Source organism: Spodoptera frugiperda, chromosome 6 (genome assembly GCF_023101765.2).
Source record: "Spodoptera frugiperda isolate SF20-4 chromosome 6, AGI-APGP_CSIRO_Sfru_2.0, whole genome shotgun sequence".
NCBI lineage: Eukaryota > Metazoa > Arthropoda > Insecta > Lepidoptera > Noctuidae > Spodoptera > Spodoptera frugiperda.
Window position 1 is genome coordinate 1 of NC_064217.1, and position 251,119 is coordinate 251,119.

The 251,119-nt window shown below is 36.6% G+C and overlaps 9 protein-coding genes and 1 long non-coding RNA gene across 38 annotated transcripts; 8 read left to right on the plus strand and 2 right to left on the minus strand.

Moving 5' to 3' along the window:
* The first annotated feature begins 3,704 nt into the window (after nucleotides 1-3,704).
* Nucleotides 3,705-64,092, plus strand: LOC118267492 (PHD finger protein rhinoceros). 2 transcript variants are annotated; one of them, XM_050694135.1, is made up of 15 exons: nucleotides 3,705-3,834; nucleotides 4,125-4,233; nucleotides 39,123-39,238; nucleotides 42,933-43,073; nucleotides 54,938-55,461; nucleotides 55,914-56,145; nucleotides 57,422-58,085; nucleotides 58,570-58,737; nucleotides 59,016-59,169; nucleotides 59,444-59,559; nucleotides 59,935-60,151; nucleotides 60,685-60,805; nucleotides 61,271-61,425; nucleotides 61,813-61,960; nucleotides 62,330-64,092. In XM_050694135.1, the coding sequence occupies exons 1-15, from the start codon at nucleotides 3,772-3,774 to the stop codon at nucleotides 62,525-62,527; spliced, it is 3,126 nt and encodes a 1,041-aa protein (XP_050550092.1). In that variant the 5' UTR covers nucleotides 3,705-3,771; the 3' UTR covers nucleotides 62,528-64,092. The 2 variants fall into 2 exon arrangements, with proteins under 2 accessions (XP_050550092.1, XP_035437410.2); XM_035581517.2 differs by lacking the exons at nucleotides 3,705-3,834; nucleotides 4,125-4,233 and adding exons at nucleotides 23,229-23,368; nucleotides 29,060-29,849.
* Nucleotides 64,093-66,116: 2,024 nt separating this feature from the next.
* Nucleotides 66,117-69,755, plus strand: LOC118267493 (MD-2-related lipid-recognition protein). The gene is made up of 4 exons (XM_035581519.2): nucleotides 66,117-66,284; nucleotides 68,420-68,536; nucleotides 68,988-69,160; nucleotides 69,618-69,755. The coding sequence occupies exons 1-4, from the start codon at nucleotides 66,200-66,202 to the stop codon at nucleotides 69,705-69,707; spliced, it is 465 nt and encodes a 154-aa protein (XP_035437412.1). The 5' UTR covers nucleotides 66,117-66,199; the 3' UTR covers nucleotides 69,708-69,755.
* A 3,250-nt stretch (nucleotides 69,756-73,005) lies between these two features.
* LOC118267794 (MD-2-related lipid-recognition protein) lies at nucleotides 73,006-75,921 on the plus strand. The gene is made up of 4 exons (XM_035581986.2): nucleotides 73,006-73,296; nucleotides 73,644-73,760; nucleotides 74,112-74,284; nucleotides 75,703-75,921. The coding sequence occupies exons 1-4, from the start codon at nucleotides 73,215-73,217 to the stop codon at nucleotides 75,787-75,789; spliced, it is 459 nt and encodes a 152-aa protein (XP_035437879.1). The 5' UTR covers nucleotides 73,006-73,214; the 3' UTR covers nucleotides 75,790-75,921.
* A 25,442-nt stretch (nucleotides 75,922-101,363) lies between these two features.
* On the plus strand, nucleotides 101,364-166,195 carry LOC118267389 (echinoderm microtubule-associated protein-like 2). 14 transcript variants are annotated; one of them, XM_050694269.1, is made up of 19 exons: nucleotides 101,364-101,651; nucleotides 116,821-116,919; nucleotides 138,538-138,729; nucleotides 141,046-141,154; nucleotides 141,608-141,742; nucleotides 142,608-142,724; nucleotides 143,722-143,793; nucleotides 150,736-150,900; nucleotides 155,966-156,176; nucleotides 156,408-156,614; nucleotides 156,852-157,038; nucleotides 157,298-157,633; nucleotides 157,995-158,125; nucleotides 161,816-161,937; nucleotides 162,221-162,353; nucleotides 163,405-163,492; nucleotides 163,858-164,002; nucleotides 164,190-164,271; nucleotides 164,594-166,195. In XM_050694269.1, exons 2-19 carry the CDS (start codon nucleotides 116,853-116,855, stop codon nucleotides 164,717-164,719), a joined length of 2,625 nt encoding a protein of 874 aa, XP_050550226.1. In that variant the 5' UTR covers nucleotides 101,364-101,651; nucleotides 116,821-116,852; the 3' UTR covers nucleotides 164,720-166,195. The 14 variants fall into 14 exon arrangements, with proteins under 14 accessions (XP_050550226.1, XP_050550230.1, XP_050550229.1 ...); XM_050694273.1 differs by having other exon boundaries at nucleotides 142,632-142,724; XM_050694272.1 differs by having other exon boundaries at nucleotides 138,538-138,717.
* On the plus strand, nucleotides 159,452-160,759 carry LOC126910754 (uncharacterized). Of its 3 annotated transcripts, none has more exons than XR_007705361.1 (3): nucleotides 159,452-159,900; nucleotides 160,156-160,377; nucleotides 160,518-160,759. It is a non-coding gene; the product is annotated as an uncharacterized LOC126910754 (long non-coding RNA). The 3 variants fall into 3 exon arrangements; XR_007705360.1 differs by having other exon boundaries at nucleotides 160,156-160,368; nucleotides 160,518-160,741; XR_007705362.1 differs by having other exon boundaries at nucleotides 160,521-160,535.
* A 1,371-nt stretch (nucleotides 166,196-167,566) lies between the features above and the next one.
* LOC118267829 (mitochondrial import inner membrane translocase subunit TIM44) lies at nucleotides 167,567-172,840 on the minus strand. Its single transcript, XM_035582057.2, has 8 exons — nucleotides 172,366-172,840; nucleotides 172,180-172,275; nucleotides 171,696-171,857; nucleotides 170,932-171,073; nucleotides 170,497-170,603; nucleotides 169,967-170,056; nucleotides 168,958-169,080; nucleotides 167,567-168,871 (listed from the first exon to the last, which is right to left on the minus strand). Exons 1-8 carry the CDS (start codon nucleotides 172,366-172,368, stop codon nucleotides 168,284-168,286), a joined length of 1,311 nt encoding a protein of 436 aa, XP_035437950.1. The 5' UTR covers nucleotides 172,369-172,840; the 3' UTR covers nucleotides 167,567-168,283.
* A 78-nt stretch (nucleotides 172,841-172,918) lies between these two features.
* On the plus strand, nucleotides 172,919-198,190 carry LOC118267830 (eukaryotic translation initiation factor 5). 11 transcript variants are annotated; one of them, XM_050694290.1, is made up of 14 exons: nucleotides 172,921-173,387; nucleotides 173,493-173,627; nucleotides 192,449-192,629; nucleotides 192,778-192,883; nucleotides 193,829-194,024; nucleotides 194,370-194,583; nucleotides 194,661-194,778; nucleotides 194,864-195,062; nucleotides 195,229-195,327; nucleotides 195,407-195,551; nucleotides 195,646-195,805; nucleotides 195,954-196,161; nucleotides 196,241-196,426; nucleotides 196,520-198,190. In XM_050694290.1, exons 6-14 carry the CDS (start codon nucleotides 194,427-194,429, stop codon nucleotides 196,634-196,636), a joined length of 1,389 nt encoding a protein of 462 aa, XP_050550247.1. In that variant the 5' UTR covers nucleotides 172,921-173,387; nucleotides 173,493-173,627; nucleotides 192,449-192,629; nucleotides 192,778-192,883; nucleotides 193,829-194,024; nucleotides 194,370-194,426; the 3' UTR covers nucleotides 196,637-198,190. The 11 variants fall into 11 exon arrangements, with proteins under 11 accessions (XP_050550251.1, XP_050550247.1, XP_050550245.1 ...); XM_050694288.1 differs by having other exon boundaries at nucleotides 172,921-173,284; XM_050694289.1 differs by having other exon boundaries at nucleotides 172,921-173,284; nucleotides 193,847-194,024.
* Nucleotides 198,191-198,322: 132 nt separating this feature from the next.
* Nucleotides 198,323-224,621, minus strand: LOC118267784 (ninjurin-A). Of its 2 annotated transcripts, none has more exons than XM_035581972.2 (7): nucleotides 224,288-224,621; nucleotides 211,745-211,835; nucleotides 211,171-211,284; nucleotides 207,355-207,429; nucleotides 206,332-206,393; nucleotides 205,797-205,976; nucleotides 198,323-205,379 (listed from the first exon to the last, which is right to left on the minus strand). In XM_035581972.2, the coding sequence occupies exons 1-7, from the start codon at nucleotides 224,462-224,464 to the stop codon at nucleotides 205,176-205,178; spliced, it is 903 nt and encodes a 300-aa protein (XP_035437865.2). In that variant the 5' UTR covers nucleotides 224,465-224,621; the 3' UTR covers nucleotides 198,323-205,175. The 2 variants fall into 2 exon arrangements, with proteins under 2 accessions (XP_035437865.2, XP_035437864.2); XM_035581971.2 differs by having other exon boundaries at nucleotides 205,093-205,379; nucleotides 207,313-207,429; nucleotides 224,288-224,620.
* A 7,254-nt stretch (nucleotides 224,622-231,875) lies between these two features.
* On the plus strand, nucleotides 231,876-238,383 carry LOC118267564 (leukocyte surface antigen CD53). Its single transcript, XM_035581631.2, has 5 exons — nucleotides 231,876-232,046; nucleotides 236,076-236,264; nucleotides 236,758-236,910; nucleotides 237,323-237,508; nucleotides 238,214-238,383. Exons 1-5 carry the CDS (start codon nucleotides 231,987-231,989, stop codon nucleotides 238,283-238,285), a joined length of 660 nt encoding a protein of 219 aa, XP_035437524.2. The 5' UTR covers nucleotides 231,876-231,986; the 3' UTR covers nucleotides 238,286-238,383.
* An 8,346-nt stretch (nucleotides 238,384-246,729) lies between these two features.
* On the plus strand, nucleotides 246,730-250,339 carry LOC118267565 (serine/threonine-protein kinase pakB). Of its 2 annotated transcripts, XM_050694130.1 has the most exons (3): nucleotides 246,730-248,326; nucleotides 248,542-248,666; nucleotides 250,051-250,339. In XM_050694130.1, exons 1-3 carry the CDS (start codon nucleotides 246,763-246,765, stop codon nucleotides 250,096-250,098), a joined length of 1,737 nt encoding a protein of 578 aa, XP_050550087.1. In that variant the 5' UTR covers nucleotides 246,730-246,762; the 3' UTR covers nucleotides 250,099-250,339. The 2 variants fall into 2 exon arrangements, with proteins under 2 accessions (XP_050550087.1, XP_035437525.2); XM_035581632.2 differs by lacking the exon at nucleotides 248,542-248,666 and having other exon boundaries at nucleotides 246,731-248,326.
* The last annotated feature ends 780 nt before the right edge of the window (nucleotides 250,340-251,119 follow it).

Sequence of the window (251,119 nt, forward strand, 5' to 3'; positions counted from 1 at the left end):
CTGCCGGACAAGGGTTCTCGGGTTCGATTTCTGGAGTAGCACGGTGTCTAGAATTATACCTATTACATGGGACTATTTGGAGATATATGGTTAATTGTGGGTATACATTGTATAGCGGCATTATGTGCCGTAATGTGCATCACTGCCTACCATTAACCTACCATGGAAGTAACATTAATCCTATTTCATATGCTGTAATACAATATTGTATGTTGGTACGTAACTCATGTGCATTAATCTTATGTGAATAATATATTAATTTTACTTAGATTGAATAGTTGGTTTCTGGAATCGAATTATTGGTTTCCGGAATGTACACATGATTTAATGTAGGTACGTGGAATACTTGATATAGTTTCCCAGTCTCAACCCTTAATAGTATTTACTGGTTATAAGCGCAGTAAAGTATAGAATGTTAGATTCTAATCTCAGATCTGTCAAACTATTTTTACATGGACATGTTAGGGGTGAGCAGAGGAACATATTATACTGTAACATACACTTCTCATCAACCCATAGTTCTTAGTCTTATAGACCCATAGTCTTCGAGTTATTACTATGTATTTTGGAAAAGGCAAAAAGACAATACGTTTGACGATCCGGAATTAAACCCTAGACCCCTAATTCAGTAGTCGCCCTTTTTTGAAGCCGAAAATCATCCATCCATCATTATTGATTAAAAACTACCCAGTTGCTACTTCTGCTTTTTGAGCCGAAGCCCCGGTAACCCGCTAGGTAATCCGTAGCTCCAGATCAGGCCAGTAGTCGCCCTAGCGGCTAAATAACCAATTAGATATAATTATAGAACTGACGGGATTAGATAACTTCAAAAACTCAATAACAAAATTTCGTAAACCGTACAAAAAGTACTCAACCAGTATTGTACTCACGGGAATCAAACACAGGATGTTTGAGGTTTGGTGGCCACCGGCTATTGTTTATCGATTGCATTGTGTGCAGCCAATCGCTCGGACCAATGTTTGAATACCATTGATATCTACTATTAGTGTAGTAACACGCTCTATTACATTGTTAGGTCAAGGATGTGATGGGAAACTTTCTTATTTCCTAGGCTTTTATTGTATTGCCTTTTATTGAGCGGAGAAAATCATCCATTGACTTATCCCGCCTGGGTTGAGGCGAGAGGGAGTGTCAGGCTCTTACTACCTAAAAACCATCCTGTTCCTAAGCCTGCTTTTCGAGCTGGGACCCCGGTAACCCGCTAGGTAGTCCACAGTCCGGACCAGGTTATTGTATTGCGTAAGTAACTGTTTATGATGTCAATTTTTCATTTGCACTGTATGTATCTACACTACTGAATAGGCGAATATGTTTTCTATCTGCTGGAAAGCATTTACCGTAGTGTATCGCGCATGAATGGCTACATTCCTGTAATACTGGACGTGTTCTCGCACTTTGGTAAATCGATAGGAAATATTTCCCCTTTTAGAATCGCCAATCGCCACCTATAATCTCATTGAGATACATAATATCACTTACATAATGTACATACTTAGTAGAATCTTTACATACCTACTTGTTAAAATTCCATCACAACCATAAAAGTGATGGCATATTAATCCCATAAAAGGTCACCTCAGCCACCTCCCCCACACCATGGCCCTTTGAAAAATTGACGACATTCTTCAGTCATTTCATGACTCTCATCCCCCCTCCATTCATCACATCAGCAGTCAAACAGCAACAAAGGCGTTAAAATCACCTTTTCTTTATACTTTAGCTACCGAAGTGAAAATACTCCGTGCTCCAGAACCAGGAGGTAAAATATCTCGTACATTAAATGTATTAAAACTGAGAGAATGGGAAAATAAATCAGCCCGAAGCTTTACATTATACGTTAACATTATTTTTGTAGATATTCTAATCTTCCTCTTGTTATAATTTCTGTGTAACCTTGGGAAGTTGGTTGTTGCTATGAGATCGGCCTATAGGTATATTTTATGTAAGTAGATCTGTATTTAAAGCTATCTGTTTCATGTGGATTTACTTGCTCGCTTCTATGTTCGCTCATTTGGTTTTATTACATTAATAGCTACTTCCGCGCGGTTTCACCCGCTCTGCTCGGCTCCTATTGGTCATGGCGTGATGTTTTATAGCCTATAGCCTTCCTCGATAAATGGACTATCCAACACAAAAAGAATTATTCAAATCGGACCAGTAGTTCCGGAGATTAGCGCGTTCAAACAAACAAACAAACTCTTCAGCTTTATAATATTAGTATAGATTAGACTTAGTTCCATGGCTATTATTATCTTATAACAACGACATTTATACCCGATTTGAGATATAATCTGAAATCATAAAAAATATGACAAATTCTAGACTTTGATTAAAATCAAATGCGTTTACCACGTAGGCACAACTTCTGTAACCTAACTACGAATTGTTGGAAATATCTAGAGGCTAAGCCCGTACCTAGATAAAGTGAACTTTATCAATAGCCACAGCTCTGTAACACTCCCTTTTAGATAAGGTACACGACAGAGACAAACGTCTCCAAATTGATGATTGTGTTTAGGAAATTGTTAGCTACTTATGTAGGTATATTAAGAAACATATACAAATGTATTTACTGTGAAGATTTTCGTTAAGCGTTAATTAATTATTGTAATAGCTACAATTGAACTCAAAAATTGCTATGTATTTTGTGTTAATCATATTTTGCATTGAAGGATTAGACATATTGGGACTTGCATGTACTTAGGTTGTTCTTAATATTTCTGCATCACCAATGGTATTATGTGTGAATCAATGTTATTATTATTTAAGATCACAATGTATCATAGACTAAGAAATAAATTATATTCTATTCTATTCTTTTTTGTGTCACCCAACGAGGTTCTCAATAAAACAGTTCTTTGCTAAAAAATAGGGGAAAATTTTATAAATGGAGAAAATACGACGGTTATAAAATAAAATTCACCCTCGATATAAATGCTCATAACAGAATGGAAGTTTTTAATATTGTAAGAGTCAGTGACCCACAGGGATGGAGTTCCTTGACAAAATTCCGTGTAACACGGAAAACTTTTCATTTTAATCATGGATTACGTAAGGTTAAAATACTTTCGAATGCTCTCGTAAAACACAGGAGTTTCTTAACTCTTCAAATATTACGAACTGAGGGCTTAATACGAGTTTGCTTTACGTTTAACAAGATCCAAACGAGAGCGCGTTCGGCGCTCTGATTGGTTGGTTCATCGAGCCGGCCAATCAGAACGCCGAACACGCTCTTGTTTCTATTACGTTCGTAACGTAAAGCAAACTTGTACTAAGGTTACAGAACACGAATGAAGTGAGATATCAGGTCCCAGGGCTGAAAACGTGATTAAATTCTAAAAATAGTTGTCCTGTTAACTGCTTTAAATTAAACTTTAGATTTTAGGTAAATGAAGTTTTCTTAAAGTTTACTCTGTAGAGTATTTATATCTTCAAGTAATCTGGTTATTAAATTTAAAAATGTGTTGATAGTGATTAAAAGAAGTTGATGGACTCTTATACGTATCCTTTTCTTTGGACAATTTACAGAGAATTTCTTTATTCTGTTCTCGTTTTAAGAACTGCGGTGATGTTTCTGAACTTGAGAACTTAATTATAACAATAAAAAACTTCGCACATGAATAAAACAAAAGTAAAGTACCGTGGGAAATGTTAAATCATCTAGTTAATACAAAACGTTCGTTAAAAAGTATAATCTGTCATTAAAATTTTTAATTTACAGGTCGAGCTCACGGCTCTGGATGGGAGAAAATGCAAACAAAAAACATCAACTTGAGCCAAGAACAAAAAAACAAAGACAATAGTGATATACAGGTAAATAAACAATTCTAATTCCCCTTTCTTCGTAGGAAACGTGAACAATAGCCTCTTATAAAAGCTCCTTTTAATTTTAATTAACCGTATCATATTAACTTTCGCTATCATTGTGGTTGATCCACTCATTAAAAATACAGGCAGCGACATCTATCTTGTCTTCTTCTTACTTAAACGTGCCACTCTAACTTAACTCCAGTCCTTCATTAAGTGCACGCTTATTCTAATAGATGGCGTTGTACTCAATAATGAAGAGTGTATAAAAAAGTTCTCTGTTTATGTTTTCACAGAAAATGGGACGCCAAGAACCTCAGGGGCTGTCAATCGATGGGTCAGTGCACGATCAGGCGGTATACTTGAACCAAGTCACGGCGCCGGCCATCGGTTCCACGTATTTCGGTCAGTATGCAATATGAAAATTAAATAACTAAACACACTTCACACGACGACCGATTCGTTGAATTTGTCTTTATTAGAACTTCGATTGATTTACATTAATTTCTTTTGAATTGAAATAAATCATGTTCTATATTGCTTTTCCTATAATTACATTTATACGTGACGTAAGTACTGATACTAACTCTTTCCACTAAGTAAACATCGTTTATACCATTCGCAATGGTCTCAAAGGTAGTTAAGTCGATTCCCAGGCAAGGTAAAAATGTCGAGTAAACCTATTAGGTTTTATCGTGTGATATTTTCTTGTAACTTGAATTTATTCCTGACATTCCCTTGAGTGCGATTACGTCCATGTTTATTGCAGGAGTTTCTTGTAACCCCGAGTAGAAGTTTACATAGTAAACGAGCTAGGAAATCCACCCATACAAACGAATTTGATCTTTATTCTCTACAATATACTGTTTAATATCACTTTTTTACTTTTATCATCCCCTAGAATATTATTTTTTATTTCATTAAACACAATCCTCGACCACATCCTATCATTTGAAACCGTCAAATTTTTTAGGTCCTAATTTGTTTTCAACAAAAAACGTGCAACAAGGATGCACGCAACAAGTCTGAAATTTATTCGTGTATGAGTGAGATGGAAGTATTGGAGTGTTGCGTCGTTTTCCATCTGCTCACGCGCAGTCAATATTTGGAAGTTTTAAGGTTTCTTTGTGACAAATGGATACTTAAGTTTTAAATAGATAATTCTACCTAGGTCTATAAAAGGGTAGAACTAAGCATAAGAAAAATTGCCTATTCGCACTAATTGCGATTCCCATCTTAGTTATAAATATTTAAAATATTTTATTCATTATTAAAAATGACATTATTATTAATCCTGTATATCCACTTTCTACTTATTTATATAGTACTTATATAATTATTTATACTGAAAAATAAAACAAAAAATAATCTAATCCACACTAAATCTACACTCATTCATAAGGCTTCTACCCAACACAGTGCAACGCACAGGCTGCGCAGGAGTTGACATTGAGTGGTGAACGCCGACAGACGTTGCCCACCGTGTGTGCGTGATCAGAAAACTTATCTCAGATCGAAATCACAGCCTCAATGAGCATACGTGTGTTCGGAACGGGAAAATAATTTGTTTAACCTGTTAATTTCAAGTTACGACTTATTTCTAACTTAGTTGCTTAAGTTATAGTGTTTTTTTTCAAATTGTAGAGTTCAGAAATTAGCCAATTTGAGTGTATCGTGATTGTGAATTTGTGAAAAGTGAAAATTAATCCTTTTGCCGTTTGCTTTTGTGTTTATTTTTCTGTGTTTACGTTTTTTGAAAATTTGCCAAACTGGATCCTAGAAGGCGTGGGATTTTGGGCTCACCCTCAAACTACGAGTACTATGAAAGTAAGTTAAGTAACAATTAAGTTGAACTTAAGCAATATTTCATGAAATATTGTATCTTACAAAATTTTACAGTTACTAAATGTTGCTACATATTTAAGTAAATAGAACTAGTTTAAGCGATACTTTAAGCATTAACCTATTTTACAAAGCGAGTCGCATCAAACACAGAGAGATAGTTTTCGAGAAAAACCCGACAAAACAAACATAACAACAAGCAGTTTTCTAACCTCAAAAGTAAGTTAAGTAAGCAATAATGATGTCAGGTGGAACCATCAACCAGAACAAGTTAGTAAACACATAATATACCTACACTCACGTGGATAACTTGCGTCAGTACGTAATCTATTTCATAGATGGCGTTGTTCTATATATTTTAGTACATTTTTTTTAAGTTAATATTTTTCTTATTTTGAATACCTAATGATGTTTTAGAAGCAAATAAATTAAAATTGAAATAAAAGACAGGATAAAAAGTTTAATAGTAGTTAAAAACCATTAACATCATGATTACACTGCAGTTTACGGTCGGTTTTATGAAGAAACTCTTAACCTCTCGTAATTATGTGTATGTAGGTAAATCAATTAGTTACTTATATTCGTTTTATTTACCAAACTAACACGGCATGAGTTAATGTAAATTCGTTACGGTTCGCCTAATAAATGATTACCAACTAATTACATATATTGCACACGCGTTTCTTAATTTTTCTTAAATGTAAGTTTAGTAAGATAAAGGATATCCCTTATGTATTTTCCCAAATATCTAATTTAAAAAAAGTAAAATATAGAGCTCGTAACAACGTGTTCGTAGTTACTTAACGGTTTCTTTCTAAATTTCCGCTGTGTGTAGGGACTAAAAGTAGTATTCTATGCAATACTAGGCACGTCAATGTGTAGAGTGTCGCCATTTCTAGGTACTTTACATAAGAGCGACAGAAAATTATTGATCTTTAGTGATTTCCATGGACCTATACTATACCAAAAGAAAATAAAATTTCGGTTCAACTGTTTTTTTACTCAAATTCGATCCAATCAAGTCTGATTCTTTTCATTTGAAAACCTAACCCTTTTTACCTCGCATTCATTGATGATTCAAGTTCTGTGTAAGTAAATTAAGTTGGAATTAAGTGAGATCGCGTGTGTTTAAGTGAGGTCGAGGATAACTTGTGCGCGCACGATGCATGCGATCCTTTGTTGGGCTTAAGTAGACCTCAGGTAACTTTGTTATGTGTGGTCTAAGTTAGAGACTGAAGCGATTTTGTTTATATGTCGGTTGGTTTAGTATTTAAAACGGAGTTTATGATGACATAATATTATCGACGTAGCTAGTATCTGAAACAGAACTGTATTGCTAGTTTCTTAAAACAACAATATTTTTTATCGTTTATTAGAGTTTAGATCATTATTCATTTCAAATAAAGCGCTAGCTAAAATTTAATGGTTGTTTAATTAACAAATTCTACCAAATAAGCGAATTAATTGGTTTTTTTTTTATCTTGTTAGAGTTAAAACAGCAATTAATTTGCTTAAATCAATACATGACTGACGAATTGGTCACCCAACATTAAAAGATAAAAAGGAGAACCCCAATTCAGGTAATACAACTAAAATCTTCTCCTATGTCTGAACCAAGAAAACTCCTGATTCAACCAAACGCGAGATAATGGCGCGCAAACATACACACGTGCAGGTCAAAGTGAGAACCTCCTTTTTTGAAGTCGGTTAAAAGCACCATTCCCTTTTCACTTAGACCACAAACCTAAATATGGTATTTATATCGAAATAGCTCTCATTGAGTCTGTCTGTGGCATGGATTCTTTATTTTTACCATCATTACAACGTGCTACAAATGGAGGAAAGTAATGGGGGCTCCTACCTTATAATTTCCATAAAATTTAATGGTGAAATAAAGAAACAAGCGCGAGTGTAGGCAGACATGGTAAATGTTTTGATTTTCTTGTCAATGTAACATGTAAAGATGAGGGATATTCATTTTCATGGGGTATTTATGACGATTTAACAACTAGCTTGTGTTGTGAAAATAATTTTTGCTATAGATATTTTTATAGTAACTTGCATTATTATTGTAATGATACTTCTCTATATGCATTCTTTTTTATATTTCAGTTTAGGCAAACATATGTTGTATAACTTCGTGGGCTTGATTTTTCACGACATTTCCATTACTAATCTGTGACGCACTCGTTTTTTATAACATTATGTATTATTACGTTTAAATTAACCCAATAATTCAGAAAATTTCAATTTCGATTACAAAAGACACCTTAAAAGGCGAAGACAAGATCAAATCCAAACACAAAATAAATGAAAAATTCAATTCAAAATTATAGGTACTCATTAACAGAAGTTTTGTTATACTTAAAGAAGTTTTATCCTTATACAGTACCTCGGCTATTCTCAAATGGTCATGTGCCCAAAAACGTCAAATAACACACATACCCAGTGCCATAAAGACATTAAAACACCCACACTGGTATAAAAACATTATATTATAATATAATTTCAACCTTATTTAATTGACCCAAATATGGTAACTGGACTAATACCAAGTAATATGTTTGTAACGTAATTATTTCCGCAATCAAACACACTTCCTCGTTCTTAAGTTTGTTTAATTTGTAAGTAGATACTTAAGCAAAAAATATTTTATCATATCTAATTGATTAGTGCCTTTTGGATCGCTATTGATGGTAACACCCCACCTAATTTAAAAATGTGAAGTAAATACTCGACGTGTATTGCTTGATTTTTTTATAATTTCAGCGTTAATATGAAGTTGAAACTATTTATTTCTGACATTCTGATATCAAATCTAACATTCCATCTACCCCTTTCACTAAAACAACTAACAATTACGTTAATGACCACTACACCGACCACCCATAACTTATTGCTTAACTTTAGCCAAAATTTGCCTAGTTACTGCCACATAGTAATTAATTACAACCCATAATATCAATTAACAAATAAAATATATTCCTTACAAGTGTGTCAATTACTACCATTGCGTATTTCGCGATTATTTTATTGATCAAAACATATAACATATTACACAAGAACAAAGTTAAATGTAGGTTAATGTGATTAGCGCTGTAAATAAATAATTAAGAAAATCAATTATCAAATATAAAGTTAGTCATAAAATTATAAAAGATAATTAAATACAAGTTTATTACCTAAGCTTCATGTGAAATACGATCATTCAGCGAAATCTTGTCTATAAGACTTGCTCAATGCCAACGCCAATTAATCAAAAAAATAAACGTGATATAAATTCGAATACTGGAATATTAGTCTCGAGACTATGTTTTCGTAGACTGTGATCCCTAAGACGCCTACAAAACATGGGGATTACGACACAAATCCTTAATTTTAAAGTATTTGTTGAGCAGTAGATGACTTCCAGACGTAATAAATCTCCAGTAGGTGATAAAGGAAGGAGTGTCCTCCACCATAAGCTAGACACCATCCTAGACTTTCCATAAATATTTTCCAATTGTAAAGATCCCTGATCCATATACATAGGTACCTTTACTATCAATATTTACACTGAACTTAGGAATCGAATGTAGAAAACTTATGACCTCCGATACGGATTAAACTTTAAAAACATTACTTTCGCAAACTCCACTTAATCTTAAACAATCTATCATAACAGCTAACTGTTATTTATGTAGTTAAAATTAACTACACGTTATAAGTTAACGTATTAACTGCTAGTTAAAATAATTGATACGTGTTTGGACACCTTGAGGTAATGTTATGATTAGTGGCCTGACATTTTAGAGCTAAAATATCAGATAGAATGTGAATGAAAGAAAAAGTGGGAGAATGGCGTCACATAGACAAGTTTGTAGTTTTCTTTTTTGATGAACTTAATGAGAAATTATAGGTCCGGTGTTATTAATTGAGCTGTGCTAAAGTTTAACTTTGTTATGTTAGTAATTATGTAGCAACAAATGTTAGGTTGTATCAGCAGATGTAGTTATAAGATCTTTATGTGTAATTTTAGCTACAGAAAAGGTAGATAAGACAGCATTTACGGTATAGTTTTTTTATGGTATAAGCCGGTAAACGAGCAGACAGATCACCTAATCGCCCCTGGACACCCGAAACACCAGAGGCGTTATAAGTACGTTGCCGGCCTTTTGGGGGTTAGGAATTTAAGGGTTGTTGGGAGATTAGGAAGGGGGTAATTGGACCTCTGGTAACCTCACTCACACAACAAAACACAACGCAAGCGTTGTTTCACGTCGGTTTTCTGTGAAACCGTGGTATCACTCCGGTCGAGCCGATCCATTCGTGCCGAAACATGGCTCTCCCACACTTAATGTTAATATCTTTACTTATAATATATAATTCAATTCTATAATAAAAAAACATTATTCAGAAGCTTGCCAAAATGTTTGCCCAAACTCAGTACCAAACCTGAAACTTGTTGTACTAACCAACAAGGTCAATATAAATCGTTTAGCATTCAAATTGACACAATTAATCCTACTTGACAGATGTAACTAGTATTTAACGTCAGTTATTGTGTGGGCGTAACCAGATTAACTTGTTAACAGATCAAAGGAACCGCGTTTAGGAAGAGTTACACTTACCAGAGACGGATTGCACACTGCAAGTTATTGAAATGAACCTCTTAACTCTAATTTCTTCCATAATATCTATAAATGATTAAAATATTTGAATGAGTTTAAATCTTTAAATTATACTCCTTTATTACATGCCGTAATCAAGTATCTAAAGACATAAAACGTTTTTTAGAAAAAGGGAATCGCCTTAAAGTCCCTCAGTCTAAAAAAATAGAGGGGCCTCCATTTTTTAATTCTAGTCATTTACCTAAAACCTTCTCCTAAATCTGAAAAATACCATACTGTAAACCGCATAAACTTACAGGTCAAACTGAGAACCTCCTTTTTTTGAAGTTGGTTAAAGATCAGACTCTTAACTTATGTGAAGATTTTCACTGGTTAACAATTTTCACTTTTAAAGCCCGCGTCCACACTCAGATCTACCAGCACAAAAGATTTGAAGCAAATCCGTCCCTGATTAATTCTTAACTGCAAAGGTAACAAGTTAACTGTCCACCCACACACGTACAGTTAAGTAGTGCAAGTGTTAATTGTGACAGATGTAGCGATCGTTATCTGTGTTCGATATTGGGATAAAAAATATTTTTGGCATGCTAATATGTGGTTGTGACATGACAGGTTTTATTTTGATTCATTTTGCAATCTCGTCAAGTATTGTCAATTACTTTCAAAAAGTCTTACAGAGAATAATGATTTTTTTGTATATGTTACGGTAAATCTGATTAATTGAAAATTATTAATAATTTTTCAGAATTATTAATAATAACCACCCATTTTAGTAAATGTGAATAATCGGTCGAAATTTATTACTTTTAGTAGTGATTATTAATAATTCAATAAAATTAATATAAACCCAATGATTTTTGACCAGCATGTATTTATTTATAATATTAAACACTGTCTTACGATTATATTATTTAGAGATCACACAAACAAGGTTACTAGGACTTGCTTTAAACCGAAAGGACAACAAATTTACATATTCTGAACTTGAATATGAAATAGTGCCTTCTAGGGCACATTTATCTGGGCTCGCTATCATTGCAGCGGCAGCCACAGCGTCCTCACCTACCGCCTGACAAGGTGCTTACCGGACATGGGAGTTTGGGTAGGTTACTGTTTCTGATTAGGCGGGAGGAAAAGCACTGCGAGGACAGCCTGGAGGACACGGTGGAGTACGTGCGGTGTGCCGCCGTGTCCTCAGGGATGTGGTCGGCGACGGCAACCTCTCGCGCCCGGCATTGGTTCAGGCCCGGGCGTCGGGGATCGCAGGACGATCTTCGGTCATCGTAAATGCGGGTCTGCGGACAGCGAGTAGGGGTAGCTCGCCGCCCGACCAGAACCACCCGTGCGTGCACGGCGTCGAGTTCTGCACGCGCCTCAAAGAGCCATCAGATCACCACAGATGGGGCCCAGTAGGGCTGATGCCTGAACCCGAGCTGCGGACTACCTAGCGGGTTTACCGGGGCTCCGGCTCGAAAAGCAGGAGTAGGAACGGGGTGGTTTTTAGTTAGTAAAAGTCTGACACTCCCTCTCGCCTCGCCAAAAAGGGCACATTTATCATAAAATTAACAATAAAATTCTTTTAAAAATCTAATCTACCATCAAACATATGCAAAAAAGTCTATCGTGGTACATAAAATTGTAACAAAAATAAAATTAAACAATTATTGTTTCATTAACAAAATCAACACGAATCCTAAAAGCAATCATCAATAATCATATTTATTTTGCCTGTAAATCTTCTGTAGCACCTATAAATGCAATCAAATTAATTTTTTTAAAGTATTATCATAGAATTCAACAAATATTTGTTGTGTACGTACAATATATTGCCTTTTAAATTGAAATAAAAATAACATCTTGGCCATTTATTACATTTATCACTACTAGGGTAAAATTATTAATAATAAGCGACAAATGTGATTAATTTATCACTTTTACCTCGAGTTTCGGTAATTATTAATAATAGTAGATAATTATTATTAATTTTCAATTATTCACTATTACCGTAACATATATATGTAATACAAAGCCCAATACTTTGTATCATTGACTACTACTATCTTACTCAGTGTAAATTGCAAATTTGTTCATTCCCATTTTTACCCGACTGCCAAGGAAGGGTTATGTTTTAAAACATTTTCCTATAAACTTATGGTTTGGCAAAATAAAAATAGGCACCTGACTTACGTACTAGTCAGTGGTCTCATTGTTTTCGATACAAATAGTTACTAAGGAATAGTTTAAGTAATTATTAAATGCCTCTGAGTAGAAGGCAGTAATTAAGATATCAGCATGATAAATAATATAAATGCACACACCTATGACCTAATACAAGCACTTACAAACACATTGCAAACTAAAACATCTACCAAATAAAAATTAAAATCAATATCCAAACCACACTACTCTCCAAAACACACACTATCTTCAGGCCATCAGCCATTAATCCGAAGGTTACATTCAAACACCCTAATCTTCATTTTAAATACTAATATTAAAATTGCATGACCGAAAACCATAATCGGTTACTCGGACTAAGATAACCGAAACACATAATTAACTTAACCACGCTTAACTGCTAAATATAACATAACATTTAACCAATTAGGTCACATGGTTATTATTATGTTGAAATGTTATGTCTGTATGTATGTGTATATGTGTGTCTAATAATGTTATAATCGTATGTTACGATCGGGTAAGGTAACCTTGTAACTGTGATGTATTGAGGACCTTTAGTTTTATGGTTCAACGGTGAAGCTATTTAACACCTTTCTTAAGTTATTATTTCAATAGAACTTATCTATATAACTTACTTTAGTTAACTGGGTTTAAACAATGTGTTGAATAACTAAATTTCCATTTAACTATGAAACAAGACAGCAACAATTGCAATGTTAATTTTAGGAGACGTACAAACATCCAGATTTCCAAACAAACTTTTCCATTTATAATATTAGTGCGACTAGTTTGATATCTATTGGTACTCAAATTCAACTCTAAATTAAAATAAAACACCATAAGTTGTCATGCTAAAAAGTAGTTAACATTCTCTTCTCAACACATAACTTAGATAGTTATGTGACATTAAGTTTAAAGACACACACCAACATACTATGTTACAGATACAAGTACCTATGACTATGAGTGTGTACCTAGTTACAGGAATGTCTCGCAAAAACTCCCTGACTCCTCACATTCAGTGTCCATTCAACTTCAACCGTCGCTCTATAATGAACTTTCTAATGATAGGGCCACGAAACCAGCGAGTCTATTGGAACTAATCATTTATTACATGCGATTAGCATTATATAACTTATTTACCATAATATTACCAAAGTAAATAGAGTTTGCGTAATACTTTTATGGTGTTTTCTATTTTTTCAATTCTAAGGTCCATTATCTAAAATTCTAAATCAATAAAATACTTTGATGTACTGAAAAATCCCATTCCACGCCTCTTCTCTAAACACAGGAATCAAACTATTTATACCTTTAAACATAACAAGTTACCATATCACCAGAAGCTGATTTTGATTTAGATTTCTAGGTGGCCAAATAAAACTGATAACTTTTGGCGAGACACATGTGACAGATGACAGAAATCGCACATAGACGATCGACGATTAAAATCAACGGATGACGTCATAAATCCTACATCGCACATATGAAGTTTAAATGCGAATAAACATGGATAGAAAATCCCAACACACAATAGTTGAGCAGAAAGCAGGCCAGACATGATCACCTCGCGGCGGGGATCCTCCTTTTTTAGGGAACTTTACTCTCTGTTCCCTAAAAACTGATAAAAAACCATACAAAAAGTGCATACTAGTTACAAAAAGACTACCACATAAATGTTTTTAAGACACATTACTACACAGAAAACTTACCTACAACACTAACTATAAAAAAAAACAGCCAGCAATTCCAATATCCAATACTACCTACAATTATTATATTCATAAACCAAAAAACAAAACACGCTCGCCCCGCTTGCTTCCTAGCCTCAAGCGTTGGGTGTGTGCACAGGTGCCAAGCTTCCGTTCCCAGTCCTTGATATTTTGCACCCCCTGTGTCCATCCCCCCTCTGTGGACCCTGGCCGAGGCAGGTGGACGCCAACTGACGAATGGGTATTAGCAATAATGGCATTTGAACATCATGTGATGGGGTGCGCCTCGTTTCAGCTGCTTTAGATTGTGGTGTAGACGAAATTATGATGCGTAGTTGGTTAATGAGAAACTTATATTGTGTGTTAAAAAGTTTGAAAAGCCACTCATGATAAATAGGAATATTCAATAGCAAGGTTTGGTAAACGAAATAATAAATCATAGGTAGTTAACCTATGAACCTCTATGTTAAGTTTAAAATTGTGATTGCTATGTGAAAATCTGTTTTTAAATCCTGTGTCTATAAAAGTTTAATTAGGATATTTGAAAATTCCTATAAAAGCCTAGAAATCTTTCAAAATAACAATCACGTGTTTCACTGAATCACACAGGGCCGAAAGCACGACTTGAATATTATGGAATGTAAAATATCTAAAACTACTTAAACTTATAATATTTATAATAATATAACCTAGTCATGCTGTACATTCAATACAACATTAATATTACATAAGCTACCATAATCATTGTAATACAATTTACTCATAGAAAGTTGGTTTAATCTAAGAAATATTGAGTAACAACTTAATTTTAGCAAATATCCAAGTCATCATATTCGGGAAAGCTGAAGGAACAAGTCATTATACATAATGAGTCAATTTAATTTGGTTATTACTGCTTATGAAATAAAGGTTGATTTGGTTATACCATAGTGATCTTGATTTTCTATACATATGTACCCGTAAATTCTTCTAATAATACTCAAAATTACGTTCTTCTGTAATTCATTAATTCAAACTGAACTTTAACTATTCTTTAGTAACGATTTTGTTCCGAAAACAATTGGTAAGAACTGGATTAAGTAACCAATAAATGACTCAGGGTACAGCACCTAAACATAAGATTAAATTTTTCGATAGTGGTCAGATTGCCCACTCAAGATTTGCCCAATATATGGCAATAGATTCACATTAGAATGGCTCCTATTACATGGGACTAATAAAACAAGATATTGAATATATTCATATGCACCTTGGTTCGTCCTCTCGGGATTATAAAACGTGATGTTCTGTTTTTGTAAAGATCTTAGTACTCCTATTGTTTCTAACAAACCACATGGGATATAGATATCTCTATCTATATGTTTGTATGTAGATTATAACCTCAATACACAAGGTAACAAGTCCATAGGTCACGCAACCGAAGCCAGGGGCGATCACTAGTCACATATTAATACTAATAACTATTATAGTAATTGCGGGCTGAATAACGTTTCAATTGATGATCTTGCGCAAGTTACGTACTACGTACGGTTAGTCAAAGTATTTGGTGATACAGGTGTATTTTCTATAGGTAAAGATTGATTCAGTACAGATATAATACATTTTTTTTTACGTAAAAAACGTTGCCCCACTGTAGAATTGTCTCCTGTGTCATGGGTGCGTTTACAAACATGTTCACATACACATGTATACCTATTGTTATACTTATTTTTTTATTGTGATTTTCCACCAGAGATGTGATATATGTTACGTGTAATGGCTAAACTGTAAAACTATAGGACCGTTTCAACTGATACTAAGCTACGTAGCTGTACGAGCTGTACGAGTATGTAGCTTTACTAGTAAGTAAGATGTGCTATGAAGATGCCGTCGCAAAGTAATAGTTCTGTTATTGTCTCTATACTGAATAAGTCTTTATTTTCAAACTTGTGTACCAAATGACTTCACTGACTGTACATGTGTCCACGCTAATCATACAGGTTAAGGCGATTATATTTGAGTGAGAAATCATTTCGTAATGACGTAGACAGGTGAATTTCATTGCAAAGATTGTTAGTAATGAGATTAATATAAAAATTGCAGTGTTTATTAGCATAGTATTATTTAATTAACTTTTGTTTGTATGTAAGTATTCTTGTAGTAAGTAGTCTAGTATTGTGTTAATATAACAAGTAGGTAGGTAGGAATTATAGTTGAGGTTAAAAATCAATTGGCGTTCGTTAGTCTTACTAAAACTCGAAAACGGCTTTGAGAGCGATTTAGATCATTTTTATCTTGAATTATTTTTGGAAGTCCAGGGATGGTTTAAAAGGTAAGAAAAATAAAATTTGAGGCGGTCCGGAGTTTGCCGGATCAACTAGTAATGTTATAAAAATGCAGTCCGCATTCCCAATTAAAAGTAAAAACCAGTAATATAACATTTCTAAATCACAGAAAAAGTTGAAACATGTATCAAAAACCAGATATATATGTAATGTGTCTCGTTATCTCCCACATTAGCATATCCCTATCAATCTAGTTTCTAGACTTCTAAACTTGTCGCAAAAACTCTTCCATTCATTTCTTCACACAGTTTTACACAAATCATTTCTCTGCTCGTTCCAGTTTCGTTTCGTATAAAAAACTTAACAAACAGATATTACGCTACATACAGGAGCCTCATAAAGTGTTATGTCTCTATTGATTTGGTCAGTGGTCCTCAAGTTTAGTTACATTGTAACTTTAAAAATCAGTCTACAGATTTCTTCACATTGACCATAGTGTAATATTATGTCTAGTTTTACATTAAATCGTGTAGATTATAATACCATAAAGTGGTCAAAATATATAAATTCAATAAAATAAATTTTGACTGCACAGTTGACGCACCGGCTAGATAACCGGTTGCCTCGTAACGTCTAGCGAGTTCGATTCTGGGTGGGTCTGGGTGTCATGTGAATGTAAACCTATATGTTTGTACACGCATCCACGACATAGGAGAAACTATCAAAAAGAAAACTTAAACGTGTTCTAATCAAAAGCCTAGAAACTATCTTCTGAACCAAACAAACTAACCCTAAACTTATTTTTTGACCATCTATTTACAAAGAAACAATATCAGAAACTTTGAGAACCACAGCCCAAGACCGGTAAAGGCTAGTTAACAAGCTCGCACGTTCCAGATAATGCGCAGATACAGTGATTTCTCGCGACTTCACCTCGCGCCCGTATACAGTAGCTACCAGGTGCCTCCATACCAGACTGTCCTGATTACAGTGTACAGTGAAACATGGGCCAGAATTCTCTCAAGACCTAACCTAAGCTAGACCAGGCTACATTTGCAAATTACACTAACATTTCAGTAGTTATGCCTCGTATTCCATTTAGTATCTATCGCAATAAATCTAATCCAAATATAGACTGTGTTGCTACTAAAATTATAATCGGAATTTAGTGGGAATTTGAAAGTGTGTTTGTTTGTTTGTAAACAAAATACAAGAAATAAACTATTGGATGGTTTTTCAGTAGTTTTGTGTGTGATTGTGTATAGTATAAAATATATTACACTGGTTATAATATGTGCTTTTAGAAAAATAGAAGCCTAAAATAGCATTAATAGAACCACTCAAAATCTCAAACAAACTCCAGAGCAAAATCTAGTTTCTAAAATTCTTAATCACTTCAACTACGAAATTGAAACCATAATCTTATGAATGTTTATTTGCATATCTGGACTAGTGATTACAAGCTGATTGCATGTATAAGCTAAATATAAGTGCTAAATTCACAAACCCAAAGTTAGTGAGAGAGCCATGCCAGCCGGTACCAATAGGCCGGCTCGATCGGAATGATACCACGGCTTCTCAGAAAAATGACGTGTAACCACGCTTGCGTTGTCTAAGTGAGGTTACCGGACGTCCAATTACCCCTTTCCCAATCTTCCCAAGTCCTCGAGTGTCCATGGGCGGCGGCGATTGCTTATCATCAGATGATACGTCAGCCGATTTACCGGCTTATACCGTAAAAAAAGACCCAGCATCTCGTTATTTGACTCGTAGACTAAGGTTGAGTTTAAGTTCTATTCTAAATCAAGAAAAAAATTGTTCTCCTTCTTTAATGCATAAAAAATTTCCAAGCCGTAATCGTAACACCACCACACAATACATAATCTGCAGGATAATTTTATAATCGTCTACTAGGAAATCTAAGAACGTGCTCCTATACGATGATAGGAAGTTTTTGTCCTGCATTCTTACACCGCGGTCGTAAGCGGAGCGTCACGCTCCGTCGAGCGTGGCGTGGCGTAACGTGTGGTGAAGTAATAGCTCGCGTGTTGAGATTGGGACTTGCTCACTTGCCTTCAATATTGATAACAATGTGTCTAATGTAACTTGTTTCTTACTTTGTCATTAGGAAGTAACATATAATAACGGAAAAGCAATTTGAGTGAAAGAACGGAAAGCATCAGCTAGCGGCTGAGTTTAGTTTACTCAAGTCTGGTTTTCTGGTAATCTCTACCAGCCAAGCTTTTTCACTGAAAAAGTCTTGTGATTTACAAACTGTCTTTCTTAATATCAAAGCGGCAATGTTTTCAGAATCTTTACAGTTCAGACATTTCAAAATATTGAAGGCAAACCGTACGGATCAACAACTGTAACGTTGTTTCTTAGATGATCTTCCTTGTTTTGTAATTTAGTAATTATTTCATTGACTTCACTCTGAACTTGATTTTATCTAACATCAAATAAAAGTAAGTAATCTAAAGTGGTCTTAGTAATTAAAGCGAACTGGTAAGTTAATCCAGACCCGTTTTAATCAGTTGAACGTGTGTCTCATACATATTATAACTTGTAAGGTACGCAATGTGCATCGGTCTGTAAAGAAACTAGAAATGATGAAGAAATAGTTTCCTACACATCCCGGTGACGTGAATAATTACAGAATAAAAAGTACGCTCACTTGATTACTGAGATTATAATGGTTGGGTAACCCGCCTGTTTATACAATAGTCGTTTGTTTGACCACTCATCGCTTCCTAGTCAGCGAATTAATCTACTCTATCTACTTACTAAACTCTTTTTAAGAGTTACCTAGATTCATCTGAGTGTCAGTATCTAATATAGAGCAGCTGTCATCTGGTCTTCACGCCTCGTTAAATTATCAGTGATACATTCTTTCTTTTTTTGAGGTCTGAATAACCGTGTCGATTGTCAGAGACAGTCCTTTATGAAATACGGGCTTAAATCATTGCCTTTCCGAACACAAATGATACGTAATTATATTAAAAATCATTGGCATTAGTCGCTCGCAATACATTATTCGAAATCCGGTGAATTAGCTTCTATGCCGACTGTGTAAGACATCGGCCCCGGCGCCAAGCATGCGAATTTATGCCATTAAGTTTTGCCAGTCACGCCTTTCATTGTCAATTCTTTTAAAACGAAATTAACGATGTTTACTTCTATTTTAACGGGATATTGTGGACGTTGTCCTCATGAGAGCTTTTTTTTTAATACCGTTTTATGAGCTAATCAGTCAGTTAGAGCCTAATTAGTGATAGCTAATGGTACAATACAAAGCCTTCAATTACTTTTCTGGATTGTGCAAAGTATGGAAAATTGCGGTATTTTTTAGTTTCCTTTGTCACATGAATGGGTTAACAAGAATTTAAACAATTGTTCTGTTACTGTACTTTGTGTAACAATGCAATGTTTTGTCAGTATTCGGAAACTTTAATACATAAGTCGCCACTTAGCTTAGTTAAGTTCTACAGGTACTAAAGTAGTAAGATAACCTTATATTATAGTTATTTGTTCCTCTGATCTGTAAGAGTTTATATCTTATTCATAGAAAATAACCCTATTTTAAGGGGGAAATCATTTAATAACTTCTCCTGCCTTGAGCAAGGCGAGAGGAGTGTCAGACTCTAACTGACTAAAATCCATCCTGTTTCACTCCTGCTTTTCGAGCCGGAGCCTCAGTAAAACTCGCTAGGTGCTTAGTCCGCAGCTCCAGATCAGGCATCAGCCCTACTAGGCCCCATCGGTAAAAAATAACCCTTGTAATCCATAAAGAAATGGTACAGGTGTACATTATTAATTACTAAACTAGGCAATTTATTAAAAAGTGATGTATCAGGTTCATAAATGAGAACTTAGCTTAAGGCAGGTTTAAGATTGGTAGCCCATGGCTCTGCCACACCGGATGGTATGCAGGTGCGTTCCCATCCTAAATATGAATCTGCCATTTTTTGCTTTAGTTATTATATATTAAGTTCCAAAAGAATTGCCCTTTTTGGATATACATTCTAGAATCATAATAAAATTTTAGGTAAGGTTCACGAGGGTCTTTATATTTATAACCAGTAACCACAGTAAAATTATAAATGTGAAAATAAGTTTTGTTTGCATGTTTGCCCGCCAATTACGCTGAAGCTACAGATTTTTAATGAAATTTAGTATTCAGAAAGGGTATGACTTGAGTTGGGTGATAAGATACGTTTTATCGCACGGGAACCGGCGAAACCGCTGGCAGAAATTACAAAAGGGTAGGAAGCGAAGGTAAAACTGATGTTGCAAATCTATTGAAAGGCGACTCCGTATTACAATAAAACCTTAAACAGATCAATCCAACTTCAGGGATCATGCAATTATGCTATCACCTCTACATATCTACTAGCAAAAGAAGCTATCTATTACAATTTCCTTCACACGACACATACCCATCAATTAAAATCACATAGGTACAGCCCTGTACCACAGAACACCATACAATTAATTCCCTAGCTAACAACGTACAATTTCCCCATAGTATCTGCCATGGATTCCCATATACCTCAGGTTCATCAGCCTAAGCTTTTTCCCCCTAGCGTCTTGGACCATGGCCGGCGGTAGACCATAGCACATTAGATGGAGCAGCCATGCGCGACCCTCGGTAGCGCACCATTGTGATGTAGAACTAGGAAATGTGTAGAATAGACTCTGTGTAGGTTTTCGAAGAAGAGTATTTTGGTATTCCAAGAATTGTATTGTGAACCTGATTGGAAAAGTGTAAGTAACCTATGGAGTTTCTTGCTCGTTCTTCTCTATAGGAATCTACACTTTGGAACGAGCAAATAGCTTCACTAGAGGACTGACCGACAGACAGATTTTTTTTATTTTATTCATTTTGCTTTAACGTTTAAAAGTGAACTATTTAAAATAAATTAAACAATTTTAACTTTGACTTAGGAAAGTCTCGTGTTTGAGATATTTATCCTACAATTATTTGTATGTGACAGGCATAGCTCTATCTCTATAAATATGATCAAGTAATAAAAATCAGAAAATATTAGAAACTTTTCTCAATTCGGGTAGTGAAGCATTTAATTGTTTCATATTCCAACAACCTATTTCGATATCATAGAAATAACAATTTTACTTGTGACTTATTAGTCGTACCTGCGAATCATCCAAACAGCACCAGTAAGACATTTTAGGTCAAAAAGTAACATTTGCGATCGAATAAAATCATTAGTACTAACTAGTTAGGCTTGTAGTATTTCTATTAACAATCTCAATCTCTCGCAACCTGTTAAACCATTATCTAATGCCGTCTTATCTGTATCACTAACAGGAGTTAAAAGATAACTTAAACTGGATGCAGGCGTTTCATTAACACCGACCAACATGTAGAAAGGACTGCTGTCTAACCAGAATCTGACTTGGGATTAATTTAACGTAGAATAATTAAAATGCCTGGAAAATGTATTAATTACTGCTTGAATAAACACAGAAACTATGCCACTTCTATAAAACAAGGTGTGTTACTAAGTAATACAAGAAATCAAAATATTCTATCTTACCTAATAATATGAATCGACACTGTAAAAAGTGATGCAAAGCTCCATGAGTTTTTTCTTTTACCATATTTAAAATTATTCAAAAACATTATAAATTCTATACAACCAGTGCATTTATACAACCTCTTTTTCTATATTAAAATTTATAAGGCATTGAATTTCTATACAGCCAGTGTTACTGTAAAACCTCTTTACGTTCTTACTTGCTGTCATCTAAATAAAATATTCAATTTCAATTAATAGGATAGTTATGTGTATGTTCCGATTGATTTCTTTCATCCATTACAATACATTATACAGTAACACACATAAAATTAATTACACTCAACGGGATGTCTTCACAGCTAAGAAATTAAATCGTTTACGTCAAACTGGTTACAACCGCTTTCAATTCATTTTCCAATATGGCAGCGGTGACATTGCAAGATGATTTTCTCGAATCATTCCTGTGTACATAACTGGCTGTCAAGCAATAAATTAAAAAGAAATTGTATGTCATCTTATTGTACGGCATTCTTATATTTAATTATGCTTCTATTCAATGCAAATAAATAAATATTTCTCGATACAACGAAGACTAAATAATGTAATAACGTAAAAAGTTTAAAATTAAAATAACACTTAATTATTTTTATGTTTGATTAAATTTATGAGGTCGTAAAAATGTACGTCACGTTGTTTTTATGTAATTTAAATTAGATCGAAATGCAAAATAGTTACCTACAAATTCTAATGGTTAATAAAATTTGTAGGTTTATGTATTTGATGAATCTTAATTAACATTTTATATAGAAATAAAACGTTAGTTTGTTTGGATTTTACTCATATAACATTTACAAAGCTTTTATTTCACATTTTTTATATAAAAGAGCTAGGTATACCTAAAAGCACTGTTCATATACGGTACCTTAATAGATTCGTAGTACAAATAAGGAAAAATCCTTCTACCTACCTAAAGATACAGTTTCACATCTTACATTACTATTCATTTTCCACACCCACTGAAACTAAGTCAACAGCCAAAAATGACGAAAGTCCCTCCTCAATCCATCATACTCAATTAGCACCTTTAAAAGCCTTCACATACAAATAAATATTTACCCAAGAACAAGAATGGTACGTGTGTTTGTTCATAAAGTCCGATCTATATTCTTTGTAGGTCTATGCTACTTGAGACTACGAAAGCGAATCTCGATCCCCCAATGTACGCAAGTGGCAACCGCAACGCGTTCAGTATATTTCGTGCGCTTGCGCTCCTCTGTGCTCTACCGAACCCCGCGAACTTTACGAAAATGTTTATTTTATAATTTATCTTCGATTTATTTAATTTCGAATTGTGTGTGTCTGTTTGTGCTGTGCTGTGTTGTGATAATAAGGTTTAATTTGGATTCGTTGTTTTAGTCTAAAAAAAATGTAGTCAGTGTTTTATTTTTTATTAATTGTTCTATTTTTGGTTTCAATTCAATTCAAATAGTGTTAGGCATTTAAAAAAAAAAACAAAATTAGAAAAACAAAGACATTATTAGAAAAATGTGACACCTGTGTTCTAAATTTAAAATGGAATTCCAATTTAAAAACACATAAACGCGTAAAATCTATGCGGCCAGCTTCATTATTCTAAATCAATATTTTTCTAAGGCTTCCTAATTTTTTTCTACATTTTTACAAGATTTGCTTAAAAAACAGATATTCAAATAAGTAATTAGCTGTCTACACATGTACCTAGGTACCGTTCCTTCGTTCTACTCAGTAGAGCAAACAAAACGTTGCGTTTTGTTTGGTCAAATCGTTGCTTGCGATATTTTATTGCGTGAGGCTCTCAATTCAAGTCAAACGTGTGAATTTCCACGGTCTGTTAAATTCTAACATGTTCATCAAATGGTTTAGAATTATTAACTTTTAGTTACCTATACTTTACTTTTTTTTTTGTGTATAAAGATGACGAGTTTATTTGTTTGAACGCGCTAATCTTTGGAATTACTGCTTCGAATTAAATATGTAATTATTTTTTGCTGGATAGCACATTTATCAAAGAAGGCTTAAGCTATAAAACATCACGCTAAAACAAATAGGTGCTGAATAACGAGCGAAACCGCGCGGGTAAAGTTAGTGTGCATGTGTCAGGTGTTAAACTAAGCGAGCAATTATTAATTACTGCGCTAAAGAGATCGAGACGTTTATTAACAACCTCTTTTCAAACTCGGTTCATATAAAACGACTGTGACAAATAAGGTTCGCTGTGAAAGACCACTAAAGTGATTTCAAATTAATTTTAACAAAAATAACTGTGAACAAAATTTTTTCTTCACTTCAGTAAAAAATCTATCAATATCTAATCGGTTTACTGTTAGGCATACCATCTTTTTGTACCTCATTATCTGTTGAAAGTCGGTTAAATAATTTATAATAGCTAGTGACGGCTAAAGGCGTGCATTAAACAAAGTGACTGGCATTTATCTTTTGGATCTCGTAACAGTGATAACTGCTAATGTGTATTATAAACTATTGCTTAATGCTAAACAATAATAGTCATTTATCACTTAGGTAAATACAACTTCCAAGTCAAACGAATTTTATTATTAAACGCGAGATTTTGTTTCTCTTAATGGAAACTTTTCATTTATCTTCGTCAAGTTACTTCCATCACTACACTATACTTTAATAACGCACCTCATAGTCCAATTTCGGACATACTTTACCTTATACTCATTCGTATAATGCCCCTTAAAACAAGTTGTCTATAAACCGTTTGGAAAGTCTCAAAAATATATTAATGCTTCAGCACTAGCAATCTTCAGAAATTATTATCAGATGTACATAGTCCACTGCTGAACATAAGCCTGTTCTATAGTGCCAAACCATCCACCATGGACAAAGCCATCTTTTAAGGTTACCGGTCTTCAGTACGCCGATGTAATGTTTTGGCACCATCTGTCTCTGCATATCATCGACAATACACTTATTAAAGTTTTCTTCCATTCAATCTCTATTTATCCACTAAGAATTTACATATCCTAAGCCTATAATTATTCAAAACAGAGAAAGCGTTTAGACAGCGATAAGTGACTACGTCCATTTTTCGCCAAAACGTTTCTACTGAGTGACCACACAATAGGTTTGAAGGAGGGAGAGGAACTACACTTGAATGCCCCCCAACAATGGTCCAGTTAGAAGAGTTAATTAGTCAACTATACAATAGTGTGGATACGGTGGTACCGTACTGATTAAGTGCCGTGAAGGTGGACTTGGGTAATAGTGCTGTGGAAATCCCTGACCATCTTCAAGATAGTATTAGAAATGAGTAACATAAGATACAATAGTATTGATTGCATATACAACAAAAAATAAATTAGTGTCCTATTGTCACATGAATAATTAAGGGGGAGGTTTTTATCCAGCAGTGGTCGTCTTTTGGCTTACTATGGTGTACCATTTTAATTCTGAACACAAATCATCATCATCAGGACGAGACAAAGGCCTCCTCCTTTGTCCCTCCATGTGGAAATGGCACACAAACTTAATGTTTGTCTTAAAAAGACCTTTAGATACTTTAAAAAGGGCCTTCTTTTAGAAGAACAAATTCGGACTGTTTAAGTGACTCCCTTCTTCCGAATCACTATTTTATAAAAACTTTAAAGAGTTCAAATAACTTATCTCTGTTGTAACAAAGAGTTTAGTTCAGAGTTCAGAAATAATTGTGTATTTAACTTCAATCAAGTTTTGAAATAAATCTCCCCAAAGATAAGTAGGTGTTGCATTTGAATTGCAAATGCAATGAATCATACAAGTTTACTAGCTAATGGATAACAATGTGATAGTAAACGACTGACTGCTTCACTTGACTGGGTAAATAATTGCTTTGGATACTTAGCTTGACTTGCAAGCTTTAGCTTTGAAGGTATTAAGTTAAATGTCTTGTTTCTCACACCACGTACTGTTGCAAAATTTGGCAGAAGTAACCCTTTTCAACTCTTTTCTTTCTTAAATCTAAAATAATTTCAATATACTATAGTTCCAATACTTATCTGTCAAACTGTTTTTAATTGGAGATCACCTGAAGCACAATGAAACTTGCTCTTAAATGTAGCCAAAAATATAGATTGATTTGTTGAAGCCTACGTTCCACAAAGTGACTAAAGATTCATCGATGAGTGTATAAAAATAACATACCTTTACGCATATGTGGGCCCTCCAAGCAATCTGTTAAGCCCTACAAATCGGGACATCCTGCATCCATAGAAAAGGTGGGGCCAACTCCATACTGAGACATGTCAAGTCTAGTGGCAGTACGCCAAAGACAGCTATCCGTTTTACTAATATAAAGTTATGACGTTGGAACCAGACGTCTGAGCTATAGCTCTTAGTAATCCGCTATGAAGTACGTGGGCGGGAAACAGTAAAATCGTCATGACGAAGTTACTAAACTAAGTGGTCTTTCAATTCTAATTATAGTTTACATTTTGCTTAAATAGCCTCTTTCTGATATCTATCTCTACTTCACGCTAATACATTTGAGATGAAAGTAACAATTTGGTATGTAATTCATAGAATCACCAAACATTTTGCTTCACGTCCAATTCGGCTCTCCAAATACTTAGTTCACAATTAATTTCCTATTTATTGCGGTCCCTACATTGGCTCATACAGCCTTACGTAACAATATTAAGACTTCTTGTAACGTGTGCCCATAAAATGACAAGTTTACTTCAAGTATGTACTGCAGAGAAAGCTGCTGTAACCTCTGAGTCACAGACAGACATAAAAGTCTACCTTTTATGTATACACGACCATGGGCGTACAAGAGCTTTTAATGGTAGACTGCCTGCCTGCAAGTCTTTTGATATGACTCACATTTGTTGAATTGTTTTAAAAAACGACGTTTTTGGAATTCCCAATGCAACATTCCTTTGGTATGGTGCAATACCTTCCAATGAAGATTTACCTGCTAATGCAATTCAATGAAATTACTCAGAATTATCAAAATAGATGTTAAGTAAGATGTTCCTGTTGCTCTATCCAAACGAAATTTAAATTACATACAAGAATTGGCAATTTTCAGTTTACGAAACGATAACTTGATAAAGAGTCAATTGTTCACGAAGAACTAAGAAATATGGTCTATCTGAATCTAGATACAGAATCCGATAAATCATAGAACAAAACAGATTCTGCGAGTGATAACAATACTTTAGATGATGTTACGACAGCATTATTATCTACAGACCTGTCTACAGATGGTGTTAACGTCACTCATAGTCCCTATGCCATTGTTGTAAAGTTCAAAGTTGCTATAGATGATGATTTGCATATCGCTGACACTATATGCTAATGGGTTATCACTCTAGCTATTGAAATATTAAAACATGTATGTCGTGTGTCGAGAGGTACCTGCTTAGAAATGCTAATAGCAGTACTGTGAGAAATGAAAATGCTTATTCATTTTACGTTGCATGACATGACAGACCAAAGGGCTGGCAGAAGTTTATTTGAAAGTCGCGAGCTCTGAATGTAACAGTTATTTCGACAATAACTAATATGGACTCAAATCCAATTCAATAGGTTAGTAAAAAATCTATTGAAGATGTTAACATAGATGAACTGTGTAAAATTATGTCTATTGTAATAGTAAAGGCTATTTGCATACACTTCTCACAACAGACAACGTACTTGTAGGTGACACAATTTACATTCCCATATAACCACATAAAATAAAGGTGCGAACAATACATATAGAAACACTATAACACATGGGAAGTATAGTGAAATATTTCCCATAGGTAACTATAACAAAAGATTATGAAACTCGAAAGTATGCCAACGGTGTACATGCAAACGCATTTGGCGAACCCGAGTCCTACGCAAGACAATACTACCAAGTTTATTTTACTTGTCTTGTCGTAAATAAAATTAGGTGATGCCATTTTGGTCGACACACAACGGTTCTCAAACTTGAATTGCAAATAAAGATTTCTTTAATGCAGACATCGTGTTTGTTGATATCTCTTGTTAAAGTAACAACATGTACTTCTGTGTACATGGTGTTACTTTTTAAGATTAAGAAATTGACCCTAATTTTTCTGTTATACATTCTCATGATACAAGATTTTGACACAATGAACTTGTCTTTGTAGATGTGGAGCGATATGTTGAACTGGTTAGGTATCTTGCAAGGCATCGTGCTCAATTTCTATGCTGTTAATTAACTTGTTAAGAAAAGGCTAAGGAGATAATGACGTTACATTTTTGGTGTCAATGGTTGTCACGAAAATAATGTTCATGGTGGCTCGCCTTGTGATAATCATTGAACATTGACTATCAGATATTATCACAGTGTCCATGTTGAGCATCACAGTTTAAAACCAAAGATCTTATTTGATTTATCGCCAATTTGGAGTCATGTTACCTTAGCGGATCAAATTATCTAATACAAATTGAATTAAAGCACCATTGGGTTTCATGTGTTGGGAAATAACTTCCGATTACCAGTTTCTCTTTCTGATATTACGTAAAAATAAGTAATAAGTTAATGTTTGATGAAAATAACAATCATTTATATTCTCTTTATATTACAAACGCCTTTATAAATGATGATAGAGGATAGATGATGATAATGATTATAAGATAGGATATTGGCATAAAATATGCAATATTAGAAAATTAATAAAAGAAACTAACAATGATTTCAATCCCCCAAAAGACGTTTGACCCAACATACAATAAATTACATCGAAGGCCTGTTAGCATGTTACCGAATCTCACCGATTAAAATACGCAACAACATTGTTTTTCTGTTGTTAATGTGATAATTACGTTAATTGCTAATAATTCGTCATTCTCAGACGAAATCCTGCAATGTAATTACTCATATTTGTCAGTAATAATTGCAGTCGATTCCTGTTTAATTTTGAAAGCTGTCGACTGTAAATTATTGATGTTTATTTCAATGTATGGATGAAAAAACCTTTACATATACGCAACTATAGAATTGTTCATTTTTAAAGAATAAATAAACACGTGTACTTTGGAAGCCTTAGAAAAATACCTTATTAATACAGTTTACTCTAAAGGTCCAATTAAAATACTTCTATCAAAATGTACGAGGTGCTTATAAACGCTTATGCAAAACCAAATAAGTGTTTAACAATGTAATGGCAAGCAGAATTGTTAAGAAAGTGAAGCGCGGTAAAAAGGAATCAAATTCTAAAGATCACATTCCAAAGATAGTGGTCACTCCACCAGATAATCGAGACATGAAAGTCCAAGCCAAGAGATCAGATAATGCTAAAGATAATGTTAGAGACTCCGCTGAAGCCTCGACCTCGCAAGTAATGACCAACAAAATGGCTGGATTCAACGTCAATCAGTTGATAGCCGAGCTGTCCGAGAACTCGAAAGCGTCGAGAACCGAGATAGAAACGATACAGAGGCGACTACTGCAGCAGGCGAACGAAATATTGAAAGTAAACGCTTTTGCTAATCCACCCAACATAGATAACTCGCAAAAGTACACAAACAAACCAGTTTATGGCAGAATACCGATTGCGATACCGAGAAATCCTAACGCAGTAGTAAACGGCGTCGCTAATCAAGTGGATCTGAAGGAATCGCGGGTGAACACGAGCGTGGCGGCTGAGAATGAGCGTAGAATCGAGCCGCAAGACGCGCAGCTTGTTCCGGAGAGGTTGCGAGACATTCCGGGGGATCGCGCCGGTGCAGTGATGAATAGTGAACAGGGGAATATGCAAAGGGTCGCTATGATGGCGGCGGAGGCGGGAAGGAGCGCTTTTTTCTACGAAACGGGTTCTGTAGCCGGCCGCCAGCCGCGCTTGGCCGCCAGTGCGCGCGCGCCTCTGACAGGTGAATGTCTTGTTCCTACATTTTGTATTCAGTTTTAAGCAAAAACTTTGTTATTTGTAGTCAAAGTTGAAACTTTAAGTGAACATTTTGTTTTGTATCTTATAAGATTTGTTATTGTGTTGTCGTGTGAATGGTTCGCGGTTGAATCGATGCCGTTGACTTGAGCATTGTGTGTAACCGTTATATTTCATCAAGTGGTTCATTGTGCACTTCGGACGGTCCGGTATGTGTCCTTGCTTTATACACTAGATATGAACGTATGTGGGGAGCTTAATGGCGGGGTCGACACTTGTAACAATAAAGATATCTCTGTAGTACTTAAAGCAATACAAAAAATGTAAGGCTAACGTATCTTGCATTCACAGATTGTAACTGTAAGTAGTACTTTGTTTCAAAGAGCAGAGCTTTACCTGAAAATGTATGAGGCAGAAAGCTGCGCTAGCAAGCGGTGGGGAACAGGTTATAGGAATAGTTTCATGTTTGTTTGGAAACAGAACTGAGAGGTGACAACACACCCTTAGGTATATAGAGTTATGATACTCCTTAAAAGAGTGATAAGAATCATAACATATTTGTTTTTTTTAAAGCCGGTTGAAACCGTGCTGTGAACCAGTTGTCACATTATATATCGAGCAAGTTCTGTTGAAAACTTTCGTGCAATAACCACGTACTTACTTCACTTTGTAGCAATGTGCGAGATTCACATAAAACTTTCATTTGGAGAAATTGTGAACGTTGATCGATCTCCTAAAGATAATTTTCTACGAGATATTTTATATTTTAAATTAATCTTGTACCGATGGAACTTTCCAAATAATTGCAATCTTTCTCACAGCCTCGTTCCTAAAACGGTATATTTCTGTGATTTTGTTTCTTTCAAATTAAAATTGTTACATATCACTTTCCTTTGTTTTTCAATCTTAGAATTTGAGATCATTATCCCAAGTTACTCATTGCTATAAAATATTTTTCATTTCTTATTAGAACTCGCATTGCCTGGATCAAGAAAACTGGTTAACGCTTAACGTGATATTCCTACATCCTAGCAAAACAATTAATTTCCCACTGAACAACAGTTGGTGTAATTAGAATTCACGTCACGACGAACGTGCGAACGAATCTATATCAAGTCCTGGAACATCCTATGCCATTATCTTTTATTATTACTTAGATAGATACTGTTAAACACTTCTATATAGACACACAGTTCTTGGAACATAGAGGCTTTACTTTGTAAGCGAGTAACTGTGAATAGATGTACACCGTGATTAGTTTCTTTTACTGGATTATTAATTAATTGGAGGGGTGTAAGGAGAAACTTGATAGTGCAAAAGTATTTTTAGAGATTACTGACTGAATGTAGTTAGATGAATTAAAAGAGGTAGGCTAGGATCTTAACATTTGGTTATTGAATTGTACAACATTTTCCTTCTTCTGGTTTTCGTATATATTTGTAGGTAATCCTCTACCTGGATTAATACGAAATTGACAGTTAGCAGTATTATAAAACAAGCTTAATTTATCAATGAAAAACTTAAAATATTTTTAAATGAGGATAATATGAACACATTTTCTAAATGTAGCTATTGGAAAAAAACCGCAGACAACAAGCCTACATGAGAAACACACACCATTGTAGACAATTTCTCCATCAAAATGAACCCATAAAAAGGTTAAATACTATAACCAGAACCCAATTAAGAACCTCTACTTACCCAAGAATGAATTAAAGCCGTAAAGACAATTATATCGTTATTTAAAATCATCCGAAGAAAACTGCCAACCGAGACGGCACGCAAGCTTTGGGAAATGACCATTATATACACATTATTAGAGGAGACTATTTTGTAATAAAAATGAGGTTAGATAACATACATACTGCCGCATTCAGAGACATTTAACGATTACTTAACATAGTCCTTAGCAATTAATTGTTTTCAGCCCAAAATCGTTACGGAGGAATAGTTTAAGTAATCATTCTCTCTCTGAGTGAGGCAGTATGGGTGCTTTTCCACCAAAGATATGCTATGTAGCTATTCTACGAAGATATAATAGCTAAGCTGTGAAAATATGTGACCGTTTTCACTGATACTAAGCTATGTAGCTGTGTGATTAAGATGCGCAGTTCGAGTATGCGAGGTATCGATAGTTGAGAAACCATTTTTACTTTTTATCGTAATATGAGTCGTGAAATATGAACCTTTTTCTCATACGTTGGTGTCATTTCCGGGTCTACTGATATTATTAACTAATATCATTTAAATAACTTAAGTAACGAATATCTGATAGTACAATAGTATATGAAATATTATACAACATAAAATATAAGACTTCTATGCTTATTAACCAAAAATCAATAAAGTCAAATTATGTTCTTAATTTTGTTCTTTGATTTATCTACCGACTATACCGACCTAGAGTATGTACAAAGATTATTAATCTAATTATAATTATTGAGTTTCTAATAACGAACGAACGTTTAATGTTGTTTAAAAGATGTTATCCAGAAACGATATTAAATTAATATTGACCGGAAACTTTGCATCATTACACCGTTTTAATTGCATAGAAGGCTGTTAGTTTCCATTTACAGTATTAAAACTTATACTTATAAATAAACTTATACGTAACTTTACTTAGACTTTACTTCTTAAATATAGGTTATAACTAAATCGGAACAATTTTGTGTACTTAGGTACCTGCATCTAGGTAGGTATTGTTTTATGAAAATCCTGCCTTTCGGTCAGCTGAAGTGTCAACCATCCTCTACACAATATCTTTGTAAAGATGTGTTGTTGTGTGTCAATTTCAACCCGGGGTCCACCCCGGGTTGAAATTAAGTCCGCATCTTATTTACAAAGATATTATGAAAATTCAATATTTGATTACATAAATAAATGGAGATGTATCTTCTTTCTTTTCTTTATAAAAACATAGAATTTGCTATTAAATACCTACTTCTGAGTTCTGGACGTAAAAACCAACTCCTCACCTAAAATGTAATTAAGATATTTCTCAGAAACTATTGCAATATCCTATTCACAAATTATTAATGTGTTTAAAGCTGAATGCGCATTAAAACTCAATAAAATATTATTTCAACATAAATTCGTACTAAAACTAGCAGACAGATAAATAAAATTTATGTCTCTATTGGCGATTTTGTGTTTAAAACTAATTGGAATGACTTATGTGACTGTTGTATTAGCAAACACTTGTATTCCACAGAAAATGTACACTCATTTTGTGCCAAATTTGCTCTGTCGAAAACATAAAAATATACCAAAATTCTACTCCTCTGATATTACGAGTGACTATGGACGACACTAATCGCTCAGTTGTTCAGTATTCATTAAAAAAACTGATTTGTTAGCCTAGTCCTAAAGCCTATCCAAAATAATGGTTTAACGCGTCTACCCTATTTGTAGCAACATAGCTTACGGCCGACATGATGATCAATTATAAATAATATTTATTTTTGCAAATAGGTTACAAGATAACACTTTTACATGACAATCTCTAAAATAACTAGATGACGCCGAAAAATAACAAAATCTCTAAAATATCTGATGGTAAGCAGGCACCGTAGCCTAAGCCAACTTGTAATATTCACCAGAAGTTTTTATCACAAACATTCTAAATAAAAATACCAACGACCATGTCCCTTTACCAATAACTTTCCACCCAGTAGCAGCAATTAACAAGGACTTCAAAACAATACTCAATTATGAAAGGCAATCAATGCAATTTGAACAGTAAGCCGTGGACCTAAGGTCATATGTCAGTCTGACAGGTACTATTCAAGGTGGCTCGAACAATGGCGTCTAGTTTTGACGGATGACGGGACACCTGACAATGGAAGTAATTCCCAAAGATTAAGCAAGTCATTGGTTACACCTTTGTACGGTCAATGATAAGGGGAAGGCAGTGATAGGTATGGTTGTAAAGAAAATGAAAGTGTTGTTCGAGAGGACGAAAATAATAAGAAGTATTTTATATAGCTACATAAAATATCTATCTTTTAGATAACAACAATGATGTCGATAGTTTTTGACAACAAGTACTACAGTAAATTTAGTAATAAAAAAATCCGCCTTTAATTTTCTTTACCGCCTCCATTAATTTTAAGTCAGTTAATATCCCCAAACCTTCTTCCAAGTCTAAAAGATACTATGCTGACAACCGCATTAAAATGAGTGCTGCCAAACAAGAGATAATCGCGCACAAACAAATATACATATGTACATACACGTCAAAGTGAGCCCGTCAAATACGCATTGTAAGTTTTCAGGTTTCCTTAAATTCTTTCCTCAAAATAAAAAATACAATCAGCTAGCTCACTTAACCTTACAAACTCGCAAAATATTCCACTAAGTAGTAAGACTCATACTACACATTCCAATACTATATCTAATTGGTAATATAAGCTAACATACAAGATACAACCTACTCGAGCAGATATTGATATATTCCCGAACATTTACATGAGTTAACTGGCATTTATTACCAAATATGGCTCAGTAACGAGACTGCAACTAAACTGACTGCATAATTAATTCATGGTTTGCTTGCACTCTGCTACACCCACTACAGCCGTACCATTGAACTGTCTAAATTGGCATTATGTTACGTTACGAAATTGTTTTGCATTTGGTTGAAAAATAGTGTCTGATCTTTGATCTTTTCTATTTTTGGTATAGGAGTTCTCACAACATACTTAACTGTCGCGTGTATGTTACTCATGGTCGTTTCTATAGGTAACCTATTATTTTCTTTCTCCATTCTCAGTTTTCGGATATTCCAATATCAAAAACTACTTTTCATTCTCTCAATCATTGATCACAAAAACACATTACCTATTGTCTGTAGTCATCATTCGGATTGTCCATTCTACATTTCAATTCAGTTTATTGAATAGAATTGACAAGTAATTCAATTTTCCTCATATTTACTTCGCCATAGTTTCAGATTCTCACGTTTATAAGTTCCACTATTCATTGCAAAAGTAACGAACAAAATTTTCCTGTTTTAGTTTTAAAAACCGTTGGAATAAAAAACCTTTGCAAGCGACAAAGAACCAAACACCGATACTAAACAGATGTGCGGTTAAAAGTCAACTGAATGCACCTGCTTATCGAAAGGACCCTCAACATTATGCTTAACGATCCTAAACTCTACCACTATAACTTTAATGTCTAAATTAACACAACCATCGCCTTCTTGATCCGTTAAATCTATGATCGTGAGATGGATTTTTAAAGTAAACCTAACTGTAAGTTTCAAGATGTCTGTAGTTGTTCTCAGAACTAAGATAAACATCAGATCTTATCTTTTTTGGATAAAAATCTAAAGTGTATACATTAGTTGGTACTAAATGAAGTAATTAATATTCAAATCAGGCATAAATTGGTGATAAATAAGCAATAAATTAAACTAAGAGTCGTAAATAAGAAAAATATAAAACTTTAAATGTAAAATAAAATTATTTGAACACGTTTGCAGAAGAACAAGGATATAATTTATTAGTTAGGCAAAAAATGCAAACAAAATGGCGTGCAAACTAACTGTCACTTCCTTTCCCGCCAAAAACCCGCAGCCATATTGTTTTTACTGCGCTGCGTTCGGAAACTTCTTGAGCTATTGTTTAAAGATTTATTTCGCTTGCACAACGACTTAATAGCAATAACGTAACGCCTTCCGTTCCTTATCTGTTATGAATAATTAGCGTGAATATTAATTAGATTATGATTTATTTACTAATAGATATAATCGTGTGTTACATAAATCGATAAAGCTTTGATGTATTCGATTTACTTTTTACCGAATCAGTTTACGTAACGATGTGTTCTACTTTAAAGTTCGTATGCATATTTATATGTGCGGAGAAGAAAAGAATCTACTCATAATATTTGGATCAGGAACTTGTTCATTAATGGAAAACGATTATCGAACACTTTCTTTATAGAAAATATTTTTTCATCGTCACGCCTTTAATCACTGAAGGCATTATGGCACGTAATGCTACTGTACAATGTACACCCACTTTTCATAGTGGTGAGTCTATTGCCATGTACCGGACACATTTCCAGACTTCGTGCTACTACTGAGAAATTTTCGAAAAACCGAAAATAGCTCAACAGTACTTCGCCCAACTCAGGAATCGAACCCGAGACCCCTTTTCTGGCAGTCGCACTTACAACCACTCGACCAACGAGGCAGTCTTATTTTCAAAAAGATATGTTTAAAAATAATCCTCATCCCTAATCTCAATACTTTAATAACAAACTTAACTTCAAAAGCGAAACACGAGACATTCATTACGTAATATGTTGATAGATAGTTTAGGCCTAAAGTGTCAATACCATTATACCATATTCGACCTTATAATCGAGGGCATTTAGCACAATATCGTCAATGTAACCCGATACAAACGGTACCGTTCCGACCGTACGAACCGGTTCACAGCTGATGCCAAAATGGCGGACGTTGCCATTAACAGCAGTTTTTGCACGTCTCATCTTAATTTTAATGTGTATCGCAAAAAACTAGAGCATTGTCCATCTTGTATAAGTATAATGTAAAGTATATATCTGGTGTAATTTGGTAATAACGGTAATCAGGATATGTTATGGAGGTTTCTTATTTTTTGTGTGAGCACTTTTGGGATCGCTAAATTGCTATGTAGGGAATGTAAATCTCGAGATTGGGTTCAAGCGAGATCTTACATTTTACCTACAATACAATTATGGATGTATTTTTTTAATTTTTAAGAAGCAATCTCATTAAATCTCGCGAAATCTCCTCCATTTTTAAAGCACTCTTCTTATCTCGCTCGCAAAATGGACGAGATCGCAAAATCGAGATTTTATTCCCTATTGCTATAACATTAAGGTAAATTAAATAATAAACACTGAAGATTTTTATATGAGCAAAATAATTGGAATTGAGATATTTGAACACACTCATCATATCATATTATGTACAATTCTTCGGTATCTAAATTATCTAATAAATATAATTATGTATTCAGGTGAGAAAAATTGTATCTCATCAATCGTTTGTTATTTACAACTTCCTCATCAATTCAAACGAGTATTCTGTTAATCTATGTTATGCAATGCTAATATAAATTGCAAACATTACTTAAAATTGTAGTAATTTTTCATCAAGTATTCGCACTCTTACTGTCCGTAAAGTAAATTATACATTCACAATTTATTTTTAAACTATATGTTTGCTGTCAGACTGCTCTAGTAAAACACTCCGAAACGCTTTTATTTAATAAAAATAGGTCACAATCTCTCTTAAATTCCAGACATAAAGTAAAAATAGAAGAGACCGTACAAGTCCATAACAATTACTAAGTTTTGCTCTTATTCGAAATTACCTGCTATCACAATATCCAGTTAAGTTTTAACCTAGAAAGAGTGAAGTAGCAATTTAATAATACCTGTTCTGGTCGCCTGCACTTGCGCACACGCATCGATCGATAGATCACTGCGGTTTATGTTCAGAGGCCCAAACCACAAACCGCAGTACCGACACATTCGCTGATTGTACTTAAAAGCCATCTTAGACATCCTGTTGTATAATACAATAATACTAGGTAATAACTAATAATATATCTCACGATTGCTTTACTTATAGCTGTAACTGTGACTATCACTATTAAATCAGTAATAGTTAAATTTGCCATATTTTTTAAAACATAGGAGTTATTGCTGTTAAATATATTATAGTAACGGTAATTCGCAGTACTAAAGTAAACACGGAACGAATAAGGTATACCAATTTATTTCGTATTCTTAATAAACCTTTTATCTAGACTATAACAAATTATAATCTAAGCGACGCCAAAACCTCGCTTGACTATAGGGCAGCAATTTCTTTAGGAAGTCGTTTTACCAACAATCTCTTACTTAACTATACGGTAGATGTTACAAAACCTTAATGATAACAATTGAGCTAACGGCACTGCACACTTACATCCAATCAGATCTATTCAATTGTCAGTGCGAGCGCCATCTAGGTTCGCAGGAAGTAAATTATCACCAAGTCGTGCGTAGTTCCAGTCACTAATCTCTGATAGATGGAACAGATATGGCTCGTGATACGTACACCTACTATATTTCTCTATCTACAGTAAGAGTGGGTAAACAAATCTGTAAGGGGTTGTACTGTTCAGTGTAGGGGTTTATTTTTCTGGACCAAAAACCTCTTTCCTTGTAAACATCCCACCCTATCTATATCATGTGTATCAAGTGTGGAGAGCCATGCTTCGGCACGAATGTGCCGGCTGGACCAAAGTGATACCCGCGGCCTCACAGAAAACCGACGTGAAACAACGCTTGTTTTGTTATATAAGTGAGGTTACCAGTGGCCCAATTTTCCTAAGCGCCGATTCTCGAACAACCCTTAATTCTTAACCCCCAAAACGCCTCTGGTGTTTCGGTGGCCATAGACGACGGCGACTGCTCACTAACAACCGGTAAACGGGCATTCGGATCACCGTCTGCTCGTTTACCGGCTTATACCATAAAAAAATTACCTTCAGATGGTACCTAGGAGAGAATGAATGAGAACGGTGGAATTCTAGCTCACTAAAATCATCCTGGTGGACACAGTCAGTACCTTTGTATAAGTGTGCTCTCAATAGAACCTTCGGAGCCCCATCTGAACAACACCTGTTATAACATTATAATATCCTTAAAGATCACAATCCACTCCAATGTCCTCTAGTGACGTATTCATGAGAATGACTGATATAATTCCAGTGCAGGGCACAACTTGCGCAGTGATATTACTACCATCATCCTCCATTAAATTAATGAGTGCTATCGTTTTTGCATGGCTTCCTTTGTCGGCTGGTGACTGCAGTGTTTTCCCATTATTATATCCTCTACCATGATATGTAGCCTTATTTTCAAGTTTACTGTATAAAATTATTTTTATATGGATACTACTTGCTACTACGTTTGATTTAAACTCGGATCTTATGAACTTTGTTTCTGGAGATCCCTAATTATGATTACTTCTAGCGGTTCCTTGAGAGCAAATGGTAATCATTCCACAAGTTTGCCGACTAGGGCAACCGACCAAGTTTGATTAATTGACCTTTAACCTGTGTGTATAGTAAATGACTTGGTGTAATTGCAGCTCAAATTATTCCGATTAATCCACACAAGTTAAAAACACCAAAAACATCCTCATTATCATGAGTATAGAATATGTTCTGTTTCATAATAATCTATAACTTTGTACCTTTGTTTCCAGGTACAGTTGAAGGTGGGCCTCCGTACAGAATGCCGCCGGCGCCCGAGGCGGCGCTGCCCGGCGCCCCCGCTCCTTCTCTGCCGGCCGCACTACACACACATTCCAACAAGTTCCCTGTAAGTACTGGATTATCATCATACATTGTAATATTCGGATGTAATTCTTGAACGTGCCTGTTATACTTATTTGTCTACACAATTACCAGTTTTTATCAACGGACATATTAATCTTCTATAGAGATCCATAAGTATCGTTTTAAAAACTTTCACCTTTTACCTTAAATGGTTTTGTTATAACACTGCTACAAATTAGTAAAGCTTTTGTCATTCACATCACAATAGTTGTTATCGCTAAAAATACGGCCATCCTAAGTCTCACATGGTATAATTATAATCCTTCATTTCCTACTTTGATCAGAAGTAGTAGCAATATAATTTTCAGATTTCTGTCTATCTTTCAATAGGCTATTTAACTAATAAACCATCTCCATTATACTCCGTACAAAGATCTCTTCCTCTCTTTCTCTTTCAAAATCCCCACAATATCCTGATCATGATTTAAGACTTGAAAAGTTGAAACGGGATATTTCCTATGTTTATTAATTTCTGCGAGTTTCCGATATTTCGGCACTATTATAAGCGCCATGATCATGGAGGCCTGGAGGCACCGTTCATGCGTGTTTTAAAAACATGGTAAATATCTCGTTTCAAGTTCTAATGATATTCAGCATGATTCTTCACAGTCATTTACATCGACATCTACACCCCATACGAACAGTTTGTCCCTGTCCATCCCTCCGTCACTCAGGCAAGTGACGGGCAAGTCCGCTAGTTAAGTGGCTGGACTGGCTCAGTCGACTCGCCTCGGGTTAGTGACATGCGAGTTATGTGTCGTGTCGTATATTTAGATCGCTCCTGTATACGATAAATTGTCTATCGTAATGGCGACACTTTTTTTTTTCTTAGTAGAAGAAGAAGCCTATGTGGAAAATTTTGTTGTTATATTTTGAGGTTCGGTTCGTTGGATTGTTGAAATATATGTTTTTGTCAATAATAGGTATAGTTAATGTGTCTAAAGTATTATTTTATGTTTGCTATAACATTTCATTCTTGGGATTGGTCAATACTGCATAATAACTTCGTACTTTATCGTACTGCTACTGCAAAATACAAATGTAAACAATACTGCAAAATACAGAATACTGTACTGCAAAAAAACACTTCGTACTATATCGTAGCCGTAGTGCTCAAGTAAGCGTAAATTATTCAGACAACTTACTCCACATTATAATAAGCTTTATTACCAAACCACTTTTCTTTTTCATGGTGCATAAAACTAAAGTACCTGCGCCGCTCCATTTACATGCAATAAACAAATCGTGATTGGATCCCAGTAATATCCGCGATTTCTCCAATACATGAGAATTTGTATTTTTTGCTTTGTATGGAGTCTGGGTGAAAGTGCTTCATTGTTACATAGCTCATCTACAAGTGAGACGTGTGTGATTTGATCGGAAATCTCTTTAATTTTTGTTTTAGTGTTGCATTTTGTGTTTTGGATTATTGTTGAGGTGAGAATTTTGCTTTTTTGTGCTGTCTCGTTATATGTATAGTTTTCATTTTGATCAGCATCATCTTCTGTATGTGTGACGGGAGATTTTATTTATTTATTTTGGCAACTTAACCACAGTCAGCTACGTCAGTAACAATCCTGTTTTCTTATGTTATAAGTCGGTAAACAAGCAGACGGATCACCTGATGGTAAACAATAGCCGCCGCCCATAGACACCCGAATCACCAGAAGCGTAACAAGTGCGTTGACGGCCTTTTGGGGTTATGAATTTAAGGATTGTTGAGGAATTGTTGGTAAAGACAATAACTGGACGTCCGGTAAGCTCACTTACAAATTTTTCACGTCGGTTTTCTGCGGGACCATGGTATCAATCCAGTCGAGCCAGCCCATTCGTGCCGAACCATGGATCTCCCACACTAGTATTTTAAACGATAATAATTAAGATCAAACTTTACTTCTCCATAACCTACAACATAAACATCAGGGTTTCTTAATGCTGCAGCCATTTCAAGACCTCCCCAGAAGACTTGTATAGATACGTGACCGTTTAATGAATCCCACCCAAAACATAAATGTGAAAGGATGCCAAGTTCGATAATATTGGAATGCTTCGCCTATAAAAGAAGTGAGATCTAAATAAGTACCAAGTTCCATACACAGACCTCAGTTAAAAATGATATAACAAGTTGGCAAGTTTTCACACACTTTGTTATAATATAAACCTACTAAACGCAATGAGTCAAGTATATAATTTTCTATTAAAACTTGCCAAGTTATATCATTTTTAACTGAGGTCTGTGTATGGAACTTGGTACTTATTTAGATCTCACTTCTTTTATAGGCGAAGCATTCCAATATTATCGAACTTGGCATCCTTTCACATTTATGTTTTGGGTGGGATTTCATTTATTTTTGTAAGGTTTATTTTCTTTTTTTCTTATTTTACTTTACTTTGACTAAATACAAACCTTCGTAACGAATTTTAGGTCAGTACGACCATTGGAAGATATAGATAATTTTTTTGTTTTAGTTCCTTAGGGGTATGAATTTATACCTTCATTATTTTTAAAACCGACTCACACTTGGCCATTTTCAGATTTTTTCCTTTACCTTGACCTAAAGACCTACCTCCATGCCAAATTTCAAGTCAATACGACCATTGGAAGTGGTCTAGGTTTTTGATGAGTGAGTGAGTCAGTCAGTGAGTGTATAGTAAAAATAGCGATTTTCTGACGTCAATATCTCAAGACTTACAATAGGTACATTAATGAAATTTTGTATTTTAGATAAGTAAGTAGATCTCAACAGATACTAGAAATTTCATATGCGTAGATAAAATAGATTTTGAGTTATAGGTGGGTCGAACTTGGCCCGAAATGGTTCGTGTAATATAACCCACGGTTTTTTGCTCGAACTTGGCGGACACACTGCCGTGTGTCTAGATGAACGTCCACCTTTGCCTCCATTTTATCTACGCCTTAGACAATCCTAATTGTGTTTATACATGTTAATACTAAGTGCTAAGTACCATTGCATTCTAGGCAAATTGCCAAGGCTTTGTTTATAGGAAATGGTCGTGAGGTTGAGACCCATGCTTACTTAGGTACTTATTACCCATCGTCCCGACAATCTACATAATGATATATGTAAAGAAAGTTACTGGAATCATGGACGCTATCGAATTTACGATCTCATGAATATACACAAATATTCAGAACTGTAGTGTAGGTGCACGGAATGAATTAGCAATTTGATGATTATTATTTCTCTAGCTGATTTACTTTTCATTTGTTTATCTATTCACCCCTCATTGGTATCCACTACAAAGGTTCAAACTAAGAAAACTCAAAGTCAAAAAAACCTTTATGAATATATCTTTTAACATATTATTTATAGTACCTAAACTCCAATATTTGTTCCATTCTGGAGCTGCGGACTACCTAGCAAGTTTACCGGGGATCCGGCTCAAAGAGCAGGAGTGGGAACAGGGTGCTTTTTAATCTATAAGAGCCTGACACAATCTCTCGCCTTGCCCAAGGCGGAGAAGACATTGAATGATTTTCCCCCTTGAAAAAAGTATTTGTTCCATGGGAATCAAATGTATTTAATACTACTACGATCTTTAAATTCTTATCTTGCTCGGTTATGTCACTATTTTGAAACTGTTCCAGTATCTCGATACATATACGACTATAATATCATGAAGACATATCATTAATCAAGTTTTTCTCTCAACAGATAGAACGCGAAGTGATCCTATCCTCGGGAGACAAGAACTCCAAAGTGCCGATACTGCAGGAGGCGAGGAAGAGGGGCAGACTCGGTGCTGTGGCTCCAGACACGCCACCCAAAGCACTCTCAGCTTGGACACATTCTGAGGTAAGTTTTAAAGAGTCCTTAACCTACATACATTAAACAATGTTCTGTAAACATGGTAACTTTTGAGTGATTCATTAACTCGTCCCACATGCCTATGGCCCATTTGGGACGCCTTGCAGAAAATCAAAATAAATATTATGTCGTGGTAAAAGTGTTTTACGGAAATGGAAAATGCTGGTAAATTTTTTTTCTACTATATGATACATTACGATTTTACAAAGTAGAGGTGAATTATGTATATTTTATGTTTTTAAGCACTGGGTAAAGTTATTAACCTAGAATATAAAGATACTTCTATTCTTCTTAGAATATAAATATTTAGGATCTATCTTACCCTCGAGGAATCTACATCAGAATCGCGACTTCCAATTCTATAGACTATAATCAACCTAGTCAACTTTAAAATGGAACCGTGACCACTATTGCCGTATATGGTCACTGGCCATCGTATTCCACTTTCTTGTACCATGAATAATAACTAAACAAACTGATTACAGACTCTAGTCTAGATATCTAACCTCACAGTACCTAGTAATCTGTATAACTTAGTGTTAAAATGATCCACAATGCAGTCTAGGGTCGTCAAAAAGTACTAAGTTTTGTCTTGTCTATAATAAACTCAAGTATAATCAATTAAGGTCCAAATTACTCTGGCTATTAGGCCATGAAATTACTTTTTTATAAAGTTAAATAACATTTCGTTACGCTTCGTGTCTATAGCTAATGGGTTAAGCAGGTGGGGTTGTTATTTAATTTGAAGATACAAACACTTCTGATTGTCAAAAATGCCTCTTCAAAATGTCCACATACCCTTTAGTTTTATCCAATGACTTCTCCGGGTCGGCATCAGCCCTACTGGGCCCTATCCGTGATGGCTCTCTCTGATATGCACGCGGAACCTAACCTATGTATCCACCCACATTTTTGACTAGCTTCAGCAACAGTTAAGACTCTGTATACAAAATATGAATAAAGTTAGTTAACCCTAAAATAATTTCCTTGGCTGGCTAGTAACAATGAGGTATTTCAATAATAATATGCTACTTGCAAACAAACATAAACATTTGTTTTTAAAACATTAATTATTTACAAGTTTACCATCCCTAAACAAACCTACTTACTGTTCGATCGAAACAATAACCATAAACATCGATAGTCTAACGGATTTTATCGACAAATTACACCTCACTAGTGACTAGAGCTGCCTCCAACTGTACTTTATTAATCGATATTTTACTAGCCGACATGGATGGTTAGTCGCGGCCTTATAGTCGAGATGAAATTGGGTTAGCTTTGAATAAAGGCTATTAAAAGTAACCTACAAACATGGTGCCTTTATATACTTTGACTTGTATTAACTAAAACAACGGTGCACTCCCGTTAATTATATTGAGAAAAGCTCTAATCACTAATTTCGAGTCACACAGGGATTCTTCCTCATGAGCAGCGCGTGGACGCGGCGATATAGCGCAGCCTTCTGTTATTTTAGTTTATTTAGTATATCTCACGATAGTTATTAGAAAAATATAGATTTTAACCGATTCTACTCGAATAAAAAATCTTAAATCGTTTAGACCCAACTTAACTTCACAACCACCTCTTAATTTTATATTCTTACAACATTAATATCTCGCACGACGCGATACTTCTTTCACATTGCACTGTTTGCGATCACAAATAGATTTTTAATTTCAATTTTATTTACCAAACATACTCTTTACCTACACTGACCACATTCTATTTTACACCCAAAGCAATACATAGCCATTAACCATTAACCCCATGAACATAAAGAGAATTTCCACCTTTTCCTGCAAGCTATCTAGCGTGAAGCCTCAACAGTTCCTTGTTCCAAACACCGTGTTATCCCTATCTCCGGCGTAATCTCCACATTTGTGATGTAATTACCACTTTAGATTGTGATCTCAGGTTCAACTAATTCACTTCCTTTGTTAAACTAGGTTCTAACTTTGATTAAATGTAATGTAAGTTCATTCATGTGAGTTTTAAAGGAAAATTGACGATTTATGTTAATGTTTGATGATGATTAATATGTAGGTATCTATAGCTGTTCAGTCGTTTAATCAGTTCTTAAAAATGAACTGTCTATTACTTTTTGTTTAATAATTTAAAAAGCTTTGCTCTATAGTACTATGTGCTAAATTACCCCCTTTCCCAATCCCCGATTCCCTAACTAAACATTTAAATTCCTAACCCCCAAAACGCACTTGTAACGCCTCTGGTGTTTCTGGTGTCCATAGGCGGCGGCGATTGCTTACCATCAAGTGATCCGTCTGCTCGTTTACCGGCTTATACCATAAAAATAATATATTAAACGTATAAGATATCAATCACTGACTTTCATATATTAGATACCATTGACACGTTATAGGTTTTCCAATCTCACCGCTCGGCTGCGAACGTAAACCCATAAAAGCTAACAATAATCTTGCATTGTCTTACGCTATGTTCTTGTAAAAATATTTATAGTTTAAATTAAAACATTTTATATTACAAAACCTTAACATAATATTGTATAAAGATTATATTCTAGGCTTACAAAATATTTTTTCCTCATCGCTATGCGAAAATGCCGCGTCGGTCACTGCCTTCATTCTGCGCAAAACAATAATATACAATTGCTTATCCATTTTAAACCTTATGCTTATTAATTTAAGGTTGTGCTAAAGGACGTGTGGATGTATCATGCACTTGGACATCCAAGGTCGGGAGTGAGGTAGTGACGTCACTATACGTGGTTTGATTGTCAATTTTTGAATAAAGTTGACTAGGAAACATATAGGGATATGTTGTAATTATTTTAATAAGGACACCTACGATAACGCTACCAAAAGATGAGATCAGAGAGCAGCTAGTCTATTCTGTAATTTGCAATTCAAAAGATCGAAGGGAACTCGATCGCGGTCCGCCATGTCATTGGTTGTGAGAATAATCTCGACAAATGATAGGCGAGAATATAATTGAGCTCACTTCGAAAGTTTGTTAAATTGATAGTTACAGAATTGTCTAGTATATACTTCATACATCATAGAATATTAATTTGTCCTAATGTGGCCTGAGATTTTGCTTTAAAACTATTTCAATAAATAGAGTCAGGACATCTTTTAAAAGCATTTTAACATTAATCAACGAATGTAAATGAAACAAAGCACGTATGAAAGAAATTAGTCATTTGGGATTTCATTGTTTCTGCCCACAGCAGTAGAACTCAAGCGTAACAATTTGTCATGTATTTATTTATTTAGTCAGTCTTTGCATCATAAACATTAAAACGTATACAGTTGGAAAGAAAGATAGAAAGAGAGAGGGAGACCAAAGAAAAAATGACCAAGAGTGAAAGACCAGAGAAAGAAGGACATATTGTGCTAACCCAAAGTAACTAGAGGCAGAGGTAGGAAAAAGTTAGGGACCTTTTGTTATAATGACATCACATGCATTATCAAATAATGATACAGGCGCTGATACTAACAATAATCCCGTAATGAATGAATCTTTAATAGATAATATTAATGCTATCAATAGATACCACGATAAAGTATTCTAGGCATCTAAATCGTTCGTAGATAAGCCTGTAGATGGCGTTATTAGTGAAAATATTTTCAGGTTTCATATTGAAGAAGTAGACTCAGATACAAAACATAAATAAATGCTTTAAAATCTATAAAATGTCTACCAAAAAGGTTCTGACTCGTGAAGGATTTGAACCTCCGCCCTCCGATGGTCAAGATTTGAATTATATCGGCGCTCTAACCTACTGAGCTAACGAGTCTTGCTACACACAGCCCAAAATAGTCGACCAGTACAGGGAAAATGACGTCAGCATTACTCATACACAAATATACAACAATCTAGTGCCAAAAAAATATGCATCGTACCAAAATCTAGATCTACATTTGCAGAACGCGAATACCCACTATTTACTTTTGCGTCAATGTTTATCTGCCCTGGGGTACACCTCAGCATAGAGAGTAGTACCTATCAGGATAGATCATTACGTTATTTTTTGGTAGAGTATCCTTTGGAAAATGACACAACAAGGATATTCTAATGCTTTCATTGTTGGGATTGTGAATTTGTAATAGAAGCAATAAAAGATACACTACCTGAAGGCAGAAAAATATTAAAGTATATTTCTAAAATAGTTAAGAACGACAAAAAAGAAATCTGACTCGTGAAGGATTTGAACCTCCGCCCTCCGATGGTCAAGATTTGAATTATATCGGCGCTCTAACCTACTGAGCTAACGAGTCTTGCTACATACAACCGAAATTGTCGACCAGTACAGGGAAAATTACGTCAGCATTACTCATACACCAATATCAATAATACCTAGACATTAAAAATAATGCTAGATAATTTTGTGAACAGCATTTGGCTTCACACCAAATCACACCGTATTGGCATACAAATATAATACTATTTGCAACAACAAATCTCTTAAGAGAAGTCCTAGCTAAATTATGAAATTGGTAATTAGAAGGCAGGGTAGTGGTTAATGCTCAAACCGCATGGAGCAAGCATTGTGATTAATGCTCAAACCTTCTCTGTGTGAGAAGAGGCCTTTGGCTAATAGTGGCCACTTATAGGCTGATGATGTGATGTGATGTGTAGTGGTTGCTGTCGTTGCAGTCGTTGCAGTCAACCAAGAAGCCTTCTTTCAGCCCTTACCAATTCCAATTTTGGGCCAGGCACCACCATAATATCATACCTTTTAAATTATCCTTCAAACAATATTACTCGTTTCATTGATCGTCGTCTTCCTCGATGGATAAGTAGCATTCAACAATTAAGTAAAAATGTAGCATGCTTTTTGTCTGGTCTTGTAATATTAGTTGCTAATACAATATTGTTTTGCATGGCACTTGAGCAGTTCAAGAGATAGACAAACTGAAAAATTATATAAAAAAGAGCAATCAATACATAAAAGTTCTGACTCGTGAAGGATTTGAACCTCCGCCCTCCGATGGTCAAGTAATGAATTATATCGGCGCTCTAACCTACTGAGCTAACGAGTCTTGCTTTGTGCAGGCGAAATTATTCACCGATATCGTAATTGTGACGTTATTTCGCTATTACTCACGCTAGTATCAGTAGATAATATTATGCAAGAATGTTCTGGCGTCGCACCAAACTCGATGGAATGCCGGTACCAAAAAGTGCAATGGACAGAAGATCGGCACAGTCCCTGGATAAAAGATAAGATTATCTGCTATTATGAATATGAAGTTTATAATATCCATGATTATAAATGACTAGCAAACCCGGCGAACTCTGTTTCGCCACCAATGATTTTCCCTGATTTCCTGCTTTTCTCTTGAATACTTTTTTATAAACCTTACGGAGTCCGAGACCTTTCCAATGAATGCAAACCGTGAAATTTGATCATGCGTGGAGTTATGGCGTCAGGAAGGAAAACCCGACTTCTTTTTTGGTATAAGCCGGTAAACGAGCTGACGTATCACCAAATGCAAATCTATGCTGTTGCAGCTGCTTTCGTTAGAGCAATATTTTCATTATCAGTTTCACATTTGTAATTATTTGGATTTTAAATGAGTTTGGTGTGACGCCAAGCCATTCTTGCATAATATTTTAATGTATTTTTTGTCTATGAGTAATTGTGAAATAACGTCACAATTACGATATTGGTGGCTAATTTCGCCTGTGTGAAGCTAGACTCGTTAGCTCAGTAGGTTAGAGCGCCGATATAATTCATTACTTGACCATCGGAGGGCGGAGGTTCAAATCCTTCACGAGTCAGCTTTTTTATTGTTCTAGTAATTTTAATTGGAAAAGTTTTCACAGATTTTCCTTACATTCTCACTATCATTCAAAGTTGCGTCTCGACTTCAACATTTTTGTGCCATAATTACAATGTTTTATGTTTATTATCTTAGGGTCAAATATAAAATCGATACTAGTACCTACCTATAATTGTAGATAAATGATAGATAATTTGAAGCTCTACCGTCTTCTACCATATCTGTTTAAGCTTAAAACGTGCAAGATGATCTATAAAGACTTTATAGTCTTTATAGATAACCTTATTAAGAAATATTAAATTATTATATTAAGAAAAACTTATTAAATTTTACCAAAAAGGTTCTGACTCGTGAAGGATTTGAACCTCCGCCCTCCGATGGTCAAGTAATGAATTATATCGGCGCTCTAACCTACTGAGCTAACGAGTCTTGCTACATACAGCCGAAATTGTCGACCAGTACAGGGAAAATGACGTCACGATTACTCATACACTTTAATAGCAGCCGATACTTTAGTCTAGTAACAAAAAAATTGGCTACTTATCAAAATCTAGACATTGAAAAATTATTGTAAGATTTTGTTTTACATTTTCTTACAAGAAACGAATGCTGCAGTGAGGCTGACAAAAAACTCATCTAATTCTGTGCCAATAATCCCAGCGGTCAGAAGGACAACTCCTTGTGAGTAGCACTCAATATCAACCTGTTTCTTCAATGTATTTAACCGACTTAAAAATATAAGGAGATTCTCTGTATGACCTGTATGTATAATAATTATGTATGTATGGTTGGTTTGTGCGCGATTATCTCACGATTGGTCGAACCGATTTTGATGCGGTTTTCAGAAAAGTATTTGTTACACTTAGAAGCAGGTTTTAATATATTAACCGCTGGTTGAAGTCGGTTTTCTGAAACGTAATTTACTAAAAAATATTTCTAATACAGATTCGTTTTCACTAAAGAGAAATACGTATATTGTAGATGTCGAAAGGACAATAAAAAAATCAAGAAATGATTTTCAAAATGTTTAAGAATCCCACTAAAAGGTTTGACTCGTGAAGGATTTGAACCTCCGCCCTCCGATGGTCAAGTAGTGAATTATATCGGCGCTCTAACCTACTGAGCTAACGAGTCTTACTACAGGATGGTGAAATTATCCAGCACTATCGTGAAAATTACGTCACAATTACTAATCAGTTGCAGTGAATATGTTATAGGTATAAATAGATAGATTTCATTTGCATTATGCAATAATCAAATAACTATTGGTAATGCAATATTTTGTCCTATTCAAATCCCTGCAAGGTCTAATTTTAAACTAATTCGCCTTAACTTCTGATTGACTACATAGCATGATTTTAGTACGAAGGTAAATGTTTTGAAACTATTCATTGTTTCTAAAATACAGAGTATAATAAACTCCAAACTGAAATTAAAAACCCTCCAGAACCTAAATTGCTAGACTAGGCCTTAAAACGTGAGTCAGAAGTGGGATTTACCCCCACCACCAAAGAGGAAAAGATAATTAAAATATTGTATTTATCGCTATCAATGTGCAGTGAAAATAATATCAATAGGTATCGCTTGGTAACGCAAGCCACAACAAATGAGGGTGAATCATACTAACATCAAAACAAATCATATGATAAGAAGTATCAGTAGTACCACTTTGAACAAATGACAGTCGGAAAATCGGAATGAAAATACAAAGTGAATCTTTTATATTAAATTCCGGCATTATTTTCTTTTGGGTCTAATTAGTATCCTGTGTTGTGACTTTGTCTTTTAGTATGGAGAAATCTTTACTTGCTTTACTTTTATTCTTATTTATTGTTTTAAGGACAATAAGTTTCCTAAATTTTTATAATAACTATCGTGAGACATACAAAATTAACTAAAAATCACGATTTACTCACATATTATTAATGGAGAAAAGCTCTACTAGTTTCGAGTCACAGAGTGACTCTTCATCTTCATCATGTGAGCAACGTGCGCAGACGCCGTGACATCGCGCACCCTACTGTAGGCTGTGCGATGTTATCCATGTCCATTAATACGGGAGCAAACCGTGATTTTTAGTTAAAAAGTTTCCTTCTACTTCTATACATACCAAGAACAATATTTACCCTTTACAAATAGAAAAATGACTCACCAAATCCTAAAACTTGATAATAATGAAGTTTCTAATTTTCCTTAAATACAACTATTGGACTTCTATGTTTACTTTGCAGTGGCTACGGTGTGACGTCACTATGACGTCATATACACGCTAGTGGTTGGGTTTTTCACCATCACAAAGCAAGACTCGTTAGCTCAGTAGGTTAGAGCGCCGATATAATTCAAATCTTGACCATCGGAGGGCGGAGGTTCAAATCCTTCACGAGTCAAACCTTTTTATTAGACTTTTTGTTAATTTCTAAGTTTTTTCTTCTAAATTACATTGCATTTTGAGTTGATTTACTATATTCCTTTGTTACTTTATTTTAAAAATTTCAAACTGGAGCTAAAAAGCCAATTAAGACAGCTACTAACCACAAAAAAACTTCAATAAATGGTTAATTTAATGTATAAAAATGTAACATGTTTGAAATCCGTTCACTACATCAGTGGCATAAGTAAATAAACGACAAAACAACCTTCAAACAGGTCCCAACAAGTTAAGCAGAAATGGTACAAACGTGACTAGAATCCTGCCTGGAATTCCAATTACTCAGACTAGACTGAAACACTTTATACCTGGATCCTATTAGAAAAATATGTAGCGCTTATTTAGCTCGGGGCAAACTGTTTACTGTGGACTAAATTCATTCGCAGTCGAGCCTAGAGAAGCATACACGATTAAATAAATTCTAGTTTACTTATGATAGTTTGTTTTATGGCATAGGGCAGACGAGCAGACGGATCACCGGGTAAGCAATTGGCAACACCGATGGTGACACTCGCTACACCAAAACTAGAAAGAAATACGTTGATACTTTTTGGATATTGAAGATTTAGGGATGGAGATGTAGGATAAACGACATGATGATAGTAATAGATTAAATTAGTCTGTGAATTTTGATGCGAGTGTGGTTGAATGTGAGTTGTGTTGAAGATCGAGCTCAGTAGCACAGTGGAGTGTTATTGGAGAGCAGTGGACGGAAACAGGCCGATGCTGATGATGTTGATGTGTGTCTTGTAAATGACTTACAAATCAGGAAATCGTACTGTTACCTAAAAAGGAATATTTGAATCAAGTTAAGATTAAATCAATCGGTTACTGAGCTAGTGTGAATTGATTTCAAAGACCCTATGACGATAATAAATTGACTGATTAGGTTTGTTCTGCAGTAATAGAACTTTAGTATAACCATAGAATTACTATAATAAGACAATATTATAAACATTACTTTTAGTACAGAAACATTATAAAAGCCTTAGTAACGGTTGAATTCTATCTTTAGTTTAAGAGTGGTCCCAAAATAGTGACCACATGTCCACTAGACGCCATTAGGCCAGTTCAAGTACGGACACCAAACAGTGTTAGTAAATGTTATGAAACCCAATAGGAGACGGTGGTATAAAATAACCCATAAAAATTCAATGTGCGCGCGCGCAGCACTGAGGTGCGTACGGAGAAACAACGGTTGTGTCGAGCTATAGTCGAACTGTACCGGCTTTATAAGGCGAATATTGTAACTATTACTGGTGAATATTGATATATTAAAAACACATACTAACTTACCACGTATGATAGATGAATCAGAAGCTGCGGACTACATAGGGGGTTTACAGGGGCTCCGGTTTAAAGTTGGAGTAAGAACGGGGTAGTTTTTAGTAAGTAACAGTCATTGGACGGTGTTTTCATGATTATATCTACTGTAGTTCCTGACTTACAGGAATTGCAGTGGTATGAGGATGAGGCGGGCTTGTTCCATTAAAAAAACTTTAATGTCACTGGACGATATTCCCTTCTCAAATTAAAAAGAAAGTGGAATATCTAACCTAATGATATAGGTAAAGATGATATTGTTATGTCATGTTGATATTAATGTCATCCGTAGTAAAACTTCAAACATGTGTTAAGAAAAGCAATGTAGTAAATGTACACACGACTGTACTCACAATAAAGGTCTCACAAGTATAAACACAACATTATCCAAGAAAGCTAAAGTTATTGTTACAGTTCATCTCATTGTTTAACTCGACGTTTTATAGAAAACAGTTTGCGAAAACATTTAATAGAGCACACAGACTACCTCGAAGGTTAAGTGGTCGCGTACGATTTTTGGGTCGGGCAAAGTATTACTGGGTTTTTTTCGACTTTTCGAAAATTTCTCAGTTGTAGCACATAGTCTGGAATAGTGTTCAGTATATGGCAATAGGTTCACCTCCTAATACATAGGAGTTATAACACGAATGTTTAAAAGTGAGTATACATTTTATAGCAGCACTAAGTACCTTAATTTGCACCTCAGACGCGACCTTGCATTAATACAACATAATTAAGGGACCTACGATACACATAATATTATGTAAAACGCATATTTACGCACCTACACTGCTACAACTTTAATCTCATACCAAAGCCAAAGCAATAACAGGTAATAGGCCTTTCGAAAACCCATCAAGCGGAAAATAATTAAGGATTAAGGAAGTTCCATGAAGTGTCTTGGAGCGTAACATCGATGGTTATTGATGATGGCACGTCACGGCCACATGAGTTATGGCACACGACTAGACATTATCAGAGAAATCGAGAAAGTTAGGAAATAGTAGGGGCAATTGATCGAGAAATAGTAAGTGACAATTGGTAGCATGGACAACTCTGAGTACGGACTCAGAGTCATTTAATGGTTACTTAACCCAGCCCTTAGCAATTGTTTTCGGAACAATAAAAATCGTTACTAAGGAATAGTTTAAGGAATCATTAAATGTCTTTCAGGCCCAAAACTTCAAGCCCAATAATCACTTTCACTGCTACTAGTATCAACACTAACTAACTACAACATTTTTATTAATAAAGAAAGACGATTAAAGAACCCTGTGGACTCCACAATTAAAACAAGAATTAAAATCCCTACAACTAAGAACTTCAACCATGCAACTCATTTAAAAATACATAACATATTTTAGTTTAAAGACAATAGTCCGTCTCAAGAAGAAGTTCTCACTCAAATAGAAGACGGTGCACACGGCTAAATATCAAGTTATTTAAAACCAGTATAAACTGACCGTCGAATGCGAGAAAAGATGGTACAAAGCGAGGCCATGATAATATAGCTAGACGTGTACAAGGCAAGACGTACAGGTAGGGAACACAATTCGTCATTCGTCATATACAAGCCTCGCCTCTCGTCGGGCGCACGGTCGGATCCAAGCGCACGCGCATCCGGTGTTGTGCGCACGACATCAGTAATATTTAGAACTTTATGAACTTAACTTGTGTTGTAATGTGAAGTGATTATTAAAATTAAAATGGTGGAATTCGCGCTGGAAAATGTTTGTATTTGATACCTTTGTTCTTTGTGTTTAGAAAATGTGTATTTCTGAGTAAAGGCTGTGTTGAGTCAGCTGTATCCGGTGTTCTGTGAGGGTGTGTTGTGTACTGGGCGAAGTTTTAATAAGTTTGTCGAGATTTAAGTGATTTGGTAAACGTATATAAGATTACAATGAAATGCTATTAAACTGATGTAGTCTGAGAAAGAATAATGGAAGACATTTAAGTTATGAAACATGAACTCATTAACGTTATATAAAATAATCACAAAGTAGTTAAAGAGTACATAAAATTACTTAGAGAAGTTTATTATGCAAGTATTATTACAGTGGATGCCATCACTGGCAATTAATAACTTTATTACACGAAAATATATAGCAAACAAACATAGCTCATTAGTCCACCAAACTTTCGATAGCATTTAGGCCACTTATTTTCTTAATTTCCATCTTTAATAATGCGCCTTTCACCAAAGTTACCACATTTACAGCTACGAAAAACACAGCTCCTAACAATCCGAGCTCCCTAACAGCCCATTGTGTGCGCTTCCCATGGCACGACTAACAATAACACACGATACTTAATACATACCGTTTCTCACGCAGAACCAGCAGGCTGGCACGTCTGGGGACGGCTTCAGACAGTACCACGAGCAGTACGGGTACATGAACCAAAGCCAGGGAGCTGTGCCCAGGAACATGCAAAACTACGACTCGCCCAAACCTCCCATACCAGCAAAGACCTACGGCAAAGTCGACACACCGAACAACTCACAGCTCATAACAGTGACCGTTGAAACTGGGAAAGACAACACAAGAGACGCCCCGAAGAGCACGAAGTCTGTCAGTAAAACATACCACACACTCAAAGATATGATCTCAAGCAGGTTTAAGAGTAAAGATGCTAATGATGGCGAGAAGAATAATGAACAAGAGCCGAGTTTGAATAACAGTGAAGAGAGAAAGAGACCAGAGAGGCCGGAGCCTGAACAGGTGACACCAAGAGAGAATGGACCGAGAAAAGTAGAGCAAGGAATATATGGGAGGCCAATGACACAGACGAGGCCGGAAATGCAGTACAGTCACGGCATCGCCAATAACATGGCGTATCCTAGTCCGTCACCACACAGGTATGACTCCTTGGTTTAATAGAGTAATGATATCCACTTCCTTCCCAACTTAAACCCGTTACGTTCTTATGCAATACTGTAACTGCATACGACGGTGGTGTTGCATTTCTAAACAGTGCTACCCAAAATATTTTATGACAGTCATTAATCCCATATATTAAAATAAAAAATACACACTCTAATAATATAGCAGCAATACTGTTGATAATAATATTATACGACACAGTAATTATATGCCATCTACACTGCATATGTGGGAACCTACCATTTAACATTCATTTTCAATCAGATAAGGAGTCAATTAAAACTGAATGAAATACCATTTATCAATTTCAATCAACAAATGTCTTAACAAAGACTCCAGTTTCATAGTTACACCTTCAACACAAGCTAGAGCTAATAATGATTAATGATGTAGAGGAGATTTTAATGATGTGGTTCGTTTATACCAGGCAACTGATGCAGCAGCAGCAGATGGTGCAGTCCCACATGATGATGAGCCCTCAAGCCAGGTCGCAGGAGATGCTGGCCAGTACACCTCACCGGCAGCCTCAAGCCTTGGGCGCTGATGCCTTATACCAGCAGTATGGGCCCCCAGGCCGAAGAAGTGCGCTGTATCAAAGGGACATGGAAGTTCGATCAATGGCAAATTTCACTTCATTGAAAACTGGACCTCAATCACAGGTAGACATAAGATACTATTTACAACAATATCAATCACATAAACTTGCAATTAAGACGCAGGTAGATTACCATGTAGATAAAAATGAATCGGTGTACAGTGTGTATAAGAGTACAATAAACTCATTTGCTGTAACAATAGACGTTTGAAACAATTAAAACATTGCGAATGGTTTTACTGACATGAATAGTGTTTGGAAAGCCAAATGTAAATGATTTATTAAGAAAAGTTGAAGTGGACATCGATATGAATTGAGATATTACAGTAATTATTTGAATAGAACTTACGAAACTTAGAGATCTGTAGAAATCAAATTACATTTTAACAAGTTAGAATTTTTAGCAAAAGTGACCTTAACAGTTTTAAAAAAGGTTGCAATTCAATTGACGTGGGAAATTCGTTAATTTCAAAATCCCTAACAAGATCAATCAATTCTCCTTTGAAATCGATGCCAGAACTGAAACAATTACAGAAAAGCGTGTTAAACAGAATCGTTACAAGTAATTCTAAGACACATTATTCAAACAGTACGTCCAACTGTCGTAACACTTGCAACACAAAGTCCCATGTTCTGTTCTCAGGTTGAGATAATGGTTCTCGAGCAATTAACGCCTTGTTCCCACGAGTGCGTAGCAATTATATTCAGTGTACAAAGCGCCTGCGCCGCCATCTTAGCAAAGATTTTTACTGGATTTATTGGAGCATTGTTCTCTTTGGCAAAGTACTTGTATTCGTCCAGTGTTTCTTTATTTACATTGTTAATTGTGATATCAGCTATAAGATTTATAACAGCAATTAATTACTCATTTATGTTTTTCCACTCATTCATTACAAAACTTTCATTTTCGTAAATATTTCAAAGGAAATGTGTCATCAACCCCTGCCATTATATTATTAAGAAACAACTGGGTAAAATATTTTTTCTGGTTAGTAGCACACCTGAGTAGGACAGCTGAAGTCGCTATAGTAAAATCAAAGCGCAAATTTTAAATTACCCATACGCTTTTTATAGACATTCGCATCTGCCAGCGTTGAGGAAACCAAACAACTTCGCACTTCCTTTAGCTGTTATAATATAACATGTTTTACAACGAACGTCTAAGGAATATCGTCTACTTTTATTACCACTTCCTCTACATAATGCGAACATATTTTCTACCAAAGCTAATATTAACAACGGCCATTGACTTGGTAGCCATTTGTTTCTTTTTGTATTTTACTAAACCATTATCATCATTCACTTTATATTGGCTAAAAATGTAAATATTATGTTTCCAGTTCGACAACTCACATTCAAGACCAGATCTCAGAAGTCCACAGCAATTAGAAAGAGAGATAGTGCGACAGAGAGGCTTTGTGGAAGGAAGACGGGCGGCTTCACATCCTCACCTATTAGACGAGCCACAACACCGACCAGAGGTCACAACTCCACAGATACACGATCCTGGAAGACGAAATTCCCATGGAAATCTCCTAGATCACACACCTAATGAACATCCACGGAATGGGGAAGAACGGGAATCTGATGATGGAGGCTTCCGAGCAAGACTAGCAGCTCAGGGTAGATCTAGTTATGAAGAGCGTATTAGAACAAGTGGGCGATCAATAGAATCACAAAGAATGCAGGATAATGTCTATAGAAGAACACCAGATAGTCATAAGGAGAGAAGAACTCCTGATAGCCATAAAGAACGGAGAACACCAGACATTCATAAGGAACGCAGAACTCCGGATTCAATAGGACATAAGAAGGATGAACCATCAACGTCACAAGAGAGGAACGATGAGAGTGCTAGTCAGAAGTCAGCTGATAGTGTTTATAACTCGAGTGGGAAGGCCGAGGCTTACAATCCACAGCCGTCTTCATCAAGACAAACTCCAAATAGAATAGAGGATCTCAAAGCACATGGGAAGAAAGGAGCAGGATCAGGGGCTAGCTCAGGTAAAAAATTAACATCAATTTAGTTCTCTCAGTCTATAAATTAAGTCTCTGTACATTTACTGTCTGTCTTCTTAATCACCATACTCCACCGCCATATTAAAATTTGTTACCTCATAAACATTTATGCCGATCGTAAATCTTTTCAAGTGATGCCCAAGTTGACGAAGTATGAAAGAAACAAATTACGCAGTCGTTAAAAACAAGTTTATTTATGTCTTTAATTGGTTACAGTGTATGTAAATCCGAACTTTTATGGAACCATTGACATTAATGCTTTACTTACAATACAAATCAAGTAACTAGTTTTATTGAAATTATAAAAAGGTATGCTTCCGTAATTCTTTATGGGTAGGGCTATCCGCTACATCAGCATTCAACAGAAACTTGTATTAAGTGTCTCCGAAAGCTATTAACTTTAAAATAATCCTAAGCCAATGTAATGAATACTTATTCTATTTTTAATCCCCCTTTGAAAATATTTCAGACTACGACAAGAATGGAGGACAGTCATCTAATGTGGACTCTGGGCGAGGCAGTGTGGCGTACTCCAGTGGTAGGCGACCAGAGCCCCTGCATGATACCTCAGCAGACTCTGATGCACAAGGAACCAGACAACCACAGCCTGGAACAAGCCAGCAGCCTCCAGGACAAAGTAAGATATTATTTATTGACGCTTTAGAAATACCATGCGAGACTATTATCAAGTACTTTTGCTCACCAAATGGCACTAGTGTATAACTCTCGTTCTTCGTCCAATTGGGAAATAGCTAGTGTCACACCATTGGACGTGCAATATTTTATAGCAACTGTGATTGGACGAAAAAATCTCTTCCTACATTTGCGCTACCTATTGAGCAAAAACAGGGTTCGGATAAACCTTTTAAGAGCATCATTACCAACCAGATTTAAAGATTTGTTCCATGTTTCCAGGTGCAGAGAACGACTGGGTGGAATGTGAGTTACGTCACATCCTGGAGCCGAAGCTGGCTGGCATGCGCCTGGACTCATCAGCTACATCCGACACTTCGGTCACACCACCACTGCCACCGCTATCTCCATCCTCAGATATGCATAAGAGAAATAGGTAAATACATTAACATTTATTGACAAATAGTAATTCATATATGTACATATTTTTCTATCAGATTCATCTTATATGTTAAGTGAAGATATTTTGAGAAAAATTGTACAAATACATACGTATTCTTTACAATAAAAATCAGAAGATTTACTTTTCATATCCATCTTAACCGTCAAACGCTTTCTATATTTTTCTGATTAGATTAGATACGGTACTCAACTCGTTTTACAAAGGTTTGGCATGACATTTTCTTTACTATTTTTGTTTTTTTCTTCAGTCTTCCAGGTCGATCATCAGAGTACCCAGACGAAAGGCGTCGTGGTCGCGAGTCACCGCGGTGGCACTCTCATAAGAAACACTCCTCTAAAAGAGATCATCACTATAAGAAACATTGTAAGTTTAAATAACTACTTACTCCTAGTTGGCCTTTTTTGTCTTTACGATTAACACAAATAGGGACTCACAGAAGATTTAGTGTCTTTACTGTCCTTCTAAAAATAAACTAAATCTTTCTGCCACCATTATGTAAAGTCATATTTAGGTAGACACGATAACCAGAACTACCTAAATACTAAATAACGATAAACTTTCCAGAACCATTTTAAAACAATTATTTATATGATTGACCTACAGATAAAAAAATCCCGGGTCGTGCACCTTACTTCTTAAAAGAACTAAAAAACTGTACATTACGCTTTCCAGACTGATGATATTCATAATGAACCTATTCTACTTCGCATTTACCTAATAGAACCTTCCCTTTTCCAGTATTTGGTCTAGACACCACCGATATGACGTCCACCACAACTAGGAGCTTGGATCTATCGTCTCTACTGGAAGGTCGGTCGGACAGTTCATCATCAGGCGACGCGCGCGCCATCCGGCGGCAGTTACGTGGCTTGGAGAACATGTACGCTGAAGTGCTGCAGCTGCTCGGAGTCAGGAAGCCAGCCAGCCTCGCTAAACAACCTACATGGGAATCTAGGTATGAACCAAAATAAACAATACAAAACAAGTATATGACAACAATAGAAAACACGTCATTGTGTCTCGCGTGGATCCACGTTTCAAACATACGAAGGGATAAAGTAAGATTAAATGAAAAAACGTAGCTAATTAAATTAACAGCACACTTAGCAATAAATCGCTGCAAGGCAACGGGGTTGTATTTTTATAATAACTACATACAAATTTAACTAAAAATCACGGTTTTCCCATGTACATACATACTAATGGTGGTAGGTAGCGCGACGTCACTGCATTTGCGCATACTGCTCATGATGAAGAGATCGTCTGTGACTCGAAACTATTATAATAGAGCTTTTCTCCATTAATATACGTGATTTAACCATGATTTTATGTTAACGTGGTTGTAATTAATAATTTTAATTACTGTTAAAATTCACATCTCTCCTTAAGAGTTTTATTTCCAAATTGTTAGCAGTCTCTCTTTTTATCATTTTAAATCATTCATAAAGTACAGTATGAGGTTCTAAGATACATGGCTATTATTTCCAGGTTATCATCAAAGCGTCGGTACGGCAGCATGTCCTCACTGCCCTCCAGCTCGGTGAGCAGTCGGCCGGTGAGGGACAAGAGACGGAGCTCCAACGACCACAGGAAGAAACATGACCTGAAGGTAAGTAAAACATCATCAACATTAATCACAATAAAGAACACATCTGTCATCAAAATCTCTTTTCTCCTAAAAAAAAATGACTTATTTACAAATAGCCATACCATACCATAGGTTGGTATTTTCAAGTCTCTAAAGGTATATTTTGTCGCCAGATTAGTTAGTATGTATTGGAACTGGTTGTCCCAACCCTAATCAGTTAGTCCCAAGGCTAATGCCGTTTACCAGGGTTCCGGCTCGAAAAACAGGCGTAGGAACAGGGTAGTATTTAGTCAGTAATAGTCTGACACTTCTTCTCGCCTCGCCCAAGGCGGGAGAAGTCATTGTCAGTTAGAGTCTGACACTCACTCTCGCCCAAGGCGGGAGAAGTCATTTTCGCCCCTCAAAAAAAAAACAGTTTTCTTTATCATTTACAGAATTTATTAACAAGTAATTGCATTATTTTAATCGGTCCTTTTTTCTCTCCAGGGTATAAACAAGCGGTTCCAACGCCTGGAGTCCCACGTGGTGACGCTGGCGCGGTCGGTGGCCCACCTGTCCAGCGAGATGAGGACCCAGCACCTCGTCATGCAGGAGATGGACAACATCAGGGCTGAGATCGCCGCCCTCAGACATATGTACAAGTGAGTTTTGGTTCAGTTAGTTAGTTATCTCAAATCTTTAAGAGTAAAAGTCAAATTGGATTTCAATCATACCAAAAATGGTTTAAAAGGCCTTTAGTAAAGCTAAAATAGCAAAGTTCAAATGGAAATGAAATCTACTAATTATGATATTGAATGTGTCATCACATACATTATGACATATTAATATAGAAACTATCACTATTTACTCGTAAAGGTGATCTCGATACACCTTACAATCTTACAACCGAATCAGATACCGCTACCCAACCCTTAAAAGAAATTTACAAACAAACAGAAAGAACTCCAGCAATAACAAACGTCTCCTAATAAATAGAAACCATCTTTAGCAATTCCACATTCTATCACGATTTATCTTTACATTTCCAGATCGCAGCAGTACATTCGTTCAGGCAGCCACGGCCGTCACCTAGACCCCTACTCGTTCAGCAACCCTGACAGAGTGAAGCGGCTCACCAAGTTCTTCGGAGACGAGCCTCCTCTCATGAGACTGTTCCTCAAGAAACTTGGATATGAGGTGAGAAACAGCATTTTGACCATAATATCACAGACAACAGTATCCTACTGATAATGTTAAAAGCGAAAACTCTTCATTATGAGCACTGCTTCTACAAAATAACATCACAACTGGACATATAAATATACGGATTATTCCTGTGAGCTATGGTCAAAAGCTCTACTGATTTCAAGTCACATCAGGAGTCATATTGATGAACAGCGTGTGCGATGCTGTTAGCGGCCAACAAAACAGATCTGTTTTCTCCATGTAATTTCACAAACAACGCAAAATTTAAAACCATTCAAACTAGTAATCCAAGACGGATACAAGAAGCCACCACCAATGTGTTTAACCACTTAATCAAATAAATATTTGTTGTTTTTACAGAAATACGCAGCACTTTTAGAAAAAGAGAAAGTTGGTGCGGCTGAACTGCCCTACGTTGGTGAAGACAAACTTCGAGCCTTAGGTGTTCCCTTAGGACCCAGGATGAGGATACTGAAGGAAGCTGGCATCCACCAGGACCTACACCATATGTCCAGAGACGACCAACATAACACAACCACCACGCTAGCAATCGTTTAAAATTGAACTCTATGTTCTTGATTTAAGGACTTTAACGTGTTGTTGAGAAGACTGAATCTGTATCGAAGTAGCTCAATAAGGCGTGTATTATAGTTTGTAATTAGCTAAAGTATTTGTGCTAGGTACTGTGAAGGTAACGTTGATAGAATGAAAACAGTTTTTATTCTGTGAGGCAGAGAGTTCAAATTTTAATGATATTCCTTGAGTAGGAAAAATGACAAAATAATTTCATCAATAATTTCATTCAATCTCACACGATTTCCAACTTATAATTAGAAATTATAAACCCAGTTTTCCTCACGATGTTTTCCTTCAACTTTTGTCAGTAGTGTCTAAATAATCTTAGAAAATTCATAATAATTAATCGAAAAGCTCACATTAGGACTTGATGCTGATAAAAGAATATTCACAAAATGTAAAATCTGGCGAATGTAGTGAGCTACGTTTGAGCATAGCTATTCGCCAGCTATAATATAACTATTCCAATGAATAATCAATTTATTTTCTTTATAACATTAGTCCAATTCCTTCCTACTTTCACATCTATATTAGATTTACGGGTATTTAACAATGAACAACGAAAATACAACGAAACATAACATTTCAACACTCCACTATTTTATAAGATAAATGTAAGAGCATTAAATATTTGTTTACAAGTTTAAAATAACCAAACAATATCCATTATATATATATTACTATTTTTCTATAATTACTTGTAATGTGCATGAACGCCAGCATGTCAATCTATACCAATCAATTTTAGATTTTAAACTCTATGTTATTGTATCACGGTCGAAAATCTATTGAAGAAATTCACCAGATTGGAATATTTTGATGTGATGCGCGTCTGAATTTATTCGACCTAACAACAAGAGCTATATTATCTCAGTATTCAGAAAGTAAATACCAGGCTCTCTTCAATGCACAGACAATTAAGCTTTATTACAAAGACTTAAAGTCGAAAACAGCTTGAAAGTAGGCCGAATTATTACTTAAACGTAAATACTACATGTATCACTAAAATTATCACAAGTTATGTAAAGGTCTATAAAAATACCTAAATATAAACAGAAAGTTTTATAAATGATTAACTGATGTAGTTTATTTTATAAATGTTTCAGTATAACATAAAAAGAAATGTGAGGTTACTCGATCAATTTCAAGCCAAACTAGGAACCCATAATCATAAGCCGTATGCACGATGCTCGCTACACCTTCTATCAACCTGATTCAGGTCATATTTATAGTTCATTTTAGATTCCAGAATATCATCCATGGCTATGAATACAACAAATCCATATAAATTGACTTAAAATAATATAAAATGAGATTGTAACTGTATCTATAGTTTAGTGAAATATAATAAAGTACTCAGAAATGATATGCCAAAGAGTTTTCTCGGCGTATGTAAAAATATATGTATTAAAATGTATATAATAGTTTGTATATAGTAATTAATTAAATATTAAGTTAATTTAGTCGGTACACGAACAACGAATTGTAACAACGTACTCAGTTTTATAGTTATTTTATTCCCTCTGTATATTTGAGGGATGTTTATGTAAATAAAGATATTATTCAGTAAAATTTATTTTTTCTTTTTACCTCTATTGTAGGTACAATGGTGGTCACACCCGCCTGATTACCACACTAAGTTAATGTTTGCTTGCACCTCATGAGATCCGCTCTCAAGCCCCGCCCGATGATCTTGAATAGACGAATGAAGTGGGGTAGTGGACAGTGCCGGCGCAGGTAACTGAACAACATCAAACGAAGCACGGTCAGCAGTCACTAAGCTGCGACGTTATCACTTTTCTATTAGATGAGATATTTATAGGGTATGGCTAAATGTTTATGCTGGATTCAAGCAATAGACTTTTTTGATCAGGCGGCTCTGTCCTCCACTGTACATCTACAATACTTTGGCCATTTATTCTATTGACAAGTCCGTTCACAGCAAAGATTTTTTTAAAACTTTCCACTTTCTAGCTATCTATTTTATTTATAATTCAGTTCTTAGTAAGAACCCAAAACTTAAGTACCCAAGTACCGTAAAACATGGCAACTTTACCATATTTTGGAACAAAAATCGAAATATATTTTTAACCATAAGACGCATAGAAACCAAAACTATATATTTAGAATTGTAGTCTATCTGGCTCACTTTACCGTAATCGTCATTATATACAAACGCTTACTTTAGCCGTAGTAAAGAAAAAACAACATGGGTAAAGATACCAAATTTTTGGCAACTTTACCTACGCGCCGTATTCATCGTGTATTGCATATTAAAGAGTTGTTGAGGTACAGAGGGCTTCATCTAGGACCTCTTCGTATTATAATGCAAACAATATGAGGAAATCTATAAAGATAACGGCTACACAGACGTTCGGGAAAGTTGCCACGGGTTTCATCGTAATTTACATACAAATAATTTGTTACGCTCGGGGTTGTCAAAAAATGAGAATTATTTTTATGACATGTATATTTAAAAAAAAATATATAAACCTTAAACCTAAAGTAAAAAAAAGCATAAATATCTGACATAAATATTGTTCCCTTTTAAACTAAATTAAGTTCTAAAATTTTAAGTATGTATGTTTAAAATTGTAAAAAAAGGCTACAAAATAATGTTTAATCTTTTGACTTTTTAATTTTTTGACTTCACTATCTCCATAGCTAATTTTAACATTACTTTCGTATACTTTTTATATTGTCTAACTCCGAGTTATCTGCGGTTTTGTTTCATGTGAGCCATTTTGGCTCTAAAACAAAAGGTATTATTAAATACATTATAACTTATCATCCAGGATATTCACTATTATGCTGGGAAATTTAGGTATTCGAAAATGGTTACATACACACAAACAAGAAAAAAACATTTATTGCCAACCCTAACTGTAGGTAAAGTTGCCACAAAGCAGGCCGTGGCAACTTTACCTCTGTGTCAACATTTGAAGCGATTATTTATCAATAAATTAAAGAAAAAGCAATTGCTGACATTACAACAGTAATCCCAACTATATTATACATTCAAGATCAAAATTTCACTCACCTGTGACATATAATTAAGGCTCTGTGAGCACAATTTAGGAACTACTAACTTTTAGCCATTTTCAGCACTACACTGTGACGGCCATTATTGTATAATAACAGTCTTGCGTCTACGCAAAATATAGTAAATATTTCCTTTTAATGTCTAAAAAATACTACTAATACAAAACAAATTCTAGTGGGTAGATTTTTAGATAAATGAGTTTATACCGAATGCCTATAGTATGGTAAAGTTGCCAAGGGCCCGGTAAAGTTGCCATAGTTTACCGGTACTCGTTTTGATTAGACAAAACTAATACAAAGTAAAGTGCCCTGGGAAACGATTAAATCAACACATACATAGAAACAAATTACTACAAAACCATTAGCATTAGATTAGCAAACGAAGTGCATAATGAGTGCAAACAAATGCACCCAAATACAACACACTATTAGCAAATAGCATGCATTAGTGAGACGCACATTGACCGCCACAAACTCGGCTCAGACACAATAAACAGTGTCATTTATAATAGTTTATCGGTGACACGACGACGTAGGGTCGTAATGTCATCGTGGTCTTAATATAATCGTCCTGTTCGGCCGTACTGTCGTCACTTGGAGCCCGTCGGCATCATGGCTGTCCTACGTGTAGTCCTCTTCACTGCCCTGCTGGCTACAGCCCTCGCTGATGATGCAACGTTTGATAACTGTACTGAATGTAAGCATTTTTTACTTTATTTTACTCATAAATGTCGAGAAAGTGCTGAATTTTTGTATAAAGTGCATGTAATGACATCCAATTTGGGGATATTTTAAAGCCGGTCAACGAACTTGGAACGTTAAATTAGCCTATAGAAGGTTGAGTGATCTGCTGATTGTAATAGAGGTTTAAATCGAGCTAATATTTTAAAAATATTCCAACAGTCAACGTGCTTAGCTTCACATAAACTACATAGATTATTATAAAGCATTTTATAGTGAAAGTATGGGTACAATAGAGTGTCAGTGTGTGGGAATTTCTGTATTGAATATCTAGAATATTTCTGTATCGAATATCTTTAGCAGCTATAGGTAATAACAAAAATTTGTAGGTAGCATCCTCCTTAGTAATAAGATGGTGCGGTGTTCTTTAAATTAGAAAAAGATATTAAAATAATGTACCTATTTTAATATCTACGTATACTTCAACTCCATAATATAGTACATATTATAGAATTGAATTGAGTTAGAAATATCATATACTAGCTTCTGCCATTAGCTTCGCCCGCGTTCCCGTGCGATAAAAGTCCTATCATCCAAGTCAGCTCATACCTTATCTGTATACCTACCAAATTTCATCAAAATCCGTTCCATAGTTTCAGCGAGATTGACGGACAAACATCCAAACCACATTCTACTGATGTTGTGCTGATTAGTATCCCGTCAATCAATTTGGTAGCTTTGGTAGCAATTACCAACAGTTCATAGGCCCCGGTAACCACTTACCATAAGATGAGCCGTGTGCATTCTTGCCACCATCGTCGTGGTATAAAAAAAAATATAACCAGAAAAAAGCGGATAAATCCTGTTACGTTTTGTTTACCATCTTTATCGGGTGACGTAGAAATACTGGGTAACTATAATCTAGGTAATATAATTATGTGAAGTAATCAATAATATTATGAATAGAATGAGTGGTGTAAGTCTATAGGCTATTTAGTCTGAACACGTCAGTCTCGTCAGGCACCATCAGTGGGATTATAAAACATTTTGTTAAAAGAGTTAGGTACGATGAAACTTCTTTCTCGTCTATCTCCATAAAAATCTACATGGAATCAGTAGCCAGCTGGTTATTTTGCAAATCGTGTCTCAAAGCGGTGTTTAATAGAAAAACCACTGAAACAAACATATTATAGAAATTCTATAAAAGTATATCAACTTTTTTAATCATTTGCTGTAATTCATATTAATAGATTATTATTTATTGAAGAACTAGCTGACCCGGCAAACTTCGTACCGCCTCAAACAAAAATTAATATCTTTTAATCCTTCCCTGGCTTCCAAAAATATTTAATTCAAGACCAAAATTTGTCAAATGAACCAGCCGTTCTCGAGTTTTAGGAAGACTAATGAACAGCAATTGATTTAGATAAACTCATGCTTAAAGTGAACCCCAGGAAATAGGACTTAGTAAAAAACATAAGACGAAAGCGATGTGTAATCCAAAAAAGAGTAGAACAATTTAATCACACTTAAAATATGAAGTTATCTTTCTTGAAGTTGGGGTCAAATGGCAAGCCACGAACATATTTACGCAAGTACCCAAGTACAGCAGTACTTGAGCGCCCCCTATGGTAATATCAGTGAACTATGAGACGGATGTCAGCCGTAATCATAGTGATTGTCACAACACACGCACAATACACTGATAAAACTCAATTATTTTCTTAAACATTACTGTGAACTGTACATTTTTCGATAATGAGTTCATTAAGTGCAAACTTTAGTTTATAACTGTTTAGTAGAATAGGTTATTGTGATTAGAAACTTAGCTTCATGACGGTAACAGCGTCATCAATGCCTACGTTTGTCATATCACATTTATAGCCTATAAGTGGCCAATACTAACCAGGCTTCTTCTCACACAGCAAAGGTTTGAACATTAATCACCACGCTTGCTCAATTTCGGGGTTGGCGATTTCAAACTTATAATCAGAAGTTATAAGCCCAGGTTTCCTCACGAAGTTTTCCTTCACCGATAGTCAATGGTGTCTAAATAGTCTTAGAAAGTATACATAACTTGGAAAAGGTCACATTTAAACTTGTTAAATTGTTAAAAATTACCTTTAAATAGAGAATTCCTTGATATTTCAGCTGACGCCGAAGTGTGCCAAGTCTCAGCAGTGCGAGTGACGCCGTGCCGGAACCCGGGCAAGTCCTGCGGTCTCAAGAAAGGCACAGACGCCTCCATTTCCTTCGATTTCACTCCAAGTAAGTTTTAACTTAACATAAACATAAAAAATATTGTAAAATTGCTAACAATTTTGTTATGTGTCTGTTCCGTGCCGAAATCGACACATAATTTGTTATATTCATTGCGTTTTACGATTTTACGTGTTACTCGAATAACTTCAAGCCACGCTAGGGACTTATAGTTATGTACGTCCGTGACAAAATTAAATGAGGTGGCGAGGGTCGAGCAGTAACCTATTAACTACTAGAGAAATTGTAAAAAACATACAACACGTGACGATGGAGTTTCTTGCTTGTTCTTCTTCATTCGAAGCTATACCTTGGAGGAATTCACCTAGCTTTACTGTCAGACAGACGTTTCAAAATTAATGCTTTGACTTTGACTAATCTTAATATGGGTGATGTTAACAAAATAAAAAAAAGAAACTATATATAACAGTATAATCCAAAAATGTTTAATTTCTTCCAGACTTCAGCTCAAGCACGCTGAAGACGTACGTGTACTGGGACAGTGGTTCTGGTGACATTCCGTTCCTGGGCTTCGGGTCTGACGACGCGTGCACATACACGACCTGCCCCAGCGTGGCTGGACAGGCACAGACCCTCAACTACTCCCTGCATCTTCACAAGAAACTGCCATCGGTAATAACTTTTTTTTTATGTTATCGTCAAACAGTTTCAACCCATGTTAGAGGCTCATATTCATGAGTAGCATTTTGCAACACACGACGCGGCGTCAGTTACATGAGTAATCCGTAACTCTGTGCATGCATGCAACCTCTCGCCTCTTATCCCCGAAAGGGTAGGCAGAGGTGCACATTACGCCACGTAATGCCGGTATACAATGTACACCCACTTTTCATCATTTGTGTTTATAAGTCCCATGTAATAGGGGATGAGCCTGTTGCCATATACAGGGCACAATTCACGACTCCGTGATACTATTGAGAAATTTTCGAATAGCAGAAAAAAACCCAGTACCTACCTAATACTTTCCCCAATTTCCCAGTATGTCTCACTAATGTTATATTCATAGTGTTAATATTACTTTAATTATAGTTTCATGACATAATTTACCGTAATATAATTTTATTTTCAGGGTAAATACAAGCTGAAGTGGAAGGTTTGGGATGATACCCAGAAGGAACGTCGATGCTGTTTCACCACCGACATTAAGTTGATTAAGTAATATAATTGTATCTAAATAAATAATTATTTGTATATACTTACATATCTACTCTGTTGTTTCATTCATCACCACCAACAGTACGTGGTACTCAACTGATGGATTTTGGTCCTCCTCTATATAAAGAATCGAACATCGAATCTCCTCAGATCAATCTTAGCAAGCGGATTGGAGATCACATTTTAAAGCTGGTTTGTTTTAAAGTCAGAGAAGATTTGTGATATCAGTTTTACCATTTAATTTAAATTATATAATAATTATACATTACCACTATATTCAAATTAAGTAACAAAACAATTTAAGTTCAGGTTTTACGATGTGAAGGGTGTAAAGTTGTTAGAGCCGAAAGGAATAAATAAATATATGTAAATAAATACAAGTGTGGAAGCGAGCACCATAACCTGTCACGAAACGCCTGTTTAATAAGTTGACTGCACGGTTGACGCTGTGCCAAGCTTTGCCACTGTCTCAAGTTCATAAATAGAGGTATTAAAAATCACTAAGTAGAAAATCTGTTTTCAGTATTCAAAGGTTGATTCTCGTGTTTTAATATTTCATTGTAAATTATTACGAGTACAAACATGGGTTTGAATTACTCCTACATCATGGAATGATTCTCTCACTCCATTCCAATGGTTTGTACCTATATGCATACCGAGTCTTGAGGCGTCTGGTAAAAACTATGTAACGGCTATGTGGAAAAATAGAGGCTATGAAGAAGAAGAGGATAATAAAAGAAAAATTGAAGTAACTGTGTGAGGAATTTATTTATTCATGTATTTGAACTATCAGTAGGTAATGTATTGGTACATCTAGACATAAAAATATATCTTTTTAGGTTATACTATTTTAATGCGCCTATATTGTATGGTCATCAAGATTAAGAGTGTGTATGAATTATCAGATCAATCAGACGTCATAAAGAGGGTTAAATTCCAGTTACTAAACTTGACCAAAACAAATAAACAGGTTAAGCTAAATACCAATACGAAATGATAAAAGACGACCCGGAGCTGCAGACTACCAAGCTGGTTACGAGGGCTCCGGCTCTGAGAGCAGGCTGCAATGGAGTGGTTTTAGTCAGTAAGAGTCTGACACTCCCTCTCACCTCGCCCAAGGCGAGAAAACCAATTGGATAATTTTTCCCTCGTAAAAATGGTATGAACATAGGCCTTCTCAAGTGAATTAGCCATCAGGAAAAGATTATAATTTAAAACTAAACATAGAAAATTTGAAACGATTATGTGGCAAACAATTCTCTTTACTTATATGTTTTCTTAAATCAATACCTATATACACATGTACAATTCATTATATTAAAGTTATAATTATTTACTTAATATTTATATGGCCCCCGAGTTAACACAGGTGTTTTGGTAACTACGCAAAATACAGTACAGTATGATCAAAAAAAATTTACAGCACGAAAATCAAAAATACAAATCTTTCCGCCTTTATTTTTCTTTACCGTCTCTATTTTTTTAAGTCAGGTAAAACCTTATTTTAACCATCCCTTAAACCTTCTTCTAAGTCTAAAAAATACTATGCTGGAAACAGCATCAAAATCGGTAAAGTCAAACGCGAGACAATCACGCACAAACTTACATACATACAAGACAAACTGAGAACCTTCTTTTTTTGAAGTCGGTTATATAATAATGATAACGTCTATACCTATACGAATGATAAAGTCCCGGTCAATGTACTCATCTAAAAATAGCCATTTATTGCCGGATAAGAATTATTCTATCTACTTAGTAACTGTGATTCGATGGGCGACTATTCAGCACTACTTTCTGAACCGTTACAACCTTCAGACCTACAAGAAAATTCCCATTTACGGCAAGCAAGGGTAGTTCGCCGCCCGACCAGAAAAGACGGATAATTAACATAAACTTTACAATTACGAGTACCTAATATAATGATTTGCAAATAAACAAACTTATTAACGTCTATTTTAGTAATTACCTATTTGTTTTAGACTTATTAGATAAAGCTTAAACGAGTAATTTGCTAATTTGATCACCGACCGTGACCATTTGGCATTTGGGACCGAAAAAGCTAATGATAGTATTTGCTCAACACACAATGAAGAAATTAGCAATAAATCCTCCTTTCTGTAACACTTCTGATGGCCTCTTCTAAGTAAATGAATCGCATTTCCAATCCTGTTCACGTTATGGCAATTGATTCGTATTAAAAAAGTCATTTTTCCACCTTACGTAAAGATGTATTCTTGTATACACATAGTATGCTAGTATTGAATCGTAAAGCCATTCCGAGCGCACACAAGTTCGTGTGTGTGTGTACACGCATGCGTAGTAATGAGCAAACATAACATTAAACACAAAAGACCACATTCTCATTTGTTATCAATTACTGACATTAGCCGTCTATTACACTGTTGGGAAACTACAGAAAACCAACTGTATGCGATGGTCATCTGACTTTTTATATACAGCACCTAACTTCTTTTTACCCCAACAAGGGAAATCTTCATGGAGCCCCGTCGTGTGGTTAGGACAAAAGGGACTGTCAGACTCTTACTGACTAAAACCCCGGTGTCCCGTTTCACACGAGGGTATGAGGATACAAGAAACGCTTGAACTGTTTGTTAGATTGTGTCAAATTTATTAATCGGCATTTAACCCCCTTCCTGACGTACGATCGATCTGATATTTGGTACACACTCTTAATCTTGATGATCATAAAATTTAAGCCCATTAAAACCTTTAACATAAAACATATTTTTATCTATTACTTGTCTACGACTGAAACTGTGGTCACTTTGATGGTGAAACCAAATTTATATTAAAGGTGGTTAAATATGTCTAAGCGTCTCGCATTGTCAATCCAAACAAATCACAAAATTCTACATAAGATATTTTACAAATTCTAAGTAAAATAATGCGTATCCTACCTTCACATCACTCGTCGCTCTATGTAGAATGCTACTGGTCTAAGCATTCAATAACTCAATGACAAATCTTAACATTCCGTGCGAATATCCCAGAAGCTATGCCTAATCAAATAAAATAAAGATAACAATAGTTAGCTTATAAATTCCTTGTGTGTTTTAGAACAAACAGCTATTCAATTGTTATATTATTAAATCTAAGGTATTTTAGGTCCATAACAGACTAAACACGCTCGCCCCACGTGACCTATATCGCAGACCAACGACACTAGTAATTTAAATATAGGCTGTTGAATTGGAATTTTAAACTACTCTTACTCTAATAAATATTAGAAACAGGTTGTATAACAGGTTATACAATAGAGAGGTACAGCTATGTATAACTAGGTATGCAAGCAAGTAGCCAGTCTAAAACGATCAGAATCAATTCGTCTCGAAGTGTCGGGTGCGAAGCGCATGAGAGTGCTAGCAGTAACAACGCATTGTGTCAACTTGTCCTTCTACACCAATCTATTTTGCGGTCAATAGGACCATTATATTATCACAATAATAAGTTAGTGTACGGCGGGTGATAGCGCAGAGACGTTGCGAACATGAGGGCTTTCGTACTGCTCCTGAGTCTTGGTTTCGTGGCTGCTGACTCGGAATATGTCACCAGAAAACTTTGTAGAGATGGTAAGTGGCTTTACTAATATTTTCTTATTAATTAAATAATCTTTCCTATGGTGATTATATTTTTTTAAAGGTGTTCCTAATAAAGGCTATTTTAGTTGGTCCTCGCATCCTTTTCATTCGGATGTTGACCTATTTCGAAATGGGTCGCGCCATTGTGTCTTCATCAGGATTACCCTTGTGCAATTTTGTTCAATGAATTCGACATTGTGCATTTGAATAGCTATTGCAGATTGGCTCCACCAAGACGTTAATTAATTTTCTTCAAATTACCTTTAGTATTTATAAGTGCTTTGCGAAAAATCTTCCGCTCATTCAATATGAGTAATCTTATTTGGTCTGGTTTCCAGTGGATGCATCACAATGCAGCATCCACAGCGTGATAGTGGACCCATGTCCCCAAGGACCTGCATTCTGCACCCTGAAGAAGAACAAGACATACGGCATCACACTGGACATGACACCACGTAAGTTACCAATTTAATATTTATCAAGTAATTAGTTTGAACACAAGTTTATTTAACAGTTTCTGGTAATTTCTTCGAAAGGGCATTCCAGTCTCAGCTGCGCAGTTTACAGTGCATGCAAAGAAAATTGTTTCTTATGGATTTGCGCTAAAAGTTGTAAATCGAAAGAGTGTTTGTTTATGCAATTGTGCCTCTGTGAAATCAACAATACTTGTACCATGTGGAAATAAATGCGAATACATTTAAAACCACGTGTTTTAAAAAAAGATTTGGTTTTTGCAAGGTCATTTTTCAAGGTCACAAGGAAATAGTACTTTAAGAACTTGCAATAAAATCGAAGATGCTTTGCAGATTTCGCAGCAGAGAACTTGAGGCTCTCGATTACGAGTGATGTGAGCAACACAGGAGACTTCACAACCCTCATCAAGGCTCCTGGCGATGCCTGCAAACTCCTGACCTGCCCTCTCGAAGCTGATCAACGAAGGATCTTCGATGTGGACCTGATGGTTGACAAGAGGTTCTCGGTAAGTGGATCTGATGCATTTTAAGATACAAGTACATAAATTCCTGTATAGTATTCCTGTATAGTGGTACCTGTATAGTAAGGAATATAAATTCCTTTTCCGAGTACGCGGGTAGATCACTGTATAGGTACTGAGGCCCTGACACGAAACAGGAGACGGAACAGGGTAGTGTTTTGTGAGTAATAGCTGACATGTAGAGAGATAGAAGTTCCTGAATACTCCATCTCTCTCTCATTCAGGACGGAAGGAATCATTTGACAATTTTAGACATGAATAAGGATGAAAGTTGATCTATTAAAACCCAATTTTGTAAAAGATTTGCGTCGTCTACTATTGAGCAAGCAAAGCATTCTAGAAATGTAGACATTAGCACAGTAACAGTTGTGTAGTAAGTGGCAGTAAGTGAATGTCATACTTGCATAATATGGTGTACTTTTACTTGATACTTCAATCAGACCTGCAGAGCTTAACATAATGAGATGCTGTCAGTTCTTTCAGCGCGCGTTATGCATAATAAACAATCTCTAAGAAGTTTCCTTCAATTTACTGTCCCACAATTTACATGCAGTAACTATCGCAAATTTTCAAAATTGTTCATTAAGGGCCTGTTGCGTGATGTTAGCTTTCCGGACATAATATAAGTATTTGTTATGGATTTTTTTTATGGGATATCCATCGGTAAGATTTAATCCCATATCATCCCATCCCTTCAATGATATGGGTAAACTAGCAGACGGATCACTTGATGGTAAGCAATCAGCGCACCCCATGAACACCCGAAACACCAGAGGCGTTACAAGTGCGTTGCCGGCCTTTTAAGGGGTTATGAACTTGAGGATTGTCGGGAATTTGGGAATTGGGGAGATTGGGAAGGGTGGTAATTGGGCCTCTGATAACTTCACTCACACGATGAAAGTTATTTTACATCGGTTTTATGTGAGGCCATGGTAAGATCTTAAATCATCATCATCACCACCCATTTAGAGTCTACTGCTGGACTAAGGGATGGCCCTTATTATGGATTATGGAATCTCTACGCTTGACAATCAGATCGGAGATCGCAGTTCAAAAGGATTAGGTTTATCAGATAACTTTGATGGTTCATTTATCAGTTACACTCAGCACGATATGACCAGACATTGTGAAATAATTATATCATAAATCACTACATAGTATAAAACAGAGTTGCTTTCTCTGTCCCTATGTCCTTTTCTACGCTTAAATCTTTAAAACTACGCAACGGATTTTGATGCGGTTTTTTAGAGACAGAGTGTTTCAAAAGGAAGGTTTTTATGTATAATACATGCATAATATATCACCATTGTACCCATGCGAAGCTGCGGCGGGTCGCTAGTATTACTATAAATGAACCGGGCATTTATTAATTTATTTTTACTTATCATGCATTTAATTTCCAGGGCAAGTTCCCAGTGAAAATTAAACTGTGGGATGAAGACATGGAGTCCCAAGCTTGCTGCGTCACCTTCACGGTTAAAGTTAAATAGATGTAGTTATTATATTGTAGTTATAAGCATTAGTTAATAATAATAATATAGGTTTAGTCGTGTTTCCATTTTTGTGCTTTAATAGTTTATTAACACAACATTATTATCTTTGAATAAATATTTTTTATTTAATGTCTCTTCATTTTTCTCCGCTTGTTAGCTGTGGCTGTTTGCTTTGATACTTTTATTAGCGCGATCTTAAATATCTAAGTGATTCTCCTGTGGAGCTACTATGTCAGGAGGTTAACTTCACTTCTTAACGACTTTATTTATGGTATAAGTCGGTAAACGAGCAGACGGATCACCGGATGGTAAGCAAACGCCGCGCGCCTCCGCGAATTGGCACCCGAAATACGCAAGCGTTGTTTCATGACGGTTATGTGTGAGGTCGTAGGAATATCAGGATTGGTGGGAGCATCGGAGCACACATGGAAAGATTTGGTAGGGGTAATTAAACAAATAAAGTAAGGTTGCATTTGGGTAGTCAGTACGCAAATACATCAGCATACAGATCTATCTACTTCGGTTTTCTATTAGAGAGCGGCATTCCGTGTACGAGGTGGCAAAGTTCGAAATTCGAAGCAAGAGCATCTCCCACAATCTATAAATTCACCAATTAGTAGCAAATACATCCCGGAAAACTTTCCAGGTAACCCCCTGTATTATCTACCAAATGACTGGACTATATGTTCTCTTCCTTATTATGGTTGGTACTAATTGAAAAATCCCACTCATCTATTACCCTCCAATAGTTCTGAGCACCTATTAGGTAATGTAATGACATGTCTGGATATTGTGTAATATCCGTCATTTAAAAACAACGTCCGTTACTGAAAGATCAAAGGCCGTGAGACATTCTCACGTCAATCTTTTCAGTCTTCGATTTTTATTTTATAGTAGTTACATCAGTAAAAGCTAAGGATCTTTTGTTAGGTAACTCATTTCCAAAGGATTTGCGCCGTCTGTTACGGCACATCCTCAGAAAGACGTGCATGTCCCTTAAGCCTGGCTATAATGTGCAAGTTGCACGACAGCACGTGACCCACTGTATTACCATCTTGCCTAAAGCCACTAGTTTCTGACTGAACTTAGGCTTATAAAACGCACCTAACCAGTGAAAATACATACCAATCTTAAACAGAAAGTCATCACCTCGCTAAACGTTTTCTGACCGGGCTTTAAGAATAGTTTTTATGACCTAACTGACAAAAAGTTTACAAAAAAGTTTTTCTTATCCGATCAATAAAGAGATTGATCGATGACAATTATAATATTTTTTTGTAAATATAATAACAGTTCTTTGGAGTGCAAACAAGCTCAAAGGTAAGAGGCAGGCGTGCGGTCACAATAATTTTACTTTCCCAGGGGTCACGGTATCGGCCGAGGTGAACGCTCGCGCACAATAAGGTTCATTCTTATTAGATATGCCAGCCACCGGGACCGTGAGATTCGCTCTAATGTGTCGAGCGTTTAAGAAAATTTCTAGATGCGGATGTGGAATATGAAGAGGATCTTCACAGATTTGGTCCTTAATGTGATGGTGGTACTCGTCTGTTATCCCAATTGATTGTTTATCTTCACAATAATGGTGTTTTCCACCAGAGATGTGCTATGCTATGTTGCTGTGGATGCGTTTGGCTTCAATCAATCATATTCATTGGTACACATAGCTTAGCACTAGTGGAAACGAACTCAGCTAAGCTATGTTTCTTATATGGAAAGATGCGTGCTATGAATGCGTGCTAAGGATGTGTGCTATGGATGTGTGCTATGGATGTGTGCTATGGATGTGTGCTATGGATGTGTGCTATGGATGTGTGCTATGGATGTGTGCTATGGATGTGTGCTATGGATGTGTGCTATGGATGTGTGCTATGGATGCGTGCTATGGATGGTTTCTCTACTATCGATACATCGCATACTCGCTGTGCATCTTCCTCCTGCTACTTTGCGGCGGCACATCTTTATAGCACATCTTACTCACACTGCCACATAGTCACATAGTTTCACAGCAGCAGAACTACATAGCACATCTCTGGTAGAAAAGCACCCTTACCTACAGCTTTCCATATTACCTTTCAATTTAAACAAATATCTTAGAAAGGTTTCCACTCAAGTACACCTATCATACAAAGGTTTTGTATGAGAATCAGATATAAAACTTTCTTTTCTATTTGTGATCTGTAACAATGCTGCGTTCGATCTGCTATCGCGCCATCAGCTGTTACGTCGGAGACGTTGGGGTGCGAACATATTAGGTAAGTGCTGTATTTACATAAATATAATTATTTCGTTCTTAGAGGGAGAACCCAATTCGAATATTTTATTATTTTTAATGAAAATGAAATGGAATTTCATCTGATTTTCGGAATTTGCCTGGACTCATAAACTCATAACATGATTTTTTGGTCAAAAATAGGCCAAAAACTCCGGAGCTGCGGACTACCTAGCGGGTTTACCGGGGCTCTGGCTCAAAAGATGGAGTAGTAACGGGGTGGTTTTAGTCAGTAAGAGTCTGACACTCCCTCTCGCCTCACCCTCGACCAGGAGAAAAGAGAAGTCATTAGATATCATATGATGATAAAAGAAAAAAAGAGATATGATAATTACGAATTATTTGTTTGTTTTAATTTTAAGTTCATATAAGCTGCTGACTTCCTTTCTCACATATTAACCTGATTAACATACTCAGTCGTTAAGGATATGGAAAAAGTGCATAAAAATATCACATAAGACAATCTGGGGGCACGGCAGTGCCCCGCCAAGTCGAGCAAAAAAAGCGGCACGGCCGTACCATCCTTTTCTCGAAGCAATTCGGGCCTTTTTCGACCCCCTATAATTCGGTTGTGGATAAAACAAGAAACCTGAATCTTCAGTAACTAATCCGGCATTGTATAAACACGGAATATTTAAAATTTCAGTCAATTTGAACCAGTAGTTTAAGAATGACAACTTGTTAAAGTTTCTAAATTTTGTCACTCACTGACTCACCGATCATCAAAAGTCCAAGGCACTTCTAGCAGACTTAGAAGCTTCATATTTGGAATACATATAGAGTTTAGTGTCTTAATCATGGGAAAACTTAAATATTTTGTAATTTCGGTCCAGTTTTCCAAATACACCAACTGCATCAATAACTTTGTAATCCCATATAAATATATGGGATTACAAAGTTATTTATGCAGTTGGTGGTTGGTGGTGGTTATAAATTTAAAGTGGTTAAAAAAAAGAAAGGCTCTACAAAAGAAGTGAGATCCCATCAAAAACATCCTGTAAAAAACCCAAGTCTCGCAGCTCAGTCTTTCTACCGTCAAAAGTTGTGAGATCCATGTAATACCAAGTCGGTTAATCTATTTAGTGTCTACTTGAAGGACCTTCTGTCTTAAGTTATTACATAAGTTATTATCATGCCAATATTAAAAATATTTAACGTTTTAAACAAATAGATCGACTTGGACATCGCTTGATTTGATTATTAGTATGTATCACACTACACAGCACGACGGGCCAGCGACAGCGACCAACAGGAACGAGAGTTTCAATCGCGTGAGGCGCGAGAGACTAAAGAATCTAATATAATATTGTAATATTCATTTTGTTTTCATGCGATGTCCAAGTCGATCTATTTGTTTAAAACGTTAAATATTTTTAATATTGGCATGATAATAACTTATGTAATAACTTAAGACAGAAGGTCCTTCAAGTAGACACTAAATAGATTAACCGACTTGGTATTACATGGATCTCACAACTTTTGACGGTAGAAAGACTGAGCTGCGAGACTTGGGTTTTTTACAGGATGTTTTTGATGGGATAATATTAACAGGAAATAATGAACCGAAAGATACTTTACTTAATAAGTAACACTACTGCTTACAGCATTGTAGCTCACTTATGAATAAATTGTAAATAGATAAGAAGTGCTCATTAAATTTCTAAAAACCAATTTAAAATCCCTTTTATTGAAAAAAACATTATTATAACCAGAAAAACAAAACACTATCTTAATTAATTTTGCACATTCTATCGATCTACACTTACAAGCAAAGAGTCGGAGTAGAAACTAGCGTTTTTTTCTTTTCCATTTCTTGATAAGCAGTTTCTGATACAAGTATTTTATTAATTGACATCGTATGTCGTACGAAAGGAAATTGATTTACCTTTGTAATGAGAGTATATTGTTGTAAAACGAATATTTTGTTTTTAAGCTATAGAGGGTTCTTTAAAATGAAAGAAAGTCCTAGTGGCTCCTTTAATTACCCCCAAGTGTGTTAATAACTATGTAACGATCATCTGTAGGTACACTTAGTTACAATACACGCTTTGACTTTGACTATTACAAGTGTGTACACAACCTAACTTTAGCTCATTAATCGATCTGATCGTAAACTGCATAATTAAAAGTGTCGTACGTTTATTACCAACGTTAGTTATAAAATAAATAAGATCATAGACTGCTAATTTAAATTGAAACTATCAATTTATTTATCATCATGATAAATAAATAATACTTATGTCTAGTTAAAGTTGCATAAGTTTTTTCATTTGAATTATAGAAAGTGTTAGCATCACTTGACAACGGGCCTTGTTAAATCAACTAGACTTATCTCTATTTATTTGTTTATTTATTTCTTTGAGTTTTTTATGGGCCTCTAGATGATAAGTGACAAGACCCATCAAACACACACAACACCAGAGGAATGCAATGGAGACTGACATTGGAGGTGACACAAACCAAAAATATTTAGTATAAAATATACTCCATTGTCTCTGCCTACCTATGGGAGACAGGCGTGAAGTTATGTATGAAAACATACTAGGAACGAGACGTATCTTACCATACATAGTTGGTATTTAACTTATAGGATCTAATAAGAATAAACAGTTTAAGTTCGTTATCAGATTGAAAGTTTCGTTACGATTGCAACTTTCCAGTCACACCCAAATCTATAATAAGATCTATTTAAACACACTGTTGTCCATCTTACAAATAATAGGTACTCGTTTGCATCGTTAAACGATCAGGCAGGGTCGCTTAGAACAAACTTAAATCTCTATATATAAAACTCTTCCGTTACTGAGACTGACTGACTGACTGACTGACTCACAGACTGACAGACAACGCACAGTCGAAACTACTGGTCTTAGACAGCTGAAATTTGGAATGTAGGTTCCTTGGGATATGTAGGGGAGCACTAAGAAAGGATTTTTGGAAATTCAACCCCCAAGGGGGAAAAGGGGTAAAAACTTTTCTATGAAAAATCTTATTCCTTGGGTTTATAAACTTGAAACTTGGCATGAACACGTACATAGGCAAGTAAATATGTTTGACATTATAAGTTTTTTCAAACTACCGTCCAATCGTGATTTAGGGGTGCGATTGGGTGACTGATTTATTAACGCACAGCCGAAACCGCTCGGTATAGGAGTCTGAGATTTTGAACAGAGGTTCCTTTAGTAACATAAGTGAGCACTAAGAAGGGATTTTTGGAAATTCAACCCCCAAGGGGGGGAAAAGGGGTAAAAACGTTTCTATGAAAAATCGTATTCCTTGGGTTTATAAACTTGAAACTTGACATGAACACGTACATAGGCAAGTAAATATGTTTGACATTATAAGTTTTTTCAAACTACCCTCCAATCGTGATTTAGGGGGTGCGATTGGGTGACTGATTTATTAACGCACAGCCGAAACCGCTCGGTATAGGAGTCTGAGATTTTGAACAGAGGTTCCTTTAGTAACATAAGTGAGCACTAAGAAGGGATTTTTGAAATGTCAACCCCCAAGGGGGGAAACGGGATAAACTGAGCCGGGGCTGCGGGAAAGTTCTAACGAGATACCGTGGCCCCGGAACGCAAAGGGCAACTGAAGGAATGAGGTGGGTTTTAGTCAGTAAAAGTCTGACACTCCCTTCCGTTCCACCCAGAGCGGGAGAAGATTTCAGCCTGTGGAAGAAAAAGCCCTGTCGAGATCATCAAAAAACGCTATATATAACTGAATTACACGTGGGCGAAGCCGCGGGCGGAAAGCTAGTGACTTATAAAGTGGCTATCAATAATTAGATACAACAAGATACCACGCTGACCACGTTGACCCATCAAATATAAAAAAATCTAATTACATATTATATTTTTTTCCTAACACAATAATAGAAAAATCTAGCAACTATGAATTTTTAAATGATGAGTTCTTCGTTTAACAATATGTGTATTCTGCATAGTGTTTTCAAGTTATGGTGTTATCAACTTCTCCACCCGCAAGATGCATTTATCATCTCCATTTTTACATCAAATCAAATCATATTTATTTGCTCGATAGCGGACAACAATGAAAAAGTTTTAATTAATTCTATTTATTTACCTCGGGCTACATTTAGAGTTCAAAATGTACCAAGCTCTAACTTTTACATTTTTTTTTAATTTAAACCTTAAATCTAATACAAAAATCCACAGCTACATTTATATTTCTATCCTCAGGAGCTATGCGGTATATAAAACAGTGTGTATTACTTTCTAAGGAGCAGTGTGCAAGTCATAAAGCGGTGAGCGACAGGTGCGAGGCGTGGTCATTGGCGAGCGTTGACTGCCAACTGCACAGTCAACAGTCCTGTTCAAGAAAATGGTGCTGTTTCCATTGCCTAATTACCTTTGGGTCCTTTACTTGTAAATAGTGCAGGTTTACGAAATATATCTGGCTTTTAGACCTTATTGTACGTATGTGTACTTTTATAGAGATGGAAGCTTGAGTGACGGAGTTTTTGTGATCATTGACAACAACAATTTGTGGATCACACAAAGAGTTGCTCCGTGCGGAAATCGAACCCACTACACATAGCGCGGCAGCCGGTTGCCCAGCCACCACGCCAACCGTGCAGTCAAGTCGATCCAAGATCAGCCTGTAAAGTAAGAGAGATGAAGTAGCGCAACACCGGCTTGCTAAGCTTGACACGTAAGGCGCCATGTTTGTTTTATCTCCAACGGCCATCTGCCGACATAAGTCAACATGGCCACGACTTGTCCATGTCGTCCATATCTTGTCCTGTCCGTAACGTCCGTATTTCCATTTTTGTAGCACTCTGAAGATGGCTATCTATAATTTGATGCAAGTCTGCTATTTCTATTTTAGGAGTATCAACGTAAATATTGTATTGGAGTAGTTTAAGTTACAAATCTGTTGATATTGTAGAACCATTTTTGTGTATTCCCAAATTAGATTTTACTCTGGTATCTTTATTGTATTAGTTTTTATTATTTAATATTATGTATTTTATATTAATTTTGATACACAAAGCACTTCATACATACACAGTACGTAACAATAAATTAAGTGAAGTTACATGCTGAAAATGATTTGAGCCACATTTTTTTAACCGTTGCTAATTATTCGTCCACACTACTATTTTTCTCCTGGGTGGTGGGTGCGTTTACAAAACATACAATTGGACCCGGGCGGGAATCGAACCCACAACAGGTTGAGCGGCAGTCGGTTGCCCAGCCACCGCACTAACCATGCCGTCATATTATGTAAGTATCATGTAAAATACTTCGGTATATGTATACCCATTGCGGATGCATAAATACCAAATCTCTCGTGTTTGTCTAAACATAATTAAAATATTTCCAAGACGTGGTACATTGGACACGCTCCGTATCACCGGATGCGGTTACAGCCTTACAGCATGCAGTTTTTGCTCAAGTAAACACAACCAGCGCCTTATCAGCGACCACATTACGTCTTAACATGGCCTTACACAGAAATATAATCATATTTCTATAGAAATTCACGTTTTTCAATAATAACTCGAAGTGAAAATTTATCGCTATGATTGGATTCATTTTCTCTATCATTGGAGTGGCAACATGTGGCAATATTAATTTCTAAACAGTTTAAACTATTATAATTAAGACTATTCTACATAGGTATATATGATCTTAACTATCTTTGCCGCATCATCCACAAATCTAACCTTCTTCTATAACGAACCACTGATGCCAAATACGTCCCTGATATATCTAGCACTACCCAACTAAATCTCGTATAACTGGCCAAGCTTCTCAGGAACACTGCAATCATTTTATCGTTGTGCCAGTAATTACTGATCCTCCACATAGCTTCGTGGACCGTCCCTGGTACTGGTGCAAACCGGTTCATTCTAGGGACCACACACTACGAGCCTGGTTGTTAGCAATTGAAGCTAAATCAAGTGTCATCCACCATTATTGATTACTCCAAGCTTCCATCTCGTCCGTTCCTAAGTGCACTCGAGTGATCAAACTGTTTCCTTATTGCTAATGTCATTAGCTTAGCTCTTTATTGGAGGATGTTTGTTTATCCGGGTGTTCACTTCGCTTGCTTTAGTTGATATTTGGATTTTGTTAATTGTAACACTTATTGGGAAGCGCAAACATGGTTGCATATTGCCACATACATTTTATTCCTCAAAGAGAATGGCAGGGATGCACCAGACACATGTCCGAACTAAAAATTTTGGAAAAAATATAGCATTCACGGATTACTAACCAAGCTTTCAGACATTATACCTATATCAAAACAAATATGACCTCCTAATTAACATGTCAAATCACCTAGAATTAGCTGGAACGTAGCCAATATTTTCACAATTTGTAGGAGTTGCATTGCGAATATTTGGCGAGAGAAATGTGAAAGCCCTAGTGGACAGAGCAGTGGCGGTCGTTCCCCCGTGGGCTGCATTCCGCGAATACCTCGGGCCGGTCCTGAGTCCACTCTACTGGAGTTAGCAGCGCAGGTACAGGTATGCTTAGATATTATGCTTAATGGAGACATGTATTAGGATATCCGAAGCAAAAGAATAGCATAGGGAACGAGTGTAATATGAGGTGACGAAAAAGTTGTTGTGGAAAGTAGATAAGTGCTGCTAAGTACGGAAAATAGAAAGTAAAATATAATCTCCCATTACTCTAACTAAATCACACCTTAAGTTACGTTACGAACATTACAAGTACTCTTATGTACAAAAATAATTCATTTTTTTATTGTGGAAAATCATCCTATGTCTTCTCCCGCGATGGGCAAGGGCAAGAGGGAGTGTGAGACTCTTACTGACTACAAAAATAACTCGACTCAAACGAAGTCAGGTAAGAAAACTAGTTTACTAGAAACATCTGTCACAAACGACATGCAATTAAAGTATTTTACAAACAATTTGATATGTTGTAGCTCGTTGCTTAATTGCCCGTGGAACAGAATTCGCGTGTTTTCTGAATATTTCACTTCTGATTCCGACTCGCAAATTGCATGTTTTGCAAGTTTTGGTATTAACTATTAATCTTTTGTGACTCATGTTTGTATTATGGAGAAATGGATTACTTAGAATAGTTCTTGTATTACGATTTAGACTTTGAATAAATGTAAATTTTGTAGGTGCCTGTCTATTGGGCCTTTATAATATCTATTTACATATATCTAAACATAATTTTAGAATGCTAACAGCCTATAGATATTTCCATTTTGAGTTATAAAAATCGTACAGTTTCGCATTAAAATAGTACAAATTATTTCAAATTTTATTTTACTAAAGTGATATACAGCAAATTCACTAATATCCCGCAAACAACTTCTGAAACATAAACAATAGAGGTATGACCTCGCACACATGTGAACAAATAAGTTTAGTGTCGTAGCATAAATACGGCATGGTCTTAACCACTCTTCTAATAGAAAACAATATATTCAATACCTATCTACCGTAGCGAATGTCAAGAACCGATATTTAATCTGTTTAAAAATAAACTAATACAATTGTTGTACTTTCATGAATTCTTAGTATTTAAGCTTTTAAACTGACATGGTCACTAACACTATCATTAGAACTTGAGACGGGATATTTGCCATGTTTATTTTTGTCTATGAGTTTGGATATTTCCGCACTGATGAACAGTTCAACCGTGATCGGTAAATATCTCGTCTCAATTTCTAATGATATTCCTAGTATTTGACGCATGGTGTAAAATTTATGGACATCTTAAACTTATTGATAATTTGGTATTTATTATTGAAATTGGCATATACATAAACTATCTAAATCAGCATACTTGTGACAGTTATAACATACTGTACAAGTGTATTGACGTACACAATACGTTCCTCCATTAGAATGTGTGGTCACGCTCTGTCCCTTTAAACATAAATCTTACCTCTGAGATATTGGTCAAAATTACCGTTACAGCTCCGGTAATATGCAACAGCCACAAGCTATGATTAGTCATGTCTATTTTCTCATATGTAAAATACGAGTATTTTCCCGGAGCTTATTCTCCATCATGAAGCGTATGTTTAAGGTACTTAAACCGTTCGTGGTCTGTAGCACTAAAATATTTGTACAGACTTCTAAAATTCGTCATCGGGTCTTAGGGTGTTTTACTACCAGAGATGGTCTATGTTCCTTAGCCATGCTACAAATGTATAATAGCTAAGCTGTGAAACTATGTGATCGTTTACACTGATACTAAGCTATGTAGCTGTGCTATAAAGATGCGCCACCGATAAGTAGCTGTGCGAAGAAGATGCGCAGCTCGAGTATGCAATGTATCGATAGTACGGAAGCCGAAGAGTCTGTGTCCACCAGTGCTAAGCTACGTGTACCAATGAATATGATAGATGGAAGCCAAACGCATCCACAGCAACATAGCATAGCACATCTCTAATGGAAAAGCAGCTTACAGTGTGATAGGTATTGTCTCTTGTTTCATAACTAACTATTACATTATCGTACAAAGGAGTAGATTAACATTTTGAGGCAATAATTATTTCGCTATCACGACCATTACGATCGCGAATGAAATCGCAAGCTGACCATTAACAAAAAGTTCAAGTACCTCTCAATTATTATTATTTATATAGTTAGTTTGCCCTGTGGCAGTCTCCCACAGACAGACGGACATTATTATACGTTGCGGCACTTTCTTTTCTATTAATTGACTTTACACTGTTTTTTGTTCATGCTCGGTGGGCTTGGCTCTTTCGACAATCTATATTCTATTAGATGACAAGCCTATAGATGATTATGGTCTGTTCATTTCAACACTATCATTGAAAGCCCTTTAGAATTAGAAATTTACTTGAGATACTTGCACGAGGTTCCATCATCATTTACCTTCCAAAGAACTTATTATATTCTTACTTGTATCTTTTTAGATCTGTGTGTTGGACCACAAATCCAGGTCAATCAATTGATACAGAGATGTAAATGTCTAAGGAACCACAATGAATCCACCAATACAAAGAAATATAGATGCACAGAGCTATAAAAACATCATTACTACATAGATTGACAATCACAAAAAACATCTTTGTCAATATCTTCTTCTCATTTAGTTACTTTTTGCTTTTTTTGTTTTGTTGCATGTGCACTGTATCTGCTTTCATTATTGCTTTTCCTGTCACAGACCTTTTTTTAAGGGGAGAAATCATCCAATGACATTTCAATTGGGCTAGGCGAGAGTGCCAAACTCTTACTGACTAAAAACCACCCAGTTCCTGTTCCAGCACCGGCGAACCCACTAGGTAGTCCGCAGCTGCGGATCAGGTATCAACCTTACTGGGGCCCATCTTTCCTGTCCCAAGAAAATTCCTTTAGGAATATGCAGTACCTTTGTACTTCATGCTTTAATGTGTTGTCCTTTTTACTATTGTCTGTTGTGTGGTGTACATTTATAATGAAATAAAAAACTGAACAAAAGTCTCAAACACTAGGAACAACAACGTCTTCAGTCAACCGCTATAATTTCACACATCATTCGCAATTAACAGTACAATTCCCACAGCGTATCGTATCTAATCCGAAGTCTTTGTCGACAGTTACTCAAACCATATCACTTTCACACATGGCTGTCTGTTTGCCAGACAATTCTCCGCACTCTCACTGATTCAAATTACACTTGATCGTGTTACACTGGCCAATGACGTAGGATGCGTGGGAGTCAGTCTCTGTTCGAGGAATTAATTCTTAGTTATTGAATTAAACCTGTAATTAATTGTTGTAAAGTTTGAGTGAAAAGTGAGTGTTGGTTGTGCTCGTAAATCACTTTTTGGACCATAATTAGCACCTCATGTTATAAGAAAGATTTGCTTTTACTTATTATTTTATATTGTGCATATCATACATAACATTAGAAAATGTTTTAACACGTTAATTTAATAAATACCTCCTACTTAGGTACCTCTGTAGATTTTGCCGTAACACTCAGTTTTCGCCTGTTATTGTTATCAATCAGTCTCATTCAACTGCAAACTTATTGCTCGACTAAGAATCTTCGAAAACGCTAAAATTATAATTCCATAAGTCAGTTAAACCATTCAAGTACCGTACCATCTTACTCTTTACTAATGTTGTAAATCTAAAAATGTTTGCGGTTATTTATAAATTTGTGTGTATGTTGTTACCCAATCACGTCAAAACGGCTGAAGAGTTCGGGATGAAATTTGGTACAGGGGTAGATTATGATCTATAAAAACACATAGGCTACTTTTTATCCCACGGGAATGCGGTTGAAGGCGCAAAACAATAAAACAAACTCCACAAACCAGATCACTAGGCCTCAAGTCAGCAAATTGCAATCTTCAAGTGGTCGGTCGGATCGTGCACCGCTTAGTGGTCCAATTAGGAGCATTACCGGCGTCAATCAATTCCATCTGTAATGGTCTGCCGATGCGATGAGTATCAGATTATCCGATGATTGGACTTTCTAACAGGTGCTGTGTTTGTATGATGAAATGTTTCGATAGGTGTTTTTATGTTTTTATCTGATCACTGATTGGTGTCTGTTTTTAATTTAATGGACGGATATATAGTTTGAATGAGGTGCCGTTCTTTAGCATCCTTTAAATAATAAAATGTTTAACCACTGTACCTCTGTATAGCACATCAATGTTTAATGATTTATTTGTTCTATCAGTGTGTTCATAGCGACATGCTTCATAGCATTTTTGGGAATCATGTTCCGTTAATTCCACGTAGAAAGTGACGTCATGAAGTTTTGAGCGGAAACTTCAAAACCGAATGTGTGAATACCTATTCAGTGGATACCAAATCAGTGAGACATTTTTTATTCACATTTCCCGTCTCGCTTGTAGGTCTGAATCATAAGCGGAAGGACATGTTACAATCAATTTCTTGACTTACGTTGAAGTTCTCTTATTTCTACTAAGATGTGAACTTGTGGTCGGCTTGGAGACTTCTCGTGAGATAAAATGTGACTCAAGTCAGCTCATACCCTGTCTGTATACAAAATTTCATCAAAATCCGTTCATTAGTTTCAGCGTGATTTTTCGTTTCTTTGAATGTTTGTCCATACGTCCATACGTCCACCCACAAACTTGTAATAACCTTATCAGACGACTTAATACCTAAAGTTTGCAAAGAGCTGCTGAATGAAAAGTGCTTCGAACCCGTCAATCTGGAAGTCATTGAGGATGGCATGTGTACGCTGATACGATGATGAATCATAGACCAATAGTTTTTCGACCTAAAATATAATTATCCAGATAAAAAAACCACTACTCTGACCACACCTTTCTCATTCGTGCAGTCACAATATCGACACCACTTTCCAGACAAACAGCAATCAAGTTTTCGCGCACTCATCTCATCAACATTTTTACATACAAATCGATCAAGAGTTCAACACTGGCTTCGTCTGACTAGACCGAAAACTTGTTCTTATGAAACAAAAGCAATGAGAATGAGTCAGACAACACACTACATTCCTCTTTAGGTTAGTGGGTGCATTAAATTCTCTATACACGGCACACAAAGGCCGTCTAGTAAGCTTAGATGGCATTTTTCATTCACTTTGTCAAACTGGATTGTAATGGCGAAGCTAGGGAGTTAATTAATCGGCTATAATCGTAAAGTCTCGTTTTATTTTGTACCTAGATATTTCCAACGTGTCATGTTTTGCTAAGAGGCTTTAGGTGCGTTTATTTTTGTGTTTGCTGTTTTTTCTATGGATGATGTTTGATGATGAAGTATTGACGCAATAAACTTGACATTTCGAATACACTTTTAGAGTTTTAATAAGTCTATGTAAAATGATCAAATTTTCAAGATTTAGGACAGGTTAAGGAGTATTGGGGATTATACGGTATTATGGCGAAATGTAGTATTAAACGGGTTAATATTATCACCATAATAATATAGATACAAATGAAGGGACACTTAAATACTTGGTAAAAGATTCGAGTATTTAGATTTTAAATATCATTACCTATATAGAGTAGTAGATAACCAGACAGATAAACACTGAGCAGCCAAGACCATTCCCTTATAGACCCTGATACGAAACACCAATTTCACCGACATGGTCGGTATTGGTCCAGTTTTGGTCGTAACGAGCCGCGACCTAGCGACCAGGGTCAGACAGCCATATGGTGCGCCTGACCATTGTGCTTACATTGTAACCCTCTGGTAGAGCAGCGATTTATATCGAGTGATCTTACAGTGATGATGTGATAAAATCGATTGGTTTATTCTGATGTCTTAGGGCTCTGTGTATTTTGTTATGAATCTTGCTTGATTACAGAGGTGACAGATTTGCATTTTCCATAGCCAAATCTATGAAGAATAAGGGCTAATGAGCAGATAGATTAACTGATGATAATAAGTAATATGGATATACTATAGGTACTTACTAACAGAAGAGTTACAAGTGAAATTCCTACTTTCTGAAGGTTTAAAAAATATATAGGGGTCTCTATAACTTTCATATTTTTGGCGATATATTTAAGAAGGGCCAAATTAAAAATATCCTTAACCGACGAGCACACATAAAAAGACTCATGACTATTGGTGAAGCGAAAGAAGTATGTGAGATTCATAGCAATTGGCGTTCCATTCCCTCTGCCTACTCCCGTGGAAACAGGCGTAAAGTTATGTATGTGGAACAAATGATGCCTAATAAATTGTGCTATATGATATCTGCATTCTTTAAAGCAAAAACATGCAATCTTAAGATCTCAAGACATGAAACAGAAACAGTGACAACTCCACAACTTCTACCAAAGAATGTTAGACAAGTTACCAAACAACGCGATAAGCAATTGTAGAACATAGTTTATGACTTCATACTGAACACTGAACCAAACTACGAAATTCCCGAATGGTATTGTAGCTATAAATAGTGGCTTGTAAAATGTCAACATGATACGTCTGGGGCCAAGGTGAGCTACAGACTATAGTACTAGGTACTAATGTACTGATCTGCTTTGGTATATTGTATAGCAAGTAGATAGTAATCGGGATGGTTGAGATGAGGAAAGGCAGTCGTAATTTGGTTGTAAGTTACCTGTAGATCCGGAGCTGCAAACTGCCTAGCAGGTTACCGAGACTCCGGCTCGAAAACAAGGAGTAGGAATGGGGTGGTGTTTAGTCAGTTAGAGTCTGACACTTCCTCTCACCTCGCCCAGAGCGGGAGTCATTGAATGATAAACCCAGGCAAAAAAAAAAATTAACTGTAGATACTGAAAAGAGAGGTGCTGTAACGGCTAAAAGATAAACAAAATTATGAAAAGCAAAAATCACCAGGAGTCATCGAATTCACCAGCAATGCTATCATCAGTCTGGCGAGTTTTCTTTATACTACGACGGTGTCACACACACGCACGACCAACCTGATGATAAGTAGTTATGGTAAGTTAGACAGGTTTCACCAATAACACGTGTCAACTAGTTGGTCGATATCGTCAAAAGGTATTACCTACATGTGAATTTAAAAATGTTCCTATTATATGTCCGCCTTACCTGCCTTATCTACATTTAGTTGATTTAGTTTATGATATAAGAATAATCAAAGATTCTATAGGGTCAAAGCTACACAGCATTCAAGTTGAAGACCATGGGGTCAAGCTGGCCGACTAATTTGTAATTGGCATTGAATACAACCCTAACAAAAAGCGCTACTTAACGCTTAACCTACGCTACGTGTTTGTGTCAATGACGGGTTAAAGATCATGCGTAGAGTTAACATACCTTACAAGTTACAGCCTACAAGCACTATTACTTGCACTATCTTATGCATTTCACCTTTAGACGATGTATAATTATTTTCTTTCTGATTATATGATATTTAAGGATGACGGTATTTTCAAATGTATTTTTGATAAGGCTAATTAAAAATGTGGAAATATAAATAGCAAAACCTTAACTTACTTTGCTTTATTTTTAAGGATAAATGTACAAAAAAGCCTAGAGACGTCTTCATAGCAAGGGCAAGTGAATGAACAAAATATATCGTATCATTTATCATTTAAAAGTAATCTAAACTATACATCTTACACTAAACCTGTCAAAAGACAATTTTGTTGAAAATTCTTTGAAAAATTGTCTCGGTCTCTCTTTATACCTCGCAGACTTGACAAGATCCACGCATTACCATTTCCCATGACAAACAAACCACGATTTCTTGACGCAGAAGCGAGTACTCTTCAAACATACAACAACAGTAATTGTGGTAATCATTTGGAAAGTAATAAGAAAAACCTTGGAGAACATCGTATTGGTTACCAGCCTGAGGCAGTACAATGTATAGATAGAGTACAGAAAAGCACAGCAGCAGCACATTTTCAACTTTGTCATTTCGGCTCAAAGCTTAAAATCTATTGAAGAATCGTGACAGATTTGATGGAGCAGCTTTAAATGCTGGTGTATATGTACCTATGTATTATATTTCAAAAATATTTGTACAAGATAGTGCAGTGACCTTAAGTTTATGTCATCGACTAAAAATGGCTGCGTGTTGATATCTTGCCAGTGCCGATAACCTGCTCTGTTGTTTTTTCTTTTAGAACCTTTTAGCTTTATCCATATACGATTAAAAGTCCACATCCATTCTTCAAAAGGAATTCGTTTTGATACAAATGCTTAAACAGAACCATAATTTCATTTATCATTATTCATTTTAAATTTGGTTTGGATTGTTCGTTTTTTATTAAGCACCTTAAAACAGCGTATTTCGAAATAAAATTCTATAACACAAAACTTTAATCAATCGTCCCTTTTTTAAGGGGGAAATCACCCAATGACTTCGCTCGTCTTGGGTGAGACGAAAGGAGTGTCAGATTCTTACTGACTAAAAGTCACCCCGTTCCTTACTACTCCTGCTTTTCGAGCCGGTGCCCCGGTAAACCCGCTAGGTAGTCCACAGCTCCGGATCAGACATCAGCCCTACTCGGTCCCATCTATGCCTACAATCTCTAATTCCTTATTTATAATGTAGCATTACTTCTCGTTTCCTTCTATTTCTATCATTAAAAACTGTCCATCAAAATGTTTCATTATTCAATCACATCAGATGTAATATTACGTTGGTCCATATATAGGCAGCCCTCGGCCTCTAACATCTCGTAGTTTTTACTTTCTATTTACGAGTACCCTAGGGCTTTATTTAAATATCTTCTTCACATCGTCACTTAAAACTGCTATATCATCTAAATATATTGTCATACAACAGACAAATACTATACAGCCTCCTTCAATCTTCAAATCATATACGATGTCCAATTCATCTTGACATACGGTGCAAATAACAACACACTATTTTCTTGACCGACTTGTATGAAAATCAGTGCTGCTGTCATCGGTCAAGTTACACCAGTCGTTTATTATAATGACGGGAAAGTTCATGTCACAGCAAAGTGCAAGTATTTGGTCAGATTCCAAAGGTACACAATGAGTTGAATGAGTATTGACTGTTTTTAAAATCAGTGTAATCAAGATCTATTTCCAAATCACTTGCAACTGTAATATTTGGACAAGCATGAATAGAAATATCGCAAGCACTTTAATTATATTAATCCAAATCCGCAATCATTAAGTGTTGTCTGATTCACCTTACTAACAGTATTTCAATATCTCTAACAAATCAAATTACTAGTTTTTATATCATCCTATGAGTCATCAGTTGCTATCATAAATAAATTCTAGCGAATACGCACGTGGAATCGCTGCCATGACATAAATGACGAGGTCTTCATATAGTGAATTAGAAAAACCATAAAAGCTAACCACAACTATCTATTTTCTATAGAACAATCATGTGTTCGGCTTTCCTTTGAGTCATAGAAAGTATATAATGTGTGAGGTCACCATGATGCACTGGCACAATGGGATAGTGTGCCGTGCAAATACTTATATTGAATGGTTAGCATTCCAGCACATGTTTATGTTAGTGATTATTGCAGTTGTGTAAAAACTATTTTCATAGTCTCATCACTATCTCGTCAAGATTATCGATAAGAACTTCTTTGCGGTAGATGAATGAAAGAGGTAATTAAATCGATATATAGAAGTCCTTTCGGAACCTTTCTGTCTATTTTATAAATGGCTGGATTAAAGCAACAACTAGCAGTGCAGCAGCTTTTTTCAAGTGAGGCTATTGAAAAGTAAATGTTGATATCGTATTTACTGCAGATGGATCTGCGGCTACATTTATGCTTCTATTTATTAACGTCAGTATCTGTACTAAACATAAATTACTTTTTTTCGGCTAACACACGTAACTGTTTAAAGAGGCACTCGACAAGTTTCAAGCCATACTAAAGACTCATATTCATCAGCAACATACCGCGACACTGCCACTCGAGTTGCGCGCCCATCGCGTCCTTTACCTGGAATCACGCTCAATCATTAATTTAGTATGTCTCACGAAAGTTATAATATCAACTAAAAACACTGTTTCCTAATCTAATATAAGTTTTAAAGGATACAAAAATATAACTGTACCTAATTACCATCCGCCAACCGCCAGCCTTGGACCAGCAAAACAGTTTCATAGAAATACGTAGGAACAATTATTTCCATAGTATAACAACAATAAAAGGAAATAGCTGCATGACCTAGGATGTCTGGTAATCTTTGTGAATAATTCAACAGTTTACGGTCATTAGTGATTGCAGCAGCTAATTTCCGTTTTTTCTTAACCCACCTTTGAAATAGCTAAGTAAATTAAGGGTACGTTTCCACAGAACCGGTGCTGCGCGGAGTTCAGCGGAGCAAAGCCATGAAAATAGGTAGGTTTTTCTACTAAAGATACGCAGAATTAGCAGTGCAGAGAAGCTGAGACTGACTACGAAGTACTACCTAATTGTTTTACAGAATCCAGAACGGAATTCAAGTGTGTTTACTTTCGGAAATACATAGTTATTTCGCGGGCTTCCATGTCGGATTAGTGTGTAACAGAATCGCACAACGCACTGCTAAGACTAAATGCAAAGACGTCGCGTCGTTTACAAGAATTACGAAATAACCTTTACATGTCCAGTTGTCCACGCATATAAAGAAAGAAGAAAGAAAAACATACAATTTGTTTCACACATAAATAAAAACAATGACAAGTAGGTAGGTACAGTTTATGCAGAGATTTGAGAATATGTATGGATTTTATCTGCGGTGAAATGGGACCACTTCAGCATGAGCAAGACAAGACCTTGCGCTGGTATTCTACTACAAAAAATATCTAAATATTATTTGTCTTTAAGAAAGTTTTTAGATACCAATCCTACATGAACCGTATAACCTGGCCACCTCACACCATTCTAAGGTAGTGTCAAGTGCGAACAATACTGCGTCTATATCGGCAAGGCTGCGCATACGCAACCCGGTCACGATCCAAGTGCCATCGCATCGTGAACACTCGGGCGATTCGTGAGCGCCATTGCTGGCGATTCGTTTCACTTTTAAAACGTGCTAATGGTTTTATTATTATTTTATTTATATGAACATGTAATGTATGTTTAAACTAATGTTTGTCAGTTAATTTAAGCACATACGACAGAATAATATTTTCAAGGAGTTTCAAAACATTTAATTGTTTTTATCTAGAGACCTCTTGTAAAAAAAGATTCGACGTTGTATGAAGAATTAAAGATTACTATACTCGTATTAAAGAAGGTTTAAGTTATAATTATTCGCAGTACCTACTTACAAATAACATACATTACATACCTACATGACTTTACAAAAGATTTACTCTAAGATTTCTGGACAAATTAAATTAATAAAAATGTTTAAAAATCCACGTCGTGTTAGAATTTTCTTCAACTTAAAGACAAGAATCGAGGTCCATAGAATTAGTGATTTAATTTCAATATCAATCAACCACCATCATCTTCTTCACAAAACACATTTCCCTCACTAGAAAGAAATAAATAATAATTCTGAATGAACAACATGTTTTTATTGAAACCAGGTATCAACACCTGCTCCACAGGGGAACATACGCTTCAACCTGACTCAATGATACATTTTTTGTAGGACAACAAACTTTTGTTTTTTATACATTGCTGTTAAAGTTTAGGTTGGTATTGCAGAGTTGGGAGTAAACCGTTCAATGGAGAACTTTGGCTAAAAATTTTCGTTGGTGGAGTTTTTTTATAGTTGATGGCATGTATTTGCCATATGCCGATCAGCTGTTATTGACCAGTTTATTATCAAAAGACCGGCCGTGGATGGAATACCAGCTGCGTGTTTTTTAACGGACGAAATTACACACCACCCGACGCCATCTTTGTTTTTGTTTTGATGCTATAAATAGTTTAATTATATACCTGTTTGTAGATAATTTAAGAGCTTAACAATTATTGACTCGCGATTTCAATTAAGAACATCAATACTCTCAAGAGAACAAGCTTAGAATATTTAAGTTTTTAATGAAGATTCAAATCGATTTGATTCGGAGTGACATAATTTTTTGTAATTTTTTTGGTAACTACCCGGTGTTTTTTTTTTCATACTTTTATTTCATTTATATTGTGATGATTACTTTTTTATAGATTGTTATTGGTCTATTTAAATTCAATAGTGTTAGCATATAAGTTATTGATTTTGTTTGCGTAAATTGTACTGGTTGCTTGCACATCCGTGACTCACTAGACTTGAGCTAATAGAATACCAGCGCTTATAGAAGGCTCCAGGGCTGAACTGGTCCCATTTTACCGCAGGCTTGGGACATACGTATAATATGCATACAATACATAATTATTATATTCAAATCTTTTCTGCTGATAGTATAAACTGTACTTACATGACATTTGTTTTTTTCTTTTGCGTGTGAAATAAATACTTTTACTTCCTTCTTTCTTCTAATTATTATCACTTCAATTTTTATTATAATTATACAGGCTGATTATGATAGTAACTTTACTATTACACTATTTTTCCTAAACGCACATAGTCTGAACATTGCGCTCACTATAATATAGAACATCTAAGTATTGTCAAAATCAACATTTGACCAAGAATCGCCAAAAACTATTTCCTACTACAATGAAGATAGCCAAGGTCTCCTCTTAACCTTACGGTTATTACAATCATTTGCATGTAAAATCCTTATTAAGAATTTTGAACTTTAAAACCAAGGTTTTTAAAATGTCTCAAAATTATCAAAACGTACAGTACTGTCAACAGATCTTGGCAGGTCTGAACTACGTGCAGAAGGCTGCGCAATAAGTATAAAGGATCACTTGTATTTAAAAATGGTCAATCTAGCCTAGATCGCCGCCCCCGCACCTCGCCTCATGCCACCATTTGGTTCTAAAAAAGACTTATTGCGTAGCCTTCTGCACGTAGTTCAGACCTGCCAAGATCCGTTGACAGTACTGTACCTACCTATAGATAGGCACCTATTTAGCTTACATTTCACATTTTTGATGTACCTACTCGTATAAAGATACTTCTGTTGATTTAAGGTAATTAAATATATTTACAAAACGGTCTATAGAGACCATATATAATAATAAAAATGTGGTATGAAAATGCATAGAATCACATTAACCTTCCAACCAGATTAAATAAGAAGTTAGCAAATTGAAGGAAAATCTGAAATCATAACAATTAGCTGCCGACTTTCTTGGAGATACCCTTTGTCAGACATCATACATATTGTAAAATACGAGTACTTCTGGTAACAGATATCATCTATACATATAATAAAATCGTAGAAAAGTGCTGTCTGTACATTGAAAATAAAAATAAAAAAAATAGCAGGGGTTATTGTTATGTCGATGTCGAACCCAAAAATGTAATTAACTTTTTTTTTGTCTGTTTGTCTGTTTGTCTGTTTGTCGGTTTGTCGGTTTGTCTGTTTGTCTGTTTGTCTGTGTGTCTATGCGCGCTAATCTCAGAAACGGCTGATCCGATTTGGATGCGGTTTTCACGAATATATTGTGGTATGCTTCAATTTACATTTAGTGTTTGTTTCATGTCAATCGGTTCATAAATAAAAAAGTTATGTCAAATTAAAGAATCACGTCGAACACTATTCTATGCTTATACCATTAATCTCCGCCACTATTTGACGGATTTGGTTGAAATTTGGTACAGATATAGTTTAGAACCTTAGAAAGGACATATAAGGATAGTTTTTATTTCAAAAATCTATATCTATACATATAATAAAATCGTAGAAAAGTGCTGTCTGTACATTGAAATTCTAAATAAATTGGTTTCGTGGTATTTGTCAATTAATAAGTTTATTTGTTGGGTTTTACTGGTTTTCTTGTTAAATTATTTAACGTAGGTTTAGTTTGATATCGATTATTAGTAGTTACTGTAGTTAGTTTTTTAATAAAATTGTAAGTCTAATTTCTTAATTAATTAGATAGATTAGATTTAAGTCGTTTCTTTTAAATTATTTAGTTTAAGCTTGGTTATTATAGCATAGAAGATAGGTTGTAATATAATTTCTTTTTTAATTGTTATAAATTCGTAATTCGTAGCTTTCTTTAGTTTTAAGTTAGTTTTCATCTTAAGTTCGGAAAGATTATAATATTTCTTTAGTTTAAGTCCGTTTTTAAACTATTTTTTCAATGCCCTAAGTGAGTATACGTCTATTAAATTCAAACGCAGAGCTCATTATGTTTCCGGAGCTGCGGACTACCTAGCGGGTTTACCAGGGCTCCGGCTCGAAAAGCAGGAGAAGGAACGGGGTGGTTTTTAGTCAGTAAGAGTTTGACACTCCCTCTCGCCTCGCCCAAGGCGGGAGAAGTCATTGGATGATTTCCCCCTCAAAAAAAAGGAGCTCATTATGTTGATTTTTGAAGAGTTCCCTGGAATATCTTCTACATCTCATATTTGAAGAGATTCCGCGAGATCGGGAACTATGTGGTTAAAACCAAAAATTTGTCCCTGAGGACACGGCGGTGCTCAGCCCACGCATGGCAGACCGCAACCGTATGTTCCACCGTGTCCTCCGGGCGGTCTTCGCAGTAATGACACCCGGGCGTTTCCTCCCGCCCAATCAGAAACAGGAACCTACCGAAACTCCCGTGTCCGGTAAGCACCTGTGTCAGGCGGTAGGTGAGGACGCCGTGGCGCCTCTCTAGCCACTCCTCAAAGAGGGGACAATGACAGCGAGCCCAGCCCTCGTGCGATAGTCGTTGCTGCCATTCCGCCATGAGATCGCGCCGGAGCTCATCCCGCCACGCACTGATAAAATTTTGGGGTTGGCTTCTATTTTTGCACGAAATCACTGAACAAGACGGCATAATCGTTGTTTTTACGATGGCGGTTGACAACATACTAAAAATCTTGGTGACAGCCTGACAGCTATTGTTTCAATATTACTTTAACTTGAGCAAAACGCTCCTTACCGCGAGATCGCCGACACGCCCCCTTGCCACGTCGCGTCGCGTCGCCGTCAATATGCCCAAACAGGACAGGAATATATGCTTGCGTCTCACTCCCACAGATGACATCGCCGCAGTCTGACATGTGCGCCGCAAGCGAGGCATTGTCTGCTCGTAAATAAAATAACCCATTTAGTTCTACAATATCTTTAAAATCTCTATAAATTACGCAATTGAAATAAAACTTTTAACTACAGTGAACACTACGGACGAAGAGTGTCTTCATCTAAATGTAACATGCCTAGTTGTGGCGTTCTTATTTGTAAAAACAGGAGCAATGTGTCTAATTATCAGACTTGTGGAGTGACTTATCACCAGTAAGTTATTGTTATTAAGCAGGGCTCGAAGTCCCGACAAAGACAACAAAAATCAAATTAAGTAGCTTTCTACACATATAAAAAATAAAATTAGGTTACGCGATGTACTACAAGCTTATGACATAATTATTTTTGTCGTCAATTCGCCATCGCTCACATCGCTGTTGTAACAGCTACTGAGCTACTGTAGGGTGATGGTCAACTCGATTGACTAACTCCAGTTAACTCGAGTTGGGCTTAAATCGAGTCAACTCGAGTCTTTTTTAATAAAAGTATCGTCACGCCTTTTATCCCCCAAAGGATAGACAGAGGTCCACATTACGGTATTTAGCTACTGTACAATGTTCACACACTTTTCACCAATTCTGCTAATTCTGTCCATTTAACTCGAGTAACGTAATTTCCAACTCGAGTTGTGTTTATTCCAAGTTGGCACATCACTAACTTCTAGCTCAATCAGATCGATTAATACTTATCGATATAAAGAAATTGTTTTTGTTTTGCAGGTTTCCGAAAGACCCAATACTGAAAGAGAAATGGATACACGCTTGCGGACGCAAGGAAACTTGGTTTCCAACGAAGAATGGGGTAATTTGCAGTCTGCACTTTACAGAGGAGTGTTTCCAACTGTGTCCTAAAAAAAGAAAACTTTTTCCGGATGCTCTACCTACTCTTAAGTTGAGAGTAGTTTATGATACGGTAAGCTACCATACTGCCCCAGATGGGGCCTGGTAGGGCTGATGCTGAGGTATTCCACATTGGGCACCCGTTTAAATGGCACCCAAGCTAATGTTACCGGAGATGTTCCACTTATGGCATCCATAGGTATTTTTCGTGGGTGCCATTTGTGGAACAATTTTTAATTTTATATTTTATTCCACATATGGCACCTGCGCATAAGTAGATACTAGTGTGTCTAGGAAGTTTACGTTTCTCAGCACGTTAAAAAATATTAAATAATAAAACCTATACCAACTTGTTCATTTCATTTTAGGTACAGCTACCAACCAGCACAGAAAAAGAAAAACCGAGAGTCAAGAAAAAAATTAGCAATCCAAATAAAATGGCAACTACTCTGGAAAGGTACAAAATACAAATTGAAAAATATAAACAATTGGTGAAGGCAAAGGACATGAAAATAAAGCGACTGCAACAGATGGTCAGAAGGTGTCGAAGGAAAATAGAATCAATGAATAATGTTCTAACTGCACTGAAAAATGAAAATGTTATTGGCGAAGACCACTTCTGGTTAATGGAAAGTGATAGTATTACTAAAGTTAAAGTGATAACACCAAAAAATTAAATTACAGGTAGGTAGTCGGCATTGGCATAATAAAACTATCTTCGATGTTCTTTAAATAAATAAATGATTAAGTACCGCTTATTATGTATATTTATTTAATCAAACTGTATGAGGATGTAATCCTTTTACATGAAATAAATTATAAATTCTAAACTTCTATCATAATGATTATTTATTTAATTTTATTTTTTACCACAACATTACACACCTCAAAAATTGCCGCCCGCGTCATCCGAAGAACGAACGAAACGCTGGTAAACTAGTTCCAGTGACGGCCGTCGAGTCAGCCATGTTTCGAGCGCTAGTAGCTCGGGTGTCACCGGCGTGGAAAGACGCGTATCGTGCCTTATCAGTTCAAAACTCTTTACGTAAAAGTATCGATGTTTTTGAATAAAAAATACATAAAACGTAATTCGTGATAGTGAAAATTGTGTTCAAGTGCGACAAATCAAGTGATTCGACAATCAAAAGTGTGAATTTATCTGGTTTATCGTGGTTTTAAAACAAAAATCGCGGGTAAAACTTTTGTATTAACGGAACTGAATCGTGTCGGATTTTTCTGCTGATAGTATTGGGTTATTCGGTGAGTAGCGTTTTGTTATGGTGTTTAATGTTTCATGGTGAAATAGCGGTAAAACCATCATGATTGTGATACCATAGCGAAAATAGTCCGTTGATTTTAAAAGTTTAGAGGCTGTATCGGTCCAGGGGTGCTGGCGCATACAAATGTAAATAAGTCGTTGTCTATGACAGTTTTTGAATTTAAAATTCGATTCCTTGACCTTGTTAAGTTGTCACTCGATTTCCTGTCGCTAGGTAAAGGTACCTAATTTATTTTTCTAGCATTAATATTCTTTTGACTAGGAGAATAAACATTGCGATAACCAACCACATAGATAAGTATATAAATAATTACATAGTGACATTCCAGTGTATAGGTAGGCAGGCAGAGCCTATCAGTATCAGATATCAGAAAGCATCTACAACTTAGCCGACATAGTTAGTTACATTCAGAATAACGCAAGCGTATTTTTGTACTGAATTTTACATTCAAATATTATTTCGTCCTATTTAAAATAACAGTCAGTCCTTGACGACGGATCATTGTAATAGGTATCTAACTACATACCTACTTTGTAATTATCTAACTTAGTATACCTATCTAGGTACCGCTAAACCTATCGGCGACCTAAATATTTAAATGCAATGAGTTCTAGGACCAAGCAGGTTCCATTATTCATTTTACTATTTGTAGCAGGATCTTTTTCAATCGAGGGTCAGGCTAGAAAGTTCCAAGGTAAACTTAAAGTACGGCCGCCCTTACATGCTCTTATGAAGTAAGCAAAGGCAAATCCGGTTTTACCATTAACCATCCTTTTTTCGAATTCCTGCCGGTGTTAGGACGTAGGTATGGGTCAATTCTAGCTTATAGGTTTTATTCAAAGCAGGTAGGTAGTTTGATAACCTACCTAAGTTCTAAGCCGTTATTTTTTAATGTGTTGAAAGACTTTATTTAAATTAGGTGCCTGTAACTAATTCGAAGAATACTGGATGCGTGCGCATACCTGGATAGTAAAGGTGATGCATTAAGGTGATTTCTAGCTAGATATAATCTACCAATTCCTTTATTTCTCAATTGAATATTAGATAGTTAAGTACCTAACTACCTAGGTAAGTCATCAATCAATCAAAGTAACACCTTGTCATCTGCATACAACAACCGATGATCAAATAAAGTTTCCGATTTCCGATATTATCTTACAAACACAGAATAACTAGGTAGGTATCATAAAAAGTATGAGTACCTTGGCAGGTAGATAGGTACCGTTATATATTCTTACCTAATTAAATAACTAGATAGAAGGTTGCCTACTAATGGGCCCTCATGAAAGTACTCGAATGAGTCACTATTATTGCTGATAGTTACCGATAAATCGTCATGTATCGATCATGATTCGATTCTTAAAATTACGAGTAAGTGTAGCCTACCTATGACATGTTATGTTATTCGTCCCAATTAGGAACTCGTTTATTAAAAACTGCTTATGCTATGCTCATTACTAAATAATTGAATGACGTAAGTTTATTTAAGTATCGAACGCGATGTCGGTAATAGTAATAGACGATTAATTTTTAAAGTTTTTAGTTATTTCCTCTGTATATTTTTTAGAAAAATACCGAAATATTCTTGTAAATTATGGCTATTAATAAATTTTCCTACGACTAACTTGAAATCTTGATTATCTCGATTCGAATGTTATAGTCGTCTTGGATCGGTACCGTCGCATCGCTGAACCATACCTGTTTGTTGAGGTCACCGCCCGTGCCCGCACCGTGCCATAAGATAAAAAAGTTATAAAATTAAGTAAATTGAGATAAGAACGTTGCTCGACCCCGTTACTTCCATAACTAGGATTATTTGCTTATGTTGCAATTTTTTTGTTTAAACAATAACGTTTTTAGGCAACTGTAGTGATAACAATCTAGGTAAGTATATTAGGTGAAACAGGGTATCTCCTTATGTAAAGTTAAGCTAAGTCTTACTCAGAGTAGACTGATTAGTCGAATATTTTTGTCAAAATCTTCATTTCTACCGTGTTGTACATAGTTACTAATTATGCTGGAATGCGCTTGGCAGTTTTAAAGAATGCCAATAAAAATAAATATCAATTTTTAAGACCCTAAAACTCCTTTTATGAAAAGGATCAAATACAGTTCAGTGATAGCACATTATCGACAATTCACACGCTAGTAAGTTGTAACTTAGTAAGTGTATGCGCTTGCGCAGACGTGCGAATAGGACCGAGGTTGCTGACCGCTCTCCTTTACGTTCATAGCGTAACCTGAAATTATTGAAAGGACTCGCAGATTACGCATAACTGGAATACCAAGATCACAGATTGCAAGGAATTGAAGAATAGTTACTATGAATCTTGAAAGCATGTGGGGTAAGCGAGGCATATGTTTAGCAGCAGTGGACGTCTTGTAGTGAACTAAGAAATAACTAGTTAAATACATACAATGAAATAAAAATCTTGATTACCTATCTGTATGTGATGGAACAAATAATAGTTAATTGAAAAGGGAATGTGATGGATGAATGGATAAAAAGTAGCCTGTGTATTATTCCAGAATATAATCTACCCCTTTTCCCGGTCCCTTCAAACGGTTTGGCGTGAATGAGTAAGGTAACAAAATAAGTATAGTTACACACAACTCGTAAACCTTCGCATTAATATTTATAAGATTACGTAGAAAAGCTTTGAATATTCTCGTACACGCGAATTTATTTATAAATAAATTAATTTAAATTTTTATCTCGTAGATAAGAGTATTTTTTTAACTAGGAAGTGACGCAAATGTGCGACTTTGCGATAGTTATCTGAGCCCGAGTGATCTTATCTGCAAGTATCGATAAGTATTCAACCGCTGCAAATCATAGCCAAGGATTCAAGTACCTAATATAACTAAATATAGAATTGGAAATTATCTAAAAATGTCGGTAAAAAAAACTAACTAGGTATTTAGGTATCTAATTGGAAATATCATAATTAACTAATGATATATGACTTATGATGCTTCATGGAGAAACCGCGCCTAGTATTAGTTTTGATATCAATTATGTACAACCTGTTTCTAGCCTACCACTAAAACCAACATTGGTTATAATTGTAGTGTCAAACAAAAAAATCGTTTATAACTATTAGCGAAAGACAACCATCTTTTTCTTAGTTAGTCGGCATATAATAGTTACGCGGTAATTTACATATCCACATCCACGGACTAAAAATAGCCGCATTGCAAAAACCTGTCTTGCTCAAAGGTCAGGGAGGGCACACGGTAGTGACTTGCATGACGGTAAAGTGATGGATGGAGGGCTGGTATCGTCTAGCTTCTTAGTTTTAGCTTTTAAGGAAATTATCATAATGTTACTGGTCTATCCTTTATAATATCTATCTTAATGTACTTAACCTTTTTGCCTTGACTGATTTGACTGCGACAGTAGTTTGCGTAGTTTACCGCTAGTCATCAGACACTTACATGGCATAAAGTTATTAAATAGTTAAGTAAGTACGCAGTAAGTTATTTAACTATTAGTAAATCGTTGCGAAATTTAAATTTATTCATTAGTTATTATTATTTTTTCATTAAAGTCCAATAAACACCTAGTCATCTTCAGATTTCCTACCTACGTTTTTAAAATTCAATGTTTACGTTTAAAATCTAACCTTTCCTAATTCGAAAGCCACTCCTAATACATTCCAATCTATTTAAAATTCTTTTGTTAATAATCTTCACAAAAAACTTCATAAAATGCTTGACAGGTAGTCTTTTAAGGACTGCCTGTTCGACAGGTAGGCTAAATGGGTAATGTCAAGCTGCATCTAGCAAGGGGCGTAGGCAGATATCACATCGACACCTTGTTTGGTGCTCTCGTCTTCGCAAGGAATATTCTTATTGATTATTTATTGGATAGTTGTCTGATAAAGTGATGAGGGATAACTGTACAATAACGAGGATAACTATTGCAGTTGTAGTTGCAGTTATGTACAGCACTACTACATTAAGAGATAAGTCCTCAGTAGCGTAATATTCCTGCCAGTAGGTAGATAGTATCTACTTTGTCCTTATCCAAAGAAATACAAATAGAAAATTATGTTAGTTCTTGACTTAGCAACTTGAATATTGACTTTAAGCTTGCCAGACAGACATTTTTATGAGTTTTTAAAACTACGTTTTGGGTTATTTAAATAGTTTGATGTTCAATTTGAAAGATGACGCTGACTAACAGTGTGTTTAAAAAAGTTCGTTATTAAACGCCGATCTTTAGTAAACAGTCTCATTGGTTGTGAACTAGTCAATGAGGCTAATTTAAGTAAAAACAACAATAGCTTTTCTATTTAACCATTGTAAATAAACACAAAAACATCTTTGTAATTAATTACCATTTAGCATCCAGTTTCGAGTCAAACGACCAAAACTAATTTAAAACTACAGTTAAATTTTAATCGCCAGTAACTATTAGTCACCGATAGTTACTTTTTGCGAAACCAAATGATCTTTTGAATTTAATATCTCAAGTACACAATGACATTGCCTTGTTAACGGAGCCCGAACTGTCTGTGTCTGGATGTCATTTCCTGAGTCGATCAAAAACTTGTTTCAGCGCTGTTTATGTCAACACAACAACTTGTGGCTGAAGGTCAATGCGTATTGGTCTGAAGTGTACAGAGATAAATAGTGTTTCAAGCTCGTAGTAGATAAATCTAGACATAGGTGCACATACACCTATCTATAAATACCTGTATTTACCAATATCAGAATAGTTAGTTCTTTCTATTTTTTATATTATGAATCAATAAACGAGCATATGGATCTCCTGATGGTATGGTTGGGGGTTAGGAATTTAAGGGTTGTGGGGAATCGAAGATTGGGGAAGGGGGTAATTGGGTCTCCAGTAATCTCACTCACACAACGTAAGCGTTGTTTCACATCGGTTTTCTGTGAGGCCGTGGTATAACTCCGGTCGAGCCGGCCCATTCCTGCCGTAGCATGGATCTCTCACTTTGTTAGATTCTGTCTTAGATTGTTAATACTAGTATGAAGTCTGAATTTAAACCATACATGTATGTAGATAAGAATGTATGGCTCCAAACCCTGGCCAATTTCACAGGATTTAAGTAATACTGGCGAAAAGTGATTTTATTTAAAATCCCTTTGATATTGTAACTACTCGGTACAAAATATAAGACACCAAAAGTATACATCTTCTTATAACTAACTATTTCTTGTGTCTTATATTTTGTAAACGTAGTTGTGAGATTAACAAAACGTTGCCAAACTTATAATCTTGTAACAGTTGATTTACTTTCGTTTCAATACAGAATTGTTTAAAACTCACAGATGATAACGTTGATAAAGTTGAGTTAAGTAAGAGCCGTTCACTCACAAGGTCGGCTTAGTGCATCTGACTGCGTTTGGCGGTGAAAAAACCGGTTATAGTTTAATCGGCATTTAAAACGTGCATATAATAAATAGGTATATACGTTAAGCCTAAGTTTTAAAATAGATCACGGTTCTAGCCAAATCAGGTTTTCGTGAAAACTTTCAATAGCTTGAACTTTACGTCTTGTGTCATATCTACCTGATCCTTACCTAGGTAGGAGTAACTTTACATTCAGTCATGTTAATATGAGCCTGCTCTAATTTCTATATAGGAAGAAGTTCTGTAGAATGTAAAGGATCGACAAAAAACATAACTTTACCTATGTTAGTGTTTAACTTACAAGAGTACCCATTTAACACCTAATAAATTCTTTCGATTCGAATAACTTCCTTTCTAAACTAAAAATATTACCCACTGAAAGTATAAATTACAGGCACGTGAAAGAATTAACTACTATCGTATAGTTAGTTACCGCGATGTATTTTACGCACTGCTTATCACTTGATATTTTTATTTCTAAATGATTTGCAATTTAAATTGGCTAAATGTCGATGCGCTGGACGCTAGACTAGCAGACTAATGAAACTGTGGGTCAGTCGGTCAAAGGAGGTTACATTCACATGCGAATGTTTAGGTGCAATGTGTTAATTGATGAAATTAACCCTGTCTGTACGTACATATTGACTACAACGTCCACAACCGAGATTTGACTTACTTTTTGTCAATAGATTTCCTTTATTCATTATTTTGTCAATAGATTTACTAAAGGTGTCCCTTTTTTGTTGACGGAGAAACCTCCAAAACGCGCCTAGCTCATTGACCAGAAAGACTAGGGAATGTAAGATTTTTACCTCACTAAAATCAGCCCTGTAGCCACTTTACAGATAATACACGATAAGGCACCGAGTCTTCTAATTAGACCTGCTCCGGATCCCCTAAGGTGCAATGCCTGTTACGACACATCCGTAGGTACTAAAGGCGTCCTATCTAATAGATTTTTGCCTCAACCCAACTTCGAGAACGGATTGTTATTCAGATTCCAAAGAATGTGTAATTCACCTTGAACAACTGACATCTGTCTTTTACAAATCACGAATACGATATCCTTGTACCGAGCTTACTTAATGCAGCTATAAAAGCAAAACGGATAATCTAGTATAGGCCACATTTATTGTTCTTAATAAAACATACTAGGTACCTATATTACTATTTAATGACTATGTAAATCTCACAATCCTCACATACCTAGTTATGGCACGGAGTTTAATAAAGGTCCAAATGGGCGGTGTGTAGGTTTAATAGTCCAGTATTTTGGCAGACCAAGGAGGTCAAACTTCGCAACAATTGATACGAGAAACCATTAACAAAGCTAAAATGGAATCAAGGAAGGAAACTGACGCCATAGCAACGCTGTGTTCCAATGTAAATATCCTAAAAAGCTTAAAATATAACAGTAGAACGCTGAAACACAATCTACGGATATTAGCAATCCAAATTGAAGGTTTCTTAAAAGGATATTGTTTCCCAATTTATTTCTTAAGTCAAAGCAAGATAACTGCTTTAAGAATTGATTTTGCAATAGAAATAGGTATCTATTTGTCGATTCGAGACGTATTGTCTAATTGGAGATCGAGAACTCCAAGTTCCTACACTAATCTGCACTTGAAATCGAAAGGTTTTCAAATGTGTATAAACACCCATTTAAAAATATTTCGTTAATCTAAAATTATTCCCTTTTATGAAGAGAACCCCTCATAAAAGAACTTTCTGCCAATAATCCAAAAACATTATTCTTAGGATTATTAGGTAGATAAGACAGTACTTTTGACAAAGACAAAGTTAAGATTTACTGGTAGTCCTTTAGCTTTAGGTCTCTGTAGAGACGTGTACCAGCCACGTGCAGTTCTTTTAGGTCTTAAAAGGTACTGTCTCCCAAAGAAAATGTAAGGTGTCCACAGCAACATATGTAGCAAGTTGTGACAGTATGTAATTACTGTTACATAAACATTACGGCTATATCGTGTGTCAACTCACTTTCGACATCTCTTGCTAAATTATATAAAGATTGATTGCTTTGTTTGTGGCCGAAGCGGTTAGAAATGTAACGACAATCGCTTACTTTGTACTGACCCATAGAACTTTAAGTTATTGTTATGTAAGCTTAGGAATTTTAAGTCAATTCTTTTTTTTAATCACGACTTAAAGATAATCCGTTTCGTGATAGAATTGGTAATTTAAATTCTTGTGTTGTCTTTAAAGTTAAGTAATTGAAAAATTACTACAAAGTCAGTGCTTAGAATAATGTTTAGCCCTTCAAACACGAGTCATGGGTTTGGAGTATAAAAACAATATTATGATATAACTACTCTTGAATGTAAACAGACTATGGGTGCTTGACCTTTTGTAAAAATGTTGTCACCAAACTCCCACTCGTACGCAGTTCCTTCGACATACTCTTACGTAAGTACAACACATAACATGCATGTAACTATACTTGCAAAAATGCGATCAAAATTCGCAAACCGTCGCAGTCTTTATGTAAACCATTTTCGTATGCAAGTAAGGTCGTTAGTTACCACACAGTGCACCGAAATGAAAGGCTTGCCGGTTCGATTCCCGCGCCGGCACGCCGAGGGGATCTACTTTCGCCATCTGTCACATCTGCATACAATGAGCGACTATATTTTCGGTAGGGCCAGGAAAATAGCGAGACCCATGAACTGTTCTAACACCGTTTAAAGTACCTTTTACAAAATTGCTTAATTTTTAAGTGTAATAGCTCAATTGTCTACATTGTAACAGTGTTATACAAAGGCGAGTGTCATTTGTAAAGTGTTTTACTATTGTTTGTATGTTACATCATGTAGTTGCGACAAAACATACGATTGTTAAACGGTACCGTAACTGTTTCCTTTATTGGGTCACACTTAAACTACTGGTTATTTTACAATTAGTCTGTAGTATATCTTCAGATCTTTAGGGAAGGCGGCGGATAAGTGATTGGAAACAACAATGCGAATTTTATTCCCCGAAACTTGAGACAAAGAAGGTATAGGGAACTTTTCCTGCCATGTCCTCAGGCACAGATTCAGCCTACGTACAAGTTTATTCCTCAAAATTTTGGACATTGAAAAAATACTTAAATCATCGGTCAGCACTCGCACTTTTGATCATTCGAAAAGAAGACACACAGACAACATATCAAAATATCATTTTCTAAATCCGTCTCCGCTGTCGCTGCCTCTAATGCCCCATTAGCTGAACGTTTCACATAGCAGTGAAACTGTGCCACTGGTAGATGTAACCACCATTCACACAGCAGGTTGTGAATGGAGATCTCTTGATTGATTAATTGTAGCCAATTGGATCCATCTGATAGCCGAGACAGATGGCTTACGAGCGATTTGTAAGCATTTTAAATGGCATTGCTCGTGTTACTTATAGTACCGGCTGATGCAAGCTTAGCTTTCCAATGGTCACTTTGAAACCTTCGTCGGGAGGATATCAAAGAATCAAAACCGAATCAGAGAATTCCAAATCAGGATAGCTGTGTTATCGGAACCCAGTTAAACTCGTATAAGTTACCTAACTTTTAATTTTTAGGGAAAATGGTTGTTGATTCTTTCACCTTATCATCTTAAGCCTTTTTCAACCAATTTGGTGTAGGCCTTCTTCGTTTCTTTCCATTTCGTCCTATTTTGGGCTGTTAGCATCCAATTTTGCCCTGCCACCACTCCGATGTCATTTTTCCATCTCATCTGCGGTCTGCCAACAGGTCGTTTATCTTCCCACGGTCTCCACTCCAGCAGATCCTCGCACCACGAGTTCTGTTTTGGGCTATATGCCGCCCATTTTTGTTGATTCTTTAATACTTCTTTTCTTTTTTGATGTCTATGTAAACAAATATAACTACCAACATTTTAATTTATTTTGTTTAGATATTATGTAAAATTACTTCCCTACTTAATACATCTGTCTAGTCGAGTACATAAAGCACATAAACTTCTTTAGCCCTTGACCGGCAGTTGAAAAAACCAAATTGAAATGAATGTGTGGGATTGAAACGGCAATTAGCATGTACAGTTGTACAGCGATAAAATGTCTGTAGAACAACCCACGGCGCTTAAGGTATTACAAAATGCAGGGCAATTACAAACTGATGTTATCTCCTTCCTGGGGTTATCAGGGAAATATGTTGGCGGTAGATAAGCTCGAACACGTGTCTACTACAAAATAGGATGTTGGGCAATTTGTTTGGACTTTGCATGAGGTGAGTTAATCATCATCGTCGTCCTTGTGCCTCATGGCTAAATAAGCCAATGGTACAGGTTCACACTTCTCAAAGATTACTAAGAGAATCCTGTAGGTTTAGCTAGCATAAATCCTCAAATTCCTAACCCCCAAAAGGACGACAACGCATTTGTAACGCGTCTGGTGTTCCAGGTGATAGACACCTGGGCTCTTCCGAAAACTTCTGCTTTACATCCGATAACTATTAGGTAATTTTACAATTTAAAGGAGTCTGACGATTTAACGTTCTTCACTTTTCTTCATTAATGTTATAGTAGGTAATTCGAAGTCTGTTATCGCACAATAATATTGCTGATACATGGCTACGTAATTTCAATATCGTTATCAAATTAAGATCCTGTTGATAATATATGGCCTTTAGAATATCCTGATTGATATATTTATCTGGCAGGTAAAGTCTGCATAGATTTCCTTCTGAGTGTTTACACAGATTCAAAGTCTAGGTAAACATTAGACAAGTAGGTATATGTATGTATAAAAAACCTCTTTAATTACTTAGACAATATATCTAGAAACGTGTATGTACCATATATGTACGTAGAATGTTATTTCAGAGATTTATATGTACCTAATGCAATTATTTCTAACTAGCTGATGTCATTCTATTATATTAGATGGAAAATTTTACGATACAATCTGTCTTTCAAGTCATCCCATAACTACCTTCAAACATTATCTTTTCTAACTACCGTCCTGGCTTTTCTTAGTAAAATATTTACAACAGTGTCATTGCCCTCTGTGTGTTCCTGTGTGGTGTATAAAGTTCCCAATGTAGAATGTACAAGGAGCTAGGGACACAATATTAGGTGTAGTTGCGTCACAAACGCCTCCGAATGCGTACGCCTGAGTTGAGGTGACGAGGATTAGGGATGGCACCTGTGTTACTTAGGTAATATTAATTAATGCTTACAATTGTTGAATGTTTAACCTATAGGATGGGAGATTTAAGGGTGTCTTCACCGCAATCAACTCCCTGTGTTTAGATAATAAATTAAAATTCTCCTTTTCTTAGGTGAAACTACGTATTTGAAGGTAAAATAGTTACCTAGATTTTTACTACAAATCTAAATATCAATTACTGACAACTTGAAAGTAACGGTCATTATAACATAAATGGTTTTTAATATCCAAATAACATTTGCGGCATATTTTGTTTATTACAGTCACTGTTAATAAAGCCAAATGTGATTAACCTGTGATAATGACTGATAACATGAATCATGCTCTAGAAAAATACATAATTAGGCACTTTGTGTGATGTGAGATATTGTGATACTATAATATTAATTACAGATACGGTACATTTATGTTTATTTTGTATGTTTATCGCTTCGGATAATATTTTATATCTAACTATGTATTATAAGTATAGAGCAGTAGGTATAGCCTATGTTATCTTTACAAATTCCACAGTTTGCTCTATTAATCATTCTAAACTTATTTACGACGTGTAGATAAATCCCTAGGAAGTAAGGAGGCACCTTTTTAACTAGATAACGATTAGGTATATTTATTATCATAATAAAATTCTAATAACTAGGTAATTCCTTGTTTATGTTATGTACATCATTTCGGCGATGTGGCCGACGATGGAGCACGCTTACCTATTATTTATAAGCAACCTATTCACTCTTGATTTGAAGACACACAGGTTGTACCTTTTTGCAAATAAAGTGCAACAATGCAAGGAATTCTGGTCCTTAGTGGTTCACACTAGGAAACACAAAACGGAATGTTTCGTGTGTAACCAGTAGTACTACAATAATATTACTAGAAACAAACTTTATTTATTTATTTCCTAATGTTTTCCATGTCATTCTTACTGATTTACATCGCAAGCAAGGACGGCTGTTTATCAGCAAGTAATGCAAAATGGTTGCTTATCAAAACATTGACATTGGACACGCTGTGTTATCAACAAATACGATTTCTTGTGCGAATTATGTCATACAATATTATTTTAAATATTTACTTATATTAAATAAACAGACTGCCATGAAATATTGCAAAGAATATGCATGTTGTTTATGCTAATGGCATTCTTGTTTCACATTAATAAAAGGATTAAGTTTTAGAAATGCAATTTGATTCTGTCAAAGCTGTGTATGTGGTCCGTTATTTTGTAAAAATAAATAAAGAATTGTGCCATACCGTTATTTGATTAATTTAATTGTATGTATGTATGTGATCGTACACATAAATATTGTCTGTATTTTGAGTCATAAAAATACGGAGTTTACGATGGAATATTTCTGATTCCTAATGTCTGTAGTATTTTCTATAATTTATATTGTAAATATATTTTACTACCTATAACAGATTGTATGGTATTAATAGACAAATAGGTAGGTAATTATCGTAAAAACATTAATCGAAGTAACATCCTTTTTGTGGCAGCCCTATTACCTGCGCGCCCGCAGGTATGGCAGTAGGCGTGCGTTGGCGCAGTGCATTGAGCCAAGAGTTAGAAAAAACCAAACAATGCTGGCGCCATGCTTTTTGTTACCCACCAAATTTGTACAGGCACCTAAATTTCATTAGACGCTAATTTAATTCGTGTAAAAACAACAATACTTACTTATTTCTTTAAATAATACTACTTAAATACATTATCTTGTGTTTTAAAGTCGCGATAAAGAGTAGAAAGTCAAGGAAATACAGAAAGTATTTATAAAGTAATTTTAAGTTAGTACTACTCACGTATTATTTCCTTCCTGATGAACGTTATCGGTTAATTCATGATGTCAATAAACCTCGTTATCACTTGCAGTTTAATCGAAATTATTATTGGTACCGAAGTTAGAGAACCCGGTGCCTTTCATAAACAAGTGTTGATAATGATGAACTTAGAATCCCGCACTCCCTGAATGTGTAATCTTCAAAATCTAGGCGACATTTAAAAGCTTCCTCCAGTATACTAAACGTGTGTCCCGTGAAAACACACAATTCATAAAATGGTATTTTGGTACATTAGGCTTAGGGAGGGACTAAAAGCCTGCTTCTGCCTAGACTTCGAAGAAAACCTGTTGTGATGAGATATTTAAATTACGAAATTATAATCACCTTTTAAAATTGCCGTGATATTGCTCATAAATCAAACACAACCTAAGTGCTTTCGGATGTTCACTTCCAGATCTTATCTTCCAATTACTGCAACAAGAATATACTGCGACTGGCAAATTTGGCCAATTACACCTGGATTGCTTAGTTTGTCATTGCCAAGGTCACCTATAATTGAGGATCTAGAATCTGGCAATTTTAATTCGTCCGGCATCATCCAAATTACTATTGCATAACGCATGGTCCTGTGACGAAAGATTCTAAATAGCTATTCGCTTTGAAACTTCAGTCTAGAAAACAGTTGTTAGAAACGTATAACATGTTATTTTCACAAAACAACTTACATTAAAGTATAGGCAATGAGATCTATGTATTTCATCTCAGAATACTTAGCACAATGCTCCAATTACGAACAGTAATACTGTCTACCGCAAAAATGATATTTTTAGATTGCACCTATCAAATCGTTATTGTTTCAACCAAGTTAATTACGAAAACTAGGCTGGCAGCGATTTCTGAAAGTAGCAAACGAAAGCTCAATCGATTCGGGTCGGACATTTTTTATTTAATAATTTAATTTAATTATTCACAGCTAAGACAAACAGTTTTCTGTCAGATTTGATCTTAATCGTCATAGTTTGTAAATTAATGATGGATATTTATTATTACAAGCTGTGCTACTTGCATACTTAGCTAACGAAATATTTTGTACGATTAGCTATTAAAATAATGAAAAGTCTCACGCGAAAAGGCTAGAACACGGTCTAGATACAAATGTTCAGTACATTCAGCTAATTTGCTCACGTTTTCGCTTTGGTAGACGTATTATGATGAATCTAGGTCTCATTAGACTAAAGAGTTCTAGTGTTAAACGCGAACATGCAGACGATTCATTACTGAAACTCATTTGAAATGGTTTTGTGTCTGTCGGCTTTTCATCACGAGTTTTTGTTGCCATGTCGTCTTGTGTTTATAGATTCACTTTTTAATTTAACTGTCTGTATGTTATTAAGTTTTGACTTGGGAAATTAATAGGTAGTTACTTTAAATGTTACAAATGAGCGTGTTAATTAACATTTCCGGTAAAAAACTGGTGTGATTATCGTGTCACAGTGCCCAAGAAACGAGTTACCATAAATAATATTGGCAGTAACTAATTTGTAATGTGCGAAAGTGTACTTCCACTAAATAAATGATTAGGTGGGAACACCTTTTTGTAGATATTTGCCATCAGACAGAAGCTTCGCATAGCACAAGCGTATAAGGAGAAATGAGTAATAGTTATCCAAACTCATAAATCCCAGGGTCATTATATTACTAAAAAAAGCAAACAATAAAAGCACAATCACATCAATTGAATTGCCCAATTACAGGCAGGTCAACAAACCTGGTGTTAAGCAACCGGCGTTATTTTATTTTTTTTGCAACCCACTCTTATACTTATCTCACTTGCGAAATTATTTACAAATCCTTATCACGGTGGGTGTGGTGGCTAATTGAATTAGTGAACTTTATTGTTATGTAGACAACAGCATGGTAAACTACCCTAAAATCTCTCATTTCTTCAGTGGACTTTCGATCTTATCCCGAAATTATAACGTTGAAAATTTGGTGACAGATTGAAGTAGCTTAATACCTAGTTCTTGTATTCTATTTACATACAAGCGTAAAGTGGCTCTTCAGACAAGCTGTTGACAAACTCTTCGCAGTTTTTACGCCTATCATAAGTATTACATTGGCATTTTTATGGAAGTTATTTGTTTAGCCTTGACATGCAAAGAGTATGGCGTTTGTGAATTATTGACACTGTTTCGTGTCCTACTTAACCTAAATAATGTGTGAGGTGTAACGTAATTAATGTTTAACATAAACAAACTCGCTTGTGACGTTTAATCATTGGTTATGCAATCAGCAGATGACCTTTGGAAACTTGACATAAAAGTCTTGGAAAACGAAACTACAAAAGAAATATCACCCTCCATAGTGGACCCTGTTAAGCTTAGGCATAACCATACCAAAACACATTTTAAATAGGGGCCAAGCCACCATCCGTTTTTGTGTTCGCTAGTGTACTTTAGACTAATGAAGTCTGTATGTAACGTCCGTATTTACATATTTTTTATGGTGTAATAAACGAACAGACGGATCACCTGATGGTAAGCTATCGCATCCGCCCATGGACACCTGTAACACCAGAGGCGTTACAAGTGCCGTGCCAGCCTTTTAGGGGTTAGGAATTTTAATTTTAGGGTAATTGGGCCTCCGGTAACCTCACTGACACAACGCAAACGTTATTTCACATCGGTTTTCTGTGGGGCAGTGGTATCACTCCGGTCGAGCCGGCCCATTCGTGCCGAAGCATGGCTCTCCTGTAATTAACTTGTCATCTTTTCTTTTTAAAATCATAATCTAATCTCAAATCTGTTTGTTCCAGCATAATGACTATGTCGTGGTGACAACGGCGTGATGATGAGGCTCGACGCACCGGAGAAGCAGCACAGATACCACAATCTGTTGCACGACGACCATGCCAGTAAGTATGAAACCATAAACCATAGATATTATAAAAAATATAGCCTTATTACTTGTTACGCTGCTACGAAAAAATCTCTTCTTATACGGATGTGCAGTGAGCATTTGATCATCACCACGCTTGCTCGAGGCAGATTGGCTATTTCAGACAGATTTTAAGTTTTCTGGCAATATTTTTCTGCATGGTAACTTGGAAATAGTCTCGTGCTTGCATAAAGTCATGCTTTATTGTTTTAATTTTATTAAGCACCGAGCTACGAGCATTATAAACATAAATCTCCTCACACGGAACGCTGGCGAAGTAGACCGTCTTTTGTTTCACTTTTTTTTCATCGTTTTCTCAAAAAAGTGAAAATTTTAAGAAAGCTACTTATGTTAAATTTATTCACTGCTAGTATTTTTAACTGAAATAATACCGACGAATATGAAATATCAGTCACACGGTAACCACCTACATTGTTTTCAAACAAATCAGATATAATAATTAATTGTTAAGTCTGGTCAGGTCTCCTGTCGGAGATTCCCATTAAAAGTATTTTTTTTTAAGTTATATTATATTTTTTATAATACAGATTCATAAAAAATTGTAATTACAAAGGCACAATTACCCAGTGCGTCAGCTGTTGTAGTAAATATGTTCGTAATTACATATAGCGCTGACAATTTGGCAATCTGTGTAATTATAACTGGTAATTACCGTTTACGATGCTTATCGAGTAAAATGCAAAGGTCTCCAATTGTCATGAAGGCATAAAAGTCATATTTTCCCAAGATTGTTATTGTTATATGCCGACCATGTTACTATGTAGGTACTGTCGGGTAAGAAGCTTAAAATAATGGTTTAAAATGTATCATTCCATTATTTATGATATCTTCTTGAGGGTCAGACTCTTACTGACTAAAAATAACCCCGTTCCTACTCCTGCTCTTCGAGCCAGAACCCCGGTAAACCCGCTATGTAGTCCGCAGCTCCGGGTCCATTTTCCTTCTTAAGTTCCCTACATACATTCTTAGCCAATGAGGGACTATTAATGCACTCTATATACATTATACATACACGTTTATTTTTAGTGTCCGTTCTCATAATAATATTAACTTTGTATTCATTCATAAACCTTATTAAAAACGAGGTCGATCACACAAAACATATAACTATAGTTACATTAACTTGAACTTGGTGTGCAGTTAGTTTTTTTTTTGTTGTTACAGTTAGTTAATTATAGTTCATTACCATCACATGTAACAACGTGTTAAGTTATTTTATTGAATGTAACACGATAATGCTGTAATTATACGGTGCACGTAATTACATGGCGCAAAGTAGTCATTTCGGATTCGTCACTAAATGTATTTAATGGAGGCACTTACTTTGATAAGTCCTTGATCTTTGAAAAAGGTTTGACAGGTTTTGTATCTCGTTTTTGTCATACATTTTATTTAAGTGAGTGCATTAAATCATTTAGGTATAGAGATTTCAGTTATATTTGTCCGGGTCAACCAGGGGTTTCCAACCTTTTCTTCACCAAGGAATATTTTGTAATATTTTTGTTATTCTAGGAACCGCTATTTCTATAACTTTTTGTTTTGTAAGTAAAGTTAAGATCTTCTCCAGAATCGTGAGGTTTGTTCTCATAAAGCTGAATTTTATTTAATGTTTAACAGTGGTATTTTTATGAGGTGTTGTTTTGTGTTTTTTTTTATTATTTCGCGGACCATATTTTGCCTTTTATGTAAGACAGAGATACTGTTGCATCAAATCATCAGTTTTAATCAACAGTTCTTCAGTAACTAAGTTTTTATTTACGATGTGACTGTACACGATCGTAAGACAATGTCATAGGGCGAGGGAACTGACTGTAAAACGCACATACGTGGGAATCGCGACATACAATACTATGCTGATAACACGATATATGAACATTGAACATTTATGGGAAGCTTTAAATACAAACGCATAAATATATGAAACAGTAAAAGAAGAGAGAATCATTTTGCTTTTATTGTTATACTTTATAATAATACTAGTTACCTTCTGCCAGCGGCTTCGTTGGCGTTCCCGTGGGATAAAAGTATCCTATCACCCAAGTCAGCCCATACCCGCTCATAAGTCAAATTCCGTTCAATGGTTTCAGCGTGATTGAAGGACAAACAAACAAACTTTCACATTTATTAGTATGATACTATATTTAGATACGAAAGTGAATGATAACACTTATAGATACATTTTTATTTTTGTCATGTAAAACACTCAGTTTATCTAATTTACTTGTATTTCTATGTATATTGGATCAGCTTTCTCATCTTTAGTTCAGACATTTGCTTCTGATTATAAAGTCAGTCTAACCCGTCCACAAATCTGCATCAGCCTGCATATATTGTGACGGCAACGCTACTCACGGTACATTTCCATGCATATTATTTTGTAATACGTGAGCTGAGAATTTTCACAGTTTTCATTTAAGATACAAAGCATCGCCATTTGTTTACAAATACTGGTGCACTGGACAAATGTTGAGGAAACTTATTACCATTTGTGTAGATTCGAAACAGAAAACGTCACGAAGCGTTTAACATTGTTATTATAACGTGCCGCACCCGTATTTTCTGAAAGGGTTAGAGAAAATCTACTCTTGTCAGTACCAAGTACAATAACCGGTGATGTAATGTATTCTTACTTTCTTAATAGTCCAAACCACTAACTCCAAGTTTCTTTTCCACTTACTATCATATCAGTTTACTTAACCAAATTGGTCATACAAAAGCAAAAGTAACAATCTTGTTTTATTCCTCAACTTTCTCTAGTTTTATTGCATTCAAAACTTGTAAGTCTTGTAACGTAGGGGTCGTTTATCTAGAGCCAAGTCATATTTTGACCCATTAGGACAGACAATAACCCCTCATGCGCACCACACCTCACTTCCGCCGCGGTTTCCTGCGTTTTGTGTGCGGGAAACGAACCTGTGACGTTCCGCGTCGACGATTACAACCACTCCGTTAATGAGTTGCTCATCGATAGTATTTTTGCTTTTATTTTGATCGTTTCACCATTTTTACACCAAGTTGAGTCATGATTTCCAAAAATAAATAAAAGAAAGGTTTTAGCAAACACCCTGGCGATCCAAAAATCTTTTTGGGTACGAAATTTACATAAATATAAAGCACATTCAGAGAAAAGCCCAATAAGGAAAAATACGTCCCAAAAAGGTCATATCCCTTTGGTGAGATCAATAGGTCGTTGACCGATCAGTCCTTTGAATGCAACAATCTAATCCGGTGCTCACTGACCTCTGCTCTCTGCTACAGTCTGCATCGAATCGTGCGCAGGTTACCGCAGGTTGTTGCTCCACATCCATGCTCCAGAATCCTCCACACTAAACATTTCTGCAATTGAAACGCACCAACAATTGAATTAACGACTCATTGTCATTGTGCAACTGGTTGTCATCGGATACCGCTGTCGTGTGTAATTATGATTGGCGACCCTGGCCCGGTAGCCATGTTGCCAATATGGCCGCCCACGTGACGCGTGCGCCTTTGAGCCTCTGATCTGAACATAGATTTCAGACCAGATATGACAATTCATTGTTCTATTCGAGTGTAATTGCCTTCACCTAAACAAGTTGTCACGTTACTTGCCTGAATTAGAAGAGACACATGAATGTAAATGCACTTGATATAAGTATGTGTGAGCCTTCATCGTCCACTAATTACAAGAGCATACGTGTTATAAATAACTTCAACGTTATTACTGTGATTGTAAACGAAGATAGGAAACAATACAGCTCCACCATTTTATATTAGAAAGTCCTATAACTAAAATTACTTGCCGGAAGATGCGCAAACGCATGTCAATAAAAGTAAACGAGCAATCAACTGTAATGATTTCCTCGAGTCTTCAGAAACTTATGTAAGGTATAATCAACATGGAGTAAATGTCAAAGTGAAGATGAGAATACTTTTATTTCCTGGCACATACCGGACACAATTATTGAACATTTGGCTTAAAATCTGCGCAGGTTAATAACCACCGAATATGGATCAGGTTTCTCAATGACGCAATGACTGAGCCTCCTACTGAACTGTACCTTTTACCGCACTTTGAACTTTCTGCGTAATCTAGGTGTGAGTTTCCGCGACACTGAACACCGTTAGCCTCGGAAGGTAGACAATACTGGAGAGAATATCACGCTCTCTAGAGATTTCTTAGAAGATAGAAACTACACCTATCTCAATTCACATAAAAGAGAATTGCTATCACAACTTGCAAATGGTATTGTGGATGGAGACAGTAAATTGTTCGATGGTATATCAACTTTCTTTTCTTTATTTTATTGTGAGGTATCTAGTTTGGGATCTGTATCTATGACTATTAATTTTGGCCCTATAGTTTTAAAACTGATTAACAGCAATTGATCATGAGAGTGACAACACGCCAAAATAAAGGGTCTCAGCAATACAGACAGAAATCCTTTTTGGAAAATTCAAACTTTGATACAAAATATATCTCCAAAAAAGCCCATAAGGAGCTAAGGGACCCCAAATTAACCGCAGGAAATTATAAAATCTCCCTAAAAGACCGAAGTTCTTTGTCGATACCGCCATCACTGAGAAATGGCTGGGTGTTTATTGAAGCGTTTCAACTCGTGCGTGCGTGACTGATCGTCTAATTACTTATTCATCGCTGATCCATGGTCTATGCTATGGTGCCGGCGTTAACCCACCCAAGCATTTGTTTATTATGCTAATTTAATGATTGTCTACACTTTTTTGTCTATCTTTAATCATACAGATACTGGCAAGCTTCCTCAGACCGTCTAAATTCTTTATTAAGGTTGAAAATCTTTTGCTGGTATCGTGGCTGCATCTATAAATTCAATTTATGATAGGCACTCAATTTTCAGGTAAAAATAAAAATAATAGTTGGATTGGATAAAATTGCAATAATTATGTGGGATGGCGAATTGACTTGAAGAGATATTGAATGCTATTTTTTTTTTTTTGATGAGGCGGGAGGGAGTGTCAGACTCTTACTGCCTAAAAACCACCCCGTTCCTTCTCCTGCTTTGAGCCGGAGCCCCGGTAACCTTTTACGTTGTCCGCAGCTCCGGAATATTTAAATACCTGGGGGTCTTGCCTAGCAACTAGATACGGTGTCATTGAAAATACCACCACCACCACATTTTCTCGACTTGGATTTGGACTGAGTCACTCTCCTGTATACTTTTTTTGTTAGGACGAGCCCGCCACAGCCTCCAGAAACTGCTGTAACTCCCGTAAGCCGAGATTCACATTAGATACTACCTCCATTATACTCGAGATGGTACAGATCTTACTTCCAATATTAAGTCCATACTTCACTACATACAGGGTGTAAGCGGAACGCTCCCGAAAAACGCCACAAATTGTTTATGTTTTTATAATTTTAATCGTTTTTGTGTTTGTATTATTCATGCTATATTAACATTCAGCATTAGATTACAACTATTATTACTTAAAATAAACATTGAATTCTTTATTTTTTTAAAAATAATACACGTTTTTTACCATCACCTGTTTGCGACGTTTGGGAGCGTTCCGCTTACACCCTGTATAAAGGAAAAATCATCACCTATGCTATCACCTAGCTACTGTTTTAATAGTTGCGATTACGTTAAGTAGTTAATTAATCCGTATTATCCGATACAACACGATAAGGCTGCACCATTAGGATTGTCACTAAGCCTTAAATGCAATTAGTTTATGGCCGTTTATCTTTACTTAAAATAGGTTTTTGGTATATTAATACTTCGGATTTTTTCAAGGTCCCTTGTAAAGTATTTAAATCCTTTAAAAGTGGCGAACCTGTTGGCAACCATCAGAATTCCTGCCAAATCTAGTCCTATGGCCTATCCTACATACTGCATGGTATTTTACATACTGCATGTAAAATACTAACAGTGCGCCAACTATTTATATTGCAAACCATACTTTATCAGCACTCAGAGCTTCCTTTCGACCCAGTATCCCAAACCAGGAGGAGGAAAGATTTGGTTTGCTTTGAACCACAGACAAGACATGCATTTGCACATAGATTTTACGTATTTTTAGGACCATTTTTGTACAACAAGGTCAACAAGATACTAAATATATATAGTGTAAATTATTATAAATGTAGTACATTGTTATCAGAGTATCTACTAAATCTTGATTACACAGACACAGAAAAACTATTGGAAGTTTTAGTATGAATGTAAGATTAGTTTGTAAGTTGTTATTCTATTTCTGTACACATGCACCCAAATTGATAGTCTTGTAAGTGATGACCCGAAACACAGGTTTTTATAAACCTAGTTCGGGCAAGTCGCTAATTATACATAAGTCTAGGTTAAAAAGTAAATTTTCCTATAGTTCCTAAATATTGGTAAGTTACTTATTAAGTTATTCCTAGTGCACTAGCATAATTATTGATTAATACTTATTTGTGGCTGTTTCATGTAAATTATTTTGTGAAATAATGAAATAAAGGATTATTTATTTATTATTTATTTATTACATGATATTAGGAAGAGTTTTCAAAAAACGAAGATCTCAGTGCCTCATTGCCACCATCTTGCTATATTCACTCGCGCTTGCAACCACTTAACCAACAAGTCACTATTCTAGCTAAGTAAAAAAGCTATCTAACTATGTAGTAATACTTAAACCACTGCGTAAAAGCAACTCCTCTGTTACGTCAGCCGTCGGTCAAGGCCGGGTGGATCTGATTATATTTCAATTAGCACTCTGATTAGTTTGGCGAATGCAATCGCTTGCAAAAACCAGATAATTGTGCCTTCATTGTTGTCTGTGAAAAAAACGATTTTACGTGAATTTACATTTATTGATTACGATACTGCGATTGTTATTGCAATTGCAATGTCTATTGAATTGTGTCACAAAATCTAGTTCAAAAGTAGACTATGAATGGTAGAAAATAATATTATACGTGAACGTATAATTATGAAATAATATTGTATGCAGTTTATCAGACCTTCAAAAAGGCCTTGAAATATGGGAGAAAATGTGCATCAAGAAATAACTTTTTAACTTTTAATGTACCTAGTTAACGATCAATCACGGATGTCCTAAGAATGCGTAACACGAACTAAATGCGTTTACATCAGGTTTCCTTCCTAAGAACTAATGGTCTAGGAACAAAGTATGCCTAGAATGCCGGACACTGCTCTAAAAACCTTGATTGCTTCTATTAATAAAAGATACCAGTGTCGTGGAACGTTTAATGTGTTTAATTACACTGCATTATTAGAGTAAATAAAATAAACGCTTCAATGAATTTGGTTAAACGAACTTTAGAGATATTTTTATCAATAAAACAGAGGACTTAGTACGAGTTTGTTTTACGTTAAACGAGATCGGAAAGAGAGCGCGTTCGCCGCTCTTATTGGTTAGTTGATTTGCGCTGGCCAATCGGAGAGCCGAACGCGCTTTCGTTTTGATTTCGTTCAACGTAAAGCAAACTCGTATTAAGGGTACAATAGTCTGAATGCCAGAACATTGGGTCTGTGAAATAGTTTTTTTACCCGCTGCCATAATTTGCGAAAATGTGTGCATATCCATTCACCTGAGAAGACCACCTACCTCACCTTGGGTCAATAACTGTCTGAAGTACAAAATGTTTATTGATTTTGTTAAAAAAATAGCGCTTATTCTAAAGCTTAACCAACGCTTGTCTCAGTTTAAAGTTATAATGTTGTCACTGTACTCGTACTACTCGAGCATACCATTTAAGGTTTATAATAAATCGACGCTAAAGGCAGTAAACAGACAAACGCACAGCGTATTTGCATATCAATATGGTAAATAGTGTTTTATAATACAGTCATGCGCACCATTGGTGATCGATTTGTAAGGAATTATCTTCGACGTAGAAACTCTAGGCTTCCCTATAAGTAAGAAAGGAATCTCATAATTGTTTTTAATGTCCGTCGTATTTTCATTACAGAATCAAAAACTTTAGACGATGTTGTCTCCAGTCAACGAAACTTTAATTGGTTTTATCTACTTACTAGCGACCCTTTGTTTTATACTATGTAGTGATTTGGACAACAAAACAATGCATGTTTTTTTTTCATTATCTAATCACACTTGCAATCAAAAATGCAATTTTGATATCCTGGTTTAGGGAACAGAGAGTAAAGTTCCCTAAGAAAAGGAGGATCCTCCGACCAGGCGAGGTGATCAGCCTGGCGGGCTTTCTGCCCAACTGTTGTTCGTTGGGATTTTCTATCCGTGTTAATTCGCATGCAAACTTCATATGTGCGATGCAGGATATTTGTGACGTCATCCGTTGATTTGCTCGTCGATAGTCTATGTACGACTTCTGTCATCTGTCACTTGTCACTTGTCAATGTGACGCCACATCACTCCCCCCCAAGACCGGAGGTCGATCCTGTTGAGACGGCTGTCGATGCTTGAGATGAGCGGTGCCAGAGCCAGTGAAGAATGTCCCTAGTTCCAGTGAGTCGGAACTGTGCCGCTGAATGCCCAGTGAGTCGGGTGAGCGGTGCAGGGTGATACTCCAGTGAGTCGGAGTAGTGAAGCTCGCAGTGTCCCACGGTGAGTCGGGGAATTGATGCCGCGAGGGTAGGTGCGTAGTGGCTGGCGTCTGCGTTGACGGGAGGAAGACGTCCTCAGACCGTGTGCAGAGTGCTGTGCCTAGACGCTGATGAGGCCGTAGGGAAGAACCAGGCTGCATATCTTCGATGTAGCGTGTGGTGGTCCCTGATGAGGCCGAGGATGCTGGTTGGCTGCGACTTGATTACCGCTCAGCGGAGAAGTGATGGGTGAGGGAGATGGCGATAAGGATGACGGTGCTGATCTGCTCCGTGAAGGTTGGTTTCAATCACGTCGGGGGTCACCACTTTTAGGGAACAGAGAGTAAAGTTCCCTAAGAAAAGGAGGATCCTCCGACCAGGCGAGGTGATCAGCCTGGCGGGCTTTCTGCCCAACTGTTGTTCGTTGGGATTTTCTATCCGTGTTAATTCGCATGCAAACTTCATATGTGCGATGCAGGATATTTGTGACGTCATCCGTTGATTTGCTCGTCGATAGTCTATGTACGACTTCTGTCATCTGTCACTTGTTACTTGTCAATGTGTCGCCACACTGGAATTATCCTTATAGTAGGACAAAAAAGTATTGGGGTCGAGATAATGTAAAGATGAATCATTTAATGCATTTTGATCCACTGATAAACTAAAAAAATGTCAACGGCATTGTTAAATGAGACATAACAAACAGCAATTTCTTTACAACAAGAACTCTTGATGTTTATCTAGAAAGTTAGTATAGGAGATAAAATTAATATCATCATAAATATTTCCGTACACAGATAATTTGTATTAAGAGCCCATTGTCTGAACGATGGCAAGATAGCGTTGGAGACAGTACGTAACATAATGCAATGTAATGAATAGAATATTGTCAAATGTAATGAGCTGTGACAATGGTGTGACGTGTGTCGGACGAGTATGGTGCTCATAAAAAAAGACTGCATTGAAAAGTTGTTTTGGAACATTTGAATTTTGATTGGCAGTGTTTTGATTACTTGGAGCGCAAATATGATTGAGTGATATGACAATACACAGCGTGAAAAAACTTTATTTAAAAAAGGGAACTGTCTTCAGAAGTTGAGGTGTGTACTTCCATTTTTTAAGTATTATACCTAAGAGAACCTTCTTTTTTAAGTCGGTTAAAAAGGTAATGAAATGCTACAAGTTACTAAGAGTTTCTGGTTATCAAACATGTGATGCATCTAACTCTCAATATTTAAACTGTACTCGCGAAAAATTACACCAGTTCTGACAGAGACAAAATATTGATCGGAACTGCTAACATTTCAATATTGGTCAGAAAACAGATGGTTGATTTCTATACTCAATATCCTCGACAAACATTTGGTCAACATTCTTCTATTGCGTATAAATTCCTCACTAATTATGCGTAACCTTTATAAACGTGTATTTTGTAGTGTACGAAAAAATCTGTGCAAACAAATTGACAAAATAAATCAAATATCCCTTTCAACATACAGACTGTCTTTACGCTTAAAATCATGAAACAATCTGATATTGTAGTCAATATTTGACAAATAGGTATTGCTGGAACACATACAAAAGAAAGCCCAAGTGGTACCCAAAGTGGAAAAAACTTTCTGCATCCATTCTATTGGAAAATCTAATTAATGATGTTAAAATACAATAGATACAATTGCAGTACAATAGATACGCAACGTTTAATTCGAACTAGACAATAAAATCATCAATCCAAGATCAGCCAATCAATGTGACAGCGAAGGTCAAGCTAGCATGGTCCCATCCAATGAATTCAAAGCCACATGATGTCAATATTACATCATCAGTAACCTTGTTGACCAGCCATAATACTGGTTTAGGGTATTATTTACTTGCTTTACTATTCAATAGACTACCATTTGTGGATAAAATTGCGAGTCTGTTCGGATTTGTTGGTTTAATTAAAATAGTTGAACCACTGATTTCGTGGTAGTACCTATATTTGTTAGGGAAGATCTATTCTTTTTTTTTGGGACAAGCCCGCCGCAATCTCCCTTAACGCTGCAACTTCTATCAGCCATGATCTACGGTAGATACAACACTACATGTATGACTGTCTTGGATTCTGCAACGAAATAAATAGGGAATAATAAGGAAAATCTATGTGTATAATTGTATATGAGAAGAAGGATAAGGGTATGTAGTATTTTTGGCGTGTCAAGGAAAAGGTCTACATGTCCCAAGAGCCTTTCCAATTGGAACTTATCCAAAGTTCTGTTCGTCCGTCGAAAAACGTCGTCTTATTTGTTTTTCTCTTCAACAGGAATAAATTGGTGCTCTAGAGGTTTTGCTGTTTTGAATCTTGTTGACGAAATTAGATGATGGTTAGCTAATAGACGTAGGATATTATCCTGGTACCCAGTAGCTTCAAGGATTTTTCCATTTTATTCTAATAGTTAAATCTTTTTCCTCCATCGCTACATTGTTCTTCAAGTTGCGTACACCGTCTAGGTAAACTCACATTATGTACACAACTGCCTTACATTTCCTTGGTTACTGTTTAGTGTTTGTAAATCATCAAACAAAATATTTCAAATATTTACTACTTTACAACAGCTACACGCAAGCGCGCTGTATCGTTTTCACAATATCAACCTTTTCACCAACACGTTAAGGCTTACTTTCGAGGCTCTCGCTACACATTTCGTTGGTCCATTGTGATACCACACGCATGCGCGTCGACCTACCCCGCTTACTACGACAGGGTTCTACAGTTGCCATTTCACCTACTTTCTACTTTTCCCCTATGACGATAAGGTTCTATTTCAGATCTCGTTTCATTTAGAACCATTTCATCTTATGTTTAATCAGCTGTGTGTCCCCAATTGATAATTCAGTTAGTGCTGAGGCTGCCGGCTTAAAACCTGGGCCGTATTTTTACTAAAAGAAATAAGAAAAATAAAAGTGATCTGTGAAACTGGTGCTATTGTCTGTGATTGGTGGTTTTGAAAATAGAACTGCAGATTTGAGGTTATTTGTGATAAAAAGATAGGTTATAATTTCGTTGCCCGAGCAACGTCATTCGGGAGTGTGCAAAATTGTCTGCATTTGTTTTGTTAACCGATTTAAATGTGTATTTTGATTTTAGAATATTTTTTTCCAATGGCAGCCATTTTTTGCGTGTGCCAATAAGTAATCCAATTTGTGTGCGCTCCGTGACCGACCGGTCAATATGGATAAGATAATGGGATCGACTTTTATTTACGTTGAAATGATAGAAGGTATCTTGAAATGAGGGCAATTTTGTTATTTATTCGTGGGAAGGCCAAGATAATTTTAGATAATAATGTGGAATCTATTTTTACGAAAATATTCTTATTTTTAAACTTGTGGAGTAACTAATTATCTTGCATCTGGTAAAAGACGAGTCATTAAGTTCTGTAACACAATATTCGTACAATTATAAAAACGTGGCCTCGATTTACCTGATGTGAGGTTTGTCTTATTTGCGACCGTACTCTGCCAAATTATTTCACGGGCCTTGGCTTTGCTGATTTATGGGTTTTCCTCGACATATGTACGGTATTGTTCCAAGGTCTGGTCTAATGTACAGCATAATTGCGTACATTTGCAAATCTAGGTGGGTAAAGATGAAAAAAGAAACTTCAATATTAAAGATCCTCTAAAATATTTTAAACATAAATTATCACCTGTAGTAGATAAACTGTTACAAGCTTAACAGTATGAAAAATCAATATAATAATCCGGGAAAACCTGAGGGTGAAATACCTAATACTTTCTATATGCCTAAGGGAATGGGACTACAAAAGTGGAAAGGTAACACGACCAGTGAAAAGTTAAAACAATCCATTCATATTTAATAACAAAGACTTCAATAAGTATAAGTTTACAAAACGAAACGGTCGAGATAATGTTTGAGATACAAAGTTTGTTACAACAGCTGATGAAACAAGCAGTAGTATCCCAAGCCATTGTACATTCAGCCTCGAGCCTGTGTAACAAACCTGCAAATATTTAAATCAAATATTGTGCGTATTGTGACTACCTGTCCCGCGTGACGTCATACAGTGCAAACATTATGGCCGATGTGTTAGATTAGAATAATGTTCATACGTGACTCTACTGGTTCACGTTTGAGCAGCTGAGGTAAGATCATATCCTGTTTCTTATTGTTTTTTGCTTTAATTCATACTTTTTGGGTTGGATTACTTTACATTATACTAAATTTGCTCTAGACTAAAAAAAACATTATCGTTTTCATTCGTTACCGAATCATTTTCTATCTAAAGCTTTTTGTTCAGTCAATTCTAACATCAATCTGTTAAAAACAAATTGTAAGCTGATTGCTAAAAAAACTACAATCAAACAGGTCTAAGATGTTTGATCTGAAGATTATTGACGATCAAACTTGAATTGCATGATTTGCACTTACGTACATTGACCACATTTCTATTTTAAATCGACAAGTCGTGTTTATGATCTAAGGCGTGTACTTGTATGTCTATGAACATGATTGTGAAGCTAAATATCTGCCTCTACTTTTGTCGTGATTCATCGTTAAAAGTAGTATACATTTCTCTGCTTCCAAACGTGACTGTAATAGTAATTAAAGTGAGGATATAGAAATAAATGTAGCATTTGATCTACTAATAGTACTTCCTGCAAACGATGAGCACGATTACAATTATCTGGCAATTGCCATCTTTAATTAAGCGTCTTAAATTAACCACGTCCCTCCTGATTGAAATACTATTGATCGAATTCTATTTCTTGCGTTTCTCAATGCAATGCGCAGACAGACCAATATTTTATGAAACAGCTCTAAAGTAATGGAAGGAGTTCCATGTCCTATTTTCTAGTCCTTGGCAACGTTCATGTTTTACAATTGAGTGTTGTATCCGTCTTTGTCTGTTATGTTCATTCTAACCACATTTTATTTTGATAATGAATCATCACTATAATTAACCCTAATGTGATCATCTCTCAGCAAATCACGGTCATAATGTGCATAAGGATAAAGATCTTCAACAAAAAGTTTCTGTTTACTAAGATCTAAGATCAAAGTCCGTATTTCCACTGTCACGTTCGAATAGAGTTGTCCGACTGTCCACAGCTTATTGACAAGTTTCGTTTTCAATACCAACGGAGCGAGACGATTCGTCCACTTCGTTGAATACTATGAATGCTTCTCATTTATCATCCACAGCCTAACTGTCACGCGTAACAACGTTAACGTCTTCCTTAGATTTATTGTCGTTCTTAGGCAATGCTATAGGTACACTTAGTTCTACATTTCCACTGTTTTCGTATGCAAATGGGTAGTGGTAATTAGCACTAATTTACATCGTGTGAAGTCAAGTGGTCTATGTTGTTTCAATCAATCATGATGATTCAATCAAGTTATTGCGTGTTGCGAAGTTCTGTTTCGTTTTACTGCTGTACTGTGACATAAATATTCGTTTTCCAAAACATAAAAATGTTATGAAGTTGTCACAGTACCGAGTTGTTGTCGGAATTACAGCGATTCTCGTCATTTACATCATTTCGTTCCGTATTAAAATTCATGGCGTGTTTGCCATGCATGTAGCGGTCGCACGCGCAGCATTACAATGAGATATCTGATGGTGGACGGTGTTAGGATGTGTTCTCATTGGACAGTAGGTGATTGGGATCACGTAGTATTAGCGTTCTTGACCGTTAGCATCGAATTACCCTTTACTTACATACTTTTACAAATGTATCGTTATTTCTGCACTTAGTTTATTTTTAAAACAAGTAACAAGCACCGTTAAGCTTGTCTAGTAGATCACCATTATGTCGTAACCCTTAGAAATGGAAACTATGGCTGGTTGCCGTCATATCCGGTTGTTCGCCGTCAACCATGGGATTAGTCTATCGTGCCGTGATTTGATTTGCAATACCGCTTCCATATTGGACGGATACGATCACCATAACTATCATAAGTACCTACTTACACTGGATTTTCCATTACGAAGTGAGAGGAATACTAAACTACACAACAAATGCTAGTTTACTTTGAAAAGCCCGTCCGTAGTAGTAAAATAATAAATTTACAAGCCAATCGGCGTCTATACTTTATTACTATTAGCCAATTGGAATATCTGTTAATAGTGTATTTTATACAATTTCAATCGTAAAGTAGAATTGAAGCGACTTATTGTTATTCGATTATCTGACTTAGAACTGTGCGTATATTAAAAGTAATTTATTGCTTTCGTGATATTTATTTTAATAAGTAGACTTTATTGTAATTTGTAGCAGATAGCTATAAAGAATACTACAGGGAATACGCTACAGGGAATATACCTCTATTGGAATTTAATTTAGAAATTACGTACTAGGTACAAGTTCAGCTGCAGACTGCCTAGCGAGTTATCGGGACTTCGGCTCAAAAGCAGTAGACTAGTAACGGGGTGTTTTTATATTGTATCATCCAATAACACTCCCTCTCGCCTCGCCCAAAGCGAGAGAAGTCATTGGATGATTTTCCCTCCTCAGAAAAAAGGTACAAGTTCCGTTCCTATTAAACAATACCAAAACCATAACACTCGAGTTCAACGCTCTCTACAAACTATTACGTATCTTGCTCAATCATTCTTTATGTTCATAGCTTATAGCTTGAATCTACTACAAACACTCGTAACGAATAACCATCATCTCTCCGCGTAGTAGTAAATAACCCAAGTACTTCGCTTTTCCGAGGCGAGGCGCCACGACACTCGTGCCAAACTATAAAATGACAGATCTAGCCAGACTCCAAGTCGCCGACAACAAGATAACAGAATTATTCTGCTATCAATGCGATAAATTGCAATAAAGTGACAGCAGAGTAGAATGCAATTGACACCACACCTATTCGTTCCGCGGGTGTCGTGAAAGTCTACTCAGAAAACTAAATATTGACAGAGAACGAGCCAGCAGCACTCTCTGATACACCATTTTTTAAGGACCAATATCATCTAATGCCTTCTCCCGCCTTGGGCGAGTCGCGAGGAAGTTTTAGAATCTTACTTACTAATTACCACCCCGTTCCTACTCCTGCTTTTTTTATGGGACTTGCCGGTAATCGAGCAGACGTATTACCTGATGGTAAGCAATCGCCGCCGCCCATGGACACTTGAAACACCAGAGGCTTTACAAGTGCGTTACCGGCTTTTTGGGAGTTAGGAATTTAAGGGTTGTTGTTCGGGAATGGGGATGGGAAAGATTGGGAACGGAGGAATTTGGCCTCCGGTAACCTCACTCACACAACGAAACACAACGCAAGCGTTGTTTCACGTCGGTTTTCTGTGAGGCCGTGGTATTACTCCGGTCGAGCCGGCCCATTCGTGCCGAAGCATGGCTCTCCCACACTTAAAACGCTTATCGAGCAGGAGACCCGGTAAACCCGCTAGGCAGTCCGCAGCTCTTTTCTGATACACCTCCTTTGAACTGCGGTCTGCCTGTTTGTAGAGGAGGTCCATACTCTGCCTGTGTATCAAAGATTGTTAATGTCATGCATGTTTAATCCATTTAATATTAACCAAACAACGGGACGCGATACAATCCCGTTACTTCTCACACTTTTGATGACTTTATCATTCAAATTGATGCAATAACACCTTCTATTAACATACATGTTTGTCTGAGCATTGGAAGATATAGAATTATGAATAAAAGACGTGACTTCGCTCGAATAAAACATGTTAGGATCCTTCAATAACAAATTAGAATTACAAAATATTGTTTAACATTGAAAAATTACGGAGTTATTCATGGGTTCCGTGAATTTTATTATGTAAACTAGTTATTGCTTTACATCGGCTATAGAATACGTAAGGACATTGACAAATACATACGTTAACGAGGAATTGTTTTATATTGTGTAGAAATACAATACATATTTTAGTGTCATTGCCTACACGGTTGGCGCGGTGGCTGGGCAACTGGTTACCTTGCGACGTGTAGCGGGTTTGATTGCCGCACGGTGCAACACTTTGTGTCATCCATAAATTGTTGTTTCGGGTCTGGGTGTCATATGTATGTGAAATAGAGAAACGTCTTAATAAAAAATTAAATGTTTTTCTGTCATTACAGCCACGTGCCATATGTTTACAAATCATAAATAATAATCAATAAATTATTTAATAATTATTTTCAATATGTTATTACGTGTATCTTAAACTATTCCCTCAGGAATTATGCTTTGTTATACGAGAGGAATTTTATAACAGCACAAACACTTATTTTTATTATTTCCATGATGATAACATGCAGTGTTATTTATTAAACAATCGTTACTTATATGTATATAGCTGTATATAATGTACATAGACACTTATTGTTATTTACTTTTTTTATTATAAACTCTTGGGAACAGTAATAAACCTTTTCCATATTTTTTATGATATAAGACGGTAAACAAGCAGATGGATTATCTGATGGTTAACAATCGGCACTGCTCATAGATACGCGAAACAGAGGCGTTACAATTGCGTGGCCAAACTTTGAGGATTGTTGAGGATTAGGGAGATTGGGGAGGGGGTAATTGGGCATCCGCTAATGTCACACACATGACGAAAAAAAACGCAAGCGTTATTTCACGTCGGTTTTCTGATTAAAAATATCTTTTTGTTCATTTTGAGGTAATGGTATTCATTTCCCATGATGTTTTATATCCAATCGAAATGTAAGTAAAGCCATTACACCGAAAACTAATGACCATTGTTTATTCACTCCAAACGCCATTAGAAATGATACAGTATTAATTCCAACGCTCCACTTATCTGTAATAGAGCAATTTAAATCTATAGCCGACTAACGACCTTATTCTTTACGTGTTAAGGTCTTAATGGACCGTCAAAACAATGCGTTTTTTTGTTTCTGATCTTTCTCACGTAACTTTCTAGGTTGTGGGAATGGCATGTTTTGCGAATACCTTAGTGGCTGAGGAACTTGCTATTATATTATATGCGTTGCTATTGTTTTCGTTGGAATTTCATAGCCATTGTTACTCGTAGACTATGCTGTGGTCTATCGTATGGAGATTATGGACCTAACTATTTCTAGTTGCTACTTGGTGTAGGAATGATACTTATGAGAGCTCTGCTAATGGTGATTTTCCATCAGAGTCACAGCTTAGCAGTTCCACTGGTGGAAACTAACTCAACTAAGCCGTTTCTAATATGGAATGATGCGCGCTATGGATAGCTTCCCTACTATCGATACACCGCATACTTTAGCTGCACATCTTCCTCGCACAGCTAAGTAGCGTAATACTACAGTAGAAATGGTCACACAGTTTTACAGCTTAGCTATTACATCTTCGTAACATAGCTACATAGCACATCTCTGATGGAAAGCACCCTAAAGGCAGTGATTTCATTTCACCAGTCTTCTGCATCATCTTACGAAGATATCTCGCGGCTCACAACATTTCTAGAATCGTGACTAAAGTGTATGACTATAAACTAGTGCCCTGTGGTGTACCACCAGTTCCAGCAGTTGCAGTAGTTGTATTATGCTAAAAATTCTCTTTCTCTTAGAATATAACTATGTAATACCATGTTACCATTGTTAAAACTGTACAATTCAACTTTCATAGTGTCGTGTGACTCTCGCCTCATCCATGTGATTGTAGTCCAATAAACGATGGCTTCCTCCTTTCGTGATCTGCCGTTCTCTTACGTAAACTTAGAGTACGGTGCGTTGCCCTTTTAATGTTATAATTTAGAATTATATATTATAAACAACTAAGTTTGTGGCAACAACCTTTGAAATAGAACAATACTACACTATTACGATGCTTTTTGTAATCATATCACCTTGAAATAAAAGCTTTTATAGGTAGTACTTTTGCAGCTCAAAATCGTATCACCCAAAATTATCTACCATGACCTACAACAGCTGATTCTTAATACAAGATCAACCGTGTGACCGCTATGCGGGTCATTTAAAGACTGTAAACAAAAAGGTCAGCGCGGCCAATACGAGATGAACCGAGGTACAGTTACCAATAGAATGCACATGTTTATGCAAACGGCCACGGGCCACACCTGTACATTCACCGTTACCCGAATTCCTCAATATGTGGGAAAGTGACTTTACTACGCGACTGTACGACTGTACCTTACCTATGAACATTGTTACGCGCATTTTTGCAATTATTCTGCGACGCCAATAGACTTGTAAACTAAGTTCGAATATTGGGAGATTGTTTAAATTAGTTGTAATCAAATTACTTTATGAAGGGCCTAAAAGTTGAATAGAATTTAGGGGAGGGCTACACGAGGTTCATGATGCAAAAACCTCATTTCGGCTATTCTCAACGTTGACCTATCAAAATGATATGACCGCGATTCACGGACCGTTACCACCCATTCTGATATTGAAACACTGCATACCAGAAAATTCAACTATCTAAAATAATAAATACCAAGACATCGTTAACAAAACAAATACAGACAATTCAATTTCTTTATACAGAAGTTCTATAAACCCCAAGAAGTATGAACTGATTACGCAATATTGTAGCTAATATGTGCCAAATCGTCCACTAAGTGCCACTGAGGATGGACAGCCACGGGGACCGTGACTCCAGGAGCTCCAGGGCGAGCGACTCGCCCGGAGACACCATGAACGATGTCTACGCTGCGTGGCGTGAGTCTCCTCTAAAGAACCAAAGGGTCCTTTGCACATCACGTCTTTTTACCGTCGTTGTCAACACCTTTGTATAAGTGCGTCCATCTTGTTTACGTTAAAAACGTCATGTGCAAAGGCTCTTAGAATGTTTGGCACCATTGTAGCTAGTATCTAGCACTGATTTGCGAATCACTTTTTTATTCCTGTTTTTTTAGGGTTCCGTAGCCAAATGGCAAAAAACGGAACCCTTATAGATTCGTCATGTCTGTCTGTCCGTCCGTCCGTCCGTCCGTCCGTCCGTCCGTATGTCACAGCCATTTATTTCCGAAACTGTTGGGCCTACATAGTTGAAACTTTGTAGGTTGATGTATTTCGGTAACCGCTATTCGAATTTTAAATAAAAATTAATAAATTAAAAAAATTAAGGGGGGCACTCCATACATGGAACTGATTAAAAAAATTTTTTTTTTCAGCTAACATATCCGTGTTGGGTATCTATGGATAGGTCTTTAAAAAAGACATTAAGGTTCCTAAAACCATTTTTCGTCAAAATCAACCGTTTGAAAGTTAGACGCTTCCAAAGTGGAAAAATGAGTGTCCCCCCCCTCTAACTTTTAAAATAAGAAAGTGAGAAAACTAAAAAAAATATATGCTGTAGATTTCAATAGAAACTAACAACGAAAATTGGTTTGAACCAGATATCATTATTAGTTTTTAAGAAATAAAACATTTTCAAAAACCGCAAATATAACTTTGTCGTTCATACAAACACTATGTAAAACCAAGTTATTTTATAACTTTTATATTATGTCATCTACTTGCTGTTACGGAACCCTTCATGGGCGATTCCGACTCGCACTTGGCCGGTTTTTTATAACGTATTTCATTTTGTTCTTAGTCTAACGTGTCTTCTGGGAAACTATCCTGGGAAGTATGTTGTTAATAATTCTCTGTTAACAAACAATCGTGTTTGCTACCATTTGCTATTCATATTACGAGTCGAAACAATGATACATATATTTTCTCAGCACAAAACAAACGACCAAGAATTGTCATATGAACTTCGATAGATGTCCTAGGATCGACCTAGACCCACATGCCATAAATTCATTATGTAACAGACATGTGCAAATACAATCGAACTAGTTGGAAACAGCTATAAATAAACAAAACAAGTCCTTGCGAACGACTATCGATAGCTCTCTACCGTGACGTGGCACACAAATACACAATAACATACGACATTATTAACGCTGCTCCAATTAACTTTTACACGTACGACATAAAGTCCATATTGCTTTGCCGTATGCATTTTTTTGTTAGCACATTCGTTTATACTATTGTTCGGGACACAATAGTGTGTCAACTAAGGAGCTGAATTTGCAAACGAATTCTGTTGTGGCCAACGTTGCTACATAATGTGGTGATTGGTCAGAGCGTTGCCAAACAATGGCGAGTAATGATAAAGCCATCAACACTTATCTGCTTTTGACTTTCGTAACATTTCGCGGACATCTTCACGTTTATCGGTCACCTTGTTACCTTCAATTTCCTTATCCTCTTACAAGTTACATCTGTCATCTCTTGTCAGAAACTTCTTTTACATTCTATCAATGACTTTGGATTATTATTATTCAATACTTACTTCCTACTGACGTAAGTAATTGCTAACATAATAATTAGTCTTGAAGTTACTGCAATCAATATTAAGAAACTCATCACATTCACGAATGTGTCGAGTTACATCGATGTGTGAAAGCAATGGTAATTGCCAATAGTAAACTTGTAATGAATTTGCCATCGATGTTATAAAGAATTACGAGTTGCAACATAAGTTGCTTTGTTAATTAATTTCTTCGATTTGATTCATAGTACCTAGTAATGTTTATTGCAGAATATTAATAGTTCTAAACACTTTCTATCTATACATACGCGTTAGTCATAACTTTAGTCTACATCCGTGTTTCATCATCGACTGATATAAATGTACAGCTAACAGCACATAAAGCTATCCTTTTATTTTATATATTTTGAACTTTATTGTCTTATACTTACAAAACTAAGTCCTACGCCACGTCTGCCTGTCTATCCGCTGTTAACTGGATTCTTGCTGAGCGGATTTTGGTGCAGTTTGCATCAGAGGGTAAAGTTGAAGTGTGTAATTCGTGAAACCAAAGTTGCGAACGGAAATCTAGTTTTGTAACGTACCTACTCAAAATTTTATTACGAGACAGTGTGGTGATTGTACATAACAATATTTAACGAAAGAATATACATAACTGTGTACACATTATTTATATCGCCAGTTATGACTCCCAATTAAAGGAGAACTACAGAGTGAAATGTTTACAATACAACGGTCAGTGTAATATGAAATGTCTAAAAGATAATTTTCTCAATTCCAGATGAGATGCTAGAAGGTGAGGGTGCGGGGCTGGCAGCCAGGGTTGCTGAGCTGGAGGTGCGGTGCGCTCGCCAGGCTGAGGAGCTGCTGTGTCTCCGGTCGACCCTCGCTGATGCCCTGAGGAGACTCAACGCTCTCGAGGGTCGAGCCCCCACCGCACCCAGCGCGGGACAGAGAAATGGTGCTTATTCTGGTGAATATTATTTTTGTTTATGACAATGGGTATCTTAACTAAAAATCACGGTTAACTCACGTATTATTAAAGGAGAAAAGCTCTACTAGTTTCGAGTCACAGAGGTACTCTTCATCATGAGCAGCGTGCGTAGGCTGCGCGACGTCGCCGAGTCTGCGCACGCTGCTCATGATGAAGAGTCCCTCTGTTTAATTTAGTATGTCTCACGATAGTTATTATAAAAAACAATAGGTATCTGTTATTGGAGGAATTGGTTAAATAGATATTATATAACATTAATAAGTGAACTGTGTATTAGAAAGAACTTTTGTCTAATTATGTAACTCATAGCTTCATTAACTTCTGTCACAGAAGCTATAAGTATTAGTTAGATGTCGCGGGTTTAATAGCACTAAATCGTTTTTGATGTTTACCATTGACTCCGATTCAAAGTAGACTGTCGAACCTTAGCTTTGATAAAATTACCGGTCAGTAAATTAAAAACAGTTGTTAATTATATTGCTCTTATAAACAAGCGATAAATCATTTAAGAATAAATAAATTGTATACCATAAAACGAACAGTGAGAAAAAAAAGCATTAACGATGTTTGTTTTCGAAACTAGACGTAAAGCTTGATTGATAGGTACATTAGGTACAATGCCATTTGGTTTTAACATCATCATTAAATTAACTGTTAATTCATTGTTTTATAGTATTTATCATGTTGTTATGACTGAGTTTTTATGTAATATATACCATCACATATATACCGGCAGGGTCACCTAATGGTAAGCAATCGCCGCCGCCCATGGACACCCCATCCAACGCAACACCAGAGAACGTTACAAGTGCGTTGCCGATCTTTTGGGGTTAGGAATTTGAAGGTTGTTGGGGAACCGGGGATTGGGAAGACTGTAAGAGACAATGCTTGTTCTACGTGGAGGAAGGGGGCCTTTGTTCAACATTAGACGTCTTCCGATTGGTGATGATGATGATGATGAAGGGACATCACTTCCATGCATCTTAGCATACAAACAGACTAGTTAAAGTGTACCTACTTCACGCCCGAAAATTCCGATACTAAGAGCGTTTAGTAATAAAAATGTTGATAAAACTCCATACAAAATTAATTATTACAACATGGCGCGTATAAATCAATATTTACGAAACATTATCCTTTCACTGTTGGCTATAGTTTTTATATTTAATGCACTAAATTAATAGTTACATGACCTGGCCAGTGCACCGGTACATTAAGCTAGCCTTTCATAATATATCATTCGGTTGACGCGTTCCGATTATGTTATTAAATGTAGGACAGTGTTAATATGGTGTACGCACGAAGTAATGTATTATAGTTAGATGTATCTCCTATCAATTATATGTGCCTAGTACCTTGGAGTATATTAGTTAATTAGTCTCGATAGTCACTATGTCATAGGGGCTGAGACTACTGTTATGATTTGGCAAAATTTTAAGTCCAAGCTTGTTGCTTCCAAGCTAGATCCGGTTTTTAGTCAGTAAGAGTTTGACACTCCCTTTCGCATCGCCCAAGGCGAGAGAAGTAATTGGATGATTATCCTCCCACAAAAATAAAACTTGTTGCTTAGAATACGGTAAGTTAGTTTAAGTAACTGATGACTGTTCCGGAATGAATCTGACACAAATCTATTATCAGATCTCATTAACTTAATCTCATAAAATTCGGTTCAGTTATCAAGTTACATACGATAAAACTCTCCAACAACTTCATATAAGTTCCCAAATTGATATAAATCTTCAAATCACCTTCACCTTATTGAGCAGGTCTTTCTAGTTCATCGACCAATCGTTTGAGAACAAGCTCTTCGATTCACTATCCCACGGAAGCTATCCGTCTAAATGAGTATGTTAAAGCGAACCACTCTATTATAATTATGGGAAATCATGCTAATTTCCTTAATTAAAGTATAATTAATTAATTTCTACATACGCTTTGTAAGTAAATTAGGGGCGTGTGCTCTTTTTACGCGAATAGTTATTTACGAATAAAAGCTTTTTTCTGGGAAATTACTAATTATGTACTAGGTATGAAAATTTCAAAATCAATCTAGATGTTACTTATGTTTTTACACTGCGTATTGCCTAATCCGTGAAGCTCTTGAGTAAGTAGTAGCCTGATTAAAATACGGACAGCGGATTAAATTAGGATCAGTGGACAGCGAGCAAGGGTAGCTCGCCGTCCGACTAGAACCAGGCCCGATTGTACGGCGTGTCGCGTTCCGACTGAAGACTAGATTAAGTACATAGAAATATTTTGACTCTCTTAATAACCTCTTATTCTCTTTATTTCCAGGTTCTACGGGTACCCCCACCAGGGAACTACGACTGAAGCAACCCTCGTACCGGGAGACTGCCAAGAGGACCTCCAGTTACGGCTCCAATATATCCTCACTCCCACAAAGGTAATTATTACGCTATTGACTTAAAAAAGTGACTTCACACTAGAATTTTCTGGCAAGGAGGGTTTGTTACAAACATACAAATTCACATACACATCACTCCTAGACCCGGAACATTAATTTGTGCCGGTCGTCCAACCACTGCAACAACTATTTCATGGGCTTACTGATTGTGTGTACAATGTTTACATAGTAACTATCAAATTGTCTGCTTCAGAGAGTCAAAAACCTTACACTTTTTTTAAGAGGGCCAAATCATGCAATGACTTCTCCCGCCTTGGGCGAGGCGAGAGGGAGTGTCAAACCCTTACTGACTAAAAACCACCCCGTTCCTACTTCTGCCATTCGAGCCGGAGCCCCGGTAAACTCGCTAGGTAGTCCGCAGCTTCGGATCAGGCATCAGCCTTAGAGGTCTAGGTAGACTGGAGAAACTAATTTAAGACTTCATCTCCTCAGACGCGGTCCTCAGCACCAGTCAACGGGTTCCCTGCAGTCGGACTCGCCAGCGTCTTCCTCATCACTGTCACCAGCCCCATCACCCTCGCCCCGCGCCACTCCAGCACCACACCATGCACCCTTACAACCTTACAGGTATACATCTCATATCATAAAAGAAATTGTAGAAGCAAAAGCTTAGTATAGACGTTAAAATCATCTTGTAATAAGGTCGAGAATCTCTTGAAGTAATTTGACAGTTAGGAAGACTTTGATCTGTTTAGGGGTTTAGTACTAGGTAGTTTGTTTTATGTTTAACGAGATGGACATGAGAGTACGTCCGTGCACTGATTGGTTGGTACATTCGCGCCGGCCAATCAGATCGCCGAACGCTCTCGTTTCGTTTTCGTTCAACGTAAAGCAAACTCTTAGTAAGGGTCTAGTCTAGTGAAATGTGTACCTATCTCATTGTATATTTATGTGGTATTAGACTTAAAATTATTATTTGGGTTCGAGAGTAAGAAAATTAACTGTATGAGAATATAATTCTGGGTATAGTACCTTCTATAGAATGAGGTATCTGTATTTTACGTACATCTTATTCGTACCAAGAATGGGATTCCATTACGATGCTGTTGTATTGATAGTTAAATAAAAGTAAGTTACCATTGCAAAATATCATTAGATAATTAAATTCACAATAAGTTGCCATAAATACATATCACGCACCGTTTAACTAAATAAATAGTATTCTATAAAATCTTTCACTGACAGACTCATTAGATGAAGCTATAGCTACTTTTCCACCTTTTAATACAAGAATCGGCTAGTTGATTCTTTAACAAAATATACTCTCTAGCTTAGAGGAAGTTTTACTCAGTAGCTTAATGAAGAAACAACAACTAGAAATGTAGACTTCAGCTCAACTAGCCGCTTGCTTCCCAAGCCATTGCCATAGTAAGTAGCCTAGCGAGCTAGTTGGATAGTATGCTAGTATGGTAGTGATATCGTTGGCATCTAGATCACGAAACAACTCTACGTCCAGCAACCAGAGCGCCTCGCCCGGGGTCAACAACCTCACCAAGCGCTGGAACTCCACCGGAGACTTCAACGCCCAGGGTCTGCTGCCCAGCACTAGGTATGTTCATGTTACTATGCCGCCTCGGAGTAAGTGGGACTGTACTAAAGATGTTAATAAGGTAGCTATATTAACTAAAAATCACGGTTTACCCTCGTAAAGTAATGGAGAAAAGCTGTACTATTTTTGAGTCTCAGAGGGACTCTTCATCATGGGCAGACGCGGCGGCGATGTTCAACCAACGTCTCACGATAGTTATTTTAAAAAAAGGAAGGTATAATCAGAAAAACCAATTAAGAGGTAATCCTCAAAACTTCGCCTGACAAAGTTTAAAGTTGGAGTGTTGGTTGAACTCACTCCGTTATTCGTTCCTTAGCAGGAACAAATGAATCTCATGAGAGAATGGATGAGTCAAAACTTTACGAGTGAAAATTCCATCGTCCATAAATAAATCTGATACTTTATACAATTTTAATCAAATAACATCAATTTGTTTTAATACAAGAAGTAGGACTTGAAGGGGGGAGACTTAAATTCTCAGCTGTATAAACACTACCACCGCTTACTTCGAGGCCTCAAATCAAACACGCTTAAAATATTTCATTTGCTCTTTATTTTGCGCACGCAATTAGTTTTCTACCTACAACTCTACACTAGCGCCAATTTCAATGCAATTTGTCAAACTCTTGCTATCACAATGAGGGCTATCGTTTTCGTATCACTAGATGGCGATAGTAGCGCATGGTCCTGTTTAACTAATAACCTGGTTAACCATTCGAGAAAAGATTTGCCTAGTTTCAAGACGCCGCAAACTCCCTGTGTGACTTGAAACTAGTTGGGATTTTCTCGAATGGTTTATTTACATGAATAAACCGTATTTTTTGTCCCACAATTGTTATTATACAAAAGAGATTATAATAAAAAAATATTTATATTGTATAATGTATGCAACAAAGGACCTAAATGCTCACTAGCGCCATTTGCTAAAATACCTGACACGATAGCCCTCATTCCTTATTTTCCTGTAATGTCTAATTGTTTTTTGTACTCTCTCTAGATTCACTACAACAAAGTCGTTGCTAAACTTATATTCTAAGCCGTCACAAAATGGACCGATTCTGAAACATGGGTAAGTTAGTGAACGTTGACGTTGGTTGGTGATGGGCTCGTAACACTACTGGGACTAACTTGAATGCGTTTGGAGTTTTTTTTAGTTTAAAGTTTTTGCAGATACGGTGGTGGTATTAACTTGATTTACGGACAACCGAAGGGTGATATTCAAATTAACATTACTTAGATCTAAGTGCATCATTATGGTAGCCTTAAAATTATTTAATGACTGATGTTTGATTAAGAATAAGCTATAACTTGTAGTAAGCATGCTAGAACATATTCACTAAACAAAGATACTGCGTATGAACTTAAATATTAATTTCTGGGTAATCCTCCACTGGATTTTCCTCACTTTATTTCTCTTAAACGACAAATGATGAGAGAACTTGACCACCGAAAAGAATTCAAGCTTAAATATTTGTTTAACTACATCCAATCAAATATTTACGAGGTAATCAGTAATCATTAGTGGGCCTGGTGCAAAAACCGACAATTACAGGTTATTTAGAGTTGACGTAACAGATGCTACTCTACTGGAGATGTATAATGGATGACCTTGAGATCTATTGGTCTGTGACGATACGCCATGTATGTGGCTAGGTATATACATACATATTATGTTAAGACATGTGTACTGTAGTTGTGAATGAATATTTGTCGGAAATTGTCAGATACAACTGAATACTTACTCAATTTACACATATCGAATAAAACTTCAATTTGCCTACATACCGTACTATGAACGTAAGAATGCAAAGTCGAGACAAAACTTCCAACAAGGACGTTGCTATACCACCAGAGGGCGTTGTAGAAGTACACTTAATATGTTACAAGACAATCCTTTGCAGTTATGTAACTAATTCCATTGTGAAGATTAGTCTACTGCAATACAGAGGCCACAAAGTCAAAGTCAAAAGTCAAAATTATTTATTTCAATTAGACCAGGAAGGCACTTTTGAACGTCAAAGCAAATATAATAATATTAATAACGTCAGTCTGTCGGTCAGTCCTCTAGTGAAGCTATTTGCTCGTTCCAAAGTGTAGATTCCTATGGAGAAGAACGAGCAAGAAACTCCATAGGTTACTCTTTTCCAATCAGATTCACAATACAATTCATGGTTACATTGTTTCGATTGGTTCAACTATGTGAGAACAATGTAAAACTAATATTTAGTCAAAGTGATAGAAAAAGAAAATAACCCTGAGGACAACAATCTTAATGCAGTCTGGAGCTGACCAGTCCCAGTTGACAGCGCCCGTTCACGAACATGACACGTACACCAGCACCGCCCAACTCAACCATGTTGCAGGGAATCGAGCGATCCAATGCCCGTGCCACCGCCAATGAGACCTTTGAGTCACAATACCAAAGCTTCATGCCCAAACACTTATTTTACCTCGTCAAGTCGACCACGAACTGCAGAAATTATTGAATGCATGTTTTACCAACCAACCGTATGTATTTCTTATTAGTACGATCGCTAATAATCTTGATATTTGCATAGAAATACATTGACAGGTTCGCATGGTAATTTGTATGGTCGGTAGAGGAACAAAAACTTGTGTATTGTGTAACAATGCCCACGCTAGCGCATCTGATTGCTGTGTAATGGCCGTCCATCACATCATAGTCTTTAGTGTTGGGATTACTGTCGGCTTTCGGCTTATGCCGAGACATTAATATGTTAAACTCGGCTTTAGGTAGAACGGAATGTTATGTCAGAATAGACCTTATAATATTTTGGTTGTGGTGTAAAATTCCGCTCTGGATTTGAGGATACTTTACATTTTTGAAGCAAAATAAATATACTTAGGAAATTTTAAAAGCCACGCCTTAAAATCCCATTTAAACAAGAGCTCTGCTCGCTTTTTGACCAACTTCAAAAAAGGAGGTTCCCAGTTTGACCTGTATGGTTGTATGTGCGCGAATATCTCGCGTTTAGCCGATTTTGATGTGGTTTCCAGCATAGTATTTTGATCCTGACTAAGAAGGCGGTTCCCGTGATTTTAAAGTTTATGTTCAAATCAGAAAAGCGCATCGAAAAAATTAATTAACTTAACAAGTTGCTATCGCCATTGTCATTCGTCCTTTTTTCGGCTTATACACTTGATTTAGTTCAATCCCTAGTTGTCTATGTAGAAGAATGTATTGAATAGAATTTATAGAATAATAGAGCCACTTAGATATCGCGTGGGTGGCTCAAATATATCATTTTGTCCCAGGAAGCTGCCAGCCACTGAGAAATTGATGAGCGTTTTATTATATTCATCATTTAAATGTTAATCTGAGCCACCGTGTCGTTTAATGAAACTGCTCCGTTTTTGGACACTAGCTGAAACTGTTTCTAAACTGAATTAGTCATAGATTAAAGAATGGAGACAAAATATTGTTACGTATTTCTTTGTAAGATTATTCGGAGTTAAATATTTATGAATACAAAATGGATTTTTGGGGCTGGGCATTTTGTTAGACAATTGACAGAAATGCTCAAATTGTTTTTAGCATATTCAAATGTCATTTGTTGTGAATATTAAATATATCCTCATAATATTATTAATCAGTTTCCAGTATTATTTTTATATTAAATTAAATGGTTAGTTATTAACTTACTACCTACTTGTTAAGGATATTGAAGATGAATTTATACATATTTTCCTCTCATTTGCATACATACTCGTATTTTGCATTATTCCACTACAAATCCAGTCTTAGTATATGTGCTCTATTTTCTCTTTCATGAGCCAAAATGATCTTTCTATAAAAAATCTGTTGGCAGCAGTTTAAAAATAAAACAAATAGGTGACGTCTAATTTAATGTATGATGTTTGACCTTGACACAGGAACGTTGTACAATTGTGCCCATTATCTAGTCAACAACATCACCTGTAAAACGATAATATCCTTAAATCCTACTAAACGTCACCGCTGACATTGTTCAATCATGACGATGACTCACTACAGTTATAGAAGTATTCGCGAAACTCGTACAATGATGCTATAGTCATTAGGGCAAATGCTCATTGCTTCAATTACATTGCCGTTTATTCCATTAAAGTAGAAATGAACAGTTGATAAAACTCAGCAATGGAAATGGAACAACTCCTGCGGTTCAAGTAGTAAACTTGAAACTAACTTCATGGTTAGCTCATTCTTTACCGCACGCAGTCTGGCTAAGATATTCTCGGCAGCCGGCTGTATGAAACGCGACCGTGTCTCGCATACCGGTTTTAAAAAAGTTCGTGGCCGTATACTCGATATCCTTTGCCTTATTTGACTTTAAAAAAAGAATTTTACTGACAGATCTTTTGGCGCCATGGAAGAAGGGTAAAAACAGTTACTTTTTTCTAATATTTTAGAAATGTTTACAGTTATTACTGAATTGATATTATCCTTAGCAACACCGGCACCTTTTCTTTAGGTACATTTTAATTAAATAAATTAAACTAAATTGATTTGTACAACTATTAGTTCGCAGGTTGCTCACTTAAGTAGATTACTTCAACAATTTATTTAATTTGTTTGTAAATAGTACAGCTGTCCGATACGTAGGCATAGTACATTCACTGATGTTATCAGTGAGCGTTGATGATCATATCATTATATTTGTGTATAAAAGCATAACACATGTGTATTTTATTCTAGATTATTTAGTGTCGTGTAGTTGGACGCTGGCTTACTGCGCGGGTGGCTATAATATATTTTTGTAAATAGTGGGCCGATGCTAAACGCATCTTGGAAGTAACAATGTCATTCACCTCGATGTAAGTTCGCTTGGGATTTTTTGCGAATTCAGGCTTTTGTGTGTTTGCGGAGCGGTGACTTATTCTTTGCTAAAATAATGCTTCAACTAACTTATTAAACTTATGGTGGGCGGCGCTGAATGTCTCATCATATCGTCTAGATATCATCAGTGTGAGGATTTCGTGTTTTTTTTCCATATCTACACATTTCTATTTAGTTCCTAATCGACTCTAGCTTACTCTTCAGCTTCTCAGACGACATTAACTGAAACATTTCATACATAAACTATATTTTTGTCTCGTAAAGTTTCACTGCGTGTCCCCATACTAGAATTTTCCCTATCATTTGTCCTTTATAGTCTAGGTATTAAAATACATAAATCTACTACATACAAGTACTGATTAGACATCAGGTAAAATGCTTTTAATTTGTATGTAAAGTTATGACCTCAATAATCTAATAATAAAAGAGATATTGTAAAAATACGGAAAATAAATTGCGTGAGGAATTAGTAAACTATTGGACTTAATTAAAAGGAATATACTATACATAGGTACTTATTTAGATAAGGTAAGCCCTGTGGACAACAACGTATTACCACTATGTTGTTATTTACAAACATTTTTTTAACAACAACCAGGTCTTGGTCTTCTATGCTGTGTACATATATTTACTTGTTTATATATCTCTGATTTGTGTGTCTTGTTTTCTAATATTTACTAACATATTGCACTTATACATCTCACATTAACATATTGTATAATTACTAATTAAGTACTGCTTTTAATAACATACCAATAAGTGTTTGTTTACGTTTTAGTCTTAAGTGAATTCACGTTTTATTCGCAGAAATTATTTTTCCCTGTATGTCATGTTACAACATTTGTATTTCTTGAAAGCAAGTTTATAAAAAACATGAATCAGCCCTTTAAACAAAGTTTATTGTACTTGCTGTAGGTACCTATAAAGTATACAGGGTTAAAGGGTAAGTCGACCTAAATCCTTTAAGACGTGATAGTTTACATCATTCCTGACTGATTTGACCATGGGACCCCATATCCCAAACTTAACCGTTTTCAAATTATCGGCATTTTAACTTTTTTGATAAAATTTCCCATTTTTTTGGCTATTTCTCCCTTGTTTTGTCTTTGGTGGCTAAATTTTGTTTTGTTTTTGCTTTTTTGTGTAGTAGATTAGTTGCTTTATTATTTAGAAAACTAAAACTGTAAATAACTGTACCAACTGAGTCGTAGCAGACGATCGAATGTTAAAAAAAGTAAATAAATTTGTGATAAGTTGTTTTTCTTTGTAAGATATTTAAAAAAAGTCTATGACAACTGTTCTGCAAATGTGCGTTAAAATATCTACAATTCTTCAGCTTTCTGATAAGGTATAACATGATAGGGAATAATTTGAATTCTTTGCCAAAACATCGATGAAGTACTACAAGGTAGTAATAAGAATATCGATATTTAAGCTTCAAATTTAACTTGAGTCAGATAACAAAATAAAACAAACTGGTTCACTTCACTTCAGAAGGAGTGTCAGGGAGTGGCTTTTTTTGAGTGGGGAAAATCATCCAATGTCTTCTCCCACCTTGAGCGAGGCGAGAGGGAGTGTCAGACTCTTACTGACTAAAAACCACCCTGTTCCTACTCCTGCTTTTCGAGCCGGAGCCCCGGTAAACCCGCTAAGTAGTCCGCAGCTCCGGATCAGGCATCAGCCCTACTGGGCCCCATCTGTGGTGGTCTGATGGCTCTTTGAGGCGCACACATAAAAATCCATAGGGGTCAGGTCTGAACTTCTAGCTGGCCACGGTACAGGTCCGCCTCTCCCGATCCACTTATTGGGATAATTAGTGTCCAGTGCGGGCCTGCGGACGGCGAGCAAGGGTAGCTCACCGCCCGAACAGAACCAGACCTGTGCGTGCGACGCGTAGCGTTCCGCGCGCGCCTCAAAGAGCCATCAGACCACCACAGATGGAGCCCAGTAGGGCTGATGCCTGATCCGGAGCTGCGGACTACCTAGCGGGTTTATCGGGGCTCCGGCTCGAAAAGCAGGAGTACGATCGTATGATTTTTAGTCAGTAAGAGTCTGACACTCCCTCTCGCCTCGCCCAAAGTGGGAGAAGTCATTGGATGATTTTCTCCACTCAAAAAAAAAAAGCCACTCCCTGACACTCCTTCTGAAGTGAAGTGAACCAGTTTGTTTTATTTTGTTATCTGACTCAAGTTAAATTTGAAGCTTAAATATCGATATTCTTATTACTACCTTGTAGTACTTCATCGATGTTTTGGCAAAGAATTCAAATTATTCCCTATCATGTTATACCTTATCAGAAAGCTGAAGAATTGTAGATATTTTAACGCTCATTTGCAGAACAGTTGTCATAGACTTTTTTTTAAATATCTTACAAAGAAAAACAACTTATCACAAATTTATTTACTTTTTTAACATTCGATCGTCTGCTACGACTCAGTTGGTACAGTTATTTACAGTTTTAGTTTTCTAAATAATAAAGCAACTAATCTACTACACAAAAAAGCAAAAACAAAACAAAATTTAGCCACCAAAGACAAAACAAGGGAGAAATAGCCAAAATAATGGGAAATTTTATCAAAAAAGTTAAAATGCCGATAATTTGAAAACGGTTAAGTTTGGGATATGGGGTCCCATGGTCAAATCAGTCAGGAATGATGTAAACTATCACGTCTTAAAGGATTTAGGTCGACTTACCCTTTAACCCTGTATATAGTATTTTTTCCCTTTTAAAAAAAATGCAGAGTGAAGAAACATCAGTTTTCAATTTTATCTGCAAACATTCTTATTTCTTATCTCTCTTGCAAACAACTTGTTTTATCATCTAAAATAGATGGCCATCGGTGCATTACATCTTCTTATCTTTTTTAAAAACAAAGAATAAAACTAAAAAGGCATGCACCAAGCTTTAATGAAGAAGAAAATCTTTTAACAAGGGCAAAATATCAACTAACAACTATTGTTCAATTTGAATCTTATACCATAAGGCCTTATAATATCGAGATCCCTCAATAGAAACTAAATCTGCTACAGGATCTCCGCATGTTGAATCCTCCACTGCTACAACCCACTTCCTAACTGAAAGCAGTGGACAAATAAATAAACAGAGCATGGAATGGTACATTCCCTAAGACGTGACAATAAGTCCCAACATATCATAATGAATATCTATTGCAGCACCCACACTTGTCAGTACAACGAGGAAGATGGTACCATGCGCATGTACCTGCGAGGCCGGCCCGTGGTGCTGTACGGGCCCAGCGAGCATGAAGGCCTGGACCCTGCGAAGGTCGCTCCACCACCACAGAGCAAACTGAAGCTGGAGTGGGCCTATGGATACAGGTGAGGCTTATATGGTAATTACTCTTTAGGAAACTGGGTGTGATGCCCGTTTCGTAAGTTTGGAAAAGGAAGGATCCTTCGATAAGGTGAGGTGGTCATGTCTAGCCTGGCGGGCTACTACCCAACAGTTGTATGTTAGGATTTTCTATCCGTGTCACTTCGGATTTTAAACGTACCATATTGTACACTTGGGAGCAAAGAAACGGAGCCATCTTTTTTGCATTTTAAAGAACCCTCTGTAGCTTTAAACATACACAATACACTCTCATTTTAAAGGTGATAAAATTGCCTTTCATAACATACTTTACCAATTAATAACGTATTTGTATCAAAAAATATTTATCAAGCAATGAAAAATTAAAAAACGATTGTTGGGTCGTTTCTTTACTTCCAAATGTATGTGCGTTTCCACAACGTATAGACTTTGTTTATACAAACTTCAGGTTTTACGCTGTCAAACATCATTCAAATCACATTTTAATCTATAACGTATTCCCCACAAATACCACAAAACCTTCCTGTTGAATAATTAACGAGCCTACCTCATGCCAGACGATATCGACCACAAGCTTTCCAAGGTCAAAGATATTCAGATAACAAATCCATTAATTTATATTTTAATAATACATGTAGTAATCGTAATGGACACAGGACAGGTAGAAATGTGTCAGACGAAAAACAACCTTATTGTAATAAAAATATATCGCTTTCTATGTCATGTCCGTAGTTATTTCTTGGTAACATGATGTCATACGATAGATACGGTCTAGACAAATAAATTGATCAAATAATTGAGACGTATATAGAACAAAAAAAATGTTGCGTTATAAAATTCATGGTAAAGGAAAATTTATCGATGTTGTTCAAACACTATTATCGATAGCCATACAGTTCTGTTTGATAACATTGTCAACTTTTCCCTATACACACATACGTACAAACATTGTTCCATAAATAAACACAATTGCATTGCTAAATGTAGCAATGTATTTGTGTTTATTTACACATTGCTACATTTCGCAAAATGGGTGGGCTGACCGATAGTCATGCGTTTTATCAGTTTGACTCTCTTTGGTCAAAGTCAAAGCGTTTTATTTCATTATCCATCAGTCTGTCTCAATCATTAAGAAGCGTACATTCGTATAAAAAGGAATGCACAGAAATCTTTACTGATACCTACTCAAAAATAACCCTCCTTTATTGGCACTCGGTTAAAATGTATTATCGCAGTCTCCAAATGATTCCCAAAAGCCAATCTTGTGTTAACCACACTAGATAGTCGGTCGTAAACTGATTAAAAGATAGACCGCGCATAAACTTAATAGTATCGGAGAAATCATGAGCTCGAGAGCTATTTATAACAATTAACGCTTGGTCAGTCAAGCTTGGCGAGACAATTATACAGATCTTTGTTAATAAAGAACGGAAGAAAGTGTTATGAATGGCATTTCTCTTAAAATTGTTGTAAACAGCTCAAATACCAATTGCTTACATTACATCACCGCCTTTGGCATAAACTTCTCGATTGACAGATAAGATTGCAATCTAAAAGTACGCAGTTTTTATCTGAAAGTGCAGCTCGCTGGCCTTTTTTATGGTATAAGTCGGTAAATGAGCAGACGAATCACCTGATGGTAAGCAATCGTCACCGCCTTTGGACACCCGAAACACCAGATTACAAGTGCATTGTCGGCCTTTTGGGGGTTAGGAATTTAAGGGTTGTTGGGGAATCGGGAATTGGGAAGATTGGGATTTAAGTAATTGAGCCTCCGGTAACATCACTTCAATATTTGATATGTATATGGACTACAAACCTGAATAAATCGTAATGAATACCTACTTAACAAGTAATTATAATAACAAAGGCCTAGCTTAGTATTAGTACCAACATAATTAATTCGTCGCATTGAAGTAAAAGAGTTACTTTAGTAAATTAAATGTCACACGCGTTGTTATTTTATCACCTGTGGGACTTCAATGTACTATTAATCTTTTAGACTGGTCATTACGTAATTTTTACAAGGTCAATGTGAACAGGTCAATGCTGAAAGAACTCGTTTCGATGAAAAGTTCAGTGAGGATTACCAAAATGGGTAACAGTGTCAGATTGTCAGCCATATGGTGAGATAATTGGCACATGTTACCAGACTATAAGGTTACAAATTGCAAAATGCAATGTGCAATAATGTATTTGACGTTCAATAGTGCCTTCCCGGTCTAGCTCTTGGGCATATAAAAATCAATTTCTGTTCGTTAGTTTCGCTAAAACTCGAGAACGGCTAGATCGATTTGGCATGTAGGTCTTGATTATTTTTGGAAGTCCGGGGAAGGTATAAAAGGTGAGAAAAAAAATTGACTTTGACTTAGACTTTATAGAGATACTAGATATATTTTTTTAGATTCCAGCATCAATATGAATGCACAGGTATTTATGTATTCTTTGTCGGAATTTCCATATCACTCTATTATATACCTTAATAGAATAAAATAATACATACAATAGGTATCAAGAACTAAAAGAATCTCATAAAGAAATGACTTCTTATCAACACAATGCGTCATAAAGCAGTTAATACATTTCCGTAAGAGTCTGCCTTAAACATTATCGCCAGTAGCTCTATATTGAATGAAATTCATTGACCAATTTACCAATTGTGGGCCAAGCAATACCCGCCTACATGCGATCCTAACTTGGAATTATTCCAAAACACGACACCGTGCTGCAATCATCCCTTTTAATGACAGTCATTATGTGATGTCGTACCTTCGGAGTGTTTATCCAATTAGGAGTAATTGGTGAACTGTTATAAGCTAATTTGGTAGTCCAAATATCTCTCTTTTTGTGATAATTAGTTATTTAAGTACCTACTGAAACCGTTTATCTATAGGCCCGCAGAATAATATGTCACCCACATTTGAAAGCGTACACATTACATACATGTACTGATGTTCATTACCAACTTTCTAAAACTGTGTGGTAAATATTTAACAAACAACATGATAAAATAAGTTCCATACTACAAAATTAGACTACAACATGAAAACTCAACAAGCTTTTTCTAAAGAATTCTTATACCGAAACTAAATGATATCCCAGTACAAAACTGGCAGCCATCTTGCCAACAATTACCGACTGCTAAGTCTGTAGGAAATTGCGCTTTTGTCTTTGAAATACTGCAATCTCCTCCATTAACCCAAGGCAGCTAACGCTTGGTCACCCAAGCTTTTCAACGAATTGAGTAATAGCCTCTGTGTCACCACCGGTAATTTAAATGTCTTACAAATAGTAGACAAATACTTTGTATTTATCATATTGATCTGGGTTGATTACCAATGTGCGTATCTTAATGTTTATGGGATAAATTGTACCTAATTTTAAACGCCAATGGATAACATAAATGTAACGACATCGCCAAAATAGGATACTTCTCAATTGACCAACTCCAATGCCGACAAAAGCCTTGAATTTGATTGGACCAAATTATTTGAGACACTTCAGCACTCAATTTAGGTTACATTTCATAGAAACACTATGAATTTACCGGCTGTTGAACCTACAAAAACAATTTATTTAAGCAGAACATTGAACTAATATGCTAGTTGTAAAACACGCAACTTAATGTAGGACATGCTAGTACCACACGAAATACTAAACCTATTCCAGTTGTGGCTCAAGGTTTGACCACTACCAGCCGCAAACTACACGATACCTATATCGCAAACAAAATAATACTGAATCTTTGTATTGTGTCTTGTATCCATGTGGTTCGTAACATGTGTCGTCTTAGAGCACACTTTGATAACAAAGATAAATCGTTTGCATCAAGAAGTGCAAACGATCTATCTTTGCACTTACACACCCAAATATGTAACTGACATAAACTTGCGATATTTACCCCTGTGATCGCTAGGTGAACGATTCAAACTTAAGTACCTAAGATAACTGGATACATTCTCGACTGTTACCTGGCCCTACCAGTTTAATGGACGGATGTAGGATATTCAAGATGAATAAAATAATATTTGTATTCCTCGCTCTATACAAAGTACGCATCTTCAAGTTAGTTCTTGCTTCTATTGTCTAGTGTACCTACAGTTTAGCCCAGATACGTGTTTACTACGAAACACGTCCAGTTCCGCGAGAGTACTCGAAGACTAGTTCCTTTCAAGGCCACTGGCCACTAACAATCGGCTCGGTTAAAACAAAAACAACAATTGTACTGTAATCTTGATGTTTATTGTAATTTGTAATTACCACAGTATCTGAGTCACTACAGTTTTTTACTAACTAACTAATGGTGCTACACGAATCATTGTGTATTTTGGCGTATTTGGTAGCAACCATAGTTATGTTTGTGGAGATACTCGTACATAAGATTTTGTTCTTAATGTTCTGACCACAAATGGTTCACGAGTCTTTACCATCGTCATGCCATCGTGTGGCAATTTTCTGCTGCTTTGCAGTTCAGTACCATAAGTAAGTAAACATAAAAACAACAATTTGTTCCACTTGGAAATTTTCCAAAGTGTCATGTCCAACAAGGACAAGCAAAAAACATTAGTTAGGTACTCTAAAAGCTTACTGTGAAAACATTCCATCAGCGTCTAGCTAATCAATCAATATATTTTCTTTAACTACAGATCGATAGTCCTTCAAGAAGAATCGATAATCTCGTGTATATTTAATACGCTCACTTTCAATGGTGACCGTCGTCTTGTCTATACGAATCGATAGCTGGGTGAGGTAGGTGACTCATCTGCCGTTACACTTGACCACTCAACTGAGACCGCGACCTTGTATCAAAAAACCAACCGGGAATACTGAACTGCACTTTCCTATGACTCAGGTGCAAAGCTACTACGTTTCCTTGGGAAAAAATACTAGGAAATACTCGAAAAAACTGTTGGCTGATTAGGTGTAAAGGATTGTGTAATCTTATGAATGGTTATTGTCATTTTATTAGGCGTTTTTAGTTGCTTATAGTATAGGCGAGTATGATGGTAAACAAAGCATATTTTTCGGAGAATACTTGGAGCTCTGTTAAGTCTTATCCTTCAATTGTAGGGGCAAGGACTGCCGCAGCAACCTGTACCTGCTGCCTACTGGCGAGATCGTGTACTTCGTGGCGGCGGTGGTGGTGCTGTTCAACGTGGAGGAGCAGTGCCAGCGCCACTACACCGGCCACACGGACGACGTCAAGTGCCTGGCCATCCACCCCAACAAGCTCATCGTGGCCAGTGGCCAGTGTGCCGGCCATGACCGGCTTGATGCCAGGGTAAGTGCTACATTCTAGCCATGCTAAATCCCTATTTACGTGGTTCATAGTTCGTCATCCAGTATGTATGTGAAGTTTTTTGGAAACAAAAATCGTAAAGGAACCTGTAGTTCAGTAGCACTAGTAACATTCTCTGTAGATAACCTAACTGCAATCCTTTCACGAATTTACATAAACCAATCAATTATGAAAGTAAAACGATGAATTTCACATAAAATATTACACCCGCAGCCCCACATCCGCGTGTGGAACTCAGTATCCCTGGCGACGCTGGCGGTGCTGGGCGCCGGGCACATAGAGCGCGCCGTGCAGTGCCTGTCCTTCTCCCGCGCTGATGGCGGCGCGCTGCTCGCCGCCGTCGACGACGGACCCGACCACACCATCTCCGTCTGGGACTGGCAACGAGCTGATAAGGGACATTGTCTGGCTGAGACCAAGGTAGGAGAGAGTCTTTTGATTCAGAACAGTAACGATTTTAAAGTTTACTTTTCCTCTGTCATCTTTGTGTTCATAATTATCGTTAAATAATAAGTCATTACGTCTAATTGACTGTGTAAAATAATGTGCGCGTAGCTTATTGTGAGCCCCAGACTGACACGAAATCAGTCGAATGCCCTCAACAAGTTTATATGAGTAAACCGTAAATATTATTAACAATAATTTAAAAAATTCCAGTGCTCAGTAGACACGGTGGTGGCGTGCGAGTTCCACCCGCTGGACCGCAACCAGATAGTGACCTGTGGCAAGAACCACATCGCCTTCTGGACGCTCGACCAGACCAACATGCTGTACAAGCGGATGGGCGTGTTCGAGACACGGGACAAACCCAAATACGTCACCTGCCTCGGGTTTAACCATAATGGTGAGTGGACAGGATCATTCATTTATAAAGTTCCGTGAAATAAGATAATAAGTGGTCATTAGTATTACGACTATAATATGGATTTTAAAAAAAAAAAATAAAATGTATAACCTACTTTTTAACGGTTTTGTTTTTGTTAATGCCAAAAGAAGGTGATATTTTTTTTAAATAATATTTCGACATTAGAAATCCATCTAAAACCACCGACCAACAAAGTAATGTTCTGCAACAAACACCTAACGCAATCCCACATTTGCAGGCGACGTCCTATCCGGCGACTCAAGCGGCAACATAGCAGTTTGGGCCCGTGGCACCAACACGGTCGCCAAACTGGTTCGCGGGGTCCACTCGGGCGCAGTATTCTCACTATGCGCACTGAAGGAAGGCGGGGTCCTCTCGGCTGGAGGCAAGGATGGTCGTCTGGTACTGTTTGGGCCGGACCTGAGTCCCACGGGACAGGAGGCGGCCATAGAAGGCCATTATGGAGGAGTGAGGGTTGTCGCCGAGGGCAGAGGTGACCAGCTCTACGTTGGGACCACTAGGAACTGTATTCTGCACGGCGATATGCAGCTTGGGTTCTCGCCGGCTGTGCTTGGTGAGTTGTTTTGTTTTTTATTGTAATTAAAAATGTTGGTTCTTGAAGTCTTGAGTTTGTTAACTTTTTTCTTTTTAAAAAACGTTGCCTCACACTAGGATTTTCTCCTGTGTCGTGGGTGCGTTTACAAACATACAAGTTCACATACACATGACACCCAGACCCGAAACAACAATTTGTGGATCACACAAAGTGTTGCTCCGTGCGGGAATCGAACCCGCTACACGTTGCGCGGCAGCCAGTTGCCCAGCCACCGCGCCAACCGTGCAGTCTCAACTCTGTAACGATGATAACAAATTCAACTATGTTGTTTTCATAGATGAATTGCCAGGGTACTAAAAGAATATTGTGTGTTCCTTAGGCCACGTGGACGAGCTGTGGGGCCTGGCGGCGCACCCGTCGCTGTCCCAGTTCGCGACGGCCGGCTGGGACCGACTGCTGCAGCTGTGGGACGGACTCTCGCACTGCACCGTCTGGAGCAAGGACATCGAGGTACTCACCAATTATTACTGCACATTGCTGACATTCATTTAAGACATTTTTAATGTACACAACGTTAGTTTTCGAGGATTTAAATATACTCAGTTCCTTAAGGGTCCACCAAGGAAATCCTCTATTTGTTCCCTGACCAATCTTTCACGTTGTTACGTAGGAAACCATGTCGGATTCAGCAGTGGAAGTTTTACGGCTGATGAAGAGTTGCTTTAAGGTGAATATTCCGATCGCCTTTTCATACATTTTTCGTTCACGGTATACTCTCCGTACATAGACACTTTTTGCACAAAACTAATCACTTTATCACTTTTGTACGGTCAAGAATCTGCATATAACTTTTTGGTAAATAATTCGCATTATATATGGAGAAAAACAGTCTTGAAAACCGTGAAAAATTTGGCATTTCTTTTACTAGTGTTAGTGCAATTTGACAATCAAACATATCGGAATGTCTGGATAGGTTATAATATTAAACGCTAGATGGCGTGCACCCGATAATGCAAATTTGAAGAATCATTACTAATTTTATAACAATAGTTTTCATTAAAAAACATTACAATAATTTAAAACTAACTATCGTAAACGAAAATATAAAACATTGTGGTCGTGTGTGAAAAAAATGTTAGCGTTAGTTATTATTATTGTCACTGGCAACAATAAAAAATTTTAAATTCGTTCGTAGACAAAATACGATGTTGCCGTTCCGTCGAACATGACCTTTGACACGTTGCCAAACTTATTTAGTACCATCAGATGGTTGACTTGAAATAAAATACATTTCGAAGAGTTTGCGTAGCATTACGCTAGGCTTTACGCGCGGAATTTCTTGTATGTTTTTGATCAATGAAAATTCATTGATTCGAAGTAATATTTCTTGTATATATTTCTTTCCAATTTAATATGATTATTGCAAAGTATTGTAGTATATGTTGTTTATAAGTAAGTAATTTTATTTCAAAATAAAAATACCTACCAACTAATAAATATTAGCAAGTCAGCCCGTGAGTTTAGCTGGCTATTACAAACTAAAATCCTCATATTAGAAATCACCGATCGATATTATATTGTTTTCTCAGATTAGTAATACAAATAACTTTGGACGGACAAACATTAGTATTATTTGTCACATTATATTGCGTCTGCTACATGAATCCCGCGCGTTCCGATACACTCAAAATCAGTTGAACGGACGGTAAAACAAGTATCTTTAAATTTCTAATGTTATAGTAAATAGAGTATAATTATGTAATATCATTTTATGATTTTATTATGGTTGTTCTGCAGCGATTTTTCAATTGATGTTATATCATAATTTGGGTAAGTAAAATTTTATTGCTATAATTTTTCTGAATTTCGGAACGTATTTAATAAATTCTGTTTTATCTATGGTATGGATATTTACTTTGCAATAATTTTCATGACATGAGACTACATTTTGCTGCAATTACAAGCGATTTGATCTGGTTTTGTTATAATTTCGTTTCAATTTTATGCGAATAGGTACTGAGTTTATAAAAGTAACATAATATTGTCTTGTACTTATATAATTAGTTTTTGTGTATTTCGGATTCCGTTTACATCTAGGTACCTACTATGTCGGGGTCCTACGAGAAAGCTGGCGTATCAACGCCACGAATATTCAGGCGCCCGTAAATCGTCAAAACGAGTGAAAAGCGCATTCAGTTGGATACATGTGGACGACAAGATAGTAAACCTGTAAATTATAACTCAAGTTGTGGCCAGCTTCATTGTAAACAAACTTTAGTTTTCAAGTACGTATAGAGTCATCAGTTGTTGAGCCATCTACATGTAAACTTAGAACTCTTTTAGTAATAAGCGTTTCATCCCTCTTCTTCACATGACCATACCAAGAAAAACGATTTCCTTTCAATTTTGCTCTATCATTGGATAATAATGTTCTAGTTATGAATAAAAAGCATGAATATTACTATCAAGTAAATTCTATTGCATGTCCACTTTATAATTTATTTTAGCATCTTCTTACTATAATATTAAATCTATTTCAGGTTCAAGGACAAATGCGTGTCAGTAACATGGATGAATGCTACTTCATATGTTTTATTTCAGTCAATGAACCTTTGACTGTTATAGAAGTTTGTCGAGATAATATAATGACTTTATCAGCAATATGATGCCAAAGTTAATACACTTTTTTAAAGAATGTATTCTGCCAGAAATAGTTTTGAGACATGTTCAAAAAATGCGAAATGTATACCTAGGTATGAAAGGTACACAATTTATTTTTATTTTATTTTATGATTTCCATTGATTTCAATATATATTATATTTTTTTCTTGTGGGATATTGTTTTCATCCACATCAAAAGTTAAACACAAAATATACTAATTATAGTAATTTTCTTTCGCAGCAGCTGTGTAGCGGTAGTTTCCAGGCAATAATGAGGAAGGATGAGTGAAAACAACACAACAAATGTTTTTTTATTGTACTATTATAGTAGTGTGTTTAGAATCTACATTATCAATGTTTACAGTCATGTTTTTTTTGATGTCAGAAAACTGAAATGGTGTACTCGTCGTAATGAACATAATGTTCATAATGTGATATGAATACATTGACCTATTTTAAGGTTTCTGAAACACAAAACGGAAAGTTGTTGCTTTTTTATTTCCTTATGTAGTATAGTGATTATGGATGCTTAGATATTCTCAAACATTTTTCCGCTTTGATTGCAATCTATTATTCTGGTTGCCTTGTTTATGAATTATAGTTTTGAATTATTATTTTGAATGAGATTATTTTTTAATAATCAGTCACGTATCAAGCATTCATGTCACATAAATACTTGTAATAATTGCAGGTTAGTATATACATTCTATTAAATAATGTATAAGATAATAAAATAAAACTGTCTTACATTGCATTCTTGACATTCATTTTATTCCCAAACTAGTGACCCGCCCCGTTTTCGCACGGGTGCAAAATTATCAGTTTCCCTACTATAATATACATGTATTATACATATAAACCTTCCTCTTGAATCACTCTATCGATTAAAAGAAACAGCATCAAAATCCTTAGTGTAGAAAGCATACATATGGATATAGGGACAGAGAAAACGACTTTGTTTTATGCTATTTAGTACCTAAATATAACACTACTTATACCTTTTATTTTTAGAACATAATAGCATCAGATGGTGTTCTTTAGTTCCTAATCCCCAAGACATAATTTCTACAGGTACCAGCCTATTAACTTTTAAATGCACGCCATCTAGTGGTTAATTTTGAAGAAAGGTTGATTTTAAAGTAGGCGCTATGTCTATGTGTGTATAAATGACTGTAAACAGAGTTGGATATTAATATTTCGCTTTTATGGCAAATCGGATGGGTTTTGAGGCGATAATTTGACTAATTCCGATAAAGTGGGATGCCTGATTTTCGCATTTCTATTTCTGTTACTTAATATTGTTCCAATGACACTCAAAACAACATAAAACTGAAAATGTTCAATTCAGCGCCATCTATCGGGAAACGATCCATGAAGAGCTCGGAACATTTACCTTAAGTCTTTGACTGCCAATAGAAAACTGTTGAAGACAAATCCTCCGTAAAGGTCGGTCACCGGTGACCACCACGGCGTTCAATGTGTTAAAAGCAAAACTATTTGGTAAGACATAGTAAGTAATCCATAACTGACTGTGTACAGGAGCGCGCGCAGTGCGTGGCGTGGTCGAGTGACGGCGGCGTGCTGGCGGTGGGCTGCCTCACCGGCAAGTGGCGCGTCTACGACCCACACTCCAGGGACCTGCTCGCTGAACATACTGACGGGTACCGTACCTGTCTACATACACCAAAACAGCACATAAGCACATAACATTTTACACATGTCAACTTTTTTATGATCCTCGACTAATTTCGAACCATAACGGAACTCATAATCATGAGCTGCGTTAGCGATGAAAGACGTCGTGTACCCAAGTATATTCGGTCGGGCATCTTCAAATAGTTAACATAAATATGCCAAAATATATTTTTTAAAATAAATAATCTTATTTTTGTATCGACTATTTAAAAGCAAGTGATTAATGTATATTCCCTTTACCTACTACAGGAGTGAGCCAATCCAAACGATCCAGTACTCTCCGGACAACTCGATGGTGGCTCTGGGCTCTCGGGACAACTTCATCTATGTCTACCGTGTCGAGGATAATGGCGCGCGGTACAGCCGACTTGGGAAGTGCCTTGTAAGTTCATATACCATACTTTATTTTCTACTTATTGTATCCACTAAAATAAAATTTACTGAATGATGATAAGTTCTTAATGAGACAAAATTCCTATGTACTCGTACTATAGAAATAAATAAAAAAAACATAGTAATGTTGTGTTACAAATTCGTTGTTTGATATTAAACATTGTCTACGGTGTCTGTAATTTGTAATAAACATTTTCATATCATTCATTATTATTGAAGACCTTGTATTTGTAAAAAACTAATCATTTCTTTATCTTATTTAATTAATTAATTAGGTAGTTACAACCATTGAATTACAGTAACCAATCAGGTACTTTACATGTAGATCCAGGTAGAAATTGACTTTTAAATAGATATATACTTATTATTACTACATTTTTATTACTATAATAGAGTAAAATAGTTAGTAGAATATTGGATTTGGTAAACTGTATGACTAAATTGTAATAAGTAATATTGTAACTTGTACAATTTCACGCGACTTTAGTGCACGGAGAAAAAGCGTAGAAGGGTAACATAACATTCATATTGCATGTTTACTTTAAGCCATAGATCGCTTACAGGAACTTAAACTTACCTTGTCATGTACTTATATCCCTTTTCCAGACTGGAATGCTATATAACTGTGAACGTCAGCATAAAATTATATCTGCTAAGCTTTATACTGATACTATGCTTGTCCTCTTGGTCCCAAAACCAAGCAAAATTCAATTTAAATGAATACTGGAGAATCTTACCTGAACTGTTGAAAAATCCAAATAAAATCTCGTAATAATGCTACTTTATTTCGAGTGATTTTCGGTTTTCTTTTTCACAATAGATAAGGACTGCCAAAGTATTTGATACCCTATTAAAATGTCATTTATAAACATCGAGTGATATATTTGGATTTTTCAAATGCTAAAACTTTACAACTCATATGAATTCCCCCAGCATTAATTTCCTTCAAGCAAATATACAAAGTAGTGCGAGGTAGTGCTATACATGTATTTCTACCATCATATACAACATATCTAAGACTTGTTACATAATGTCTACAGGGCCATTCTAGCTATATAACTCACTTGGACTGGTCGGAGGACAGCCAGTACATCAGGAGCAACTCCGGAGACTATGAGCTGCTTTACTGTAAGTATATGGAACTTTTTCTAGTTTAATCTGTGCTTTATGGTAGTTTACTGCAACAGCGTATCTTACGATATAATATCAGGCGAGGCAATAAATGACAAAAACCACTCTATTTACTTACCCCCCCCCCCTCTTCTCAATCTTCCGAATCCCCGATTCCCCAACAACCCTTAAATTGAATTAAAGGCAATACAGTTGTGTTCACCACCATCAGGTATTTTTGAGTTTATAGCGGATAGACAAACAGACCTTATAGGGAAAGACAATTTGAATGGGAATCAAGTGTATTGTCATTAAAATCTAGCGTGTATAACAATTTACAGGACTATACTACCATTCACCATAATATAATCTATCTTTCACAGGGAACGCCACAACCTGCCGCCAGATCCCGCAGCCGACGTCGATGCGCGACGTGGTGTGGGCGACCAACACCTGCCCCATCACGTTCCAGACCATCGGCGTCTGGCCCGAGAACGCGGACGGCACTGACATCAACACATGCACCAGGTATAAGGCACACCATGGCATTACATTGTTCTTTTTTCGCGACTTACTTGGATCTGATCATATCGGATTGTCAGATCTTCAGAAGTTAAAATAAGGGAACTGAAATGTAATGCCAATTAATTCTCTTGACAATATTTGTACCTATAGACTGTATTTTTTATAAGTTATATTATGATGAATTTTATAGGTCCCACGACAATCGGTTGGTGGCTACGGGCGATGATTTTGGCAAGGTGAAGCTCTACGCTTACCCTGTAACCCAGCCTAAGGTTAGTAATACTTGGTCATACTTAGCACAAGGGCTGGCTAGCTAATTCAGTCGCTAACTTTACTAACTCATGAATTCCTTTATAAGATTCTTAACCTTATTCTTCTGACTCGGGGACCTATTTCTGTCAGAATCAATCAAACAATTATTTAACGAGCGTGTCTAAAAGAAAAATATATCAAGGGACTAAAAGTAAAGCCTTTGGATTTTCATTCCCTGTTATTATAATGCAATAGGATTACCACTCCCTGTGCTTATCCATTAGGGAATAAAATAAATAATCTTTTGTTAACTAACTAACTAACTATTTAACTTTGTTACAGTCGCTGTGCCACCAGTACGGCGGACATTCGTCCCACGTGACGTGCGTTCGATTCCTGCCTGATGACTCGCGCCTCATCACTACTGGCGGCCTCGATACCAGCGTGCTGCAGTGGGTCGTCGACTAATTTACTATCAAACGGAAATATAGGAAGCCGAGATTTACTCGAAGAGACAGAGAAATATAAAGAAATAATTAACCCTTTAAAGAGATCTAAACAAAAAGCTACTGTTTTGTTTGGTAGAAAATACACACCAATGTATAATGTTATATTCATGTCTTTGTCTCTTTCTCTAAATCCTGGCTCAAAAACAAGAAAAAACATACAAGACCAATATTTGTGATTACGAAACTAAAAATCAAGGTACCCAATCACTTTTTGACATTAGTCAAATTATACACGTTTAACGTAACGACAAAATCATACATATTGCTTATTTTAATTAGCACAGAGTTAAAGATTGATTTTTTAATGAAGATTCGATTGTAACTAAGTCAATCTTTAATTATTATTGTATTTTCAATCTAATTATTGCTACTGTAAGTCACTAAATGTGCGCTGTTCACACACTTATGATTTGCGACGCCTACTACAAACGCCTATTTAAGAAATGTTTTTTTCTGTTTTTATGCAAATTGTGCTGTATTCTTATATTTATATTAAAGTATTGTACACTTATAGCGTTGCATAGATAGGTGCACGGTTGTGATCATAACGAGCTAAGTAGAAGGAACATTTATTTGTAAACATTTGTCTTTGATGACACACGGACTTAATTTAATAATCAATCTAATACAACAATACAAATGTTTACTCATAAATACAAAGTAAGGGAATCCGTCGATTTTTTAACACTAAGTGTAGAGCGTGTATGGCAACACTAACGTTTTAACGAAATGTAAACACACTTGAACACTGGTAGGTTTATGTGATTGAGCTTTTTGGCGCGTAATTTTAATATTTTAGGCATAATATAATTATGTATGTACACAATATTTTACATTGATAAGTGATAATAAGAAATTTTAATACAAATTAGATTATTTTCTTTTTATTTTATTATAAGATCTGCGTTTTGTGAACATTAATTTTATTGAAACTGTCCGATCGAGATGAGGTCGGCAGCCATTGTAAGTTGGTAATTTTATTTTATTGTTTGAATGACAAGAAATTAATTGTAATTGTTTTAAATAATAGCAACATGTGTTATGTTGATGCAGCTTACAGTACAAAGAAATCACTTATTTTATAGTCCACTGAGACGGTAAGCTTAACCATTTCAAGTTGTTTGGCGGGTGTAATGTACCTGTAGCATAGAGCAGGGAAAGCTTGATCAGTTAATCATCAATTACGTAAGTAAAAGTATACTAAACATTAAATTCATGATTCGAGTACATTCCACGAGCAAGTTGAGCCTAACAGTAACTATTATAGTTTTGTGTTTCAGTAGGATCGTAAGGTTTAGTAGCCTAGTCACTGCGACATCCGCATCGGTGTAATTTCTCACGTAACGTAGCACTAAAGTTATTGTATTTGTAAATATATTGTACGACGGTGTCGCCGTCTGTTCATTGTGCCTCCAATATAATTGAATATTTCAAATTGTTGTTGTTTTATTTTATACATTCCTCAAACCTACTAGTTATATGAAAAATATTGGATTGTTTACATTGCTTAGACTCTACAAATCATTCTCCACATAAATACTTACTAAATAAAATATAAAAAAAAATCATTACCTCCTTAGTTACCACGAGTGTCGGCAAAGCGCATGTAATGCCCCAAGCGTTGCAAGCGTTCATAGCAGGGACTGCATACCGGTATAAATTTCTGTACAATTTTTTTCTGTATGACGTCATACCATAAAAATTCTGTTATTCAAAAATAACAGTACAGATATTCAAACAGAAATGATTCGTGTATCTTAATTATTCTTGTATCGCATAATATTGGTACATATATAACAGATGATTAGGGTAGCGGTAATTTATCTATAGTATATTGATATTCTTATGAATTATCGGTTATTCTCGATTCTTTAGCTCATCTATCCTCCCCTCCTCGCCCTTATTTCTTCGTGCTACAGTCCATCTGCCTCGCGCCGCCTTGTATTTCGGTACAGAAATAAAATATCGGTTAAAATAATTGTTGTACTGAAAACATCTTAACAAATATTAGTTCAGTACATACATTTGAGTACTCATATATTTCTAATCAAAAATATCTGATACCGAAATTACGCTTCAAAAGCCGGTATACAAATAAGAGTAGTGAAATTTTACTAGTACTATTTAAATATTTTATACCGATATGCGGTCCCTGGTTCATAGGCCATGGTAACCACTCGCCATCAGGTGGCCGTGTGCGTTCTAGCCACCGTCGTGGTATAAAATTAAAATAGTTCCACAAACAATTTATTGCATCGATCATAATTGATTTGCAACTGATTAGTGGAAAATTTGTGCAAAATTACACTTCCACCCACCAATAGTACGATCTAGTGAATGGACAGGTCTAGGCCTTATTTTTCTACCATCCGCAATGCACCTCGATCAATTTCTATACGAAATTCTCAAATATTTAGCTTATCTAGGAATTAAATCAAACTCTATATAGCTCTCCCCTCTTGTGTTTGCCTGCTGCCTCGTACTCTTTGCCAGGCAGATAAACAGTACTAAAATTTTGGTGAAATATATTGTTTACCACGAATATCATCGACGAATTATTGAGAAATCGTGTCGCTATGTTAATGAAGATGTACTTATACGTAATTAGATAAATTGATATGTGCTCCAAGTTAGAACTTAAGAACATAGCAACGTTATGATGCTGAGGCAGCGAACATATTAATGGGGAGAATCAGGCGAAAGTAATAAAAGTAGCTTTGTTATGTAATAGCTAATATTATTATGAACACATTTTTGCTGGATAGCCACCAGTTAAGAATAGTAAAAGAAATACTTACACAAAACATAAAAATAAAAACAATTTATTAAAATAAATAATAAATCGTTCGAAACGAACTAATAATGATACAAAATAAACATAAACTAATATTCAAAACACAATGTCACTCCAAAACCTTTCCTTACACTGTTACAATGTTTTCTTACAATGACGCTATACGCGACACGCTATTTCATTCTTTGGTGTATTTGTAATTCTTTGACTACGGCCGGGTCTACTATATTTCATTGGATAACAACATATTTCACCAATATCACGTAGATAATAAGACAGAAAATAAATATTATTATGTTACAACCTCAAATGCACGAAAAGGTTTCGAAGTATAAAAAAACTTAAAAGTAAATTGCCGATTGAATACAGCTCTAATCGGATTGCAAACGAAACTATTTGTAACTTCTGTGACAACTTAAACATGGTACTTTATTTACATCTGCTGACAGAAACCGCCTGGTAATAATCTAGACACGACTGTTTACATGAGCGATCGTATATACTATTTAACAGACTTGTTATATGCTTCAAGTCATAACTAACAAGTTAACTCACTATAGTTTACAAAACAGCCGTGCCGCAGTGCACACAACAAAAGCTACACTATTTACGCGGAACACGTCCGATCGATCGTTTCGTCTAATGTTGCGTCTCGCAGGATATCATGGACAGGTTTATAAAAACCATACATAAAAGTCAACGATTTAATTCAAGTCTACATTAATTCTCCTATATTAATTGTTCTACGCTGCTGGCGGACAGCTCGAGCAGTCTCCAGGCCGCCTTGGGGTTGAGCTCGGCGGGGTCCCGGCACAGCACCCACACGTAGTTGACGCGCATCACCTTGTCGGGGTCGCCCTCTATCACTTTGTTCTTACTGTCTCTCACGCACATGATCTGCTGTGACTGGAATGTTATGACTAGAACTGGACCCTGGTCCATCATTTTGCCCATGACGAGTTCGATCTGTTCGATGTCCAGGATCTTAGAGTCTAAGTGATACCCGAGCTGTTTGCACTGCTTGATGGGTGTGGCCAGGATGTTGAATACGCCTTCGTAGCACCAATCTTTGAGAATTTCCAAATCTCCTCGTACCATTGCTTCGAGAATATTCGGTATGATATCGTTCGCACAGTCCTCTAAGAACTTCTGTGACGTGAAGTTGGGGTCGATCTTGCATATTTCGGTGAGGGTCATGGACAATTCGGTTTTCTCGAATATATTACCAAACAAACTGCTTACTTTCTCAGTGACGAATCGTGAAGCCTTAACTACGGGGTTGTCGGACTCTTCGTATTTTATCTTCCAATCTAGTACCTGTAGCAATAAATAATTATATTATAATGAGAAATAAAAGTAAAACATTCTTATAACGAGCCAGGAATAAATGTGTGACATTGTACCTTGTTGAAATATTGGTTGTTGTTCTTGAAGCTCTCCCACTGCTGGTAGAACTTGGAGTCTTTGTGCAGCTCCACGCCTACAGTCTCAGTGTCTGGAGCGAACGTGCGCTCGTCAGAAGCAACCTGTAACATACAATTAGTTCCAACATCCAGACATGATCTATTTCTTTTCCTAACTAGAAATAAATGTATGTAATTGAAAACTAAGGGTAATAACACAATATTATAATATTACTAGCGGACCCGACAGACGTACTGTCTACACGTCTTTAATTTGAAAATTTGTCGGATCCAATGTAAAACATTCCAAAATCAACAACTACTAATAAATTAAAAATTAATTAAAAAAACATTATCCAGCGGACAAAATTGTGAATCTAAACCATTCTCAGATCCCCTTGAACAAACACAAAAAAAAAAAACATCAAAATCGGTCCAGTTGTTTAAGAGAAGTTCAGTGACATACACACTTACAGAAGAATTATATATACAATGTGATAGGGGTGGCACTTCTAACCCGTTAAGGCTGAGTACTACATCTAATTTTATTGACAAAAATAATAATATGGGGGGTTGAACCCCCAACTGAAAATATTGAAAAATAGTGATGTTTTCGGTAAAAATAATTCACAAATGATTTTTTTTCTCACCAAAACATTATCAAACATATGAAAAAAGTAATGAATTAGTTAGCCAAGGTTATTAGCTACCGTTTGTCGTTTTTTTTTTGTTTCTACGACGCATACAACCTTTGATATCAAAAAAAGTAAAAAAATATTATAATAGCCATAATTTTTAGGGGGAGGGGATTTGACCCCTTCGACCCCCGACTTTTGTCGATAAAATTAGATGTAGTACTCAGCCTTAACGGGTTAGAAGTCTCACCCCTATCACATTGTATAAAGATTTTTCACATTAAAACACAGTGCATAAAGGGGAAGCAGTTGTTGTGAATCACAACCAGCTTCTTACCTCCTAGGACTAGTAATTACAAGCTAATTATATTGACCTCAATGCGTTTCCGTAGGGCAATGGGCGCCATGTAGACGCGGCCCTCCAGTCCTCGAGGCGAGATCTCCTCTTTCACTACTGCTGTCGCCTGGAAACATAAACATTTTGACACTATGAAATAAGTCTCGTGAGACGTGCTACATTAATTAATTATTTTAATTTTCGGCTTAATAAGGTAACCCCGTTTGATGAGAAACTCGTGGCGACTGTGCCCATGAAACCCATGTGCGTGTTTTGAAACTAGTCGAGTTTGTCGTCGAACAGTCACTGAAGGAAGCCGAAAAATAACTAATTTTTAAAGTACTTTTTGTCAATTATGTTTGTCAGCTTAGTCCCGTGTAGATTATTATCGTCCATGGTTATGTGTCTGAGTCAAGAAATGGTTGAGGCTCTCATGTAATAGAAATAATAAAAAATAGTTTGAAAGGCATCTAATTCTCAATGTACAAAAGAGATAAGATAAGCTGGACTTGACAGTGGAGCACATGGTTACATTATATAATACTTGTAATATATTATTCTACTTACATGTGAAATAGTTCTGAAAGCACTTGTCTGACCCAGTTTAGATCCCGTGTCAGCTATGCTTTCAGCTGCGCCTTTCGCTGTCTTCGATAAATCTTCCTTGATTTGACCTGTAACAGAAAACCATTTTATAATGTTCTTTTAACAGAAAGCAATTTTATTATTAATAGTAGTTTTCGGATAAGTCATATGCTGAGTCATTGATCAGATAGATTTTGATTTTGAGGAAACTGATATTAGTAGTACTCATTAACCCCCGTTTTCTAAACAAAGTTAATATTTTAAAAGTGTTAATCAACCATTACACATTCCAATGGCCACATCTGGATATGATTTCCAGATGTAGTGATTGGGGGAGGCCTATGATCAGCAGTAAGCATCTTGTTGCTGATATGATGATGATAATCGACATTAAATTGTACTATAGTATATCCTCACCAGCTTTCCTGGCGATCTCAGTTTTGCTAGCTTCTTCAATGACATGCTCCATCTTGCCCTTTATTCCCTCCAATGTTTCCTTTAATACTTCTGAACTCTTGGAAGCTTCCGATTCAACCGCATGGAACTTTTTTCTGGCAGCCTGGAACATAAGATGTGAGTGGCTATGAGAGATGCTACCTATCAAAATACGTATTACAAGTGGTACAAGGTTGGATATTTAAGAATGCAGTATTAACATTTTATTATATCTTTATTAGATCTGTACACATGTACATAACATATTATGTGACAAAATATTATAGTGATTGTAAATTAATTTATGCCTGCTTATTTACTTTAGATAGAAAAAAAATTGTTTATGATATGCAAAATAAGCAACAGACCAAAGTTCAAAATTTAAATAGTTAAGACTCTTTGTATGAATAATTTGCTAATCTATTTATGATGATACTCAATGCTGTACTCCATGTTTAGGACATTTTTTTCCATTCTACTCCACCCTTCAACTTTTAATTTCTACCCTTAGCCAATATACATAAGTCCTTCATACTAATATATTTAGTTAATTTAATTTAACATTAAAAAAAAATATTTTAATAAAAATGTAAGGTATGTAATGTAATATTATGTACTGTAGCATGAAATTTCTTTGTAAAAAGTATTGACTGTAAAACTATGACAAGGGCATGGACTTGGGTTCATGATAATAAAATTATTTTAATTAAAAAAAATATATCATAATCTAGTCTTATGTAACAAACCATTAAGGCTTCTGAGTTCTCTAGCTTCTGTGCCTCCTCCCTGAATTTCTTGATATTGTCCTTCATCTCCTTGTTCTTGGCCATCTCGTCCTTGATGTTCTCGATGATGGAGGAGAAGAAACCCTTCCGTGCCGAGTAGTGCCGACATTCTCGCACGGTGTACTGGAATGGTAAGCAAAAACTATTACCTAGCTAGTATTGTTTGCTGCATTTGTAGAATATATCTCGTATTTTCAAATTGTTGAATACATGGTCAGTGGGTCATCTTATAAGATTCTAATTAGAATTTGTGAGGCAACTTAACCAACAATTTTATTTATCATAATTACAACCATTTTCTGACTTAAACAACTGCAGATTTGTAATTTGTACACATTTTGGGATGGAGCATTTTCAAGAAATTATGGTTAGAGCGATAATTTTTTGTCCGCTAAAATACAATCATTTCGTCATTTTAATGGGAAAAATGAATCGTTTACTTTACCTGATCTGGTCTGTTGAAGTATAACGTCTGTTTCAAATTAATAATTGGAATTGCACATTTCCACCGTGCTGGGCTGTATAACTGTCGACATGCATGCTAAAAAATAAAAAAAATATTGAAAATAGAATCATGCATCAAGGACGTTCATCATAACCTAACCTAAAATTCATTCCGAATGGATCTCACCATCTTTTTCTCACACCCAAAAAATTGCACGGATTCTAAGGGATAACTGTTTTTTAACTATATTATTCTATTGAAAATCCTGATATGTAAAAGAAAATGTCGAATTTTATAACATCGACGAAAACTTATTCATAATCCGTGTAATCTTCTGTCAAAAGGACTTGAAGTTTGTTTTTGCTGCGGGAACAAGAAGATTCGTTGTCTATTCCTTCATACCTTCAGTTGTCATTGAAATATCGACCTATCACAAAATTAAAATTATTATACGACGAATGAAAATGGTATTTGCAGCACTACGAAACAGTCTTTCTATTTTCAAAGACAGGAAAAAAATAAGGGAACATAATTGAAGTCAACTTCACTGAAAGAAGTAAAAATTGGAATGTTTATTTGTATCACTTAATTCAATTGATTCAATGCAATTTATAGAATCATATTTACTACAGCACACATTTTTTAAATTGAAATTGAAAACTAGCTTACGAGAAGCATAGACAATATTAATATTTAAAAGTTTTTGTATTTCCTGTTGCCAATTTTATTTCGGAGTGATTTATTTTCGCTTGTTTATTGTAAATAATCAAGTATAAAATTTTCTGTTACTAATAAGCACCCAAAGAACTAGAAATGAAATATTTTTCCAGCATTAAATCGTACATTCTAAATTATGAGATCGTTGTTGTTTCAAGTTTAAAAAAAATGCTTGTTTCCGGTGTGAAGGCAGTTCAAGAAACATAAGAAAGTGTACAATTTTCATTTATTTTCTGTCGTCATATTTAGACACGGAAACGTGTTGCGTTTGATGAAATCTCATTTATTTTATGTTCGTCTGTAGTCGATTGTGATCCTTGCTATATTACGCGTTCCAAGTGCACGCCGAGGGTGGAATAGCGAGGTGCTTCGTCATAGACAGTGGAAGGTAGCTAGCGACGTAATATCGAATATCTTAGTCCATATTTACGTATAGTATAGTATAGTACAGTAGGTATCGCGGACCGTGGTCACCACGTTTTCGCCAGCTGGTGCGTACATTACTGCAGTAGAGATTGGTTAGGATAGTTGGAAATGTTGCGTTGGGATAGTGTGTGTGTATTTTTAGCTGATTGTGGTGTTACTGATTGCGGCAGGTAGTGCGCCCGGCGTGTGCGAGGCAGTTCATCTGAAGCCAGCTTCCTGGAAGCCAGTATCAACAATTGATCCCGTTCGTCAGCTCTCGTCCATTGGGGCGTTACCGTTTTATATGACTTTAGCAAGATATAAAGGTGAGTGATATTCCTTTTCTTACTTATTATAACCCGCAAGTGACCCGCGTGGACGTAGCAATAAATCTATAATTTACACTTTCGCAAATAACCAAAATTGCCACAATCTATCCTTATGTTTGGCATCTAAATATCAATAATCTTCAAAACATTAAGTTTTACTATAGGGCTGGTGCTCTACGTGCCGTTTTATTTTTTTATAACCATTCCAAAATAGTAATTTGAGTAGTTTGACAAAATGTCATTAAAACCTGTTCAAGAAATAGGAACAATTCTATTGCAATACTATTCTTGCAAGATTTAATGGCAGCTAAAGATTTATAGCTTCTGTGGAGTTATAGAAATTGTAAGATTAATAAAATTCTTATTGGAGCTTGGAAATTGCAAAGCAGTTCCAATGCTAGTGTTATACAAACAAATAAATAAGACATTTATCTTCTACAACATTATAGGCAATTAAGTCATTATGAATTGATACCAAAAAAATAATATCTAATTACATTTTTGAATTGTAACTTGTAAGCCATCATTATCCGTACAATCAAGCCACATTCTACAATGTTATCTTATACACACATTTATAATGGATTGATTGTAAAAATGTTAACTCGAAATTATTGATCTAACCATGACTTGCAATATTTCAAACTTGGAATCAATATTTCATTTTTATTATATTGCCACCGCTGGAGTCTGACACTGCCTCTTACCTTACCCAAAGCGGAAGAAGTCATTGAATGATGTGCCCCCTTAAAATAATCTGCTGATGGCAACCACAATAACATCAATGTATAATCTATAAAATAACAATATAACTCCCAGTTTATTTCATAATACGGTATTATAACTTTCCCAACCTAGTTCACCAGATATAAATCCATATAATGAGAGAATTAATTAGGAATATGGAGCAAAGCTGTTTGTAATAGACTAAACATGTTGCATATTGTATTAGGTATGTAATATCAATTGAATTTGAAGACAAGGGTATTTAGATAAAACTTTATGAACCATTTTTTTAAAAACAATGAAATAGTCTTTGATTTTCTGTGCCACCTCAATTTTGGTTAGGTCATACCCCTAAAACCTTCTCCTAAATCTGAAATATACTATGCTGAAACCCGCATCAAAATTGGCTCAGCCAAATGTGAGATAATCACACCCAAACTTACATACAGGTCAAACTGAGAACCTCCTAATTTTTGAACTGATTAAAAAGTAACTCGAGCACTAAAACATACCAAAAATTGTTATTTTTGATTTATATGTAGGCAAAGTGGCAATATGATAATGAATATTAATTATTATCAGTGTGCTTATCAATAAGTTAATTAACTTGGCCAGTAGTATACGCTACAAATAACACACTGAGTGAAATCACAGATTGCTATTGTTATTGTTACATTCAACTTGTGGGTGTATCACAGTTTTTATTTGTCTGCCTAGACCTGTACTATATTTATAATATTGTGTTCATAATATAGTTTAAAACTAATAGATATAATATACATTCTCTTTCAAGTTGAGTACTATGAAAATGCTTGACTCTTGTAAAGTAATACATATACATATCAATTTTAACCTGATCAGGATGCCTTAGGAAGCCTATTGAAATTAAATCTGTTAGAAAATCTTGAACCTTTTGTCTCAAGTGGTTGAATTCATAAAATAACCACAACAAATGAAAATGAGAACAATCTCTCTTTCTTCCTTCACAAAAACACGCACAGAATTTCTATAACTTTACACTGGTAAGATAAGCCTGCCATCAGAATGCATCTGTTGCAATATCCTCCCTACTGTTTCTTATCAATTACGAACATAGCTCCTTGGACGTGACTCGAAAACGTGGGCAAGTGATGTGTACCCATATACTTTCTAAAATTCTGTCTGCCTACTGTCTATGTCTCGTGAATATCGATCGGCACTGCTTCCAGCGATGCACGTCAGTTGCAACGATGACACCTTTATCAATACCAGCTATTTTAATTGCCACATTATCGCCTTGTCATTACAATTTTGAAAACTGACAGAAGACAGTTTTGTTATCAGTATAATTACTGGTGTATTAATGAGAGCGACAGTAGTTATGCCTTCTAAATACGCCTTCCAGATTATAAAGAACGTTTAGTTTATTCAGTGTCCTAAGAAATATCTACAGATGTTTTTACTTTTTTCCGTCCAGTGATCACCTATGTCATCCCCTCAAGCTATGTTTACCTACAAGCAACCGCTTCGGCGAACCGCCTCATAAAAATAAAACAATAAATACTATCGTGTCACTCCTTGTGCCATGCATGATATAAGCGTGCCCTGTCGTTTTCCTGTTTATACTCTCATGGTCTTTCGATAAACTTTGACTTGATCGTATAGCAGATACGATCAAGTTCGTTCCGCTTCTAAACCAAAAGTATAAAACCTTTCCGATGTAATGTCGGATTCGACTGTAATTTATTTATTCTCCATTTAATTGTGGCTAAGAGTAAAGCTCTTAGAAAAAGAAATGATTTCATTCAATATTACTGTCTATAAAATTCATACTTTTTTACTGAAGATATTCCAATCGCGTCCCGCGATTCCGTCCCGATTACGCGTTTTATTTGACAAAATACCTATTCCACGTCATAATAGCGTAGGCTCTGAATACGCAATTCTGATGTAAATTCTACGAGGTAGCGTGATTTTCATGCAAATGCTTGAGATTGAGTGAGATCCAATAACTAAGTACACATGTGTACTTCGCGCGACAGGACCTTTTAGATATGCAAATTGTTACAGCGTTCTGGATCTAGACAGACTATCATTCAATGTGCAGAAGTGTAATGATTTATTCAATTCTATCGCGCGTTCTAAAAATAAATGCGTCTAAATCTTCGCTACTACAATGCGAAAAATCGACGACGGAAACCTATAAACATAGATTAGGCAGGCACAAAACTAAATGGAGTGCGCACTAAAACTAACTCATGTAGAACGCACTAAAGATTTATTGAGTAGAGTTTAAAAGTCCAATCTAAGCGTAGGTGCCGGGCTCCACGTGCCAGCTCGGCCGCTGCAACCCCACCCACCCCTGACATCTCGCACCCGATCGATACACATTTTGCACAGAATTATATTGGGTTACACATACCATTACGGTTCGCGAGTACCTCATCTACTGGAAACTCAATATACGTCCTATAATAGACTGCGTGGGCTTTCAGTCCTCATGCTTGATTGGAAAATATGATAGCGTATCCGACGGCTCATAATAAATATTCATTATGAAGTATCCGCCTGAAATTCTTTGGTGCTCGAGGTAAGATGACTTACCTTTCGGCCCTTAACCTTTTGTACAAAACGTTTTTAGATTGATTTTCGAAGCAACAAAGGAGGTCGTCGGGAAATTAGGGAGATTCGTGAAAATATGAAACGTTCAGGTTGTATTCTGACAATTTCAATATCCTCGGAAACACGACGAAAATATGAAAAGTTAGTTGGATGCAGATGTGCGTTCCCGTCGCATTTGATTTCCCGCATGGCTGGCTTTTCACTCTACGTTATTGAGAACGCGGACGTCTGCATCTGCACCGCTAGATGAGTCTAGTCTAGCTGAAAATGTAAAAGTAATTCAATGAAATTGATTTCAACAGACATTTATGTAGATAAATCTGAAGAAATCTTATTTCTTTTCAGCATTCTGATAAGCTTGCTTCAGGAGAATTACTTATTGGAACCTGATAGTTTCGCAAATTTCCGTAACCAGATTCTTTCTCTTAGATAAATCGATAACGCCAATCGAGCATTTTACCGCAATCCAAGCCTTATCTTGTCATCCTAGGTATTTGCCAGTGTATGGCTTCATACACGTCAGCCTGCCTTGTTTCGTGGCTGCCTAGTGCCTAGTACAACTGTATGGTACTTAAAACTACAAATTAATTAAAAGTTGTTTTATAAGAGCGCCACGAGTCACGACTGCATCCAATTGCAGTAACGATCGAGCCTAGTTTCGTCGTTATCGCTGTTTTCAATTACTACTGCACTGTTCTTCACATTTTTGTGCATGCGAGAAAGTTTGTTTTATGTATACTGCATACGTGCTTTCTTTTTAATTCTCTCAGCAGATGTTTTTGCGTCTGAATCGCGTGATATTCTGTTGATTCTTAATTGGTTTAAAGCTCTTGTATGATCTACTTAGCCATGTCTCCGTTGTCTTATCTCATGCCAACGCTTCCAAGACGTTCGCCCCAAGACAAACTGACAAACATGAGCGTTGTAAGCATATCCATTCATCATTTCACTGTATACGCTAATGAGCGACGGCTCATGAATAGGGAAGCCGTTGACAAGGTCCGAATTCATACGAATACGATACGACAAGGTCGACCACACATCGCGAACCCCTCGTATTTACCTTACCTTGCTAGGCCTCTAAATTCGCACGAGAAAAACATTCGCTGTTTTTTTTTAACGATCGTATGACGTGGTCTGTATGAAAAGGATTTTAATATAATATACATAGTTATACTGGTGTTACTAATACTCCTTAGTCATGCTGCGTTATAGTAACTATTCCTACTACGGAGAAATGTAGGAGGCTAAACATTTAAAGCCAAAAAAATTGGAGCTACCTCACGTATATGATCATTTATTTTGCAGTCGTGATATGGTTATCCTTTTTGACGAGAAAAACAACGCACGTGTTTCTTTATTTACGAAACATCCACAAAAACAAATCTGTTTTTTCTTAATTCATGAAATAAGAAAGCAGTACAAATGTTTACAACATTTTTTTGTTGCTTGAATCGTGGCTGAGTCAAGGCACGATTTTTTGAACACGTAATGAATGTGTAAGAGAATAGCATTTTTTCTTCACACTAATGGACATGTTTCTAAGGTTTAGGCGTAACTTATTCTTACGCAAAGTGGCTGAAGTTTTTATAATCATCTAAAGCTATTGTACTTTATATTGATCATTTGATTGATCTTCACACCACCTGAGAGAAAGAATAATGTGATTCAACAGCAAAGCAATCTTCCAAGCTTAGAAAAAATTACGATGTTACCCAATTTTCAAAGTTGTGGTTTATCTCATTAGTGTGGTTATGACTACAGCTTTCAATAAATTATAAACAAAACCGTGACGTAATAGTGACGTGTTATTTAAAAGTAATTTTTGCGTAATATGTGACAGATTGCCGGCCCATCATCTGTACATGGCCATACTAACACGTTGCCCTCAATCTTACGGCTACATTCACATTTTAATATTCTACACGAAGCGTACTTAACCAAAAATAGTTCTTTTCGTTGAATGTTTTGGACAGACATGCTAATGCACCGTGTGTTTACATGTAAACTTTTTGCTCAGTAAATACGTAAGTAGTGTTTTCTTGGAATGTCGCAATATGCTTGCATAGTAAGCAAATTATTGCATAAGTGGAAGCAAGTTACTAAGTAATCATTTGGCACCGCCTTTAATTTCTAGATTGTTACTTGTATTTGTAACACTCGAATGCTTTATCTAATTTTTTCGCCTACATTTCACATAGGCGTGCATCAGAAACGCTAAATAAATTAGGCCAGGAGTCTTCGACCCATTTGCAATAGCATCGGGATATGTTTACACGATCGTTTTGTTCACATTAGAATTTGACGCACGTCCCACTAAACATATAGATCGTCATAATCGTGAGTGAAATACATACGAGTACACTTTCCTTTTAATGGCACTAGTCTAGCGGATCCCTTAGCGAATGTTACGAGTGTTGCCGAAACGTGGTTATGTCACGCGGGGTCAACGCCCGCCTTTCACGTTTATTACGCGATGTTGGCTCTCGGTCTAGCGGGTACGACTGCACTGTTCTAAGAGCTTTTTGTGCGAAAAGTATGACCTTCTAATGAGGAAATGAATTCAATAATTACTGAATTCTTTTACATGTGTCCTGAATCAGGTAGTATCTAACTATGTTATGCTTATTTATGAGCTAATGAGCTAACGTCTTAGACCAGTTTATGTTATGGCTGGCTTTAAAATCATAACATAAATGCAAGCCAACGGGGAACGTGCTGAAATTGCAGTGCAATCAGCAATGTCTCTGAAGTGGTCCTTTTCACTCGAGCTTTTCTCTGATGGTTTTCACAGCTGTTCCAATCCTTTTGTCAGCACGCTAACGATTTGTTCACAAAGGATCGGAAAATTGATATAGATTCGCCTATAATTCTCCTAACACAGATGTATACGATATAATACTTTATTTCTAGTTAATTTGATCCAAATTATCTTATAGGCCAGTTACTATTCTTCTCTCTTTGCACGAATAATTTCAATTCGCATCTCGTTAGAGAAGTAATGACGTCACAACAAAAATAGCTTTAGCCCCGTGACTGATGGAAAGGTTGAGTCATTCCTAAACCGATATCGTTTGATTCGTTCTAGAAATCTAGATTAAAACCAGTTGCAGTCGATTTTATTATAAAAATAGGCACCAACATGGCGAAACTGACGGCTGACTCAAAGGCTGATAGTATACATCTTGATTCTTGGGGTCTAATCGGTTAATTAGAAGGAATTGAAAGGTTCTGGAGATAACTTCTACACTTCTATACTATAATATTTAAAGCTGAAGCTGAAGAGTTTGTTTGAATGCGCTAATCTCCGGACAACTGGTGCGATTTGGATAGTTATTTTTGTGTTGGATAGTGCATTTATCTAGGAAAGTTATAGGCTATAACATCATGCTATGACCAATAGAGGCCGAAAAGAGCGGGTGAAACTGCGTAAGAGTAGCCAGTACCTGATAGTAATAATGTTGCTTATCTTGATCGTTGCTGTTTGAATTGAATACATTGTTTCATCACGTTCATTCATGTAAGTGTAACCCGGAGCCCTTGGCACGGATGATTGACAGTGCTTGAATGCGACGGAAGTGACCTTCCCTCTTCATGTTACAAGGAGCTCGTTACACACATACTATTCTAATAAGGATACAAATATTTTATAATTATATCACTTATTTACTAGAAAAGATCTTAGTTAACTAGAGAATACTCTTTCATGGAAAAATGGTAGATTTTCTTAACATCGATCGATTGTAATACCGTAATGTCGAGTCCTATTAACCATTTGTTTGTAGTAGCAATTGATTCGATGGTAAACAATAGTGGCGCGCCCGTTTCCACTGATACAGATTATTTATCTGCATTCAATCACTACTACAGCTCTTGCATTCAAGGTTTTGATGTATCATTATTATCTACGGTTTTTATTGAATTATAAATGATTAATCATTTACATTGGATACTAATCATTTTCTGTCATTAATTGAGTAAGTCTCAGGAAATTATGAGTATAAATATGCGTTTAACGCAGTCTTCACAAATTTCCGATGATTCCCGAAATGATTTTGTCGTATCGCATACAGGAGTGTTGTATTTCTCTGACATATACATCATATGTTATCGCCGGGTGCTGGGTGGTTGTGTACTCGCGTCTGAATAGTTTACGCGCAGGCATGCCACCGCAAACATCCTCGCGTCCTATGGTAAACAATGCCAGTGCGTGCTGAATCACTGATGGACGCCAACGTCATGTAATTATGACTGATGACTAAAATTTCAATAGGTGCCGTCGAATGGAAAATGCCTATTATATCTTTCTGGTATACCGGCCCTAGCTAATCACAATTTCCTGAATGTCTCCTACCGTCATAACCTCGATATGTAATGAACCTTTTAATTTGTTCAGAATGAATGCTTAGTGGTCTATTCAATTAATGTGACAACACAATTACAAATGCGCACAAAACCTGAGGTCGTTTCACATAGTTCGTTGGCCCAAGATCTTGCAACCCGAGTGCGCAGCCGACGGTCGCTGCATTGGTAATGCGGCTTATCGATCAATCGGCTAGATGCAATCGTTGACACAACTCAGCTCCTTTGAATGATGTGGGAATATTGTCGTCACTTGTTTAACTTCATCCTATAACTTACGACAAAAATATAGTCTGCGGCGAAACCTGGGATAATTTTGTCTCCCAATTTAATAAAACTAGTTAACCGAAATTTCAATTTAGTCTTTGTCAGACGCCCTTCAAAGGTCACAAAAGAAAAACGTGCCTACACAAACTGTAGAAAGATTTCACAAAATGTAATTGTAGCTGTCAACAAAGGGACTCACAATTTTTGTTCTTCCTTTGTACCGTCCAGACTTCACGGTCTAAATAATTGCGACGAGTATTGTCTTTAGTTACTAACAAAACTTCGGTGTTACATGTTCCCGAAATTGTCCACGTGGAAATTATACGAATATTTCATGAGAGTAAGTTTTAGCAAGCGAATTCATAAAGATTTTTGTAAGAAACATTGACAATACGTATATTTATAGTCGGTCATATCGCATTGCAAATGTAACCAGTGTGAATAGCAGTAACCGCGGAAAATTGTCAAGTGCCAGTTGCCCAGCAACAATCTAACTCTGCTCTTTTATCTAATCTAGACAGTCTCTACACACTGGTGTTCTTGGTTATAACACACACACTGCTTACGTAATGTCTGCAAAACATTTGGGTAAGCGGTGACGCTCGGCGCACCGACTAAAGCGTAGGCGTTACATTAGGCCTTATCTACGTCACAGTAGGCTCTGCTGACAGGCGTGATAACAGGACCAGTTTAGCCACGGCTCACTTACGATTTATTACATATGAGCAACCGAGCGTGCTTCAAAATTATGCGAAAGTTCGCTTTGAGTGTCGTGAATGTTTTATGAGGAACACAAAATGTTATCACATCTGCAAGCGAGACATTTGACAGTCACTCTGCTATAAATAAGAATAAAAGTACCCTCTACCCATGACCTCATTATTACAAAATGTAATCCACTTCCTTCTTGTATTCTAATGATCTTCATTTCTCTCCTAGCCTATCAGATTGCTTCTCATTAAAATAAGGATTTATTTATGCAAAAATATAGCTGAACCATTTCAATTTGTGGGCAAGAAGAGAGAAACAAGTTGATGATCTTTTACTTATTTTTCTTAGAAAACAATGTGGATGAAACATTATTCTCCTCCTACACAAATCTATCCACGGTCCTAGTAAGATCATTATAGTTAAATGGTAGTACTCAATAGTGTTAGCAATCACTAGTCAATGGTACCGCAAACTGATGTATGTCATAATAAGCAGGAATAAATGAGCCTTTAAAATGCTACAGAAAATTATAGTACATAGCTATTATATTACAAGGTTGTGGTAAACTAATTTAGAACTGAAACGACACGCCACATGCTGCGTTATTTAGTAGCTTACATTTTGGGAACACAACTAAACGTTGAGGATACGAGCAAAAAGTTTTCTTTGGCCTCTGGGTCGATTAGGGACCTAAAACGCTTATGTACAGTGAAATATTAATATGACGTTTCCAACTTTCCCCGACTAAAAGCCTTCGAAACAATTTTCACGAGCTCTCGACTGTGCCGCGTTGCCACTCGATATTTCTGCCGAAGTCCATTGACCCGGTTTCAGGATAATTTCTGCGTTACATTTCTAACTTATTTTTCCTTTGTTACATAGCCTGTCAAGATGGCTTTAGCTGCCTTTTTTATTTTTATGTTATTGAATTATTCGTATCACTTGTTATTTGTTCGTTTGGTTTGTTGGTCGGAAACCCTCCGACCGATTGCGTGATATTTACAGCCACGTGGTCGAATGAAGTAAGTTTAGCTTCTGAACAAAGTTTTTACTGTCTGACTTTCGCGAGTTCAGTGCAGGCTTCATTTTTATTTGACTTCTTTTTAAAGTGGATATAAATAAAACTATTGTAATGGCGACATAAAATCTTATAATGCAAAGTTGGTAATAAATGAGGTTTTCCACCGACTAGACTGCTATAAACGGTTCTAATGGGATTACATGAAATTTTATTATGGATGCAATTTTTTTAAACTACTTTAGACTAGAAACTGGTGTCGGCTGGGCTCATAATCGATAGGGAGGCGCAGCGCATGCGTTTGGTTCCCCCTCCGCACTGACCCGCTCGAGCCCCGGGCCTAGCGTCCTGCGAAGCCTTCAGGCATAAATAAACAGCTACAGAAGGTCCACACCACACGCACAGACACACACCTCACAAATATCACCTTTGAAATATACTATTAGGACCTTGTGACCATGTTCCGAGCTGAACTTCTGTCACTTTTCATATGGTGTACGATATCTGGAGAAAAGCAATGATAGAAAGCAAATGTTGTTTATAGCGGCGCGGCGATCACTTTGAATTAATAATGAAACACTTGTTCAAATATTTTGAACAACTGTTCTTTGAGTCCTTTTGATGAATGAAATATCACTCCTGTCTTCATAATTTCTAGATGTTTCCGTGCCGTTTGTTAGTTGACTAGGTATCGTTGACACAGTTTAAAAATTAACATGTCAGTCAACTACACGGCCAGTTTGCACCTTACAAATGGATTCAACCTTGATTTAAGTCATGCCACTAACTACGACGGAGTACTATTCTAGTAATAAATACAGTTTTAAAAGATTGGGTCTTTACTTTTCTAATTATACGTTAGTTTGTTTTTCAACCAGTTGTCTTTATTTTTTATAAAATTGTGATCTTGTCAGCGGCTTCTGTTAGTTTTGCCACGTGCTACTCTCGTGAAAGTTTTTCATCGTCTCGGAAAGATTGAAATTGTACGTAAAATGACGTCACAGCACAACTCTCGATGATTCAGGGCTATTCCGGTATGTTGTATGTTACACTCCACTATTTGCCACTCGTAAAATGCTCGACACAATGACATTAGCAGATTCGCAAATATTTTTGTCGCGCACGGAATTTTTGTAGTCTTGGACGTCGTTTTATTAACGCGCTAAATGTATTCAATAAATGATAATGTGGCATTAGAGATTCCAAAGAGAAAGCCCAAGAACGATATTCTTGAACTAAAGTTAAATAAGTCTTACTGTCGTACTCAGATACACCTTAACTATTTTTGCAACAAAGCAACGATTTTGTTCCGAACACAATTAGCTAAGAACTTAGTTGAGTAACCATTAAATGACCGAGTCCTTCATCCCGACCTTCCAGGCGCAGAGAATCGCCTAACACGTACGGTGTAAGTCATCGTGTACTGTGGCGTAGTGCCACAGACATAACAAACCTCAGCACAGACTGAGTGGCACCGGTGCCGCTGTGTACTCAAAATAATTTGATTTGTTTAACAACGCTCTGATAGCGAGGGGCCGATGACTAATTACATTAACTTCTCCCTAAATATCTGCCAGAACCAATGTTAGTATAGCTAATATGTACTGCCAAATATAAAGCTTTTTATCATTTATTTTAAAGGTCTGTATTAGAAATGGCAACATGGTTACTGAAACTAATCGAATATTTTCATCAAATCCGTTTATTGTTGATATTCTATTAGATGCACTATTTGTGTGATCTTCTAAACACACTGTACAGATTTTTTCTAAATCAACTTACTTTGGAACTTCACAAAACATGGGACCTACTTAGGCAGTATGTGTGGTAAATAGGCTTGTGTCATGTGACTTTTGGAAATAAAGAGATAGTGGACACCTCAGTAGGGTCACGGGAGTTCGTGGCAGTAATTTAATTTGTAAGTAATGCGACCGAATTATTGTAATTTATTGAATACAAACACGCATAGTCTAAATTTTGTAAAGCGAGCTAACTAAAGTTTATGTTAGTCTCCCAACATACATGCGTGGTTAATGCACAGTATATTTGTTGTTCCTCGGTTCATTTACTGCAGCGAACACATAAACATGCAGTCTATGCTTATAAACTAGCTAGCGGCGCTAATTTACTGTTTGGCAGTGGCACTGGAGCACGTATTTTCTCAAGCCCGCATGAGTTAGTAGTTTAAATTATTGTACAGCACGGTTACTTATTACTCGATACTGCAAATATCTGACCAAAAATAAATTTTCAAACAGATTCTGCAGTTAGCCCTAATAAACAAAAAGTCAGTGATTCGACCTGACATGAGCCATTGACTTCTATTTATCTCATTTCTCCAAGAGATCGCGTGTTAGTAAAGCTCGGAGCTCCAATCAAAATATCAGCGATCGGCTGGAGAAGGGTGAATCGTATCCCCAGTCACGCTCCTGTGTAGCGTTTACGTTGGTTATCACTACTACTGCTTTCCACCCTTACCCCCTAGCACCCCACTCCCCATCCCTCAGCCCTCCTGGCTGGCTGCGGTCAGCACACCGACACCTCATTTATGCTCCTTCACCGTAACTCGCAAGCTTTATAGACCCATTAGTAGGGTGCAACTGTTTTGTAGCAGTTTCTACGCAATTTCACCTTCTTTGATCACAAGATTCTCCTTCCAATTTTCTGTGTACATTAATACAAACGTCTAAATGTAATGCAATTTCATGTCAAACAAAGCATTGTTCTTATCGTTGTTATGTAACTAATGATTCCGCGCATACAAGGTTACCAAGTTCAATTTAAATTGAATATGTTCAATTTCAATTTAATAGTCCCATTACGTTAAACGGCATGAGATATGATTTTGAGTTCCTCAGTCCTAAAGGTAAATTCTTCACTATTACTAACTGCATTCTAAATTTTACTTTCTATTTTACATGAGGTACATGTTATTTGAATGCTGTAATTGGAACTTTGTAATGGCAGTAACGCCGACTCACAACCGCACAGGGAAATAAATAAACACTCATCGAATCACAAAGGCACCCACAGTAGGGCCGGGCCACAATTCTGCATAGAATGGTGCCTGTCTGTACATATGTGGAACTTTCATATGTCTGCTGCAAGGGGGAGCTAGGAGCTTCGCCGGAAGCAGCCATGCCACTCCATCGACATGTAGCTCGTATCTATGGGTGCCGGAAGTTGCGTACATTGTCTGCAGATTGCAGCCGTACGTAATAGTCGAGGTTCAATACTACGCTGTCTATGATTGCTGACTCATTGATTTGATGCTTTTTAATAAATATGTGGTAGTAGTCAATTGATGTCTTTTTTATTTGACCTTAACATGCTCTATTATTACATTCAAATCTGACCTAATTTTGGGTTTCATGTTACAATGTCATCCATTCACAAACCTAACCCTATAGAAATATAACTTAAATTAATTATATGGGTTAAATGGAAACTTACGATTATTGCAAATTCAGTTTTCAATTTACTATAGCTAACCATGGTCAAGACACGAACATCAATTAATTAAAAACGCAATAAGCGTGGGCCGTCGCGTCATCGTAATGTGCGTTGTAGCTGAAGCCGGCGCGATCGGGTTGCACCCGCGCCGGTATTGCTTACATCGGATCTGCCCGCATTTGATACTCAATGCTCCGGCGCAAGTTACGGAAGGACGGATGTTACACAACATTTTTGTAACTTGAGGGATCAAAAAATGTATGCAATATAAAAATCTAAGAGACTAAGGAATGAGTTTGTGTATTTATTCACTTGTAAGTTTACTAGGTTTTCACTTTTGGCTTAGCTTTAGGTCCAGACTCCACCAAAACGAAATCGTCGCCGCTTTATCAGCTTGCTACTATCTGACTAATATCAGTTGATAGTTATTTTACGTTATAATTCCACTAAACTCTCGTAGTTTTTCATTCGCTATCGCTTATAAATGAAGACCTCCCACCTCTAGACACAGTCTATGAATGTCGGTCACTACTCGGCCATCCAAACAGCATTGTCTCGTGTTTTGAATACCTCGTGTACTATGCTATCCGGCCGCGCTGCCCGCTGTCTGCAGTGTCCGGTCGCGGTGCGAATTCCCTGGTAATGCATACTACTCGCTTCCTGTTATTGTAACGAGACACCCACTGACCAGTGACCAGTAATACCCAGTCATAGGTGTTCATACTCATATCCTACATCACTTTTGAGAAGTAGTTGCATTCTTTTTATGAACTCTTACGGTTCTTATAAACGTGTTTCTTAATCACTTTCTACGATTTGTTTTGTTTCTTTCTTCTTTCTATAAGTTAGCATTTGGCAGCACTGCGTCTTACTTGGGATTCAATTGTGTACCGATATTTATTCTAACTAAACTAGAGGTCATTTTAGTTTGAAATTGGCATATCAACCATTATTGCAGAAAGTTTTGGACATTTGAGAAATAATAGTGTTGTAGTGCGGTGTAAGGCGCGGCACAGTGTTTTAGAAACCCTTGGGGGAGGACATTTTTAGCTAATAGCGTATATCGATGTAGTTAGTCCTAATAACACAAATTGCAAAAGAAACCCCATGTCAATTATTTTTAGTTTTCGAGAAAAAAATACTAAAGTTGCTAATTCGGAGTGTGGTTTAAATAGGATTTTTTTTAATTTTTCTTTTATCTTTAAAATAAAGAGCAAAATTTGATATCCGGATTTTATCACATATATTTATGTGTTATTCAAGCTTTACAACACGAATGAATTGTAACTAGGTACAAAGATATTTGCAAAAAATCCAATTTTAGTTTCTATTTTTTATTTTTTTATTGACATATTTTCCGCACGAAATCTTCATGGTAAATGATAGTTAGCCTTTTGTACTATGTACTTAAATTAAATTAGCCACATAATCCGTGGTATTACAAAATTATATACAATTGAAAAAAAATCTAAGCGCCTTGATTATTACAAATAGCAAAGTCAACAATCAGCACTTTGCTTTTTAAATGATTTAGGGAACAGAGAGTAAAGTTCCCTAAGAAAAGGAGGATCCTCCGACCAGGCGAGGTGATCATGCCTGGCGGGCTTTCTGCCCAACTGTTGTTCGTTGGGATTTTCTATCCGTGTTAATTCGCATGTAAACTTCATATGTGTGATGCAGGATATTTATGACGTCATCCGTTGATTTGCTCGTCGATAGTCTATGTGCGACTTCTGTCATCTGTCACTTGTTTCTTGTCAATGTGTCGCCACATCACTCCCCCCAAGACCGGAGGTCGAACCTGTTGAGACGGCTGTCGATGCTTGAGATGAGCGGTGCCAGAGCCAGTGTAGAATGTCCCTAGTTCCAGTGAGTCGGAACTGTGCCGCTGAATGCCCAGTGAGTCGGGTGCGCGGTGCAGGGTGATACTCCAGTGAGTCGGAGTAGTGAAGCTCGCAGTGTCCCACGGTGAGTCGGGGAATAGATGCTGCGAGGGTAGGGGCGTAGTGGCTGGCGTCTGCGTTGACGGGAGGAAGACGTCCTCAGACCGTGTGCAGAGTGCTGTGCCTAGACGCTGATGAGGCCGTAGGGAAGAACCAGGCTGCATATCTTCGATGTAGCGTGTGGTGGTCCCTGATGAGGCCGAGGATGCTGGTTGGCTGCGACTTGATTACCGCTCAGCGGAGAAGTGATGGGTGAGGGAGATGGCGATAAGGATGACGGTGCTGATCTGCTCCGTGAAGGTTGGTTTCAATCACGTCGGGGTCACCACTTTAGGGAACAGCGAGTAAAGTTCCCTAAGCAAAGGAGGATCCTCCGACCAGGCGAGGTGATCATGCCTGGCGGGCTTTCTGCCCAACTGTTGTTCGTTGGGATTTTCTATCCGTGTTAATTCGCATGTAAACTTCATATGTGTGATGCAGGATATTTATGACGTCATCCGTTGATTTGCTCGTCGATAGTCTATGTGCGACTTCTGTCATCTGTCACTTGTTTCTTGTCAATGTGTCGCCACAATGATACAATAATTTTGTCTAGAGAAGTCGACATTTTAGAAGATGATGCTTAAAATAAATTCTTAGTTAATCTACCATATAGCAAAAGTCATGTCATGATAGTTTGCAATTAAAAATCGTGTGGTGACTATTACTAGGACCTACGTAATTGAAAGAAATACACATTAAAACATGTATATATTAAACATATCTATATGGTAGATTAAATAAGAATTTATTTTAAGCATCATCTTCTAAAATGTCGCCTTCTCTAGATAAAATTATTGTATCATTTAAAAAGCAAAGTGCTGATTGTTGACTTTGCTATTTGTAATAATCAAGGCGCTTAGATTTTTTTTCAATTGTACATAATTTTGTAATACCACGGATTATGTGGCTGATTTAATTTAAGTACATAGTACAAAAGGCTAACTATCATTTACCATGAAGATTTCGTGCGGAAACTATGTCAATAAAAAAATAAAAAATAGAAACTAAAATTGGATTTTTTGCAAATATCTTTGTACCTAGTTACAATTCATTCGTGTTGTAAAGCTTGAATAACACATAAATATATGTGATAAAATCCGGATATCAAATTTTGCTCTTTATTTTAAAGATAAAAGAAAAAATTTAAAAAATCCTATTTAAACCACACCCCGAATTAGCAACTTTAGTATTTTTTTCTCGAAAACTAAAAATAATTGACATGGGGTTTCTTTTGCAATTTGTGTTATTAGGACTAACTACATCGATATACGCTATTAGCTAAAAATGTCCTCCCCAAGGGTTTCTAAAACACTGTGCGCGGCAAGCATGGCGCATTGCGGGCCCGATACGGTGTAATTGGAGGATGGGCGGCTCTTTATACATTATACAGAGCAGTTACAGCAGTGGGCCAAGAAATGAAAACATACTTTTATGACCGCACTCAAACTGCCATTACGGGGAACACTGGTGTAATTTCATTGTAACCAGTGTAGCATCATATTGGACATCAACATGTTTTTAAAGTCAAAATACTAAGGCCAATCCCTTTCTATGCCATTTGTATAGTGGACCTGTACTTATGCCAGAAATGAATATCATGTTAATGACTCCGTGGTCATGTTTCTATTACAAAAACCAAAATAACATCCTGCATTTTAAAGTTAGCAATAAAACGGTGTGGTCTAGTTCTGTCTTTGGCTTTCTGTAGCACAACGGATGACGGAAATCTTGAAGTGATCCGCCCTCTCGAGTGTTGAGTGGCAGTAGACAGCCGTGGGACATTGTTAACGAGTCGAGTATACCGTATACATAGACATAACATCTACATCTATCTGCCAATATAGGCATGAAACATCATAAAGTTCGCTTTTGTTCCATGAAAGTATGCGAAAACATAGCGCATTTACTAGATGGTTTATAGAATACGTGTAATTCTTTAGTTTCCATCACGTTTATTCATGCACAGCTTAAGGCTATAGTTCCTTTCTCTGCTCTGCGGTACTAAGGAGTGTGAAGGTTCTGGCTGTCTCCCGTCTTCGAAACTCTTTAATTAATTGCTTCTAGCATAGACCGAACACACTAGTTTAATTACACGAGTTCCTGCTCTACGAGTCATGAAAGCTGCACTTGGTGGTAATTTAACTTTATTAGAGCTACTTCGTAATTAATTAGTTCATTGTGTGCATTACAAGAGCTAATTTACTGCTTTTTTGTGAAATTAACCTGTGAACCACAGCTCTGCTCTAAATGATAAATGTCATTTAATTTGAGAAAAAAATCAGAAACGGTGTCTACTTTCTTTACTGATTTATCGTAAAAAGTCAAGGGTAAAATTGTGCGCAAATTCAATGTGAATGCTTATCACATTGTAGCAATAAATTGTCCACATCCAAAACCACATTAAACCCACAACATGATGGTAGGAGCGGGTAACCATGTCGAATAGAGTATGATTGGCGAGCGATTGCCGTGACCGCACACAATCGTATTCAATAACATTCTGCGACTGCGTACATTTCTCTCTTACACCGCGCTTTGCCGTGATGTCGGGCAAGTTCAACGCGATACATAACAATCAAAATATAAGTAAAAACTTTGCCTAGTGGCACACGTGTGTGCACGAGGTGAACCTCCCCACCAATCACAATGCACCATTTCAAGGACGTTCTTGTGTTGCACTTGCACGCCGCTGTGTGCGTGTGTGTTTTGAATGCGACGTGTCAACAGTGCAGTAGTAATAGGATCACCTTGTACCTTTAACTTGGCGGACCACGCCGGGGAATGGAGATAGCCCATGATAGTGTGAGTTTATTTATCTCTGTGCTGACGTCATCGCCTCTATATCTATGTAGCTTGAACATTAATTGGAAGTGTTTGCCTACTTAGTGGCATTATTCTTAATGAAACATAATTAAGTGATAAATTGATTCGTTTGCGTAAATTTATGTAGTGGGATGCTGTTATCTACGTATGTAGTAAACGATTGTCTTGAGAAAAATACAATATATCTTTATGAACTTGTATTTGGTTCAACTCTGTGATGATGAAATTACAGTTTTCGCAATTGATGTTGCCCCGAGCTTCACAATGTATTCTATATCCAACCGCGGCGTGCTTAGGGTTCATTAATTCTATTAATAGTAAAGGCTAATAACGTTGTTACCGTTTTACCTTTGTAACCTACAACAATATTATAAAATTAAAATAAATGGTCGTTCCAGTTTTAATTTTGGGGCTTCATCAATAATGTTACGGTTACAAATTCAAAAGAGGGTCAACATTATAATTTAATTTCAAGTCAATTAAATATAATTTCATTTTCTCTATTCTTGTAGTGTTCATTGGACTGTTAAGCTTGCCACATAACTAAATTCGACTGTGTGTTTAGCTGTTATGGCCAAGTTTTCTTCTCGCAAATATGAACGCTTACTAGTTTGACATAAAGTATTTTGTATAAGAAGATTTAGTACTCCGTATTAGTAATAATAAAATTGTAGTAGAGACGAGGCAGCAGGTGTTGTATCGAATATATCGAAATCGTTCCGTGCACGTAATTTTATTCCCATTTCTCTCAGCGTTTCACGGCTCGATTCGCCTATAAATTCGCCTCGCGTATCTTAAACATAAAAGGATTTTATGGCTTTGGGTAACGCAATGATTGTATTTTTTATATGCGTCTCTTATTTGCGTCGCAGGACGTGTACCAGTGCGCGTATACATTTGCCAAGCGTCTGTGTAAATGTACGAGCGTATGAAACTGTTTGAAGCTGCCTGTTACCCTGCGGTATATACAACCCACACACTCCATGTTATGAAGAATTACTGGAGAGTTACGCACTTGGAAACTCATGTAGAACTTGAGACAATTGTCGTTAGGTAAACTAAATACAACTTGAAACTATAATGAAAAGTACATTAGTATTGTTTAGATGCCAATCATAAACTTTTTATTATTGTTGAAAGTGTTATTTATTAGTTGTCGGTAGTCAATCAATATTAACGAGGTTGTAATATTGTATTGCAGAGACATCAGTACAGTGCGAGGAGAGTAGTCGGTGTGTCGCGACCAGGAGACCGGCCCGCAGCCGTCGAGCGTGCATGACGCATACACCTAGATATACTGCCCGCAGGTAACATCACCTACTCATTGGGTAACTTATGCCCCGGGATACAACCGTACGACAACCCCGGCCCGTGCCCTTCTAAACAGTATACAAATAATTCATGCAGGAATAAACGTTTAGCGGAAAGTGGGAATGAACAAGTTTTAAAACTTTTGAAGGCTTCTTAATGAGCGAAGGTATTGTTTTAATTTCTCCGTAGCTGTAGAACCGTAGGCGCTGGTTACAAACTTGGAGGAAGAAGATTGAAATCAATAATGTCTCTCTCAATTTCCTCAATGTTTCTTTGTCAACTCGTTCCTAAGTTTTCCATTTAAACTTTGTAAAATTAAGAAAATATCCTTATCTTGAAATCGGCTTTATACACAAAGTTTTGTCAAACTCGATCGAAATCCGATGAAAGTAAATATTTCACGAAGTTTGGGGCCTGGAGAGGAGTTCAAGGAAATTATTCCTAGAAGACTTTTTAATACAGTTCTCAAAGTTGTATTAGCCCAATTTTAGATATTCTCTTTGAAGTTTATAACAAACTTAGATCCTTTCAAATGTTGAACAATTTTCTTTCTATACCATTTCAGACTACTTACATTTGAAAACAGATCGGAATTTGTAATCATTTGTAACTTGAATGTCACAGTACACGTGCAGGACATGTTCTCTCGTGCCTTATGTTTGTTAACAAAACATGTTCTGTTATTATCTAACAGCCGAGATTTTACTTAACTTTGATTTGTTGAACGCGGAATTTGTCCAAATAAACGTCAATGCTTAGAAATGTATTTGCATAAATAAAAGACAAAAAAATTGGTTATCGACGGAATAGTCCCTTTTTCGTTCTGCCGGACATAGGACTCTCCAACGGTCCGTCACTAAGCTCCACCAAACTAGTTGGTAATGTGTGTTAGCTAGCAGTGTTGCAGTGTTAGTAGCGTATGACGGGCGCTCTGTTTGCAGACCATCAAAATTTTGCAGTAACAGGCACCGGAAGCTGCAGCCGCTGCGGCAGACGTGACTGGCGCGCCGCGCGGGAGCGCCGCCCCGCCGCCCCGCCCCCCGGCCGCATGCCGCCCCGCTGACTCCCGCCACCAGCCCACGCAGCCACTCACACGCCACGCTCACACACACGCCATAGCCGCTTTATTTTAACACGGTTGGTACATACTACTTGCGCCCATCTTCCTTTAAGGTTCTACAGTACTCGAAGCGCAAAAAGCATCGAAACGAGCTCAGCGCCCAAGGAACAAAACAATCGTCATGCACCATGTAACGAGAATAATAAGAGATTTACATTTAATTACATATACATTTAATTCTTGCCCAGATGCTTATCAGTTCCGATGTAGCTCAAAACAAGGTGAGCATCCTCGAACAGTTTCGTGAGCCATATACTGTTTTGTCGATATAAAAAACGTTATCATTGTAAGAGCAGAAATCGTTTTGTGTGATCTTATCACACCACGAAGCTGTATTGATATAGGTATGTTATAATTTGCAGAAGACATCGCGCAGACCATTCTCCCGGAGTAGCACGTGGCTGTAGCCAGCCGTCACCATGGGGTCGGTGAACGTCAACCGGAATGTGGCGGATGCCTTCTACCGGTACAAGATGCCTCGCATCTGTGCCAAGGTCGAGGGCAAGGGCAACGGCATCAAGACCGTCATCGTCAACATGCCTGAAGTGGCTAAGGCACTCGGAAGACCTGCCACTTGTAAGTACACCCATAATGCTTGTTTCTCTTTAACAACTATACCAAATGATATACAACACGTGCTTGTGTCGTTACAGATCCAACAAAGTACTTCGGTTGCGAACTGGGTGCTCAGACTCAGTTCGACTTTAAGAACGAGCGATTCATCGTAAATGGCAGCCACGACTCCGCCAAGCTGCAAGATTTGCTAGACGGGTAAATAATATTGTCCCTTTAAGTGTAAAGTAAGAAGTAGTCTAGTGTTTAGGGTGCAAAAGTAAAATGTAATTATTAAACACAGGTTCATCCGTAAATTCGTGCTGTGCCCTGAGTGTGACAACCCTGAGACGGAGTTGATCGTATCGACGAAGCGTAACACTATCTCGCAAGGGTGCAAGGCCTGTGGATACCATGGCACGCTCGACTTCAACCACAAACTCAACACCTTCATACTCAAGAACCCGCCCGCACTAGACCCCAGCATGCAGGTATACCAGCAGGTACTAACATCACTGCTGGACACGACCTCACCCCTCCTCATCCACACGTGTCCAAGCCCATTAAATTGCATTTAACATTTAATCGGTTTAGGACTCTCCTCGTATCCCATTTTTACCAAACTCATACAATACATGCAGTGAGTAAGTGTCCGATTCGAACTTCCAGGGTTCGTCGCTGACGGAAGGCAACCGCGGCAAGCGGTCCAAGCGCTCGGGACCTGGCGCGGCCAACGGGAACCATGACGGACATGACGATGCCAAGAACGTATGTATACCACTTGTACATCTTATACACGATGAAAACACAGGGAACAATATTAATATTGTGCTGTTTTCCATTACAGCAAGAGAATGAGGCCCCCGTGACTCCTACTACACCCAACCCGAAGACCAGCAAGAAGGAGAAGGAGAAGGAAGCTGCGGATGATGATGACGATGGTTGCTGGACTGTCGACGTTAGTGAGGCTGCCGTACGCGCGCGTATGCAAGGTGATTGCTCGGTCTACTAGACTCGCATAGTTACAACTTATTGTTTTATTTAAGTCTTTCCTGTTTTTAATTGTGTGATGTGATCGTGTTACAGACTTGACTGAGGGCGCTAAGAGCATGACGGTGTCTGAAGACAGCGAGAAGAACGAGAAGCAGCGCATGGATCTATTCTACGCGTATCTAAAGCAGCGAGCCACCTCCGGGGACGTGGACTCGAACCGCGCCATCACTGAGATCTTACACGAGGCTGAACGGTGAGTTATTCCGTATGATTTTTTGTAAAAAACGGGTGCGTATGCAAACAGTACATACTCTATAGATACAAGTACATGCATATTGTGGGTAGTACAATTACATTGTTCGTAGAATAATTAGGAGTAACACGTGGTGCGTGTGTTACAGGCTGGAGGTGAAGTCGAAGGCCCCGCTGGTGATGCTGGAGGTGCTGGTCCGCGCGGGCAGCCTGGCGGGCGACGTGCGGCGCCACCGCGGCCTGCTGCTGCGCTGCACGCGCGCCGACTGCCGCGCGCAGCGCGCCGTGCTGCACGCGCTCACCGCGCTCTGCGCGCACCACGCAGAGCTGCTGCCCAAGGTGCCCGCCATACTCAAGGTACGACACACACCCGCGCACTAACCATATATTCTTGTTTTATATGCACATACGAATAACTAATTTCCTCCATCCACAGCTGCTATATGACGAAGACATCGTGGAAGAGAAGGCCATCCTAGAGTGGGCCGCGAAGCCGTCCCGCAAGTACGCCAGCAAGGAAGTCATCGCCGACGTCAGGCGCCGCGCCGCGCCATTCCTGGAGTGGCTGCAACAGGCTGAAGAAGACTCCAGCGATGGAGACGACTCCGAGCATGACATCGAGGTTCGTACACATTTCATAATCCAGACAAAATACTGTATACCTAAAATTACAACGACAAAATTATTAAATCAACTAACTTTAACTCAATTCCAGATCGAATACGACGACCGTGCGAAGGCAACCCCCATCAAGGCGGTGTCGGCCGCGCCCGCCAAGCCCGCCAAGCCCCAGGACGACGATGACGTCGACGTCGACATCGACGCCATCTAGATGTCACGTAACATCACGTCACCCACGTCGCGTCACGTCACGTTACATCACGTCACGCGCCCCATGCTCGAGCTTGGTTCGCGACTCGAAGATATCATTCCTCACGCGCTACATCTATGTCTTCACCGTAAACTCATTTTATAATTCAAGCGCATCACTCAAATGTTTCTCTCGTTCTGCCCCATTACGGTACGACGCGGGCGTCTGCTTACTATTTTACTGACTAGATGAATACAAAACTCGAAACTTCTCATCTTTAGATTCTTATTTATTTTTACTATTCGGGTGACTATGGATTGGAACATGTAGTTATCAGAGTTACACTGCATTTATAGGTGACACTGCCTATCTTATTATATTAGCCAATAACGATCTCAAAATTATCTCCAATAAATCTGGCTTCTTTCCATAGACATAGATATCGTCGTCGTGTTGCGAATCGTAGACTCGGGACCCGGTAACTAATGGCAGACCTTTATCATGTAGTTCACCCTATCTAAAGTACCTTTCCAAAGTAATTAGTATAGGTATAGATGATCTTTGTCCCGGACGGGAGGTGTAAAGATTATTTACGCCACTAGATGTAATCCAAATTATTTCGAAAGAATAGAGCAATTTCCTTCATTTAGTATTTACCACCATTGCGTACTGAGCTGCAGTACTAGTCTGCGTGAATATTTTTATCTAATGTGTGGACATCTCGATGGATAACGTTAAGCAAATCATATCTAACTCAATTAAGACTATTTATAGATTACCTAGAGTAAGGACAGCTCGACATTAAATTTTACAGATGTATTAAGCAATATCTCGTGAGATATCAATGAGGAGATTTGGTCGTAAATACTAAAAGAACGATGCTTCTACCATTACTATATTCAAAGCTTGAGAACTAGGGTGACTGTTTATAGGAAACTATTTTTTTTTCTTATTTCCAATACTATGTTCCTATATATAGATTTTTTATTATTGTTTTTAATCAATTTTCCGATATATATTTTGGGACACTGTTTTATATACATTGGTGTAACACCACGTGGTTTTAAACATGAGGAGATAAAGAGAGAAGGAAAGATTGATGTCGCTACTGCCCGCGGTGTCTGTAGCCGGTCGTAGCGCTAGCAATGTAAGTATCGCTCCTCTCGACCCACGGAATGTCACAAACTGAGCGATGTGTAGTAAAACTATCAACACGGATGCCACCACGTAATAGCAATGATTGATTATGATTTAGTATTACAATATTATAAAGTGTGCGCAGGCGTGGCCGGAGTGACCGTGGTCGCTCGGCTCTGCGTGTGTATATGTATGTAAGTTAGGTTAGTTTGTCATGAGGCCCTGCAGGCGTGCACTCCATGTAATATAAGTACTGTATGGTACTGGATACTATACGATGTAATGTATCGGCGCCAGCACCCGCTCCCATTCACCGCCGCTGCGACAGACGGGCAATGTTTCCTCTTACTATTAACTATTATTAAAATAGAATATTTTGAAATTGCCATCTGACAATTTTATTAGATTGTTTTGTATTCAATACATTTTGGATTCTGACTTGATGTGTTTTATTTATCACGAATATACCCCTTATTTACAATACTAAAGACACAAGGAGAAAAGTTAAATGAAATGCAGGAATTCTTGAAATTACACTGAACATTTTCATTTTTGAAATAAAACAACATATTAACTTATAATACATTTTATTTTTATATACAAAACTAAATAAATACTTAAGTCTAGATATTGGTAACGTTAAAATACCGCATGCATGCGCTTATACTATAAAACAATGTCATTATAATAATATGAGATTAGCTGGATTCCATGAGAATTAAAATACTTTTTACAACTAAATACAAAATGTAATGAAAATGATAAATCAGTCTTATTTTAAAGATCTTTTATACACTGTGAGTGTGAATATGACACTGAAATAATTATTGCACTTTTCTATGCAGATCTGATTTAAAGTTGAACTTAATACTAATGTGAATTAACAAATCAGATTAACTTAGCATTATTCCATCAATGGTGGTTTCACCATGCTAAATTTGGATTGACTCGAGCTTCGTAGGGAAACTGGATTTTGAATATAATGGTGATAGAAAAAAAAATGGTTTTGTTCTACCCTTGGAGGAAGGGGGAAACCACGGATATTTTAAAGTATCAAATACTACCTATGTATACTACCTGTATGTAAAATGTATAATTCTATATATGTACAACATGTCATGTTATTGTGTTAAATAAGAATCCTGTTTTGTGAGAAAACAGTCGTATAGGTTGTACTTGATATTTAAATTAACTAAAATTATCGATAAATGCAAAATAAGCTTTGAAACTGGGATAATGGGACCAAACCGTGTCTATGCGTTTACCGGAATGTATACTGTTGAAATACCGTAAAACGGGGTGAATAGATACAGAAGAGGGGTGAATAAAATTAAATGTTGGGAGAATGTTCTAATTGAATTCTATTCACCCCTTTTTACCGTAATGCATGTCCATTTAAAAATACCTACAGTAAGTAAAATAGGTACAAGAAATATGAATATTTATTTATAAAAGGAAAAATATATTTGTTACGGATGTGGTTAACGTTCCTTATCACTGAGAATTCATGAATTCGTGAAGATAAAACACAGAATTCAACTATAAAAGTTGATGATTACATTGTTATGCACTGGTGCTTTATTGTGCTTCACTCAACGGTCAGACTTCAGTCTCGATAAAAAAACAATACCCCACCAGGCAAGAGTATTTGATAAGGACTGTGGATCGACTGACAAGAAAGTAGCTGGTTATTTTAAAATGATGATATTTGATTTTTATTGCTTACTAGCTGATCCGGCAAACTTCGTACCGCCCCAATAATTTTTTTCTCACCTTTTAAACCTTTCCTGGACTTCCACAAATAATTCTAGACCAAAATTAGCCAAATCGGACCAGCCGTTTTCGAATTTTAGCAAGACTAACAAACAGCAATTCATTTTTATACAACGTGTAACAAAAAGGGGGTACCTGTACATATCAATTGCACGGCTTCTAGATAACATAACAAACGATACGGTAAGGGTTTTTTAAACTCATGTTTTCATGGTACTAAGTTATGAATTTTTCAAATCGCGCCGCCGCCTATGGAAAATGGTAGAACAAGCGCATATCAAAAATGCTTTTTACGAATATCATAATTTGGCTAATATGGCTATTTTATTAGGTTCTCTAATAGTCAAATTATAATATTCATTAAGATTTTTTCACTTAATACGCAATTTTTTTTTCATAGATAGAAATACATAGAAGACAGAAGTGCCAAACTCAAGTCTTTTGCGTATACATGTTTCAATACCATATTGTGAAAAAATACTTGGTACAGATATACAGTATTATACATTTTTAGAAAGGTTATTTTATGTTTTTTTCGATAGAGCTTAATGATTTTAAAAGTAAAGAAAAATATTTCAGTAATTACTTAAAAAGTGACAGACCTTATTTTTCACTTATTTTTTTTTCGTTTAAGGTTTTCAGTGTTACCCACGTTTGCCCAAGCGCTACTTTTTGTGTTGACTAGTAGTCTAACTATTCATAAATAGAATGCAAAAAAATCAGCTGCGGATATTTGCGGTTTTAGAAGATATGAGAAAAAAACTGATAAAAGTCAGAACCCGAAAATTGGTATCTTTTGCGGTTTACCACTGACACCATTCACATGAACAATATGGAACTTTTTGGATATTTTATTCATTATTTCATGATAACAAAGGGACCTTATCAAATTTGCACTCGGTTTGCGTGGGAAATTACAAGATAATAATGATGTAGGTACAAATTCGATATTGTAAAATGAGTATATAAAGAGAAGCAAAAACTATTCGAACCATCTACATCAGTGTAACTTCAAGTGAAGCAAATCTCATCTGCGCCTATTATTTCTGCAGATTGTGAAGTGTTAAAATGTCTTCCTTCAGCTGTACCAAACGAGACTTCATAATCCCCTATATCGAGGGCGGCAAGACCATCGAATCATTATCCAAAGTTTTAGTGGAAAAGCTCAATGTTTCTGAAAACGACTTGTGTTTTACAAAGGCACATTCTTCCTATTTTCAACAAGCGCTGGGCCCTGGCATCTCGGAAAAAAGAAACATTTTTAAAGAAGAATTGTACTTGGTTGGACTCAGAGTATTCGTTAAATTTACCGGATTCTGAACAATATTCACCAACATCTGGCCAACGAGGAAGAACATGCGTGGCTTATGGGGACTCCTCAGAATCTACCAAGAAGAGGAAAAACACTCTTCTACTCCAAGAATATGGCTTCGAGCATATAAAAAACGCCTATGTGCAGGGACTACGGGCTTTACGTGAGTACACAGAAGCTCATCTTGTCGAAGAATTAAGAACCGCTGACACTCAAAAGAAATTAGATATCTCAAGTAAGTGGAACGACTCAGACCAGATGAAGATTCTTTCCGATACGGAAGCATTGAGTGCTTTTATAGATTTAGATCTAACAAAAGCACAATATATGTACCTGAAAAACTTAACCAACGAACGAAAGTGTTGTATATTCCCGCCTTACTACAAAATACAAGAAATTAAAAGATCCTGTTATCCACCATCTTCTACAATCGAAATCACGAATACTTATGCTAAAGTGATTAATATTCAAGATTTATTGGATCATACTGCTGCTAGAATTTTAAAAATCGATTCTGTTTTCCAAAAACAACATAGAACATTGATCCTTTATTGTAAATGGGGATGTGATGGTTCATCTGGTCAAAGCCAATACAAACAAATACTTGCAGAAGAGTCGGAAACAATTTCAGATGCCAATTTGTTCATCACTTCATTAGTCCCCATCAGATTAGTTGATGTGCAATCGGGATCCGTTGTTTGGCAAAATCCAGTACCTTCATCTGTCCGTTTTTGCAGACCCATTTCTATTGAGTTTTGTAAGGAAACTCCAGAAAAAACCAAGGCAGTTGTCGATGATATTAAAAAACAAATTAGGGCTGCACAAGCATCACTTATAAACAAAGATGGTGTTGTAGTAAATGTGAAGCATGAACTATTTCTAACGATGATCGATGGAAAGGTGGCTCAGGTCCTTACAGATACTCCATCTGGTTCCACATGCACGATATGTGGGGCTACTCCACGGCTAATGAATGACCTATCGAAAGTAACTGCCAGACCTGAAAACGAAAACGCCTACCAATACGGATTGTCCACCTTACACGCCTGGATTCGCTGCATGGAAATGATATTGCATATTTCCTATAATCTTTCGTTTAAGACTTGGTCTGCTTCAACTGAGGAAAATAAGAGATTAAAAAAAGAAAAGAAAGAACTTGTTCAAAAACGTTTCAGAGTTGGATGGAGTCGTTTCAGAGGAGTTGGGATTAATCGTCGACAAACCTCGGCAAGTTAGCGGGAATACGAACGATGGCAATACCGCACGAAGATTCTTCTATAATAGCACTTGCTCATCGGAAATAACAGGTGTAGATGAGGCATTGATTAAACGCCTATACATTATCTTGCAAGTTCTTTCTTCTGGAATGATGATCGACCCTGAAAAATTTGGGGAATATGCAATAGAAACTGCAAGAATCTATGTAAGTAATTACGATTGGTATTATATGCCATCCTCCGTTCATAAAATACTCATACACGGGGAAAACGTTATCAAACATTTTGCGGTGCTTCCTATTGGACAGCTATCGGAAGACGCACAAGAGTCTCGCAACAAAGACTACTGAAACATACGACTTCATCATGCCAGAAAATGTTCCCGATCTGCTACAAATGAAGATGTCTTTAAAACGCTTTTATACACGTCAGATCCATATATAACAAGTTTGAGAAAACCGTACGTAAGAAATGTAAAAGAACTTGAAGAAGAGGGACTAAGTCTTTTAAACGTGGCATCTGAAAGTGAACCCACATTTACTAACCCTGATCCTGAAGTGGTATACGTTTATTACTTACATTTGTACCTAGCTACATCATTTCCTGAAGCCAGAGTATAGGATGTACCTATTAGTAATATGATTTTAATTTAGTAAATTGTTTTCATATATAAGTACCTTTGTAATTAACCATGGTTTAATCTTATTAGTCATTATAAAGTTGTATTCCACTTGAAATAAATTTTTAACTATTTTTCCCATTTCTTTCATTCTATGCAAAAAACTTACATAGATATACAAGAAAACAATATAAACTACACATCATTCGAATATCCAAACCTTACTGCATATTTGTGCCAAAGGAGATGGCTAAATGACTGACCCAGGCATAATAACAAGAATACGAATTTCACGCTAACCCATATCATTTAAATATTCACTTATGAATTATTTTGTGTTTAACTTCTTATAACTTGGTGAACAAAAATTAACAAAAAATAAGTTTCATATTTGATTTTTTTCTGTTGTGGTTTGACATGACAACACGGAAGTAGGTACTGCAAGCTATTATTAGGACATTAGTTTCCTCGAAAATCAAATCGAAATAATTAAACAAACATCAATTTTTAATAACGGTAATATAATGACTTTTTTCTGAAACCAAATAATTGTAAATGTTTTGATCGACACAAAATATATATTTTGTATAAGATTGCACAATCTTACTATCTATTTTGTGTCTGTCCTTGGTTACTTTGTATTAATTATCTAGTATAAGCTGAATTGTTTACCTATCTAGCTCATATATAAATAACTTTCGGCTCAGGTACATCAAAACGCCTTGGTAAAAGTTCATAGCAATGTTATAGATTGAAGTTTTTGTAACGTTGTTTGACGTAGGAACGCTACTTTATTTTCAGGATTGCGCAGATATGCCAAGTTTCTGGACCTTCTTAATTACAAAATATCAATTTTTAATTATGCGGCTTTATTTATTGCTAAGTACCATATTTATACAATATTTATTTGTACGGGTTACGACGTCCATACTTTGGTTTAGCCATGTCCTTTCATCACGATACGACAAAATTTATTCATGAAGTTACAGATTTTTGATCCGATACCGACCTATATTTTCCATAGTGCGCCGCGTGATTCAAAATTAGGTAGACAGGTACTAGGTGATCAGATTGACAGAAGAAATGTTTCGTTATATTAACGAGTGATCCCTGTAGTGTTGTGATACGTTTGTATGATTTGATATCAAGAACCATGCGATACCAAGTATTCGGTACAAATTTTTTTTAACCGTATTTTAAGCTGAAACTTCGTGTAGAGACTATTCAACCTGCATTTATCAGCGCTTCTTGATGTACCTATAAGGGTATTTTGTTACACGTTGTATATAAGACTATTTGACGCGGTAAACTTCGTACCGCCTCAAACATTTTAATTTCGCACCTTTTAGACCTGCCTTGGACTTCTATAAAAAATTCAAGACCGAAATTAGCCAAATCCGTCCAGCTGTTCTTGAGTTTTAGCGAGACTAACGAACAGCAATTCAGTTTTATATGAAGATAGATATAGGTAGTTAAAAAAAAAACAACGTGAAAATAATTAAAAATAGGAAAACAACAGAGTTATCGGGTTTTACGATGAATAGTTAGATAAATTCAGTTAAATGATGAGTTTTTCATTTGTATTTATCGTATTAATTTGTTTTTAGATAATAAAAATATAAAATACAACTGATTTTGAAGGGGTTTGGTCCCATAATGCGGCATGCTGGTTATTAGATAGGTAGATATAGAAGTAGTTCCATGCTTATACTAAATGGAATTTAATTAAGTTTATGATGACTTGGTAGGTGTTTACTTGACTTCGTATAGAAAAACGAACGATAAACACATAAGCGTGTTAGCAATCAGATCCGTAGTAAACTACATTATAGTTTGTTGTAATTTAAATGCATTGATATAATCCAATATACTTAATTAAAAATAATTATTTACATGATTTGTCCTTACCTAACTAACTTTATACAAAGATGAATTGAATGTAGCCAGAAAATTGAGCAACATGAGTGGTTGTGGCCTATAATTCCTATAAATGCAATAACTTAAGTACTATCTGTAAGTACCTATATACTTATATAGATTCTTTCCGACAAATGAGATATTTAGTTCAAATATTATTTGAGTATTGGTCAATAAAACCCTAGATTGTAACGGAATAAACGCAAGATATAGCGGGTGTTCTTCTTTCAAAAATAGGGTACCTAACGTAGGCTTGTTTTAGAACTTTCTTGAAAAATAAAAATTATAATATGCACTCTGCATAGAAATTGAAGCGAGTTGTGAGTCGACGAGGACACTGTGACCCAAAGCCTGTTCTGACCCAACACCTGCTAAGTCTGGCATTTATTCTATTCTGTTACGGCGCATTCCAATAACAATATCGGTAGATTTGCCTACCAGCGGTAGAATTTTGACATAAGCTCCATACAAAATGTGTCAAAATTCTATCTCTGGTATGCAAATCTACCGATAGGTAGGTTATTGGAATGCGCCGTTAACAAAATAACTGACTACAGTGAGCTACCACTACGTTGACTGTGTGGACTATCCAGCTTGTTGCGTGGGGGTACCTACGGTAGCGACACCAGTCGTGGTGGCGACGCTGAACGAGGTGATGAACACGTTGACGATGGTGATGAGGAAGATGCCGATGACCGTCATGTTGTTTATTTTGTCCGCCTTGCAGCGCTCCTTCTGGTGGTTCACGTCGTACCGGCTGTTCATGATGAGGCCCACGCCGACCATGATCTGGAAATAAAAAAGACATAATGTCCAGATCATAAGAACTTGAGACGGGATATTTACCATGTTTATTTATGCAAGCGCCATGATCACTGTTGCAAGCGCCATGATCACACACACAGTTATAATAGTGTGTTGTTCCATGTTGTTCAGTTATAAAAACTTATATAGGTTATGTCCAGATGTTTATTTTTTTGTTCGTAAACGCTAGTATTAGAATATCAGTGTGGACTTACAGTGCAGTAGTAAGACCTCCACATCTGAACTACCTACCATATTTGGGTCATTTATGACATAGATAGTGCTGATCTGAAGCTAATACGGGGAAGTTAAACTTACTAAACGCAGTAGTTAGGTTTAATTTAATCTACCGATGTGAGATGCGACAAGTAAATTAAATATGTGAGTACTTAGTGTACATACTTGGAAGATGATACTGAGCGAGATGAACGTGAGGCTGGGGTAGTAGTAGGGGTGCGTGCTGGCGGACTCCAGCACGTAGCGCAGCTGGTTGGCGTTGGCCGACAGCAGCGCCAGGTCCATCATGCCCTGCGCCAAGTTCTTCTTCTGCTGGTACGTGTTCACGTTCACGTCGGGGAGGGCCTGCACGACATAATTCATATATACGTATAAACACACACACACACAACTTCACGCCTTTTATCCCTGAAGGGGTAGGCAGAGGTGCACATTACGGCACGTAATGCCGCTATACAATGTACGCCCACTTTTCACCATTTTGTGTTAAAGTCCCATGTAATAGGGGGTGAGCCTATTGTCATATCCTGGACACAATTCCAGACTCTTCCAGAAAATCCGAAAAAGTAGTACTTTGCCCGACCCGGGAATCGAACCCGAGACCCCTTGTTCGGCAGTCGCACTTGCGACCACTCGACCAACGAGGCAGTAAAATAGATATTATGTAGGTAACGTAGTACTACAGGTTTTAAGTACTTACAATGGCAGAGAAAGGTGACACAGGTCGGGAGTCACCGAATCTTGCTGCAAGCTCGTTGACGTCTGCAAATACAATATCATTATAACTTCTTGGTCAGGTCAGGTTGTCTCATCTTAATTATACTTACATGTACCATACATATAGGTACCTAAGCAGTGATGCCCTAGTCTAGCCCTAGTCTTAAATGTTAGTTAAATTAAACTACATGCTTCACTACTTCATGCAGATTATAATTTCATGCAAATCGCTTGTCGAACTGGGAATAAATTGACTCTTAAGCCTGAGATAGTAAGTTTTTCCTTATGCCTATTGGGATGTCGTCTATAATAGACATACATCAGTATTTGCACATACCTAATGGTCGTCTGATGGCTAACTGTTCGTTTTTCAACCAACATGCTTGACGAATGTTAGTGCTTAAACTCTCTTAAAATTATTTTAGTTGAATTAGTTTGTAGGTACTAGACCCTAGAGTCTAGAGTGAGTCAAGTGTAGAATTTGTGTCTACCATTTCGACTGATGATTTAATTTAGAAAAATTAGGAATAGGTCGGTATATTTGGAAAAGGAAATTCCTACACTTAAATTATGACACGGTCCAACGCAATCGAGTTTCTTGGTTAGTTTGACTATGGGATATGATGACAGTGTACCTAAATAGAGTCATGGACCAAAATAGAAAACTAAACTAAATCTGCCTAACCTTAATGCACATAACAATTTTTATAATTTGGAAAATATTTGCATATTTTTTGAGTAACAACGGTAAACCAATCACATTGTATTTAATAGCAATTTTGTAGAAATAATTCCATAGATTCGCATTGTAGAGTAGACTACCGTACACAGAGACATTTAATGGTCACTTAACCCAGTCCTTAGCAACAGGTTTTAGAACAAAATCGTTACTAAGGCAAAGTTTTAGTAATCATTAAATGTCTCTGAGTGCGGCGGTAAGTAATAAGTGTTATGCGCCAGTCACCGTAGGGATGGTCAGTCTCGTCATGCCCCGTGGACCATTTACCGTCAGTGGCCGCGTCGTCGCCGTACATCGAGTGCTTGTCGCTGGGGTCCAGCTCCGAGTGACGGTCACTCTCATCTGTAACAAAGATATAAGAACACCCTGTTACATTAAACCTTGGATTTTTAAATCTATGTGATTGTAACATAGTCGAAAGTCAATTGAAGTTGGTATTTTACAGGTTGGGTAGCTTGAACGACATAAATGTAAAATGTACATGATACATGACATATCTATGTAATGTTGAGTAATGTAAAAACGTAAAAACCAACCTCGAATTTAATGTTGTTAATGAATATTATAGTTCTTGAGTAAATGGGTATATGAATGACAAAGAATTACCTATATAATAAGGAGAGACAGTGAAAGAGATAGCTCTTTCATAACAAAGTCATTCGTAGATTTTTTGTATGAAAAAAATATCATTATCAATAATTTATATTTACCACTGCTATCTTCAAACACAATTCTACCTCCCATTAAAGCCGTGGCAGATAATTTTAGAACACATTATATAAGTAAAGATGACTTCAGATAGGTATTTGAGATACGTTGCTGCATACATAATAATGTTTACTTATATAGTAACATAGTTAAATCTAGTCTTGGAGCGTTATAGCATTTAGCATAATCTTGAATAACACGATTTAAGATATATGTAGCGCTAGTTTTTGTATCTTTCATTGACCTTCAAACTGGTCTTACTGTTTTTGTAAGCTGAATATATATACATAGGTAACATCTTTATATATATAATTCTTCTGTACGTGTGTATGTCACTGAACTCCTCTTAAACGACTAGACCGATTTTGATGAAACTGTTTGTGTGTGTTCAAGAGGATCTGAGAATGGTTTAGATTCACAATTTTGTCCGCTGGACAATGATTTTTTGATATTTTTTTAATTTATCAGTAGTTGTTGATTTTGGAATGTTTTACATTGAATCCGACAGACGGCGCTACCATCGCAGTGTCAAATATGAATGACGTTAGATATTGTCATAACATTTGAATAACAATTTTCATCAAAAAGGTCCAGAATGTTTTAGCTTATTAAAAAAAGTTTAAAATTTCAAATTAAAGACGTGTAGACAGGACAACGTCTGTCGGGTCCGCTAGTAAATATATACAATTCTCTATGCTTGTATTCAATGTAGATATTACATAAATTCTCCTGTACTTGTATAAAATCATTACGAATAAAATAAATATAAAATATTGGAAAGTCCCATTAGGAATTAGATGATGGCTACGCCGTAGCTCGTAGCGCTTGCTACGAGTGGAGACTAAACATTAGATAGTACTTTTTAGATAGAAAAATCATAATACCTTTATTTTCTTTTAATAAAAAATGTTATTATCAAATAAGTGATTACCTACATATGTCTACAATAATATGATTACAAGTATTTCTAACTATTATTTTATTGGTATAATACACATTGTATTTAATAGCAATTTTGTCGAAATAATTCCATAGATTCGCATTGTAGAGTAGACTACCGTACACAGAGACATTTAATGATCACTTAACCCAGTCCTTAGCAACTGGTTTTGGAACAAAATCGTTACTAAGGAATAGTTTTAGTAATCATTAAATGTCTCTGGGTGCGGCGGTAAGTAATAAGTGTCAGTAGCAGCGCGACAATCGCCGCGTCGTGTGTCGCGGAATGCTGCTCATGAATATGAGCCTCTAGCATGCCTTGAAACTAGTCGAGTTCCTCGTCAAAACAGTACGTGAGTAAGCCGATAACATAATAATTATTTCTAACTATTTGGTACAGCATTATTTGTTTCGCTTACTGATCAAAAGTAAAGCCCTTTTCGAATCCCGGATGACGTGCAAAGCCTCGATGCAATATAATAATCTATACTTATAATAAATCTGTAGAGAGGTCAATTCTGTACATGAAATATATTTCCACAATAACTATCCGCGGGTGATTAGTGATCGATACTGACGCCAAAAATGCAATCAGAAAAATTTTGTCTGTCTGTCTGTCTGTCTGTCTTTCTGTCTGTATGTTCTTTATAGAAATAAAAACCACTCGACAGATTTCAATGAAACTTGGTACAATTGTTCTTCATACTCCTGGGCAGGTTATAGTATACTTTTCATCACGCTACGATCAATAAGAGCAGAGCAGTGAAGTGAAATGTTGGCAAAACAGGAGAACACTCCATTTTTTAAGCTTCCGTCGCGTGTGCAGCCTTAATGGTTAAAGCTACACAGAAATAAGGTATGACGGAAATGTTCTCCTTAAAATTGTTTAAAAAATATTCCACGACAGCAAATGTCTATCCCTTATGGTTGACTCACAATAACACGTATAACTCCCGATAGCTTAGCAGTTCGGAGCTTTCTGATTATATTTATTTACTCTTACGTTTATAACAATCTCAATCATTCATTCATATTACAATAAATCTGTAGAAGGGTCAATTCTGTACGGTGAAAATGTTGAAAGAATAAATGTTACTGGATCGATACCAAACCCAAATATGTGATTTTTTTGTCTGTCTGTCTATATGTTCAGGCATCACGCATTTATTTACCCGACTGCGCCAGAAGGAGGGTTATGTTTTTTTCAGTTTTATTCTACAGAACGCGAGCTCAACAGCAGTAGCTCAAAAGAGGGATCTCCTTAATTATTATGGGCCTCGCCGTATTTGGGTTCAATAGATATTTATAAGATGTCATTGTCAGAGTTACTCAAAATGGAGAAACAAAACTTCCACGCGAAGACCGACATCCGCGCGGACGGAGTCGCGGGCGGAAGCTAGTGTTACATAAAAGTACCTAGTAGTTCAAAGTAGTGGCTGGCTGGAGGAATATGTTTTTGCCTTTTTTATTATGTGTCGGTTCCCAAAAACCGAACAAATTGATAGGAATTTCAATATCTGGTGCCGGAGACCACATCCTTTGGTGATGGCGAGTGGCATTCACTGATAACTCAGCTGTAACTATAATGTCACAATAATATCGCGGGTCATTGTTCCTTATCTGTGGTCTGAGGTACTTGCATGTGACCCTGATTTAAAGAGGGCACAATGAGGTGTACTGATAACATTAAACTTAAATTTATTAAAATTGGTGCACTCTTATCTCGTTGCGAATGACAATGTGACTTGCGAATGACCGTTTTAAGAACAAACACTGAGTACCTATCCATATGGTTAACCAACCATATGTATAGGTACTCAGTGTTTATAATAATAAAAATATGATAATTTGATATTACCACACACTAGTCTACTAATTAAGTACTCACTGTAAAATAAACAGCACCTGAAGGATAAAATGGGAATCGAAATGATCGCTGAATTATTTCGTGGAACACTATTTTTAATAGTACGCGGGAGAGTGCGTATAGTAATCAATAGTAGGTATATGACGTAGGCACATACTGTACACTATACGTACACTGTACGGTTTCTAAAGCAATTCTCCGAAAGCCAATCCAAATTTCGTGAAGTGATATTCTGAGAATTTTCAATCGTAGAGTATCCGGGTCCACAGTACCTATTTGCTGAATTTCTACACTTCTTGATCTACACACACGATGATTATCGCGACCTTTGAAAGTGTCTTATCCTGATATTAATGTTTTTATATTATGTTTTTCCGTTTACTTACGTAACTATTTGACGAGGAACTCGAATAGATTAATGCTGCTTATGTTCATGCATTTTGCGACACGCGGCGATTGTCGTTCTGCTACTTCTAAATGCTGCTCATGAATATGAGCCTCTAGCTTGGTTTGAAACTTATTAAGTACTATTTTCTGTTTATTAGGTAATTTGATTTATGAACACATACCATGATTATGGTCGCCTGGTTTCTTATCCCCGGGGTGCAACAAGCTGACGTCAGCACCAGGGAACGGGGCGGCGTCCTTCGGTGGGTCTCCATCTAGCTCGTCAGTTTCAGGACCTGGACAGTAAAAGAAATATTCCATGAATAATGACATAATTATCTAATGATATATGAAAAGTTTATTACTAGAACTTCTTTTGTCAAAATACACGAATTACAATCAGATTAAGAATAGTATCGTGGAGTGTATATCAATAGTATGAAATCTTTTGTTCTGCGTCTGATTTGATTATAACGACAATCGGCACAACACTATACCAATACCACCCTGCTCTATTTTTCAATACGATACGACTGTTACCGCCGTACTCAGAGTCATTTAATGGGTACTTAACCCATTAGCGACTGTTTTCGATACAAAATCATTACTAAGTAATAGTTTAAGAAATCATTAAATGTCTCTGAGTGCGGCAGTTAATTTTAAAGTTTTGTACTGGTACTGATGCAAGCATCACTATTACCTAAATGGAACTATAACTATAGTACTGCTCACTAAATAAATGGAAGGTAGACTGACCAGCTAGAGGAGGTAGCTGCCCTCCTCTCCTCTCCAACAGCGGCTGCCTGGGGTGTCCGAGCTCAGTCTCGCCCACATTGTTGTTGCCGTTCTGTGGAATAAATGATAATTCTTTTAATGATGAGACAGTCCATTTCAATACCAGTTTTGAATGAATAAACTGAAAATACTAAAACTGCTTAATGCAAAAATACATATCCCGCTTCTGTATCGTAGTACTTATCGTGTAATCGAAACGAGAAGCGTTCCTGGGCTGATTGGCTTGATTGGTTGGTTTATTCGAGACGGTCAATCAGCCAATGCGCTTGATTATTATTTTACGTTTAGTAAAGCCCGTATTAATTATTTTAAACGTAAAGCAAACTCATACTAAGGTTGCAGTTTGACAAAATCTCTAGATTCTGAAATGTTAAGAAGTAAGTTGTACTTAATTACTTATGGAATGTGAAATGAAATTATTTTGTAAATAGGCTACAAAAGACCACTCTTACACGTCCAATGGAAATCAACCCACTGAAACACAATTCACACCTTATACTCTACAGTCTTAATATTTAACTAGATAATTAAATATTAAGACAAATAGGCGCCATCTTTAAATGTTAACGACCATAAGTAATTTAAATAAGCTACACACACTACATTGTATACGTAAAGCATGAGACGGCCTTGAACAGGAAGTATTTACATTTACTATGCGTTTGTAATAGACAGGTGTAAAGAATCTGTCTATTAACATATTATATCATCATAGTTTCTACATCTGTATGTTGTATATCCAGGTGCTGAGAACGTGAGTCAATATTTATAATATGTACTCAAAGTACATAAATACTATTTTTTTAACGTGGATACGCTAGGTGCTCTAGGATTTTCTCCTGTGTCGCGGCTACGTTTATAAATATATAAGTTCACAAACACATGACACCCAGACCTGAAACAACTAATTGTGGATCACACAAAGAGTTATTCCGTGCGGGAATCGAAGTCGCTACACCACCGCGCTAACCGTACAAGTCAAATAATATAAATTCTACATGTGCTATACTTCAGTCCCTCTTTTATTTTACTAAAATGACAATAGTTATTTATTTCTTAGTTAACGCTGACAATGAATACGAGGCATGTTGTTAGTACCATAATAGCAGGTACTGATAGATAAAGAAGCATCCAACAAATGGTTACGATAAGATTTAGGAAAAATATATGTTACATTCATTAATTTATAGCTCTGAAACTTTAGACAAAGATTATTGAACAATAATTACTGCAAGTAATGATAACTCATCATTTGAAAACCCAGGTTGACAAGATTTCCAGTAACGAGGGATGCTAGAAGGCCACATTCCGAGCAAAGGGCGAAACGCCACCAGAATCTGGGAACCACAGCATTTGGTCCTTGCTAAGTGCATGTTGATTCATCACAATATCATAAGCCCAGTATAACTGACCGAGGTTCTGTGTAGGCACGTCATAATATCCTTTAAACTTACTTTATTTACTTTGAAGTTGGACGGGATTTCCCTACTTTAACGCCTGAGAAAAAATTACTCATAGCAATTATGGTTAGTAATTGATTAATTAATTGCTACTGAAGATTAAAATTCTGTTTAAACAACAAGGTTTCATGACTGCCGAATAGGGATGCAGATTTTGTAATACTACCACCCATTCCCTATTTATGCTCCGCAAGGCAAAAGTCGGGAGAGGCCCTACTTTTTAACTCCGGTTAGTACTCGTGACTATCCGGCTATAAAGTCGGCTGGTTTGAGTGGAGATTCAAAATTATTTAACTCAAGGATAGACCAGGACTTTGAAACTTCAGAGCTGATAAATGCCCCCCTTAATAATATTCAAAATGTCTGTCTGTCGGCCGTTTCCGGGGGCCCTCTATTGAAGTTTATTTGCTCGTTCCGTATTTTTCCTATGGAGAATAGTAACGATCAATATAAACTCCATAGGTTACTCATTTTCAATCATATTGCACATATTCCTGACAATTCTTGGTTACATAGTGTTTCGCTTATGTAAATAATTTATCAATGCGAGTTGCTTCTCTGCCTTCCAAAGGTCCGGGAGATTATTAAGGAACAAACGAAAATCGGTTTTTGTGTATCCATGCATATTAACAGTTTGTTTTATATGTTTTTATTATAATGGTATTTGTTTTAAAACACGCAGTATGTTTGCTCTCTACTTACTTAGTTGAGATTGACATCCGTACGTTCAAGGTCTCTGAGATATGCGTATTCAGAAAGTAAAATAAAGGCAGGGCATTGTTTAAATTACCTTGTATTGAGAGACTGACCCACTGAGACGAATACCATATCTAAATATAAGAAAATTAATGTGAAAATGAGAACTAAGGATAAGTCGGGATTTTATGATATCGCGGCCGGTGTTAGAATAACAAAAACAAAGTTGATTCATTTAAACTTAACACAGTACTTCTTCCCATTAGCTAAGGAAAATAAAACAGAATATAATTGATTGCGTACGATGTAAAAATAGTCTAGACGAGACGTCAACTCACTCAGATAAAAACGGTCTTTACATAATTGTACCTACTATACAACAGTTTTTGGCAAATAATTCTCAAACACATTTTGAGAAACAACGAATTCATAGTTTGTTATATTATGTGACAGAGCTAAGAAAAATGGGTGCTTTGTGTGTGTCTGATCGTTTTTGGACATGATGGTAAATGGCTTTGTTTATTTTAAAATACGATATTACTAACTAATCATCGTCGTATCAGCCACAAGGCACGCACTGCCAAACATAGGCCTCCCCAAAGACTCGAAATAAGTTAAAATGGTTAAAAATGACTTGCATCCCGCAGCTCACTGTGACCTTATCAGGTTATCTGTACACCTTGTGAGAATTAACCCAACACTAGGTAATGCCTTGTTAGTGGATTATACAAGTTGAAATCAAAGCAGATTTTAGACCCTTTTGTTTGAGATATTATTTAGACCCACGTATATTTTTTTTAGGATTGACAATCAGCAGAAATAATTATTAGGATATTCATGAAGTTGATTCGGAAACCAGCATAAACAATTAATTAGATTACCTTATAGTTCGTACCGCTGTACCAGACAATAACAAACAGATTACATCATGCATGTTGTATCTAATTATAGTTGCCAGGGACAGTACAGTTCTGCGGATGGATGTGTCAATGACTTGATGAATCACAAGTACCGGAGCATATGGTTTCCCAAAGTCCGTCAAATATGATGTAAATACAGAAGTATAGAGCGCCATCTAATGCGATCCTTGTCATAGATATAATAAAAGATTACCTAATCTGTGATAGTTACAGTTACTTTTTTAGAGTTTATCATAGAATTAGGATATTCATTAATCGAATGCCTTTTTTTAAGGGGGAAAATAATCCAATTACTTCTCCTGTCTTGGGTGAGGAAGAGAAAGTGTCAAACTCTTACTGACTAAAAATCACGCCTTTCTACTCCTGCTTCGAGCCGAATCCCCGGTAACTCCCTTAAAGTTAAGTTTTCCGCAGCTCCGGGAATAAAATGCCTTGGGAGGGACCAGTAAGTGGAGCATTAACGTATATTTTTCCTGGATCTCAAAAATGGGGCCAACATAAATAATTATGATGGCCATAAGGTCACAATGTAACCCAACTAAGAGTAATTTAGAGTACCGGGTTACTGCGCGGTGACAATCTATAATTGGGGTATTGTCCTTGACCAAGTAACGAATTCTGACCTAAATGTACCTATTGTATATTTATTAGTAAACAAGCAAGTTATCAATCCACCAATTCTACAACTAATTAGTTTCCAATTAACAAACAATTAGCGATAAGAAGGGTAAACAACTATATTTGCGTGTTCTCTTCGTTTGGACCAAGTTTGTGAATATTGCAGGGTTAGAACAATGAGGTTCCGTGCGAACTACCTAGCGGGTTTACCGGGGCTCCGGTCCGAAAAGCAGGAGTAGTAACGCAGTAGTTTTTAGTCAGAAAGAATCTGACACTCCCTCCCGCCTCGCCCAAGGCGGGAGAAGTCAATAAATGATTTCACCAAATATGTTGTAAGTACTTACTACCAGTTTTTTGCTCTTAAACTCAATCTTAAGACCAAACCAAATTAAAACACGCGCTAATTGTGATCATTGTTCACGAGAACTTAAGATTACGTCACCGACGCCTACTATGATACCCAAATTTATGATCAGGTTCCTAAGTAAGCGAGGCTTGCCCTTGACCATGCCCCCATACCACTTCTAAGTCGTGAATGCAACGGTAAGAACGAGTTTTGCTAAAAATATTTTGCCAACAAAAATGAGACTAGAAGGAACTTAGTCTCTGTTTGTGTGTTGTATCAGCTATTACCAAATTCCATGCAAACTAGTTTCATATTTATGAATGTTGTAATTAAACAATTAACGGAATTTAATTGCAGTTTATTATTAGACTGCTATAGACCATACACATATAAACCTAAATTCTATCAACAATAACTTTTATTAGGTTTTTTTTATAATAAAGATCGGGATTTGCAGTTTTTTAGCAGTGCTGCATGTTATCGGGGTTTACAATTTCAGTAAAAATCGAGACCGATGTATTTTGGAATTAAGATCGGTTTTTTCATTTTGGGTATTTTGATTAAATTTGGTATAAGCTGACTAGTCTGATAGGATACTTTTTATCCCATGGGAATGCGGACGAAGTCGCTGGCAGAAGCTATTATCTATTGACTTATTAGCTTAGTTATGATCGAGCCACAAGTAAGTACTCTAGCGGGCTCTAACAATGTTATGTTTTTTTTTGAGGGGGAAAATTATCCAATGTCTTCTCCCGCCTTGGGCGAGGCTGGAGGGAGTGTCAGCCTCTTACTGACTAAAAACCACCCCGTTCCTACTCCTGCTTTCGAACCGGAGCCCGGTAAACCCGCTAGGTAGTCCGCAGCTAGCGTAATGTTATGCTGGAGGCCAACCGATCGGGCTTTGAACTCTATTCATTTATCTGTTCTCAAACCACAATTGTAACGTTACAGTTTGACTCATCATTCTGAGTTCGGATAACTTATGTCTAAGTACCAATTAAGTAGGAGAGTATATATTATAGGGATAATATATATTTTATTATACTACAAGACCTTTTAATTAAAGAAAAATAACCTGCTCGTAAATATTGTTATAGGTGCTTAATATTTTAAAAGAAATTATTATATTAAAAGTATACGTATAAAATATCAGATCGATTTGTTGTCAGGAAGGGGGTTAAAAATTCCAATGACAAAATTTGACTCAAACTAACAAACGGTTAAATAAAACCGTTTGTAAAGAATTGGTAAGTATAGTTAAGGATTTAATACGAGGGACTTTACTTTAACCGATTTGATCCCAAAACTACCTCGGATACATTTAATTCTCTCTATGAGTGAGTAGTGTGATGAAAAAGTATCCCGTCACTAACAATGATATAATTGAGTCAGTATTTTCGCAATGTTGAATTAATTTTAGTCATCAACTGACAATATTACCTCATCGATACAGGTCCATAATATTTGAATTGAATGGCAGGATATCATACGTAGATTATCCGGAGCTGCGGACTACCTAGCGGGTTTACCGGGGCTCCGGTTCGAAAAGCAGGAGTAGGAACGGGGTGGTTTTTAGTCAGTAAGAGTCTGACACTCTTTCTTGCCTCGCCCAAAGCGGGAGAAGTCATTGGATGATTTTACCCTCTTAAAAATCATTCGTGGATTAACAGGCTTGGCTTAACATTATGTTCGGAAGTTATTTCATAATATTTCAACTGTATTTATTGTTGTTCCTACGTGTATATTTTTTTGTAAGTATGACTATAAAGCTGTACTAAGACATGTTAATAAAATGATTCAATAGTGTGGGCGAAGGACATTGACCCCTTCGGTATAGGAAACTGATAGATTTTGACTGAGTTTGACCTTCAAAGCGGTTGATTGTGATTGGTTTAAAATTCTGAATATCATTAAAGTAAATAATTAGTGTTTAGTTACGCATCACAGTGTAAGAATTATCTAGACACGTTTAATGTTTAGTGCTATAGTTGAGTTAATTAGGTGTAATTATGAAGTAAAATAATAATTAGTAGGTTATGTTCATAGGCTCTAATCTATTTTTTTTATGTACTTAAAAGAAATTCACGATCTTAAACTTACTTAACTCCTTTGATTGTTAAGTTCAAGTGCCGTACATTGAAAAACAACTAACTCAATTAATTATTATGTTATCGGCTTACTCACGTATTTTTATGTTACGTTATCACGTGTTATTATGTTATCGGCTTACACGCGGAATGCTGCTCATGAATATGAGCCTCTAGCATGGCTTGAAACTAGTCGAGTTCTTCGTCAAATAAATACGTGAGTAAGCCGATAACACAATAATTACACAAAAAGTCATTATCAAAATTCAAATGGTCTAAAAATCAAGAAATGGCAGTCAATTGATCAGACCCCTAGTGAAGCAAAGCTATTTTACTTAATCACGGTTTCTTTCTTTCTCTGAGCATTTATTCGACAAACAAGAATGAGTAACAAATATTACCTGCTTCGTTAAGTTTAAGTTGATCTAGGTAATTAATTATTGTATGAGTAATTAGATGTACTTATACGGTACAGTTTACAATTGGCATGACTCATAACAATTACTGAAACGGTTACTGAAATAATTCAAATGAAAAAAGTACCTATAAGTATTGTGGCAATTCTTGCGATGAGTGGACGTCTGTCTTCTTTACGAAATAGTTACGGGGTTCCCCGAAATGTTTCGGACATAACCGGGATGCAAACCCTCTAATCCAAGAAGGTTGTTATGTGTACCATGTTAATGGGATTGAACTTATTCCAATATATCGGGAACAATAATTCTTGTTGTTGTCTAAATACCGAAAAAAAAACCTGTAAAAACCTAAATAGTAAATTCAATTCTGCGACTGTACGGTTGGCTCGGTGGCTGAACAACGAGCTGTCACGCAACGTTTAGCGGGTTCGATACCCACACGGAGCAACTCTTTTTCTTTATTTCGGGTCTGGGGGTCATGTGTATATGAACTTGTATGTTTGTAAATGCATCCACGACACAGGAAAAAAATTGAGTGTGGCAAAGTTCCTAACTGTGGTCATTCATTATGAAAAATACCTAAGTACATATTACACTCGCAAAGCCTACTAATGCTTTGTTTACTCTACAAATAACAGACAGTTGATTCAAGTTGATTCGTATAAGTTTAAGCTTATGAAAATCTCAAGAACTGTTGCACAATATCTGAAGTTTTGTTACGAGAGTTACGCAAGGATGAGACACAAACTTCAAACCTCTTTTCAATGATTGATGATTCATTGTACTAATTCTAACGACCTCCGCAGCCTTCAGTCTCTAGAGATACATAAATGTTTTGTTTGTATGTTTTAATGTTTGACAGTAAAGTTTCTTTATATCTTTTAGTTTCTGGTAGCCATAAATTACTTATCCTTGTCCGGAGCTGCGGACTGCCTAGCTGGTTTACCGGGGCTCCGGCTCAAGAAGTAGGAGTAGGAACTTGGTGGTTTTTAGTCAGTAAGAGCCTGACATTCCTTCTCGCCTCGCCCAAGGCGGGAGAAGTCATTGGATGATTCCCCCCTGCCCTCAAAAAGAGTCATATCCTTGAAGAAGATTATTTTTATTACAAGTTACAGGGGCGAAAGCACCTGATAGTAAGTTGATATCAGTGTTACAAATGATTTGCGCCTTTTACATAGTGAAGGGGTTATTTGCTACATAATAAGGAAGTAGGTAGATTAGTGTATTATTTATCGTAAATTTTTAATGAAACTGTATCGCCAATAACATGGTTCTGTTTTACCGGTAAAACCCTAATTATATTTAACTAATAAACTGTAAACTTCCTTTTTAAGTCGGTTAAAAACAGGATAATTATTATGTATGTTATGTAAGGCCTAGGACTAAACTTTACAGAAAACTAATAGTAATTATAAATAGTATATAATGAGGCTTATTGCTACATTAATACGGTATTAAGTTTTAAAATGCCGGTGACATTCGAAAACCTGTGAAAATATTGCTGCCAACACTTAACCTGATCCTATAAGACCTCGTTGTCGGTGACTCGCCCAATAAGGTAGTAACAAAAAGTGAGAGTAGCCACGTACTTGGGGGTTTCCAAAAAACTTAACTTTACCGTGATATCACATATAGTATCTACATAGTAATATGATATGACATATCATAATGATATGTGAACTCCTTTCTCCGTAGGAATACCCGTCATTTGACGCATCCCGTTCATTATTTAGCACTTATAGCATTTTACTCTGAGCTGAGTCATTCAGTTCCTAAAAAGGAATCATCGGTATGATCTGACGAAATAATGGTGCTATACCACAGAATAATAGGCTATACTCTGATATTATGTATGGAGTATGAGATGAGTTCGGTTCGGTATGTCTTTTTAAACCGTGTTCAACCAATGAGGGAGACAAAACATTCTACATGAACATTTTGGCGAACCCCTCCTAAGAACCTCTCGGCTAGTTATTATGAATATAGTATGTAAAGTGTGTATTATCGTGAATAAAAATATATGATAAGTATGGAAGAGCCATGCTTTGGCACGAATGGGCCGGCTCGACTGGAGTGATATCATGGCCTCACAGAAAACCGACGTGAAACAACACATGCGTTATGTTTCGTTGTGTAAATGAAGTTACCGGAGGCCTAATTACTCCCCTTCCCAATCTACCTAATCCCCAATAACCCTTAAATTCCTAACCCCCAAAAGGCCGACAGCGCACTTGTTACGCCTCTTGTGTTTCGGGTATCCATGGGCGGCGGCGATTGCTTACCATCAGATCTGCTCGTTTACTGGCTTATACCATAAGAAAAGCTTCATTGGGTGCTAGTACTAGGTAGGAATCTATTCGATTAACGTTCACTTGATTACCGTGGGATGAAGTTTTTAATGAACTGCGTACTCTAATTACATCACTCTGCGAACAAATTCTGTCTAAAACACGTGATACAAACACATCTACAGCTTCTTTCTTCTTGTATTATCGTATTTTTTACGTCAAATATCATACTTATTTAACTGAAATGAACTATGGTATTAGGTATTGTTAAAATCGAGCTGTAAATTAAATACATAGTGTTACTATTTTTAGATAGGTAATCTAATATTTAATGTTATTTTGTAATTGAAAACAATTTATTTTTAATTGAGGAAACATGCTTATAAAGGTAATTAAATTGGTATAAAGGTGTAATATTTGTTCAATAATAAAATTATTAATCTTCCAATAACTTAACAGTATACATTATTATCTGTTGGTTCATGATGCAATAAAAAAGTGTCATCCTTTGTAACATATCCTGAAAAAATATGTGTAAAACTTGTTTAACATAAGGTAAAGTACTACAATGAATTGTATCACTAAGTACACAAATATATCAAGATTGCCATCTTGCATGCAACTTAAACAATACTTGCATTATTGCATACGACACGCATCGTACTTGAATCAGTCACAGGTAGGTTTGTATTTGATATATAAGAAAATATAATACCTAAATTATTTTTTATCGTTGCCCCACACTAGGATTTCCTCCTGTGTCGTGGATGCGTTTACAAACATACAAGTTCACATGCACATAGTATTTTACTTGTACAATGAGCAACATGGGGCGTAATTTCAGGGTTGAAAAAGCTCAGTATAATTTTACTGACTTCGGAGATAGGGACTCTGAACATCATAAAGAATATTATAGGATTAAAAAAATCTAATTGTAATGCAATCACTCTGTGATCATATGAAAGTTTGTTTTAATGTTTGTCTGTTAATCACGCGGAAACTACTGAATGGATTTTGATGAAATTTGGGTATGGGTCAGGGTCAGGGTATGAGCTGACTTGGCTGATAAAATACTTTTTATCTCACGGAAACGCGGGCGAAGCCGCTTTTATGTAATACTGATATATAGATAAATCATAGCCAAGTTAATGGAACCAACAAGAACAATATCTATTAACAAGAACAATAACTATTTTAATCTAGAAAGGTATTGGTTTTCTTAAGGATCGTTACATACAAACATTAAGCTTACAGATAAAATACTCAACACCGGTTTTAATAGTAACAGTAGAATACGATAACTACTTCAAATGTATGTATTTTTTAAATAAAACCACATCTGCCGCCCGCTTTCGATAAAATGTTTAACCAGTAAAATCCAACCACTAACCACTGCTAGTCATAATTTCACAGAATGGATGGTTACATTCTTTGTTAACTTATATCAAATGGATGTAACTTTGCATACAATTCGATTGTCATTTTCTTTTAATTAAATCGAGACATATCAGGGTCCCTGTATGTAGAACCGTTGTGAATGAGCTGCCAAAGACATTGATAGCCAAGTTACCTTATAACGAAGTGAGAGGTTGTAGTATATTGAGAGAGAATATTGAGGTCAGGATTTTAATTAAAACCAAAATAATGTGTATTTTGATTATGGTCGAAAGGAGTTAAGTAAATCAGTTAGACATTAATATAAAGCCATTAGTAATATAAAGTCCTATGTAAAAAAACAATCCTAACTTTATGCTGTCACTGAGATTTTTAAATCATATCACACCATTTCTTATTAGCGATCGTAAAATATATTGATCCCCCATAAAAATGCAGTATCCCCCATGTAGAACTAATCTTCTATATATAAAAATCAATTGCTGTTCGTTAGTCTCACTAAAACTCGAGAACGGGTGGACCGATTTGGCTAATTTTGGTTTTAAATTATTCGTGCAAGTGGTCAAGGTGAATATAATGTTTGTGGCGGTACGAAGATCTGCAGTTCTAGAATATAAAAAAATACTAGAAATTGACTTGAAGCCGAAGATTTTGAATTGTGATGGGTCCATTATTTTTACAGTAACTTTAGACCATAAGGTCTTCTAGACTTGGCACATAGCCTACATAATCACCATCAATTGTTAGTGCATATTATATTACTATGCTTTGAAATCATCAGTGTAGAATTATTCTCTAGAGCTTGTCAGCATGCGAATACAGTAACTACCTTGACTCTTATAATGGGTAAAATAGAATCAGGCGTTACTTTGAGCTACACTAACAATACAATAGATTTTTAGTTTTAAGCTTTTCTCCATTAATATACGTGCGGTAATAAACTGATCAATGTAATTGGAACTATTGACAACTTGCAGTAGTTATCATTTACAACTTGACACAAAGACAATGATATATTGACTATGTTAATGTGACTATGTGGTGCAGTCGTTGCATTACTTAACATACTATAAATGGCAATATGCTCGCTGATAGAAGTCAGCGTGAAAGAATTCGGAAGTATTGCGGCTGATCACGGACAATGCAGTTGCAGAATAATTAACATCTTATACTTTTGTTTTATTTTGCACTTAAAGACTAACGACATAAGATTTTGTTTCCCATGAGTAAGATTTTATATGAAATAGAATAACAAATTGGGCGACGAAACAATGTCAGGTGTAGAATACCTGCCTAGATACTCAGAATTATGGAAATAAGGTCCATAAAACCTTTTTTTATAAGTATGTTTACTGTGTGTACTCTTTAAACCAATCTCACTGATCTCTCACTCACTAATGGCTCACTCATTTAATGATTATTAAAACTGTTCCTTGGGAACGAATTTGTTCCAAAAACAATTGGAAATGACTAGGTTAAGTAACTATTAAATTACTCTGAGTACGACGGTTTTAAACACACAAAAACATTGAACCATATGGGAGTCCGGATATAGTAATAACATAATTACGTCAACTTCACAGAATCCTAGAACTTTAGCTGCCGGTAAACGCGTCAGACCAAACTATTATTTATTTTATCTATATTGTCTAACGGCCAATGACCCCTACTAGACGTCATTAAAATATTTTTTACGAATGGTTAGACGCTGCGTTTGTGATCTACCTGTCTAGTTTTAAAACTCAAGTCTACATTTGCGAGCAAAAAACAGAGCCACTAGCTTTTTTTTCTTTTTCATTTCTTGACAAATGTATGCTGATAAAAGTATATTATAAATTGGTAACGTACGAATAAATTAAGACCTGTAACACCTTAACATGCAAAGAATTTTAGTTAGAGTTTTGAGTTTTATGTCGTATGAAAGGCTTCACCTTCATCATTTAAAATGAGATTCAATCACCTTTAAAATGAGAGTATTTCGTTGTAAAACGAATATTTTTTTAAGTTATAGAATTAGTGACTCAGTTTCGTTGCTCCCCAAGTATGATACACTTGGGGAGCAACGAAACGGAGTCAAAGTTTTAGTTTAAAAACTTATGAGAACATCTTATTCAGCATGAATGACTAAGTATTATTTTGTTTTAAGTAACAAAGAGATACCTAATCACATGCAAATGAAGTTTGTTTGTTTGTTTTGTCAGTTTCAGTTAGTACGAGTACTTCCGTATTATTCTCATTATAACTATAATAGAAATAAGTAAGTAATTATTTAACTTACAAACTCTGTGCTTCGTTCTTTGTCGATCAGGTTGCCATTGCTGATAATTTGTTTCTTGTCATTAAGCGCCGGCGCCGGTCCTCTGCCAAAAATCATTTCGACCTCGTCGTTCAAACTCTGATCCACACTTTTCTCGTTCTCATTCACAATTTTCAATTTCACAAGCTCATCAGCCATTGTTCACAATAATTTAATTACTGAGTTAATTTAAAAAAACTTTTTATGTAAATGTTTTTTTATTTGAATCGATCAATTTAATGGTTAAGATGTGGGCGCGCGCGCACGTTTGTTCTACACAGCGTTCTGTTAAACACTGGCAACTGACTGTCACAAGCGAAGTTTGCGTCGTGTGCGTGCTAATGACTTTGGATCTCTATAAATAACAAACATAACTCGGCCGAATTTAACCGACAGTCAGTATCTATGAATTACTGCTAACTATGATGTCAATTTCAGTTATTCGAGCAGGTTCATTGAAAAAATCCCGAGAGTAAGTTAACATTTTTGGTGTGACGTAGGCACGCGACTGGTTAGTGACGTTACACAAAATATTGTCGTATGATTAGTAAATATGGTCATGCACATAGAAAAGAAATACAAGTGTGGGTTTTTTTTAAATGTTGACCGATACTAGGACTTTTTCCTGTGTCGTGTGCGTTAACAAACATATAATTTCATATACACATGACACTCAGACCCCCAACACACAAAGACTTGTTCCGTGCGGAAATCGAACTTGCTACACGTTACCTGACAGCCGGTAGCCCAGCCACCGCACTTACCGTGCAGTCGATATTATGGTGTATCAAGAAAATAATTTCTAAGCTCAAGTTCGATACAAAAAATTATTGCAATTGTTTTATAAGTTTTGGTGTTGTCAAACTGCGACAGTTTAAATATGACATAGTTAGCTATGCTATTTGCTTTTTACCCGACTGCGCCAGAAGGAGGGTTATGTTTTTCGAGTGTATGTATGTATGTATGTATAATTGTTTGGCACTCTCTGCAGCCTAAACGGCTTGATGGATTTTGACTTGAGAGGTGTCGTTAGATTCGTATTTACTGTGAGAGTGACACTGGATATATCAAAATAATAAAAAAACAAAATGGCGGATTTTTGGCGCCAAATTCGAATATTTCTCACTCTCTAACCTGAACGACTCGATGGATTTCCGCTTGATAGGGGTCGTTTGATTCGTATTTACTGTGAGAGTGACACTAGATATATCAAAATAAAAAATAATAAAACTAAAAAAAATAAAATAAAAAAAGGTAATTTAAAAAATTCGGGACCCATTTTAGAAAGCCAGGCCGTATGTGCCCTCAGAAAGTCTTTATATTTAGAATGGGTCCCGACTGCTTAAATTTTACGTTGACTTTCTTGTTTTAGGGTTTTTTCATTTTAATATTATAAAGAAACGCAGTCGGGTTTTTTGTTTTTTAAATTATTATTTAATTCTGTTTATTATCTTTACTTGGCTGCATATACTAGCAAAGAATAATATAATAATTACGATGCTTTTTCTTCACTACTTATTGTTTACACTCATTGTATGATTGGTACTCTATACAAATAAACATTAGACTTATATTTTTGTGTAAGGGGTGTCTCTGACTGGTTTGTCAAGAAAGATTGAGATTTCGGGGAAAGCCCGAGACAGTTAGGTTGAACGGTGAAGATTTATAATTTTATTTCCCTAGAAGAAGCTCAGGTAAATGCAATACTATCTGTATTGCACATTCGCGACTAAAAAAATATCTTAGCGCGTAGCTCGTAGTGCGTAGTTCGTAGTGCGTAGCTCGTAACTCGTAGTTCGTAGCGCGTAGTACGCAGAGCGTAGTAGTATTTTTCAGCGTGAATTCCTACCACGCGGTCGATTTGCTATTCCATGGTTTGCGTAGACAAGCCTGGTAGACTAACAATGGGATAACACTGCTACGCTCTACGTTCTACGCGCTGTATACTACGTGCAACATACTACGCGCTACAAACTACGCGCTACGTACTACGAGCTACGCGCTACGAGGTACGAGCGGTTTTGATTTAGAACTGGACATGTAGAGTCTACTTGGCTATACATAAAATCTGATATTTTTTTGTCTCTTGTCTTGGCAACACTTGGCATGGAAATATAATTTTGGCATTTAATTTTATTTTGGTATGTTTAGGAGGCGCTTGTTACTACACTAATTACGTCATGGTGTACTTTATTAGATATCAATTTAATTTAAACCTATGTACTTAATTAAAACTTTTTTGGGTTAATAAGTCTACAATTGACATCGTACCGTACGTAAAAATTTTTTATGGGGTATAAAATCCAAACCTAATAAATCGGGTATATAATATATGGTTCAAAAATACTACGAAGCGCCTCAAGAATAGGTAAATAGTGCCCTTGCCTTGGCTTGACTCGTCTAAGCGAGGTACTTGTGTGCCCCCATTTTTTTTGAAGGGGGAATATCACCCAATGACTTCTTCTGCCGTGGCCGAGGCGAGAGGGAGTGTCAGACTCTTACTGACTAAAACCACCCCGTTCCTACTCCTGCTTTTCGAACCGGAGCCCCGGTAAACCCGCTAGGTAGTCCTCAGCTCCGGAAAGGGTAAAATTATGTATGTATGTAGGAACCAATACTATAAATGGTGAAATATTTTTTTGTAGTGATTTGCCTACTGATGTGCGTGACGTTTAATGACATCGTAAATAAGTACCAACTTAATTGAGGTTTTGTGAGGAAAAATTGATAATTAGTTTGACACTCGATATAATTTATTAGCTTCCTTATAAGGGAGCTGTTGATGTGACGTGTACTCGACCATTAACCCGTGACCATCCACTTCGGGATTATGGGGTTACTGGACATAAGAAGGGCTTCTTGTTGGCAGTTTCTGAGGTTCAGGTGCATCAGAGAGCGCTGTTGCCCGGTCTTGGTGACATACGTAATTTTATCTGCGGGACCGAGTATGAAGCCCCCACGTCACACGGTAAATAGAGAAGATGTAGCTACCGCTGCCGCTATTTGTACGCCTAAATTATTTGTAATAGCAATAAGTTAAAGCTAAGGTACCTATTGTGTTCTACTAAAAATAGGCGTTAGTAAAAAAGTATTTATTGATTACCTACTTTAAATAAGGATGACGTAACGAGCTCGTACTTTTAAACATTAATTCGATGTACCAGGTATTTTTTCTTATATTAATACGAGTGTATTCTGCTAGTCTATTGTAACATCCTACTAATTCCTATAATAAATGCGTCCACAATTAAACATTCACCATCTCCGTCCACCCAAAGGTTGCCTGGAAGAGATCGCTGTAAGCGATAAGGCCGCCTTTGTACCCTACCATCCACTTAGCGCTACTTATATTTATTTGTCTGAATTGTAAAAGGTGTACAATAAAGTTTATATTATTATTATGTCTGTTCTTTACATAATCTCGGGACCACAGGGTCCCGGACCTTTGGAAGGCGTACGAGGAGCCGAAGCCAACTCGCAGAGGCCCGTTGAACAATTTTGATCTAAATGTAATGGGACATCAACCGGCAGTTATCCCTGTATGCACTATGGAAGTGCACCTAAGGACAATCCCCGGTTGATGCCGGACTATTGCGAGATATGGTAAAAGGAAATGATAGGGATATGGGTGTGGGTGGCTGTGGAATAGTTAACCGGTTAACTATGGGGACTATGGCCCCTGCCCCTAACCAATATTGAAAAATACGGATAAACAGGCAGGGGGTGACTAGCAAACTCAATAACGGCCGCTAGCATGTAGCGACAAGGGGAGCAACATACGTTGAGCTGCTTGAGGAAGGGGAGGCATCCCACGGCTATCAGAGCAATCCCGGAAGTACGGTCAAGACCCCTACCAGCATCTTACTGGGATACATCCTTCCCCCAAGTGGAGCTGAAGGCAACTCATCTTATCAACTCATCTCATCTCATTATTATTATTAAATGCGAAAGTTTGTATGTTCCTTTATTTGTTACTCCTTCAAGTTAAAACGGCTGAAGGGATCGGGATGAAATTTGGAATAGGGGTAGATTATGGCCTGGAATTACGCATATGCTACATATTATCCCACGGGAACGCGGGCGCAAGCGCTGGCAGAAGCTAGTAAATTTTATTTGTAGAATAGATTATAATACTTCTGTTATTTATTTATTTCTAAGTACCGTATAAATGCTTTTAGTTATGGGGCTGGCATGTAACGTTATCTTAATATAGTAAACAATAGTAACCAGAAGCATTTAAACTAGGTCTTGTTAACAGAGTTCGCGTGCATATAATGACTAACAATTTAAATAAGGTAAAGGATATTGTTCGAATTATGTGGCGAGTGCCCTGTAGTGTGTGCAGCACAGTCGTTGCATACTAAATCACTAGTTGTAAAGCGCCTGACCGTAACGTTTTAGCAAAGTTATTCCGAACTGCGTGATGCTAGTATAATTTTACTTTAATGTTGCACGAAGTACGCAAGGATCGCCGTAGATGGCGCTCTGTGTACCACCTGATTTTACAATAGTCGTTAAAAACCTAAGTGCACACTAATTATTACTAGTATTAATAGTAAATTTTATTTATTCCTAAAAGCATAAAGTTACTTTTATTCTTCTTTTTATGTTTTAATGCCTAAACTTTTTAGTCCAAACCTGCAATATTGTTTTATTGTATTTTACAGCATATTTTGAAGGATTTAAATTAATGATTAGCTGAAATCTTATGGTTATAGTTCAGTAACTAATTTGAAGTACCTATTGTCATTGCCTTTATTAATAATTTTACTACATCATAATTATGAGACACTTTGATCACGTCTAAAAATGCAGGTAGGTACTGATTGAGGAGCCCTAAGTAGATGTTATTTAACATTATTTTACAGAAGCCATTCAGGCCCACAAACACAAGTGATAATTAGATAAAACGCCGATAAACTACAATTATGCAGTAAAAGTAAATGATAAGATATTATTTCATACAAGTCTCCCCCCCCCCACCATCCTGGCTGCGCACGGTTGCTAAGAATTCCTGTAATTTATTAAATTTTCCTATAAAATGTTAATTTTTTCCTGTATCCTGGTTCTAGCAATAACAAATATTTACGACGAAAATGTATCCAGTGTATCGTGTCCATTTAACAATTATTTATTGACATGTACAATATTCATTTACCAGTTTGACTAGGAAGGCACTTTTGAAAATCAATGCAAACATTAAAACGTTAAAAATGTCAGTCCTCTAATGAAGCTATTTGCTCGTTCCAAAGTGGAGATTCCTATGAAGATGAACGAGCAAGAAACTCCATAGGTCACACTTTTTCAATAAGGTTCATAATACAATTCTTGGTTACATTGTATTGTATTTATCCAGGAAATACATAGTATTGGTACTGTCTGTGTTACTCCAGGTAACAATAGATGTGTAACATCTATTATTATAAATAGGTAATCAATATCAGCACCGACTTATCACTTCGCACTTAGAATACCTATTACAACTAAAACGGTTTGAGTCAAACGAGTTTGATAACGATATAATTGAATGATCTTATCATGTTAATTCTACAGAATTATATTCAAAATATTATCGGTTTACATCAATGTTATTCGAACATAAATATTGTAATTATAATCATTCGTTTGTGAAACTTGAAGGCTTTAATATACAAAATGTCCTTACAATAATCAGTTAGTTACTTCAGTTACAACGTCACGCCTTTTATCCCCGAAGGGGTAGGCAGAGGTGCATATTACGGCTAATGTCGCTATACAATGTACACCCACTTTTCACCATTTGTGATATAAGTCCCATGTAATAGGGGGTGAACCTATTGCCATATACTGGGCACAATTCCAGACTACGTGCTACTACTGAGTTTTCGAAAAACCGAAAGAAGTCCAGTACCGTCATGAAACCGAGACCACTTGTCCGGCAGTCGCATTTCCGACCACTCGACCAACGAGGCAGTCCTTACAATAATATGATTACGAAATGTGCACTAATTACTTACTATACTTTTTAAATCACCTATATACAAACAAGCTGTTTTTAGATAGTTTTTCTAGTAAGATCTTGAATCCAATTCCGATCGATCGACATTGATATTAGGAAATTTCGTACTCTTGAGTTGCAACATACAACATACATACATACATGAACTAAATTGTATTGAATTTAGCTTTATTTTGAATGCTATTTTAACAGCAAAGTTGGGGTTGTATAGTTTTAACATTGAATAATTTTTGAAATTTTATTGAATTGACATTGAGATTGGTTTCAAGAGTAAGCGCCCTGGAAGTCATTGTATGTGAGGTATCGGACGTCTTATGGAGTTGTGGCTAATATGATGTTGATGATACATAATATAGTTATTGCTGTACATAGGTAAAGTTTGTGTATATGTAAAAGATAAGATATGGGTGTGTGTTCAGTGGAAGTTATTCTCACTTCCCAAGCGAGTCAGTTCCGGAACATTCATTTGTTTTAGTTGATGACACACTCATTGCGTCACTTCACCCACGTCATAGCTGGACACACATCATAGAATAAGGGGGCTTTCCACCAGAGAAGTGCTATGTAGCTATGCTACGAAGATATAATACCTAAGCTGGGAATCTATGCGACCGTTTCCACTGATACTAAGCTAGGCAGCTGTGCGAGTAAGATATGCTATGAAGATGCGCCATCGCAAAATAGCTGTGCGAGGAAGATGCGCAGTTCGAGTATGGGATGTAACGATGGAAGTCATCCACACACACAGCCATAGCACGCATCTTTCCGTATAAAAAACATAGCTTAGCTGAGTCCGTTTCCACTAGTTTCCACAAGTTATGTGTAATTTTGATTGGTGGATCACCAGGTTGGTGGAAGCCAAACGCACCTACACCATGCTTGCCTTCGTTGCAGCATTTTTTCAATGTTTCAATGCAAATATAATTATTTTATCCACACTGTAATAAAGACTCAGTTGCCGTTAAAGAAAGGAAAAAAAAATTTCATCCACAAATACGAAAATCGTTATTTATACAATTGTTTTTTATTTGACGACACATATCGTACATACATATATACGTACGTTGTACTGCTATTGTAATATGAATTTCCTCCTTATTGTGGTTCTATTTATAAAAATGCAACGATTACGTAAATTGCAATATCGGTACCTAGTTAGCATACTTTTTTAAAGGAGGGAAAGCATTTAATGACTTCTCCCGCCTTAGGCGTTGAGAGGGAGTTGTCAGACCCCTACTGACCAAAAACCACCCTGTTCCTACTGTTTTTCGAGCCGGAGCCCTGGTAACCCACTAGGCAGTCCGCAGCTCCAGTAGTTATCATACTAAGCTAAGCAATACATGTATTCAGGTGCAAAATATTACGAAGTTTGTACTTTTGTCATGTTGCCCTTTCGTTGAAACAATGAATGAAGTGAAATGATTCATTACCGAAATTGACGAGAAAATAGCATTTCCCGTTTCCCAGGAATCAAACTATATACCTGCATAAGTTTATCGATTATTATAAAAAAGTGGAATTTGTTCGTGTACCGACGTTATCTGAGTCGATAAGTTTTTCTATCTACTTGTGTGCGGTATTCGCACAGTATTGTAACAACCTCGCTGTGGCACGAACGTTGCTGTACTATCCTCATTGTAATTGCTTTTTCATTGTAATTAATAAACAAAATACTCGTTCAAGATGGGGTGTGGTGAGTTCTTGGTCAAGTACATCTTGTTCTTCGCGAACTTAGTGTTTGCGGTAAGTACTTTCTTCATTTATTTTCGCATAGATACCTACCGGTAGGTTTTTCCCGATGTAGTCATATAGGGCGCCGCGGCCGCTGAGGATATCGTCCGACATGTTTGCTTGTGGTGCAGAAAGATAAAGCTATGATCGATAGCAATGTATTAAATATTTGATATCGAGAAAGTTGAGTATGTTCTATGCAACTACACGAGTGACGCAGGTCATTGTTTAACTTAACATTGATTTCGTAGATAAGTAAAGTGCATTGTTTATAGTTCAGGTTAACTGAGCATTATTGTAATGACATCCACAGACCGATAAAAGGCATAACAATAAGACGTTAGATACACCTAATCATTTAAATGAACCTATGATAAACAATATGAGTACCTACAGACTATGTATGGGTATATGTACTAAGAAAGTAATATTGGTCCATGATATTATAATTATGTAGGTGAAAAATGAGAACACGTGTAACTAAAACCTGGTTTTATTTTATTGGACAACTAAAGTACAACTTACAATAATTTACATAGTCTTGTGATCCTTCAATTACAGGGAATCACATCCTGCGAATTTAAACTTGAGCTACTAAATAAAATTACAAAAATGTTTAAATCTAATGAGATCAAAATAAAAAGAAAGTAGGTACTTATTAATTAAGGTAACAATAATAATTCAATACTGTTGTATACATTGCACAATGTTAAAAGATTGAGGGTAGTTGTGAGATCAACAATTTACCATTACAGTTTTTCTATCTAAATAGTAACTAAACATGGGTTACACGGGGAATATGGGATGTATATACTACATGTACTACAGTTTCTATTGTAGCTTAGCTTCATAATAGTATGATTAATTACCAATGCATAAGCACTATTAATAAACACGGATAAACCAAGTAAAACTTACTTGGTTCTTAATCAGTGTTGACCAATAGAAACGGTTTGAATAACAGGAACACGCTTGTTTACATTGAAATCATACCTACATCTATTTTAGCTGACTTAATCGGTTTTCTCCCGAATAACAGAATATTAACAAAACTAACATTTCGACATTTGACAAACCATTACATTGAAGCGATTCATTTTAAGGGACCGTTTGATAAACAACTTATGTGTATGTACCTACGTTACAGAAGCGCATGCGCGAGATAATACCTATTGTAATCAGTCCAGTAGGTTATTGTTACTGATAGTGCTAATACCAGTGATCGTCCCCGATCTCCCCCCATATGACCTAGTTAAAGGTATGATTAAATCTAGAGGTAAACATAGAAGAGTAGGACATAGAATGCTCAACCTGAAACTATGTGAAAATTTCAAATTAATAAATAAACCTTTTATCGTGGGAGAGCCATGCTTTGGCGCGAATGGGCCGGCCTCATAGAAAGCCGACGTGAGGCTTGTGTTGTGTTTCGTTGTGTGAGTGAGATTATCGAAGGCCCAATTACCTACTTAATTCCCAATCTTCTCAATTTCTGATTCCCCAGCAACCCTTAAATTCATAACCCCCAAAAAGCCGGCAATCTTTGGTTGTTTCGGGCGTCCATGGGCGGCGGCGATTGCTTACCTTCCGTCTGCTAGTTTACCGGCTTATACAATAAAAATAACATACCTACTTCTTGGAATTGCACTCGACACTTTTGAGGAAAACAAAGATAACGATATTTTTATACGATACGAGATTACAGCACATCGTGTGTGGACTCACCACTACATACAAAATTGTTAAGGTGATCCCTTCACATAATACGATTACGGATTAATAGATTATTTGCCAGCTTTAAATAAACAACAAGGCTATCTACATACTGTAAAGCGATGACTAACATTTACATTTAGTGATAAATGTACCTACCTAAGCTAAAAAGTCAACTGAGTCACATAGTATGTACAAAGTGAAAGCATGATATCAGTTCCTGAAACTGAAAGAATAAGAGCACCTCTATTATAAATAACACCATTTCTTCAATACTATCGTTATCGCTAAATAATTTAATTAGAATACAATGCAAAATCTGTATTAAAATGTCCTACATTGTATGCACTATAGTCGCCAGTCATAGTCTAAGAGCCACTGAACACTCCGAATGTACTATGTAGGCTACACATCAGCGTGTACATAACCAGTAAACTGACCGTTGAATGCGCGGAAAGATCAGACAAAGTGAAATCTTGATAAGCTGGTTAATTAAAACAGATGATGATGTGCAGATCTGAAGACTGCCACTTCGACTGTTGGCATTAGCGTCTTATAAATCATCATCCTACAAATTTCTAGCTGTACAGGAAGAATTTTATTTGGAGGATTCAGTAGCTCTTGGACTATAATAACTTCTATAGAGTTTTTAGGTGCGTCGCGACTCTCACACCTAAAACCTTGTGATAAGGTTGATAAGATAATGCCGCCGGCTCGCTATAGGCTGCAGATAACGTTCCAATTACTGGTATATTGATTGTACACAAGCTGGGCCACAAGTCTGACAAATCCTTATATAACCTGCACAAAGATAGCACTTGTGAATCATGAGAAAAATAGGGAAAAAATTACAATTTGCAGTATCTTCTACTCTGTAGAAGCTGGAAAAACATAAAGAATTTCAACATTGTCATAACCAAAGCCTAAATGAAAACTTTACCAAGTTGTATAAAAAATGTAACTATGTTACAAACATGTAAACAAGACCTATGTGAACAGTATAGCAGTTCATTCCCAAGCCTGACTATCCTCCAAATAGTCTTTTATTTTATAAAAAGCTTTAGTACAAAGTTTTTCTTTAATAACATTTTTAAATTTACTTAGGTTTTAACTTTGAATATGGCTGGGAACTTTATTGTAAAAGCGTATACATTGACATCTAAACGAACCGCTTATTTTCTTAAGTCTAGTAGTAGGAACAACATATTTATTTTTATTTCTAGTGTTGATATTGTGTATATCACTGTACTTTTTAAATAATTTAATGTTTTTATGAGCATACACTATATTTTCATAGATATATTGAGAGGCAACAGTCATTATATTAATTTCTTTAAATAGTTCCCTGAGAGAATGCCTCGGATTAAGATTATAAATTGATCGAATGGCAAAAAACAAATAATGAATGTACAGTTAAATCTGCACAGTTAAATCGTAAAGTGTAGGCTGTACGTGGACATTTGCTTTACCTGTACAGTGGGACTGTACAGTTTTAACTAAATCAAATCAAGGATAGATAAAATTATATCTATAGTTAAAGTTGAAAGCTGTATGTTAAGTCTTAAGGTTTGTAGGCTGTATACATTTGGACTGTACAGTTTAGCAGTCCGACTGTACAGTCAAACTGCACATTTAAGTAAAGTGTGTAGCGTGCATTATAATATTTTTAGGAAAATAAACATAACAAGGTAACCAATGCTCAGTTTAATATTATAACTGCTTGCATTGTAATATAAATTGTATCGGAAAATATCCATACATATTCTATTTATCCTCATATATCTAATAATACCTACCCATTCAGTCTTCATGTACAGAATGTATTGTAATATAGTACAGTACCCTTAGTATGGGTTTGCTTTACGTTTTTAAAGTAATCGAAACGAGAGCGCGTTCGGTGCTCTAATTGGCCGGCTCAAAAAACCAATCAAGCATAACATAGCTGCAGACAAAGTTTACGAGTTACCGGGGCTCCGGTTCAAAGCAGTAGTAGGAACGGGGTGGTTTTTAGTCAGTAAGAGTCTGACACTCCCTCTCACCTCGCCCGAGGTGGGAGAAGTCATTGGATGATTTTCGCACCACAAAAAATCCCCTCAATAGTATTTACTTGCTAGATTCTAATCTCAGATCTCTCAAACTTATTTACATGGACACAACTCATACCTCCGTGTTATTCTAAGAATTTGGGAAAAGACTAAAAGACAACGAAGGTGAGAGGGTCACCTTGCCCAAGTCGGAAATACTTTAACATATTAACGCGTAAAAGTACAACTAAAACTTCAAGCCTTTATTCCCTGAAATCTTGTAACAGTGAACGTATATATCTTTCAGTTGGCTGGTTTGACGCTCCTCGGGCTGGGCATAGCGGTGCAGCTGCAGTCCACAGACATCGTGCAGATAGCAGACTACAACATACAAATAGCTCCCATCACGTCCATGATAGTGGGAGGCATCGTCTTCTTCATCGCCTTCTTCGGATGCTGCGGAGCCATCAGGGAGAGCAACTGCATGCTGGTTACTGTAAGTACCGACTTTCATTGTATACTTAGGTGGTTCCCTAGCTCCATACATTAGCCCTAAAGTATCTCATTCAACCGAAACATCCAGAAAATATTATTGGCCCAAACATTGGAGCTACCTTTGTCTAGATACACATCATTGGGCTTATGTATGGAGCCGGGCAAACTTGTGTGGCCACTGCCATCACTACATAGTTCGACGATAAATTAACAGATGTCGCTATTACGGTGACTTGGGCTAAACTGTCGATCTTGAAAATCTTGCGCTGTGCAAGTCAAGAATGTTTTGTACGGGACAAATTATGTGGGTACAACCTTTGGGCAGGTTTACTGCGTAAAATCACCAAGTAACCTGTAAGATAACATTCTCCTTCTCTGAGTCAGGGAACATCACACCCTTATCCCTACTACAACCACTACAGTATAATTGGCATTAATTCTACCACAAATTGCAGTCTATCGATAATGATACAATATTTGGTTAATTCTTCCAGTACTCCATCTTTATGCTGCTGCTGATGATCATCAAACTGACGCTGGCTATCTTGATCTTCGTGAAGTTGGACGACGTCGTGTCCAAGGTCCCCTTGTGGCTCAATGAGGCCTTCAAACAGGACCAAGTTTCCTTCCAGGCTATTGAAAAAACAGTAAGTGAATGCACTGTAGACATTAACTATTAACCTGTTGTTTTGGAGCAAGATAAGTATGTAAAGAGATATAATATCTAATAGTCGAAGCTTAGCTTTCGAAGTAATTCCGAATAATGATGGTACTCATTTATTTATCATTTTCATGTTTTCGTACAAAAGTGGTTATTTGTCCCATTTAAGAGTGAGTGTACCATATACCGGGTACAATACCATGTTCTGTGGTTTTACTGAGAAATTTTAGAATAATCAAAAACATCATTATTTTTCATCATTTTTCTGATCCGGAAATCGATCCTGATTGGGGAATCGGGATCGATTTCTCAGCAATCGTACAGACCTCGACAATAATTAATTTAAAGTTAATTATAAGAACAAGACCCGTTTTAATAGCAATTATTTCTGTTTCCAGTTCACTTGCTGTGGTCCTGATGGTTACTCCTCATATGTCGGCCGCGACCTGTCCCCCACCTGCTGTGCGACCCCTCCCTGCACCTCCCTCACTGCCTACGGCGGCTGCAACACGCATGTGCAACAGTTCTTCCAAACCTTCGGCCTCGCTATCGGAAGCGTCATGATAGTCATCGTCTCCTTAGAGGTAAGCCATTTGTTCATACATACATACATACATATCATCACGCCTTTAAGCCCCGAAGGGGTAGGCAGAGGTGCACATTATGACACGTAATGCCACTGTGTACACCCACTTTTCACAATTTATGTTGTAAGTCCCATGTAACAGGTGGTGTGCCTATTGCATTTGTGCTTTTGTTCATTCTTTTATATTTCTAGACTATGTTCTTTTTCAACTTCCTGACAAAAAATAGTACCTACTAAGTTCTCATATTAGCTTGCATAAAAATGATTATTACATTTGTACGGAAAATTTAAACTAGATAATGAACATTAACAAATTCAGGTCCTTTGTTTTTTCATTAAAAATCTGATCTATATAGTATATTCGTTCCCTATCTGATTCTACGAGCATGAGCATGCAGAATACATATGGAAGTGGAAACTATATTCATTACAATAAGGTTTAAAGTCGCCTGTTAATTGTTCAGTTCCATCAACGAGAGCGTTCTTATTGGTTGGTTTATTCGAGCTGGCCAATCAGTACCCTTTGTTTGATTTACGTTTAAAGGAAACTCGTACTAAGGGTATTGGCTTCGCACCAATTGCTTCATTTCTTTGCACTATAGGCGACTCTGGTTGTTAGAGAATGCCTAGTGGCATAAAGTCCTCCGTTAACTGTTACTTGTGTGAAGAAGAAATAAAATTGAATATAACTCGTGTGTTTCAGTTGGTGGCTGCAGTGTTCGGGCTGTGTCTGGCCAACACGGTCCGCAACAAGAGCAGGAGAGCTCGCTACTAAGTACTAAGTTATAGTCTAAGCACTATGTGTATCTAGTTCGTAAGTTTATACCTAGTTGTACTCTACTTTACTATATTAAACTTAAAAGCTAAATGACACTTATATTGTTTTAATTTAAACTTACTTTTGTCCAACGATCACAAAGTTTGTGCGGCTGCCGGGCTAAGTATCTCGGACTCGAATCCCGGACCGGGTAACGCCGGCAAAGATTCGCAGTAATAGCATGAAATCTAATAAGATATGATGGTATAGGTAGTAACACCTACTTTCGTGTTAAACTCAGAAACGTGGTATTGAGCCAACTTAGGAACGTTGCCATCTTCGGCGACTGTACCTTATTACCTTATAATGTGTTTGTAATTTTGTAATATAAAAAGGAAACTCTCCTTTTCGAAAATTCGAAGGTAACACGTAACAGTGATAATGATAAGTGCCAGAAAGTTTACAGTGAAAGTACTAACCGATGCTTATGTAATCCTGGGGACATTTGGTGATAATCTGCGGAACACGATTATTGAATGTTTGCTTGTTAATCGATACAGTACAATATTTTTTGAACGTACGTTACAAATCTTACATGTCACATTAACAACAACAGACCTGAATTTAAATGGAGAGGAATAGAATGACCAAAGAAATAAATAACTATTTAAAACTAAAATCTACAAACTTTAAAAAAAAACCGGAACCGCGTTAAGTTTTCTTTACCAAGTCCTACCTAAGTCAGGTTGACTGCCTCTGAAACCTTCTCCTAAATCTAAAAAATACTATGCTGAAAACCGCAGCAATATCGGTTCAGCCTAACGCGAGATAATTGCGCACCAACATACATACATACAAGTCAAACTAAGAACCTCCTTTTTTGAAGTCGGTTAAAAACGCTCGCAGTAACAAGTAACATATACTTAAACATATATAGCTTCAAAGGTTACCCCGAAAAGGAGTTCTTTAGTAGTAGCAAAAAGCTGCCTTGTTCTCACTTGGCAGAGACGCCCCAGCTTACCGTTTCTACGTGTCATTTGGTGATATATTACACCTTATTATTATAGTCTGGTACTTAAGTAAATAAGATGGCTGATGAGGTGTGGAGTAGCACGCGAGTCGCGAGTCGCGACCCAGTCCCTGCCTCGCTGACCTGGCAGCTAACGGCACAACTGGTCCTCCTGACAACACAACCAGCTTCCACTTGCTGACAGCGCTTCAAGCTGGTTTAATTCGTTACCTTTTTCTAGAAAATAAATAAATAAATAAGAAAATATAAATTAGTATGGAAAGAATTTCTTGATATGTTTATAAAAGGATCTTTTCTAATACTTTAAAATTGTTCGATTTCTATCAAGTGCGATGTTTGACATTTCATCCAAGATTTTTGGGTAAAAGAAGGAATTTATCCTAAGTATTTTACTGCAGAAATATTAAATTATTACTTCAACTATTCCTTACTAACGATTCTGTTCCTAAAACAATTGCTAAGTATTGAGTTAAATAGCCATTAAATGACTATGAGTACGGCGGTCAGAGTAGTAAGTTTGGAAGTTAGTCCTTTAGTTGCAATTTTTAAAGAACGTTTGTCTAAATCATAACTTTTTACAAATTCTGTGTAATGTACCTACTCGTATTAAAATACTAGACATGGCTGCGATTTAACAGATCATTTAAGGAGTCAGTCAACACAAGTTTTATTTGATTAACTGTAAGATCACTAGGAACTTATACCTGTCTCTTGCTTCTTTTATTTCACAAAACGACGCGACGTTACCAAAGAAAAGCTCACTATTCAGCGCTTTAGCAGCTTAATGTTGAACACAGGACCCATTCAGATAATCGAATGTTTCTGGCGCCATAACCTACGTAAAAAGCGTTTTTCAAATAAAAAGCGAGTCCAAAAGTAGCAGCCTCACATAACGGCACCAGCGTACCTGCACCTTGCACGGGGTCACCGACCTCGGCACGATTAAAGATACAGTGCGAAGTCAGAAGAACCTGGATATCTGTAGATCGGCATTATTCATGATGACAAGATCATTTAGTTTTAAGATTTATATTACTGCGCAAACATAGTCTACTTTAGATCAACAGGATAAGATTGTAATATGCCTTATGAAATACAGGTTAGACTTTTTTTGGAAAATCATCCCGATGTTTGTCAGACTCTTACTGACTGAAAATCACCCCTGCTTTGAACCGAAGCCCCGGTAACATGTTACGTTGTCCGCAGCTCCGGATTGTCCCCAAAGTCATTCTGGACTGTATTTCATGGAAAACGATCATTACCAAAGAAAAGCTCACTATTCAGCGCTTTAGCAGCTTAATGTTGAACACAGTAATCAGTATCGAATGTTTCTGGCGCCAGTGATACCTACGTAAAAAGCGATATCAAATAAAAAGCGAGTCCAAAAGTAGCAGCCTCACATAACGGCACCAGCAGTACCTGCACCTTGCACGGGGTCACCGACCTCGGCACGATAACAGATACAGTGCGACAGTGAGAAGAACCTGGATATCTGTATATCATGATTATTCATGATGATCAGATCATTTAGTTTTAAGAGACCACTCCTTCTTTATTTTTATTTAATAACATGGTCTACTTTAGATCACGAGGCGTAGGGATTGTAAATGCCTTATGACTAAAAACCACCCCGTTCCTTTTGAGTCGAGCCGGAGCTCCGAAAAACCCGCTAGGTGTGTCAGACTCTTACTGACTAAAAATCACCCCTGCTTTGAACCGGAGCCCCGGTAACATGTTACGTTGTCCGCAGCTCCGGATTGTCCCCAAAGTCATTTTGGACGATTTCATGGACACCAGTATCATATAAAGATGCAAACTGACTAAACTTCCTCTTTTTAGCGTTTTATGTTGTCGGTAATTTATGTTGCATTGTATGAAGCCGTTGTCGTATAATATGTCGTAAACTGAGAATAACTTACTAAAGTATCATCTAAACGCTTTTATGACTTTAAATTTTAACAACGAACTGTAACTCGAAAAGTTTAAGTTATAGAATTTTATATTGGTTATTTATTTAAAATACTAAATCAAGTATATCGCAGGAATATTCCATGTCCGGTAAGCACCTGCGTCAGGCGGTAGGTGAGGACGCCGTGGCGCCTCTCTAGCCACTCCTCAAAGAGGGGACTTACCGCTGCAATGACAGCGAGCCCAGCCCTCGGTTGCGACAGTCGCTGTTGCCATTCCGCCATGAGATCGCGCCGGAGCTCGTCCCGCCACGCACTAATCTGGCGCGGCACTCTCCTCACCCTAGGCGGGAGAAGCCATTGAATGATTTACCCCGCCCAAAAATAAAACAAGGAATATTGGTTTCCTCAGAGGTCAACAGACTACAGTATTTCAACTTGACAGATATTGTTTGCATTACTCGTCCAATACTGTCTGGTCTGTCAAACAGCTTACACCAAGAACTCCCGTTTCACTGGTTGAGCATCATCAGGTGCCAAGTAACACTGGTCGATATTGTTTGAACTTGTCGCGCCTCTGTTTGATGAATGTACATTATGTATACTTAGGTACAGTTGTACATAGGTACGCATTCAATGTCCCGTTGTGATGTCGGTTCCACATCAAGGTGTCGATAAGCCTATATTTACTACCGTAGGAATTGTGAGTGTTATCTTACACATTTATCTATCTTACATTTTATTTCATTATTATACATAATATTTTTAAGTGTGGGAGAGCCATGCTTCGGCAGGAATGGGCCGGCTCGACCGGAGTGATACCACGGCTTCACGGAAAACGGACGTGAAACAACGTATGCGTTGTGTTTCGTTGTGTTAGTGAGGTTACCGAAGGTCCAATCAACATCCTTCCCAATCCCAATTTCCCAACAATCCTTAAATTCCTAATCCCCAAAAGGCCGGCAACGGATCTGTAGCTCCTCTGGTTTTTCGGGTGTCCATGGGCGGCGGCGATTGCTTACCATCAGGTGATCCGTCTGCTCGATCTGCTACCGGCTTATTCCATAAAAAAATATACTCGAAAGTTCAACCTAAATCGAGTTTAATGAATTCTAAATCAACTTTAATTAATGTATTTTAAAACAGTAAAAAATATTTATCAACATTTCTAGCACACTAATCAGTTGAGCTGTCTAGTATTCAAGATTTATTTGTAGATGCTATGAATTATTTTAAATTCCATTAAACTACTTTTTACCGACTCCTAAAAAGGAGTAGGTTCTATGTTCGGATGATTGTTTCTCTTTTTATCTATGTTCATCGATTACCCCGCCAATTATCGTCCGATTTTAAAAATATTTTTTTGTTCTAAAGTTGCACTCCCATGGGATCCCATTTTTGCCAGTTCAGGATCTGATAATGGAATAGCAGTGGGTAACCTATCATGAGTATGAGCAATAATAGTTACTTTTTGCTTTTTAGTTTTTACATTAGTCACATCATTATTTTCTTTGACCTCAACCAGATCAGACAGCAGACTACCAATCAGAGTCCGCAACCTTCCTCCACAACCCGCTAGGTACCTTTATTCTTGCTTAGAAAAACAATTCAGTCTTATAGCTTAACTTACTTTACGAGACACGAAGATGTCAAGATTGTCGCCTAGGCACCTTTACAAAACCCACCTCGGCCACCGTAGCTTACCTATCTATATCTAAGACCGGTAGATAAAGCCATTTGTATCGAAACCACGGGTCAGTGGGCCATGTTAGGGGCGGATTTCTAAAACGAGCTTATCTCTAAAACTTGTACCACATAATAAATAGCTAAATGTAAATAAAATACAAAATGGTTTACTTCCAACAGAAACAACATGGCGTTCGCAGTTTCTGTGCGAATTCAATAAGAAATTGAGGTAAGCAGGTCGGCCCAGTGGGGTGACAGTTTGACTATCACCCAGACGAGTTTGAATCTGTTACCTACATTGTGATACTAGCCAGCGCTGATCTTTGCATGCAGATGGATGCTCAGTTTAGAAAACGAACACTTTTTTAAGTACCTACGTGTGGTCGTGCAGATATAATTATTTAGATGCCAAGTCAACTAGACAAGGAGTATTCATAATATTAGGGAATGGAATGGACTATGATTTATTTTCATCAAAGCCTCATCATAAGCCTTCTGTATAATTTAATCTCCACTAATAATGAGGCTAATGACAAAATAACGACTTAAACGGCCTATTGATTCTCTAAGAAAGTAACAATAATTTGCATCGGCAGTAGTAGGCAGGTACAGCTAAACAAACCGTTGTAGGTTTGGCCTGGATTCTAGATCGAAAGCTTCGGAACTTCGACCCGTTGATGTATTCACGAGGACGAGTCGTGGAAGCAAGAGTCAATACTTGCTGTGATAGTAACGGGCCATTCATATGTTAGTCATGCCAATGACACTACCTAAGGTCCTTATATTGTGAATTATCTTTGGTCAATTAAGAGGGCATATTATGTACGTAAATTGGGTTACCGAGGAAGAAAAAAAAGATGTTGGAAGACCAGATCTTCAAAATCTTCGTTAAACAGTAGACGTAATTTGCAGTAATCCCCTAAAATGCTTCTAATTTAAGTTTGGTTAATAGAAAAATAGGGAGTGGAAGAAAAATACAAAGATGCGCCGATCCCTAGTGAGTTGGGCGAAAGGAAAAACTAATACTTACCTAATTTAAGCTCGGTCTACTTAAATCTATGTACCTAGTTACTAGATACAAAAACTTAGGCTCAATTCTAAGAAATACAAATTGTAGAATTGACCTAGAAAATGATAAAACAGAGGTAGCTTATTAACATTCTGTTGGGCACCGCTAATCAGATGGTAAACGGCCATAAATTGAGGAAACACATAAATGTTATGGCGGGCGCATGCCAGCTAGTAACGGGTCACCCCCAGACGTAGACAGACTCTCACAGACTTCATATCTTCGACCGTCTAGTTCATTCATACAGAACTATGTTTCCAGTCTGTCAAAACCAAAGTCAAAAACATTTATTCCTATTTAAACCATTATCAGGCACGTCAACGTCAACAAATAAATAGTCTGTGAGTCTGTCCAACAGTGAAGTTAGGTGCTCGTTCCAAATTGTAGCTTCGAATGGAGAAGAACGCGCAAGAAACTCCTGTGAAATTCTTATAATTATAGGTCGTAGCGGTGTCCTACGCTAAGGACTTTTGATGACATTTTGTCAATAACTTGATTGTGTTTTCCAACACAACATGACTAAGCTTCTCTCAAAATCATTAACGTCAGGCGGATCGCGTTCATTGCCAAACATTATTATGGTTTCTTATAAACTTCAGCAGTAACCTTTAACCACTACTAACCTTACCATATTTATGTTTATATCAAAAATAATTCTCGTTAAACGTTGTGAAATGTTTCTTGTAAGTGAACCATGAGATATGAGATGTCTCAACACTGGAAAATCCCGGCGACACATTCCCGATCAGGCTGCTTTGCCCGCACTACGTACATGCATACATTTGAATATATTTATCTAAATTACTTTTGTATTAATCCCAAAATGTCTCCAAAATCACAAATACTGGTTTCTTCAGCATGGGCTCTGGGGACGATGACCTGTTAAGTATGCATAAGTTAAGAATTATCTTTTTGTAATCGCCCTTTTGTGGGGACCGGGCCCAATAGGTATTTAGAGTTCCAACGCCAAAATTATTACTTACTCGGTAAAAATATCATTATAACGCTAAGAAGACGGAGATTTTTCATTGTTCATGTCAAATTATGATCGTAGGAGCTTTTTATGTGTCGCAGTCGCCGGCAAATGACGCGAGATGCTGTGTAGCGTTATCTACGGTCGTTATGTATCTAGTAGTTGAGACTCCGTTGGTTATGATGACAACTGTAATACTACACTCACAACTCAGACACTAGAATTTGAACTAAAAGTTGAATTGTTCTTGTGCTATTTCTATTAATTACGTCAAATCGTGAGACTTTAGTATAATTGAGTTTACTTTTTGAAACACCTTTTATATGGTATGAAGCCGGTAAACGAGCAGTCATGTCACCTGATGATAAGCATTTGGCACCGCCTGTGGACATCCGCCACAATAGAGGACTCCACTTGGGTGTGCAGCCTGAGACCTGGGATTTGGGCAGACAATGAATTGTACTTGTAGTATCATCACTTGTAGCTATATGAAGTATGATGCAATGACGAGTTTCGCTCAACCGATTATCGATTACAATCATGAAATCTCACTTTCTTTCATTTCAATCGAGACACATTATTATACGAGAATAGCCAGGACTTAGCCATTGTATGCTAACAAGTACATTAGACACCTGTGACTAACACGAACAAATGTACAGCGTGCAGGTCTATCTATACCGACCTGTAAGTTTAACCAATTGAATTGCGACTTTATTTCAAATGTACAAAGCTGATAATTGTTCAAAGAAAGGCAAAGTGTAAAAGGTTTATTTAAAGGTGTTTGAATAATGGAGGTCTAAACAACTTTTACTATTAAGTATTGTTTCATGTTTTACTTTTACTAGATGTTGAGCTTTACAATACTCATCCTTGTTACTGTGTACAATGGAAGATGCTCTGCTGTATGACCAAGACTAATTAACAGATGGGTAAAGAAAGTTAGTTCTCTTTATCAATATCAATTTCATATAAATTTTGAAGAGTTAACGTAATTAAATTCTGGCTTTAAACCTTATCTACACCACTTTAAAACATTCACGTATAAAAGAGCGACTTTCCTGCTAATTTACAAAATAAATATTGTTTCATTCCTTACGTTAATGGTTAGTGTCGGTCTCTCATAAAAGGATAAAAAGGATGGTGCTGCAAAACTGGTTGATCCTCTAACGCACTTAGGATCTCGAGTTATTTATGAACAAACCTGTTAGCCTGAACCTGAACTCAAGTTAAGAACAGAGTAATGAAGCAATCGGTACAAATAAGCCAAAGTTAGTTAGTATATTTAAGCAAATCATAACTCTTTAAATTAAGTAAACGAAGCACCTTACCTTCCTATGAATACTACAGAACTATATAATTAAGTATTCAGTTAAGCGAGATAAACAAAACAACGCCATTGACACGATGCCAATGGTAAAAGTTCCAAACTGTGGCACAAACACTTTCATTTTGAAAACTCGTCTCCTTTTGACTTATGACCTAGCATTGTGCCTACTTAGCCTTACATTTTGAATACAAAACATCCCTGTTGTGTTTCTAAATTTACAAAATCTAATGGAATTGTAATCCGCAATAAGTATTCTCTACGTGTTGTGAAAGACCAGATTAGTATTTTCAAATTAGCAGTTATTTACATGGAGACAAGCGGCGACTGTAGGTAATTTAAATACAAATAATGACAAAAACATTTAGCATGGACGGAACGCACGGAAAGCGTAAACATGGAAGTGTGGCGGTGGCGGCGCGCGGCCGCGGCTGGACACCGTTACCTCACTCGTATAAAGGAAGAACCCCTCCCGGCCGCCGCAGTACACCGCGACACCCACCATGCGACTACACGCGCTCCTCCTGGTCGCCGTGGCCGTGCTGCACGCGCGCGCCGCCTCCATACCTGTAGCCGAAACCGAAAAGAAATTGATTGACATTGTACCCGATAATTTAGACAAATTACCGGAAAATACATCCAGCGAACAAGAACTTATCGACCAGGCGAACTCGGTCAACGATGTTGATAACAAGCTACGTGTGAAACCAGAAAATATTCCCGTGGAAGTGGTGGTTGAGAACGTAGAGCCCGCATTAAAAAATGACGATGAATCGGATGAAGAAATAGTGAGACCCACCCCAGATTTGAGGAACCCTGGCCCACCTCAACGCCAGGAACATGAGACCCAAAACCCCGAGTATTATGCTTCGGAACAAGAAACAGTGTTGCTTTTCAAACAAAGTGTCAATGATGTACAGAATGCCGTAAGACAAGGATTCCAAGGAATTGCTGATGGCATCCAAAATGTGCTGCAAGGCAACAATGAGCCCATCCAAACGCTGCATCAGAGTATTCAGTCTTTACGCGACGGGTTCGCTGCTCAGATGGACAAGCTTAACGGCACTATTCAAAACTACTTAAACTCAGAGAGACCAACTTCAGATCAGCCTGCCGTAGAACAGACTAAAGCTGGCTTCCATCAAATTGAAAAAGGTTTGTTTAAACTCAGAAGCGACTTCACTAAGGGTGTGAACTATTTTGCTGACGGCGTGGGATTAGTAGCCTCTCTGAGGGCTGAAAATCAAGCAGCTAACCCAAGTACTGGAGCATCCCCTGCCCCGGCCCCGACACCAGCTCCCGTACTTCCAATGTTCCAATACTTGCAGAATTTCCAAGCTGCGGTAGGTGGTACTTTGCAAAATTTCACAGAAACCATCAATAAAATTGCACAGAATGCCGGATGGAACAATCCTTTCAATCAGGCTTCCGCAACTCCCGCGGCAGGAGCTGCCCAACCTGCTCAACCTGCTCAACCTGCCCAACCTGCTCCAGCTGCCCCACAAGGAGCTCAGAGCGATACGCCCGTGACACCCGTCGCCTCAAATCCAGCACCACAATGGCCAAATATTCAAGACCTATGGAGTAACTTCGTTAGTTCTGGACAAAACGCAGGTATCTTTCCGAAGCCAGGACAGTTTGGATCTGGAAGTGGTCCAGTAGCAAATTATTTCCAAACTGGTTACAATAATTTAGTCAGCATGTTCCAATCGAGACCTGGTCAAGCTCCTCAAGGAACACAACCTGCAGCCTCCACGCAACCCGCACCAGCTCCACAACCTGAAACGGCAGCTAAGCCCGAGGAAACAGCCAGCAAACCTGAAGAAACGGCAGAACCTGCGAAACCAGCAGAAACTCCAGCGTCTTCCACGCAAGCTGATGCGGCCGCCCCTGTCGGGCCTATCCGGCAGATGCTCCAGAACAACCCCATTACCAAGGGAATCACTGGTGCCGTGCAGAAGTTACAGAATCTCAATAATCCCGAGAAACCGAGAGAATCTGAGGTAGAGAAGAAACCAGAGGAAGTACCAGTTGAATCCAAACCAAAAAAGGGAGGACCAAATACGGGTAAGAGGACATATTGATTTTATTGATTTTAAAATTACGCATGCATCTCCCTGTTACCTTATCTATACATATTTCTAGTACCTATTTTCTATTCTCATACAATCTGAGTAATATTTAATTAAACAATATCTACAACTCCTCCATCTTCATTTTGCACACTATATAATATAATATTCTATTCTCTTCCCTACATTGTCTCATCAATTTCCCGACAGTGGCGGCTTGGGGAGTATTCATCAATGGTCTTATAGCCACTATAAGTGCCGTAATAAATGGTACCGCGACCACTGTCAGCACGGCAGTGAACAGTGCTATAAATACTGTCGGTGCCAATATCCAGGTATCCAACGACTGCGTGTTTTGTGTGTAACCTGTGTGACCACAAGCTATAATATTTTCGTTCAATTTGTTGCTTTTGTGTTCCTGTTATTTGTGTCTTTGTGTCGTTAGCTTGGGTCTCAGTGAAGGTGCCACTGGAGCTATGTCTGTTATTCGTGAAGCTCACTCATAAACAGTATTTGTCTTAAAGCCACGAGAATAGAATTCGCCGCAGTACGCTAAGTACCTACGCCTCTATCTACCTCGCAATGCGACCCATAAGCGTGATGGTATACATGAACCAAGTATTTATTAGAGCTTGTTGTGAGGTCGCAAAGCAGGTATCATGTGCACTAACCCAACCATGTATTACGCATTACGTAGTCAATAAATAATCATTATGAGTACGAGTATTTTGTTCGTAGCACATAACAGTTTTCGTGACTGAATTACAGAACTAATAAGGAATGTTACACGCTACTTTATACAACAATCAGAACGGAACATTAATTGCCTGAATCACACATAGTCAATCATCCTAAATTTTTTACATACGTTGTATTTCATGAAGATATATTTTTGTTTATTTAGGTCCATTTATAAACAAAGAAAACCATGATCTCTATAAAATTGTACCTACTTAAATATATTTCGCTTTATATGTTACTTAAATGTAAATAACACAATTAAAGTTAGCTTAGTAAATAAATCCATCGCATTTCGTACAACTACGTAAATATCTAACGCAGTAGCTACCTCTCCTTGCATACAATATTAGCACCTTGACTCTGAACCGACTTTCTTTCCTCGAAAAATCAGGTTTTCTCGTAAGATCGACATTGTTGCGTAGAATGAATCCGACAAAGCTCGTCTTTATGGACATAACGGTGGATACATAGTTACCAGGTCGGTCAAACAGGAAAATTAAAGAAAGACTCGTAAATGTCGCCATAGGAATATTTATAGCAGATACAATGTTAGTGACCGCACGTTTGGCGCAGTGGTTGGGTCGCTGTCTGCTGGGATTCTTGTTCCATGTCTTAATAATATGTATATGTGACATTATGTGTTTGTAACATACATCTCCGACACTGGAGATTACATACATGTACTATATTGTGAGGCAACGCGTAAAAAATGCGAATAATAAACGCAATACCATTATCAAAATGGGCCGCTTGCTTTATATGTAGTTGTAAATGTACTGAATACCAGATTAGATAGTAAACGAGGCGTCGTGCAATGTCTACCTGTATTAAGATTTTTGTTTAAAATTAGACTGCTTACAATGTCTTGTATGCTTGTCAACCAATCAAACGAATTTGTTACTAACACAAACTTGTTTAACAATGTTTACAAAATTAAGTTGTTTGTTCTTTTGTATTAAAATGTATTTTATTTCGCAGGGGGTAATAACGACGACAGCAACAGCAGCAGCAGCAGCAGCGGGGTAGTACAAGAAGAGAAGAAAGAAGTGCAACAAGAAGAGAAAGTCCCAGAACAGGTCTCAGAAGTAAAACCTTCAGAAGACCCAGTTAAAGAAGTAAAGGCCGAGGAGGTCGCCGACAAGACTGAATAAGTCATTAGTGTGATTACTATAAGTCTAGAATATGTTTATTTATTAAGATTTAATAAAAATGTAAATAAAACAAAATGATGATGAGAAATATAACATTTTTCTTCAAAAATTTAAAAGGATGTTTTTTTTTCCCAAGTTTGACGTTGCTACCCATTCACCCAAGGGGTTATTGAACATTTTAAGAGTTCAAGTACTTTTAAACTACCTAAGTACCTACATAAATAGTTAAGTACTTACATACACTTACTTGACGTAACATCAAACAGACTTGGATTTTCAAAATATAAATGTTAAAAAAGTAATATATTCGACTTCAAGATCATTTCCACGACACTCGAGATCAACCTACTTTATCTACTTAGGGGATATAAAATCGTTTAAGAAAAATTAAAATTAATTCTCCGTACACAATGTCCAATAAAAATATAGGTCTAACTACTATTATTGTTTGTACAAATTTGAATCGACTTATAGGCAGATACAGTCATAAAGCGTAGTCTTATATGGTAAGCTTTAATTGTTACAATAGTTGTACATAAAAACAAATAGTAGCCAAACAGGAAGATGCGGCACCTGTGGCCTGTAGGTAGGTGACTATAATTACTTATTGTTACTGTTACAACACAATATGTATTTACTTTAGTAGGTTGGGTGGCCAACTAGAAACGATTAGTGGATTAATGATCTAGTGTAGAGTGTATACCAAGAATCAGGGCAGCGTTACTTCAATTAAATATTTGTATGACAACAAATGTTTATTTTTATCGTAAGCTAAGGTCACAAGTTTAATTCCCGAGCCAGGGTGCAAGCAATACGTAGACATATAGAATTAATCATTAGGAGTCTCAACTGCTTTTGCGGCATGTTACAAAAGAAGAGCCTTTTAATACAAAAGA

What these genes read in the sequence shown, in the direction of transcription:
- LOC118267492 (XM_035581517.2), top strand. Translation starts at nt 29,141, where the DNA reads ATGGCAAGCAGAATTGTTAAGAAAGTGAAGCGCGGTAAAAAGGAATCA. An exon ending in CCTAGTCCGTCACCACACAG is followed by an intron (nt 55,462 to 55,913) that starts GTATGACTCCTT and finishes CGTTTATACCAG; the next exon opens with GCAACTGATGCAGCAGCAGC. An exon ending in TCATCACTATAAGAAACATT is followed by an intron (nt 59,560 to 59,934) that starts GTAAGTTTAAAT and finishes TCCCTTTTCCAG; the next exon opens with TATTTGGTCTAGACACCACC.
- LOC118267493 (XM_035581519.2), top strand. Translation starts at nt 66,200, where the DNA reads ATGGCTGTCCTACGTGTAGTCCTCTTCACTGCCCTGCTGGCTACAGCC. An exon ending in GTTTGATAACTGTACTGAAT is followed by an intron (nt 66,285 to 68,419) that starts GTAAGCATTTTT and finishes TTGATATTTCAG; the next exon opens with CTGACGCCGAAGTGTGCCAA. An exon ending in TTCACAAGAAACTGCCATCG is followed by an intron (nt 69,161 to 69,617) that starts GTAATAACTTTT and finishes TTTTATTTTCAG; the next exon opens with GGTAAATACAAGCTGAAGTG.
- LOC118267794 (XM_035581986.2), top strand. Translation starts at nt 73,215, where the DNA reads ATGAGGGCTTTCGTACTGCTCCTGAGTCTTGGTTTCGTGGCTGCTGAC. An exon ending in CAGAAAACTTTGTAGAGATG is followed by an intron (nt 73,297 to 73,643) that starts GTAAGTGGCTTT and finishes TCTGGTTTCCAG; the next exon opens with TGGATGCATCACAATGCAGC. An exon ending in CACACTGGACATGACACCAC is followed by an intron (nt 73,761 to 74,111) that starts GTAAGTTACCAA and finishes GATGCTTTGCAG; the next exon opens with ATTTCGCAGCAGAGAACTTG.
- LOC118267389 (XM_050694267.1), top strand. Translation starts at nt 136,063, where the DNA reads ATGGACAGCCACGGGGACCGTGACTCCAGGAGCTCCAGGGCGAGCGAC. An exon ending in GAGAAATGGTGCTTATTCTG is followed by an intron (nt 138,730 to 141,045) that starts GTGAATATTATT and finishes CTTTATTTCCAG; the next exon opens with GTTCTACGGGTACCCCCACC. An exon ending in GGTCTGCTGCCCAGCACTAG is followed by an intron (nt 142,725 to 143,721) that starts GTATGTTCATGT and finishes TACTCTCTCTAG; the next exon opens with ATTCACTACAACAAAGTCGT.
- LOC118267829 (XM_035582057.2), bottom strand. An exon ending in AGAACTCAGAAGCCTTAATG is followed by an intron (nt 171,074 to 171,695) that starts GTTTGTTACATA and finishes CTTATGTTCCAG; the next exon opens with GCTGCCAGAAAAAAGTTCCA. An exon ending in ACAACCAATATTTCAACAAG is followed by an intron (nt 168,872 to 168,957) that starts GTACAATGTCAC and finishes TTATTGCTACAG; the next exon opens with GTACTAGATTGGAAGATAAA.
- LOC118267830 (XM_050694287.1), top strand. Translation starts at nt 194,427, where the DNA reads ATGGGGTCGGTGAACGTCAACCGGAATGTGGCGGATGCCTTCTACCGG. An exon ending in GCATGCAGGTATACCAGCAG is followed by an intron (nt 195,063 to 195,228) that starts GTACTAACATCA and finishes TCGAACTTCCAG; the next exon opens with GGTTCGTCGCTGACGGAAGG. An exon ending in AGGTGCCCGCCATACTCAAG is followed by an intron (nt 196,162 to 196,240) that starts GTACGACACACA and finishes CTCCATCCACAG; the next exon opens with CTGCTATATGACGAAGACAT.
- LOC118267784 (XM_035581971.2), bottom strand. Translation starts at nt 224,464, where the DNA reads ATGGCTGATGAGCTTGTGAAATTGAAAATTGTGAATGAGAACGAGAAA. An exon ending in AAGAACGAAGCACAGAGTTT is followed by an intron (nt 211,836 to 224,287) that starts GTAAGTTAAATA and finishes TTTATTCCACAG; the next exon opens with AACGGCAACAACAATGTGGG. An exon ending in CGCTCAGTATCATCTTCCAA is followed by an intron (nt 205,380 to 205,796) that starts GTATGTACACTA and finishes TTTTATTTCCAG; the next exon opens with ATCATGGTCGGCGTGGGCCT.
- LOC118267564 (XM_035581631.2), top strand. Translation starts at nt 231,987, where the DNA reads ATGGGGTGTGGTGAGTTCTTGGTCAAGTACATCTTGTTCTTCGCGAAC. An exon ending in TCCAGGCTATTGAAAAAACA is followed by an intron (nt 236,911 to 237,322) that starts GTAAGTGAATGC and finishes TTCTGTTTCCAG; the next exon opens with TTCACTTGCTGTGGTCCTGA. An exon ending in TAGTCATCGTCTCCTTAGAG is followed by an intron (nt 237,509 to 238,213) that starts GTAAGCCATTTG and finishes CGTGTGTTTCAG; the next exon opens with TTGGTGGCTGCAGTGTTCGG.
- LOC118267565 (XM_050694130.1), top strand. Translation starts at nt 246,763, where the DNA reads ATGCGACTACACGCGCTCCTCCTGGTCGCCGTGGCCGTGCTGCACGCG. An exon ending in AAAGGGAGGACCAAATACGG is followed by an intron (nt 248,327 to 248,541) that starts GTAAGAGGACAT and finishes ATTTCCCGACAG; the next exon opens with TGGCGGCTTGGGGAGTATTC. An exon ending in CTGTCGGTGCCAATATCCAG is followed by an intron (nt 248,667 to 250,050) that starts GTATCCAACGAC and finishes TTTATTTCGCAG; the next exon opens with GGGGTAATAACGACGACAGC.